This window comes from Schistocerca serialis, chromosome 4, assembly GCF_023864345.2.
Source record: "Schistocerca serialis cubense isolate TAMUIC-IGC-003099 chromosome 4, iqSchSeri2.2, whole genome shotgun sequence".
NCBI classification, from domain to species: Eukaryota; Metazoa; Arthropoda; class Insecta; order Orthoptera; family Acrididae; genus Schistocerca; species Schistocerca serialis.
In genome coordinates, this window is record NC_064641.1 from 688141458 (window position 1) to 688408553 (window position 267096).

General features: G+C 43.1%; 1 protein-coding gene and 1 non-coding gene across 3 annotated transcripts; both read right to left on the reverse strand.

The window, feature by feature from the left end:
• Positions 1-1068: 1068 nt before the first annotated feature.
• On the reverse strand, positions 1069-161930 carry LOC126474178 (mpv17-like protein). Of its 2 annotated transcripts, none has more exons than XM_050101642.1 (6): positions 161793-161930; positions 41648-41853; positions 23708-23799; positions 19142-19254; positions 17191-17261; positions 1069-3517 (listed from the first exon to the last, which is right to left on the reverse strand). In XM_050101642.1, exons 2-6 carry the CDS (start codon positions 41759-41761, stop codon positions 3380-3382), a joined length of 528 nt encoding a protein of 175 aa, XP_049957599.1. In that variant the 5' UTR covers positions 41762-41853; positions 161793-161930; the 3' UTR covers positions 1069-3379. The 2 variants fall into 2 exon arrangements, with proteins under 2 accessions (XP_049957599.1, XP_049957597.1); XM_050101640.1 differs by lacking the exon at positions 23708-23799 and adding an exon at positions 34447-34541.
• Positions 123111-123185, reverse strand: Trnat-ugu (transfer RNA threonine (anticodon UGU)). The gene has a single exon. It is a non-coding gene; the product is annotated as a tRNA-Thr (tRNA).
• Positions 161931-267096: the final 105166 nt, after the last annotated feature.

Consider the following 267096-nt stretch of genomic DNA (forward strand, 5'->3'; position numbering starts at 1 on the left):
GCATTGTGCACATGCACACATACCGTCGCAGTATGAGTATAAAGATGGCCGCCCCACTTGCGACTTGCTACAGGGAATATCAGCGTTCTGTTATTTGGTTTTTGCGTACTGAAGGTGTGAAACCTATATTGACATTCATCGACGAATGAAGGTTCAGTACGTTGATGCATTTTTGTCACAGCAGCAAGTCTACGAATGGAGTAGGAAGTTCGCAAATGGTGTGACTTCAGTGGAAGGTGGTTCTCGTCCAGGTCAGGCACAACGAGTTGTGACTCGACAGAACATTGTAGCAGTTGAAGCCATAGTGAAGGAAAACCGCCGAGTGACACTGAATGACATTGCAGCATGTTTACAGATTAGCCATGTGTCAGCACACCACATTGTGCATGATGTACTCCAGTTTCACAAAGTGTCTGCAAGATGGGTGCCACGGCAGCTGACTCCTGAAATGAGAGAACGACGTGTTGATGCTTGTGAAGAACTTCGTCGGCGCTTTGAACGAGTACGTGATGGCTTCCGTGCAAGAATCGCTACTGGGGACGAACCTTGGATTCACTTCCACCAGCCGGGAACGAAGAGAGCGAGCAAGTAACGGCGCCATTCTTCATCACCAAAACCAAAGAAGTTTCGAACAGAACCATCAGCAGGGAAGGTTATGCTGACTCTTTTGGGACGAAAAAGGCGTCATTTTGGAGCATTACATTCCTAGAGAGACCACTGTCACCATTGCATCATACACAGACTTTGTTGGTGTTCATTAAAAATGCTTTATCTTTTTTAGTCTGTATGTCACACTTAGTTTTTGTGAGTGCTGATTTATTTGGTCTTTACTTATTCTGCACATGCTTTGGACTGTTTGTAGTTGTCAGTAAAATGAATCAGCTTTGTTTAAGAAGTTACATCAAAACAACCTCCAGCCACTTACCGTTCACATTAGTTTCTGGACCATCAATAACAGCTACTGGACAATAAAATAGTAACATGGGTTTTAAAAAAGTGGGTATTGTCATAGTAGAAAATAGACTGCCATGGGATGTACTGCATACAATAACAGAGAAATGAAACTCATAAAATTTCGAAAAAGTTTAATTATCAATTTATATGCTATACAAGGATATGAAATATGTAAATATTGTATGTCATATATTGGTTTAACAATAAGTTTCATACACAGACAAAATACTAACAGCCCATATTTTATCATAGCCTTCAGTACATACAGACAGGACAAAGTATCAGCCATGAGTGTAGAGATGACCGTGGACCAATACATCCACAGACTTGGTTTCATTCTTTTAAGTATCTCGGTTTAGTTCTGATGCTTATAAGATAGTTAAGTTACTCATTTTATCCTCTGCGTCCAGCATTTCAAAACTTGCTCTCCTCCCTATCACCTTTATGTACATTGAGATGATTTTCAAGTTGATATATTCTTTAGTCCTGGACTTGCATCGACAAATTTCATTGAGTTGCTGTGAATGACTAATTTTCAGAATGATCTACAGTGGATGAAATGACACGGTAGCCAAATGACATTAACTCAGACTGCATTAGAATTTCGAGAATGTCAATCCGGTGTTCCCTGCCCCAGTTTTATAATGATTTTATTTGTAAATGCGGCTCTAATCATAGGTTACTTAGGGTCGTTGCTCGATGTTATTATGGACGTTGTTATGTGTATTTCTCAGAGGGAAGCAAGAAACAATAAGCCTTTATTTTAGGAATAACATAAGCACAATGATTTTATTTGACGGTAAAAGCAGAGTAGTACAAAATACTTTTGATAAAGAATTCTTATGCTGTGAAAATTGTGCGATGTCTATAGACAGGATGGAAAACCTGTCCCACAGATTTTGCCAAAGACAAAACGTTGTACAAACATTTTTAAAACGCTCTTTTCTGAGCAATATGACTAAAAAAGCAGATTTCATTTGTGTCATGTGGTAAGTGAATGCATTAGAAAATGTATATACAGACATTGTGCGGATTGTCATAATACCCTTCTGTAGATAAAGATTCAATTTTTCGTATAATATTATTAAAAGTAGTTTGTGCAGAGGTTAAAATGTTTGTGCTGTAAAGGAGAGGTAAAGGAGATATGTATATTGTATTATTTTCTAGTGAATACCATTTCGAAATGTCATCTTCCTTTGAAAGACAAGTTTATTGCGCAGTGGTGCCAAGATGTAGGCTGTCGGGTCCTTCTAATATATTTAATAACGATAAATGAATACTTATTGAATTTGTGGGGGCTCCATTACATATTACTGTTATTGGTCCTTTCGATGCTGAAGAAAATGTCGGAAATAATCGACTAATATGCCTGAGTTAATTTCCCCTCTTGCTGTGTTCGTCTGATTAACAGATGGTTCAGTAAACCGAATAATGAGTCGTTTGGTTCATCTCTCCTGTATAAGTGCAAAGCAAGTTATTCATAACAACACCCCAGAGTCCTTCCAGTTCCTTTCTCAAGGTTCAAACTACACCAAATAGCGAAAATCTAGGAGCCTGTATTTTCAGTCACATCAATTCTATGACTTCGCAAATTCTATCATCGCGAACATAGTGAAAAATGCATTAGTGTAATTATATTGTCTTCTCTGAGCAAATTATCGATAGCTTCTGATAGTAAATCATGCGTTGTAAATCTTAAATATCGAACTGTGGATAGTTTCCTTCTATATATAAGTCTGATTATTCTAAGTATGTGTCAAATCGTGGGACACACACATTGAAGGTCAAAATTTGGATATAGCGACTCTTCAAAGCTAAGGTTTATTTTTTTGAATAGCGATTTATTCTCATGCTGGGAAGGGACGCTATTCTAAGTACGTATCTCTGGGGCTTAGACGTAATAGTGACAATGAGAGAGAGAGGAACTTCGGAATTAACGGATCATACGATTTTCAGATATGTATCCGCACAATTGTTTTTAAACACCGAAATTAGTTACTAATGCTCCTGTTTAATGGAAAAATGAAAATTGTAAACGCTAAGAAATGCGCTACAAAAATTTCCCTGCAAGTGGTTTAACTAGCGCACTCCAAATGACCTGACATAGACAACAAGTGGGAAAACTAAATAATGGACGATTGTCGACGGTAGCTCTAAATTTACTTGCGTTAGTATCCCTTCATTACATGTTTCATGACTGTATTTATCCTAAATCTACATGCAGGTAAGTGTTACACGCGAAACGTAATTCAGTTATTCTCACAAGTATCAAAACAGGTTTGTATGCAATGGAAGATCGTAGGTAATGTGATTCTTCAGAGTCGTCCCCATATCCTGAAGGAACGGCAGGTGCTTTCGTGTGCGCCATGACGTGTAGCGTAGCAGACGAGCCACTCCAGAGCAGTAGATGACAGCAGCTGTGCTCTCAGTAGTCCTGCCGCTTGAACCAGCACAGGATATTGACCCAGACGAGCGCACACGAGCCAACGTAGATGACACGCGCCGCTGGAGGCACCCACATGAAGTTGACCAGCTGGGCCGGCATCCAGAACAGGCAGCTCGTCTGCGAACACACCACATGAATGAACTTGATTCATTCAAGGTAATTCACTTTTTTCTATGCATGTCTCGTGAGAAACTTTATGAGTTCTTGAGACACATATTTATACCGTACTGCTCATTAAAATTGCTCCACCAAGAAGAAATGCAGATGATAAACGGGTATTCATTGGACAAATATATAGTACTAGAACTGACATGTGATTACATTTCCACGCAATTTGGGTGCATAGATCCTGAGAAATCAGTACCCAGAATAACCACCTCTGGCCGTAATAGCGGCCTTGATACGCCTGGGCATTGGGTCAAACGGAGCTTGGATGGCGTGTACAGGTACAGCTGCCCATGCAGCTTCAACGCGATACCACAGTTAATCAAGAGTAGTGACTGGCGTATTGTGACGAGCCAGTTCAGTTGGTGAGAGATCTGGAGAATGTGCTGGCCAGGGCAGCAGTCGAACATTTTCTGTATCCAGAAAGGCCCGTAAAGGACCTGCAACATGCGGTCGTGCATTATCCTGCTGAAATGTAGGGTTTCGCAGGGATCGAATGTAGGGTAGAGCCACGGGTCATAACACATCTGAAATGTAACGTCCACTGTTCAAAGTGTCGTCAATGCGAACAAGAGGTGACCGAGACGTGTAACCAATGGCACCTCATAGCATCACGCGGGGTGATACGCCAGTATGGCGATGACGGATACACACTTCCAATGTGCGTTCACCGCGATGTCACCAAACACGGATGCGACCATCATGATGCTGTAAACAGAACCTGGATTCATCCGAAAAAAAAACGACGTTTTGCCATTCGTTTACCCAGGTTCGTCGTTTAGTACACCATCTCAGGCGCTCCTGTCTGTGATGCAGCGCCAAGGGTAACCGTAGCCATGGTGTCCGAGCTGATAGTCCATACTGCTGCAAACGTCGTCGAACTGTTCGTGCAGATGGTTGTTGTCTTGCAAACGTCCCCAACTGTTGACTCAGGGATCGAGACGTGGCTGCACGATCCGTTACAGCCATGCGGATAAGATGCTTATCATCTCGACTGCTAGTGATACGAGGCCGTTGGGATCGAGCACGGCGTTCCGTATTACCCTCCTGAACCCACCGATTCGATATTCTGCTAACAGTCATTGGATCTCGACCAACGCGAGCAGCAACGTCGCGATACGATAAACCGCAATCGCGATAGGCTACAATCCGACCTTTATCAAAGTCGGAAACGTGATGGTATGCATTTCTCCTGCTTACACAAGGTATCACAACAACGTTTCACCAGGCAACGCCGGTCGACTGCTGTTTGTGTATGAGAAATCGGTTGGAAACTTTCCTCATGTCAGCAAGTTGTAGGTGTCGCCACCGGCGCCAACCTTGTGTGAATGCTGTGAAAAGCTAATAATTTGCATATCACAGCATCTTCATCCTGTCGGTTACATTTCGCGTCTGTAGCACGTCATCTCCGTGGTGTAGCAATTTTAATTGCCAGTAGTGTAGCAGCTAGGGGAGAGTTGCTTATATTGTACAGGATCCTAATTTGTACCACTAAGCATATTCAAAAGAGGACATATTGATTTATCAGGATGTTAGAAAGATTACTGTAGAAGGTACTGCTTGGCATACAAAGGTACCCGAAATGTAATGCTAGAAATGTCCTGACTGTTAAGATACACTGAGCCGTGGGTGACTCGCGCTGATGACTTTTGTTCTTTGGCATTTTGTCACAATTGAATGATGTCTTATTTCTCCCTGAGTTACTACCATAACGAGTTGCTGACTTGCCTCCGTCAGTGGCAGCAGCGACGCTTATCGATACTAGTACTGCTGTACCATCTTTGGTGTGACCGCTATATTTCCGTGTGGAGGTGTGTGTGTGACAGTCGGTCGGTTGGGACAGAGCAGCGAGAAAGTCTCCGCGGCGCAAAGTCAGGCTGGGACCGCTGGCAGCGTGCATGTGCGGTCGGGTTATAAGGCGCTAGCTGCGAGAGCTACAAAGTTCGTTGCCCGTCGAACCTGGACACTGAAGTTGAGCGATCAGTTAGCCTCTTATGAAACCTCATGTCTTCGTTCATTGCCGGTTGTTGCTTCCTGGGCCGTTCCAGCTAGCAGCAACGTATGGAGTGTTGGAGTCGGCGAAATTTTGCAGCCCTCTTCCTGTATGGCCTTCACCTATTAAATTGGTTGTTACTTATCACAGAAGTGCACCAACGGTATTTGCTACTTTGTGGCCGTTAACGCCCCAGTTACCTGCCCTGGTCGTTAGTGTAGTTTTCCGGCAGTGTGTTTTTCCTCGCCGTGTTGATGCTGTACAGCACCGAGTGTAGTTCGACAGCCTTTTAGTTGTTTATTCATATATTTTTCTTATAGTGGTTATTGTGCCTTGGCTATTTTTAGACGCCAATTTTGAAGACGTAGTCCTGCTGGTATCTTCGTCCTCGGCTGATACTTTCTGTTGTTGTACCATTGGTAGGGTGGAAGGGAATTGATTAGGTTGTTGGTCGGTCCTTCAGCCATCCCTGGGTCGAGATGCCATCCGATTATTTAACCTTACTCTTGGCTGCCTGTCTCATCTCACCTTACGTTAGAGCTACCTCCTCAGGATGACTCTTGGAACACTTCTGAGCGCCACTGTTCTGTTGGTTTTAGATCGTGATTTTCATTTTAGTCTGAAGTACTGTGCGAGGCCTTCAGCTGTCTATTAATTTAGTTTGTTTTAAATTTAAAATAAGGTCTTCAGCCGACTGAAATTAAAATTTGGAGACTGATTTGTTTAAAAACTAAATTTTGAAAGTTTGTTCCATCAGAAATTCTTGTTATCCAGGCCCTAAGCCCTGAGTTGTTCAATGTCTTTTGTGTGGCTTTCAGCCGAGTATTTATGTGAAGTATTTTTTTAAGTAAGGCCTTCAGCCGCGTGTTTTCTTTAAAGCAATTTTTTTTATAATTTGTGTTCAGGCCTTCAGCCGTTCTTGTTTCTGGTGTGGTTTTGGGCCTTCAGCCCAGGAGGTATCTCAAGTTTTCTTAACTAGGTCTTCAGCCATATTGTTTTATTTTGAGCCTTTTAAGGCAATGTGTAATTGAGTGATACTTAGGAAAATAAAAATTTGTGTGTTTTGTGCAACTGACAGTAACTGATTACGGCCCCCTCCACAACCATAACCTAATCCAATCTATCCTGCAAAACCAGATTTCATACACGTTTGTAAGAAAATAACTGGGAAATCTATTCCACAACAAAAGAAGCTGTTAATAGGAGATACTATTTGCCGGCCGCGGTGGCCGAGCGGTTTTGGGCGCTTCAGTTTGGAGCCGCGCAACTGCTACGGTCGCAGGTTCGAATCCTGCCTCGGGCATGGATGTGTGTGATGTCCTTAGGTTAGTTAGGTTTAAGTAGTTCTAAGTTCTAGGGGACTGATGACCTCAGATCTTAAGTCCCATAGTGCTCAGAGCTATTTTTTAGATACGATTTCCTGTAACAACCACACATACTGCACAGTGACGTGGTATGCTCTCTACGAGATGGTTCAAGAGCTCTCTTGGCAGTCGATTCCACTCGTTAGCAAGAGCGGGGCGGTGATCTGGAAGAGTCCTTGGTGGAGACTGATGGGCTATATTTTACTTCCCTAACGCGTCCCAGGCACGTTCCACAGAATTCAGATCTAGGGCCCTCGCTGGCCAATCCATGGGAAATTCAAGAAATGTATCCACCAGAACAGCTCGATGCACACGGGCGTTATCGTCCATAAAGACCAAGTCTGGACCAACAGCACCGCCTAAAAGTCGAACATATGGTAGCACTAGCATGATCTCTATATCTCTGGGCGTTTACAGTATTCCTCTGACCATCAAAGGTGATGTACAGCTCTATATATCAACATGATGAGTCCCCACGCTTGACGTCATCACCATCATACTCGTCTCTTTCCACCGTGTTCCTGTAGTTGTATCGGCTACCAGGTTCTCTAGAGACTAATTTGCCACTCGAAAAATTTTGGAAACTGAAGCGTCATTCATCTGTAAAGAGCACATTCCTCCATTCATTCATGGTCCAGTTTTGACGTTGTCGACTCCACAAAATACGGGCCCTCGAGTGAGCGGGATTCACATTGCCTGGTGCCTGGCAAGTTGCCCTGCTGTTCTGAGCCTCTCGTGCAAAGTTTGTGAGAGAACAACATCTTCTGAGGCAGCTGCAAATTCTGCAACCAATTGTCTTGCAGGTGCATTCCGATTTCGTCGGGCACTAGCGGCCAGATATCAGTCCTGCTGCGGGTAATTATATTTGGCCTACGACAAACACCTGTGTCCCAAAACCATCACCAAAGCTTCGAAGTGACACTTTGTGACACATCCAAGGATACTGAGATTGCGGTCTGTGTTTGGGCCGTTTCCAGGTAGCAGAATATTCTACCCTGCAAGACAGGGTTCAAATGGCGTCTTTGTGACACTATGTTATCAAATTCACTGTTCGGGGCATCTCCAGACACGTCGTCCCTGCTCATCGAGGCTCACTTCGAAGCGGGAATCATCACTGAAGACAACTCTACTGGCGGAGGTTCGAGTCCTCCCTCGGGCATGGGTGTGTGTGTTTTTCCTTAGGATAATTTAGGTTAAGTCGTGTGTAAGCTTAGGGACTGATGACCTTAGCAGTTAAGTCCCTTAAGATTTCACACACATTTGAACATTTTTGACAATTCTACTCCAGTCAATGAGATTTCAGACCGAAGACGTGTCTGGAGATGCCCCACACATTGGTGGGATAACTAATTAACCCACTGTCACCCACCATAAGTCCCGACAACCAGGAGTGATGGTCTGTGGCGTTATTTCTCCTCATAACAGAACTTTTTCGCTGTCCGCGGCACCCCTACGTGGACAATGTTCTACGTCCCGTTTTGTTGCCCATCATGGCAGGATATTTTGGGAACATTTTAGGTTTGACTTTACCGTGACTGTTATTGACATTAAATGAAACAACTGGTTTACTGTAACCAGTCATTATTTATTTATTCCCACGAGGCATTTCAAAGGTTGAAACCTCCATCATGAGGTGGATTTACATGTCATATTAATAAATGTAAACCCACCTGATGATGGAGGTTTAATCCTTTGAAACGTGTCGTGGAAATAAATAAACAGTGACTGGTTACAGTAAACCAGTTGCTTAATTTAAAGCTATATTTGGCTTACATTTTACCATGATAATACCCACTCGCACCGGGCAAGAGTCTTTACTGCTTGTTTTCGCACTTGCCAAACTCTGCCTTTGCTAGCAAGGTCGCCGGATCTCTCTCAATTGAGAACGTGTGTAGCATTATGGGCAAGGCCCTGCAACCAGCTCGTGATTTTGACAATATAATGCGCCAGTTGTGCAGAATTTGGCACGACATCCTTCAGGGAGGGCACCCAACAACTTTAGCAATCGTTGTCAACCCGAATAACGGTTTGCATAAGGGTCAGACGTGGACCAACGTGTTATTGATTTGCTCAATTTGTGAAGCTCTTTCTCTTGATAAATCATTCAATTTTTCGGAAACTATAATACTTTGTTTGTACATGAACATGACATCTACCGATTTTCCTATCATTCGGATAATACCCTGTGGTGCTTCCTGTATTTTTTTCTTTTTTCTTAGATTGTTTTTACGGTGATTTTGGGTGATGATCACCTTTTCTCTTCTCGTTTCCATGTTTCCGTGATTGTGCTCAACATTTGGACACTAATGTACTACCCGACATCGAAGTCAGCCTGTTTCTTGGAACCGTATTGTTAGCTGTTAGCTGTGAGCGTTGAGGAACTGATCGTCAGAGGAAGCGTTGATTTTGTTGCAGTATTCATATAACTTTTTGTGTACGTAGCGAAGAGAACTACTGCTATAACGTAAGTGGCAACATAATATGTTATTTTCGTGTAAATATGCACGAAATAATCTTAATTCTCACTCACTCATGGAACCGTATTCTTCATAGTTCGTTTGTACGATACTGACAAAGCGAAAATACAGACTAGAAGTTTCCGATATTGTACAGGTACGATTTGGGAAACTGTTTCGTATAGCGAGCTTTAAAAATGCATTTTGCATTATTAGCGCAAAATAATGTTTAGAAGCGATGCATGGAATTTTCTAATGTATTCTTTATTGTAAATTACTAATTAAACAATTACTTTGTACTACACTATGGCGCAGAAAAACCTTATGAAAAGTGGAGCACAAATGAATTGCGTTTAGCTGAAACAGCATATCTAAATGGGCATCTTTGAGTAAATGAATGTGCACGCATATAAAATGTGCCTAAGACAAGAATTAAGAGGCACATTGTAAATAAAAACAAAGAGGTAAACTGGTATATATAAATTTTTGGTCGCAATAAAGTGTTTCCCAACGAAGCTGAAATCGAATTGGAAGAGCATATTCCCGCATTTGAAGAGAGGACGTTCGGTTAGAGCAAATCGTACGTAAGAAAACGTGGTTTCAGCATTGCAGAAGGAAACATTGCCCAATACTCCAGTCCAGAAGCACGCATGACAGGAATAAGGTGTGGTGAAGATGTTCATCCAAGAAATATCACCGAACCAGAGCGAAATTATGGAAGCTTAAAACTTACAAGTCGTAGCCAAGGAGCATGTAAGCTAAGCGGCAGTCCATTCTTTAAAGAAAAGCTAATCGATGCAAAGTGGAAGAAATCTACAGTTACAGCTTCGCCTGTCTAAAGGAGGTATTTTGCAGTGTACAAGAAATCCACCAAATAAACTCATTCGACAATCAAAGGAATGTTACAGAGAGTTGTGTGAGGAAGATGGATGGAATGGAAGAAGTGATCAGCAATGTGAAATGAGAAATGTGGATCACGTAAAGTGTGCAGCGTTGGGGAAAAAGAGTGAAAAATTTATATTTAAATGCCTGTAAACAGCGATGTAAGAACTAAAATACAGAACATTTACTTAAAGTTAGGCTAGTACACATGTTCAGGACATAGTTTATAAGGGTTGTAGAGTTCATGCATCCGCTAGTATAAATTAGGAATCCGGATTCATAATTAGCAAAACTCGCAGGTGCTTAAAAAATTGAATGTAGTGTATTTATTTCACTCAGAATTTCCATTCTTTGAATCAGATGCCAAGAACGTCCTGCAGTTGAGTATGGCATTGTTTAAATAATATAACTTATTGTTTGAACTACAATAAATAAAACATCGAAAATGGTACAATTTAGTTGACTCTCCGCTACGTTACACTAAATTGGAGTCCAATGAGCACTGGGCGAAACCAATAGAGGAAGGTTTATCGATGCCGATCTTTCTATCATTCCGTCTGTACGTTAAAACTCAAATTTTAGGCACTGAAAAGGGAATGACCTATCTGTGGAATAGGAACGCCAAGGAGCTCAGGAGCCACTAAATTAGAAACACCTGCTTAGTGACGTCCAGTGCCCCGAGTCCTGCCGGCCGTTGTGACCGAGCGGTTCTAGGCACGTCAGTGTGGAACCGCGCGACCGCTACGGTTGCAGGTTCGCATCCTGCCTCGGGCATGGATGTGTGTGATGTCCTTAGGTTAGTTAGGTTTAAGTAGTTCTAGGTTCTAGGGGACTGATGACCTCAGATGTTAAGCCCCTTAGTGCTCAAAGCCATTCGAACCTACGGCTCCTACTACTAAGAACAGGGACAAGTCTTAGCCTGCACCCCTCGAGGATGCTACAACTGTAAATTACCTCCCAGATATTCCCAGATAAGTATCCTGATGCCTCACTCCCATTTTACTATGAATTGGCTACAAAGAAGCACGAACTTCCAGCATGCTGGAGCAGCCGTGGGTCAGCACGTTCTCTTAATCAGTACAAAGAAAAACCAATCCAGAGTTATAAATTTAACTTTTTTTATTCTCTCGATGACCGGTTTCGGGCCGAGACCCATTTTCAAATCATCGTAACCTAGTCAAAAATGGTATTTCCGCGTCAAAAACAAGAAACGAACAGTTACAGCGCGAACATCTTTGACATGGTTTTCACATATTCGGAAATTCCATTTTGGTTACGTTATGATGATTTGAAAATGGGTCTCAGCCCGAAGCTTTGGACTGGTTTTTCGTTGTACTAAAAAGAAGCAAGTTCTACAACAACCCCCCTTACCTTACCGGTTGGCTATCATAGAGGAAGAGAATGTGTGCTAAACCGTGTTACCAGTACGAATCGGTCCATGCACGACAATGCAAGGTACCAGTATGTTTAAGAAAGCCGCTCGTGAAAATGTGATTAATTCGCATTCCTATCGGAGGAATGTGCGTACTGTAACTGTCCTCCGATTGCAAAAACATTCTGTTGGCACCCACCTACATAGGGCGAAATGATCATCACGATAAAGTAAGAGAAATCAGGGCTCGCACAGAAAAATTTAAGTGCTCGTTTCTTCCGCGTGCTGTGGAACGGTAGAGAGACAGCTTGAAGGTTGTTCATTGAACCCTCTGCCAGGCACTTTATTGTGAATAGCAGAGTAATCACGTGGATGTAGATGCAATCAAAATTTAAATATCACACACTTCCCCCAGCCAAGGCACGTGGAACAAATCGGTTGGTTCCTTTGCATTAGGTGTGGTGTACGGTGGATCTAGGCACTTTTTAAAAGCATCATTTGTTCATTGGCGTTTCCTAAGATAACTCGTAAAAACCATGTTTTTTTGAGCACCAAAAGTACCAATTGTGAGGGTGGCAATTTTTGTAATTTCTGTTCGTGGCAGAACGTCGAATTGTTTGCCACATGATATTAAGATGATATTTTCTGGGAATTTCGAAAATTTGTTTCGATATCGTTATCCATTACCGTGATGCAGAAGTTCAAATTCGCGAAGAAAACCAGCTTTTACCCGTTTTTGCACACTGGACGGCAATTGTCTAAATAACTAACCACAGACAATGGCTAAAATTTTAACTGTACATTATTTAGACTTTAATCTAGGAAGGATATTTTCCCCTTTTCGAAATTCTACATGGTTATCAAAACATGAAAATGCATGATTTTTGGGTGCGAAAAGTATCAGTTGCGGGGATCGCTCTTGTATAATTTCTATTCATGGCAGATCGTCGAAATTTTTGCTGTATATTTTCAGAATGAGATTCATGGGGAACTTTGAACATTTTTTCGGTATCGTTATCCGTTACTGGATCCAAAGGTTCAAAGTTACCGTACATATGCAAAAAACCACAAAACCCTCTTATTAGCCGTTTTTGCACCTTGGGTTAAATTTTCTAAATAATTAACCACAGAAAGTGGCTCAAATTTTAACTGTATGTTCTTTAGAAATTCATCTAGAAACGCCATTTTCCTGTTTTCGAAAATCTGTATCTGTAATCGAGATAAATCCGAAAAAAGCACAATTTTTGTGTACCAGAAGCACCAAGTGTGGGGATGGCAATTTGTATAATTTCTATTCGTGGCAAATCGTCGAAATTTTTAGCAAATGTTCTTGAGATGATAATCGGGGAACTATGAATTTTTTTTCAGTGTCATTATCCTTTGCCGAGATCCACAGGTTCGAAGTTACCATACTTTAAGCACGTAAGATAGATGCACAATACCCGGTCTGAGACACAAATGTAGTGTTAACTGACACAATAAACACATGGCAAATGTTGTATGGTCATTTTAAGTGTCTGAGGTCACCAAACTACGTTTTTGCTCAGCATTTTTTCGTGATAAAACTTTACGACACGCTATCGCTGTATAGTGGGCATTTCCCGCCTATTCAAGTGCGTCCAAAGTGGTATTGCAGTGACTATAAATGAGCTAAACAGTCTCATAACACAGCTGAAAAAAACTTAAAAATGACTGCTAGAAATTACGTATAACTATAAAGACTGCGAACTTAGTAAAATATTTCTGATAAAATTTTTTGCCCTTTTAAGATACAAATCATAATCCGGGCGTTTTCGATGAACTGCGATCGATTAGCAAAGCATCCAGAAAAAAATATAAAGCAGACGATCTTGCCTTAACATTATACAGGGTGATTCAAGAAGAATACCACAACTTTAAAAATGTGTATTTAATGAAAGAAACATAATATAACCTTCTGTTATACATCATTACAAAGAGTATTTAAAAAGGTTTTTTTTTCACTCGAAAACAAGTTCAGAGATGTTCAATATGGCCCCCTCCAGACACGCGAGCAATATCAACCCGATACTCCAACTCGTTCCACACTCTCTGTAGCATATCAGGCGTAACAGTTTGGATAGCTGCTGTTATTTCTCGTTTCAAATCATCAATGGTGGCTGGGAGAGGTGGCCGAAACACCATATCCTTAACATACCCCCATAAGAAAAAATCGCAGGGGGTAAGATCAGGGCTTCTTGGAGGCCAGTGATGAAGTGCTCTGTCACGGGCTGCCTGGCGGCCGATCCATCGCCTCGGGTAGGTGACGTTCAGGTTTCATAACTAACCTTTTTCGTAGGACTCTCCATACAGTTGATTGTGGAATTTGCAGCTCTCTGCTAGCTCTGCGAGTCAATTTTCCTGGGCTGCGAACAAATGCTTGCTGGATGCGTGCTACATTTTCATCACTCGTTCTCGGCCATCCAGAACTTTTCCCTTTGCACAAACACCCATTCTCTGCAAACTGTTTATACCAACGTTTAATACACCACCTATCAGGAGGTTTAACACCATACTTCGTTCGAAATGCACGCTGAACAACTGTCGTCGATTCACTTCTGCCGTACTCAATAACACAAAAAGCTTTCTGTTGAGCGGTCGCCATCTTAGCATCAACTGACGCTGACGGCTAGTCAACAGCGCCTCAAGCGAACAAATGTACAACTAAATGAAACTTTATAGCTCCCTTAATTCGCCGACAAATAGTGCTTAGCTCTGCCTTTTGTCGTTGCAGAGTTTTAAATTCCTAAAGTTGTGGTATTCTTTTTGAATCATCCTGTATTATGCGAGCTTGTTGGTTGTTTATGTGTCTCAGAGTATAGAAATGTGTCAGGGAATATAAATGTGTCTAAGTGTATAAATTGTCAAAACTTTACTGACCTCTGAAGTTTGTATCACACAAGCAGCACACTTTCCTGTAACAGGAAAGGAAGGGAACCAGCAAAAAAATGTTCCTGTCAGAATACGAGAATGACGAATATGTTCCTCTTTAAAAGGCTGACAGAAAAGTGTGAACCACCTGCCTCAGCCTCGTTCTGTCAGAGTCTTTGAAGGGAAACATATTCAACTTTTTTATGCTCCGACAGGAGTATTTTTGCGCTGGTTTAGGACCTATTCTTAGATCTGTTATTCTGTGTCTAAAAGGCAAATATTGTATCCCTGTAAAACTTGCAGTAATAATTAGATGATCTAATTAAATAGCAGACATTCTTGTTTTAGACAATCTCCTAGAATTCTGTTTGTGTTAGTTTGATAATTCAAGGGTCAATAGAATTTGAAGTACAACATAACACATATACACATATAACGGGTGGTATGGGATATTTACTTAGGTCTGTGTACAACTCCTTTGTCGTGATTCATTACTTACGAGCTTTATAAAGCCCCTAAAACAATGATTGTATCTCTCAGTACTCTCTCAGTACTGAATTCCCAAATAATACTTCAGCCAAGCACGTTATATGTTATTTAATGGTCTAATATCGACATAAGATATAAGATATAAGAGTGTCAGAGTATATCTTATGATCTGCTAGGAATGCAACGTTGTATGGATGTGTGTTTTGAATGATACTCATGATGCAGTGTTTACTCAACAAAGTCCGTAATTCTGAAGACAGTTTGTGTATGGTGACATAAGCATAGGCCAATGGTAAAAGGTGTGGACCACTCTGAATAAGTTGTCACGGAGGCATTAAACAGAAAATTTACTGACATAAAAGCGTAAGTTGTAACGTCACCTATGCACTTTCACCAATGGCAATCGAACCAGAAACTTGCACCTTATAGTGGGAAAAATTATTTTGGTTTGAAATGTTACAACTGATATCACCATTGTGGGACTAGGTCTATGTTTTCTGGAACGCAGTAAAGCGTAGTAATTAAGGTCAGTTTGTGTGGTGCTTGAAGAATGGTAGCTAATTAAGATAAAGAACCTTTTGTCGTAAAATAGTAAGATACCACTATAGCATCAGTTTAGGATAATTAAAGATTCCAGTACAAAAACTACATTGAAAAGCAAGACTGGATTTCGAGACACAAAGTGCCAATGTCAGGTTTAACTTATTCTGTAATTCGTTATTACAATTTTTTTTAATTTGTTTCCAAATAAACTAATTAAGCCTAGACTGAAGTTGAAAAGCCTTACAAAAAACCTAGCATGTCTAGTGTTACTTGAGTATATTGTAACAAAATTTATATGTTGAAAAGAACAAGTAACGATCATGGTTAACTTGCGCTTTCTCAAAAATACTCAGATGTGTGAAAGTAAGTTACTAAAAATTCTAGAAGCAAGCATAGAGAACAGCTCACAGAACAAGTTAACATCTCTGCTGATATGAAAGGAAAATTTATAAATCCATGTCTCAGGAAATAGCTGTTCTTAAGTCATTTCTTAAATGCAGGAGAGGTAATTGGTTCAGCTGAAAATTCATGATGTGTGCTGAGAAAGAAACCACCATAAAATTAAGCGAGGGTGCACTCAAATCCACTTCATAATTTGAAGTTAAAATAAAAAATAAACTCTCTCAAAAATAAAAGCTTTTACAGCTTGTCGTATTGTCAACTAGACACAGAAAGGTTGTTGTCGTAAGTTCCACCCGTTGTGAAATGTTGAATGTATCGCTAAATCAGGGCATCTTTCGGGTGGTTAAAATAGGCAATAGATAATACACAATAAATAAGAAAGGTAATTGGAATTATATCAAACTGTTTTACTGTTGATATCTATTTTTTTTAAGAAAGTAATATCCTCTTGCATAGTGTTCCACTTTTGCGATAACAATACACCAAGTAAATCGTTATTTGAATTTTAGAATGGTTTTGTACAAGGCTCGACCTGTTATTCTCTGTGATCTGTCCGACATCTTTTCTTGTGTGAATCAGAATGTTACGTTAGAAAAACTCAGTTTTTACGGAATTGGTTGAAACCATCAGCAACCAGTTGTACAAAAGATATTTTACTCCCATTACTGGTTTCAGGCACCGGTAAAGGAAATAAAATTTCTTATGTGCAACTGGTTGCTTGTTATATCAACAAACAGAAATATACTTGCTGAAGATGGATAAAATGCTTTTACATAACTACTTGTGTAATTAACAGATGACTCACACTATATTTAACAAAAAGTATACAAAAATTTGTTTTGTACAAAGCAACAATTGAAGACAGGAGATATTTTCTGAGTGGGGCAAACAATGTAGTTCTGTAAGGTACACTACTACAACCACTGCTGTTTCTCATACACCTAAATGACTTCTCATTTAACACACATCTAATTACAGACGATAAAAAATGTTATACTAAATTCTAATACTATAGGGGACATTGTAGATAGGCCTAATATGACATAACTACATAGGCTTCATCTTGTAGATGATATGCTTAATGTATGGATATTGGTTTCCTACAAATGGTCTGTGTTTCAATTAAAAAATAGAACAGCAAAGGAATAGTCATGGGGAACAGTTAAAAAATAAGACAGAATCTTCAAAAAAATTTCAGTGAGAAGCGAGTAGGAGACGATAGTGGAGTTGCGTACCTTGAACGTTGGCACCAGTTTGTTCCTGCATTCTTCAAACAGATCCTTCTTCCTTTCCATGAGGCTCATACCTGAAACAGTGAAGGTGGCCCCTTCAGGTCAGGTGCTCCGAGTGACAGCTCGTCTGTCAAAATATTTGTCAAATCTGACGTAGATTTTATAATTTATTGTTGCTTTCGACAAGAGTAAGTAAGAGTAGAGTTAAAATCTGACTGACAATGATAAAGTGCTGGTAAGAGAATGCAGTTAATTGACAAGCAAGTAGGAGTTACTATGTGGACATACAGCTCTTACGACTATTTTCCAGTGAGCTACTTTTACTGTTTCAAGAGATGAGAAGTAATTTAACGTTTCACATGTGGGATGCTAGAAAGAATATTTTCTAAAATTATTTAATACGGAAAACAAAATAATTGCTATGTATTTGGGATAGAAGTTTCTGAACGATTGATCAGGGTGGAGTGGGACTCGAATACAGTGAGAATTGTTGGCGGGCAGCTGATTTGAAGGATGTGGAAGAAGTTCAATTTATCATAGTTAAATATTATAGTGACGTTGCAGAAACGCCCAAATCCAATTAAATAGCGCAACAAAACGCGTGAACGTGTGGTTGTTACAGTGTAACGATTCAAAAAGATTTCTTTTTAATGTGCAACGCCTCTAACACGCCATGTGTGATCAACACATTTACAGCTCTTGACTAAAAAAATGTGAAACACCCAGGAGGGGAGGAGGAAACGAAATGAAACTCGGTGGGTTGAGAGGAAAGTTGTTTTAAAGTTTTTATCACCCTCTAATTGTGTAATCACCACAAGGCTGTGTAACATTATGTGATTGCCTTATCATTTTAAATCATTCACTAATCGAGCAGTCGCTCGGCAACAGCTACAGTTAGCAAATAATATTGCGAGAATGTAAAAGGTGAATGACCTGTGACGCAACTTGTTTATTGACGAAGCGCCGTCAGAGATGCAGTCAGTTATTGACTTTGAAAACCGCGGCGCGAAAAACGGACCGAAGAAGAACACTTTTACACATTTTTTGATGTACGAGGTATTGTCGATGAATAGTTACTCATTTTGCTCTTGTCTCTTGTAACTTGTGTCAGACGCGCATGTCTTGCCGCCGTATTATTATCATTAAAAATAATATTATTTTAGTGTAAAGTAAAAGTGCAATACTGAAAGTGCAATACTGAAAGTGCAATACTGAAAGTGCAATACTGCATAGCAGTAGATTTATTGTGTGCCGTGTATGTGAAAACGTCAAAGGAATTATTTTCATTACGAGAAGAGAAGTGCCAGTCAGAACGGCATCCATTTTAAATCCTTCATTGCAGTGTAAGTTCATCTATTAATTGCCATAAATTCAGAGTTAAATGGAACCGATGTATGGACTATTTATTTAATATAGAATCTATGTCTCACTCCTTCACGAAGTTATTCAATTTTCTTTATGTTTCTGCCAAATAGAGAGTTCACAGTCACGAATTCTTTCGTCGAGATCGGACGGAAGTTGCATGCGGCGAAATATTTTCTCCGCGCCATATTCTACTGGTAAATGCACGATAAACTACGGTCCCTTAGGAAATTCATGTTGAGCTATCCCAAAATAATTATATTTTGAATAGGCATTTACTCTCCTCTGCAATGCAGCTTCCGACTGATCAGACGATCCAACAAGAAACAGCCGCACACGGTCGGCGTTCACAAATATATTTCCACCGCTGATTATAGCTATATGTTACAGCACAAAAGTAAACATATTGTTATAATTAGCGACTACGAACGGGGACATTTATAACTGTATGTTTATTTATACACATTACGTAAACATATCGTTATAATTGACGCCCGTACAGGGACATTTATAACTGTATGTTTATGTATACACATTACGTAAACATATCGTTATAGCTGTCGGTGTGCGAGATGCGTGAAGGAGTACTCACTGACGTAGAAGGCGACAAGCAGGGGCGGCGTGAGCACGAACTGGTCCAGCAGCATCTTCTTGAGCACCGTGGCGGCCGCCGTGCCCACGAAGCGCCGGTCCAGCCAGCGGTACCTGTCGGCACCACACCAAACCCTGTCTCACCACAACGCGACAGAGTCCACCACTTCACTGCCGCACTAGCGTTTCTCTTCACTAGTCCTTTCTGACTTCAGCTTTTTTTAATGTTTACATTGACTTCATGCTTCATAAATACAGAAACGTAAAGTAAATAAAGGAATTGAGGTAGCGAATGATGAGAGTACCTGAATGTGCTTCTGTTTGCAGATGATATCGTCATTATTCAAAAGAATGAAGATGAACTCCAAAGATCAGTACATCAGCTGAACAAAATGTACAAGGAAAACAATTTCAAAGTTTCTAGTAATAAAACGAAAAAACGGAATTCCAGGGAAAATATCCAGTCACAAAAAAATTATTTCAGATAATTCTGTTTCAGAAAAAGTCTCTCGAATCTCTTACTTAGTCTACGATACAAGATTTGATTTTCACAACAATTTTGAAAATAAAATACAGAAGTTAGAAGCTTTCTGTGGTACCATTAGCAGTATATTGGCCCATTACATGCAAAAAGAGACCACCATGAAATCTTATTAAGTGATAACAGCTCCTGTCTTATCGTACGTAAGCAAAGTCTGATCTTCCACAAGTAAATAAACAAATTAAAAAATTTAAAAATTCAAATGCAGAATTTTGGTAAACATTTTTGGATTAAAGTGATCAATTAATTGTTATATTTAGATTAAAGTTCAGTCTTGATCACGTTATGTCTGTTTTAATGAGTAACCGGTTTCGGTTTTTTCTATAAAACCATCATCAGACCCATTGGCTCCCTTGGGTTGGTAGGTGGAGCTCTCCTTGCTGCTGTGCAGTCAACTGATCAGTTGACTGCACAGCAGCAAGGAGAGCTCCACCTACCAACCCAAGGGAGCCAATGGGTCTGATGATGGTTTTATAGAAAAAACCGAAACCGGTTACTCATTAAAACAGACATAACGTGATCAAGACTGAACTTTAATCTAAATATATCAAATAGCAGAGGTGACGTTCCGGACGAGGACGAAGCGCTCTACGAGAATAGATGTATTTAGAAATGAAGATAATGGAGCAGACTTAAATATTTTGAATGTGAATGAAAAAAAAACAGTAACGTGAAAATTGAAGACAGCAGCTCTTGGCAATGCCAAGTCATAGATGGGAAAGCAGGCACTGGGAGATCTCGGAAAAGATGTGAATGATTTTATTTGTGAGTTCGAAACAGGCAGTGGCCTAATGCTTCGAAGGAAGACGATAATGATCTACTTCACTCTCTAGCTTGATTCGCGTATGATATTTAAATTTACTGATATGTTCTGTTTAGCCTACTCCTGTCTCCTTGCATTTCAGTACGTTTTCAACAAACATTTCCCTCAAAATCGTTAGATCGCTGACGAAGACAAGATTAAAAATAGAAGTTCTCAAGTGTAGTGGAATCCTACTATATCAAAGATTACTCCACATTGTAAATCTTTGCTAGCAAACAGCCATAAGGACTTTCGTGGATGATGTACACAGGAGTGCTGACAAGAAGGGCTTCCGGCCAACCTACCTACCACTGACTTTGCCGAAACCAAACTAACGTGCCGATCCCGTCAAGGTACGTGATCAGTAATTCTTAAATTCGATCAGTAACGAAAGGTCTCAGAGAGTTTGTACACAACTGTGTAAGCAGTTGCCTTTGACTTCAAACTAAAATTTGACTATGTCAAAAGACGGGTCTATTAAAAAATAAAAACTTTTTTATTCACAATTTTTTGGTCACATTTGACGTACTTGTAACGTACCGATTTCGACTCTCATGAGACATCATCAGAAAAAGTATCTTCTTAGGAGATGTAACAAGTCAAATAGATACTTAGCGTCCATTTTGCTAACTTAATTTCCCACAGGCGCTAGCCAACTGGTTGACGTGTAGCTGGATATTAGTTCCGGTTATGACTTACCACAGTCCAAAACGGTGAACTAGGAGTATTACAAGTTCACCAAATGCGGTAAAACCCACGTGAATAATAAAACATCTCACACGACAGTCTGCAATGCTGAATGGTTCGACGTTATTCTTGGACTTCTCTTAAAGTCATGGCTCGAATAGGTTACTCTTAATCAAAGACGGTACGCCACATGACATTGTCCGAGCTACGTGCCTATACGTCTTGCAGTGACTGCCGCCTGATTAGGAGTAAGTGCTTCCCGCTCAATACCAGATACGGTACTTACACCGCACGTTCGCCGTAACAGCAAATAAAACTCTCTCTCTCTCTCTCTCTCTCTCTCTCCCCCCCCCCCCCCCCCCGGCTTTCACTTTTAACCGTTTTCTGGAGTGAAAGACATTAACGTACGGTTATTTTAATTAATATCGTTGTCACCTGCAGCAATAGGGAAAACATATTTCTCACCCTTTCGTTTTCCAGACGTGTCCCCCTGGTGTTTTGAGGTGAGTTCTACACGTCTCAGTGGTAATGAAGTAAATGATGATACTTTTTCTTCTTTTTCCTGGGCTTATCCAGTGTCTACGCAGGGCCAAAATGCTATTCTATACATGGCTAGGAAGGAAATAGTGTACCTGAGTCGCGCGGGATTAGCCGAGCGGTCTAGGGCACTGCTATCATGGACTGTGCGGCTTGTCCCGGCGGAGGTTCGAGTCCTCCCTCGGGCATGGGTGTGTGTGTTTGTCCTTAGGACAATTTAGTTTAAGTAGTGTGTTAGCTTAGGGACTGATGACCTTAGCAGTTAAGTCCCATAAGATTTCACACACATTTGATTTTTTTTGAACGTGTACCTGACCTAATAGCGTCTAGTGTTATACACGCGAAAGCGTCAGAACGTGTTCGAATTGCTTGCCAGTACACCAGGCCTCGTAGTTAATTCGGAGCGCGGATTCGATAAGGGCCGGAGCGACTCCCTGAATCCTGGAACCGATGCGCTAACGCGCGCAGCTGTCGGGACGTGTTAAATGAGTGATCATATTATATTCTGATTTATGATAGATATTTTGAGAATAATCACTTGTGATAAGGTGTGAAACGGTTTTGGCGCAAATAAATTGGAACATTGTACGAATACGCAACGATAAGATGCAGCAACGTCCCATGGATTCTCTGAAACCTATCGTTAGAAATATACGTCCCTAGGTGGTGAAAGAGTTGAAATCAGTTTCATAGGAGAGGAACAGCTTGGATTGAAGACAAGTGAATGCACTGTAGATAACATTTTTCACAACAGCCGTGAGCACAACTTACAGAGTAATTTAAACGAATAAAGAACTTCTTAGAAAAGGACGGTCACCCAAAGCAGTTTATGTGCTGGAAAGTCCATATGAAATCAGGAAAATAGTGACAAATTCAGCAACACAGATATGGGAATGAGTAATAACAATAAAGCTGTTATATAAGGCGGCCCTGTATGAACAACATTTCTTAATACATGAAATGTATTCGCATTTGCGAATACGGAATTCCGTCAGTTGCATAATGCAACGATGACAATGAAACTTGGTGCCGGGTTGTGTCTCGAACCAGTTTTTTCGGCTTATTTCGATAAGCGGGAAATCCAGGTTTGAGTCCCTGTCCGTTGCTAAGTTTCATTATCATTCGATTATACGGTCAATGATAGCCCTTGCGAATACATTTCACGTATTCCATAACAGCTGTAGTCACCGCACTGTCTGTTGCATGTAGAAGGATTTTCGGATCGTACTGCTATGGCGTAACATTTTTCAAACATTTAAATGAATGACATTGTCCACAGCTTGAAATGATGTTCTGGCACAGATACAGAATTAACCTAAAAAAATTTCAAAAGTTTAATCACTCATAGTTGACATTTAATATTCGAAGACAAGTATTGACTGACAAAACAGCGCACGCGACTTGCGTCAGGTTGTGAGAAATCTAGCATAAAATTGTACACTGAAGAAATGAAGAAAATAGCATATTGGTACTGGTAAAAAAATTAAAGAAATTAAAAAAAAGATGATAACGTCCTAAACAAGCGTTGAGAACAAAAATGTAGAACAAATATCACCATTCAGTTAATGAAATTAATCGTGATAGAGCCACTGAGCAACAGAAAATTTGAAGCAATAGATGTAACCATACGAAACAAGACCAGATAAAAGGAATTAAATTTAGCAATAACAAGTCAGTTCTTACACTGCTGCTCGGGTATAAAAACTGGCTAGCAACTGGAACATAAGATGCATTCTGCAGGATTGTTAAGTACGAAATGAAACTACTTGCAATCTACGTGTGTAGCACAGTAGCTAGCATTGCCACCTAGCTACGCTCAGAAGCAGACACGTGCCGTAATACTGCAGTCACAAGCAGATAAACTGAAAATATGGTAATAAGAAACGTTTATGAACAACAGTAATGGAAAACTAGTAAAATAAGCAGCCGGGTCTTGGTGAGGAGGCCAGCTCAGCGCTACCGTGCAGCAGACATGCTGGTGAGTGTCGGCTGCGACGCACCAGTAGTAGTAGACCTGCGGGTAGAAGCCGAGCCCCAGCACGCCATAGTGGCCGATGGAGCGCAGGTCGTACGGCCGCGGCTCGCCCTTCTCCTGCAACAACACACGCACGTGACCACCGCACTTGCCACCACTTACTGGTTGTTCTTCTCATCCACCGCAGGTTTACGGCCAAAAATCTGCTGTACACGAATATAGACACTGTGCAGGCACTATGACTTTCGACCTGGTTATCAAACTATGGGCAACACAAGAAGCTGCGTGTTTATAGTAATAGACGGCAAATCATCGAGCAAAACTGAAGTGATATCAGGTGTTCCCCAGGGAAGCGTTCTGGGACCTCTGCTGTTCCTGATCTATATAAATGACCTGGGTGACAATCTGAGCAGTTCTCTTAGGTTGTTCGCAGATGATGCTGTAGTTTACCGTCTAGTACGGTCATCCGAAAACCAGTATCAGTTGCAAAGCGATTTAAAAAAGATTGCTGTATGGTGTGGCAGGTGGCAGTTGACGCTAAATAACGAAAAGTGTGAGGTGATCTACATGAGTTCCAAAAGAAATCCGTTGGAATTCGATTACTCGATAAATAGTACAATTCTCAAGGCTGTAAATTCAACTAAGTACCTGGGTAATTACGAACAACTTCAGTTGGAAAGACCACATAGATAGTATTGTGGGGAAGGCGAGCCAAAGGTTGCGTTTCATTAGCAGGACACTTAGAAGATGCAACAAGTCCACTAAAGAGACGGCTTACACTACGCTCGTTCGTCCTCTGTTCGAATATTGCTGCGCGGTGTGGGATCCTTACCAGGTGGGATGGACGGAGGACATCGAAAGGGTGCAAAAAAGGGCAGCTCGCTTTGTATTATCACGTAATAGGGGAGAGAGTGTGGCGCATATGATACGCGAGTTGGGATGGAAGTCATTAAAGCAAAGACGTTTTTCGTCACGGCGAGATCTATTTACGAAATTTCAGTCACCAACTTGCTCTTCCGAATGAGAAAATATTTTGTTGAGCCGAACCTACATAGGTAGGAATGGTCATCAAAATAAAATAAGAGAAATCAGAGCTCGAACAGAAAGGTTTAGGTGTTCGTTTTTTGATGTTTGCTTTTTGTGCCAAAACACAGCGAAGTTTTCACTGTCCTACCTCAATAACACGCTGCGGAGACACAACTGCGAGAGAAATATGAAACTCTGTGTTATTAAATTCATTAAGTGAGGAACTGAGGTAAAGTCTGTAGCTTATGAGAAAACACCTCCCCGGTACGAAAAAAGCCGAATGTCTTCACTTATTTTGTTCCAAAACCCATAGCATTTCTCGTTTCACCAGCTATCCACGGCCCTTAAAAATTCTTTCACCAGAAAAGTCTGTAGCAATTAGATTATCATGGTAGATAATGAAGTTTTATATAATAATGATATTGTGAAATACTCTCCTCTTTGCATACTATCATTTGCTAAAATCTCATTTCCATATCTGAAACCGTTTATGAAATATGAGGAATGTTGCGGATATTTCTCTCCAGCTTTATCGCTGGCGTTGCACACTTTTCCGAATTTCGTTCAGTGTCTTGCTTTCACGTAATGACTATGACCATTAACAAAATGATGGGCACAACATGAACCTGAGATATAAAGCTGTAAGTAAAGCAAAAATGAATTTTTTTACCGAATAGTTTCCATAAACTGTTTGAGAAAGACTGCAGGGTGCGCGCCCCGATTCTGTCATCACTGACCGGCCGAAAGGTGGGAAACACTTATCGACCTCCCCTTCCGAACAAACGAATGAACTCGCCCAGCGCTTTGGACCAAAACTGGTCACCGCTTGCCGGCCGCTGTGACCGAATGGTTCTAGGCGCTTTAGTCCGGAACCACGAGGCTGCTGCGGTCGCAGGTTCGAATCCTGCCTCGAGCATGGATGTGTGTGATGTCCTTAAGTTAGTTAGGTTTAAGTAGTTCTAAGTTCCAGGGGACTGATGATCTCAGATGTTAAGTCCCATAGTGCTTAGAGCCATTTCGACCATTTTTTGGTCACTGCGCATCGGCCAGGGTATCCTGCGCGAGCTGTACACTGTCTGATCAGAAGGATCAGGACACTCCTATGTAAAGTGGAAGTGATCACTAGATGTCACGAGAAGCCTCTCATGAGTATAAAAAAAAAGACGGGGAACACTGTGTTGTCAGCAGAGATGCAGTAATGGCAGATTGAGTCCAACAGGAGTGCACGGACAATTCGAAAGTGGGCTAGTCATTCGATGTCAACGAAGAAATCCAGCAGGCCGTTTCAGTAATAATGTCAGTAGCCTCTAACGTGAAATGCTTTTAGTTAAATGTGATGCACAGTGTGCCATTAGCTCACGTGTCAAGAGTTAACCTGCCGCTTATTGCGTTTCATTACAGGAAACAGGTTGCTTCATTCTGACGAGTCTCTTATTAGTATGGTGACCTTACGGCCAGAAAAATGTCCATAATGGGAACTTCAAATAAAGGCGTGCGACTGCCTTGGGAAAGAACTGCTTTGATATGGGTGACTAGTAGTTGGATGTATGTTGAATGTTACTTTCTGCTATAAAATCATAAAAATGACGAAGTAATGTATTCTCAGGAGATGAATGTATCTTGTTAATCCGCTTAAACGTATAGCGTTTTTACAGTGATGATGATTTTTCGCTATCTCTTGTCCATCTTTACACTAATGTTGTAATCTCTATTCAGAGCTGCATCAGCTCTTCTGATCACCTTATTAATGGCGACAGGAAGGCTTTCGTTTTAAACTTTTCTTTCTCGAAGTAGACACGTAAAAGGCACACCGTTTCTCTCGACTGATCTCGCAGGGCAGTCCCCATACCAAGAAATCCACGTCGAACGGTTCTACACTCAACACTTGACGAATGTCTGGATTTAGAGCACAAGATAGAGAACAACTCCGATCCTCCTACACCTTAAATCACTAACCGCCTCACATCCAGATCGCTGCCAGCAGAAACAGACTAGAGATTAGATAAGTTGGTCCCAAGAAATTAGTAGATGAAGATCTGAAAAACACGCAGAGTGAACCCAACTTTTCGGGCTTTGGCCTTCAACCAATGTAAAATCCGACTGAGGATGGATGTTGGCCGATGCAAGAAAGATCATGACATTATGTACCCACAAGTTGAAACCATAACTGGCTATGGACAGCTACAAACCACGAAAAACACAAGGATCAACTCAGGACTTACAGCAATTTTTTTTGCTCTAGTATGTAACTATGTTTCTTTTCTGATGCTGAAAGAGTGTAAAAATAGGTATCTGTACATCACCGATAGCAAGGGAAGCTATTATACTACGTTACAGAATGAATAGTCAGTTTGTTATATCATGAAACTGAAGAGTTTCACTTATCTAGAAATTAAGGATGGAATTTGTTCTTGCTCCCTGAACATCCACTTGGAAACATATATTGAATCATCTTTCACTTAGACGAAATTCGTCTCAGTAAATACAGTTTCAAATCACTTACTTTGTAAAGCAATATTCCCACAGTTCAGCTGATGTTAAATATAATTTTCGGCTCACAAAATACTCTTTCAAAGCACTTAATTTTTAAGACACTATCCTTACAATTCAGTTTACATCAAATATAGTTTTCATTTATCAACTTACAACATAAATTCACATCACAAGACACGGTGACTTCACACTGCAGACATCTGTGACTGCAATGGAATCCCCTCTCGTGGCAGAGGCATGCATGCTACTAACAAGTGTTCTTTTGCGATAAGATGTAATTTATTTATGTCACATTTGTGTTATGACAGTTTTCGTATGTTCACCATTATTGTTACATTTCTATCCAAATAGTCAAATGTGCCTCATACTGTTTTCTCCATTTCTATACAGGCTGATGACATACAAGCAGACTGAAACTGTCAGCAGATACAGGTTTGTTTTTAGCAGCTCATAGTGTAAAATAAAAATTAATTTCCCTACATATGTAGGCCTGCACAAATTTATAGTTTGACGGCCAGTCGTTGAAGTCATTAGAGGCAGAATAGAAACTCTGATTGCTGAACGATGGGTAAGGAAAGCGGCAGCGGACATTTCAAATGAACCATTCTAGTATAGTAAGTGATTTAGTGAAGCCTTGGAAAACGTAAATTTGGATGACGGGATGGGGTTCGAACCAGACTCCTCCCAGATGAGAGTCTATAGTACCACCGTACTCAGTAAGATAATCAGAGGACTCGCATTACTGTGTAGAGTATAGATCATTATTTTAGTATTTGTTTTGACTACGATATTGACGAACGCTAAAATACAGGGTTATTACAAATGATTGAAGCGATTTCACAGCTCTACAATAACTTTATTATTTGAGATATTTTCACAATGCTTTGCACACACATACAAAAACTCAAAAAGTTTTTTTTGGCATTCACAAATGTTCGATATGTGCCTCTTTAGTGATTCGGCAGACATCAAGCCGATAATCAAGTTCCTCCCACACTCGGCGCAGCATGTCCCCACCAATGAGTTCGAAAGCATCGTTGATGTGAGCTCGCAGTTCTGGCACGTTTCTTGGTAGAGGAGGTTTAAACACTGAATCTTTCACATAACCCCACAGAAAGAAATTGCATGGGGTTAAGCCGGGAGAGCGTGGAGGCCATGACATGAATTGCTGATCATGATCTCCACCACGACCGATCCATCGGTTTTCCAATCTCCTGTTTAAGAAATGCCGAACATCATGATGGAAGTGCGGTGGAGCACCATCCTGTTGAAAGATGAAGTCGGCGCTGTCGGTCTCCAGTTGTGGCATGAGCCAATTTTCCAGCATGTCCAGATACACGTGTCCTGTAACGTTTTTTTCGCAGAAAAAAAAGGGGCCGTAAACTTTAAACCGTGAGATTGCACAAAACACGTTAACTTTTGGTGAATTGCGAATTTGCTGCACGAATGCGTGAGGATTCTCTACCGCCCAGATTCGCACATTGTGTCTGTTCACTTCACCATTAAGAAAAAATGTTGCTTCATCACTGAAAACAAGTTTCGCACTGAACGCATCCTCTTCCATGAGCTGTTGCAACCGCACCAAAAATTCAAAGCGTTTGACTTTGTCATCGGGTGTCAGGGCTTGTAGCAATTGTAAACGGTAAGGCTTCCGCGGGCTACGCGTGAAACTTGCCCGCACGCGTTCAACGGTTTCTTCGCTCACTGCGGGCCGACCCGTTGATTTCCCCTTACAGAGGCATCCAGAAGTTTTAAACTGCGCATACCATCGCCGAATGGAGTTAGCAGTTGGTGGATCTTTGTTGAACTTCGTCCTGAAGTGTCGTTGCACTGTTACGACTGACTGATGTGAGTGCATTTCAAGCACGACGTACGCTTTCTCGGCTCCTGTCGCCATTTTGTCTCACTGCGCTCTCGAGCGCAGAAACCTGAAGTGCGGCTTCAGCCGAACAAAACTTTATGAGTATCTGTAGTGTGTCGTGACCATATGTCAATGAATGGAGCTACAGTGAATTTATGAAATCGCTTCAATAGCCCTGTACATTATCTGGACATTTTACAAACGATGATAATACTTTTCATAAAGGGGAGGGGGTTGTTGAATCTTGCAACATTTTTCAGACTTTCGCCTCTAGCCAGCTGTGTAATAGAAGTTTAATGTATTTTTATTATTGTTGATTCGTTTTATCGGCATTAGGTCGTGGTCCATGGAATGATTCTCTGCTTAAAGTTCGCCTTCCAATGCTGGGAACATCTTCAGAGACTTTAACGACTCAGAAAGCAGCTGCAGCGTCAAACAAAATCAGCAGTTCGAACTGTTTATATGACAGTATTCCGTTTACATGTGCTGCAGTCATTTTCTGGAACCAAAAAAATTACTCCGTAAAAGTAAGATTTTTCCAAATGAGAAACTTTGTTCCGAGGAACCCAGGAACAAATATTCTATTCAAAGTAAAATGTCTAGCAATCGAGAAAATCTTGTCAGTACGGTATTTAATAGTCTACATGTTACATTATTACACTACTATAAATCAGCAACAAGTGAGAGACATCAAATTAAGAAGAAGTATTATCAGAACTCAGTTACAAGTTGGAAACGTTTCTAAATATCTGCTCTTGGTCGGTAATGGAAATTTCCAGTCTCAGGACAGGGGAAATTATTAATGCATTGAAGATACTCCATTTGCAAATATCACTTGTTCCGTGGTAGAGGACCTTTTATCGAGATGCAAAATGGTACACGACTGTCGAATTATTGCTTGTCCGTCCACATGTTATGCAATAAGTTTTAAAAGTATGTATAATTTTACTCACCATCAAACTTTGTTACTGAAGAATTAACAATAACCTCCTAATAATTTTAATGGACTGTATTATACATAACTTAAATATGTAGAACTCGTAGTACTTACAAACGCTGCAGAAAACACAATCTTATATCTCACAACAACAAAATCAATAGAAAATGCCAGAAACTGCTTATGGTGGTCTCTAGTGCGTGTTCCTTCATGTGATTCCAAAATCGGCCACTACACTGAAGCACCGACAAGGAAACATCACGTGTCCCGAGATACACTATCCTCCAAGTAAAACACATCTCTCTCTTTACACTGCCAAGTAATAAAAACTTCGTGTGTTTAAAAGGGCTGGTGCGGGGCATCCAACTGGACACCACTTCAGCGACTTGCATGTCCTTAGTCTGTGCCAGTGATCAACTGGAGAAAGGGAACCTATATTTTCCTATAGTTTAACGTGGAATCCGAACTACGTGTTCGTCTTGATGAATCTTCAAATGATTGAGAGGTGAACGGTTAAAGGCAACCTAAAGAAATACATGGGTCGACCGGAATTCGAGTATCCGGTTTCTAGGGACGCCCTTTACAGCGAGACTACCTGGTCTAGATTTTAGCTCTTTATGAAGATGACCTCGATAGAGAGCTGTGCTCCCTCCTTAAAGTACCTCAACAAAACAATTTGAATATTTCTACGAAATTTCATATATTAACAACAAAACAAACGGACTATTCTCTTATACTTAGATCCCAAAGTGCCACACAATAAAAGCAAGACAAATTTCTTGTGTAGCACTGTGAAAACCACAGTTGGGAAACAACGATTAACTCCCACGATATATCCACAACAGACCAGAGGTACAGAGAAAACAGATGTCGTGGGATGCACCCTAGTGAATAGGAAGGGCAATGAAGATAGTAAAGAATAGGTGCAAACGACAGAAACACAGGGTATAAATAAACGAAACCAGTATAAAAATACAGCACCGAGTTATAAACCAAAACATGAAGCACAGAAATTTCTATGATGAAAGAATTAATGGTTAGATCATGGCATTTGAGAGCAGACAAACAAAAAAAATTGTGTAATTTGGAATTTGATACTTAAGATGAGACACATGGATTTTACTAATTAAATATCTCGTCACGTTTTCTAGACATCTGTAGACTATTTGCAAACGAAGAACTCATCAAATAAGGGCCAATATAATTGAGTAAATTTGTTAATCAATCACATAAATACGTTGACTTCCTGGTTTTGCAGCTGAAACTATGCTGAGATACGGCTCCACAATATTATTTCTTGGTGAGACACATTTCTCAGGTCTAATAGAAATGTTCGTGGTGGTGGTTGTGACTGGTATTGTTCTACTCCCGCGGCAGATAAAAAATCTTTTTTTCCTGGTGACACTTTTGTTATTTGGAGTTGCATAAACTTTCGAGTGTTATGCCGAAAGCCGAAACACTCGAAAGTTTATACAACTCCAAATAGGATAAGTGTCATCAGGAAAGAAAGATTCTTTACCGGATATGCATTGTTACGTGGAAGATTTGATCGAAGTTCTTTGGAACCTTTGTCTACGTAGATTAAGTTTGTTGCTGAGATTAATTTACAGCATATTCTTTACTAAATATATCTCTGGAAAACACGTAGGCAACAATGCATTCGATGTTACAAATCACTCCCTTGTAAATCTTGATATAGTGAAATATGGGAACAAATAGAATATTTTATCAAGAATACGTGGTACGTGTCATTGACTGAACACTGTCTTTACATTATTTATGTAGCTGTAACGAATATTGTTGCTGTTGGCGCGTTAGTATATTTTTTGAGGGCTAAACAGTCTACTGTATTCTGATGACATACTTAATTTAATATCACGTCATTGAACTCTCGGTATATACTCCACATGGGGAGCTGTAATTAATAGGTGCACATAGTTCCTCCATTTTTACATGTAAATGTTTTTGGAAATCTGTTCCGCCGTATGCAGAATACAGTTCTGTTTATGTTCGAACATGTTTCGTCAGTCTGTGTCTTCGGCAGTATGTACATTATTATTTAGAAAGTTTGAGCTGTTATCATTCTGTTTATTTATCGTTTACACATTATAAGTACTGTTCTTACGTTCTGAATTGTATTGTGGTGTGGAAAGTACATTTTAAGATAGTAACTTTAAACAGAATATTATGTTTAGTGTAGGACCTATCAAAAACGTTCAAAGTTTCCAAGACATTCTTACACGATCCAACTCTATTCGACTACCATTGTAGCAACGAATAAAGTGTGCTTACGTAACATACAGCATAGCCGAAAAGACGATTTCATAAAGTCTGAAACACCTTTCAAATTGCCGCAAGAACAACGATCGCAGATTTAAATGTATTTTTGTTGAGTAATATCTCGTTAGACCTACGAATTAGTAATATCACTGAATTGTTGCCGAGATCTGCGGCCTAGAAGTCAAAGCTGAGTATAGTACAGTTTATAAAAACAAAACCGATGTTAAGTTTGTTTTCATGCCAATTTTTTTTTCGATTTAAACCGCCGTTAACAACGAAGGAAAACGCGCAGGACTTCATAACATACAACAGAGGCAAAATTTTATTAAAAAGTACTGTTTTCGGTCTATTAATACCAATTTCGAAGAAACAAAGTAAGCTTAACATGGAAAAACCAACCGTTGATCAAAAAGATATCTTTACGGTATGTGGATAGTGGATGCTTAGGGCCTATTTTATGAGTATGTTGCGTGACCTTACAGATAAAAAAGCTTACAGTTATCAGTCGTACTTACAAAATGTTAACACGCAGGTGGTGAAAAATACTCTTTATTTGCAGTAAGCTTAACATGGAAAAACAATCATTGATGAGATATCTTTATGGCATGTGGGTAGTGGGTGCGTAGGACGTTCTTTATGAGTCTGTTACGCGACCAGACAGGTAGAAGTGTCGAAATTTTATCCTATAAGCATTTGTTATTCCGTAGTCGTTAGGAATGTTTAGCAAGAGGTTAAAGGAACATAAGAAAACTTAAAGATAAATGACGCCCCGCATTTCCAAACAGAGGAAACACTGCAGGAACTTGTCGCTTATAGCGTTTGCACTTGTGACGCTGGTTGTCTAATTAATAGGCGTCCAAGCCGCATGCTACCAGTAGCTGCAGCAGCAGCAGAAGCTACGCTGACGTTTAGCAAACGAGGTCCTGCAACGTCACAGCGTTAATTAAACTGCTTCCGCCAATTACGCAGATGGTGCCCGCGTAATTCTTGTTAGCTCAAGTTTCAGGTAGAGGCAACTCCAGTCTCTCTGCCTTGTGCAGTAACCATACGACAGACATTTGAGTAGAACAACACCAACACTATGTGCCAGGGACTGTTATTATTTGAGTGTTGCTTAAGGTAATATGATGAAACTGTTGCAGCTGTTGATATTTTATTTTCTATCACAGAGAGTAACTGGAAAGAACACACTACCGGTTATTTAATGTCACACTAACAGATGCATTCTTACTTGTCGAGGGCACACTTTTTACTTTGCAATTTCCAATCGCGTTTGGTCCTTGTCATGGCTTGTTCCTTTGGGAAGGAAAATTTTTTCGTCTCAAACTTACATCAATGTACTGTATCTGTGATTTCTAGTGCAACAGTGAAAGTATGCCACTAAATGGTGATCTTTAGCTTTCATTCCATGTTTCGATTAAAATACATTACCGTTTTGCAGCGGAATTTGATGTCATTCATCAGTTCTTGCAACTTTTCGCCGAAACATTGTACCTGCAGGGTGTGCATGGAGTTCAGTGATTTCCAAAAAGCATGTCGGAAATAAAATAGTCTAAGTTTTAAATGCTTCGCACATATCTTGAAAAAGGATTCGAGAAATTTTTGTTGTATGGAATGAATGTGAAACCAAAAACGTGAGTATTGTGAAAGTAAATCGGTGTTGACAGATTTGACGAAACGAGGTCATGCTAGGCAAATACTTACAAGAGTGAAACGAATAGTTCGAGAGACAGAGGGTAAGAGCGGAGGAAGACCAGTTAGTGGGACGCTGAGATAGAGGCATACAGAGATAGCAACAAGCAAATAAGTTAGATAAACAGAGGAAGAGAAAGTAGTTCTGCGATGAGTAAAATATTCCTAGTTTGTTGCTATAATTCTAAATCAAGACACGACTGTCTGTTTTTTTGGTTTTCAGTCACAGTCCTTGAATTAGTATTTAAGAAGCGTCCAAGCAAATCAGCTACTACAAGCGTAACCTGAATGCACTAGATTCCTTCATCAGTAACTAGCAGCGTTTTCAATTTGTCTCGGCCATAACGGAGCTTGAAGTAGCACCATTGGAAACAAAGAGTACGGAATAGTGTAAACGCAGGCGAAAACCAGCATCCTGTCTCCTCTGCGAGAAATGCGGCGGCGTATGAAACTGAAAATACTTAGGAGCTGATACCAGAAGAGCAGGATGTTGGACTGGATGACGCTGCCGTAGACGGCGTACCTCAGCAGCGAAGGGCCGTCGTAATGCGGTGCTGAGTCCGGTGCTCTCTGTGAACAGTGTGCGATCTCGTCTTACTACCAAAAGCTATATTTCTGACAGGTTACACTGTCTCCGTCCTCAACTATTATTGTTCCCAGCTTGTAACGTAACCAGACTTTTATGCTGCCAAATCACCTATGGTAGTTATCCAGCCGGACATTCTCTTTAACAACGTTAGATTAAAACTGTATCCCACACCCTGACTTAAACCCATTCGTTTCCTAAGCAATGGATATTATTAAAACACTTATTGAAACTTTTGAGCATTTAGTTTACGTAAAAACTAATCCTGCAAACTACTCCAATGCATTTCACACTGCACTGATCCACTTAAATATGTTTTGTTATTCGGCTGCAAAGTATTAAATTAATATTCATAAATGTAGAGAATGAATGTCTGTTTGCATGGCCATCTTCCATTGGTTTCTTCGTCTTAAGCTTACCCCAATTAATTATGGAGAATTATACACTAGACGCGTTACATTTTTATTTACAAACCATCTTCTGTGATAATTATGAAATTATGGATACATATGTTTGCACATTTTTGTTGTTGTGGATTAAAAACTTTATAGAGTTGATGTGCAACTTACTTACGGATTTTCTGCCTGCTATTCATATGTTCCGCAAACAGCTGCTTTTCCCTTCGTTGTCAGCGAAGGTTGAGGTCGAAAGAAACTCTGTTGTGCGTATATACTTGGCAATTTTTGCCTTTTTTTTCAAAGCACTTTCTCTTATCCTGAAATGGCATTATTCGCACATCATCCCATTTTAGAAATAGAACTGCAGAACCACTTAATATGACACTTAACATAACTTCAAATACATACAAACGACCACACCCTTCATACGTCATCCACTCATTATTAACCCCAGTCAGACTGTACTCACCACTACCATCTCCTTCCACAGTTTCTTTCTTATAATCACTACTCCCCACCCCCTCCCCCTCAAATTCAAACCACAGCTCCAATTCTCAACCCGGCTCCTCCTCCATCACTGATATCTCTGACGAAGGTATAAGAGATCTTCACTAATTTACACTAACTCACACCGACCCAACCATGCTCACTAACACACGCACACACACACACACACACACACACACACACACACACACACACACTTACAACTTACATGAAAAACAAATGAACAAACATAAACACTCTAATACTGTGCTTAGTGCGAACGCATGTAACTGCAGTTCTATTTATAAATTGAAATGAAATGCAAATACCGCTTTAAAAAAAGACATGAAAATGCCAAGTGTATTTGTACAACAAAGTTTCTTCCGACCTCAAACTCCGCAAACAACGAGGGAAAAAGCAGTGACTTGCAGAATATTTAAGCGCAAGGCAGATCCACCATGAGTAAATTGAACGCTAATTTTATAGGTGTTACATCACAACAAAAATGTACGAACATATGTATCCATATTTCCAGAATGACCACAGAAGATGCTTTGTAAATAAAAGCGTAAAATTCTCTTCAAGTAATTGCAATATGCTTAAGAAGGAGAACCCAATAACAGTAGAAAATAATGAAATTTAAATGGTTGTTGAGTAATGAGAGAAGAGCGAAAAGTGCAGAAATATTGTTTTACTAATAATTTTATGACCGTCTGTTGTGTAAGTACCGCAAAGAACGTCCAAGCTGCAACGCAGAAACACGCTCCGGGCAATGGAGTAGCCGAGAAACTGATGTGGATGCGGTGGAGACGCAGAACAAGAGGCACTATGTAATCCACCTGTGGATGTCTTTTTAAGAGGAAGCAATTAAGATTTGATTTTAAAATAGTCAGTCGCTGCGGTATATTCATTCTGGAGTGATGTGTTCATAATTGCTCCAGACCAGGGCTATTGAATTTATCGTTTATATTTTTAAAAGCTGTTAGGAAGTTTAACATTACGAGGCACAGTGTCTGTAATTCTATTGGAAAAGTTCATTATGTTTTTAAATGAGTGAGCGGTAGTTTATTTTACAAAAGGAACTGACGTGAAAGAGTACTCCATTTATTTCCAAACAATTTCATTTAGTTTGCAGTTTTTAAATTCTGCGCTTCAATCACTGTTTCCGTGGATTAACGTTTTGTGTTGAATTGTTTTGTTAGCGGCACCAGTAACGACAGATAGTTTTATATTGCAGTCAGATACTAAATCTAGAGCCACTGTTATGACATTTCTACTGATAACTTAATTTTCCCGAGAGATTTTTATTTTAGCCTGTTATTGCGACAGTTCCACACCGGCCAGATTTTAAAACGAGCATACGTTTTCAGCTGGACTGTAGAGCTCTGGATTGGAAGCTATCAAATAACTTTTAAATATTGTAAAATAACGTTTACTTTTAAGGAGGGGAACGGCCACAACATGTTTGAATTATGTCTTCCAAAACTAAGTCTTTGTCATCTTCCTTCTGAATCCTAGTGTTCTTTGTTCAGCAACCTTACTGTTCTAGTGGCAGGGAGAACATTACGATCGCGAATGTGTTAGTGATCAGCCGCGAAACAGAATGGAATAGAATGACACACTACCCACGGAGTTTAAGTGATTGTGTTTCTTTCTTTATACTTTACATACTTTGTACACTCCTGGAAATGGAAAAAAGAACACATTGACACCGGTGTGTCAGACCCACCATACTTGCTCCGGACACTGCGAGAGGGCTGTACAAGCAATGATCACACGCACGGCACAGCGGACACACCAGGAACCGCGGTGTTGGCCGTCGAATGGCGCTAGCTGCGCAGCATTTGTGCACCGCCGCCGTCAGTGTCAGCCAGTTTGCCGTGGCATACGGAGCTCCATCGCAGTCTTTAACACTGGTAGCATGCCGCGACAGCGTGGACGTGAACCGTATGTGCAGTTGACGGACTTTGAGCGAGGGCGTATAGTGGGCATGCGGGAGGCCGGTTGGACGTACCGCCGAATTGCTCAACACGTGGGGCGTGAGGTCTCCACAGTACATCGATGTTGTCGCCAGTGGTCGGCAGAAGGTGCACGTGCCCGTCGACCTGGGACCGGACCTCAGCGACGCACGGATGCACGCCAAGACCGTAGGATCCTACGCGGTGCCGTAGGGGACCGCACCGCCACTTCCCAGCAAATTAGGGACACTGTTGCTCCTGGGGTATCGGCGAGGACCATTCGCAACCGTCTCCATGAAGCTGGGCTACGGTCCCGCACACCGTTAGGCCGTCTTCCGCTCACGCCCCAACATCGTGCAGCCCGCCTCCAGTGGTGTCGCGACAGGCGTGAATGGAGGGACGAATGGAGACGTGTCGTCTTCAGCGATGAGAGTCGCTTCTGCCTTGGTGCCAATGATGGTCGTATGCATGTTTGGCGCCGTGCAGGTGAGCGCCACAATCAGGACTGCATACGACCGAGGCACACAGGGCCAACACCCGGCATCATGGTGTGGGGAGCGATCTCCTGCACTGGCCGTACACCACTGGTGATCGTCGAGGGGACACTGAATAGTGCACGGTACATCCAAACCGTCATCGAACCCATCGTTCTACCATTCCGAGACCGGCAAGGGAACTTGCTGTTCCAACAGGACAATGCACGTCCGCATGTATCCCGTGCCACCCAACGTGCTCTAGAAGGTGTAAGTCAACTATCCTGGCCAGCAAGATCTCCGGATCTGTCCCCCATTGAGCATGTTTGGGACTGGATGAAGCGTCGTCTCACGCGGTCTGCACGTCCAGCACGAACGCTGGTCCAACTGAGGCGCCAGGTGGAAATGGCATGGCAAGCCGTTCCACAGGACTACATCCAGCATCTCTACCATCGTCTCCATGGGAGAATAGCAGCCTGCATTGCTGCGAAAGGTGGATATACACTGTACTAGTGCCGACATTGTGCATGCTCTGTTGCCTGTGTCTATGTGCCTGTGGTTCTGTCAGTGTGATCATGTGATGTGTCTGACCCCAGGAATGTGTCAATAAAGTTTCCCCTTCCTGGGACAATGAATTCACGGTGTTCTTATTTCAATTTCCAGGAGTGTATGACAAAATAACCTGAGTTTCACCGGTTTCGAACACCCACTGGCTATCTTCAGGCTAAAGACATATGCTACATGCGATGACGTAACAACTGTTATTTACAAGTTGACCTAATTTTATTGCACATATCACTGTTGCAAATTTTCGAGGTATCTGTCGTTTGTTCTTTGTGTTATTGTCACTTAGCTGCTAGTGGGCGAATCGTTAACAAGTTATTTTTCTTCGTAGCACTATTTATACACTTGTTAACGCTAATGCCCTTCGTGTGCGCTGCCCCAGACAGGCGTCGTATAAGCAGGCTTTCAAACTACTTTTGGTATTCTGTCCGTTGAAACTAATAGTTCTGTGTGACTCCCGAAACAAACAGCATATCGTTCATCTCACAGCCCTTCAAAACCCACATCTCAAGCACTTTGTGAAAGTACTATGCATACATTTGCGCCTGAAACCGTACAAAGAGACCATAGCACCAAAGAAATTCAGAGGAGATCCAGTTGCCTGTTACTACTTCCATTTCCGAAAGTTGAACAGTGTTGGAGACGTTGAGCTGATACTTTCTAAATTTATCATTAGTGTAGGTCCAGCATTTCACTTTAATGATACGCTACGCACAACAGAGGCTGTGGTAGCCGTAATCAATTCTGGTCTGTTTGGCTTCCAACTTCAACACATTTCTCACATACTTCTGCTAATACCTTTAACACCAGCATTAAGGAGCGTTAGGTCATTGTATTCGTATTTTGAAGACATTTTGAAAGCCATTAAAACAGTTTTATCATTCCACTTTGACATACCTATTTACTTACTGATCGATGATGCAGTCCGTGGCCTCCTTTGTCACCTGCCTTCATTCTTCTCTACCCATTGCTTTTCTTTCCAATTACCGACTTCCACTACCTTGCGATCCGCCTCAGTATCTTCTAGCCACCTTTTCCTGGGTCTTATCTTCTCCTTCTCCCCTCGGGCTTTCCTATAAACACTTTCGCAACACGTCGAGTTCCTGCCATTCTCTGTACGTGACTACCCCGTCTTATTCTTCCTTGCTTGATTTTCATACAATATTCATCTGTCCAAAAAGTGTTTGCAGTTCTGCTTTTGTCCTTATTCTCCAGCTTTCTTTCTCTCTCACTACCCAAATGTCTCTCTCAAAATATTCCGTTCCCATGTCAACAAGCAGCCCTCTTCCTTTGTAGTCAACACCCACTCTTCCAATCCATACATTAATACAGTTCTTTATATAGTCTAATATATTTTGATTTTTGTAGTCCTACTGACATTTCTGAATATATTCTACAAGTAATAATAGCGTCAGTTTAAAATGCTATCCTTCTTTGAATTTCTGTTGTTGTCCTATTATCTCCTATCATTATCGAACTGAGATATTTAAAATTATCCACTTTTTGGTATTTTTTCCCATTTATTTTTATTAAAGTCCCTCCTCTGTCCCTTCCAGGATCCTCTATCACAATTTACCTGATTTACGTGTATTCACCTTCAGTCCTAACTTCCGGACTGCTCCTTCCAATGTAACATAATCATCCTTCAAAGCTCTGACATTCCCAGAAGTTAATGCTGCATCATCAGCATGCGCCACCACCTGGGCCTGCTGGTTAAAGATTTTCCCCTGAGTTTTCTGGCATTTACCGAATTACCCTCTCTAGTGCTAAGTTAGAGAGTTGCCCAAAGATAACATCTTTCTGTCGCAGGCCCCTCCCCGCATAGAACTCTCCTGACAATTCTGGTTCTATTCTGACCTTGCAATCTCTTGCTTCCATTGTCATTTCCGTCAACCTGACTAATTCTAAAGGGTTTCTAAAATCTTTTGCAGTTTGGAAAATCTTATTTCTGTCTTCGCTGTCGCATGCTTGTTTATAATCAACGTACAACTGATGCACGTGCTTATCGTATTCATAAAATATCTCTGGCATTTGTCTCAATAAAATTATCTAGTTAATCCTGGATATATTTATCTTAAATACAGCCTGATAGTCACCCAGTAGTATACTTTCCGCTCATTATTCTACCAGACAGGCTAAAACCTCACTACACACACTACACGAGGCGTATTCGCAGAGTAAGGTCCGATTATGCGCGAAATGAACACCACTGTGAAAATCCGATGGAACTTTGCACAGATGTGTTGGGCTGTGTCTTCAGTGTGCTTGTCGATCGCTTCAAGTCGCTCTTTTCAGTTCAGAGCGGAAAGTGATCACGTAGAAATTCCTAAAACAACAGCGTCTGCCGCCAAGTATGTGGATCTGGTGAGATATTTCACCTAATGCAGCCCACATAACGTAAATGTCGTGCGTTTCTTTCTTCAAGACAATTCTCAGCCGCATTCTGCAGTGCAATGAAGCTCCTGCAGCGTTTGCGATGGGAAGTGTTTGATCACCCACAATACAGCTCTAAATTGACTCCCTATGTTGTTCACCTCTGCTCACATGAATCGCTGGCTACGGAGACAACATTTGGGCACAAACAACGAAAGGCAGACTAGCGTAGAGAATTGGCGGAAAGCACGAACGGCTGCTTTCTTTGACGAGGGTACTGGAAAACTTGTACAACCCCTCGACAAAAGTCGGAGCGGCGACTATTTAGAGAGGTAGCTGTTGCGACTAAAAAATTTTTGATTTCCACTATGGTTTTCATTTCGCGACCTATCGGACCTTACTTTCCGAACAGCCGTCGTACGCCTAAGAGAGTAATCCCTTGGTAAAAGCTGCACTCTGCCTTATCGCCTTTTTTAAGCAACGGCCAGATTATTGCCACTCTCCAACCCTTAGGCATTTCTTCCTATATCCATATTTCCTTCATTAATTCATTTACTGAGTAAAATAAACATCCTTGCTTCATAACAATCATTTTATTCTTCAATCTCACTTGTTAATTTGTTGCTTCAGTATATCGATTAATGCAAGAGTTGAGACGATTAAAAACAGGATCAAATTACTTGCCACCCTGCCTGCCATCAAACGCCGGAAACCTTGTCTCGATATCTTGAACCGTTCACATTTTTAATCAGCCTGTAGCTGTTTCAATATTTCTTTCTGCTAATTCGTCATTTTTATCATGTGGTACAGCGATGTTTATGGAAGTGTGTGTACTCACGAGTATCTTGTGGGTGATGGTCTGCTGGGAGAACTCTGCGCCGGTGTAGAGCGTGCCGTAGACGAGCGAGTTGGCGAGCACCGGGAAGCGCAGGAACAGCCGGCGGGCGGCCATTCGCTGCTGCCGCTGCGGCTGCGGCTCGTGCAGCTGCTGACCTGCTGTGCGGGGCTGCCTGACGCACAGGCGACCGCTGGCATGCGCCGCCGCTGCAACAGACAAACTGGTCAGTCTCTTGCCGGAATAGGCGATCTACACAGCTCTTCGAACGCTGCAAATTAGATTTCTACTGTACGGCGAGCTGCCCTCGGCCCACTAGTTACTATGAGTGTCAGCAGTACGAAACGTGATGGATAATTTTCACGGTTGACGGTTGCTAAGTAAATGTGACTGTATTTGCTGTATGTCGAGGCATATGCTATCTGTTCAAAAGTGAAACTTCCTGGAAAATTAAAACTGTGTGCCGGACTGAGACTCGAACTCCGGACCTTTGCCTTTCGCGGGTGTGAGGACGGGGCGTGAGTCGTGCTTGGGTAGCTCAGTTGGTAGCGCACTTGCCCGCGAAAGGCAAAGGTCCCGAGTTCGAGCCTCGGTCCGGCACACAGTTTTAATCTGCCAGGAAGTTTCATATTTTCGCACACTCCGCTGTAGAGTGAAAATCTCATTCTGTTCAAAAGTGTCCGGACACCTACTGGCACCCATTGTTACGGCGTGTATGCACTCTTCATCATGATGGCTAGAAATCTGTTGGGAACGCTTTGTGGGTTTGAAAGTCTATGAAGGAAGGGCAGCCCATTGTTCCTTGTGAACAGAAACCAGGGAAGATTGTGATGTAGAACTCTGGGGTCTTGCGCGATCTTCTAACTCATCCCATAGATTTCCTACACCTGCATCTACATCTACATACATCCTGCCCAAAACATCATGTGGTGCGTGGCGGAGGCTAGCCTGAACCATTACTAGTCAAATCCTTTCCTGTTTCATTTGCAGATACAGCGACGGAAAAACGACCATCTACATGCCTCCGTGCGAGCCCCTAATCTGCCTAACCTTCGTGGTCCTTAGGCGAAATGTACGCTGGCTGCTATAGAACCGTTCTGCAGTCAGCCTCAAATGCGGTTTTTTAAATTTCCTCAACAGTGTTCCTCGAAAAGAACGTCGCCTACACTCCAGTGATTCCCATTTGAGTTACCAAAGCATCTCCGTAATACTTCCGGGTTGCTCGAACCTACCGGTAACAAATTTAGCAGTTCGCCTCTCAATTCCATCGATGCCTTCCTTTAATCCGACCTGGTGCGGATCCCAAGCACTCGAATACTACTCAACAATGTTTCGCACTAGCGTCTTACATGCGGTCTTCTTTACGAATGAACCACACCTTCCAAAAAGCCTCCCAATAAACCGAACTCGACCATTCGCCTTCCCTACTGCAATCCTTTTATGCTCATTCCACTTCATGTCGCTTTGCAACATTACGCCTAGTTACTTAATCGACGTGATTGTGTCAAGCAGCACATTAATCATGCCGTACTGTAACATTATCGGTTTATGATAACGTTGGAAGCTGAAAAAGTTGGTTAAAATTCGTGCTACGGCCGGGCCTCGAACCCAGACCTTCGTGCTTACTAGGCAGATATGATGACCATTACACCACTTCAGCATTATGGTCAACATCGCTGCACGAACTACCCAAGTCAAATACCCTCCCACACACCAATCCACATCTCCCCTTATATTGTCACTGTTACCAGGGCTCTCCGATACTGGAATAGCACCCCAGCATTGGACGCATTGAGGAAGTGCTCTACTAAATGTGATCGTATAGATCTTAAATTAATTTTTCCCTGAGACATTAAAATCTTTAATGTATCTACGATAACGCAGAAAGCTGAAGAAGTGAATTAAAATTTGCGCTGCGGACTGTACTCAAATCAGGGTCTTCTTGCTTACTACAGGGCTATTACAAATGATTGAAACGATTTCATAAATTCACTGTAGCTCCATTCATTGACATATGGTCACGACACACTACAGATACGTAGAAAAACTCATAGGGTTTTGTTCAGCTGAAGCCACACTTCAGGTTTCTGCCCCCAGAGTGCTCGAGTGCGCAGTGAGAAAATGGCGACAGGAGCCGAGAAAGCGTATGTCGTGCTTGAAATGCACTCACATCAGTCAGTCATAACAGTGCAACGACACTTCAGGACCAAGTTCAACAAAGATCCACCAACTGCTAACTCCATTCGGCGATGGTATGCGCAGTTTAAAGCTTCTGGATGCCTCTGTAAGGGGAAATCAACGGGTCGGCCTGCAGTGAGCGAAGAAACGGTTGAACGCGTGCGGGCAAGTTTCACGCGTAGCCCGCGGAAGTCGACGAATAAAGCAAGCAGGGAGCTAAACGTACCACAGCCGACGGTTTGGAAAATCTTACGGAAAAGACTAAAGCAGAAGCCTTACCGTTTACAATTGCTACAAGCCCTGACGCCCGATGACAAAGTCAAACGCTTTGAATTTTCGGCGCGGTTGCAACAGCTCATGGAAGAGGATGCGTTCAGTGCGAAACTTGTTTTCAGTGATGAAGCAACATTTTTTCATAATGGTGAAGTGAACAGACACAATGTGCGAATCTGGGCGGTAGAGAATCCTCACGCATTCGTGCAGCAAATTCGCAATTCACCAAAAGTTAACGTGTTTTGTGCAATCTCACGGTTTAAAGTTTACGGTCCCTTTTTCTTCTGCGAAAGAAACATTACAGGACACGTGTATCTGGACATGCTGGAAAATTGGCTCATGCCACAACTGGAGACTAACAGCGCCGACTTCATCTTTCAACAGGATGGTGCTCCACCGCACTTCCATCATGATGTTCGGCATTTCTTAAACAGGAGATTGGAAAACCGATGGATCAGTCGTGGTGGAGATCATGATCAGCAATTCATGTCATGGCCTCCACGCTCTCCCGACTTAACCCCATGCGATTTCTTTCTGTGGGGTTATGTGAAAGATTCAGTGTTTAAACCTCCTCTACCAAGAAACGTGCCAGAACTGCGAGCTCGCATCAACGACGCTTTCGAACTCATTGATGAGGACATGCTGCGCCGAGTGTGGGAGGAACTTGATTATCGGCTTGATGTCTGCTGAATCACTAAAGGGGCACATATCGAACATTTGTGAATGCCTAAAAAAACTTTTTGAGTTTTTGCATGTGTGTGTAAAGCATTGTGAAAATATCTCAAATAATAAAGTTATTGTAGAGCTGTGAAATCGCTTCAATCATTTGTAATAACCCTGTAGACAGCCCTTCCCCATTACGTCCAATGCTGGGGTGCTATTCCAATATGGGAGAGCCCTGTTAATAATTGCAATATAAGGGAAAATGTGAAATGGAGTTGGGTTGGGGAGGGTATTTGACTTGGGTAGTTCGTGCAGCAATGTTGACCATAATGCTGTGATGGTGTAATAGCATATCTGCCTAATGATCACCGGCACGGTAGCTCAGCGTGTTCGGTCAGAGGGCTGCTCGCCGTCTGTAATAAAAAACTGAGTGAAGGAATCAACTTGAACGGATGTCTCGTGACGTCCGCCCAGACCAAACCAACGAACAATACCGAGAAAAAGAAAAACAAAGTAAACTAAAAGGCCCGCGTTCGAGTCCCAGCTGCAGCACGAATTTTAATTCACTTCTTCAGCTTCCAACATTATCGTAGATAAATTAGAGACTTAAATGTCTCAGGGAAAATTTAATTTAGGATTATCGGATTATTTTTCTCACTCATCTGCATTAACTTGCATTTTTTTTTTTTTTTTTTTTTACATTTAGAGATAGCTCTCATTCGTCTAGAAATTTTGTCTAAATAACCTTGCATCCTCCTACACCTTCCCATACACTAACATACCACCAGCACACAGCTGCAGTTGCTGCCCACTCTGTCCGTTAGGTCATTAATGCATGTAGGAAATAACAGCACTCCCACCACAGATCCCTGTGGCATTGCTGACGATAACCTTGTCTCTGATGAAAATTCGCCGTCGAGGTTCTGTTAGTTAAAGTCTTTGAACCTCTCACATACCTGGGAACCTATTCCTTATGTTTGTACCTTCGTTAATAGTCTTCAGTGTGGCACCCTGTCAAATGCTTTACGAGAATCTAGGAATTTTAAATCCACCTGTTACCCTTCATCCATGTTCGCAGTATATCACACGAGAAAAGGGCAAGCTGAGTTTCGCACGATCAGTCCTTTCTAAAACTGTGCTGATTTGTGAACAGAAGCTTTTCCCTCTCGAAGAAATTTATTATACTCGAACTGAGAATATTTTCAAGCATTGTGCAGCAAACCGGTATTGATCTGCAATTTTACGGGCCCGTTCATTTGCCCTTCTTACAAATAAGAGTCACTTCCGCTTATTTCCAGTCGCTTCGACTTTGTGCTGGGCGAGATTTGCGACAAATGCAAGCTAAGTAAGGGGTCAATGCTGTAGAGTATTCTTTGTAAAGCAGAAATGGAATTCCGTCAGGACCCCGCCACCTATTTGCTCTTAACCCTATCTAACGTAATACTGGACGTGGCGTGTAATATCGCTCTGATCGTGTCTGCCAACGCGGGTAGCGTGCACACGACATGCTGTCAGAAGTTCGTCGCGTCACGTCACGTCACGTCTCGTCACGTCACGTCATTTCACGAAACAGGTGCTGCGTTCATGATGTCGACTCTTGACTGAGCAGGTATCCGAGTCCGATGTGGGGCTAGTTGGCTGCTGAGGCAGGAGTTCCAAGGACCCATCACGTCTGTTTGTATTTTTGTGTGTTATCATTTTTTTCTGTATTTTATCGTGTTAAAGTACAGTGTTGATAGTGTCGTACGACTGATATTTGTATTTGTACTATAAATGTAATTTATAATTTCATTAATTTTAGCGACATTGTGTACTGATTTGAACTCCCGTTATTACAAACATTTTATACCTTCTATCACTTTTGCACCTTCGCCTCTTTAGTCCATGTCGTTAAAAGAATTTTTTTCTTTTATACCAGATCTCTCCTCTTCAATACGCTTAGGTCATCGTCTTGAAGTCTGCTTGGCTGTACCGGTAAAAGTGCAGTTACCATGTTCATAGCTCTTCCATTGTGTGGTGTTGTAACGGTTAGCGTGGCCATGGATGGGAAGCAAACACGTCGTATCATAAATGGAATGTGGATAGCCAGTCACAACGCTCGTTTGTAATTTCCTATGCATCGTGAATGACATGAACTGTTTGTGGCTGGTCCCGGCGGAGGTTCGAGTACTCCCTCGGGCATGGGTGTGTGTGTTTGTCCTTAGGATAATTTAGGTTAAGTAGTGTGTAAGCTTAGGGACTGATGACCTTAGCAGTTAAGTCCCATAAGATTTGACACACATTTGAACATTTTTTTGTTGTTGACATGAACTGTTGTTTTGTGCTAGTAGCTAGACGATTACAGTTCTAGACTATCTGAACACTTCAAACGCTACCTTCCATTACGTGAGTTACTGTGATGTGCAGGTAACCGTGGCTGAGACTGGGTGAGACAAAGTGCGATTTTATCTCGGATTGATTTTTATGCCTGTTCTCGCATTTTCTCCTCTTTAAACACATTCATTTCTACTTTTTTCGTAAGGGCTTTTATAACCTAGTCGTATAGCGCCCCTAACTCACCCGAAAACGCACACACACACACACACACACACACACATATATATATATATATATATATATATATATATATATATATATATATATATGACTAACGTACACGTTGATCTACGCTACACATAAATCTGTTAAGATAATCATTTTCTGGTATTCACGTACGTTGGCTTCATCAACTCAGAATTAAATTTCATCCTAACACAGATCAACAAAGCTACAAACAATCTCTGACCACAACCAAGAAAAGTCAGCACGTAAGGGTGTGGGAGCCTCAAATGGTTCAAATGGCTCTGAGCACTATGGGACTTAACATCTGTGGTCATCAGTCCCCTAGAGCTTAGAACTACTTAAACCTAACTAACCTAAGGACATCACACACATCTATGCCCGAGGCAGGATTCGAATCTGCGACCGTAGCGGTCACGGAGTTCCAGACTGAAGCGCCTAGAACCGCACGGCCACACCGGCCGGCGGTGTGGGAGGAGGCACGTGTGAGAGTGGAACTCAATACCGCATTCCAGCTGATAATTACTTCAAATATGATTTCTGTGGGTTTCACTCACCAATTCAAGCTGTGAAATTACGTGCCAACCTAACCACAGACACGGAATTCGCATCATATTAGGGAAAAAAAAATGATTGTGACCCGACACAGTGGATCCGCCATCACAGCAGAGAGAATGGCGGCTGGAAACACATTTGCGTCGCTCAAGGCGGAGGGACAATGTGGAGACTGGCCGTCTGGCCTCGTCTATTCATCCTGTGAGTGGACAGGTGGCTGCCCCTTCAGCAGCGTCTGACCTGGCATACAGAGAAAGGGATTTACTAGTTGCTGGGAACTCCAACGTTAGGTGTGTTATGGAGCCCTTGAAGCAGATAGCCTCCAGGGATGGAAAGAAAGCCAATGTGCACTCGATGTGTCTACCGGGGGGCCTCATCGGAGGTGTGAAGGTGGCCTTGCCTGCAGCTATCAAGCGTGCGGGTTCCGTCGTCTGCAAGTTGAGGCTCACATCGGCAGCAATGACTGCTGTCGCGTGGGTTCTGAGGCAAACCTCAGTTCATACAGACGGCTTACAACTCTGGTGTGGGCTACTGGCCTCACGCGTGGGCTGCAAGCAGAGCTCGCAGTTGCATTATTGTTCTGAGAGTTGATCAGGGTCCTTTGGTTTGGAGCCGAGTGGAGGGTCTCGAACAAATGTTTCATTGTCTTTGTGAAGGTCTTGGATGCAGATTTCCAGACCTGCGTTATTGGTCGGGGATTTGGGAAACTCCCCATGATAGGTCAGGATGCACTACACAAAGGAAGCAGTCCTTGTGGACTGCACATGAGGCTATTTTAGACTAGGCATTAGTTTAAGGTATTCTGATGAACATTCGCCTGTCAGTACGCAGCAAGGAAAGTCAGAGCGCGTTTAGAGTAAAGACACATCGACTGTCAAAATTTTATTACTAAGTATTCGTGACAAAGTTGGCGAATTTACTGGCCTACTAAGTATTACTAAGTATTCGTGACAAAGTTGGCGAATTTACTGGCCTCCTCTTACACGCAGATTATTCTTTGGATTGAGAGCTGGTTGAAATCCGAAGTGGATCGCTCTGAGATATCTAGGGAGTCATGGAAAGTATATCGGAAAGACGGAGGCCTTAGGAGGGGGAGTGATCATTTCAATTGACAAAAATATTTTCTATATTGAGGTGGGATGAGCGTGACAGTGCAGTTATAGGGTCGCATGTAACAGGTCTACGTGAAACCAAGTCAATTGTTCGATGTTTTTACCGGCCACCCGACTCTGCTGTGACAGTTCTAGAATCATTCAAGGAAAGTCTATGGCCAGTCGTGCATAAATATCCATAACATACATTAATAGTTGAAGGCGAATTTAACCTATCGAGTATAGTCTGGTATCTCTATGGATTCACTGCAGGGAGTGCAGACAGATGATCATGCGAAGTACTTTTGAATACGTTTTCTGAAAACTGTTTTGAGCAGCTAGTTCGGCAGCCACAGGTAATGGAAGTATCTTAGACCTTGTAGCTACAAATAGTCCATACTTTACTGACAACGTCAGTGTGGAAACGGAGATTAGCGATCATGATGTCATTATAGCAATCCTGTTAGAAAGAGCAGATAAGCAGTTGTTAGCATCTCACTTAGACAGTGAACTGATATCGCTGAGTTACAGTAAGATGAACGTAGAAGAATTCTGGACAAAGTTCAAGCAGATTGTAAATAGTGATCTGGGGACTTTATACCTAGTCAGTGGATTAAGGACGGAAAAGACTCATCATGGTTTAATAATGAGATTTGGAAAATGCCGAGGAAGCATAGGCTGTTGCACTCTCGGTTCAAAAGAGAACGCGGAAATGACGACTAGCAAACGTTAGTAGAGATTCGTGAGTCTCTGAAAAGAACTGTGCGCGAAGCATACAACTACTACCACAGTCATTCTTTAGCAAAAGATTTAGCAGAGAACCCGAGAAAATTCTGTTCCTATGTAAAATTCCTAGCCCGCAGCTCGTGATCGTGCGGTAGCGTTCTCGCTTCCCGCTCCCGGGTTCCCGGGTTCGATTCCCGGCGGGGTCAGGGATTTTCTCTGCCTCGTGATGACTGGGTGCTGTGTGATGTCCTTAGGTTAGTTAGGTTTAAGTAGTTCTAAGTTCTAGGGGACTGATGAGCATAGATGTTAAGTCCCATAGTGCTCAGAGCCATTTTTTGTAAAATTCCTAAGTTGGTCTAAGGCTTCCAAACAGTCACTTGTTGACCATTCTGGTGTGACAGTTGAAGACAGCAAAACGTAATACGAAGTTTTAATTTTCACATTTAAGAAATCGTTTATATGGGAAATCCGTACAAACATACCGTCATTTGACCATCGAACAGACGCCCGTATGGACGAGGCACTAACAAGCATCCCTGGCGTAAAGAAACAACTGAAGGAGTCGAAAACAAATAAGTTACTAAGTCTCCAAATCCCGATAGAATCGCAGTTTGGTTTTTCAAAGCGCACTCTGCGGCACTGGGCCCTTACTCAGCTTGCATTTACGCGAAGTCCCAAGTGCCTAGAAAGAGGTGCAGGTGAGTCCTGTGTGTAAGAAAGGCAAAAGAACGGAACTGCAAAATTACAGAACAATACCCTTAACATCGGGTTGCTGCAGAATCCATGAACAAATTCTCAGTTCGAATATAATAAATTTTCTTGAGATCCAGAATCTTGTGTCCACGAATCAGCATGATTTTAGAAAGCATGGCTCTTGCGAAACTCAGGTTGTCCTTTTCTCACGTGATATGCTGAGAACTAAGGATGAAGGACAACAGCAGATTCTAGATTTCCGGGAAACAATTGCCACGGTGCCCCATTGCACGCTGTTAAAGAAGGTACGAGCGTATAGAATATGTTAACAGGTACTTGAGTGGGTCGAAGACTTCTTACGTTATAGAACTCAGTACGATGTCCTCGATTGTGAGTGTTCATGAGAGACAAGGGTATCGTCAGAAGTGTCCCAGGGTAGTGTGATAAGATCGCTTTTATTCTCTATATACAAAAATGATTTGGCGGGCAGTGTGGATAGTAATCCACGGTTGTTTACGGATAATGCTGTGGTATAGTAGGGCGTCGAAGTTGAGTGACAGTAGGCGGCGCCGGTCGGAGTGGCTGAGCGGTTCTAGGCGCTTCAGTCTGGAACCGCGCGACCGCTACGGACGCAGGTTCGAATCCTGCCTCGGGCATGGATTGTGTAATGTCCTTAGATTTGTTAAGTTTTAGTAGTTCTAAGTTCTAGGGGACTGATGACCTCAGAAGTTAAGTCCCATAGTTCTCAGAGCCATTTGAACCGTTTGAACCATTTGAACCGTTGGAGGATACAAGATGACTTGGCAAAATTTGTAGTTGGTATGCAGCTAGGCAATGGCAGCTAGCTCTAAATGTAGAAAATGCCGATGAATAGGTAAACAAACCCGTAATGTTGGGTCACAGAGTTACTAGTGTCCTGCTCGACACACTCGTGCCGTTTAAATACCTGAGCGTAACGCTGCAAAACGATACGGAGTAGAACGAGCGTATGGGGACTGTGGTAGGAGAGGCGAATGCTCGGCTTCGGTTTTTGGGGGAATTCTAGGAAAGTATGGTTCATCTGTAAAGAAGAGGTCATATAGGACGTTAGTGCTACCTATTTCTGAGTATTGTTCGAGTTGAAACGTCCCCTTAGAAAAATTATACATGGCTGTGTTCAAACTGACAACAAGACTGGAAAATTCAGATTGTTCGAAATGTTTCATCACTATGATGCTATGTTTTACTCGGTCTTGTGTAGCTTGAGACCAATATGCTGAGAGGAAGGCATGGTAAAATTCTCCTTCACTGTGACAATCGTGAATGACCGATCGCATTCTTACAGCTGGTTCATTCTCTAAATAGCCACACATAAATTCTAATCTGTGCTCTAATGACCAGTTGGGAGGAAAACAATGACAGAATTGATGGAGCCACGCTTGTGGATGAATGTCGTTGCCAGAATTCTTAAATGTTTTAAATTTACGTGTAGTAATGAACAGCTTATAGTCAAAATCATCATGTCAGCGAGTCGCATATCGGTCATTGTTACGTCGTTTCGGCGGTTCCATTTCAAAATTCGGTGCACCTTGCCAATATCTTTCATAATTTCCGAAATGTCCTGTGTTATTATTTTGTGGTTGCTCCGTATTTCTATATCCCTCTTCCCGTACTGGAGCGCGAGTGTCCTCTGAAATATGTAATTCTTGTATTACTTGTGCCAACCGATCTTGTACTTCCCGGATTTCTCTTTTGTACTATGTATTGATTTGATTTTGATTTTGTTTGAATTTTCTAATTTGTTCATACTCTACAGTATCAGTGAAAGCTACAGGTCTTGTGTCGTTCAGATCATCATCAACCTTTGTAGATAAGTTAGTGAACTGATCTGAAAGCTCGGCTACTTTATCCGATATTGAAATTATTTCCTCTGTGTGTTTTTCTGAACCAAGTTTCAGAGTGTCCATTTGTGTTGAAATCGTATCTACTGTGTCCTTTAAGTTTTCCTGAGTTTTTGCAAGTTGCGTAACCGAATCGGTAGATGCAACTGAGTCAATTTTAGCTTGCAAGGTGTCGTGATTTTCATGAACAATAGTTTGCAGTTCTTTTATGGCTGCTTCGTGATTCTGTAATGCATTTTCATGACGCGAAAAAATAGGTTGGAAATGCTCACAAATTTGTGTTTTTACGTCATTACAGACTTTTGACATTTCGATTCAATGTTATGTAACTCAGTAGTTAAATCTTCACGTGTTTGTTCAAGTGTGGTGTCTAACTTCCGAAGATTTTGTTCCATTGTGTCTAACTTTTGAAGCTTTTGCTGTGTTTGTCCCATTTGTTGTATTAATTGTAATAACAATGCACTGGTGTCTGAAACATGTTCCTCAGTGCTATTCGGCAATGCATTTGAACCGGCAATATTTGCAATTTGAAAAGCAGAAAATGTGTCTTGACTCATTTGAGAAAACGGCGAGGACGCAAAACCTGAATCTACAGTATTTGCAAGATTGTGTCCTGTCATTTCGGATTCCTGAGGCATGCTGCTGCCGACCGATCGATCGATAATGCTTCCCTGTTCACTAATTGTTACACTGCCTACACCATTATTTGCAGCCCGCTCCATATCCCTATGCACAATTACCAAATTACTACTCTGAACATTAGTTAATTCATTACTCGGCGGCGCTAACAAACTGCTTTCGTCTTCACTGTCATTTCTCAGTTTACTTTGGAGCCTAGTATTACGTTTATCACACGCCATTATTGTCACAATATTTCACACGACAACACAGAAAAACACAATTTGAAGAGCAAAACAAGAAAACACATTAACATAACATTGAAAATAATATCTCGTTAATTGCAAGCGCAGCTGCGAAACACTTGGTGCAAATCTACGTGCATGCCACATCCATTTTACTGTACAAGAATGAAAAACTACAACTACAAAGGAAATTCTCTTTACAATTACGCGCTAGCAATAAACAAAGGCTGCACTAATTGCACAAACTACATGAAAAAATCAGAAGATTCCAGTGAGGTATCCTCGGCTAAGGGTCGACATATGAAACGTCCCCTTAGAAAAATTATGCTTGACTGTGTTTAAACTGACACACAATATTTTTAGCGCAACCCACTCTGACTTTCAAAAATCACCTACAAAAAAATGGCCCTGACTAAGATTAACCTATAGCTTTCACAAATCACTTACCTCACCAAAAATCTTCGTTACTCGAACTACTGCAATACAGCGAGCGCCACTACCGCCAGCTAAATAAAAGATTCAAACTACTGAAGGCACTAACTACTGATATGCATAGTTAGCAAATGAAAGATTTTGATAGAGAACAAACAATGTATTTACCTTACTAGTGTTCAAAAGTCATAATATATATAGCAGTTCATGACATCCAGTCTCACAAATTTCAAAACTCCGCCATTTCTCTCCCCACATCCACCACTGCTGGTGGCTCACCTCCAACTGCGCAACGCTACGCGCTGTTCACATCCAGCTGCCCAACACTACAATGGCAGACAACAACGCAAACTAGCCACAGACTGCACACAGCACAGCCAGTGATTTTCATACAGAGGCTACATGGCGTTACCAATAAGAAAACCTAAACAGCAAACAGCCTACTTACAGAGTGTTTGGTATCCTCACCAGGTCGGATTGAAAGAAGACGTCGAAACAGTTTCGAGGTGGACTGTTAGTTTTGTTACCTCTACGTTCGAACAACATGCAGATGTTGCGGAGATGCTTCGGGAACTCAAATGGGATTCTCTGGAGGGAAAGTGACGTTCTTTTGGAGTAACAGTATTGGGAAAATTTAGAGAACCGGCATTCGAAGCTGACTACAGGACGCTTCTGTTGCGTCCAACATACATTGCGCATAAGGACCACGATGATAAATTAGGGCTCATACGGAGGCATATAGACGATCTTTTTCCCTCGTTTTGTCTGCAAGCGGACGGGAAAGGAAATGACTAGTAGCGATTCAGTGCAGCCTTGCCGTGTGCCGCAAGGTGGATCGTGGAGTATCGATGCAAATGTAGATGTAGATCAACACGTAGAATACGGTGTTCTTTACTGACAAAGGCAATAAACACGAATTTAGTTCGCGAGTTTTTGTCCTAGCCGCCACATATCCCTGACGTGTGTGACAAAGGCTACCACGAGCCATAGAGCCTGAATGAATGGATTTAAAATCGTTGCACGCTAAACTGAGTGGTCATCAACGCCCCTTCTCAAGATCGTGGTACTGGTGTATAAGTAGTTACTCTTGTAAAAACTAAAAGGTTACAGAGGCTATTTTTATTCTTTTTATTGATGCTATAACTGTGTTTTCAGCACCTGTAAGCGCTTGAAAATGACTGCAATTGCAACAGTGAATATAAATATACAGTGAGTGGCGAATATGACGCTATTGAGAAAATTTTACGGGACTGTGAGCCCACACGGAATACAATTGGGTTAAATATACCAAGCGAGGCATGTGATGCATACTGAAATACCAGAGAACCAAAATTAAGTGAGATAAAAAGATTACTACAATTACTCTCCATATCTAAATCAAATGCAATCAATTCGTTTCATCCGCCGACAGAAATCATTGGATTCAGTGAGACTCTCTGGCTGCTCTATATTACCACCCCATTAGCTGCGACCAACGGTCAGTAACACCACGCAATGGAACAGTTACGGACAACGTAATTTAGCTATAGCTGGTTGCACCTTTCCAAGATTTAAAGTCCTCGTTTTAGGAAACCAACCTGTAGCTAAATAAATCACTTTATTGGCGTCCATCTTATGGCTAAATTTTCTTTTTGGAGTTCATTCCCGCAGTCGTTATAAAGGTCATCTTCAGGATAAGTAAGCTTCTCCCAAGAGAGAAAAGAGTACATGCTCCGAGGTATGCGCTATACCGAAGTTTCCTTCTCCTACTAACTATGATGAGGTCCTCACCGTTGCCCTAGCATCGGGCCATTGCAACTTGCTCCCAGCCAAATCATTTCGTTCAAGATTTTACCAGGAATATAATCCGAAGATGTCTATTGATAAGGCTACAGTAAAGGCATTTATAGGGCTCTGATATATAAGGTCAGTAGTCCTAATTTATGAAAAGATAACAAAAATTTTTAACTATCTTTAGAAGATCAAGCTGTACAAAAAAATTGGTACTTATAAATCTATGGCAGATTCCGAAATTTTCTATGGCTGTGAGATCTAGACATTTACCAAACGAGACAGAAATAAGATTCTCGCATCTCAACTGAAATTTATAAGAGCTATCAAAGATTGTAAAAAAAAAATTAGATGAAATACACTACTGCCCATTAAAATTGCTACACCACGAAGATGACGTGCTACAGACGCGAAATTTAACCGACAGGAAGAAGATGCTGTGATATGCAAATGATTAGCTTTTCAGAGCATTCACACAAGTTTGGCGCCGGTGACGACACCTACAACATGCTGACATGAGGAAAGTTTCAAACCGATTTCTCATACACAAACAGCAGTTGACCGGCGTTGCCTGCTGAAACGCTGTTGTGATGCCTCGTGTAAGCAGGAGAAATGCCTACCATCACGTTTTCGACTTTGATAAAGATCGGATTGTAGCCTATCGCGATTACGGTTTATCGTATCGCGACATTGCTGTTCGCGTTGGTCGAGATCCAATGACAGCAGAATATGGAATCGGTGGGTTCAGAAGGGTAACACGGAACGCCGTGCTGGATCCCAACAGCCTCGTTATCACTAGCAGTCTAGATGACAGGCATCTTATCCGCACGGCTGAAACGGATCGTGCAGCCACGTGTCGATCCCTGAGTCAACAGATGGGGACGGTTGCAAGACAACAACCATGTGCACGAACAGTTCGGCGACGTTTGCAGCAGGATGGACTATCAGCTCAGAGACCGTGGCTGCGGTTACCCTTGACGCTGCATCAGAGACAGGAGCCCCTGCGATGGTGTACTCAACGTCGAACCTGGGTGCACGAATGGCAAAACGTCATTTTTTCGGATGAATCCAGGCTCTGTTTACTTCACTTACCTATGCCTCCGTTTGACTCATTGTATACTAGATGGCGTTGTGTTGCCATGGAGACTTGTATACATCCAACATTCGTCTGCCTTCAATGTGTCCATTGTAGATCACTGTCTGGTAAGGCCATACTTTCTCCTGGCACATCTTACAGTTACTGCTCATAAGGACTTTGTTCAGAATACAAGGCTTACTAGAAGATGTGACTCTGCAAATATCAAGAAACTTTTAGTTTAAGCACGTTGGAGGTTGGAGCTCCAGCACATTGCAGTCTCATTGTTCGAGGCGCACTGGCTGGTATGACAAACGGATAGGTAGAGTAGGACCAGTTCCATGGACTGCACGTTCGCCGGACCTTAAACTGCTGGTGTATGCAGCAGATCACCCGATGCAGAAACTCGTCATCGACATGTCACGGAAGCCTGTGAAGCCTTAGAAACTATCAGGAAGTATCTGAAAGAGTGCGACAGTCTATAATTCGACGAGTGCATGCGTGTTTAGAAGCAAGAGGAGACCATTCCGAGGATTTATTACGTTTATATAATGATGAGCTCCAATCACCAAAGTTGTAAACTTTCGTTAGTAACTCGAATACGAGGAATTTTTAGACATACGTGTATGTGAACTTTTTTGATGTTGTGGTGCAAGGAATCTGTCTTCAAAGTTTGTAAGAGCTTCTTTGAAACATTCTATATAGCTTCTCCTTGTAACTGCAGTTTAAGTTTGGATTATAATTTCATTAGAAATTCATTAGCATTTTTTTTTAAGTGTAGTGCTGTGATTTCAATTTCATTAGCTTGAGGGATATTTGTTAGGAACGAAGATATTATGCCCAGTTAAAAATGTTTATTTCAGAGCAGCAAATTAGGGCATATCATTAGGAAGGAACTGATCCCCTTCAGCATGGATAGGGGCTCGCAATGATGCAGACATTTTCCATTGCGACTGCTAAAAGACCAGATATCAGGGCGCGTTTCGAGTCGTGTCTGGATAGCTACGTCGCCAGAGCACTTGTCCACGAAAGGCAAAAGTCCCAGGTTGGAGTTCCGGTTTTAATCTGGCAGGAAGTTTCAGTGCAAATAATGTTTCAAATACTTGCTGCATGCTGAATATATACAATTGTATCTGAAGAACGTTCCTTAACAGTAACCAGAAGCACTTAAAAAAGTCACCTGTTGCCTGCAGTAGAGAGGTTCACCCGAATTCCTATCTTCTGTATGAATGAAGATAGAAACCGTTGGTGAATTTTAACCTCACAGAGGATGACAAAGTTTTAATTTTCAAACGTATCCCCTTAAAAAGGCCCATTAGTGATATTAAACGACCTACATGCCAATTGTACAAGCCAATGAGCGAATAAGCGAGCGAGCTAGCTGCACCAGGACGCCCCTATTGGCAACCACATGAACCGGCAACTTACATCCGTTGTTAGGGTACATTTTTAGACTTCGTTAAAAAATTAACGTTCACCCCGAGTTTTTATTTTCATCCTGTTGGAGATATTTTTTGTGAAGACGGATATATCACATACGTAAACATAGATTATGAGACACAGAATTTCCAATTTGCAGAAGTCAGTTATCGAACCTCTACATGTAGTTGGTCTATTAGGCACGAAAGTCGGTAGTAAGTGTAACTATTTCACAGTGTCCCATGATTTTATTCTTACTACACGTAAGTGTCCCATGTCATTAGGCAGCAATGAACCGCTCTTTCGTGACTAGAAAACAAGTCTCATTAATCATCCACCTTATTTACATTTATTGATCACAGACTGTTCCCAAGAATTGGAAATACACCTGAAAATTTCAGCACTCGACTCGTTTGGGAGGTCCATAAAGTGTGACGTACAAACTCAAGACAAATCCAAAATTAGACTGCCATCAGCCCATGGTGCGACTGAAAGCGCTTGCTGAGCAGTGCATATCGCGTCGAATGTGTTCTAGTTTGAGTAAATAAAGTGTCAAGTCTCATGTTCTTCATCATTAATTTGTGTTATTTTATCAAATAGAATATGACCGACAAAGCCAGTGACAGTAGAACAATACTAATATTTGTTTCTGCCAGTTACTATATGTATCTACTTTATCTTGTGGTCGGTATGGACATTATGTCTCTGTGGCTGTTTACATTACACATTTTTTGTTGTGAAGCTCAAGTAAAGCACGCAGGTGACGATTAGAAATTGAGGCTATAAATATTCTTACTGGCAGCAACAAATGTTTGATAGTAAAAACCATCTGAATTTGTCATTGCTTTTCTGGCCCATAAGAACCGCACTGTGCGACGTTATAATTATCTTTGACACACAGGTGACTTAATTTTACGTCCGATGTACTTGATTTGAATGAAAAGATGTATTACTTTTTTAATCCTCTAGAGATTACGATATAATTCTGTTGAATTCATAGCTGTTTTTGTTAATCCAAGATAGACTACAAGCACTCTATTTACTTTTTAAGCTGTCGTTGTGTGATTCCAGATCTCAAGTTTTACGAATTATGCCAGACATTACTAATAGACATTGAAAGTCAGGGAACTAGCAATTATTGCAGTGATGTAATACGTTTCATGGGGATAGCTGCAATGAAATAGTCCCTTCAAACTTGATCAAAGGCACTGCTCAAGTTATTTGTTGATACCATATTTAAAAAAAGAAGAAAACAGACTTTTGAAGCAACTGAAAATTTTAGTCGAAGCAGAACGTCAAAATACGTCGATCTGGATAACTAGTATCACCTAAAAGACAACGTTAATTTTTAATTAATTAAAATCAATTAAACGAAATAATTTGAAATACGTAATAACAAAATTCTTTCCGATTTTTATTGTGAAATGTTTTTCTCTGAGGAAAGTTAAATTCCATTATGATGCACTGATTCTTGCTTGAAACTGTTATTCGATTCAACTTAAAATTATGTAGAGGATATTTGTAGTTAAAAGACATACTGTAATTATGAGATATGGCTCGCAGATGCCTAAATAATCACAAAACGATTTCAAAAGAAGCTCCTTCAGGTGAATGGGAGCAATGACAGACAGTGACAGGCTATGGCTGACTTGAAGCAACAGAGGACGCTGACACCTGCTGTATGACGGAACTGTTTTTCCGTTTTAAATAATGTTATGGTGGTACCATCGGTGACAGTCATATGTAATTCAGACATATATTGTATTTCCCCTGGAGGTTAAGAGCAAACAAACACCCCATTAAGCTTTTCTTTGATATTAAAACCAGAATATAACTATTTCGGAAAAGCTGTGATAGGTGCATTTCGGAGTGGGGTAGACAGAAATTTGCTTATAAATCGATGAAGAATTTGAATAAAAATATAGAAGTGATAAGTAAGGCACAATGTCTGGACTACTATAAGAAGCACTGGGCAACAGGAGACGATGTAAATAAAAATCAGGACGAAAATGTTTTGCACGAAGAAGCGGAAATGATAATGTGATTTTGTATTCTTGCCACTTATTGTCGAGCATTCAACCTCCATTCCATAGTTACCAAATCTGCCGTTTTCTGATATCTAACACAGCGATTCCAGAAGTCGGAGATTCATGGGTCTCGAGAATCGTTGCTTCTTGTGACTTTTCATCAGGTTGTATACGGACGTGTTGACGTCAGTTTGACTAGCCAGCTTCTAGTAACCTGTTCCCGACGTTTCGTGGCGACAGTCTGCCTGTAACCTCCTCCCGTATTTCAGCTGTTGTCATCCCTTTGTTTATCAGAGCCATTCGAATAATCCTACCATCTCCTTGAAAAGACTTGTATCTGCTATTCTTACCACACTTTTGTCCTCTGTGACAACTCCTGCATGGTTAAGGTGCAGTAACAACACAGTCCTGGTAAACAATGTAGAACAGTTTTCGTAAGAAATACATAAACCCAAAAACTACTCCTTGAAGAAAACGTAAATCATAACAACTGTTTGTGGAGATTCGTAATACGCACAGAATTTCCACACATCTCAACTTGGGCTGACTGCCCCAATGAAGACTAAGTCTAGTTTGAGATTCACTTGACAGCGGAAGCATACAGCAAGCGGTAAGGTCGACAGCCAACACCAAACGTTTTTACCGTCCCCGCTGTAGAGGCCACAACCCTCTGATGGCAGTGACAGACACTGTCAGCTCCCTTATTCGGTTGTGGGTGGCACACAGCACGACGTCACAGATTGCGAAGTTTCGAATGAGATCCGAAGAACTGCAGATGCAGTCAGCGTCTGGCCTAGTGACTCGATGCAAGTCTCGTCGATGTGTCTCTGCGCTGGCCAAAATACCAAGACAGCATAGTGGTACAAGAGTAGCTCCGAGAAGCAAACATGTTCTTGGGGTCACCGACCTCCAATAGAGCTCGCGCAGCCGCCTGCTGGCCTAGGCAGTCTGATTTATCGTGCCTCTGTAGTTTGCAGATTTAGCCCCTTGCAGGTTAGGCCGCTTGCACAACTTTAATGTGAGAAGGGTTGCCGGGCTGTAGAAAATGGTTCAAATGGCTTTGAGCACTATGGGACTCAACTGCTGAGGTCATCAGTTCCCTAGAACTTAGAACTACTTAAACCTATTTAACCTAAGGGCATCACACACATCAACGCCCTAGGCAGGATTCGAAACTGCGACCGTAGCGGTCGCGCGGTTCCAGACTGTAGCGCCTAAAACCGCTCGGTCACTTCGGCCGGCACCGGGCTGTAGAACAAACGGCTCATACACAGCACAGCACTGAGTCCATCCCGTCATCACTCGTTTTTCACTCATCGTAATAAATCCAAATGGGTGACTTGTCGATATTATGCTCCTATGTCCCTCATGTCAATGACCCTACCTTAGTCAGACTCCAAAAGATGACAATAAACGGTAGGTGAATAAGCGGCAAGTGGACCTCCTCTGGTCATGCTGTATTGAATGTCCAACTGAAAATTTCTAGTAACGTTTGTCACACCTAAACGCTATCATGTACTAACATCATCCTTTACTAGCAAGGACTTTTTTTTCTTGGTACTGAAATAAATTCGTATAAGAATGATATTTGAGTCCAGATGTTTCACAAGCACGAAAAAAATGTAGCATTTTCTTTCTTATTTCTCATGTGATCTGTGGAGATGGTGTACACTGGGAAGTCCTTATGATGGTCTTTCACTATCGTTTCTCCTATTTTTATGTCTGTGGCTTCTATGTCACAGTGCAGCGACGTTTTAACCAATGATTTGGTGATCTAATTTATTCCACAACCATATCAAATGACTGAGTCATGCTAATTGCGAGTAACTTAACATACTACACAAATATTCTCGCATTTCCTTTTGAAAAAATAGGTTTATGTAAGCGGAGGTACATACTTTGACAATGACTTTTGTTCTACTCAGGTCTAATGATTGTTGATACGTAAGTAAGGGAGCCAGTACATTACTTTAACTGTTTGCCCTGCTATTTTTCTGATACATGTACCTTTTTCTGTTGCAGTTGTAGCACTTGAAAATGGCCTAAGGCCAAAATCTAGATTGTGGAATAAAACCTATTGTACAGTCAAATGGCGGTTATATCTTTCAACAAGTTTTATATGACTGTAGCTCCACACCAAAGTAAAATCATGTTGTATGTTTGGTAATGTTAAGTTAAAGTGTTCATGGTATACCATTCTTCATTTTCGTCACTGTAGATCTTTTAGCACAGTTACACCAGCAAAGCGGTAGGTTACAGTTTGGCGACTCTTGCAGGCCTTAGAATAGAGGGTACGTGGGAGTCGCTGCACTTTGGTGCCTCACCCTTTCAAAGGGGCGGCAGGTGTAACCAGAGGCTGCTGTGGTGGACAAAGGTCGACAGGAATCGCCCTCTCCTGCCTGCTGTCGTGTAAGCGCGAGGAGATTGCCTTTCGATCCGTTGCATCTGTCCGCCGCAGAAGCCTCTGCCAAAGGCTACAAGTGTTGAGGGACAACTGGGGCGCGAGTAAGACACAAAGCAGTCCTTGTGACGAGGCTGTAGAGGCTGCGGAAGACTGAAAGAAAAAGAGGACGTGAAACACAATGCATCGGCGCTCAAAGGAGGCATCAAAGGTGTCTTGTGCGTCACTCAAAAGGAAAAGACGCTGCTAGCAGACTACCATCGTTGCTATAAAAAGGTGAAATAAGGAATGAAGTGATGCTAGAAAGATTATTGACGAAATTATCGGAACAATAAAATTATCTAGGAATGCTTGGCCCTGGAAAACCAGTATACACGGAATGTTATAGTGTAGACAAGTGGTGCTTTACGTAAAACAAATTGCTGCAGACTGCAATATTACGTCATTGAGAGCGTCATCGAAACAACAGATTGCATAACTGAAAGAAACAGTATCACTTCCCCAAGCATAACTGACAAAAATATTACAGACAAGTCTGCTTCCTATTTCCTTGGGCAATTTTCATATATAGCGGATTCCGCACACGTTGCTCCTAGAAGGCGAACCGGAATATTAATTGATTCTTGCGTCGCTAAGAGCTATAAAAACTTCATAATTATGAATTAAAACCACCATATTTTGGGTACCCTATGGAATTAATTTATTCAGCCAATGGGTTTCGGGTTCACATGGCCATTGTCAGGCCACAATAGTTACGCTCTGACTTGCTTGTAAGCCAAAAACCACTTAACGAAATTGTTTAATAGTGTATAATATCTATATTTTTGGTCTTTCCATTTGTAAGCAGAACAGAAGCTATACAACAATTACTTACTTCAGAATACACTAGCGGAAATCAGCATAAAGACACAATTCCTATGAAAGTAATGGTACTATGAAGCATGAACGTATCTAATTTATTATGAATGTAATAGATACATATAAGACGTAAACAATAATGACGGAATTACATAGTTTCTTTCATAACACTAGTAACACGATAAGATGCTTGAACTTCCTGTATGGAAATTAATATGAAGGCGTTGACTGCCTTGTTGTGTTAGTGCATTGTTAGTGCTTTGTCCAGCCTCCGTTTTTCTTAATTGCCTCAAAAATTCTCTCGGCGTTCTTTTGTAAGGTTTTGTAGTTCTTTCAATAAATTGTTGCACATTCTTCTCACATCTCTCTTTCCAGCACACATATTGCCTCAGATTGTCTTCCATTCAGATAAACACGCCTTACAATGAAATTGTTGTACACTCTTCTCACATCGCTCTTTTCAGCACACATACTGCCTCAGATTGTCTTCCATCGAGATAAACACGCCTTGAAAGTGTCTCGAAAAGATTTTTACGGGTTTCAGATACGGTCTAGGTGCAGGTCAGGACAAGAGATCGATATCTTTATCCTCAAACCACTTTTTGGTTGTATCAGAAACATGCACAATGAATTGTCTTATTGAAACATTACACTTTCTGCTTCTTCTTACCTGCTGATCTATCCTCAGATCATGTCAATAATATTGAAGTCCATCTAAATTACACTTCTCATCACTGTAGACCATTTTATGACATTCTACACCATTCTGAAGTCCATGATATGTACTTCAGCAAACTAGAGTCGCGCCTGTTTATGTTTGGGTGTTGGACAAGTTTCTGCAATCGTTTCTTGAATGCAAGTTGTCATTTGTCAAAATTTGTGGCAGTTACTGGCAACCGTAAATCAGCAACAAGTTGAGAAGAATAACTGTTTTTGGCCCTTGCTTTGCCCAAAAGTAACTGTTTCGATGCTACAAATAATTTTTCGTATCGTGTGCCTAAACTAACGAAATTATTAGTTACTGTATTTGAATGGTTCAACTTCATGGCGATTTGACGACTAGAGACTCCCATTTCCTTGTACCCACCGATTTTGTCTTTTTCAGCGTATGATAACCATATTCCGCGTGATATTGTAACAACCGCGGTGACACCAAATGCGATTCCATTTGAGTGCATATGTCGGCATACTGGAGATCATACTATTGCATATACACTACGGACAACTATTCGAATCGACGATGTTAATTTTCCAATAAATATCTATATCTTTATACTGATTTTCACCACAGTATAGATGCGCGTGTTACACACTGAAAGTGCACTCTAGTTTGTCACTCCAGAAATTCTTATTCTTTCTCCGAAATCCACTGGTAATTAGACTTTCACAAATATTTGTAATTTTCACATATATCTGTCAACGATGGAACTCTTTACACCTCATACATTTGATTGTTTATTTCCATTACCATCAACTTATATATTTTTTTCTTTTTCTATCTCTGTGTGGTCCACTAGTCTAATTGCCGGTAATCTGATCAAACGGCACCATTTATTAATTTCTGTGTTTTACAATCACGCTCTGTTTAGAAATAGATTTCGGTTTACGCGGTCATTATCATCTATTTATAAATGTGTCGTTTGCCTAATGAAACTTATTTCATCGCATTAGCTTTTGAAACCGCTGTAGAACGTTAGTACACATCAGTACCACTATGCAACAGATAAGCCACTCAATCCATCTTTCTCCTCAACTATTCATTCAAATCAGGTATTTAATATATTCTTCCAGTCGCATTCTGTCACTTGGATGTAGGGTGTACATTTCACACTGCCGGCCAAGGAACCGTGCTGCAGACGTGAAATCGCCTTGCCATGTACAACATGCTTCAGTATGCAAATGATTAGCATTCCAGTTCAACTGTGCAGAAATGAGTAGGAGTAATGACTTCTACATCTAAACATATTACACTCTAAGAGGAGAAGAAAGAGAAAAAGCGCGCCCTGCGGAGGAATTATCCGAATGAGACGGAAATCGGTAGATTGGATGTACATACATAGACAAAGAAATGATTACAATGAATGTGAGCCGCCTTGCGGCTCACGTTGGTGCTATTTTTAGGTTTCCGCCCTCTGTTGCAGGACAGACGGTATCGTTTAGCTGGCATAGCTGCAGTTGTTTGTCTTCTTCTCGTGTTGACGCGCCACTCGGTTTCGCAAGCGTTGCCTGTCCGCTAGTGGCAGCAGCGGCGGTTATCGATATGTAGTACTGTTGTCCTATCTTTGGGGCGACGTCATGGTTTTTTCGGGTCGTGTGACTGTACTAGTTCGGTTGTGGGCTCAGGAGGAGCCAGGTCCGCACAGTGCAAAAACACGCCGGGACCATTGGTGGGGAGCATGGACTGCCGGATGGAAGGGCTGTGGTCGCGAGGGTACACGACTTCGTCGTGAACCAGATCCAGCAGGCTTTAAGATGAGTGCATTTCAGTTCAAGTAGAGAAACCTCCACCATTATGACACCTCGTGATTCTCCAGTGACTTGGGTTCGTGTTGCTGCTCATAGTGCTACCAAGGCGAAGAGCAGCGAGTGGAGAGATTGGGGAAGGCGGATCTGATTAGCTTTCCTCGTCTTCTTATTACTGTTTACTGCGTTCAGCTTGTTACAATTTGTTAAGTTCAACCAGCGGTATTTTTCCTGCCTGGTGGCCGCTAACGCCTCAGTTACCTGCCCTGGGGGTTAGTGTAGGTAACGGCAGCGTACGTTTTCTCGCCTCGCTTTGTCGCTGCTGCCCGGAAAGACGTGTAGTTTTGACAGCTTTCTTGACTGTAGGCCGTTTGTGATTCTTCTACTCTGGTGGTAGTAATTCCTTTCTCGTTCCGGGCGCTCTAAGCACAGTATTCTGGGGTGTAGTGCAGTCCGCCGGTTCCGGCTTTGACGTGTTGTTCCATTCTTGCATTTGGTTTACTGGACGTCAGGTAGCTTCAGCAAGATTGTCGTTAGTCATTTGTTGGACTGCCACTAGTCTGAGTTGCCATCTTGTGAAGTGAATGCAACTCTTGGCTGCCTATCTCATCGCTCGTGAAAGTGTTTGTTTCTTGCTGTACCTCCTCAGAGGTCGATTCCTGGAGCACCGTCTGTGACTGGTCCTTGTGTTTTATTATTGTACTATTTATTACCATACCTTGTAATGCCTACATTAAAGGTTATATACACTCCTGGAAATGGAAAAAAAGAACACATTGACACCGGTGTGTCAGACCCACCATACTTGCTCCGGACACTGCGAGAGGGCTGTACAAGCAATGATCACACGCACGGCACAGCGGACACACCAGGAACCGCGGTGTTGGCCGTCGAATGGCGCTAGCTGCGCAGCATTTGTGCACCGCCGCCGTCAGTGTCAGCCAGTTTGCCGTGGCATACGGAGCTCCATCGCAGTCTTTAACACTGGTAGCATGCCGCGACAGCGTGGACGTGAACCGTATGTGCAGTTGACGGACTTTGAGCGAGGGCGTATAGTGGGCATGCGGGAGGCCGGGTGGACGTACCGCCGAATTGCTCAACACGTGGGGCGTGAGGTCTCCACAGTACATCGATGTTGTCACCAGTGGTCGGCGGAAGGTGCACGTGCCCGTCTACCTGGGACCGGACCGCAGCGACGCACGGATGCACGCAAAGACCATAGGATCCTACGCAGTGCCGTAGGGGACCGCACCGCCACTTCCCAGCAAATTAGGGACACTGTTGCTCCTGGGGTATCGGCGAGGACCATTCGCAACCGTCTCCATGAAGCTGAGCTACGGTCCCGCACACCGTTAGGCCGTCTTCCGCTCACGCCCCAACATCGTGCAGCCCGCCTCCAGTGGTGTCGCGACAGGCGTGAATGGAGGGACGAATGGAGACGTGTCGTCTTCAGCGATGAGAGTCGTTTCTGCCTTGGTGCCAATGATGGTCGTATGCGTGTTTGGCGCCGTGCAGGTGAGCGCCACAATCAGGACTGCATACGACCGAGGTACACAGGGCCAACACCCGGCATCATGGTGTGGGGAGCGATCTCCTACACTGGCCGTACACCACTGGTGATCGTCGAGGGGACACTGAATAGTGCACGGTACATCCAAACCGTCATCGAACCCATCGTTCTACCATTCCTAGACCGGCAAGGGAACTTGCTGTTCCAACAGGACAATGCACGTCCGCATGTATCCCGTGCCACCCAACGTGCTCTAGAAGGTGTAAGTCAACTACCCTGGCCAGCAAGTTCTCCGGATCTGTCCCCCATTGAGCATGTTTGGGACTGGATGAAGTGTCGTCTCACGCGGTCTGCACGTCCAGCACGAACGCTGGTCCAACTGAGGCGCCAGGTGGAAATGGCATGGCAAGCCGTTCCACAGGACTACATCCAGCATCTCTACGATCGTCTCCATGGGAGAATAGCAGCCTGCATTGCTGCGAAAGGTGGATATACACTGTACTAGTGCCGACATTGTGCATGCTCTGTTGCCTGTGTCTATGTGCCTGTGGGTCTGTCAGTGTGATCATGTGATGTATCTGACCCCAGGAATGTGTCAATAAAGTTTCCCCTTCCTGGTACAATGAATTCACGGTGTTCTTATTTCAGTTTCCAGGATTGTATGTCTATTTAATAATTCCGGTCGCCTTCTGGAATAAATCTAGCAGTGTAAGGATTGTGTTACAAGGTTACAATCATCTTATTTCATCTGTTTGGTGGTCAGTTGCTAGTTTCTTTTAATTAACCTTTGCTTGTATTTGCTGTTTTACAGCAGGTTCGTATATATAATTGCCGTTCCTGGCGTGTAAGGCCTTCAGCCGTGAATGTGGTCATTTTCTTTGAAAAAAAAATTATTCGATATTTGTATTTTAGCAGTAAGCCTTAAAACCTTATTTACTGACATTCCTGGCATCTGATACCTTCTGCTGTGTTTGTGGCCACTTACCCTTTAATATTTTAGTACCTGTAAGTTGTAATTACAGCGAGTTCGTAAACATCCTTAATTTATTGCCATTCTTGGCGTGGAGGGCCTTCAACCGTGATCACAGTGGTTTGTTTGTTTTAAACATTATCTGTATCTATTTTATGGTAATTTGCTAAATTGTAACGCACTGAAAATACTATTATTTACACAGTTGTTTATTCCTTCATTAATAACGTGTGGTATTTTTTATTTATTGTTGAGTCTGGTATTACTGTTTTAAAAATAAATGTGTAACTGTAAAAGGCAACCAATAGTAACCGATTACGGCACCGTCCACAATCATAACCGAATCCTGCCTTCCCTTGACCACCAGGTCGCAGGATGATTTTTTCAAGAGGCATATCTTCACAAATTGAGCATTTCATTAAAACGTTGGTCCACCCGTGCCCATTATGCAAGTAGTTATTCGGATTGGCATTGATTGATAGAGATGTTGGATGTCCTCCTGAGAGATACCATCCTAAATCCTGTCCAACGGGTGCCTTAGATAATAAAAAAAACCGGAGCTGGTTGAAAGACCGTACCCAAAACGCTCCAAAAATTCTTAACTGGGGAGAGATCCAGTCATCGTGCTGGCCAAGGTAACGTTGGCAAGCACGAACAAAAGCAGTAGAAACTCTCGCCCTGTGCGCAAACCATGAATGGCAACAAAGCGGTGCGCAGTATACCGTCGACGTACCGCTACGCTGTAAGTGTGCGGAGGGAAACCAAAGGGGTCCTGCTATGAAACGAAATGACATCCCATAGCGTCACTCCTGGTTCTTGGGCCATAGGGCGGGCGACAGTGAGGTTTGCATGCCATCGCTGTCCAGGACATCTCTAAACACGTCTTCAGTGGTCATCGGTGTTCGTTTCGAAGTGGGACTCATCACTGAAGACAATTCTACTCTAGTCAATGAGATTACAGACTGAATGAGCCCGACACCACTACAAATGGGATTGTTTGGAGTGGTCAAAGGTAGTCGGCGCAATGGGCGTCGTGAGCTCAGTCCCCTCTCTGTGAGCCGCCTGTTAATGATTCTTGTGGTCGCTGAAGCACCAGTGGCACATCGGATCGATGGTAATGATGAATCCGGGGCTTTATTTGCTTCTCTGACAATTTCTCGGTCCTCCCGTTCTGGCCGCTGTGGCGGAGTGGTTCTAGGCGCTCCAGTCTGGAACCACGCTGCTGCTACGGTAGCAGGTTCGAATCCTGCCTAGGGCATGGGTGTGTGTGATGTCCTTAGGTTAGTTAGGTTTAAGTAGTTCTAAGTCTAGGGGACTGATGGCCTCAGAAGTTAAGTTCCATTTTTTGAACCTCTTGTTCTGTCATCTCTCTTCTTCCTTCTTGATACTTTGTTCGGCAATGGTCCCCCAGTCCTGCCAACACTGCCGAATAGTGGCATCACTCCTATTCAAATGTCGAGTGATTCGCCGATTACTCCAACCGGCTCCTTTGACCCCAACTACATGTCCTCTCTCAAAGCTGACCTGGGTATATCGTTCAGGCTCCTGCCTGCGACTCATAGTTGCTGTCCAGTCGAGAACACGGAATGAAATTCGCAGAGGTTTTATGAGGTGCCATTAGATACACAACTCGATCACCTCTCGTTCACATAGCTGGTAATTCTTACAGTAGCGTTACACTGGCTGTGCCCAATTTTCGAGGTCGCCGCAATGTTATCTTTCTACAAGATAACGTAAGAGTACATATCGCCCATGGTTTCCTGGCCTATCTCGATACAGACGCTTCTCGACTGTTACCCTGGACAGCACGTTCTCCATCCTGTAACTCCCTGAAAACATGTGGTCATAGTGTGACATAATTCTTCTGAATTCTCCACTCTTTCCGTCGATCAGTGATTGCGAACACTCGACCTATTCCTAATATATTACTTCAGAAGGGGTGCCTTTTGGTCGCCATGCACTGAATTTCCAGGTAATAAAAGTTATGAAATTTTGTGATTTTTCATGAAGAGCTTATTACAAATTTGTCACAGTTGCTGTACATATATCTTGGCGACTAGTTTAGAGCCGACTGGTTCAACTCTGACCTACTTAGGTTACACTCAAAGTGTAATGAGAGGTATCTAAAATTCGATGTATCACACAGTGACCGTAGACAAATCTCACAATACACACTCTAAGACAAAAAACTGGTAAAAATAAAAACGATGGTAATAAATTATCCGGACAGGATGGAGATCGATAGATGTGGTGTACATGTACCGACAAACAATTCATTACAGTTTCAGAAAAATTGGATGATTTATCCAAGAGAAAGGGCTTCACAAATTGAGCAAGTCAGTGGCGTTAGTCCACCTCTGAAACTTATGCAACCAGTTATTCGACTTGGTTGATTGATATTTGTTGTACAATTGGCGCCTTGTATCATCTAAAGTGCTACTCTGAGATGAAGAGGTAAGCACAGGAGAGGAATTCGTGGCAGGCTGCATCAAATCAAACCAGTCAGAAGACTGATGACAAAAAAAAAAACAAATCATCTAAATCCTGTAATAATTGGATGGTCCTGCCCATAATGCTCAAAACGTCCTCAGTTGGGGAGGCTTGCCAAGGTAGGGTAAGGTAAGCACGAAGACAACCTGTAGAAATTCTCACCTGTACGGACAGACATTATCTTGCTCGAATGGAAGCACAGGATGATTTGCCACGAAATGCAACAAAGCGGGCTGTAGGATATTCGGCTGTAAGGATACCGCGGGTGACAAGCAAAGGGATCCTGCTACGAAAAGAAATGACATCCCAGACCATCCCACTTAGTTTTCGGGACGTTTGGCGGGCGACAGTCAGGGTGGTAGCCCACCACTACTTCGGGGTGTCCCCAGACACGTCTTCGCTGGTCATCACTCATTTCGATGCGGAACTCATTACTCAAGACAATCCTTCTCTATTGAATGCAATTCTAGGACGAAGACATGTCTGGAGACGCTGCAGTCAGTAGTGGATAGCAACTGATTGTCGCACGCTGTACGGCACGACGACCGGAAATATGGTCTGGAACGCCATTGCTTTTCTTAGCAGGACCTCCATTGTAGTCATCTCCGACACCTTTAGAGCACAGCGAAACGTCGACGATATTCCGCTCCCGTTTTGTTGTCCTTCATGGCAAGCCATCCTGGCCTTACGTTTCAGCAGGACAATGACCGACCCAATACGACGAGAGTTTCCACTGCTTATCATTGTGCTCGTCAAATTTTGGCCATCAAGCTCGCCGTATCCCTTCCCCATTTGAGAAAGTTTGGATCATCACGGACAGGGTCCTCCAACCATCTCAGGAGTCTCATGATCTAACGCGCCAATCTCACAAAATTTGGCACGATAATCCTCAGAAGGACTTCCAGCAACTCTATCAAAGCCAAATCGAATAGCTGCTAGAGTGCTGCAACGCTCAATGTTTGACCGGTCACTGCTCGCCTGTTAACGGGGGGACCGAGCCGCTCGTGCCCGGCCCCACACGACCCGGCTCGGTCACGTACTCGCACCATGTCTGATGTCCGGATTCCGGACACGCGGATAACCGAGCATGACCGGTCACCGCTGACGTCTCACCTCACCTCGTCCCGGCTCGCTGCACTCTACTGTACAAATCCAAGGCCTCTCTATCTCTCTCTCTCTCTCTCTCTCTCTCTCTCTCTCTCTCTCTCTCTCTCTCACACACTAACAAACACACACAGTGTATTTATCTCTCTCTCATTCAACACAAAAGGAACGTTTACTAGAATGGGTTCGTGACACAGCTAAATTCATAAAGCACTTGGAAAGTAAAATTATATTTCAATACAATCACGGATAGAAGACGAGTCTCATTTCGAAACAGAAGATATATTCTTCCTTTCATTAACAGAAAACATTGAATAAGTGCTGTCCCTGTAATCTAGAAGACAACCATCTTCGTAAAGAAAGCATACAAAGAACATTCAACTTTTACAGACGTAACTTGTCATACTTTTCACTTGTTTGCAACAGAAACAAAATTATAGTTATTGTTGATCAGTAAATCACTAACGCGTTCCGGATTTAACTGGCTGACGTCTGCCACGTTAACTTCTCCATAGCGCGCACCTAGTTGAATTCTTGGCCTAGTTCTCTGAAACCCTCACCGGAATCAGTATTAAAAGATTTTATATCGTTAGCACACATTGCAACACACTTTGCTGTAATACTATTTTTTATTACTGCCGGTATCCCTGAAGGAGCTGTAACTTTGTGAGGTTTCTTGAAATTGTGTTTCTTTAAATGCGTGGCTCCCGAGTGGAAACACAATAATGTGGAGCAGTTTATGCACCATACAACCCAGTAGACGCACTGTTTTCGTCTTCAACCAACAAAAATGTACTCCATACTTGGCTTTTTAGACCTTCTGTTTGTTCATTGTGTAAACATTGGTTTCAATCTTACATCTTACTGCAATGGCTTCCTTGCGCTGCATGATTACAGAGAGAGACACACCAGAAATGAGAAGCCCGTACTGGCTGCAGTCTCACACGGATAATGACATGTGTAATGCGTCTGAAGTTACGTGCTACGTATTCGGTCACGGCATCTATGCTCGGTCAGAAGGACTCGTGCGGGCAGCCTATCCAGTTAGGGTGTGCTCGCCCCATCTCGTATTTTGTGCTCGCTTACTCGGTCATGCAGGACTCTAATAGCTGCATAGTGGATCAACGTGTTATTTACCTGCTCAATTTGTAAAGCTTTTGCTCTTCAATAAATCCATCAATTTTTCTGAAATTGTAATTATTTGCATGTGGGTACATGTACATGATATTACCGATTTCCGTCCCATATGCATAATTCTTTCGTGGTACGTCGCTTTTCTGTCTTACAGTATACGAGGGGTGTTTCAAAAGTCCGTGCAAAAATAAAAACTACTTACTTGTTTAGGGAAAACCCTTTTTATTTTTCGACATAGTCTCCTTTTAGACTTATACACTTCGTCCAACGCTGTTCTAATTTGTTGATACCTTCCGAATAATAGGAATCTTCCAAGTCTGCAAAATAGCTATTAGTTGCTGCAATCACCTCCTCGTTTTAATAAAATCTTTGTCCCGCAAGCTATTTCTTCAAATTGGGGAACAAATAGTAGTCCGAGGGAGCCAAGTCTGGAGAATATGGGAGGATGTGAAACGAGTTGGAATCCTATTTCTGTTAATTTTGCGACCACAGCTGCTGAGGTGTGTGCTAGTGCATTGTCGTGATGGAAAATGACTTTTTGCGGTCCAATCGCCGGCCTTTTTCTTGCAGCTCGGTTTTCAGACGGTCCAATAACGATGAATAATATACACCTGTAATAGTTGCACCCTTTGCCAGATAGTCGATGAGGATTATCCCTTGCGAATTCCAAAAGACAGTCGCCAAACCTTTCCGGCCGCAGGAATGGTCTTCGCATTTTTTGGTGCAGGTTCTCCCTTGGTAACCAATTGTTTAGATTGTTGTTTGGTCTCAGGAGTATAGTAATGTATTCATGCTTCATCCACAGTGCTTAAAGTCCTGCAGATTCTTCCTGAACAGCTGCAAACCATCCTTGCAACACTTCACATGATTCCGTTTTTGGTCAAGCGTGAACAATCGCTAAACCCATCTTGCGGATAGCTTTCTCATGTCCAAATGTTTATGCAAAATATTATGTACCCGTTCTTTCGAGATGCCCGCAGCACCTTAACTCTTCTGTCATCCATCACCATATCATGGATTTTATCAATGATTTCTGGAGTCGTAACCTCCACAGGGCGTCCAGAACGTTCAGCACCACTTGTGCCCATATGGCCACTCCGAAAATTTTGAAACCACTTATAAACTGTTCTAATCGAAGGTGTAGAGTCACAGTAATGTTTATCAAGCTTCTCTTTAGTCTCCTGAGGCATTTTGGCTTTCATAAAGTAATGTTTAATCATCACACGAAATTCTTTTTCGTCCATTTTTTGGCAATCACTCGACTTCCTTGATTCATACGAATGCCAAACACAAATAAATAGACCAATATGGCTGAAACTTGGTTTGACTTCTTTCCAAAGATTCTACTAACTAAGCCTGATCTCGATACGCGCCGCTGGTACCCTCTCTCGGACTTTTCGCCTCGTATATTATAACCATTAAGTGTTTTTTTACATGCATTGCTCCTATCATAAATGTCTGTGTCTCCTATTGCACATAAAATATGGTCCTCCAAACTATTAAGTGAAGTCCTCAAAAAATAGAGTAACAACATTGCAGACGGCCAAGCTATTCTCATATTATTGATTTGTATAAAACTTTTTACGCTAGTAATATAAAATTATTAGCTGCCGACATTCATTTTCAGATACACGGAAAATATCCTGAAACCAAAAACAAAACGAACTATAAATACCAACAAGTGATTCAATGAAAATATAATAAAAGTGAAAATTTTAAAAGGAAAAACTGAAACGAAATATAATGAAACATTTGGTAAAAATATCTGTTATTTGTACTTATACACTTAATTGACTAAATCTATGGTTTATTTTTAAAAAATAATAATAAATAAACGAAAAAAACGTAGGTTCCCGGTCAGGTAGTAGCTTTTAATCTACTCAGGGAGTGGGTGTTGGGTTGTCCTCGTCATCATTTCATCATCATCGACGAGCAAGGCAGCGTCAAATAAAATAACTTGCACTAGGCGGCCGAACAATCCCAGATGGGATCTCCCGGTCAATAAAGCCATATTATCATTTCATTTTCATTTTATCTGCCTCCAACAAAAAAATCATGGTATCAGGTAGCAGAGGCATCTCGGCTAAATCGCAGGTTTGATAAAACATTGATTTTTTATAACACATATTTTTTATAGTTCAGTTAGTGTGGTCACTGTATTGTATCCCGACTACGAACAGTTAGCAGTTGATGAATTATGGGCACGGGCCTCCAACCAGCTCGGAATTTTGACGATCTAACACGCCAATTGGGCAGAATTTGGCACGATATCCCTACGTAGGACATCCAATGACTATCATTCAACATCAAGCTGAATAATTCCTTACAAAAGATCCAGACGTGGACCAACGTGGTGACCGACAATTTGTGAAGCTCTTTCTCTTGAATAAATCATCTAAGTTTTCTGAATTGTCTGTATGTGTTCAGCGCATCTGCCAATTTCCTTCCCATTCGCAATGCAGCTTTTTTTTACTTCGAGTGTAGTGATTCTAAGCAACGTTAGAATCTTTTTAGGACCACAGTTCTTAGGCCGTGTTACAAGGCTGCCAATGGTACACCATTCCTTGCAGACACTTTGGAGAGTTCTCGTCGATACAACAGCTATTCGGACAGATTTACGAAGTGATTGTGGGCACGTCCAGCCGCGATAGCTCTTTCCTGCCATTCTGCCACGGCTCCAAGTCTATCTATCTCGCTGCTCTGATTCCATAAAGCCGACTGGCCGCGGTATGAATGTGCTCCAAAGAGATCAGTCTTCTCCTTTAAGGGGATGACTAATATTCTGTCCGATTATATTATTTCATTTAGAATTGAAATTGTAGCAGCAATCTGCAACACATATTTTACGTGAATGTTTTAGGTGTAGAACTGTCTAATAGCAGTTCAGAATCTTTGCAGTCAACTTATAACCACCCACTATACTTTCGGCTAATAACCACTTAAATCGACCGTGTTGCGCGGGAAAGGCATCTACACCGAAGAACAAATGAAATACGGTGTGAAACGTCGTACTTACTGGAATTAAGGAAAACGTGGAAGGGAGAACACACCAATATAACTTTATTTTCACACAATCTATTTATTTAATAATATACAGCCATAACTTTTTTTTACAAAAGGAACAACCTGGCAAAATTTAAAAGACAGTCGGACCTGCAGCCCACCCATTATCGGGTCAAACAGCGGTGTTTACTATCGCGCTGGTCACAGTTTCTCCTATTAAATTCCCTTGTCCAACACATAAAAACTATATAAGCATCATTGATAACAAGAGTGATTCAATTAATCTAACAGATGATGTAACTTTTAATAGCTGTAGGATGAAAGGTTCAGGGTTAAGATGCTTAAAGATTTAACAGATTAGGAAACAATATGACATAAGGCTTACCTCAAAGCAACCAACTTCTTAATTTCAATCGACAACCAAGGTGCGACTGCATCCCAACCCGTCCCTTTTGACAATCTAATTTTGACTAAAGCCCTGGTAACAGTTGGCTGTTAATATTTTCAGAGTTAAACTGATTGTCAATTATTAAGACCGCTCTGAAGGAATGACTTAAAACATTACTTGTGAAAACTTATTACAAGAGAACTCACTCGGCGGAACCACAAGATCCAGCTAAAATACACCAATAATGACCCGGTCTTTCAAACACAGAAACGCACAGCTTAGTACAACAAGTTGTACTAATGACCGAAGAATGTAATTACAGTCAAAGAACTGAATCGGCTAACATCTGAATCTAGCCACAAGGTCCCACTTTTGTTTAACGGCAACCTGTGCCTTAGCACAATTGTTCCGGCTGTACTTACGAGCAGGAGCTAATTGAATAGAACATTAATGATCGAGTACAAACCAGAAAGGAAAGGCAATATAATAGAGGGACAAATTTCCAAACGACAACTAGTTTCTTCGTACAATACACGTTGAAATGTTGAAGCAGCTATAACCGAATCACCAATGCTCTGTACTTGCAGCAATGATAACAAGAAGTAAAAAGTCAGGTTGATATTAAACGAACATAAAATTTGGCTGAGATGGAATTATAGTAATTAGTTAAATTTGGAATAATAATTAGTTAATAAATTAAACAAAATTAATGCTCGCTAGAGAACTACTTGAGCAAAATTACTGACATTATAAACATTGTTTGTTAATGGTGAAAAACTTACGTAAGACGCTTGGTTTTGTTGCAAGACGAAAGCACCGAGATTTTAAATGGATATGTCACAGTGAACAAAAACAGGGTATCTCACTAAATATGCCGGGAAGGGGTGCGGGGGTCGCGTGGCGCGTTTGCAGGCTGTTGCTGCTATCTGCCCGTTGTCGCGTTGGTTATCCAAACCAATGTTTATATCCTACAACAAAGCATATCCTTAGGTATTTTCATTTAAGAAGCTCCTATTTTAGTATAAATTACGTAGAATAATTAATAAATATGAAATTATCATGTTCACTTATTATAAATTATTTATTTTTTCTCGCAAATGGCGAATGTAAGAAAATATTTTTTTTTTATAAAAGGTGAATCTAAGAAAATAAAATGAATTATGGAGTGCATAAGAAATCTATTCCTTACCTAACATTTTCCTAATTATTTCTTCTTGAGCAGCTGGAAGATTTTTATGAACTTTCGTTTGTAAATGTTTTTGAGCTGACACTTGACTACACTTCTACCACATTCGCCCGTAACTTTAATTTTTTTATATTCTTCACCACATTCTTTACATACATTACGATATCCATCTTTAGGGAATTATATTTGTGAATTACTGTGATATTTTTTTATCTATACAATTACTGCACTGCTTTAGGTGTTTGGTATTGTCCATTTAGAAGATATAAAATTTAATACGAAAAAATAAATTCTTTAAAAAATTTTTAGAGTGAATTCCAAATCAAGAAATTCATTATTTCTGTTTTTAAGTTTCTTCATTCATTTATATTTCAGTTTCATCGTTCTTTCTCAATCAACTGAAAATCCCAATCAGTAAATAAATTATAACATCTATCAGGTAAACTAATCTAATACTCCAGAATGAGATTTTCACTCTGCAGCAGAGTGTGCGCTGATATGAAACTTCCTGGCAGATTAAAACTGTGTGCTGGACCGAGACTCGAACTCGGAACTTTTGCCTTTCGCGGGCGAGTGCTTTTAATCTAATACTCATTATTAAGTTCCATCCAAATTTTTTCTCCATGTTTAGTATTTCAATCTTGACATTGAGTAATATTTATCTCTAACTCACTTAGTTTTTAATCACTTTCAAGTCACTTGGGTTGTTGAGTTACACTGTGCGACTGAGCGTTCTGGTGTTTTCTTTTGAGTTTTTTGTCAAGTTTAATCGCTTCAAATATTGTAGCTAGACGTTATATTGCAACTGCGCCGAATTGGGGCTTTCCCTGCCCGTATGTCGTTGGGCCGGGTCTTCTGGCCACGCGGGGTAGCCGCGCGGTCTCGGGCGTCTTGTCACGGTCCGCGCGGCTCCCTCCGTCGGAGGTTCGGGTCCTCCCTCGGGCATGGATGTGTGTGTTGTCGTTATCGTAAGTAGGTTTAAGTTAGATTAAGCAGTGCGTAAGCTTAGGGACCAATGACCTAAGTAGTTTGGTCCCATAAGACCTTACCCAAATTTCCATTGTTCGGGTCTTCAAACAGAATAACCGTGCTCTTGTCTACTATACTAAGCGACTGAGTGTGTCGGGTGTCTTGTTTTGAGTTTACTGTCGAGTTTCTACTCCGTATGGTACTTACAAAGTATCAACGAGTGTTTCTTGTGTTGAACTATGCAAAAACGGAATCGTATGTGGAATGTCGACTTGAATTCATAGAAAATTTCCCGGAGAGCATGTTCCCATTGATTATACGACAAGGGATTTATGAAGACATTTCAAGAGACTGGATCTGAGTTTCAGATACGAAGGCCTTGAAAACCTGGAGTTTTAACCGAAAATAAATTAGACGAGATAGTGGAGGCCTTTGAAAAAGTCCGAGAAAATCTCTGTGCCGTTTGGCATTTCAGACTGATGAGTCAAGAGCATCTACTCACAGTGCTGTGCACAAACTGAAATCGAAACCATACAACGTAACGGTAGTGCATCAACTGAACTCAGATACTGTTGCTCAACGTAATTATTTCAGCTGCCTGTTGCAGTCTCTTCACGATGGGGAAGTTGATCCTGAGATGCTTTTTCTTCTGATGAAGCATGGCTACATATGTCAGGGTAGGTAAGTTCTCAGAACAATCGACGTTGCAGCTCCGAAAATCCTTATTAATTACATCAACAACCTCTGCAGGCTGTGGAAACAGGAACTGCAAGACGAATTATTGGACCAATATTTTTCCACGAAACAATTTCTGACAAGTATGTGAACAATATCTTCATCCTCTTTTTCGATATCTGACTTCTAACGAAAAAATGTACGGTTATTTCATGCAGGACAATGCGAGACCACACATCACCAATGCTTCTATGACAGGAAAACAAAGTATTTTCTAATGTGTTCAGGAGATGTCAGGCTGCTCTTACTACAGAGGGACATCACTTTGAGCACCTATTGTAAATAAAGGTAAGCTTAAGTTAATCAAATAGCAACGTTGTTTGGGGTTAACTCAGGGGAAGCGCGCGCGCAGCCGACTACCGCCAGATCGGTGTCTGAGAGTCGGGCGCGGCGGCGGGCAGCGGATGAAGAGGCGGCGGCCGGTAACCATGCCGCGCGACTGGCGGACTCGTCCTGGGCGTCTTTCACGAAATACCTCGCACCTTTCAATTAGGTAGCAGCTCACACAAATCAATTAGCAAAATCAAATAACAACAAAGTGTCAACACTAGTAAACAGTTATGTAAATTCAAAGTTCGTGACGTCACTCACTGTAATCTTAATGTCTTTAATTTTAGTAAAAACGTTATTTGCCGTTATTCATTACTGAATGCTGTCATTTAATTTAAAATTTATCGTAGTGATATAGTATCATTCAGTAATCACTTTCCTCTCAGTTGCGTGCCGGCCGAAGTGGCCGAGCGGTTCTAGGCGCTACAGTCTGGAGCTGCGCGACCGCTACGGTCGCAGGTTCGAATCCTGCCTCGTGCATGGATGTGTGTGGTGTCCTTAGGTTAGTTAGGTTTAAGTAGTTCTAAGTTCTAGGGGGCTGATGACCTCAGAAGTTAAGTCCCATAGTGCTCAGAGCCATTTGAACCATTTTACAGTTGCGTAAGACAAAATTTCGATTGTAAAGGAATGGCAAAATACGTGACATAGGTTTCTTGTAACTTCAGCTTTGCTGATATTCAGTAACAATTACTTCAAATCACTTAGTGCAGTTACCACTATTATTGGCTCAATAGGTTAACGCACATTACTGACTAACTGCAGTTCTGTACAAATGAAAACTTATTTGTCCATGAAAAAGTGCAATAAAAATTACCGTTTACCAAACTTTATTTTGTTACGCACTGTCTTTCAAATTACTGTTTACTAGACGGATGCACTTGCATTAATTACTGTTTTGCAAGTTATTGAAATTTTACTCACTATTATTTCTTTACTAAAAAGCTCTCTAACAATTTCTCAATCATTAGAACTGTCTCGGGTCATCACTTATCGATAGCATGGATCCCACTTACGATGAAGAGCCAAAGAAATTGGTACACCTGCCTATCATCGTGTAGGGTCCCAGCGAGCACGCAGAAGTGCCGCAACACGATGTGGCATGGACTCTACTAATGTCTGAAGTAGTGCTGGAGGGATCTGACACCATGAATCCTGCAGGGCTGTCCATAAATCCGTAAAAGTACTAGGGGGGGGGGGGGGGGAGACCTCTTCCGAACACCACGTTGCAAGGCATCCCAGACATGCTCAATAATGTTCATATATGGGGAGTTCGGTGGCCAGCGAAAGTGTTTAAACTCAGAATATCCCTGGAGCCACTCTGTAGCTATTCTGGACGTGTGGGGTGTCATATTATCCTGCTGGAATTTCCCTAGTCCGGCGGAATGCATAATGGACATGAATGTATGCAGGTGATCAGACAGGATGCTTACGTACGTGTCACCTGTCAGAGTCGTATCTATACGTGTCAGGGGTCCCATATCACTCCAAGTACACACGCCCCACACCTTTACATAGCCTCCACCATCTTGAACAGTCCCCTCCTGACATGCAGGGTCCATGGATTAATTAGGTTGTCTCCGTACCCGTACTTGTCCGTCCGCTCGATACAATTTGAAATGAGGCTCGTCCGACCAGGCAACACGTTTCCAGTAATCAACAGCCCATGCTTGGTGTTGACGGACTCAGGCGAGACGTAAAGTTTTGTGTCGTGCAGTCATCAAGGGTTCACGAGTGGGCCTTCGGCTCCGAAAGCCCATTTCGATTATGTTTCGTTGAATGCTTCACAAGCTGACACTTGTTGATGGCCCAGCATTGAAATCTGCAGCAATTTACGGAAGGGTTGCACTTCTGTCACGTTGAACGGTCTCTTCAGTCGTCGTTGGTCCCATTCTTGCAGGATCTTTTTCCTGCAGCAGCGATGTCGGAGACTTGATGTTTTAAGGAGTCCTCATATTGACAGTACACTCGTGAAATGGTCGAATGGTAAAATCCCCACTTCATCGCTACCTCTGAGATGCTGTGTCCCATCGCTCGTGCGTCGACTATAACACCACATTCAAACTCACTTAAATCCTGATAACCTGTCATTGTAGCAGTAATAACCGGTCTAACGACTGAGCCAGACACTTGTCATCTTATATAGGTGTTTCCGACAGCAGCGCCGAATTCTACCTGATTACATATCTCTGTATCGGCACTTCAGTGTAAGTATGTTACGTTAGGTAAAAGTGAAGGTCATCACTTTACTATAACTCGGTATTATTCAAATGGAAAAAGAATTATGACTTTGACTTGACAAGTCCGACCAAGTAATTAGCTGGATCTTACTTCATGCTGAGAAGCCGTAAGTACAATGTAAGGCCGGCCGGAGTGGCCGAGCGGTTCTAGGCGCTTCAGTCTGGAACCGCGCGACTGCTGCGGTCGCAGGTTCGAATCCTGCCTCGGGCATTGATGTGTGTGATGTCCTTAGGTTAGTTAGGTTTAAGCAGTTCTAAGCTCTAGGGAACTGATGACCTCAGAAGTTAAGTCCCATAGTGCTCAGAGCCATTTGAACCATTTTACAATGTAAGGCATTGTTATTTAATGTCATATACTCCGCCTGACCACATCAAATGTGTGATGTCACCGCCAGACACCACACTTGCTAGGTGGTAGCCTTTAAATCGGCCGCGGTCCGTTAGTATACATACGTCGGACCCGCGTGTCGCCACTATCAGTGATTGCAGACCGAGCGCCGCCACACGGCAGGTCTAGAGAGACGTCCTAGCACTCGCCCAGTTGTACAGCTGACTTTGCTAGCGATGGTTCACTGACAATTTACGTCCTCATTTGCCGAGACGATAGTTAGCATAGCCTTCAGCTACGTCATTTACTACGACCTAGCAAGGCGCCATTATCATTTGATATTTATCTTGTGATGCATGTACCGTCAGACCGATGTTCACCAATTATGGATTAAAGTTAAGTATTCAAGAAGCTACGTACTTTACTTGCTATATTCATTACCTTATCCTGTTCCAGACCTCACGCCAGCCTGCGTGAGCTTAAACGCGTGCCTTTCGGCTTCACCTCCTAGTGGCTTGGCTGTCTTGCCAAGTCACAACAAAATGTTCGCCGAGCCGTTACATACTTTGGCACCACTGCTTTACGACCATTTCTCAACAAAAGAGCCTCAGCACTAGTAGACTTGACCGTCTCTCTCATCTCTCTCTCCTACTTTCTGCCCTGCGCGTACTCCACTGCTGGCGCGCTTGCGCACCCAACGATAATGCAACTGCAGTTCACTGTACACTCTAACATCACATCGCCCTGTTAATTTAGTGTCTCCATTTACAACTAACACTTATTTAACTTTACAGTGAGAAAATATTCAATTTAATCGTACAAACAATAGCTCACTTAATTACAAACTTTCATTCATAGAAAAAAATACATCTAAAACTAAAATAACATGGAAAACATTTGTCACCCCACTGTGTTATTGTGTTACAAAGTGTCTCATTTTACACACATAATTGTACAATCACGACTGGTTCCGAAAATTGAAGTCAGATACTCTATACGTCAATTACACTTCCTGACGAACCAAAAGCGAGAGTGATGCCTCCACTCTCAAAATCTATTATCTATTAGAAACCAACTTAGTGAAACGACAGAAGCTCATAGCGCTACGTATGTAATTTTTGGACATGCAACTCAAAAGCTTTGCAATATCACCAGGACATTTCATCAACACGATTCCTGTATTTTAGAGGATATAATGTTTCCATTCTTAGAAAGAGCAATTACTTAATAACCAATAAACCACAGATTCTTAGAAGAATCCAACTTGTGTGTGTAAAACAGCTTCGAAAGTTCGATTGAGTTATTATGTTAAATACACTACTGGCCATTAAAATTGCTACACCACGAAGATAACGTGCTACAGAAGTGAAATTTAACCGACAGGAAGAAGATGCTGTGATATGCAAATGATTAGCTTTTCAGAGCATTCACACAAGGTTGGCGCCGGTGGCGACACCTACAACGTGCTGACATGAGGAAAGTTTCAAACCGATTTCTCATACACAAATAACAGTTAACCGGCGTTGCCTGGTGAAACTTTGTTGTGATGCCTCGTGTAAGGAGGTGAAATGTGTACCATCACGTTTCCGACTTTGATAAAGGTCGGATTGTAGCCTATCGCGACTGCGGTTTATCGTATCGCGATATTGCTGCTTGCGTTGATCGAGATTCAATGGCTGTTAGCAGAATATGGACTCGGTAGGTTCAGGAGGGCAATACGGAACGCCGTGCTGGATCCCAACGGCCTCGTATCACTTGCAGTCGAGATGACAGGCATCTTATCTGCATGGCTGTAACGGATTGTGCAGCCACGTCTCGATCCCTGAGATGGGGGCGTTTGCAAGACAACCATCTGCACGAACAGTTAGACGACGTATTGCATCAGCATGGACTATCAGCTCAGAGACCAAGGCTGCGGTTACCTTTGACGCTGCATCACAGGCAGGAGCGCCTGCGATGGTGTACTCAACGACGAACCTGGGTGCACGAATGGCAAAACGTCATTTTTTCGGATGAATCCAGGTTCTGTTTACAGCATCGTGATGGTCGCATCCGTGTTTGGCGACACCGCGGTGAACGCACATTGGAAGAGTGTATTCGTCATCGCCATACAGGCGTATCACCCGGCGTGATGGTACGGGGTGCCATTGGTGACACGTCTCGGTCACCTCTTGTTCGCACTGACGGCACTTGGAACAGTGGACGTTGCATTTCAGATGTGTTACGACCCGTGGCTCTACCCTTCATTCGATCCTCGCGAAACCCTACATTTCAGCAGGATAATGCACGACCGCATGTTGCAGGTCCTGTACGGGCCTTTCTGGATACAGAAAATGTTCGACTGCTGCCCTGGCCAGCACATTCTCCAGATCTCTCACCAATTGAAAACGTCTGGTCAATGCTGGCCGAGCAACTGGCTCGTCACAATATGCCAGTCACTGCTCTTGATGAACTGTGGTATCGTGTTGAAGCTGCATGGGCAGCTGTACCTGTACACGCCATCCAAGCTCTGTTTGACTCAATGCGCAGGCGTATTAAGGCCGTTATTACGTCCAGAGGTGGTTGTTCTGGGTACTGATTTCTCAGGATGTATGCACCCAAACTGCATGAAAATGTAATCACATGTCAGTTCTAGTATAATATATTTGTCGAATGAATTCCCGTTTATCATCTGCATTTCTTCTTGGTGTAGCAATTTTAATGGCCAGTAGTGTATTTGAAGTGAAGCATGCAAGCAAAAAATGTTTAGAAAAGTTAGTAAATTCTGATTAGAGTTTGTTGGGAGTCCCTAAGTGCTCTCATTACGAAAAACTGGATGAATAAAGGCAGGGTAATTTGCACTCCAATCTAAGCAAAAGCTAGTTTTTCACGCATCTTAGTGGTTATGACGTCATATTTTTCAGGGCATTTTAATAGTGTGTACATAATGTGTTGTGAATAGAGGTAGTAGTAAAGAAGTAATGAATTAAAACGTCATGCCTGATGTACGAAAAGCGATAACTGTTTTTTCCTTGCATCATTTTGTGGGGGGTGTCAGTGAGATTAAATTTTGTGAAGTTTTTTAAGCATGTACAAAAGCTATTGGAAGTCGCTACGTTCTATTTTTCTCAAATTCTGGATGAATATAATGTATCCTACTTGGGCGCCGTGAGTTACTCTACCCCAAGATACATACGCATTGTATGACTTTAATACTTGTTGCGGTAAACTCTTAACATAACTGTACCTCTTCATGCATACACTATGATAGCATTTTAAATTTTTAAATTCGGTCAGTATTCATACTAAATGGTGAAAATCAAATTTTTGTTGGCTCTGACAACCTCTAATTGGGATGTGTGCCATGAACTGGGTTGGCTGTTTAGATATATAGACTTACAAATTCTACTATCATAACTGTGACCTCTCGTTCCGATGTGCAACAAGTCGGAAGATAGGGGCGAGGAGAGCAAAGCTCATGAAATCTACTCCTGTTATCAGACGATTGTTGGTAACAGTGGAGATGACGAGTAGGAAACATGCTGGTGCATGTGATTCGTAGTGAAACGCATCTGCCGTCACTGTGACAGCCAGTATGTCACTTCTCTTCTCATCCTCTAGATATTTTTAGTCTCTGCGGTTCACGGTTCACACTAATGCAAGCTGAAAAATCTAAGGCATTAATACGTGGCAATAGTAATGGATCGCCACCAGACTTCGTCTGCAGATAGCGATTCTAAGAATTCTGGACGCAAGATACAGGAAGATTTCAGTTAGATTACATCATGGTCAGACAGATTCCGAAGCCAAATATTTGACTGTAAGGCGTACCCAGGAGCAGATATAGACTCAGATCATAATTTAGCAATGATGAAGAGCAGGTTGAAGTTTAAGAGACTAGTCAAGAAGTATCAATGCGCAAATAAATGGGATACGGAAGTACTAAGGAATGAAGAAATACGCTTGAAGTTTTATGAGGTTGTAGATACTGCGATAATGAATAACTCAGCAGGCAACTCACTTGAGAGGAATGGACATCTCTAAAAATGCCATAATCTAGAAGAAAAACATAATCCTAGGAAGCTGACTGCGAAGAAACCATGTATAACAGAACAAATACTTCAGATGATGGACGGAAGAAGGAAGTACAAAAATGTTCAGGGAAATTCAGTAACACAGAAACAGAAGTCATTTAGGAATGAAACAAACTGGAAGTACAAGGAAGCTAAGGTGATATGGTTGCCGGTAACATTAAGAGTGCAATGGGAATTCCAGTTTTAAATGCAGAGGAGATGGCGAATATGTGGAAGAAGTACACTGAAGGTCTCTATGATGGGGAGGACTTGTCTGACGATGTGACAAAGAAGAAACAGTAGTCGACAGGGAAAAGGTAGGGGATGAAATTTTAAAATAAGAATTTAAAAGAGTTTTGATACACTTACGATCAAATAAGGCAGAAGGGATAGCTAACATCTCATCGGAATTTCTAAGATCCTTGGTGGAAATAGCCACCATTCACGTTGGTGTGCTGAATGTATGAGACTAGCGATATATAATCACACTTTCTGAAAAATATCATCCACACAGTTTCGAAGATACCACTAGCCGACAAGTGCAAGAATTATCGTACAGTCAGCTTAACATCTCATGCATCATAAGAATTATATACAGAATAATGCAAAAGAAAATTGACTGTTAGATGAGTATCATATAAACTTTAAGAAAGGGAAAGGCACCAGAGAGGCAGTTCTGTCGTTGCGTATGATAATGGAAGCAAGACGGAAAAAATCAAGTCACGTTCATAGGATTTGTCGACAAGGAAAAAGCTCTCGACAGTGTAAATCGGTGGAAAATGTTCGAAATACTGAAGAAAATTAGGGGTAAGCTAAAGGGAAAGACGGGAGATATACAAAATATACAAGAACCAAGAGGGAACGATAAACGTGGATGTACGAAGCGCTCGGATTAAAAAAAAGGGTAAGACAGGAGTGTAGTATTTTGCGGCTCTTGTTCAATACATACATCGAAGAAGCAATGACGGAAATAAACAAAGGTTCAAGTGTGTTATTAGAATTCAAGCTGAAAGTATATCAATGATAAGATTTGCTGACGACGTTGCTATCCTCAGTGAAAGCGAAACAGAATTACAGGATCTGCTGAATAGAATTGACGGTCTAATGAATACAGAATATGGATTGAGAGTAAATCTAAGAAAGACAAGGGTAATGAGTAGTAGTAGTAGTAGTAGTAGTAGTAGTAGTTGTTGTTGTTGTTGTTATGTGGTCTTCAGTCAAGAGACTGGTTTGATGCAGCTCTCCATGCTACTCTATCCAGTGCAAGCTTTTTCATCTCCCAGTAACTACTGCAACCTACATCCTTCTGAATCTGCTAAGTGTATTCATCTCTTGGTCTCCCTCTATGATTTTTACCCTCACACGCTGCCCTCCAATACCAAATTGGTTATCCCTTGATGCCTCAGAACATGTCCTGCCAACTGATCCCTTCTTCTAGTCAAACGGTAATGAGGAGTAGCAGAAATGATAACAGCGAGATATTTAACATCAAAATTTTTGATAAAGAAGTAGATGGAGTTAAGAAATTCTGCTACCTGGGCAACAAGATAACGCGTGATTTAAGGAGCAAGAATGATATGAAAAGCAGGCTAGCACTGGCAAAACGGGCATTCCTTTCCAAAAGGAGTCTACTAGTATCAAACACAGACTTTAATTTAAGGAAGAAATTTCTGAGAACGTATGTTTAGAGCACAGCGTTGTATGGTGGTGAAACATGGACTGTGGGAAAACCGGAGGGAGTGAGAATCGAAGAATTTGAGATGCGATAGACAATAATGTTGAAAATTAGGTGGAATGATAATGTGAGGAATGAGGAGCTTCTCCATAGAATCGGTGAGGAAAGGAATATATGGAAAACACTGACAAGAAGAACGGACAAGAGGACAGGACATCTGTTTAGGCATCAGGGAATAACTTCCATGGTACTAGAGGGATAAAAACTTCATAAGAAAGCAGACGTTGGAATACAGCCAGTAAACAACTGAGGGCGTAGGTGCTACTCTGGGATGAAAAGGGAATTGTGGCTGGCTGTGTCAACCCACTCGGAAGACTGATGACTCGCGAAGAAAAGAAGAAAACAATAGGTAGCCGGATATAATACATAACCAAGGCACTTGGTAACTTTTAAAGAAAGAGTGAAAAACACGCAATGTGATGCAACTTATATAGTATGTATTCCAGATTTTTTATATGTATTATTCTAAACCTACCAGCTAATGCTAGATTACGTACAGGAGTCTGACCGATTTTCCATTCATCCCTGCGTGATGCACGTCGTAGAGCCTCTTACGTTACCGACGGTAATCATCTCCTAGCACTTCAGTAAAACACATCTACCTTCTAGCTCGGTCCATCATAAGTGGCCAAGTTACGCCACGTCTCTACGTTTGTCCAAGAGTGGTACACAGTGAGAGATTTCGGCCAATGACGAGCTTAGCATCTGCGGACTGTCTCAGTTTTGAGAATGGTGTCTTATGATTCGTGCAGAAGTTGGCACCAAACGTTCAAGCGCCTAACCGAGGTGAGTCCTGTCACACGAAATCAACAGCGGCCGTTAATAAGTTCCGGGCACTTCCTTGGTCTCAGTGTGTGGTAGTAGCTGTTCAGCCTTTTACGACCGAATATTTGAAAAACGCCAGCACCCACACGTGCAAAGTGGCGGAGTTTCTCTTCAAGGCCGTCGAATATTCTGAGACTCATAGCTTTCTGGTCTCTAATAATTAGCCTGCGCCATTTCCGCACTATATCTTTCAACGGTCTACACGTATGTCTCTTCTACGTTCCTCAGTGCTAATTAAACAGGTTGTGTATTCCCTCTCACTATCAATGTTAATTAAACAAGCTAAGTGTTTCCTCTCACTTTTCATATTGCTTCGTAATATAAGTTCACGGTAATTAACTGAATTGATTGTCTCCAGGAAATGGATATTGTTGTAGGTATTTCGTTGCATTCATCCAGTCACACAGGGCCGCTATTTAGTGCACCTAATGTACATACCAAGGCGTGAGAGAGCTCACCTAAAAACTACACCTGTTGCTTTGCCGCCACATAACGCTCCTACAATTAGCCGCAACTCTCTAACTGCCTCCCAATTGCTAGTTTAATTTCTCTGATAATATCATGGCTTCACAGACCGTTTCTTCAGAAGCGTTCCCTTCACCCTGCACACTTTCTAGGCACTGAAATCACTGGCTGTATATGCTGTACCGTGGCGAGCGTACGTGTCGTAATACATTCACATTCCCTTCTCTATCTATCCATACATTACGATGCCCTTAGGCCTCTGCTGGAAGAAAAACTTCCTCAGTAGACCTTTTGGATTAGCACATAGATTGCAGTTCAAGTGTTTCCACCTTTAAGGGACAAAAGGTTATAAAAGAGGGACATTTCACAAAAATGAGGCACATGCTTGGAGATGTGAAACAGTTGTTAAAATATGTCAGACAATACAAAGGTTACATATTCAGCAATAGAGTTGAAGGTTCTTAATTAATTACAATGATGTAAGAGAAAAACAACAGAAAATTAACCTTACAATATTTGCTTTCTTCCCCAAATTGACATTTTCTTGAGAATGATGCATTTGAAACATACGTCGAACAACATTCGACTGCTGCTTAATACCAGACACTGCAAATGACAAGTTTTACTATTCAACTACTGAGTTCGCAACAGTATTAAACAGAATACTTTGGTTTGCCGATTGACAGTACCACCCACTTGCGGTGTTATCTTTTATACAAATCCTAGCTTCATCTAATTTTACGGGACAAATGCAAATGAAAAGGGGCACAAATTTCTGCTCTAAATTAGGGAACATCCCGTAAAAACTTGGACAAGAGCGAGTAGGACTCGCACACTGAGGCTTCCGTACAAACGTTGTTACGCTCATATGTGGTTCACTCATCTTGAGCGTCGAGAATCTAAACGATTTTTTCATGTTTCCCACATCAATACTGGCAACATATCGGTCCCAGGAATTCCAAACCCATATCAAAATTCCTCAGAAACATTTTTATTTACTTACCAGAACATAAAAACGACGTACATTTTACGTTCGCATGCAGTAATGTTTGTCTATTACGATGAATGCAATGTATTGTTGGATGTGAGGTCCGCCACTTATGCAAAACACCGTTTTTTCTCAGTACCCAAACGAGTTTCCGCACCACTGTGCCATCATCAGTTTCGTTTCTATTTATTCTGCAGTGTGAACATTTTTGTTAAATGATTATAAAATCATGTGCATCTTTAGTTAAAACAACAGATCGTTTCTTTTTGTAAATACATTTACATTTGGTGTGCATGAATTTTCTGGATCAGTTGAGTGTTAATTACTACAGGTAGCTTGTCATCTGCAACCAAACGATGTTGATGAGAAAGTTTTTTGCTGGGAGTTAACCTATCTTCTAGGATGTAGTTTAGATTGTCGCGATGTTTTCGCGCCTATATTCGTTTCTACTTACGTTTTCGTGTGGCAAGCACTTCCATTCTCCGCATCATGCAGAGGTGTTGTGATACACCCGTAACTATAACAAGTATTTTCCACAAATAACGTAGTAAAACACTTTTCTCTTCACCAAAACACAATGCGATTGTGGTTTGTTGTGTGTCCCAGCCCAGTTAGTGTTCATTTGTTCACCAGAGAGTTCGGCACCAAATTTGAATTTTGTTTGCATTTTATCTTTGTGTGTGTGCGTCAGTGTGTGTGTGTGTGTGTGTGTGTGTGTGTGTGTGTGTGTGTGTGTGTGTGCGTCAGTGCGTGTGTGCGTATGTGTGTGTGTGTGTGTGTGTGTGTGTGTGTGTGTGTTTCTGTGCGCTTCTTAGCTGTGTCTTTTATATGCCCGTGCGTGCGTATGTGTGTGTGTGTGTGTGTGTGTGTGTGTGTGTGTGTGTGTGTTTCTGTGCGCTTCTTAGCTGTGTCTTTTATACGCCATTCCTTTTGTGTGTAAATGGTGCATCTTTGAAGATTTTAGTGTATATATTTTTCGTGTCTGTGTGTGTGTATGTGTGTGTGTGTGTGTGTGTGTGTGTGTGTGTGTGTGTGTGTGTGCGTCAGTGCGTGTGTGCGTATGTGTGTGTGTGTGTGTGTGTGTGTGTGTGTTTCTGTGCGCTTCTTAGCTGTGTCTTTTATACGCCCGTGCGTGCGTATGTGTGTGTGTGTGTGTGTGTGTGTGTGTGTGTGTGTGTTTCTGTGCGCTTCTTAGCTGTGTCTTTTATACGCCATTCCTTTTGTGTGTAAATGGTGCATCTTTGAAGATTTTAGTGTATATATTTTTCGTGTCTGTGTGTGTGTATGTGTGTGTGTGTGTGTGTGTGTGTGTGTGTGTAGACTTTATTTGTTTGTGCTGTTTTTATCTGTAAAGTTCCTTTAATGTGTTAAATAGTGTGCCCTTGCAGAGTGTAGTATCTTCGTTTAAGACCTGTTTTCCTTCTGCTATTGCCTTCTGTAGATGGAAGTTTTCCTCAATGATCAGTTTGCTGTATAGGCTGTGGCTGGGTTTTAGTATCCTTAAGTCTGTTTTTATTGTAGTTGGGTGGTGATTGTGGGCTACAAGGTGGTCAGAAAATGCGCTATGGGAGCTGTTGCTTTTTAAAGCTCTGAGATGTTCTGAATATCTGGTTTTGAAGTTTCTGCAAGTCTGTCCTATGCACACTGACTGGCGAGTGTTGCATGTGAGTTCATATATTCCTGATCCTTTAAATTTATCCATGGGTGTTTCTTGCGTTCTGATCTTTTTCTGTGTTGTGTTCTCCATCCTGTATCCTAATTGAGTCCCTGTTTCTTTAATATGTTGCCTATTCTGTGAACAATCTTGTTATTGTAGGTAAGTATGTGCCATTTCGTTTTGTGTGTGTGTTGTTGCTCTGTTGAGTCCTGTGTGTGGTCATTGTTTGTGTTTTGTGTTCTTCTGTGCTGGGTGAGGATGTGTGTGCGTGTGTGTGTGGAATGTTCATTTTTGTACTGTTTGCATATATTTTGTTTAACTTGTCTACCATATGGGTAGTATTAACATTGTCTACTGTTATTTGTTTTATTGTGTTTAGTTCTTGTGTGTAGTTCTGTTTGTTCATGGGTGTTCTGTTTAATCTGTGGAGCATGAATCTGAAGTTTGCATGCTTATGTGTCAATTGGTGGTTTGATAGGTTGTGAATGGTGGTGCTTGCGGTTGTCGGTTTCCTGAATATTGTGAGGTTGTGTGTGTTGTTTGTTTTATGTATGGTGAGATCTAGAAAGTGTAGTCTGTTGTTAGTTTCTGTTTCTAATGTTAAGTTAATCTTTGGGTGTAAGTTGTTTATTTCGTTGTGTAGCTGTTCTATGTGTGTAAGTGGTTCATCAATCAGGCATTTTATGTCGTCGACATAATGGTACCAGGCTATAACTTTGTAGTTTTTCGGTTTTATTATGTGTCTGAAAATTATGTTCTCCAGGTTGTTCATGAATATGTTAGCTAGGAGGATACTGATTGGCGATCTTATTGGCAGTCCTTCATGTTGAGAATAAAATTCTTTGTTGAATACAAAATAATTTTGTGATGTTGTGGTCTTGAGTATGTTTGTTATTTCATTGACGTGTGTGTCTGATGTGTTTCCTTGTTGTTTTAATCTTGTGTGATGATGTTGCTTGTTTCATTTATTGGAATAAAGATTGAGGATAAGTTAACTCCCAGCAAAAAACTTTATCATCAACATCGTTTGGTTGCAGATGACAAGCTTCCTGTAGTAATTAACACTCAACTGATGAAGAAAACTCATTCACACCAAATGTAAAGGTATTTACAAAAAGAAACGCTCTGTTGTTTGAACTAAAGATGCACTTGATTTTATAATCATTTAACAAAAATGTTCACACCGCAGAATAAATGAAAACGAAAACCCACTGATGATGGCACAGTGGTGCCGAAACATGTTTAGGTACTGAGAAAAAAAGATGTTTTGCATAACTGGCGGACCGCTCATCCAACAATTTTAACTGCAAACACGGCCAACACATGGAGCTGCAAATCAAAATGACAAAAAGATATTTTTCGTGTGATATAATTACAATTTAACAAGTTTCAGATTTTTTTCCTTGATTTGTACTGAGAAACCTTGCTTCTTGTCGAATTCCTAGGTCAACGAGAAGTATCCTATGGGCTTTGATGAGTGAGTTTCCGATTACCGAAATATGTAGCATAAATAGCCGAATCTTTTGATTGTATTGACTTAGAAGCTTAAACTTTTTGCACCGTCAAGGATCAATAAATTCTTAGTATGTGACATAAACATGAACTTGATTCGCCAACCTGTTCCAGAGGAAAAGGGGTCTTAGAAGACGGACAGATGGACAAAAAATGCCAAAGAAATATTTTTTTTTTTAGATCTAGGTCAACGAGAAGCATTCCGTGTAATGTACCTATGCAGCTGACATCGCAATCCCTTCCCTTCCCTCCCCTCCCCTCCCCACCCCCCCACCCCCTTTCACCTTCAGTTTCATGTATCACAACTGAGTATTACACGCAGTACTTTAGGACACGTCCGGAAGAATTGACACTACGTGGAATCCGCAGTATTCCGTAGGTTTTGATGAGTGAGGTTTCGAGTATGTCTTAATTGCATTGACTTAGAAGCTTAAAATTCTTACAGCGCCAAAGGGCCGTAGAACGTAATATGTGACTTAAAACTGAGCTGTTCCTCAGAAAAATGGTAGGACTGAGACAGATAACAAAGCGATCCTGTAAGGGTTTCGTTTTTACAGATTGAGGCACGGAACCACAAAAATGGGGCGGGCGGCAAACATATTCATGTCACTCTGTAGGAATCCTCTTATTTACTAAATTTAATCGTGCATATTTCTAAGACCAATGTAGCAGCCGAGTTCTGGTTCATTAAGTGGAAGTTTTCCCTATTCTCGTCTTATTTACAGCTTTTCATCTGTTTTCACTTGCCAGCGTCTACCATATTGTTTCATCGGTCGCACAGCTACTAGTCGTGCCATCTGTCAAGAAAGTGGCTTGCCGGCCGGAGTGGCCGAGCAGTTCTAGACGCTACAGTCTGGAACCGCGCGACCGCTACGGTCGCAGGTTCGAACCCTGCCTCGGGCATGGATGTGTGTGATGTCCTTAAGTAGTTCTAAGTTCTAGGGGACTGACAACCTCAGCTGTTAAGTCCCATAGTGCTCAGAGCCGTTTGAACCAAACTGGCTTGTTTGCAGCAAGGACAGTGTGGTGATGTTTCGAGCACCACGGACTGTCAGTACGGTGACCGTGGTTTTGGCTTCCACTGATGCGGCAGCAGAGAGGCGTGTCGACAGTGGGGCTCCCAGCGACAACATTGAACGCTAGTGTGGCAACACGTTCTCTTCGTAGTCGAATCTTGGTGGTGCATCACGGTGCTTACATCCTTGTGTGGAAGCTCCGAGGAGAATGGACCTAAGAATGGACCTACCCACCTTGCATTCTTTATCATCATATAAGCCCGTCATCTGGCACCCAGCGACCTTTGGTTGGCATAGCTGGTAATTTGGACTGCATTAGTTACATTTATGTCGAATTAAGGTAGGTTCCTATCTTCAGGGTCTCCCTGGCGTCAGCTTGTAGCAAGATGACGCATGTTGTCATGACTAACGTTATCCAGATCTCTCATCCATTGAAAACATCTTTTCATGGATCGATGAGAGACTGGTACACTGCTATTTCTATTTTTTTTTTCTTTTCTTACTCACATCAAAAAAAGCATATTTCCAACTTTCTCACCAATAGTCGCTATGGACGCTCCTTCTGTGTTTATGTAGGAAGGTGGTTGTATACATAACGCGAAGTCGGTCGTCGTTGCCTCATCAGGGGCCGTGCAATCACGGCTCGTAAACAGACGCAGTACATGAATGCACAGTTGCCCGTTTGCTCCGTAGTGCAGCAAAATGCCTCGGAACAGGCTCTTCATGCCAGACATTATCAAAATCATCACCCTGATGAAACAAATTGATGTTGCGAGTATTGTTCACGTTAATCAGACGTTTCTAGATTACGGGAAAAGTTCCAGGAAATGCATTCAATATCTGATCGACATCGCGGAGGCCGTCCTCCCAACAAAGCTACAGCGGCTCAGGAACGGTATGTAAAGGTATCTGCTCGGAGACACTCTACAAAGACAGTGATTACTCTGCGCCACAAGCTTCGAGAAGCCACGGGGGTTACCGAAAGCACACAAACTGTGCGCTGTAGACTTAATGCTCGGGGATTGTACAGTCGAAGTCCTCTCAAGACTACCACTCCGTCCACATCACAGGGGTGCTCGTGTAAGCACATGAACATTGGACTCGAGATCAATGGACCAAAATGTTGTTCACAGGCGAAGTACGAATAGGCTTTCACCCTGATGACAACTTTGTTCGCATATGGAGGCATACAGGAGAACGCAATCATCCCTCAATGACTGTGGAATGTCACAAACAATCCGGTGGCTCAGTTGTATTCTTGGCAGGTATCACGTGTGGGCGCCGCACACCTCGTTCCAATTGAAGGCAACATGCCTGCTGCAGTATATGAAAAACACATTCTCCGGCCCATATTCCGTGGTATTGCATGGCCTGTAGGGGAAGGGTTCACTCTATAAGATGATAACGCCCACCTCATCGTGCTCGCAGTGTGTGTTAGTGTCTGCCAGGACGTGGGATTCGAAGAATGGATTGGCCAGCATGGTCACCGGATATGAATTGCATAGAGCATGCATGGATCTTGCTCAAAAGAGCGATTTCAGGTCATCGAGATCCTTCATTATCGATTGAAGCTTTCATGAATGTTGCTATTGAGGAGTGGCATAATGTGTCTCATGAGGCCTGCTGAGTTGGCACTGAGCATGCCTCGTCGCATTCAAGAGTGCCTGATGGTTCGTGGAGGACCAACAAGCTATTAAACACTGCACTGAAAACACCATTTTTTTATGTTGTGGGATATTGCAACTTTTTTGTTTATCAAATAATGTTCCTTTTTCATTTCATAATCAGTTCAAAGGGAAGATATGATGTAGTTTTCCTTTACGTAATTTTCTGTGTTATCAAAAAATACAATATAAGACATCCATCTCGTTTCAAGATACGAGAATCAATTATACGCTGAACTTTTTGGATGGGTGTAATATGAGATTATTTATCAACAGATATTGCAAACTTTTACATTGACTTCAAATACAACATTTAAATAAGATGTGTAAATGGTAAGTACTGGTCTCTTTTTCCGTTTACTGTTAAGGATTTGTTGTTTGTCCTTCCTCATGCGTTGTATAAAGTAAAATATGGACTCTCCTCTCTTGTTGAAGACTTAGTTTACAAAACAATATAGGAACCATATGTGTGTCTTGCATGCTGGAAGCGCTCTGACGTCCATGTACATTATTTTTTTGTTGTTTATTTCGTTAACAGTCGTTGACAGCAAACTTCCTGATTTACATTTTGTCCATTTCCATAGTCCTCCAACTTTGGAGCAACCAGCTGTTCGATGTATGGCAGTGTCGATAATTCCACAGCATTGGCATTACGGATGACTTGTTGGATTTAGACATCGGGCAGATGTCGGGATTAAATCATTTATGGACGTGTAACATACTGAGCGCAACCTAGAACGTATGGATTTGTCTGCAGAATTAGACCAGACTGCTTCCAGTTTAAGTCTTTGTGTTTCATCTAACTTGATGGGGACATGGAACTTCTTTACCTCTGGTTTCAATTATTTTCTTCGCCGTATAGACTCTTACACCAGAAGTCTTTTTTAAAAGATATATTTCAGTTTGCAAGGCACAAATTATATTTGCTAGTGTGCACCTGTCACCTCTATTTTCTGTCACGATATCCCATCCAGTATTTAGTAGCCCGACAGTCTAGCTGTTGATTCGAGGCTACATATGAGATTTTTCACTACAAGAACTGAACATTTTGCCTCACAATCTATTAAGGATATCGGCAGCCATTTCGTTTCATGGTCTCTGGCTCAAAGTTGAAGTATCATAGAATGACGTCTCTCATCCAAGCTCAGTCCGATTCGATGTCCGGTATTTTTTTCATTTCGGGCCCTGTATACCACTTACATCCTCAACACTTTTCATCAATCATTCTTCTACTATACCCCACGCAGACAGTAAATATTTATTTATCTGCTTTCATTCCTCGTGTTGCATTCAAATATCACAAGCTGCGACAGATCTGAAGATGGTCATTACTGACTGAAACTGGTCGTCGTCGAAGGACTTTATATTGTTATCAAAGACTGGAATAAAAAACATTTGCATTCAAATATGCTGGACGAATAATCTCAGCTGTAACATCTAAACCATACTTTCTTTAATTTAAACTGCATTGGTGTGCAAAGCCTAAGGACGAAAGTAATTTTGGCGTGATATGTCACTGCCAAGAAACATAGATCCATGAAACTTGCATGGAAAGAATAGCTACAGAGTAGTACAGAAAGTAATGGAAACAAATACGCAGTGAGATGATCAGAAAACACAATGTTTTCGAAAACTATAATCACACTGAAGTCATCGTAATTTATGAAGGTCCCCTGGACATTAAAAAAGGCGGAACATGGTTCTTAATATGGTATGTGATCACCATGTACGTCAATGCATGCTCTGCAACGAGCTCCCATACTGGTTCCATGGTTGTTATGGAGTTCTTCTGGGAGGCGTTCCATTCCTCCAACAGTGCGGTTGATAACTGCTGGCTGGTCTTAAGTATATGTGGACGTGCTGCAATCCCACGTACACGATGGGATTTAAGTTAGCGGGTGGAGGGGAGGAGAAGGGGGGGGGGGGGGGGGGACGGGTAGGCCAGTACAGTCACCGAAATCCACTCGTTCCAAGAACACCTCCAACAGAGCAGTTCGGTGCTGTCGCACATTGTCATCCATAAAAATGAAGCCAGCGTCCAAATCTCCCCTGAAAAGGCGCATATGAGGAAAGAGCAGTATATCACAATAATTTTGATCGGAGAGTGTACCGTTTTAAAAGATTTGGAGGTCAGTACACCCATGTAACAATATACCCCTCCAACGTAACACTTGCACCACCAAAACGATCATGTTCGTTCTGAGACTATTAGCTCTTCCCCCTTTCGCCATACGAGGGCACGTGCACTATCGTCAAAAATGATCGTTTTGGTGGTGCTGGTGAAACGGTGTGCGGAGGCATAATGTGGCATGTGACTGCTGACTTCAAGATCATGGAACACAATACACTCACCGATCAATGTTATTGCGACGATGTACGGGAGTACACACGTGCGTCTTTTCAGGCGTGCATTCAGCCCTGCCTTCAATTTTATGGATAACAATGTGCGACCGCACCGAAAATCGCAGGTAGACGAGCTCTTGGAACAAGAGGGTGTTCGACGAATGGCCTGGCCAGCTCGTTTCCTCTACTTAAATCCCAAAGAGCACGCGTGGAATGCTTTGGTGAGACGCATTTTAGCTCGTCCACATAAACCATGACCATCTATCAGTTATCAACAAGGTTGGTGGAGAATGAAATTCACGACCACAGGAACTCCTTACCAAACTATTAGCCAGCATGGGAGCAAGTCGCAGAACCTGTTCTGCTGTCCGTGGTGATCACAAACCTCGTTAAGAACCACGTCTCGCTTTTGTAATGCCCAAGAGACCATCGTATTGCGTATCTTCTTGAATTACCTTCCCTACCATATGTAGCAGTTCTTTCTATGTACGGCCAGAGTTTCCTGGAACTACACTCATGCTCATAAATTAAGGATAATTGCAGAATGTGGTGCCACACAACGTGGCTCTACACAAAACTGGCGCTAATAACATAGGCACATAGCGAACACACACGACACAGATCCGGAAGTCCACGGTATTGGTGATAAGTTGAGAAAACCGTCCCTAAACACATGTGCTACAAAACGCCACTGTTTCCTGCGCATGTACCCCGACATCAACATGGGATATGATCAGCAATCACACGTACACAAGCCGACCAGTGCCTGTCGGAGCTCCTGAAGTGTCGTAGGGGTTTGAAGACGTACAGCGATACGTCGACCGAGAGCAACCCAGACGTGCTCGATGGGGTTTAGGTCTGGAGAATAGGCAGGCATGTCCATTCGCCTGGTATCTTCTTGTTTCAAGGTACTCCTCCACGATGGCAGCTCGGTGGGGCCGTGCGTTATCATCCATCAGCAGGAAGCTGGGACCCACTGCACCCCTGAAAACGCGGACATACTGGTGCAAAATGACGTCCCAATACACCTGACCTGTTACAGTTCCTTTGTGAAAGACATGCAAGGATGTACGTGCACCAATCATAATCCCACCCCACACCATCAAACCATGACCTCCATACAGGTCCCTTTCAAGGACATTAAGGGGTTGGTATCCGGTTCCTTGTTCACGCCAGATGAAAACCCGGCGAGAATCGCTGTTCAGACTATACCTGGATCGTCCGTGAACATAACGTGGGACCACTGTTCCAATGACCATGTACTGTGTTCTTGAACCAGGCTTTACGGGCTCTCCTGTGACCAGGGGTCAGTGGAATGCACCTTGCAGGTCTCCGGGCGAATAAATCATGTCTGTTCAGCCGTCTGTAGACAGCGTGTCTGGAGACAACTGTTCCAGTGGTTGTGGTAAGGTCCCGAGCAAGGCTACCTGCAGTATTCTGTGGCTGTCTGCGAGCACTGATGGTGAGATATCGGTCTTCTTGCGGAGCTGTATACTGGGGACCTCCCATACTGTACCGCCTGGACACGTTTCCTGTCTGCTGGAATCGTTGCCATAATCTTATCATACTCTGTGGCACACGGAGGGCCCGTGCTACGACCTCCTGTGTTTGACCATCCTCCATTCGCCATGGTTTTCTACTCCTCATAACGTCATCAATATGCGTTCTTTGATCCATTTTCAACACACAGTCACCATTAGCACGTCTGAAAACGTCTGCACCTTTCCTCGCTGCACTGTACTCTGACATGTACAAACACACCTCTGCGTATGTGGACTGCTGCTAGCGCCACCGTGCGACGACCGCGGGTCAAATGCACCGCATGGTCATACCCCGAGGTGAGTTAAGTCCGCAAACGCCCACGAGAGAGTTGTTATCCTTAATTTATGAGCATGAGTGTATATTATTTGGCAGTGACATCATGCGAAAGTTACTTTCGTCCTCAACTTTTGCCCATCAGAATAGGATCACACCTGAAACAAAGCAACAAGCTTTCTTTCGTGTGACTGTGTAGTTTCTAAATACCTGTTTCCCCGTTGTAGATAGCGACCAGGTCGTAGCCAGACGAGGTCTCCACCGCACGTTAACGAGCCAGCCGCCGACGGCTCGTCGCGGCTGTGGCAGTACAGGTGGCGTAGAGCGTATCGAACGCCGGGCGCGCCGCAGTATTTGCATGCGGTCTCGCCACCTCGGCGTGCCAAACACGACAGCGTTTCGATCCCCAACCGAGACCAAACGTGGCGCGCAGTTGCGTTTATTCTGTCTCATCAAAAATAAGAACAAGGGCAATGAGCGGTACTTACCACGTAGTACATCTACATCTACATCTACGTGATTACTCTGCTATTCACAATTAAGTGCCTGGCAGAGGGTTCAGTGAAGCACCTTCAAGCTGTCTCTCTACCATTCCACTCTCGAACGGCGCTCGGGAAAAACGAGCACTGAGATTTTTCTGTGCGACCCCTTGTTTGTCTTATTTTATCGTAATGAGCATTTCTCCCTATGTAGGTGGGTGCCAACAGAATGTTTTCGCAATCGTAGGAGAAAATTGGTGACTGAAATTTCATGAGAAGATCCCGTTGCAACGAAAAATGCCTTTGTTTTAATGATTGCCACTCCAGCTCACGTATCATGTCTGTGGCACCATCTCCCCTATTTCGCTATAAAACAAAACGAGCCGCCCTTCTTTGATCTTTTGCAGCATCATCCATCAGTCCCACCTGATGCGGATCCCATACTGCACAGCAATACTCCAGAATATGGTGGACAAGTGTAGTGTAAGCAGTCTCTTTAGTAGATCTGTTGCATCTTCTAAGTGTTCTGCCAATGATTTGCAGGGCTATTCATTAAGTATAAAAGTATGAAGGCTTTCGAGGCCACTTGCTGAAAAACTGCCTATTGGCTTCTGTCTCGGATTCTTGGGCCGACGTTTCTTTGATGCTATTTCTGTTGATGTATTGCGGGAAAATGGAACTGATGTACTCCAAAGAATCAAAATTGTTAGCGCTCCTTGCTCACCGACGTATAAACTGTCGAAACACTTGGCCCTTCTGATCCAGCCGCACGTGGTAAAACACTGACATATAGATATAAAGGGCACAGGACATTTCATTGAGAAGCTGAAGGAAGTAAAACTCGGACCAAACGACACCTTGGTCATCTTCGACGTTGTTTGTTTGTTAATCAAAGTGCCACTAAGTGACTCTGTGCAGTACATAGGTTCCATTTTTCCGCAAGAGATCACCAGGCTCTTATGTCTCAGCATGAGCTATTTCATATGGAATGGCAACTTCTAGGAACAGCTGTAAGTGGTCGTCATATTTGTTAGTCCACATAGTCCAGTGCTGGTTAGCCCGGTCAACTACTTCATGGAACATTTCGAAGCACAGGCGCTGCCCTTGGGGAGTTGTAAACCTAAGATGTGGTACAGATACGCCGACGATACTTTTGTTGTGTGGAACCACGGTGAAGAACGGCTCGGTGGCTTCCTAAGACACCTGAAAAACCTTGATGCCAAGATAAAATTTACCATGGAGATGGAAACTGACCAACAGTTACTCTTTCTAGATGTGTTGGTCACAAGGGATGCTGAAAACCTGGGACACAGCATATTTCGGATACCGGCACACACAGACCGATACCTGCACAAACTATCAAATCACCTCCAGAAAACAGGCATCATTAACGCCTTTGTAGTGCGAAAAATACGAATATGTGAGCCTCAGACAGGAGGTGAAACACCTGGGAAGCGTTCAGTGGAGCAATGGATACTACAGCATTACATATGAAGTGTCACAAAATCAAACACTAGGTGAAGTGACACATCGGGAAGAGAAATGTCGGGTACGGCCTTTCTGCATAAATTCCACGAGTGACGGACAGAATCGGCCGTATACTGCGTAAACATGGCGTAAAGGCTATTTATAAACTGGCAAAGAGATAAAGTAATGTCTCATATCGGCAAAAGAGAAAAGGGACCCACTTGCAATGTCGGGAATGCACCACGTGCCATGTACATGAGGAAAACTCTATCCTGGAATAACTGAGCGATAAATCAACACACCAGGATCAGCGCATATAAGCGGCATTGCAGGTTGGGGCAGATGAAGAAATCGGCTGTAGCGAAGCACGCGCTATGTGAGACTGATCACATAGTAAAATTCGTCGACACGGAAGTTCTTGCTATAGAGAAGAGCTATCACACACCGCTTGTTCAGAGTGGTTAAATAAACAAACTTGACAATAAATTTAACAAGGAAGAAGAAAGCCTCAGAGGTGAACGGGTCCTCGATTCCCGTGAAGCAACGAAAGACCGTTGCAGGTAGAACCGCACCAGAACTGACCACGGGAAGCCGTTGGACATTGGCGCGTCACGCATATACACTACTGGCCGTTAAAACTGCTACACCAAGAAGAAATGCAGATTATAAACGGGTATTCATTGGACAAATATATTATACTAGAAATGACATGTGATTACATTTTCACGCAATTTAGGTGCATGGATCCTGAGAAATCAGTACCCAGAACAGCCACCTCTGGCCGTAATAACTGCCTTGATACGCCTGGGCATTGAGGCAAACAGAGCTGGGATGGCGTGTACAGGTACAGCTGCCCACGCTACTTCAACACGATACCACAGTTCATCAAGAGTAGTGACTGGCGTATTGTGACGAGCCAGTTGGTCGGCCACCATTGACCAGACGTTTTCAACTGATGAGAGATCTGGAGAATGTGCTGGCCAGGGCAGCAGTCGAACATTTTCTATATCCAGAAAGGCTCGTACAACCTGCAATATGCGGTCGTGCATTATTCTGCTGAAATGTACGGTTTCGCAGGGATCGAATGAAGGGTAGAGCCACGGGTCGTAACACAACTGAAATGTAACATCCACTGTTCAGAGTGCCGTCAATGCGAACAACAGGTGACCGAGACGTGTAACCAATGGCACCCCATACCATCACGCCGGGTGATACGCCAGTATGGCGATGACGAATACACCTTTCCAATGTGCGTTCACCGCGATGTCACCAAACACGGATGCGACCATCATGATGCTGTAAACAGAACGTGGATTCATCTGAAAAAATGACATTTTGCCATTCGTGCACCCAGGTTCGTCGTTGAGTACACCATCGCAGGCACTCCTGTCTGTGATGCAGCGTCAGGGGTAACCGCAGCCACGGTCTCCGAGCTGATAGTCCATGCTGCTGCAAACGTCGTCGAACTGTTCGTGAAGATGGTTGTTGTCTTGCAAACGTCCCCATCTGTTGCCGCAGGGATCGAGACGTGGCTGCACGATCCGTTACAGCCATGCGGATAAGATGCCTGTCATCTCGACTGCTGGTGACACGAGGCCGTTGGAATCCAGCACGGCGTTCCGTATTACCCTCCTGAACCCACCGATTCCATATTCTGCTGACAGTCATTGGATGTCGACCAAGGCGAGCAGCAATGTCGCGGTATGATAAACCGCAATCGCGATAGGCTACAATCCGACCTTTATCAAAGTCGGAAACGTGACGGTCAGCATTTCTCCTCCTTACAGGAGGCATCACAACAACGTTTCACCAGGCAACCCCGGTCAACTGCTGCTTGTGTATGAGAAATCGGTCGGAAACTTTCGTCATGTCAGAACGTTGTAGGTGTCGCCACCGGCGCCAACCTTGTGTGAATTCTCTGCAAAGCTAATTATTTGCATACCACAGCATCATCTTCCTGTTGGTTAAATTTCGCGTCTGTAGCACGTCTTCTTTGTGGTGTAGCAAATTTAATGGTTAATAGTGTATAATCTGCGGCTGCGACCTCGACTCTAGTCCATGATCAGCAATGGTAGCTACTCGTGCTAGGAAAACGTCAGAAAAATCATCAAACAAACGTCATACCAAGAACCTGAGACAGAAGCCAACAGGCAGCTTATTCGTAATGACATGTTTCGGTAGACATAGCATATCTCTACGTTTCGATTCATAGTACGCGCCGTGGTGTAATTGCACGAGGGGGCAGATGCAGAATGTTGTAGAGAAATCATCCGCTCCGTACTGGAGCATCGAATTAGTTCGCACCTGCAGATAGGCAAACCGCTGAACACATATCCAAAGCGGGCTGCTGTCGTGCTTTACTGGCCTATTCGTGTCAGCAGTTTCAATGGTTCAAATGGCTCTGAGCACTATAGGACTTAACTTCCGAGGTCATCGGTCCCCTAGAACTTACAACTTCTTAAACCTAACTAACCTATGGACATCACACACATCCATCCCCGAGGCAGGATTCGAACCTGCAACTGCAGCGGTCTCGCGGTTCCAGACTGTAGCGCCTAGAACCGGCGGCCAACCCGGCCAGCTTCAATGAATTACACGCAAGTATTCTCATTTTCCGCGTTACAAATACTGCCCATATGGTGCACTTGCAGTGTGAGTTAAAAACTTAGGAAGATGTTCTACCCACTTTTATATGAATGTTCTATCTTGTGATTTTTATGCAGTAGTCTGTTGAAACTCCAGAGGCACTTGTCAATAATCCTGAATATTGAAACTTAAAGCCATAGAAGCATCCATGACTGTATGAAACGTAGATGTCACTAACACAAATATGAAAAAAAACTTTTGGAGGAAAGATAAGTCGCTGTGTTAATCAAGAGCTAGATGGCAAGGCACTAATAAACACGCAAGAGAAGGCTGAAAGCTGGAAGTAAACAGAGGGTGTCCCGGGATGAACAGTCACTATTCCGGGATACGACGGGAATGATCGTTCGGAGGAAAATAGTCTGGTAAACGTAGGCTCTAAAATGGACACATTAAGACCTATGAGCACTTGCTCGTCTTCGCACCTGCGAAACAAGTTTCTTCTACAGAACAAGTCTTCATATCTCTTAAGGTATTCATTTTACATCCCATGTTTTCTAGACTTTTGTGCTTCGAATGATCATTCCTGTTATGTTCTGGAATGGTGACAGTTCCTCCTGGGACAACCAAACTCCATAGTCATCAGCCACCAAGATTGAAATCAAGAACAAGTTTTCTCATTCGAACGTAAGCACTCAGTGTCCACACGATGCCAGCGAACAACTGTGGACAGACAGATGTGACGAACTTCAAACGTTGATGGAACCTACTGAGTGTCCACCTTCAGGAGGTATTTTGTGTTGTTCCACTTGGAAATCACTGAGCAGGCTATGATAAATCGACAGACAAAGTTATCAAATGACGATATTCCAAAGGATCGACGCAATGTGACTACGGAGGCGAACAAATAATGGATAATTTGATGCTGTAGTGATGACTTGAAAGTGATGCAATTATTTCTACCCAATTCTGCCCGAAGACCATTTATTTTTATCCTCCTTTTCTCAGTTATGTAAATATTTGAACTGTCAAATACGTAAATTTTTCAATAAAATCTTCTCGGTTTAAAAGCCGCGTCTCTTCCAAAGAAACAATTGAGCTTTCGATAGCTGTCTCCGCCATCGTCATCAGGAGTTAAGATCACTAACTGCCAAGGTGTTCTACTTATATAGATGCAATGGTAGCGTCTGGAACCTTCCACAGAGGTCCTGAGCCACGCATGCGTGGAAGGCAAGTTGGGCAGCTCCTATAGCAGCTCCGCCCTGCTGTGGAATCGAGTGACATCAGATGACGCGAGGGACCAGCGTCATATATGAAATCGATGCATCTGCGTCCCTACAAGCGAAGCCCCTGTCTTTACTTGCGCTCAGCATCCAAAACTTCCACATGACCCATTGAGTATGTGCCCCTGATCTCTGTTAAATTTGTTGCTGTTTATTCTAATTTCGGCCGCTTCATTTATAAAAGAATAACAGTATGATCGTGTTTGAGCCGAAAGTCTCGTCTTTTCAACTTGTAATTTACGCCCGTTTTCTAGGCGAAGTTCTCTTAGTTTAATACGTCGTGAATGCGCTGCACAACACTCGGCAACGGTGCGAACTGGTCGCTGGACACTGAGCGAAAGCAAAGACGGAGGCCTGTCGCTTGAAGAGACGTGGGAGCGCTGGTTTCAAACGTGGTGCCCGTCCTTCGCGCTGGGGCCAATGAGATATACGGAGCCTGGAACGAACTTGTGGCGTCACACAGGTAGGCTGATCCGCCATACTTCGGGAACGCTCGCCTCCCTACAAGGCCTACGGGAAATCAATATGTAATTGAAAAGATACCGACTAAAGGTCTTAATTTTGCCGTGCGTTACCGAGAACCTGCATGCATTTAAACGCGCAGTCGATAATTATTAAACTCGTCTGCAACAGTTACCCATTCCGCTCTGGAGACGGCTGCTGGAACTCGTAAGGCCTGTAGTGTCACGTGCTGTGACGTAGACGCCACGGTCTGTCTTTCTTGTGGGCCTCGCCTTCTCCCTATCTGACGTCACTCAGTCCTGCAGCGGCGGGATGGAAGCCGCTAGTAACTGCCCATCTTACTTTCCGCGCATGCGCCACTTTGGCACTGTCTTGAAGATTCCTGACGCTTCCATTGTATCTAACTCTTGACGACGATGGTGGAGACAGTTATCGAAAGCTCGAGTGATTTATTTGAAGTGACGCGGCTTGTGAACCCAACAGGCTTTATTGGAGCATGCTACCGCAGATTCCGAGGACACATGTAAACTGTTGTTTCGGCGTCACCCCATAATATTGCATAGTTATGTATTCTACAGCTTTGTACCCAATTTTTTTTCAGTGTATTTTGGTATGAGGTACTGAAACGTCGCTGTGAAGTCGTTTCATAAGACGCTTGTCGAATTCGGTACAACTTATTGACTTTACTACCTGATTTTAGCTCAATTCATGAACTCTTCCAGAAAGACTGAGCACTCAAATGAGGCCTACTGAATATTATATGTGTGTTTTAATGTTGGTTTCGGTTTTGTTTTGTGGGAAACGCTGAGTTGGTCATCGTCTGCTGGGAGCAGACGATGTTGCTTCTCGTTCGGAGAGCACAGGATGACCAACTTAGGTTTCCAATACCTGAACAGAGAGGTTTACCCATCTTAGTCGAAGGCTGTGTCGAAGGCTGTTTTTGTGTGTGAGGTTGGTGACCGAGGGCTATCCCTCTGGTAGCTTCCGCTGCACGGGGAGCTAGGTAATCTCGTGAGAGAAAGAGGCCTCTTCGGTAAACGCTTGGTGAGTACGGATCGTAGCTCTTAAGAGGGGTTTCAGGTGATAGGAATCAGGTTTAGTTAGGACTTCGTTATGTTAAACTGGTGAAATACTTACGAACTTCAGCTTAACTGAAGCGTGTGAAGCGAGTTATTTTTTTAATGATTTTTAATCTTATATTTTGTGGAAATTGCTTTTGTCTTTGTGTGTCGATTTTGTGCCACGTGTTTGGTAATCAATGACCCTTTTGGTCCACCACGGCACCGCAATAGGCTTTATTTTAACAGTTTGCTTGTTTAATGAGCTACAATTTCTGCAAGAATATCTGTTCTTTCGCGCGCTTTCTACAAAGCAGCACAAGAGTTTGAGTCAGAATGCACCACGTGATCTAGTTCGGCCGTTTGAAAGCAGCAGACGCAGTTAGTATCTTGAATAATTATCGCAAAGCCTCGTGCATTGGTTAAACCTCTGTCCAGCATAGTGCATGCGTAGAATCGTAATGCCAATCTCACTGAGATATTTTCATGGTTCGAACGCAAAGGAGATTATAGTATCATTGTCTCCCACCTCCCTTTTTTATGTTTTTTCTTGCTACAGTTAAACTGTGCTCTGTTGCATTCTCACGTAATTCTTACTTAAATATTTCTAGTCAGGCACCAGTTATGTGTAGCTTGGACGTGCAACCAAATACTTAGATACAATAAATAATCTACGTGAAAGATAAATTCTGTGGTGTTGATCTCACCCACTTACTCCGATTTCCAATCCTGAATTAATCAAGTCGCTTCGTGCACAACATTGAGTGCTATTTATCTGGCTGCTTAAATTTGCATACTTGTAATTATATTATCAAAGTAATTAAACTAATAATTTTCAAGCTCCGTTTTTTTCCTAAATGGTTAGGAAAGGACTTGGGCTGGTGGAGAACCTGAAATTCTGAACTTTTATCATTATTTGTGTAAGAGAAGCAGCTATAAATGCGAGATAACGTATGTGGCCCGATGAGAAACGTCGTAAACATAGTAATACGTTACAGTACTCGTGGTCTCACACGGCTCGTTGTGGAGTAAAAATGTAACACAGTGCAAAAATACTGGTAAGTGATTTCTGTGGATGAGGCTCAGCACAGCGCCGTTGTGCTGTCCATCCATGGTCTCCATTGAACCCATACGCGATTTACTAGCCTATTCGGCGTAGGCAGCAAAAAGGCAAGTTTTGTGAGTTTTAGATGCTTGAGCACACTTTCTTATTTTCGAAATCGCCTATCGCGTTTCGAAATTCCACAATTTTCAAACGCTACAAAATGCATCACAAAACTTGTGTCAAAAGATGTGAGAGTATGTTACATTTCACTCTTGATTACAGACATAATATAATGAGTAGAATATGGTTTTCTAGCTTACTAACGTTATGTCCAATCATATAAAATCCTTCATTAGGTGCACTGTATCTCGTCAACTTTCTCAGTCAAAAGACAATTGCAAACTGCTACCAAGGAACAAATTGGAAACCAACTGGACTAAACCGCTGGTCGCCACTGGACACGTTGTACAAGCTGCAATTGTTTGTTCTTAACTACATTTTTACTGTTGCATCGTACAAAACAATTTCACCAGTAAACAATTCGTGCAAATCACTTTCCAGCGTTTTTCAGAAAGGTATTTTTTAGCAAACAATGCGTACAAGATCTTTTGAATACTCGAAAGTAATAAACTGAAAGAGGCCGCTGAATAATTCCAGGGTAGATGAGACAAACTGTCTGTTAACGAACAATTTTTTACAACTTAACAGTGTATTTTCATATTTTTTACAAAGTTTTTTGTTGTATTTAAGAGCCTTTGCAAATGACGGAACTTCGAAAGGCGTAAGGCGATTTTGAAAATAAAGAAAGTGTGGTCGAGATATCCGAAAGTTATTAAATGGCATCCAAATGGCAGTTTCGTCTCAAGCATTTTCAAGAAAATTGCAAAAAGATCAGTATCAATAGTCGTACAATGACGCGGTAGCCATAGAAATAAATGATAATCCTCTAACAAATAGCATTGTCTGAAAACGACATCTGATAAAAAAAGGTAAATTTTCTACTTTTTACAAAGTACAGAATAATTTATGAAAAAGCTAAGTGTGCTTTTAAAGCATAATGACAGGTTTCCGTTCACTGAACAATAAAGGTAAATCGCTTAATGCAGAAAGAAAACAGATTCACTTTTACAAACTTTGCAGGAGGGACAAAAAACAGTTATATATAATAACTCTTAAGCAAACTTATTTCATATTTCTCTGGAAATATGTGGTTCTATGGTGCATTGAATTACGCTGTTTTTAGCTAAATTTGTGTTACCAGTAGTTTTTATTTTTTTACCTGGACAAGTTCCCTTTTCTCAGTAATCAATGTGGCTTATAAATTAATAGCCTTTTATTTCCTGAAAAAATTATTTAACATATTTCCCGAAAACTTATTACATTTTAAATATTTTTAATAACTTTACTTATGTCTTGACCATACTTTTATTTTTCATCAACCTTACGCGTTTTACTGTCCGTCATTTTCAAAGGCTACAAAAATACAACATAAAACTGGTATCAGACGTTATGAAAATATGATACATTTCACCACTGATAAGAGACGTATTACAACAAGCAGAATATGGCATCCTAGTTTACCATTGCCATGTCACTCATATAAAAACATTAGACACATTGTATCACGTCGAAATTCTCGAGCACGAGACAAGTGCAAACTGCAACCAAGTGAAAGTTTTGGAAGCCAAGCAGACTACACCGCCAGGCGGCGCTGGGCACGTGGTAAATGCTGCAATTTGTTTCTGTTTACAATCACAACTTTCATCGTTACAACGTATAAAATAATCTCATCAGTCAATACGGAAATTACTTACAATGTTTTACTAAAGATATTACTTTACAAAACAATGTGTTACAGATTTTTGTCTAATAGACTGGAAGGACGCGCTGATTGGCGCTGAGGCCAAATGGCTGTTAACAAACAAATCTTCTGTTTTATTTACAACTTACAGCACATAAATTAATGCCATCAGTAAAATTTCATAAATATTTAACAAAAGTAAAAATTATGTAGATTACTAGAGGGTTGTAAGGGAATTTATTGAAATTGGCGTACTTAAGATACCGTACAAAAGATCTTCTGTAATTGTATGACCATAAAATTGTTTTCTGTGAATAACAAACGTTGTAGATCGTCATGACGTAATTAGGGAAGGGGGAGGGGTCAAGGGGTACACAATATTAATCTTAACATATTAAAAAATCATGTAAAACGTTTGTAATACTATGACTACAAACGTTTATAAAATAACAGCTTAAATAAAATAACGTGAAAGTGTTGTGAAACATGTGTAGTAGCGCTGCTGTCAGTAATTTTCAACTTCTGCCATGCAGCGTGAAGAGCTGAGCAGCCACACTTGAACATCGGCATACTTAGGGTAACGTACGTAATGTCTTTTATGGTTGAATGATCACAAAACAGTTTTTCTGTGAATAACAAGCATTGTAGAGTGCCATGACGCAAATTAAAAAACGATGGAAGGGGTACACAATATTAATCTTGGGTTATCAAAAATTCTATAAAACTGTTTGTAATATTGCGACTACATAAGTTTATAAAATGTCAACTTTAAGTAAAATAACACAAATTAAGTGTGCCAACTTTTTGTAGCCTTTAAAGAGACGGAAAGTAGAAAAGCGTAAGGTTGATGAAAAATAAAAATGTGGTCAAGACATAAGCATTGTTACTAAAAATGCATAGAGATGGCCGCGTCATCTGATAGCATTTTCAGGTGAAATGCGGCTGATTTTAATCATTATTACATAAAAATAAGTTCATGGACTTAAACATTTTCTTCAGTGTCATCTCTCTTTGTTGTCGGATACGTCGAAATTTCATCACACAACTGCATATTTTCTTCTGGAAAGTAAATTACCCTTTTTTAATATCATTCATTTTTAGTGTATTTGTGGATAATTTGTTGTCTAGGCCAATTCCTTGCAAAGCTGTAGATTCATCCGAATACTCTTTAATTAAATGCTATCAACTCACAGGCCACTGATGTTTATCTTACATTAAGCTACCTGTGGCTGATATTTGTTGAAACAAAATTCACGATGCTTTGATAGGGCAAAATAAATCTTTTTTTTCCTTTAGAACACCTATTCTATAAGAACCATTACTAAGACAAGTTTTTCCCACAATTGCGGCCACCAAGAACTGTAATTTGTAAATTCTTTTCTTTTCATGGGAACAAAATTAAAGTTATCTTTCTTCTTCAAAGAATTCAATACTACACTAATAGTGTAATATCGTTCCTATTTTCTCAGTTTCCTTCTGATTATGCCGAAATCCTATCATCTCTGTCCCTTTCCGCATTAAGTAGTGAATTATACCTGTTGTTAGATGGGCTTTATTGACTCTACACAAGTCCGATATCGGCACTAAACAATGCGCCTATCCATCTGGACTTTCTTGATGCAATGAAACGAACTTTGAAAATTTTGGACATGTTTTCTTTCTGCTCTAAGTAATTCATTTCTATGAGGTATTACGTAAATTACGTTTGGAAAAATATTCATTCCATGTGGCATCTGTTATGAATAACACAAAGAAAAAGTAAAACCAGATTACGTTTTGCATAGTACGAAATATTGAACCTAGGTCATTAGAAACTGAAATTTGCAGAATAATTTATTTTTTAGTGCAACATTATCACACAAAAACATGCAGAAATGTTATTACGTAATGGACAAATCTGAAAATGCACCATTGTATTGCGTAATTGCATGAGAATCATATATCTCATATACACGGTTTTGTATAAGGAACAACTAGAGCCTTAAGTAGACATCCTGAATAATACCGCTTAGCTGCTCGTGAAAGTAATTTATTAATTGACCGTTTTCGTAGCATAAAAGCCACATCATCGAGTTAAATATGTCCAATCATGGCATTAACATGACATAGACGGCACTAAGCATTCTACGTCTATGAGTAAATTATGTAGTTGGCGGTTCATCAGGAAAGCGGACCCATACTTTGGACTTACCTGACGATCCGCTGACTGTGTTATTTATTCCCTGACAAGGAATGTTGGGTCCCATCGATGCTGCAACTTTAATATTATGACTCACCATATTTAACCTGATGATGTGACTCCTAATCTACGAAACCAGTCGTCAAATACATCATTTACAAGAACAGCCAACCGTTTATTATTCAAAATGATAAATCTCATACTTTCTACCCGAAAGCGGGGATAAACATCACAGAAAAGAAGGTGGGATCAGCAATTAATCCCTAAAGTTGCCGCAAATCTCGGTTTGTTATAAATAGCTCAAAAACAACCTCGAATGACGCTGATGAGCCGAAACGTTATAACTATGATTCTGAGTGCCATGCATTCGACAAGTTCTTCGTAGTTTTCCCTAGATAGTTGGTGAAGTAATACAGGTACTGGCTTGCTGGCGAAATTTTCAGCTTTACAATCGCAGATGTATTGTAATAGGCCATGAAGGATATGGTATTGTCATACCGTTATCAAGATTCGCTACTTATTATTTGCATTAAAAGTTCGTTTGGAATATTATAGTCCTTATTCAGCGGTAATTTTAGTATGGCATCGGAATACTGAATTGTTGGTGTTGGTAGGTAAACTTATTCCCAAGGTTCACAGTAGTGAAGTTGTTAATCGTGTGCTTACGCGATACGTGCAGCATCAAATGTTTGTTCTCACGCACTCTCATAACCTTATGCAATTCATGCATACAAAAAGTGGTGAGAAAGGTTCCTTGAAATTTCAAACAGTTTATTTTAGACAAACTGGATTTATTGTAGTCTGAGTCCAGGGACCAATGACTCTACGGAATCCAAAAGTCATTCACACCATAGTGAAAATCACATGATTTCACAAAGTCCTCTCAAGTTAACTAATGCTTTCAATTTCAGTATGCTTGCCGTAAAATTTGTCGTTTTTCTCATTTCATACGACAACACACGTTAATTACCTACTTTCCATATTTCGGTGAACTGGCCCACGACCTGCTCGATAGGGGACTTCAGATCAGACTGACATTCTCGACAAGCAAATCGGCAGCGGCCAAAGACACACCTATTTCAGATGATGGGGCATCCCTGCGCCACCTGTGGTCGCCGTTCCGGCAGAGATGAGTAAGGCCAGATTCGATACACAGTAACAGTATCCATATTTCTGTACAAGGGCGCCCGTACAGTAGTCTGTAGTCTTAGGGGGCATAGACCTGGGAGCTGGTATATTTTTAATGTTTTGGAAGACGAACTGGGCTTTTTAGTAGCCATAAAAGGTTCCAGTCCCAACCCTGTTAAATATCTGCGAAATACCGACTTTTAAATTATTAAATAAAAATACTTGACTACACTATGTTTGTTTCTTTCCCGGAGAGCTTCGAGGGGAATGGGGAGGGAGGGGGGAGGGCGCCCACAGGATAGGCTCCTTTGTACCCTTGCACCGTAGATCCGTTCATCTGTGGGCCTAAATGCTTCTGCTGAAGTGAGAGAATATCAGAGAGGAGAAACCTGTGAAATTTAAAGGTTGAAAATCACTCCAGGAACAGGGGTCTGCTCAAACTCCAAGCTATGCAACAGGCAGTCATAGATTTACTAATTCAGCAAATTGAGCAATTCAGCTGGCACGGTTGCAGAATGATATTTCAAACTGGGGAGACAAGGAGTATCTTGGTTCAGTCCTTGTCTGTTAAGAGTCGGGTACATCGTACAATCTGAGGCTATTTTTGGAGGTTTCCCACATTCATATCGTCGATTTATGGTCCAGCATACGCTTCACCCATACAAAGCATGTACTTTTCGTAAACATTTTATTAAACGTTAATTACTCCACTAAACTTTAATTACAATGAACGAAAATAATGGAATTAATCCATTAACAAATTTTGACGTGAAGTTTTGTAGGCAAAAACAAAGCATTATAGATGGCATAAAAGTTGAATAAGAGCTTTGAAAGTTTATTCCCTGTTCCTCCACTTTGAGGGATACAGTATTCATAATAGTAAAATGGGTGTAAAACAGGATGTAACTTTCGCCTCTAGAGTTCAATGTAGACATCGCAGTTAACTCTGACGGAAATAAAAGAAAGGTTCAAGAGTGGGATTAAAATTTGGGGAGAAATGATATCAGTGATACTGTAAGCTTCGTTAACAACATTGCTATCCTAACTATCCTAAGTGAAAGTGAGGAACAATTACAGGATCTGTTGAATGGAATGAACAGTCTGAGGACGTATACTAAGGATTGAGATTCACCCGCAGTGGGACTAGCACGAACTTAATGTAAACATTCAGGACTGTGAAGTAGACGAAGTGGAGGAATTCTGCTACCTTGGAAGCAAAATAATACATCACTGACGAAGCAAAGCGGACATAAAAAGTAGACTAGCAGAGACGAAGAATGCATTCCTGACAGAAGTGGTTTGCCGGCGTCAAACATTGGCCTTAGCTTTGAGAAGAATGTTCGAGGACGTCCGTTAGGAGCACAGCGTGGTACGGAAGTGAATTATGAACTGTGGGAAAACTAAAAAAAAAAGATGAGAAGCATCCGAGATACAGTGTTCCAGAAGGATGCTGAAAATTATATAGGTCATAAGATGAGAAATGATGAATTTCTCCGTATTATCGACGAGGAGAAGAACAGGAGGAAATATTGACAAGAAGATCAGACAGAATTATAGAACATCTATTAAGATAACAGGAAATAACTTCCACGGTACTAGATTGAGCTGCAGAGGGTAAAATCAATCGGGAGAGACAGAAATTGGGATGTAACGAATAAAAAAATTTGGATGTTGCATGCGTATGCTGCTCTGAGATGAAGAGGATGTTGGAGGACGGTAACTCGTGGAGAGTCGCATCAAACCAGTCAGAAGAATGATGACTCAAAAGTAAGTCTGTGGAATTTTGCTGGTTATTTACCTCAGTAATCAAACAAATTTATCAAGTGTCCAAGTTTTTCTATTTCAGGTTCTGAATTTTGAGAGTTGATTGCTACACGAACAAAAATATTTGTGAATTCTTTTTAGTTCCCTTAATTAATTCGTTGGATATGATGGAATTAACCTTTGAGGATACAATCACAGTCGTTAACTCAGAGCAGTGGCATCAATATTTTTACCGGTAACATGAACAGACGTGCTTTGCGTACATACTGATGAAGTATGCTCAGGTCTCAGGTATCAAAGCAGCCCACCTTTATAAAAATATTGAGTTTAAACGATAAATCGTTTTGTACTTCCCATCTAATTTAGTTCTAAAGTGCGACATGTTCGAAAAATCGCCGAATCAGTTATAACAAAAATGGCTGTTTTGGAGTCTTCTTACATCTTGGATGAATTTGTACGAACGGCTATGGCAGAGAATCAACTGATTATTTGTCAGGCATATTACAGTCAACTCCAAATTACATCAAGATCTAGATGACTACTCCGTAGTTCACACTTAAGTGCCTGGTAGAGGGTTCTTTGGACCACCTTCAACTTACTTTTCTATCGTTCCACGTTATAGGAGCGCGTGGGAAAAATGAACACTTAAATCTTTCTGTACAAGCTCTGATTTCCCATGCTGTACTATTGAGGCCATTTCTCGCTACGTTCATTGGCGACAATAAAATGCTTTCACGTTCAGAGGAGAAGTTTTTGACCGAAATTTCGTGAAAAGATCACGCCACAATGTAAAACGCCTTTGTTCTAATGATTGCCAACCCAATTAGCTTATCAAATCCGCGACTCTGTCTTCCCTATTTCGCGATAATACAAGACAAGCCGTACTCCTTTTAACTTTTTCAATGTCCTCCGTCAATCCCATCAGGTAAGGATCACTTACAGCACACCAGTGCTCTTGAAGGGGATAAACTTGCGTAGTGTAGGCAGCCTCTTCAGTAGACCTGTCTTCTGCCAGTAAAACGTAGTCTTTGGTTTGCCTTCCAAACAAAATTATCAGTGTGATCGTTCCAACTTAAGTTATTCGTAACTGTGGTTCCTAGGTATTTAGTCGAATTGACAGCCTTTATATTTGTGTGATTTATCGTGCAATCGAAATTTAGTGGGTTTCTTTTTTTACTTTCTTGGATGATCTCACACTTTTCAATTTTAAAAAACGAGAGTATAGTACTTGGATCAGCAACGAAGTTAAGTCTTGTCCAATAATTTTCATCCGTAATTTCATTAAAAATTCTGGAACTGCTCAATCTGAGAAAGGAATTTCATAAAAGTGTAACGCACTAAATTGCTGTGAACATCATGTATCATGAACGAGTTTCCCACAGTGCCTCTGCCAGCGTCTATAAAATAAGTTCACAGGCCCATCGCATGGCGCAGAGCTAGAAGGGGGAAAAGCAATATCAGAGGCACGTGTTGCATACAGCGACAGCTGTATTGAGCGGCGCACCCCACACACCGCCAACTCCAGCGACGCGCCTGCTGCGTGTCTGTCGTTACCGTCTCGTAAAGATGCCGCGTGACGAGACATTATGGTGTCCAACACAAAATGCAAATTTGGTTTGCTCGTTTAGTATCGTATTCTTATAAGCAGGACACGTTTGGAGTAGATGCACAGAGCCACCTGAGAGTGGTCAGACCAAATTATAGTATCAGACATGTATATTCAAGCGATGTGTTTTCTAAGTGCTATTTTTAAATTCCAAAAATTGGTATAGTTTGTAATAATTGTTAAACTAACAGCTAAATTAGATCAGAACACTATGGGAGACATTTACCACGTAAGATATACTGACGAATTGGTCGCACTGTCCTAAGAAATTCATCAAATTAATCATAAGAATTAATGACGCTGAAATACGTTCAGATGTATAAAAAAATTTAGTCTCTTATCTTCTGCTGTATTTTCTATCCTATTTAATACACTACTGGCCATTAAAATTGATAGACCACGAAGATGACGTGCACTACTGGCCATTAAAATTCCTAGACCACGAAGATGACGTGCTACAGACGCGAAATTTAACCGACAGGAAGAAGATGCTGTGATATGCAAATGATTAGCTTTTCAGAGCATTCACACAAGGTTGGCGCCGGTGGCGACACCTACAACATGCTGACATGAGGAAAGTTTCCAACCGATTTCTCATACACAAACAGCAGTTGACCGGCGTTGCCTGGTGAAACGTTGTTGTGATGCCTCGTGTAAGGAGGAGAAATGCGTACCATCACGTTTCCGACTTTGATAAAGGTCGGATTGTAGCCTATCGCGATTGCGGTTTATCTTATCGCGACACTGCTGTTCGCGTTGGTCGAGATCCAATGACTGTTAGCAGAATATGGAATCGGTGGGTTCAGGAGGGTAATACGGAACGCCGTGCTGGATCCCAACGGCCTCGTATCACTAGCAGTCGAGATGACAGGCATCTTATCTGCATGGCTGTAACGGATCGTGCAGCCACGTCTCGATCCCTGAGTCAACAGATGGGGACGTTTGCAAGACAACAACCATCTGCACGAACAGTTCGACGACGTTTGCAGCAGCGTGGACCATCAGCTCGGAGACCATGGCTGCGGTTACCCTTGACGCTGCATCACAGATAGGAGCGCCTGCGATGCTGTACTCAACGACGAACCTGGGTGCACGAATGGCAAAACGTTATTTTTTCGGATGAATCCAGGTTCTGTTTACAGCATCCATGTTTGGCGACATCGCGGTGAACACACATTGGAAGCGTGTGTTCCTGATCGCCATACTGGCGTATCACCCGGCGTGATGGTATGGGGTGCCACTGGTTACACGTCTCGGTCATCTCTTGTTCGCATTGACGGTACTTTGAACAGTGGACGTTACATTTCAGATGTGTTACAACCCGTGGCTCTATCCTTCATTCGATCCCTGCGAAACCCTACATTTCAGCAGGATAATTCATGACCGCAGATTGCAGGTCCTGTACGGGCCTTTCTGGATACATAAAATGTTCGACTGCTGCCCTGGCCAGCACATTCTCCAGATCTCTCACCAATTGAAGATGTCTAGGCAATGGTGGCCGAGAAACTGGCTCGTCACAATACGCCAGTCACTGCTCCTGATGAACTGTGGTATCGTGTTGAAGCTACATGGGCATGCATCCAAATTACGTGAAAATGTAATCACATGTCAGTTCTAGTATAATATATTTGTCCAATGAATACCCGTTTGTCATCTGTATTTCTTCGTGGTGTAGCAATTTTAATGGGCAGTAGTGTAATAACACATGGCATAGCGATCCCCCACATCATTTCAAAATTAGCATCCATAATTCATAATTTCTCGCGTTAAAAATAAAGCTCGTTTCCACGGCGAAAATTACAGTTGTGTATGACATGTCGCAATGTCTCTACAACAAAAAATGAAACTGGCAAGTATTTTCCACCCGTCGCGTGTCCTGTGATATCTACACAGCTGCACACGCAACACCCAACGTGTGTTATAATGGCAAGCAATTTCTCTCTGTCTGCCTTGTTCCAATAGTGGGTGTATGAAATGACTGTAAGCGAAGAATGGTGACCACTGTGCTTCTATCTTATTTCTTTGACTACATTCATTATGCTGTGGTCATTTGGTGTTACGCGTTTGATTTGCTGCTTCCAGTCCAGCAATTTTATTACTGTCATGCTGCTCTGATTCACATTTAATTCCCAGAACTTAACAGGCAGCCTGACCGATATCAGTGTTTTATCATGTGTCTCTCTCGGCAATGGATTAATCGACTTTTCTTTACGTTACGGCCGAGTGCCGTGCAGGGGTTTGAATCTGTCATAGCTATAAGTGTGGCATTACCAAAAACAGTGCTTATATTTCGATCAACGCATTCGTGTCTGTGGAAGTGGTGTATACTTCCTTACCGATGAATTTCGCCGTATTTGTGATGGCGATCAGAGTGAATTCAGTCGTAACGACATGAAACACAATTTCGGTTGTATAAAATACTGACATACACCTCGTCCTGTAATTCCGGAGAAGGTTTATACTATGTCTGATATCACTAATTCAGAAGACCAGCCATTCTAGCTTGCACTAACAGAAACAGACGTACTTCGAAGTGCTCTGGGTGCAGCACTGAAAATTTGTAGTAGATGTCACGCGATTTCTTGTACGAAGAAAAAGAAACCCGATATTCCCTACAAGTGGAATGTCAGTGAGTCATTCCATCTAAGCTGCACCTTAAACTTGGCTTTGACAACCTTTTCTAAAATTGAAAATGTTTTCCCCTTTCAGGTCATCGATTAATTTTATGTTCGGTTCTTTTTTCCAATATTTCATCTACGTGAGGTTTTTCTTCACCACAGCAGAGATGCAAATAAACTACCTCGCCTGCTTCTCGGAACGAGAAGCAGTTCGTTATCGTAGTTGGCGGTGCATACCACAAAGCACTTTCAGGCTATTGGAACTTGCTGTTGCCACAAGCCTGCATATCGAAGTTTGGCCTGTATATTATAGCTACGTAGGGTGTTGAGAAATTCCGAAAGCAGTTTCAGTAGCCCACCCCGAACAGGTCTAAATAGCTTTCCACCCTAAACTGCCAAAGTCTCTCTGCTACGGAATTCACATAATTTTCCTATTTGTGAAATGTATTTTGTGATATTGTATGGGAAGAAAACTTGCCTTGCGAAGATGTCAGGGAGAGAAACAGGCTGGTGTTAAAAGAAACGTCACTTTTATTGATGTCTTCTCTAATTGGGTGAAAATTGTAGTAGTAGAACAACGGTAATTTCAGGAGCAATTTGTTTAATCGAATAACGGGGTATATGCGAGAGAGTGTATTATCTATGGATGGAATTGAGCACCTATCAACATTTACGAGCGCAAAGTAACTACACACAAATCAAACGACACATGTAAGAAAGGTAACCCGTATGGCAACGAGGAAAAAAAAAATGAATAGCAGTTGCTGTAAATGCATTAAGAAGAGGTATTTTGAAATTTAGAATTGGTTTCTGTGAAGCAAACGCTCAGATAAAAGTTATTAAATTTCGGTGTCCCTGTACCTGCGAGAAACTTGACTGAATCTTTCTATTCTAATCGTCTCCCACACGCCAAAATGTGTTTCTGTCACGGTTTTCAGTTTTATCTGCAGCAAACGAATTGAAAATCAAATAGTTTTTCTTTTTTAATCTACTGAAATTACAGAGTTGAATCGGATAGTGTGACAACGCATTGGCGGCCACAGACAGCAGTAAAGATTTCATCACGAAATACAGGAACGGCAGTCAAACAATAGGCAGAAACTACGCAAGTATAGAGCCATTCACACCAAGACAGCCACTCGTTAAATTTCTGGAATTTACAAAGCATGGCTGTCTTGGTGTGAATGGCTGTATACTTGCGTAGTTTCTGCCTCTTGTTGTTTGACTGCCGTCCCTGTACTCTCTGATGAAAGCAAATCTTGCTGTGGTGCTATCTCCAGCCGCCAAAGCGTTGTTGCACTATACGATTCAAAACGGTAATTTGCTTAAGAGACATTGTTTACTTGTTTATTTACTTTACTTCGTTTTATGAATCCCATACAGTTAAATCTAATCTGATTTATCGAGTTCTACTCCATCTTATGGCGTTTTTTGGCGAGACAACGAAATGTATGAATAGTGCATTAGTGAAACAAAGCAGAATCAATTTTCTGATTAACTTGTCATTATTCGAATCACATTAGTGTTTTCAAACGATAAAGCAGAACAGTTACCCTGTTTCACTAGTTTTGAAACAGTTCATGTTGTTCTTTTTCATATATCTGGAGCATCTGATGTTGTAGTTACAGCTCTTGGCCGCTATATTGTAATGATGTAAGAAACAAAATACAACGATCTTTGGCTGGCGCTAAGACAGCTGCAGCTGGACGTTCAGTTTCAGAAGAGAAAATCGTTGAAAACGAAACTGGCACATCCGGCGAATAACGATAAACGAGAGAATGCCAACCTGAGTTCACGTTAATGGTCTGAACGCCCCGTAAACACTTGTAATAAAAAGTATGGTAAATCACTAGAATTATTTGCTGTAAAGAAAATAGCAGACATTTTGAACTCGGAGAAAGTGTTGTGTAATGATGACTTACTGGCTTTTCATCGTTAGGCTTGGCGCTGTTGGAGGACTACGAAGGCAGTCCACGACAAGAAGCCAGATACCTAACGCAGGTGGCAGGTGCAGTTTGCAGCATTTACGCTACTCACGGGAAACATTAGCGGAAGAAGCTCGTGAATCGCATACGCACTGTGCAGTTGTCCCTGGATAGAAGTTTCAGTTCAGGGAATTAAATGGCAAATCTAGACGCTGTTGTGAGGTGCCACGACATAGTAAAGTCACAAAAATGCACGTCCTAGCATATGCAGCAAGTATGATCCTTGCTACTGAGAACTGTAAAGTCAGTGCGTTGGCACAGGTGAGAATGAAATGGAGAGTGGAGAAAACTGCTGACTCGCGATGCAGGAGTCTCGACCTACAGGGCGAGGCAAAGTGGCATAAAACATAATTGTTGCTAACCGTTCGAGAGGGCTCAAGGACATGTAGCTTTCAGCTAAACGCTGTTGGTGCCAAAGAAGAAATTTGTAAGTACAGAGGCCAGGAACACAACGGCTACAGAGTAATACAAGCGGAATGATCCGAGCGTGGTCGGCTAGAGGCACGAGGGAGATACAGAACCACATGTCAAATAGGACGATCCCTGTAAAGTGCCGGTACTGTTGGTGAGCTGATAGAAGGTCGAGACAACTAATGTAGCGTCAGAACCTATAAAGTCCCATGATTTTAGTATTCAATGTTTCCTTCAGCTGTAACGTCTGACTTTCAACTCCATGTCGCTCGACGCCAGCCTCGGATATGCTTCGACTACGTCTTTTCACATGGAGTGCTGCATTTTAGTGTATGCTGCTAGTGATTGTCAGCTTTTGTTAATTCTCACGCCTAATAGGACACTGACATCTGTTGTACCAACAACTGAAACATTTACTTCCCATCTGGTCTAAGTCTTCAATATATTACTTTAGTCTGGGTGCAATAAACAAGTATTATTCAGAGTCTTGAGTATCCTACAAATGTTCTTGTCGACTCTCAAAATCCATACCGCTACCCGTAAGCAGATACTCTATGACAATGTTTGGCACTGATCCGACAATCACATGCTAGTCTGGAAATTTGTCTTTCTGCATTTGTTTCTGATAGCCCAGAATCGTCTAAAAATAAGTTCTCGTACGCTTCCTCTAGCCTACATCATCACGACAGCACAGCAGATCTTGCACCACGAATTCCTATCGCACACCAACCTCTTTGTCTCAGACAATCACTTATACCTTACGTCCTCGATTATTAGCTGGGTATGTTACAATCTCTGTCTTCCTCTACAAATCTCGCTCATAAATAGAGGCTAATGCCTGATCTCTCAACACATATATTGTAAACCTGTCCCTCCTTCTTGTCAGTGTTTTCCGCGCGTTCCTCTTCTCGCCGATTCGGAGGAGAACCTCCTCGTTCCACACCTTATAAGTCCACCCAATTTTCAATATTATTGTTCGACACTACATCTCAAATGCTTCGTTTTTCCTCTTTTCCGCTTTTTCACTGTCCATGATATACTACCAAACGTTGTTGTTCTCCAGACGTAACTATATATGACGGTAGTATCTGTTCCCGAAAAAACAGTTACCGTTGATGACCATGCAGCTTTGCTAGACATGAAATGATAATTAAATGGACACCCTAGCTGCAAACAGGCGTTCATGTACTTCATTGGGGACATGTTGAAAAAGTGTGTCCCGACCGGGACTCGAACCCGGGATCTCCTGCTTACATGGCAGGCGCTCTATCCAGCTGAACCACCGAGGGCACAGAGGATAGTGCGCCTGCAGGGACTTATCCCTTGCACGCTCCCCGTGAGACCCACATTCCCAACATGTCCACACCACTACATTCGTGGTGCTCCTAATAGATGTTTGCCCATCATAAGCAGGAGATCCCGGGTTCGAGTCCCGGTCGGGACACACACTTTCAACATGTCCCCAATGAAGTACATCAACGCCTGTTCGCAGCTAGGGTGTCCATTTAATTGTCATTTCAAACGTGACTCCTAAGAAACCTCTTCCTCATGTTAAGGCCTATGTTTGATACTAGCAGTCTTCTTTCCGGAAGAAATGCCCTATCCTATGTTAATCTCCTTCCTATATCCTCCTTACTTCGTCCGTCGAGGATTATTTCGCTTCCAAGCTAGTAGAATTCCTTAACTTCGACTAATTCCTGATGACTTTTAATGTTAAGTGTCTCGTTATTCGTATTTTTGCTACTGATCATTACTTTCGTCTTTCTTAGGTTTAGTCCCAATCCATATTCTGTACTTACTAGACTTCATTCCATTCAACCGATCTAGTAATTCTTCATCTCTAGTGAGGACAGCAATGTCGTCAGCCAGACTTATCATTGATATTCTTTCAGCCTGAATTTTAATCCATCTCTTCAACCTCTTTCTTATTTCCGTCGGCACTTCTTCGATTTACAGATGGAACAGTAGGGGTAAAAGACTACAAACCTGTTTTAAACCATTTAATACGAGCACTTCGTTATTGGTCTCCCCCTTTTATTTTTCGCTCTTGCTTGTTCTACTGTACATATTGAATGTACCCGTATTTCTCGATAGCTTACACAAATTTTTTCTCACAATTTCGAATATGTTGCACTATTTTACATTGTTCAACGCTTTTTCCAGGTCGACAAACCTGTGAGGTTTCTTGATTTTTCTTCAGTCTTGCTTCCATTATCAAGCACAGCGTCAGGACTGTCTCTCTGGTACCTTTACCTTTTCTAAAGCCAAACTGATCGTCATCTAACACATCCTTAATTTTCTTTTCCATTCTTCTGTATCAACGGAGAAATACCAGAGCCAACAGGTTGCAAATAATTTTTAATACGTTGGCCTCGGTTCGGACACCTCTAAGGATGTCTTCATCGGAATGACATTTTAACAACCCTATTAAATACATCGAAAAATAAGTTTGAATAGAAACATTACCAATGATGAAAATTTCGTAACAGAAAGGTTACTTTCGTAAAGTTTAATTGCGAGCAGACAATCAGACTGGTCGCCCCAGTGGCTTACACTGATACTAGGAAAACATGATACACGTAGCTCCGCCTATAGAGCCAGAACCGTGACATACGACAGTTTGAGACAACAGAAATCATCGAATGAAACGACAGTTAATCACAAAAACAAAAATTTAAAGGATGAGAGCTTAACGAATTTTTGAAAGAACAAAGTAGTCGAGTAAATGAAGCACAACTGAGACCCATCTATTAAGCTTTACAGAACTTATTATTACATAATGTACAGAAACAGATGCACAGTCCAAAAACATCTGCATGAAGGAAAATTTAGTAGTACTTACTTATATGAGGTTTGAAGAAAAATATGTTTCGTAACTATAGGCAGGAAAACATAGTAAAAACTAAAGGAATCAAAATTTTGCGAGTAGTTGATTAAAGCCATTGAAAATATTTTTGTTATGTAATTGTAACTGTTCGTTGGATATGAGGCCATCATTCTTAGAATTATGCTTGAAAATCTCCAGCTCTTCGAATAGGTCGAGCCTGTGGCCTTTCTTTTCTCTATGTAAACTGGAAATGTCTTCAACACATTTCGGTTTATGGCCGGAAATTAAAAAATCATCAGCAAAAGTGGAATTATGTACGTTAGTACCTCTTTTTCGAATAAATGTTCCTTGTACCAGACAGTTCGTCCTGTATAATAAACAGGACACGTAACGAATTTTTGTCAGCAACTTGAATACATGACCAAAAAGCTGATTGTGTGGTAGTTCTTGCACTTATCTATTCTTGCTACCTTCGGAATTGAATTGTACGTCACCAGTCGCATAATTTCTACATATCAGCTTCAATATTTGCTTGGTTCCCTCAATGATTTTATAAATTCCAAAGGAATTTTCCTTCTGCCTTATTCATTATGATGTCTTCCAGAGCTCTTTTAAATTCAGACTCTGAATTCGGACTCTATGTCTTCCACATCGACTCCAATTTCTTCTTCTATGACGTCATCGGACCTCTACCTCGTGAAGGGCTTAAATGTACTCTCTCCACCTATCCGCTCATTCCTCTGTGTTTAACAGTAGAATTCACATTAGTCCTTCATGTTACCACCCTTGCTTTTAATTTCACCGAAGAATGCTTTGACTTTTCCAAATACTCCTCTCGACGATTATTTTCTTTTCGATTTCTTCACATTTTTCCCGCAGCCATTTGGCTTTGGCTGCCCTGCTTTTTCTGTTTATTTAATTCCTAAAGAGTTATAGTGCTGTATCCCCGTCTTTCCCTGCAGTTTTATGCACATCATTTTTTCGTCGATCAACTGAAGTATTCCTTCTGTTACCCATTGCTTCTTGGCAGCTATCTTCCTCGTATCTAAATCTGACCTTCCGATATCTGTGATTACCCTTTTTAGAAATGTTCATTCTTCTATTTACATTAGCATTAACCAAACATACTTAGGCTGATGGCCTGAGTGGCTAGAATTCACGGGGAGGGTTGTCTCATTTGAAGTTATGGCGTGTATCACCCCCGAATGTTGTGATTGCATGTAGACACGATATGTGAGCAGTCTTACATACAGGCATGTAGAGAACATGACAGCACGTCATGAATAATCGAATTTTGTATGTGGGGTGATAACCATTGCAAGACGCATAGTTTGAAGCATTTAGAAGACAGCACAAGAATTTGGATTTCCTAGGTTAACAGTGTCTTGTGTGGACCTTGAGTATCGGAGAGTTGTTGCTTCCACGCGTGTCAACGGCTGCACAAGAAGAGCACAACAATTTGACTATAGGAAGTAGCGTCATCTCCGCAGAACAATACGGGACGACCGACGATCTACTGAAAGTAGGATTTCCGCCGACTCGTTAGTGGGGCATCAGGAACCCATTTCCGCCGATTCGTTTGTGCGGTATCAGGAACCCATTTCTACCATGACAGTACTGATACAAACGCAGCGCATAATCTTCAGCACATGACGATGTGTATCACATTCGGTTCCTTCGCATGGCTTTTGGGAACTGTGCATGTGTATGTGGATTATACACTACTGGCCATTAAAATTGCTACACCAGGAAGAAATGCACGTGATAAACGGGTATTCATTGGACAAACATATTATACTAGAACTGACATGTGATTACATTTTCGCGCAATTTGGGTGCATACATCCTGAGAAATCAGTAGCCAGAACAACCACCTCTGGCCCTAATAACGGCCTTGATACTCCTTGGCTTTGAGTCAAACAGATTGGTTCAAATGGCTCTGATCACTACGCGACTTAATTTCTTAGGTCATCAGTCGCCTAGAACTTAGAACTAATTCAACCTAACTGACGACATCACACACATCCATGCCCGAGGCAGGATTCGAACATGCGACCGTAGCGGTCGCTCGGTTCCAGACTGTAGCGCCTAGAACCGCACGGCCACTCTGGCCGGCTAGTCAAACAGAGCTTGGATGGCGTGTACAGGTACAGCTGCCCATACAGCTTCAAAACGATACCACAGTTCATCAAGAGTAGTGACTGGCGTATTGTGACGAGCTAGTTGCTCGGCCACCATTGACCAGACGTTTCCAATTGGTGAGAGATCTGGAGAAATGTGCTGGCCAGGGCAGCAGTCGAACATTTTCTGTATCAAGAAAGGCCCGTACAGGACCTGCAACACGCGGTCGTGCATTATCCTGCTGAAATGTAGGGTTTTGCAGCGATCGAATGAAGGGTAGAGCCACTGGTCGTAACACATCTGAAATGTAACGTCCACTGTTCAAAGTGTCGTCAATGCGAACAAGAGGTGACCGAGACGTGTAACCAATGGCACGTTACTTTCATCACGTGCAGTGTCAACAGTGAAGTAAGGAGGAGGTGATATTATGGTACGCAGGTTTATTCGTGATTATCGTGTAGCGCCTTTCTTGCGCTTAATACCATGCTAAATGCATGCATCTTACAGCACTGTGTACTGTGTACACCGAAGGAACATTTCGGAGGCGATAGTATCAGCATGGCAGTGCACCTTACCATACAGCAATATCTGTGAGGGGTCTTTTGTGGACAATAACATTCCTGGAATGGGCTAGCCTGTTCAGAACCGACCTGAACTCGGTTCAGTACCTTTTTGATGAGTTAGAACGTTGACTTCGCTCCAGACCCAAGCGTGCAACATCACTATCTTCTGTGGTATCGGTCCTTCAGGAAGAATAGGCTGCCATTCCTCCAAAGACAGTCAGACATTGCTTGGGAGGACTGAAATTCTTCCCAGCAAAGATTAAGCCGTCATAAATGCGAAGGGTGGGCACACCGCACATTAATGTGCACTAAAAGGTGTTTGGGTGCTTTTCATGAGATAGTATATTATACAGATTTTATTTTAATCGTATGGATAGGGTCCCCCGTCGGGCAGACCGTTCGCCGGGTGCCTTTCAATCTGACGCCACTTCGGCGACCTGCAGTCGATGAGGATGATAGGATGATGAGGACAGCACAACACCCAGTGCCTGGGTGGAGAAAATTCCCCGACCCAGCCGGGAATCGAACCCGGGCCAAGAGGACTGACAATCGGTCACGCTGACCATTCAGCTACCGGGGACGGCCATTATACAGGTGAATTATATAGATTCTGAAGTCTAGATTTACCGCTATGTAGCTTCCATATGTTTGTGGTCTCTATTAGAAAATGTCTGAACTATCTTTACGGCACTGAGCCACCATAAGACGCTACAGAACAAAATAATGAAAGGAGACAATAATTTGTTACAACACTGTAAGTGTTCTGAAACGAGCATCAATTAAGCATCACTGTACACTGGTCATTAATATCGGCCTTGAGCCTTATTGTACAAGGTAAGTGCTGTTAGCTTCTTCTATGTTCTTATTAATTTTGTTTAATAGTATCTTACGATGGTTTAGAGACCGTAAAGAGTAATATTGTAAGCTACGTGTAACACAGTCCTGTAAAGGTGAAACATTAGAAATAAAAATGCGGATTATTGAGATGGGCGATTACACAAAAACTGAAAGAAAGGAAATTTTTATTTAATTTAAAAAATCTGTGTTACGAAAAATTCATTTATATTTGAGGCAATTTCGTATCATTAAAATTCGTTCACTTCTGAGCGTGACACGACCGTAGCAAATACCTGTCAGAGCAAATCACTACTTTATTAACACTTTGACTCACGCCCAGATAATACGGCTAGTGAGTTTGTCGTAGTGAAACTGTTATTCATTCTTAATCCCTTATGTGAAGTAGAAAGTACGAGAAAATTACGTGAGGTGTTGATTTTGCTTTTAAGTTATTCCACAATTTGTTAATCTAGTTCGAGGCGCAGTCTGTTACATAATTGATCGACACTGTCAGGAAAATACGGCAACAGGTCAAAGCTGTTTTATTGTATTTGAACATCCCCTCTTTTTGAGCCTCGTCGGTTGCTTTGAGGGGCGAACTGTGACCTTTCGCACGGCGGAGCAGACAAGAGAGAGAGTTAGCCTTTCGAAACTGGCATCAAAAATAATTTGCTGCGGAGCAATAACTTTCTGCTACCATCGAAGTATTCAAAAATAAGCAACAAGCGCAGTACTCTTCTGACCGTAATCGATAAAGTCTTTAAGATAACAATACAAAGCGATATGAAATGAAGTGAAAAGGCTGTCGAAACCTACCCGCTTTTTGTTGAAGAAGGGGAACAGTTCACCAAGCGAAACAATGTACAAGTGTGCTGAGACATGTTCTTGAATACCGATCACATTAAAAGGTTGTAGGAATTGTTCAAAAAATGGTTCAAATGGCTCTGAGCACTATGGGACTTAACATCTGAGGTCATCAGTCCCCTAGAACTTAGAACTACTTAAACCTAACTAACCTAAGGACATCACACACATCCATGCCCGAGACAGGATTAGAACCTGCGACTGTAGCGGTTGCGCGGTTGCAGACTGAAGTGCCTAGAACCGCTCGGCCACACCGGCCGGCTGTAGGAATTGTCGAACGCACAGCTGTGGTCGTACGCGGCCTGCTTAATCAGTGTGAAAAGTGTTAAAAAAGGCTTAGACTAGTTAAATGGGAAGCGTTAAAAGTGAGCCAATATTTTTGTTCGAAATATGGTTAGACAAAATTGAGAGAAACGAAATTTGAAATGGACTTTGAAATATACTGCCGGAAAAAAAAATAGTTCGCCTGGAAAGAAGTCGTCAATTTTGATACGATGACGGCTACTCGGAGGATAGTAGATGTACTGATAATGATTTCAACTTCGTCCGCTAAGAGATAGCGTAGTGACGTAGGTACCAGAGCACCATATGTGTCTACTCTTTAATAGGGAATACTCACAGTCTGAAGGCTTAGTGTGGTGCAAACGTGTGAAGCAACTAGACAACCATGCCACGGAGATGCACTCGTGCTTCCTGCAACCAACTAAGCGGGACTGAAAGGGGCCAAATTGTGGCCTTCCGAGTGGCGGGATGCTCCTTTCGGAGAATTGCCACAGGAGTTGGTCGCGCTGCGACATTTGTGCACTTATGTTGGTATCAGGGGTCACTGAACGTTCTGACGCCCGTTGACGAGTTTCTGGCCGTCCATGCAGCAGAGGCTCCCGCCAAGATAGTTGTATTCTAGCGGCACCAGTGGCAGATCGTACATTTACCACAGCGCATGTAACAGGTCTTGAGCCCAAACGTGAAGACACGAACTGTTTCGAACCGGTTACTAGCAGTGGGACTATGGTCACGCATTCCTCTAGCCAGTCTCCCACTCACGTTTCAGCATCGACACGCACAACCAGCACCGACTCAAAGGAAGGCCTCGGCGCTTGTTGGTGACGTCACGTCAGCTAGGCACCTAGAACACGCCAGGTCTGTTGCAGGCAGAAACGCCTGGGCGTGCTTACCACTATAAATCTCTTAATTTTGGACAAAATGTTTGGTATTGTTTTGGATTCTGCAGTTTTATTTAGATGAAAGATTTTCTTACTATCGTAAAGCTACGAATGAAGATCATAGTTCTGTATTACTGAATCCTGTCGAAACAAACGTCGATCAATATGAGAAGATGCTTTGCCCCATTGCAAGCTTCGGAAATTTTACATTCAAGTAACTATATTTACTTGATCCATTTTGCTATCGAAACTTACCCCAACCCCCTTACAATGAAGTCGTTTCTTTTATTTATTTATTTTCGTTTGACATCGTCACTGGAAATGTGAACTAATTTACATGTGTAAATGTCCAACTGTTGCCAGTCATTAGATTACAGTGGTGTTCAACGGAAGGAGTTCTAAACAGGAAACAAAATAGCTTCATACATCGAAAATACTGCTGAGCTTAAACTTTTTTAAACATGCACATTAGAAAAGATAAATATTCCCCTCTTGCAACTGAAAGAAGAAACTTTATAAGATAAAAAAAATTTATTTGATAAAACAAGTATCTCTCTTTTGCCTTTTCTTCTGTCCCCCACCCCCTCCCTCAAAGTGTACAATCGCAAGATATTTCATTAACATTCAGTGCCCCTCACCCCATAGTCAACCAAGATACCTAAAGAAGAGCACCAATATGTTCACAGTTTCTTGTAAAAGCAACCCAGTACAAACGTAACTTCCTCAGATTTACAAATAAGGTAAAGAAGAACGAATTCTGTTGCCGCTGGACCATGAAGTTGTTTTTGTATGTCAATCCTTAAAACAGGTGGAAATTTAAGTTCAGGAGTACACTGTTAAGAGATGTAATGAATTGCACAATAAATTGATTGCAGAAATCTCTCAGAACAATGTGTGTTGGTCAACCACCGCCAATAGTTTCACATTTTCCTGTGTCATAGGGGAAGATACCACCACTATGAGTATGCCTGCAACAGACCTGGCGTTCGCCGTGCCTAGCTGACGTGACGCCACGAACAAGGGCCGGGGCCTCCCTTTGAGTCGGTGTTGGCACAACTCGACGGGTATCGTCAGGGGATCACTTTCAACACGGAATGACGCGCCATGGTCTTCAGCGATGAAAGCAGATTCTGCCTGCACACAGGTGATGGTCGTTTGCGCATACGACGTAGACTTATGAGCGCTGCCTCGTAGAGTGCATTCTTCCCAGACATACTGGCCTCACTCCAGGCCTTATGGTCTGGTGTGTGGTAAGCTACAACTCTCATTCAACTTGATGTCTCTGGAGGGGACGTTAACCAGAGCTCGGTACGTGCATAGCGTTGTTCCGTTTCTTTTGCCTTTCTTGCAACAGGAAGGTGATATGTTGTTCCAACACGATAATGCTTGTCCACACACTGTCCATGAAACTCACGTGCTCTGCAAGAGGTGCAGCAATTTGCCTGGCCAGCACGATCTACGGAATTGTCTCCAATTGGGCTTGTGTGGGCTACGATAGGCCGAGAAGTGACTCGCGCGACACGTCAGCCACCAACTCTTACAAAAGTAAATGAATAGGTTAAGCAAGCATGGCATAATGTGTCCCAGAATAGTATTCGTCGTCTGTACGATCGAGTGAATGCCAGAGTCAGCGCTTGCATTGGCGCCCGTGGAGGCTAAACCACGTACTTATAATGGGTGTTTCAGCACGGGTCTATTGCCGGCCTCCTCGGAACCGCTTAACCAGTTCTCGCATTCCATATGTACCATTGCAGCAATAAATCTTAAGTGAATTGGAAATCTCTAAAAGGGTGTACTAATTTCTTTTCCGGCAGTATAATTGCTTTGATTATTCGTATATGTCATGTAGCGACAATAAGAATTTGCTAAGACACACTGTGATGCTTGTGGAGGTGTACAGACGGTCACGCAACAGAAACCAGGGCAATTTCAGGCACGAATACATGCATGCATGCACATATATGCAGTAATTGGGAGATCAATGTTGCGCTCGCCCGCGGGACTCATCTGCTATTACGCTGCGCATGCCCTCGTGTAGTGCTAAGCAAGCGACAACTATTAATATGAGGCCCAACCGCTTTAAACGACCTCGCGATCAGGTATTAAGGAGGAAATATAACCGAAGAGGTCCTTCTCACGACCTTCAAAATTGCAAGATTGAACCCTCAATATCAATTTACTGATTTAACATAGAAAGTATAAGCAGATTAAAGACTGAATGTGTATCAAAATCACTGAAAGAACAGATTACCTTCACGCATAGCCGCACGTGTCTGCACGCCGCTTGCAGGAGTTGGGCGGGATCGTATCCACCCAGAGGTTTAATGGCGAGGTCCGGTGAACCAGTCAGCCTGGATGTGGTTTTTAGGCGATTTCCCACGTCCGACCGAATGAATATTTCGCTGGTACCCATGTCCTGTCTTAGTTACACGATTCGCATACATTCAGAAAACGTTCGCATTGTTTCACGTGAATAACACTATACATAGACTGTTCGGATACACATATGTCGTCCCGGGGCGTAATGGTGTGGTGACAGGAAGACCAATAACCATGCCAATATAATAGCAACCATGCCGACGCCGCCTACTTTGGGACGAAGGCACAAGAAAAAGAAGAGCACTGACAGAATATCAAATTAAACTGGCCTTTTTCCCCACATCACAACATCCAAGTATCATCGTTGGAGACTTCAACAACGACCATAAAGTCTTAGCATACTTAAAATAATCGGCCAGGTACGAGTAAGACAATTCGTCCATCCCGGAAATCGAGAATCTAGATGATTTTTGCCTTTTATCGACACTGAATTCCAAAACTTTCGAGAATGTTTCAATTTTAATTTTTAGTTTTTAATTTTAATTTTGAAGTGTGTGATATAACTACAATTTCCTGCCAAATTTCGTGATTTTTAGGTCAACGGGACGTACCCTTGAGTTCATAGTGAGTGAGTACCAAAGAATGTGACATAAATAGCCGTATCTTTGAATTCCGTTTAATTATAAGCATCAAGTTTTTACAGAACCTAGGGCCATAGGCCTTAGTATTTAACGCAAATTTAGCTTGATAACGCTATCTGCTCGTGAGAAAAATGGGTCTTAACAGAGGGATAGACAGATAGTCGGACAAGAAATGAAAAATAATTTTTTCCCTGTGATGTATTTACAAGTAACAATTCAGGGAGTTTCTCCTTTACTTTTACTGTGAAATCCTGCTGCCTGCTAAATTTCGTGATTCTAGGTCAAAGAGAAGTATACTATTGGTTCTGATCAGTGAGTTTTCAAGTATCAAAATATGTGACATAATCGGCTGTATCTTTTGACTGCATTGACTTAGAAGCTTACTTCACCTCCAAGGGACCTTGGACCTAAGTACGTGACATAAAATTCATCTGTCTAAATGTTCCTGACAAAAAGGGGTCTTAACAGCGCGATGAATAGTCAGAGAGACAGATAACAAACGATAATTTTTTTTCCTGTGAAACAATTCCAAATTAACAGTTTTCGTATTTTTCTCCTTCATTTGTAATGTGCAACGGGAAGTACCTTACAGATTTCGATGAGTGAGTTTGCAAGTATAAAACTATGCGATATAAATAACCGTACCTGTTGATTGCATTAGCTTAGAAGCTTCAATTTTTTCCACCGCCAAGGGACCGTAGACAGTATGTAGCATGAATTTCTACATCATGCGTTTCCCCATTCCATAGAAAAATGGTTTCTAAAAGTTAGATAGTCAGACTGACTACCGGGCGAGGTAGGGAACTCAAAAAGCGATGGAAATAGGAAGTGACTTGTTGACTAAACGAAAATGGGAAACCTCAGATTTTTATGAAAAGCAGAAGACAAGACTTCATTTCTTTTCTGGTCGAGGGTGTTGTGTCGGCTACTGTGGGAATCACCAGAGATACAAACAAGGAAGAAGTTGCATAGGCCGGTGGCAGGAATCCAAAATGATCTGTGCGTAACACTTGCAGATTAATAGAATAATGAGATGCGCAGCAGAGTCCTAACCAGATTCACCCGCAGTCGGCATTGTCAAGTAATTTTCCAGACATGAATATTCATACCTATTATCCTCTCTTATCCAAAACCAAAAAAAAATGCCATCTGGTCCGATTTTTCCAAACAAACAGATGCCAACATAAGATGGATAAAACTTCATTCAACAACTACAACAGATTCAATGAAGTACTGAAGAGTGCAGCAAAACGATGCGTGCCAAGAGGTTATCGTATAGAATACATTCGTGGCCGGACTGAAGAAGGCAGTGCTGATCCTGATACTGCCTCCGATCTTGTACAATCAGTAAGTGAGAGGAGACAAAACAGATGGAAAGAAAGTGTAGCTTTCCAGACCATCGCACAGGAATTCCAAACTGCATGAGGATCCACTGCAACTACTATAACAGTTAGGAGGGAAGTGAGAAAACTTGGATTTCATGGTCGAGCAGATGCTCATAAGCCACACATCACGCCGGTAAATGCCGAACGATGCCTCGCTTGGTGTAAGGAGCATAAACATTGGACGATTCAACAGTGGAAAAAGGTTGAATGGAGTGACGAATCACGGTACACAATGTGGCGATCCGATGGCAGGGTGTGGGTATGGCGAATGCCCGGTGAACGTCATCTGCCAGCGTGTGTAGTGCCAACAGTAAAATTTGGAGATGTGTTTTTATGGAGGGGCTTGCACCCCTTGTTGCTTTGAGTGGTGCTATCACAGCACAGGCCTATATTGATGTTTTAAGCACTTTCTTGTTTCCCACTGTTGAAGAGTAATTCGGGAATAGCGATTGCATCTTTCAACACGATCGAGCACCTGTTCATAATGCACGGCCTGTGGTGCAGTGGTTGCACGACAATAACATCCCTGTAATGGACTGGGCTGCACACAGTCCTGACCTGAATACTGTAGAACACCTTTAGGATGTTTTGGAACGCCGACTTAGTGCCAGGCCTCATCTATTGACAACGATAACTCCCCTCAGTGCAGCACTCCGTGAAGAATGGGCTGCCATTCCCCAAGAAACCTTCCAGCACCTGATTGAACATATGCCTGCGAGAGTGGAAGTTATCATCAAGGCTAAGGGTGGGCCAACACCGTATTGAATTCCAGCACTACCGATGGAGGGCGCCACGAAGATGTAAATCATTTTCAGCCAGGTGTCCGTACACTTTTGATCACATAAAATACAAGATATCTGAAACGTTATGTGAACGGTCTGAAGAAATAAAGGAAACAAACGTTACAAACAAAATACCTTAACTGGTCATCAAAGTAATCACTATTAGCTACAAATTACTTCTGCCATCGATTGTAAGGCTGTTAGGAAGCTTCGGCAAACGCATCTTGTTGAATCGTTTGAGCAACCGTGGTCACTCGTTGTTGGGCAACAGCATTGTTACAGAAGATGAGACCTGGTGCTACCAATACGATACGGTCACCAAGCGACAGTCAGTGGCAAGGTGTTCATCGTCTCCCCGTCTCCTGAGGGTAATAATTCATGATGGATCAAGTCCTTGTTGTCGAAAAAGGAGATCAACATCGTCTTAATCTTAGATGTGGTAAGAGCCTACATGTTTTGGCAGGTGGGGAAGCGATGCGCACCATGACACTGACGGCCACATGCTGTCCGCATCGTGTTGGTAGCTCCATACCTTATCTCCTGTAATGGAGCGGATATCCAACAGAGCGGCACCATGGCGCTTCGAGCGATTGCACAAGATGCGTTTACTGACAGTTCCCAACGGCTTTTAATCGATGCCAGACGTGATTTGCAGCTGATGTTGGTTACAAGGACAGTACTATTTTGTTTGTAACTGTTGTTTTCTTGATTTTCTCAAACCATTCACCAAACTTTTCAGACGCATCTTGTACCTCCGCTGCTGACAATTGCCTGAAGAAAATATTTGCAGTCGTTTGTGCTGAAGTGTTAACTGCGGCCTACTCATGGTATGGTGATTCCCTTATCCGACTGCTGTGTCTCCGACCAGTCGTGCGGAGTAACACACAATGTTGCGGGGAGTCCATTACTTGTACTCCGAGACATGCGCAGATGTGCTCAGTGCGGCGATCCTCCCTTGTGATGGTGAGTCACGTTCAGCCGGAGCCTTGACGAATAGGCCTGCCACCACGTTCCCATGCAATCCAGCAAGGCCACTGTCACATCCGAATTCCGTATAAATCTGGATATCGCACAGTTTCACCAACCCGTCAAATGGAGGCCGAAATGAGGCCCCACCCAAACTCCGTCAGGTGCTGATAGCGCTGTCTCACAGTAGTAATCGCTATTTCCGAGTCCTTCACAGTGATCACCCAACATCTGACGCTGTTCAAACCCCTTATATACCCTACAACGTCTGGCAACAACACTAAACACGGACACCACTACTGCACTCTTGTGGTTGTTATACTTCTCACAAAGAGTTGCAAATCGAATCATTTACATACACTTCGATGATATATACGAATACGTAGCTACAATGGCATCCGACCATGCCTTCTGTGTGTTCCACTTTTTTTTGCCATACGGTGAATAAACAGTGTACAAAAAGTATGTAAGTTTAAATTCAAGCAGACGGTATATATTGCATTGGGTGCAACACAGTGACCGTCTTGCAAATGAGATTTTGAATGTATATACCAGGCTCTTATCTCACAAATGTTATCAATGCTTCTTCGACTTCTAAGCAAGTCATCTTCAATGATCCACATAAAAAGAAAGAAAAGTGGGTCTGTAAATCGGCAGGAAGTTTATTAAATCTTACTATTTCTATGTCTGTCTGAGTTTCTTTCACATTTAAGTTAATGGTGATTAAATTCGAAAGCATGAACACCATTAAAATGTAAGATAATACAACAACCTTCAAATGCAATAGTGCTGGGCTGCATGTGCATGGAGGGAGGGTGGCGAGTCTTGCGTTGATCATCACAGCGACGGAGTCTATCATAAATCCACTCCCCGAGCATAACTTCTACAGTAGTTTTGAACTTTTACGTTATTACAATTTCGTTATCAACCTTAAACTCAACGTAGTAACAATGTTCACTAACACTCAGAATTCACGCACATTTCATCACAAAGAGAGAAGTTGTAGTTGTTATATAAAACATTTTATTGACTTTTCGACTGCGGGCAACATTGTAAATGGGCAACTGCTATATTACACGGAAGCGCCAAAGAAACTAATATTCATGCTTATCAAAATATGTAAACATGTAAAATACGGCGCTGCGGTCGGGAACGCCTATACAAGACAACAAGTGTCTACCACAGTAGTTAGATCGGTTATTGCTGCTACAATGGCTGGATATCAAGATTTAAGTGAGTTTGAACGTACTGTTCCAGTCGGCTCACGAGCAATGGGACGCCGTATCTCCGAGGTAATGATGAAGTGTGGATTTTCCCGTACGACGGTTTCACGAGTGTACCGTGAACATCAGGAATCTGTGCATCTTCATATTTTCGCGGCGTAAAGACATCAGGAATCTGGTAAAACATCAGATCTCCAACATCGCTGCGACCGGAAAAAGGTCCTACAAGAACGGGACCAACGACGACAGAAGAGGATCTTTCAACGTGACAGAAAGGCAACCCTTCCGCAAATTGTTGCAGATTTCACTGCTGGGCCATCAGCAAGTGTCAGCGTACGAACCATTCAACGAAACCTCATCGATATGGGCTTTCAGAGCCGAAGGCACACTCGTGTACACTTGATGACTATACGACACAAAGCTTTACACCTGGCTTTGGCCCGTCAATACCGACAAAGGGGTGTTGAAGTTTGGAGACTTATTGCCTTGTCTGACGAGTCTCGTTACGTATTGTATCGAGCGGATGGACGTGGAAGGGTATGGAGACAATCTCATGAATCCGTGGACCCTGCATGTCAGCAGGGCACTGTTCAAGGTGGAGGAGGCTCTGTAATGCTGTGGGGCGTGTGCAGTTGGAATGATATGGTACTCCTGATACGTCTAGATACAACTGACAGGTGACACGTTCGTAAGCACCATGTCTGATGACGTGCATCCATTCATGTCTGTTGTGCATTCCGATGTATTTGGGCAATACCGGACAAGACACCACAGAATTGCTACAGAGTGGCTGCAGGAACACTTTTCAGAGTTTAAACACTTCCGCTGGCTACCAAACTCTCCAGACATGAACATTTTTGGCTCTATCTGGGATGCCTTGCAACGTGCTGTTCAGAGCAGGTCTCCATCCCCTGGTACTCTTACGGATTTATGGACAGCCTGCAGGATTCACGGTGTCAGTTCCCTTCAGAACTACTTCAGATATTAGGCGAGTCCATGCCACTTCTGCGTGCTCGCGGAGGCCCTACACATATTACGCAGGTGTACGAGTTTCTTTGGTTCATTGGCGTTTATGTCCATTAAAAGATTCGCTGTTAGTTCAGTGTCTGTGTTATTTTCTTAGTTGAAATTAATCGTCGAGTGACTAGGGCCTCCCGCCGGGTAGATCGTTCGCCTGGTGCAAGTCTTTCGATTTGACACCACTCAGGCGACTAGCTCGTCGATGGGGATGAAATGATGATGAGTAGGACAACACGACACCCAATCCCTGAGCGGAGAAAATCTCCGACCCAGCCGGGAATCGAACACGGGCCCTTGGGTTTGACATTCTGTCGCGCTGACCACTCAGCTACCGGGGGCGGGCGGTTCAAATTAGTGAAGAGGTGGAATGACGAGAACGAACAATCGACGGTGTGTCATCTACATTAAAAGTGTGGCTTAGTCAAAATGTAAAATACAAAATGAAGTATGTAAGCAATTGTCTAGTATTCTGCACGTTTAAATCACAACGGTTCAGAACAGTGATTGCAACATGCCTGCATCATTCTCATGTGGGTAAGAGTATTTTATAGGATAACACCAATTTACCAAATTCATTACAATATTAATTCCATTTTGGCAGAGTGGTACAGTACACAGTTTTGAATTATTTCAAGAAAAAGAGGCTTATGATACGATATTGCGGTATCGCAGTGCCTGTTTTTTTCTGATTACGGTGCAAAGTTCCTTTAGACGACATATGGAGGTTTGGCTTTGGCTGTGCCATGCACGGATAGCCAAATGGTAAGGCGACACTCGTGATAAGCGGGAAACTACTTAAACCTAACTAACCGAAGGACATCACACACATCCATGCCCGAGGCAGAATTCGAACCTGCGACCGTAGCGGTCGTGTGGCTCCGGACTGAAGCGCCTAGAACCGCTCGACAACAGCGGCCGCCGCAAAAGAGGCTTAGATTTATTCTAGAATATTAAATCAAGTAGAATTAGTTTCAAAACAATATTTTCAGAAGATCCTATACTGTTACACATATTTTCTTTAGTAGTGTGACTGTGTTAGTAGGTGTTCCGAAACTGTTTGTTCAGATATATACTGGAGGTGGACAACAACAAAGCAAATATATTTACTTATGGTACATATGGTCCCTAGCTGCAATTTCTGATGCTAGGGAAGATTTACACAGAAGGTCGCGTGTCGAAAGAGTCCTGTCATGTACGCAATGATACCAACATCGGAGGCATTTTCATCAACGAGGTCTTCTTCTACCTCCATGACGGTTTCGTACACCAGCTGCTTCATATGGCCCCAGAGGAGGAAATCCAGACGCGTGACGTGAGGTGACCTGGATGGTCAGGCCACAGTGCCATGTCGGCCAGTCTATAGACTCCCGAAGGTGGCTCTCAGATGATTCCTCACAGCAATGCTGAAAAGAATTGACACCCCGTTTTGCTGGAGTGTGGACAGTGGTAGTAATGTGATGGTTGTGCTTGACCTTCAGCAACGCAGGGAAGGCACGTGTTGCGCTGGACTATGCGTGTTCAGTACGGACTAGGCATCAGTGCAGGTTGTTTACGAGTAGTGTACACTTCGTATTGCATTCAGAGGCCGTGGTCGACGTACAATGAAAGACCTAATAGAGTTCCAAAGAGGGCAGATCATGGGGGCCTGATTATCTGGAGCATCAGTAACCAAGTCAGCCAACTTATTAAATGTTTCAAGAGCAGCTGTTTCAACAGTCATGAGAGCCTACACAAAACGTGAAAAGCCATCATCGTGTAAACGTAATAGTGGGCGCAAATCGAAATTAAATGACAGATATTGTATTACGCTAAGACGAATCGGGTCAAAACAGTGCAAAACTACGGCAGCTGAAGTGGCTACAGAGCTCAATAGCCATCTTCGAGACCCCGTATCTATCGACACCGTCCGCCGGGAACTCCGTAAAGTGAATATTCATGGACGAGCTGCTATACCGAAACCATTAGTGACGACAATCAACGCAAAGAAGCACAAAACATGGTGTCAGGAGCATAAATCCTGGACGGCTGATCTCTGGAAACACGTCATATGGTCCGACAAGTCAACGTTTTCGTTATTTCCAACATCGGGTCGGGTTTGCGGCTGGAGAACGCCAAAACAAGCCTACAGTCCTGATTACTTGATTCCAAGGGTTAAGTATGGAGGTGAAAGTGGGATGGTGTGGGCAGCCATATCATGGCATTCTGCTGGTTGCATCGTTACTCTCAAAGGCGGTGTTGTAGCCAACGATTATGTGAACAATTTAGATGATCAGATGCATCCCGCGATTCAAACGTTGTTCCCCAAAAATGATGCCATATTTCAGGACGACAATGCACCCATTCACATAGCCAGGACAGTACAATCGTGGTATGAGGAGCATGCAACTGAACTACAGCGTCTTCCCTGGTCAGTACTGTCACCGGACTTGAACATTATCGAAACCTTGTGAGCGGTATTGGAGCGCAGTCTTCGGAGCAGATTTCCGGCTTCCTCGTCACTGCAGGAGTTAGAAGAGGTTCTAATAGAAGAGTGGCGCAACAGTTCACTGGAGACTGTATAGTCATTACACGCCAGTATTCCAAGACGAATTGCAGCTGTATTACGGGCAAAGGGGGCCCAACCTCTTATTAATAAACCATTCCCAAGTAAGTACAGATGTTCACATTATTTTGCGTATGCCTTGTACGTCCTTTGTCTAAAGTTCAGAGGTACATCCAACCAGTACAGCCAACCAACTACACACAGGGCAGGTTTTAATGTTAGTACACATTTCCAGTCAGCAACATCGACACAACTGGTTGCGCCAGTACCACCAAGAAAATGTTCCCGAACATTACAAGTTGACTCCAGAGACCATACGGTCCTCATCAAAACATTCTTGTTTTGATGTTCTATACCTCCTGTATTATTATGAACGAATAGTTTCGGAACACCCCGTGCGTCAGAGTTTGCAGTGGGCTTCATACCGTTTTCTTTCTTTCTCTTATCGCTCCTTTGCCCTTTGGTAGCGATTGGATACGTGACAGATATAAAGCTCCACCGTTGATTGGAAGTCAACGTTAAACTTCAGGTATCACTATAATTGGCTGGGTGAGTCTGTGTAGAGTTTGGAGGAACGAAAGGGCAATCTACCTCAACTGCAGCTACTAATAGAACCGCATAACTACTCTGAAAATCACACTTGAGTGCCTGGCAGAGGGTTCATCGAAACACATTTAGACTATAATCCGATCTTTCCGCTCTAGAAAAGCGCGAGGGACGAACGAAAACTTAATTCATTTCGTGCGAACCCTGATTTATTTTATTATAATGACCATTTCTCCCTACATAGGTATGTGTCAACAAAATATTTTCTCATTCGGCGGAGAAAGTCGGTGATTGAAATTTCGTGAAAAGATCTCGGCGCAATGAAAAATCCTCTGTTTTAATGATTGCCACCTCGCGTATCTTATCCGTGATATTCTCTCCCTGATTTCGCGACAACACAAAACGACCTTGCCCTTTGAAATTATTTTATGTCCACCCGCAATCCTACCTGGTAGGGATCCGATACGACGCAGAGGTACTCCAGAAGAGGACAGACAAGAGTAGTGTGGGCAGTCTCTTTAGTAGATTTGTTGAATCTTCAAAATGGTCTGCCAAAAAAAAAGCAATCTCCGATTAATCTTCCCCGCAACATTTTATAATTGTTCCAATCTAATTTGTAATCCCTAGGTATACAGTTGAATTAGCAGTATTTAGATTAGTGTTGTATATCGCGTAACCGTAATTTAACGGATTCCATGTAGTACTCATATAGATGACACCACACGTTTCATTATTTAGACTCAGCTGCCACATTTCGCACCATGCAGGTAACTTATGTAAAGAATTTTGCAATTGGTTTTGACCTTCTGATGATTTTACTAGACCGTAAACGTCAGTATACCTCAATGGGACACTGCCTGTTACAGTAAAACACAATCGTGTCTCAATCAACATAATGAGCTGGGGACAGCTTTATCGTAAACTAGATCATCAATTCCTCAAGTGCTGGTGAGACCGTTCTTTCTGCGATATCGTTCTAATAACATTGTCTGAAATTGAACTAGATCAGGTAGCGCAATAACTAGTCGATTGTGTGTCATTATTTATTAGTGACATTTTCCTATTATTCATAATAGGGAATCATGTTCCTTTCAAACAATACAGGGTTAATCCGAACTGCACAGAATTTCGGAAGGTCGTTCAGTGACATTTTGTGAATATTTTGGTACAACTCACCTATGGTCTCTGGTGGCTTATAACAGAGCAATTGCATTTCGTTTGACATCCCATTTACTTTCTCCAACGGAGAAACACCACAGCCAACCGGTTGCAAGTAATTTTTAATACATTGACTTATGTTTCGACACCTCAAATGATGTCTTCATCAGAAGCAAATTTAAACTACCGTAAATTTACATTGCGAGCAGGCAACAGTCAAACGCTGGAACATTTTTGATTTTTGTTTTTGACTTGAGCATGTCTGCACGTAAGTTTGACTGTTGTCTGCACGCAATGTACCTTTAGGTTGTTAAACTTTCATTTTAATGAGTACATTCTTAGAGGTGTCGAAACTTAGGTCAGTGTAACCGGCTGGCTGTGATATTTCTCCGTTGAAACTTACATACGATTGCATAGAGACAGCCATGTTCAAAACTGAGCCACTTTTTATTGTACCTGTATTTCACTGAAAGTAAGCACACTGCAGTACAAATGTCATCGGTAAGCACTCTGCCTGTTGTTTGTGACGAAACTTGATCAATTCAGTCGCGACACACACTATTGAGAAAAGTGATAGCCACTTTACCTTTCGAACTGAAGCTTCCATTCAGAACAGCTGGTTTCTGTATCGGGTTGTTTTTCCGGCAGTGACAGTTCTACGGTACAGTGATATGAACATACACAGATGGCAGTAGTATTGCGTACACAAGGTATAAAAGGGCAGTGCATTGGTGAGGCTGTCATTTGTACTCAGCTGATTCATGTGAAAAGGTTTCAGACGTGTTCAGGGCCGCAGCACGGGAATTAACAGACTTTGAAAGTGAAATGGCAGTCGGAACTAGACGCATGGGACATTCCATTTCGGGAATCTTAGGGAATTCAGTCTTCGGAAATCCAGTGTCAAGAGTGTGTCGAGAATACAAAAATTTCAGGCATTACTTCTCACCATGGACAACGCAGTAGGCGACGGCCTTCGCTTATCGACCGAGAGAACCTACGTTTGCGTAGTCAGTGCTAACAGACAACACTGCGTGAAATAACGGCAGAAATCAAAGTGCCGGCCGAAGTGGCCGTGCGGTTAAAGGCGCTGCAGTCTGGAACCGCAAGACCGCTACGGTCGCAGGTTCGAATCCTGCCTCGGGCATGGATGTTTGTGATGTCCTTAGGTTAGTTAGGTTTAACTAGTTCTAAGTTCTAGGGGACTAATGACCTCAGCAGTTGAGTCCCATAGTGCTCAGAGCCATTTGAACCATTTTTTTGAAATCAAAGTGGGTCGTAAGACAAAAGTATCCGTTAGGACAGAGTGGTGAAATGTGACGTTAAGGCCGGCCGGTGTGGCCGTGCGGTTCTAGGCGCTACAGTCTGGAGCCGAGCGACCGCTACGATCGCAGGTTCGAATCCTGCCTCGGGCATGGATGTGTGTGGTGTCCTTAGGTTAGTTAGGTTTAATTAGTTCCAAGTTCTAGGCGACTGATGACCTCAGAAGTTAAGTCGCATAGTGCTCAGAGCCATTTTTTGTGACGTTAATGGGCTGTGGCAGCCGACGACCGACACGACTGGCTTTGCTAACGCCTCTACATCGCGTGCAGCGCGTCTACTGCGCTCGTGACCATAGCGGTTGGACCGTACACGACTGGAAATCCGTGGCCTGGTCAGATCGGTCTCGATTTCAGTTGGTCAGAGCTGATGGTAGGGTTCGTGTGTGACGCAGAGCCCACGGAACCGTAGAGCACAAATTCAACTTGTCAACAAGGCACTGTGCAAGCTGGAGGTGGCTCCACAATGGTGTGGGCTATGTGTACACGGAATGAACCGAGTCCTTCGGCCCAACTGAACCGACCATTGACTGGAATTTGCTATGGTCAGCTGCTTGGAGACCGTTTGCAGCCACTCATGGACTTCATGTTCCCAATGAACGACGGAATTTTATGGACGATAATGTGCCACGTCACCGGACCAGATTGTTCATGGCTGGTTTGGAGAACATTCTAGTCAATTCGAGAGAATGATTTAGCCACCCAGACAGACCGACATAAATTCTAACATTTATGGGACATAATTGGAATCTGGTTTCGCAGGACAGAGCGAATCAGGTTGTGGAAAAGGGTTAAGTTCAATTACTGTTAGCTATACAAGAACACACAGCTTTATTCCTCGAAAACCAATGCACAGTTTTCTTTTTAAAACAAGAAGGATCAGCTCACAGCTGAGGGCCCAAGTGACTTCTCAAAAATAAGTTTAAACAATTCCTTCTAAAACACAAGGATATAGAGAAACGGCTGAAGGCCTTACTTAAGTAAAATTAAAATATCTTCTCGGCTAAAGGCCGAAATAATATTCCAGATCAGCAAAGGAAATTATATATATACAGTACAACGGAAAACCATCTTAAGATAACTTGAAATATCTTGACGCCTGACGGCCCAAACAATTATTAAAAAATTAAAGACAAACCTTAAGATAAGCATTTACACAGTACGGCTTAAGGCCACTTTAAAAATTAAAGATAATTAAAGAGAAATCTTATAGACAAGGATTTACATATTAAAGCCACTGATTCTCAAACAAACGCGGCTGAACGCCTAAATACAGAGTAACAAGAATTTTAGATAAAAACACGGCTTAAGGCCTAATCTTAAAATAGTTGTCATGGAGTTCGGCTGAAGGCCGTATACTAAACATAAAACAGACAATACTAATACACGCCTGAAGGCCTGGCACAGTACCTGCGACCAAATAAAACAACAATCACAAACAACAAACAGTGATGCTCAGAAGTGTTCCAAGGGTCGGCCTGGGGAGGAAACTCTAAGCACAGCTTAGGTGAGACAGGCAGCCAAGCGTAACACTAAACAATCGGGTGGCAACACAACCTAGGGACAGCTGAAGAACCAACCAACAGCCTAATCAATTCCCTTCCACCCGATACACTCGCTGCTCTGTTTTAACTACTCCAGAACGCAGGCAGTATTCATCTGCTCACACGGTTCCACGTAAACACATTTGTACAAGAACTTGAACAATCGTAAAAGTAATCATTGTGGAACAATAAGGACGAATCAATTCGACACACTGAGAGTTTCCACAAGCGGCCGTCGACCAAATACACGTCGTCCGATGAGATGAGCGACCGAACGACCCACCCAGGTCGTTCCCACTCAAGTTACGTGTGTCGGCAATGGTCTGGCGAGTCTTGGCTGTCCGAAGCTGACTGCAGCTCCAACCCGACTCAACTCCATGTCCGTTCGGAATTTGGATACACGGCGACCCGGGCACACTGGCTCGGACCCAACCATGCATGGGGAACACTTGCCCATTGGGCACCCGACATCTCCACACAAGGAAGGAAGCGACCCACTTCCGCCAAGATGACCAAGTGACGAGGCCCAGAAGCAGTCAAAAGACCAAATACACGTCGCCCGATGAGATGACCAACCGAACTACCAACCAACGGTGGTCCCGCTCCAATGTCCTTCCGTCGGACAGTTCATACACTCCTGGAAATTGAAATAAGAACACCGTGAATTCATTGTCCCAGGAAGGGGAAACTTTATTGACACATTCCTGGGGTCAGATACATCTCATGATCACACTGACAGAACCACAGGCACATAGACACAGGCAACAGAGCATGCACAATGTCGGCACTAGTAGAGTGTATATCCACCTTTCGCAGCAATGCAGGCTGCTATTCTCCCATGGAGACGATCGTAGAGATGCTGGATGTAGTCCTGTGGAACGGCTTGCCATGCCATTTCCACCTGGCGCCTCAGTTGGACCAGCGTTCGTGCTGGACGTGCAGACCGCGTGAGACGACGCTTCATCCAGTCCCAAACATGCTCAATGGGGGACAGATCCGGAGATCTTCCTGGCCAGGGCAGTTGACTTACACCTTCTAGAGCACGTTGGGTGGCACGGGATACATGCGGACGTGCATTGTCCTGTTGGAACAGCAAGTTCCCTTGCCGGTCTAGGAATGGTAGAACGATGGGTTCGATGACGGATTGGATGTACCGTGCACTATTCGGTGTCCCCTCGACGATCACCAGTGGTGTACGGCCAGTGTAGGAGATCGCTCCCCACACCATGATGCCGGGTGTTGGCCCTGTGTGCCTCGGTCGTATGCAGTCCTGATTGTGGCGCTCACCTGCACGGCGCCAAACACGCATACGACCATCATTGGCACCAAGGCAGAAGCGACTCTCATCGCTGAAGACGACACGTCTCCATTCGTCCCTCCATTCACGCCTGTCGCGACACCACTGGAGGCGGGCTGCACGATGTTGGGGCGTGAGCGGAAGACGGCCTAACGGTGTGCGGGACCGTAGCCCAGCTTCATGGAGACGGTTGCGAATGGTCCTCGCCGATACCCCAGGAGCAACAGTGTCCCTAATTTGCTGGGAAGTGGCGGTGCGGTCCCCTACGGCACTGCGTAGGATCCTACGGTCTTGGCGTGCATCCGTGCGTCGCTGCGGTCCGGTCCCAGGTCGACGAGCACGTGCACCTTCCGCCGACCACTGGCGACAACATCGATGTACTATGGAGACCTCACGCCCCACGTGTTGAGCAATTCGGCGGTACGTCCACCCGGCCTCCCGCATGCCCACTATACGCCCTCGCTCAAAGTCCGTCAACTGCACATACCGTTCACGTCCACGATGTCGCGGCATGCTACCAGTGTTAAAGACTGCGATGGAGCTCCGTATGCCACGGCAAACTGGCTGACACTGACGGCGGCGGTGCACAAATGCTGCGCAGCTAGCGCCATTCGACGGCCGACACCGCGGTTCCTGGTGTGTCCGCTGTGCCGTGCGTGTGATCATTGCTTGTACAGCCCTCTCGCAGTGTTCGGAGCAAGTATGGTGGGTCTGACACACCGGTGTCAATGTGTTCTTTTTTCCATTTCCACGAGTGTATGTGTCGCCAGTGATCGGCAAGTACCTGGCTGTCCGCGCCTCACTGGCGCTCCGTCCATACTGAACTCCCAACTGAACTCCCGACACACTACGACCCGGAAATACCCCTCGGTCGCTCCAGAGATAGTACGGCGGTGCACTTATCGATAAGCGCTGCTGCTGCCACTCACGGTCAAGGAAACCAGCAACCTAGTGACGCCAGTAAATCGAATTAAAAGAAAAACGAGGCGACAGAACCATAAAAACAAGATGACGAGCAATAAACGGCATGAGCGCGAGCCGCGCACGGCTCAATAATCGAGAGGCCAGTTCGTGTACAACATCCTGCAGCGCCAACACTTTTGTAATTACGGACGGCTATAGAGGCAGCATGGCTTAATATTTCCGCAGGAGATCCGACTTGTTGAGTCCATGCCACGCTGAGTCGCTGCACTACGCCAAGCAAAAGGAGGTTCGACAAGATATTAGCAGGTGTCCACTTGAATGCAACGGTGATGCACAGCAGGATGACTGACGAGGAGTTGGCTGTTACGCACCTCGTGTATGGGTTCATCAAATGCAATGGATGGGCGATATAACAATGCTATGCTGATCCTTCCCGCAGCGACGGCTGCCATAATCCAGTGCTATTGTATACCAGCGGAAATGCTGCTATCGGAGGACAAAAAAGCCGAATACGCTCCTATTTAAAAAATTGAAAAGCGGGGTACCAGCCGCCTCACTCTACCTTCTTCAGCACATTAAAAAAGTTTCTGAAAATTTTGACATTCTAAGACATCTACGCTCTTTTTGTCATGCAACGCACCTCTCACTTCCGCAAGCTTCACTAATTGTAGCTCGCTGACACCCACTAGCGCTCACTCGCTCACTCATTCAGCCCAATTCATTATCATTATCCTTTTTGTGTTTCTCGAACTATCACTGTCTCCTGTCTCAGTGCCACAGTCTCCTTCGTTCTGTCCTACTGCAACTCTCTCCTGTCACTGTCTTTGTCTCCCTCTTGCTGCCACGCACTGCTACTGTCCCATTCGCTCATTCCAGTGCTGCGTCTCTTCTCGCTGCCACTGTGTCCCTCTCTTTCTTCCACACCACCATTCTCTTCCTACCTCTTTTTGTACCACAGCCACTGTCGAGTATCTTTCAGCATTTATTACTTTTCCGTCTCCTTCCTACTGACACTTTCTCTCTCAGTATAAAAAGCGCGAATACGTTCACAGGCCAAAATTTTGGGGAAAATTTTTAAAGGTTCTGAGGATGGTGGATTGAGGCCGCTGGTACCCCATTTCTGCCAGTCTTAACAGGTGATTTTCACCTTTTCGTGCTCCGATAGGAGCGTTTTTGTGTTGGTTCCTTTCATACATATCGAAAAACTTTATGAGTGACAAAAATTTCGATTGTTTACTTACATGAAATTAAATAATGCAAAACTAATTTTACACTTCAGAATGGATTTTACGAGCAGTAATATTTTGCGTGTGCTTCAGTACTACATGGGGGTTCGCAAAACCCGTATGATAATAATGGACACCCTTTACAGCCTATTTCTCCGTGATTCGTCATTTTATTAACAACGTTTTCACCGCCCACCGGCTTTTATGTGCGTAATTTACGCGTAAAAGTAGTGTACAGCGAACTTCTGTACACCGGAAACGGATAAAGAATCGAGAAAATTTTCAAGGATTTTACATGCGCTAGTAGGTTAACATTCAACCTCTGTAGGTAGGAAACGGGTAAAGATATCAAGAGAATTTTCAGGGTTGTTCCAGATAGCGAAAATTACACCCATTTGGTGTGCATAGCCGGCTTGTAATCTGCAGCTCGGTTTTGGTACTCAAAAACCATGTTTTTGTGGTGTTTCTCGATAAAAGATAAAGTTTTTTGAAAACGGGATGTGGGGCTTTTAGATAAACGCCTAGATAATAGACCGTTAAAATTTGAGCAGTTTGCTGCGGTTATTTATTACAAATATTTTTCCTCATAGGCCTACCTAAATTTTACGTGCGTATTTCACGTGTAGAAGTTAAGTGATTTTGAACCGCTGTATCTCGGAAATGGATAAATTTTCGAGGTTGTTCGATATCGGGATATTAGGCATATATCGTAAAAATTTCAGCCGTTTGCTGTGGGCAGGCGTTTTGAATTCCTCGGCTCTGTTTTGGGGCGAAGAAATCGTAAAATAAAACATTTTTGTGGATTTTTTTTATAAGGAACCGTCAATGAAGTAATGGTACCTCCATAAGCTGCTTAAGGTCCGCCGTGGACCACATCAAATGCAAGAACCAAACGATTTACTCCATTTGCCTAAGCTGGAGGAAGTGTGTAATATTTATACCTTGACCTTGTAGTGTAGGATAAAGAGGCAAAGACTATCCTTTCTGTAGGGTATAAAAATAGTGCCTAACCCCAGGGCTATCCAAAACACTTGACCCTATCGTTCTATCACCAATAGAACCCAATATATGAGAGTCGGAAGAATCCAATTTTTGGACGCGGCGTTTGGGAACACACAAAAAACTTCGCACCAGAAAGAAATTATCCGAAGGGGAACGAAATCGGTAAATGTGATGTACATGTACAGACAAACAAATGATTACTATTCCAGAAGAATTGGATGATTTATTCACAAAGTGTCAATGAGGCATTGGTACATCTCTGGCAAGCAGTTATTCGGCTTGGCATTAATTAATAGAGTTCTTGGATGTCCTCTTAGGCATATCATGCCACATTCTGTCCTATTGACGTGTTAGATCGTCAAAATTCCTAGTTAGTTGGAGGATCCTGCCCATAATTCACCAAACGTTCGCAACTGGGGGAGAGATCCATCGATCTTGCTGGGAAATTCTCGCAGTATGGAGGCGGGCATTATGTTGCTGAATGTTGTCCCAGAATAGCATGCCATGAAGGGCAACAAAACGCGGTGTAGAATATTCGACATACTGCTGTGCTATAAAGGTCCCGCGGATGGCAACCAAAAGATCCTGATGTGAGAGGAAATGGCACCCTAGACTATCACTCCTGGTTGTCGGCCTGTGTGGCAGGCGACAGTCAGGTTGGTATCCCACCGCTGTCCAGGATGTCCCCAGAAACATCTTTACTGGTCATCGGGCCTCATTTCCAAGCAGGACTCATCACTGAAGAGAATTCTAGTCCCGTCAGTGAGATTCCATTCTGAGGACGTGTCTACGGACGTCCCCAACAGTTGTGGGATACCAGCCTGATTGTCGCCCGCCATTCGGCTCGACAACCAGGAGTGTAGGGGCTGTGGTGCCATTTCTTTTCATAGGAGGAATTCCTTGGTCGTCATCTGCTGCATAGGGCCTCTTTGGTTGTCATCAGTGGCAACCTTGCAGCAGAGCGGTATGTCGTCGATACTATATTCCCCTTTTATTGTCTTTTGCCTTTGATGGCAAGCCATCCTGGGCTTATGTTTCAGCAGATAATGCCCGCCTGAACATTGCGAGGGTTTCTACTGCTGGTTTCGAGCTTGCCAAACACTTAGCCAGAAAGGTCGCCGGATCTGTATCCCAATTGTGAAAGTTTACGGGCAGGGTACTCCAACCATCTAACACGCCAGTTGGACAGAATTTGTCGCGGTATCACTCAAGTGGACATCAGCAGCTCTGTCAGTCAATGCCAAGTCGAGGAGATGGACCAATGCGTTATTGACTGGTTGAATTTGTGAAGCTCTTTCTTGGAATGAAGCAACCAATTCTTCTGAAATTGCGTTCATTTGTTTTTGTACACGTACTGCACGTTAACTGTTCCCGTCCCATTTGAATAATTCCCTCACGGTCCGTTTTATCAGCTACGCCATGCTGTCGCATGCACCTTTATGTCCCGGTCCAACGATGGTGATCACTCACTGTCGCTTTTAAACACACTACTAAATCCACGACACTCTTTAAGAAATGAAACAACCACTCTCAATAAAACAATGACTCATTTACAGACTTGGACTTGTAGTCCGGGGTGATATGTTACAATACAGCATCACCGGTCTATTGCGGTCTAACTGTGTTGGTGAGGCAGTAAATTTCCACAGGGAATACGCAATATAAACGACAGACGTCCAGTAAGATTTCGTTACTTAGTTCAGTCTCTCTTTTTATATCTTTTTGGACTTAGTGGCGAAAACATTGAGTCGATCGTGATCATGATGTTGTCATTTTGAACGGCACCTAAAAGCAAGGGCGGCCATTCGATAGTTTGTAGGGGAGGCTAGATATGGAGTATTTTTAATGTAATGGAAGACGAATGGCGACTTACAAATTACCATAAAAACGTTACAGTTGCGACCTGCGTAATGCCGACTTTTAAATCATTTTCTTGAAAACAAAACACCTGACTATATTATATTTTTTTCCTTTCCCTTACAGCTAGGGAGCGATGTGGCCCTCGCCCTCGGTATGGGTGCCCTTGCCTATAAGGGAACACTTCTGAAGTAGTTAAATACTCTAATGAATATTCTACTCTAATGAATCGTTCTAAGGTTGTTGCGTTAATATTTGTTTTATATCGTACGCTGCTGATTAACAATTTTCACAGAAACAAAGGTTGTTGTTGTTGTTGTTGTTGTTGTGGTCTTCAGTCCTGAGACTGATTTGGTGCAGCTCTCCATGCTACTCTATCCTGTGCAAGCTTCTTCGTCTCCCAGTACGTACTGCAACCTACATCCTTCTGAATCTGCTTAATGTACTCATCTCTTGGTCTCCCTCTACGATTTTTACCCTCCATGCTGCCTTCCAATACTAAATTGGTGATCCTTTGATAACTCAGAATATGCCCTACCAACCGATCCCTTCTTCTAGTCAAGTTGTGCCACAAATTTTTCTTCTCTCCAATTCTATTCAGTATCTCCTCATTAGTTATGTGATCTACCCATCTAATCTTCAGCATTCTTCTGTAGCACCACTTTTCGAAATCTTCTATTCTCTTCTTGGCTAAACTATTTATCGTCCATGTTTCACTTCCATACATGGCTACACTCCATACAAATACTTTCAGAAACGACTTCCTGACACTTAAATCTATACTCGATCTTAACAAATTTCTCTTCTTCAGAAACGCTTTGCTTGCCATTGCCAGTCTACGTTTTACATCCTCTCTACTTCGATCTTCATCAGAAACGACTTCCTAACATTTTAATCTGTACTCGATGTTAACAAATTTATCTTCTTCATAAACGCTTTCTTAGTCATTGCCACATTTTATATCCTCTCCGCTTCGACCATCATCAGTTATTTTGCTCCCCAAATAGCTAAACTCATCTGCTACTTTAAGTGTCTCATTTCCTAATCTAATTCCCTCAACACCACCCGACTTAATTCGACTACATTCCATTATCCTCGTTTCGCTTTTGTTGATGTTCATCTTATATCCTTCATTCAAGACACTGTCCATTCCATTCAACTGCTCTTCCAGATCCTTTGCTGTCTCTGACAGAATTACAATGTCATCGGCGAACCTCAAAGTTTTTATTTCTTCTCCGTGGATTTTAATTCCTACTACGAAATTTTCTTTTGTTTCCTTCACTGATTGCTCAATATACAGATTGAATAAAATCGAGGATAGGCTACAATCCTGTCACACTCTCTTTCCAACCACTGCTTCCCTTTCATGCCCCTCGACTCTTACAACTGCCATCTGGATTCTGAACAAATTGTAAATAGCCTTTCGCTCCCTGTATTTTACCCCTGCCACCTTCAGAATATGAAAGAGAGTATTCCAGCCAACATTGTCAAAAGCTTTCTGTAAGTCTACAAACGCTAGAAACGTAGGGTTGCCTTTCCTTAATCTATCGTCTAAGATAACTTGTAGCGTCAGTATTGCCTCACGTGTTCCAACATTTCTACGGAATCCAAACTGATCTCCCACGAGGTCGGCTTCTGCCAGTTTTTCCATACGAACACCTGATTTCTTTGGGGTTGGAATTATTACATGCTTCTTGAAGTCTGAGGGTATTTCGCCTGTCTCATACATCTTGCTCACCAGATGGTAGAGTTTTGTCAAGGCTGGCTCTCCCAAGGCTGTCAGTAGTTCTAATGTAATGTTGTCTACTCTCGGGGCCTTGTTTCTACTTAGGTCTTTCAGTGCTCTGTCAAACTCTTCACGCAGTATCATATCTCCCATTTCATCTTCATCTAATATCGTCCTGAAGTACATCGCCCTTGTATAGACCCTCTATATACTCCTTCCACCTTTCTGCTTTGCCTTCTTTGCTTAGAACTGGATTTCCATCTGAGCTACTGATATTCATAGAAGAGGTTCTCTTCTCTCCAAAGGTCTCTTTAATTTTCCTGTAAGCGATATCTGTCTTACCCCTAGTGATATATGCCTCTACATCCTTACATTTGTCCTCTAGCCATCCCTGCTTAGCCGTTTTACACTTCCTGCCGATCTTATTTTTGAGACGGTTGTATTCCTTTTTGCATACTTCATTTTCTGCATTTTTATATTTTCTCCTTTCATCAATTAAGTTAAATATCTCTTCCGTTACCCAAGGATTTCTACTAGTCCCGTCTTTTTACCTACTTGAACCTCTGCTGCCTTCACTATTTCATCTCTCAAAGCTGCTCATTCTTCTTCTACTGTATTTCTTTCCCATGTTCTTGTCAGTCATTCCATAATGCTCTCTTTGAAACTCTCTACAGCCTCTGGTTCTGTCAGTTTATCCAGGTCCCATCTCCTCAAATTCCCACCTTTTTGCAGTTTCTTCAGTTTTAATCTACAGTTCGTAACCAATAGATTGTGGTCAGAGTCCACTTCTGCCGCTGGAAATGTCTTACAATTTAAAACCTGGTTCGTAAATCTCCGTCTTACCATTATATAATCTATCTGAAACCTTCCACTATCTCAGGCCTCTTCCATGTATACAACCTTCTTTCAAGATTCTTGAACCAAGTGTTAACTATGATTAAGTTATGCTGTGTGCAAAATTCTACCAGACGGCTTCCTTTTTCATTTGTTACCCCCATTCCATATCCTACTACGTTTCCTTCACTATCTGAATAATTTCTTTTATCTCATCATACACTTCATCAATCTCTTCATCATCTGCGGAGCTAGTTGGCATATAAAGTTGTACTACTGTGTTAGGCGTGGGCTTCGCATCTATGTTGGCCACAATAATGTGTTCGCTATGCTGTTGGTACTAGTTTGGCTCTGAACACTATGGGACTTACGTTCTGTGGTCATCAGTCCCCTAGAACTCAGAACTACTTAAACCTAACCAACCTAGGGACATCACACACATCCATGCCCGAGGCAGCGGTCGCGCGGTTCCAGACTGCAGCGCCTAGAACCGCTCGGCCACTCCGGATGGCAGGTAGTAGTTTACCCGCACTCCTATTTTCTTATTCATTATTAAACCTACTCCTGCACTACCCCTATTTGATTTTGTTTTTATAACCCTGTATTGCCTGACCGGAAGTCTTGTTCCTCCTGTCACAGAAACTTCACTAATTCGCACTGTATCTAACTTTTAGCTATCCATTTCCCTTTTTAAATTTTTAACCTACCTCCCCGATTAAGGCATCTGACATTCCACGCTCCGATCCGTAGAACGCCAGTTTTCTTTCTCCTGACAACGACGTCCTTCTGAGTAGTCCCCACCGGGAGATCCGAATGGGGGACTATTTTACCTCCGAAATATTTTACCCAAGAGGATGCCATCATCATTTAACTACACAGTAAATCTGCATGCCCTCGGGAAAAATTACGGCTGTATTTCCCCTTGCTTTCAGCCGTACGCAGTATCAGCACAGCAAGGCCGTTTTGATCTGTATCGCTGAGGCACGCAAGCCTCCCCACCAACGGCAAGGCCCATGGTACATAGGGGTGGGGACTTTAATCTTACGAATGAAAAATTAAAACAGTAACTACACTGAGTCGTAAAGCACAAAAAACAAATGAAGATACTTAGGGATTCAAGAAGATACAGAGAGATGAAAGTAGGAGTCAGTGAAACCCAAGAAATAATTTCTAATGGGACTGAACTGCTCATTTAGAAAAAAATTAGAGTATATTTAATGTTTGATTTAAGTGTCAAGTTCCTTAAGAAAGGTTCTTCAGTGGTACAGAAATGAAGAGTCAACGCTCTAAACCTGGTTACCAAGCGAAACGTTATAAATTATTCAATTGTGAGAAGTTCATGGAACACTATAATCAATAACAAAATAAAAAGCGAAGCACAGAGGCTATGTATGCTTAGGTTGCGGTTGAGTATTAATACAAAATTCAAGGTGAAACAAAGTCGCTTCATCGAAGAAATGTATGTTCAAGAGAAAATGTGATTTCCTCATCATATTTGCGTGGGGAATAGTTGGTTATTGAAGTTAATGCTACAATCCAATATTAATAATTAAATTGAAAGCAATATAGTTTTTCGCTAGAAAGGTACTTCTAACAATATTTTTTGAGATAGAAAATAAGTACGATTTTCTGCCGGTCTACGATTTTTCAAATGCAGAGGCACCCTTCCCCTTTTCTTGCGCTTGAACAGAACTTAACCCTCCTCAGAAGAAAAAATTATCGACGCCCCTGCATATTTTCACGCGTATTCGTTCACAAATTTCATCTGTACGTATGTGTAGCGAATTTCGCCCTGCAATTTCATTTTCACGCAGCTCAATGTTTGTGAAATCGCGTCTCCCGAATATTGCAGGCATACCCAGTGGTACATTGGCCTACTGTCTGCGAAATGTGTTGCCAATAGAGTTTTTAGCAGATAAGTAATAAAGTAAAAGGTCACGCAGGAATCGGCAGTTTTTCTCGCATCTCAGTGTTTCACTTCACCTTTCCTGAACTATGCGTGGTACAATGACATATTTTTGTAGATACCTGAAAGTGGAATGGTTGTTGGAGCTAGACGCTTGGGACATTCCGTTTACGAAATCGTTAGGGAATTGCGTATTCCGAGATCCACAGTGTGAAGAGTGTGTCGAGAACAACAGATATCAGGCAACACCTCTCACCACGGACAATGCAGTAGTCGACATCCTTCACTTAACGGCCGACAGCAGAGGTGTTTGCGTATGGTTCTCAGTGCTAACAGACAAGCAACACTGAGCGACATAACCGATCAAATAAATGTAGGACGTCGGACGAACATATCCTTTTTTGAAGGACATCGTCTTTCCGGCAGCGAATGTTACTGGCGGAAAGATGATGTCCTTCAAAAAAATTTTTATGACTGTGAGTCCCATCCAGCTACAACAGTTTATTCACGAACATATCCGTTTGCACAGTGGGGTGAATGTGACGTTAACAGTCCATGGCAGCAGACGACCGACGCTAGGGCGTTTTCTTAACAGCACGACATCGCCTGCATAGTCTCTCCTGGGCTCGTGACCATGTCGGTTGGATACTAGACAACTGGAAAAACGTGGTTTAGTCAGACGAGTTCCGATTTTAGTTACTAAGAGCTGATGGTTCGGGTGTGCCGCATTCCCAGGAAACCCAAATTGTCAACAAGGCACTGTGAAATCTGATGGTGCTTCCATAATGGTGTGGGCTGCATTTGCTCAGAATGGACTGGGTTCTGTGGTCCAGCCGGACCGATGATTGACTGTAAATGGTTATGTCCGGCAATTTGCAGCCATGAACTTCATGTTTCCAAACATGTTACCGGGCACTATTGTTCGCGATTGAGTTGAGGAACATTCTGGACAATTCGAGCGAATGATTTGGCACACCCAAGATGAATCCCATCGGTCGTTTATGGGATATAATAATCGAGAGTCCAGATCATTCACGCAGTCCTGCAGCGGCATCACTTTCGCAGTTATGGACGGCTGTAGAGGCAGGATGGCTCAATATTTCTGCAAGGGACTATAATTTTAATTAATATTGTGTTTATACTGGTTGCTGGTGAGGAGGAAAGTTAGTTATTAGTATTTTATTAATGATCTCATTAATAAGGAGCCATATCACAGTCATCACAGTCGCTCAAGATAGTTATAATAAAGCTTTACTTGTTTAATCAGAATCTCATTAATAAGGAGCCATATCACAGTCATCACAGTCGCTCAAGATAGTTATAATAAAGCTTTACTTGTTTAATCAGAATCGAACGATGACTCTCCTTGTCCGCAGTCTCGATGATTCGAAGCGATCTGCAATCCTGTGTAAATAAAATGTCTTGGTTTTCTTGCGTTGCGTAGTCAATCGGGAAACCTCAGATCAAGCGGAAAGTTTGCTTTGATACAGTTTAATTATCCGATGAAATAATGGAGCGGTCTAAGACGCTGCGGCCATGGACTGTCCGGCTGGTCCCGGCGGAGGTTCGAGTCCTCCCTCGGGCATGGGTGTTTGTCCTTAGGATAGTTTAGGTTAAGTAGTGTGTAAGCTTAGGGACTGATGACCTTAGCAGTTAAGTCCCATAAGATTAAAAAAAAGTGGAACTCTTGAATCTAATAATTGCAGGTTTGTTTCCAATTCATCGAAATTTCTCTTCTGATTACCAAGGAAACGACACCTCCGTGCACATTTCCAATTAGAGAATACATATATAATGAAATTCCTTACACACCTGTGATGTAAATGCTCAGTATACATATTCTTGAGTAGCATACAATATACTTTCAATCTCTTTCTTCCAGTCATCTCGATAGCAAAATTACAATTCTTCAATGCGGCTATTCGGCACGGAGAAGATCCTAAAAGTCCTCTCAACACACCAAAGAGAATATTACAAAGAGTAATTATGTGCTCATGGAATAGTAATAGTACTGTACTACTTTGCGCATCAATTCTGCGTGTATATAGATGGTCAAGTAGAAAACGTAATTCACTCATAGAATTGTGCAGGGATAATTAGTAGAATATAAAGAGCTATTCCTAGACGATATTAGGATGTACACCACTGGTTATTAAAATTGCCACACCAACAAGAAATGCAGATGATACACTGGTATTCATTGGACAAATATACACTCCTGGAAATGGAAAAAAGAACACATTGACACCGGTGTGTCAGACCCACCATACTTGCTCCGGACACTGCGAGAGGGCTGTACAAGCAATGATCACACGCACGGCACAGCGGACACACCAGGAACCGCGGTGTTGGCCGTCGAATGGCGCTAGCTGCGCAGCATTTGTGCACCGCCGCCGTCAGTGTCAGCCAGTTTGCCGTGGCATACGGAGCTCCATCGCAGTCTTTAACACTGGTAGCATGCCGCGACAGCGTGGACGTGAACCGTATGTGCAGTTGACGGACTTTGAGCGAGGGCGTATAGTGGGCATGTGGGAGGCCGGGTGGACGTACCGCCGAATTGCTCAACACGTGGGGCGTGAGGTCTCCACAGTACATCGATGTTGTCGCCAGTGGTCGGCGGAAGGTGCACGTGCCCGTCGACCTGGGACCGGACCGCAGCGACGCACGGATGCACGCCAAGACCGTAGGATCCTACGCAGTGCCGTAGGGGACCGCACCGCCACTTCCCAGCAAATTAGGGACACTGTTGCTCCTGGGGTATCGGCGAGGACCATTCGCAACCGTCTCCATGAAGCTGGGCTACGGTCCCGCGCACCGTTAGGATGTCTTCCGCTCACGCCCCAACATCGTGCAGCCCGCCTCCAGTGGTGTCGCGACAGGCGTGAATGGAGGGACGAATGGAGACGTGTCGTCTTCAGCGATGAGAGTCGCTTCTGCCTTGGTGCCAATGATGGTCGTATGCGTGTTTGGCGCCGTGCAGGTGAGCGCCACAATCAGGACTGCATACGACCGAGGCACACAGGGCCAACACCCAGCATCATGGTGTGGGGAGCGATCTCCTACACTGGCCGTACACCACTGGTGATCTTCGAGGGGACACTGAATAGTGCACGGTACATCCAAACCGTCATCGAATCCATCGTTCTACCATTCCTAGACCGGCAAGGGAACTTGCTGTTCCAACAGGACAATACACGTCCGCATGTATCCCGTGCCACCCAACGTGCTCTAGAAGGTGTAAGTCAACTACCCTGGCCAGCAAGATCTCCGGATCTGTCCCCCATTGAGCATGTTTGGGACTGGATGAAGCGTCATCTCACGCGGTCTGCACGTCCAGCACGAACGCTGGTCCAATTGAGGCGCCAGGTGGAAATGGCATGGCAAGCCGTTCCACAGGACTACATCCAGCATCTCTACGATCGTCTCCATGGGAAAATAGCAGCCTGCATTGATGCGAAAGGTGGATATACACTGTACTAGTGCCGACATTGTGCAAGCTCTGTTGCTTGTGTCTATGTGCCTGTGGTTCTGTCAGTATGATCATGTGATGTATCTGACCCCAGGAATGTGTCAATAAAGTTTCCCCTTCCTGGGACAATGAATTCACGGTGTTCTTATTTCAATTTCCAAGAGTGTATTATGCTAGAACTGACAGATGACTACATTTTCACGCAACTTGGGTGCATAGGTCCTGAGGAATCAGTACCCAGAACAACCACCTCTGGCCGTAATAACGGCCTTGATACGCCTGGGCATTGAGTCAAACAGAGCTTGAATGGCATGTACAGGCACAGCTGCGCATGCAACTTCAACACGATACCACAGTTTATCAAGAGTAGTGGCTGGAGTATTGTGACGAGACATTTGCTCGGCCACCATTAGCAAGACGTTTTCAGTTGGTGAGAGATCTGGAGAATGTGCTGACCAGGGCAGTAGTCGAACATTTTATGTATCCAGAAACGCCCGTTTAGGACCTGCAACATGCGGTCGTGCATTATCCTGCTGAAATGTAGGGTTTCGCTGGGATCGAATGAAGGGTGGAGCACCGAGTCGTAACATATGTGAAATGTAACGTCCACTGTTCAAAGTGCCGTCAGTGCGAAAAGAGGTGACCGAGACGTGTAAGCAATGCCACCCCATACCATCACGCCGGGTGATACTCTAGTATGGCGATGACGAATAAACGCTTACAATGTGCGTTCACCGCGATGTCGCCAAACACGGAAGCGACCATCATGATGCTGTAAGCAGAACGTGGATTCATCCGTAAAAATGACGTTTTGCCATTCGTGCATCCAGGTTCGTCGTTGAGTGCACCATCACAGGTGCTCTTGTCTGTGATGGAACGTCAAGAGTAACCGCAGCCATGGTCCTCGAGCTGATAGTCCATGCTGCTGCAAACGTCGTCGAACTGTTCGTGCAGATGGTTGATGTCTAGCAAACGTCCCCATCTGTTGCCTCGGGGATCGAGACGTGGCTGCACGATCCGTTACAGCCATGCGGATAAGATGCCTGTCATCTCGACTGCTAGTGATAAGAGGCCGTTGGGATCCAGCACGGCGTTCCGTATTACCCTACTGAACCCACCAATTCGATACTGCTAATAGTCATTGGATCACGACGAACGCGAGCAGCAATGTCCCGATACGATAAACCGCAATAGCGATAGGCTACAATCCGACGTTTATCAAACTCGGAAACGGTTCAAATGGTTCAAAAGGCTCTGAGCACTAGGCGAATTAACTTCTGAGGTCATCAGTCGCCTAGAACTTAGAACTAATTAAACCTAACTAACCTAAGGACATCACACACATCCATGCCCGAGGCTGGATTCGAACCTGCGACCGTAGCGGTTGCTTGGCTCCAGACTGTAGCGCCTAGAACCACACGGCAACTACGGCCGGCAAACTCGGAAACGTGATAGTACGCCTTTCTCCTCCTGACACGAGACATCACAACGACGTTTCACCAGGCAACTCCGGTCAACTGCTGTTTGTGTATGAGAAATCGTTTGGAAACTTTCCTCATGTCAACACGTTGTAGGTGTCGCCACCTGCGGCAACCTTGTGTGAATGCTCTGAAAAGCTAATCATTAGCATATCACAGTATCTCCTTCTTGTCGGTTAAATTTCGCGTCTGTAGCACGTCATCTCCGTGGTGTAGCAATTTTAAAGGCCAGTAGTGTATACAGTGACTTTTGCCGGGTCAGTGTAGACTGAACACGTACAGAAGCAGGCAGATAGAGGACGGAAGGAGCGAGGAGGCAGCTACAAGGGGAGAGAGCGGCCAGCGGTGGCGCTTGCGGTACCTGTTGCCAGGGGGAGGCAGCCTTTATCTGGGCCGCAGGCGGGAGGCGGGCTGCGTGGGCGGCGAGGGCGGCGTCATGGGCGGCGGCAGCAGCAGCGGCGGCGGCGGGGACGTCGGCAGTGGCGGGCGTCGCGCCGTCTGGAGCGGTGTGGTCGGCGCCGGTGCAGGCGGGCGCAGGACTGGCGCCGCGACGCCGCCGCCCGGCTCGGCGTCGCGTCGGCAGACGGCGCGCCGGTCGATAGCGGCGCGGCTGAGCCGCTGCTGGCGCACAGCCTCCGCACTCGGTCAAGGCCGACGGGCCCCGCCCAGCAACGCTCTCTCCCCCCCCCCCCCCCTCCCCACCCCCACATCAATCAGCTGACCATGTATCAGGTGTGACCAAAAAGTAACGGCAATTTTTTAATTTCGCCGCCATTGTACATCCGAATCTCAGAATATTTTCTGTAGTGTTGGTAAACATGTTCCTGATGTACGTTTGCATTTCCAGCTGTTTTAAATACACTACTGGACATTAAAATTGCTACACCATGAAGATGACGTGCTACAGACGCGAAATTTAACCGACAGGAAGAGGATGCTGTGATACGCAAATGGTTAGCTTTTCAGAGCATTCACACAAGGTTGGCGCCGGTGGCGACACCTACAACGTGCTGACATGAGGAAAGTTTCAAACCGATTTCTCATTGGTCGAGATCCAATGACTGTTAGCAGAATATGGAATCGGTGGGTTCAGGAGGGTAATACGGAACGCCGTGCTGGATCCCAACGGTCTCGTATCACTAGCAGTTGAGATGACAGGCATCTTATCCGCATGGCTGTAACGGATCGTGCAGCCACGGCTCGATCCCTGAGTCAACATCTGGCGACGTTTGCAACACAACAACCATCTACGCGAACAGTTCGACGACGTTCGCAGCAGCATGGACTATCAGCTCGGAGACCGTGGCTGCGGTTACCCCTGACGCTGCATCACAGACAGGACCACCTGCGATGGTGTACTCAACGACGAACCTGGGTGCACGAATGGCAAAACGTTATTTTTTCGGATGAATCCAGGTTCTATTTACAGCATCCGTGTTTGGCGACATCGCGGTGAACACACATTGGAAGCGTGTGCTCCTGATCGCCATACTGGCGTATCACCCGGCGTGATGGTATGGGGTGCCATTGGTTACACGTCTCGGTCATCTCTTGTTCGCATTGACGGCACTTTGAACAGTGGACGTTACATTTCAGATGTGTTACGACCCGTGGCTCTACCCTTCATTCGATCCCTGTGAAACCCTACATTTCAGCAGGATAATGCACGACCGCATGTTGCAGGTCCTGTACCGACCTTTCTGGATCCAGAAAATGTTCGACTGCTGCCCTGGCCAGCACATTCTCCAGATCTCTCACCAATTGAGAACGTCTGGTCAATGGTGGCCGAGCAACTGGCTCGTCACAATACGCCAGTCACTACTCTTGATGAACAATGGTATCGTGTTGAAGCTGCATGGGTAGCTCTACCTGTACACGCCATCCAATCTCTGTTTGACTCAATGCCCAGGCGTATCAAGGCCGTTATTGCGGCCAGAGGTGGTTGTTCTCGGTACTGATTTCTCAGGATGTATGCACCCAAATTGCGTGAAAATGTAATCACATGTCAGTTCTAGTGTAATATATTTGTCCAATTCTAATGGCCAGCAGTGCAGTTTAGTGTTGACAGGCGATAAGGCTATACGTGTTTTCGAGTCCTCGGCGCGTTTTTACTTTGTATGAGGTTGGAGCAAAGAATGAATGCTGGAAAAATGGAATAAAGTGCAAGACCGCTTTCGAAATGTTGACTGTAGCTTTTGGCGAGTCTATTGCGAGAAACACAACAGTTTACGAGCGGTGTAAATGTTTCAAAGATGGTCGATAAGATGTTGAAGGTGACTACCACTCTCGACGCTTTAGCACATCAGTTACTGACTATAATGCGGAAGAAGAGAAGGAAGTGGTCCTGGAAAATCGCCCAATCGCCGTCAGAGTGGTTGCTAATGGTACTGACATATCCTTTTGGTCGTGTCAAGCAGTTTTTTCAGATGTTTTGGGGGTGAAACGTGTAACGTGTAGCAGCGAAGTTTGTTCTGAAGTTGTTGAATTTTAACCAAAAACGACGTTGCGTAGATATCGCTCAAGAATTGCTGAATAAAGTCGACGGCGATCCAGAACGAAATAACATTATAACACGTGACGATACGTGGGTATACGTTTAAGTCGTCGAAAACAAGGCCGAATAGTCCCGATGGGAACTGCCTCAGAGCCAAGACTGAAAAGAATTCGACAAGTTCGGTAACATGCGAAGGTACTTCTGCTTTGTTCGATTACAATGGAATAGTGCATCATGAGACCCTGCCTCATGATCGTACGATAAGGAATGCTGCATGGGAGTTAAGCGCCGCTTATGTGAAGCGGTCGGAACAAAATTACCAGAACTGCGGCAAAACTACTCGTGGATGTTGCATCACGATATAGATCCCGCTGATACAACTTTTGTTCCTAATTTCTTGGCAGAAAAGAAAACTCTTGTATTGCGCAGCCACCATATTCACCAGATACGGCTCCTGCAACTTCTTTATATTCACAAGGCTGAAAGAACCATGAAAGGACGCCGTTTTGCCACCACTGATGAAATAAAAACAGAATCACTTAAGGACCTGAACTGTATAATCAAAAGTGAGTTCCAGAAGTGCTTCCAAGATTGGAAAAGGGGCAACCACCACAAGGGCATTATATATGCGTGGGATTACTTTGAAGGGGCCGGCCGGTGTGGCCGTGTGGTTCTAGGCGCTTCAGTTTGGAACCGCTCGACGGCTACAGTCGCAGGTTCGAATCCTGCCTCCGGCATGGATGTGTGTGATCTACTTAGGTTAGTTAGATTTAAGTAGATTAAAACTGTGTGCCCGACCGAGACTCGAACTCGGGACCTTTGCCTTTCGCGGGCAAGTGCTCTACCAACTGAGCTACCCAAGCACGACTCACGGCCCGTCCTCACAGCATTACTTCTGCCAGTATCTCGTCTCCTACCTTCCAAACTTTACAGAAGCTCTCCCGCGAACCTTGCAGAACTAGCACTCCTGAAAGAAAGGATTTTGCGGAGACATGGCTTAGCCACAGCCTGGGGGATGTTTCCAGAATGAGATTTTCACTCTGCAGCGGAGTGTGCGCTGATATGAAACTTCCTGGCAGATTTCTTTCAGGAGTGCTAGTTCTGCAAGGTTCGCAGGAGAGCTTCTGCAAAGTTTGGAAGGTAGGAGACGAGGTACTGGCTGAAGTAAAGCTGTGAGGCCCGGGCGTGAGTCGTGCTTCGGTAGCTCAGTTGTTAGAGCACTTGCCTGCGAAAGGCAAAGGTCCCGAATTCGAGTCTCGGTCGGGCACACAGTTTTAATCTGCCAGGAAGTTTCATATCAGCGCACACTACGCTGCAGAGTGAAAATCTCATTCTAGATTTAAGTAGTTCTAAGTTCTAGGGGACTGATGACCTCAGATGTTGAATCCCATAGTGCACAGAGCCACTTGAACCATTATGAACTTTGAAGGGGACAAAGTTGATCTTGATGAATAAATAAAGATTCTTTAAGAAAAACAAAAATTCCCGTTACTCTTTTGTCACAACTCTTATGTAGAGTGATTCCTTTACAAATTTTCAGGAATGGTGGAGAAGGGTAAATCTATCAATCTGAGGTGAGGAACCCTCGTCCGGGAACGACGAAGTCGAAAGTTACAAGTGAGCATCTTTCTGATACGTCTGACATGTACCGATACTCTTGTTGTTAAGATTGTAGCGTAAGCAACTTTCAGAGGTGGTATTATGGACGAAAACAAGAAAAAACAGGCGATCATAGGTCTTAAGGTATGCAATTTAGAGCCCATATTAATAAGACATTCATTTTTTGTTCTGGTTCACACTATGACCTGTCAAAGTTACCTGCCCTGCAATCTTAACAACAGTAACGGTACGTTTATCCCACTGTCAGAGGTATCAGAACGATTTTAGCTTACATTTTCATCTCTGTCCTCAAACTGATACATTTAGCCCCCTCTGTGACCTGTGAGTCATTGTAGCATAATTATGGAATCACCCTACACGGTGTCCGCAAACCGTGTCCATCCAGATGTCTGTTTACTCGTGTTGTTGACTGTAGGACCGCATTATGGTAACCACCAGCCATATGTGACATGACCGCAGCTTCTCGTCTAGTGCCGTACGGTCGTATCTTATGTTTGCAACTTTTGAGGAAATAAGATTTATTTTTCCTCCAAGAACATGATTACTAAGGAATAAGAGGGAGCAGCTTTTTATCCATGGTTTTACGCGTGTACTCACGTCATCTATATTTCACATATGTTTAGCAAATTTCACACCTATTTGTACACATATTTCACCTGTATCTCCAGCGAATTTCGCCTTGGTGTTTTGTTTCCTCGCAGCTCAATACTGACGACGTCATATGTCTTGAACTAAGAGTCGTAAAAAATTAAATTAATTTGCAGGTATATCCAGGGGTATGTACAGACGCTTTCTGAGAAATGTGTTGCGAATAGAATTGGTGGTAAAGAAGTAATAAACTAAAACTTCATGCATGATGCCGCAGTTCGCATCTCACTGTTTATGAGGTCATGTCTTCTGAACTATGTATCATACAGTGATATAATTTGTCTGGTACATTCAGTGGTATAGTTTAATACTGTCTGTGTAAGCTTTTCAGGTGGAGATAGTAGTAAAGTAATACATTAAAAGGCGGATCCGGCAGTTTACTCCATGAACTGCGAAAATGTAGTAAGTGATAAACTTGTGCAAATCATGGGGAGAAGGGGAGTTCTACAGGCCCTAAACCATAAAATGTGTTTAGCGTCGCTGTCTCTAAATCTCGCGGCGTCAAATAGAAAGAATTGCACCAAGCAGCTAGAGAGCCCCAGGTGTGGTCTCCTAGCCAATAATGCCATAAGATCATTCCACATGTGATGTTACGACGTATGTCGCAGCCCATTAAAAATACAATACCGGCAAGGACAGGAAATAATGAAATTTCATATTGATTACATACAATTTGGTAGGAGGAATACATGACTAAATTTGTAGATGATTTTCGGGTATTTGAGGTAAAAAATTTAGTATACATAGTTACTATCTCTAGCAACAACAATCCGTCTTACCTGGCTGGTCATCGAGACGAAATGTGCTTTGATGAGACATAAGGATACGTCACCGCTGGCTGCGTCAGCTCTACTCCTAAGTTCGTCAGTCATCGTGGATGGCGAGTTTGGCACGCCAGTCTCTCGGCAACTCATAATCAGATAGTTTCTATGTGTGTTACAACCTGACCTAGTAGATAGTGTCGGAAGTTCCATGCGGCTTTTCGCGGATGATGCTGTAGTATACAGAGAAGTTGCAGCATTAGAAAATTCTAGCGAAATGCAGGAAGATCTGCAGCGGATAGGCACTTGGTGCAGGGAGTGGCAACTGACCCTGAACATAGACAAATGTAATGTATTGCGAATACATAGAAAGAAGGATCCTTTATTGTATGATTATATGATAGCGGAACAAACACTGGTAGCAGTTACTTCTGTAAAATATCTGGGAGTATGCGTGCGGAACGATTTGAAGTGGAATGATCATATAAAATTAATTGTTGGTAAGGCGGGTACCAGGTTGAGATTCATTGGGAGAGTGCTTAGAAAATGTAGTCCATCAACAAAGGAGGTGGCTTACAAAACACTCGTTCGACCTATACTTGAGTATTGCTCATCAGTGTGGGATCCGTACCAGATCGGTCTGACGGAGGAGATAGAGAAGATCCAAAGAAGAGCGGCGCGTTTCGTCACAGGGTTATTTGGTAACCGTGATAGCGTTACGGAGATGTTTAATAAACTCAAGTGGCAGACTCTGCAAGAGAGGCGCTCTGCATCGCGGTGTAGCTTGCTCGCCAGGTTTCGAGAGGGTGCGTTTCTGGATGAGGTATCGAATATATTGCTTCCCCCTACTTATACCTCCGGAGGAGATCACGAATGTAAAATTAGAGAGATTAGAGCGCGCACGGAGGCTTTCAGACAGTCGTTCTTCCCGCGAACCATACGCGACTGGAACAGAAAAGGGAGGTAATGACAGTGGCACGTAAAGTGCCCTCCGCCACACACCGTTGGGTGCCTTGCGGAGTATCAATGTGGATGTAGATGTAGAATGTGATTGTCAGGGTAACAGTCAGACATCCACTGAAGCGATGTTGGTGAGGACTGCACGGGTAACTCGCAGTCTTGCGTTACCTTTTTGGAAGGTAACGTCATGGAGACGCAGAAAACAGAACACAGCGGATGGTCTTGAGGAATGCAACTGCTGCTGTCCAATTCCTGGCTGTGTGGACTAGATGTCATCGTGTTACGTATCCAGTGTCACAACATGTCATCTAACCAATTGATGGGCCAGTATGACATTATGGAACGCAGCTGGGCAGCCTCGGAGTCTCCACACACACGGGATTGTCTGTCGTGATCTTCAACGCGAGACCAGGACTTAGCTGAAAAGACGTCATGCTCAATCTGTTTTGTCCAGTGTTTTCGATGGGCGCAGCACTGTTGATGCACCACTCTCATCTGCCGCATCACGGAAAGCCGCAATAATGGTCGCCATGCTGGCAGTTCAACAGCGTTCCAGCAGTGCGTCTCACTGTCCATGAGGATACAACCTCATTACTAGTTGGACAAGCGAACAGTGTGTCTCCTCTGGTGATACTCGTGCGTGGCCATTGAGATCCTGCATGGCGTTGAGTATGGCGCTCCTGAACCGATAGGTTCCGTATTCGAATAACAGTCATGGGATCCCGACCAGCGCAAGCAGCGATATCATTGAAAGGTGAAATGCAATCTCCATAGACCGTGGTCCTGCCGCTGTCAAATTCATCCCCTTGGACCAGGCATACCACGATGTTCTCAGAAACAAACAACATTAGACTTTCTGAACGAGAAACATGCTGCCTAACCTTTGCTTATATACACAACTCAGCGTTGCTCCGCAGCAGCATATACGGTAAAAGGGAGGTTCAAAAAGTTGTACACTCCAGAGTCGGTATGCCAGTCGGGCAAAATCGCTGAACATCGAGGCAATCATACCACTGACACACCAGTTTGAAGATACCTGTTTGGCAAAATACTGTCTACTGCTGCGTCCGTAACTGTTTGCTGCACATCCTCGTTCATCATATACGTCGACGCTTCGAGGCCTCATTAAATGACCTAAGGCGTGACAATCGAGTGGCGAGAGATCGGGACAATAGAGCGGGTGCTCGAGTCTCTGGCACTTGAATTGTCCTTAATGGACGAGGCTGGTCTCCCAGACCGTCAGGCCTCTCAAGTCGAATCGCGACCAGCACAGGACTTTATACTTATTTGGATATAGTGTCTGTTCTCTCGGACAGGTCCGAAAGAACAGACACCATATCCACACAAGTATATAGACTCTTGGAAATTGAAATAAGAACACCGTGAATTCATTGTCCCAGGAAGGGGAAACTTTATTGACACATTCCTGGGGTCAGATACATCACATGATCACACTGACAGAACCACAGGCACATAGACACAGGCAACAGAGCATGCACCATGTCGGCACTAGTACAGTGTATATCCACCTTTCGCAGCAATGCAGGCTGCTATTCTCCCATGGAGACGATCGTAGAGATGCTGGATGTAGTCCTGTGGAACGGCTTGCCATGCCATTTCCACCCGGCGCCTCAGTTGGACCAGCGTTCGTGCTGGACGTGCAGACCGCGTGAGACGACGCTTCATCCAGTCCCAAACATGCTCAATGGAGGACAGATCCGGAGATCTTGCTGGCCAGGGTAGTTGACTTACACCTTCTAGAGCACGTTGGGTGGCACGGGATACATGCGGACGTGCATTGTCCTGTTGGAACAGCAAGTTCCCTTGCCGGTCTAGGAATGGTAGAACGATGGGTTCGATGACGGTTTGGATGTACCGTGCACTATTCAGTGTCCCCTCGACGATCACCAGTGGTGTACGGCCAGTGTAGGAGATCGCTCCCCACACCATGATGCCGGGTGTTGGCCCTGTGTGCCTCGGTCGTATGCAGTCCTGATTGTGGCGCTCACCTGCACGGCGCCAAACACGCATACGACCATCATTGGCACCAAGGCAGAAGCGACTCTCATCGCTGAAGACGACACGTCTCCATTCGTCCCTCCATTCACGCCTGTCGCGACACTACTGGAGGCGGGCTGCACGATGTTGGGGCGTGAGCGGAAGACGGCCTAACGGTGTGCGGGACCGTAGCCCAGCTTCATGGAGACGGTTGCGAATGGTCCTCGCCGATACCCCAGGAGCAACAGTGTCCCTAATTTGCTGGGAAGCGGCGGTGCGGTCCCCTACGGCACTGCGTAGGATCCTACGGTCTTGGCGTGCATCCGTGTGTCACTGCGGTCCGGTCCCAGGTCGACGGGCACGTGCACCTTCCGCCGACCACTGGCGACAACACCGATGTACTGTGGAGACCTCACGCCCCACGTGTTGAGCAATTCGGCGGTACGTCCACCCGGCCTCCCGCATGCCCACTATACGCCCTCGCTCAAAGTCCGTCAACTGCACATACGGTTCACGTCCACGCTGTTGCGGCATGCTACCAGTGTTAAAGACTGCGATGGAGCTCCGTATGCCACGGCAAACTGGCTGACACTGACGGCGGCGGTGCACAAATGCTGCGCAGCTAGCGCACCGCGGTTCCTGGTGTGTCCGCTGTGCCGTGCGTGTGATCATTGCTTGTACAGCCCTCTCGCAGTGTCCGGAGCAAGTATGGTGGGTCTGACACACCGGTGTCAATGTGTTCTTTTTTCCATTTCCAGGAGTGTAGTTCTGGCAATACCGGCAATGACCTTCTTCTTCTGTGCGGATGCACACATATTACCCGAACTCTTACGAGACTTGGTAAGAATGTCTTCCACGAGTAACGAGTATGTTGGGTACGGACACTAGGAATGTAGTGTGTGGACATATAAGGTGAGAATGTGTGTCTCGTGGGAGGTTTGCTCGAGATAGTCCCTGCAGTCGCACTATCCTCGGTGCCCTTGGTGGCTCAGATGGATAGAGCGTCTGCCATGTAAGCAGGAGATCCCGGGTTCGAGTTCCGGTCGGGGCACACATTTTCGCCTGTTCCCGTTGATATACATCAACGCCCATCAACAGCTGAAGGTATTAATATATAATTCTAATTTAGTACAGGACTTGGCGCTCCGTTCCACAACGGAGTATATGAGAGTTGCAGTGCGTCGACTGTTCATTGATGCAGGTGATATGTTGTAAGTTACTTTCACTGAGAAAAGTTTGTGAATTTTATCACGTTTATTTAATGCTAAACAGGTTTAACTGCAAAGGAATGACTCAATAAGCGCTCGTGTCTAGAGAACGCCTCAGTTGGATGCATTTCCGTCGTCTTCCAGAAATGTTAATAAATAATCTGTACAAAAACACAATTAAATTTTTGCTATTATTTGACTGAATTCTATGTTTTTTGTTAGCGGACACATCGTCACTCGCCATGACCCAAATGCAGCTCCGAGGCAAATGCCTCGCTATGCTACCCTTTGATAGACATTTTTGAAGCGTTACCCGAAGGCTATGTATGCTACATTCAACATGTCTCACTACATATCACTAAGCAAATAATTATTTAGTGAAATTTACCTATTAATATGTGAATAGCATCCGAGGACGCTCGCTGATTCACCGGTGAAATTAGTATGTCAAACATATTTTTACAATTAAAGTACTAATTAAAATCCTCCATTAGATAGTTACAAAATTACATCATATAATCGTAACACACAAAACGGTGCAATAATAATATGATTAATATTTGTGCTACATTAATCCACACTGTTTTTGTGCGCTGGCTTCACTGAGGAGGTCAGTTTTTGGGCTGTTAATAAATTAAAGTCATTATTTGTACAAAAAACGTGCTGTGGCGCGAAATGCACTTAAATCATTGAAAAACATGAATATCTCAATACTTTACTCTAAAACTATCTTAGACCTAATACAAGCTGTTGCTTGTTTGTAGATTTTTAAACTCCATTCCAAACTGTAATCTTAGGCGTCCTGACGCATAGTTTTGCTACTATGGTTAAATGAAAGCTCTTATCTTTCACTTGAACACTCATGTGTTATGTGTGACACAGTACTGTGTAAAATAGTTTTAATTCTCTCACAGACTCACCCCGAAGATGACTGTAGGCAAAGTGCAGAAATATCGGAAGAAGAGATAATGCTGTCCCGGATGGACGCCCGAGAGATGATGGAATACACCGTATATCTTTGTAGCAGTCTTTAAAATTTATTATTAATTTACGATGATTCGCATATTCAGCACATTTTACGTGTATGTGATGTCCAAAGTACAAGCATCATAGGTAGAGTGCTCTTATTAGAAGAATGATCTTTAAGAGTAAATCAACAGCATGTCTTGTCTCTACATCCAATGGTTCAAATGGCTCTGAGCACTATGCGACTCAACTTCTGAGGTCATCAGTCGCCTAGAACTTAGAACTAATTAAACCTAACTAACCTAAGGACATGACACACATCCATGCCCGAGGCAGGATTCGAACCTGCGACCGTAGCGGTCACGCGGTTCCAGACTGAAGCGCCTTTAACCGCACGGCCACACCGGCCGGCCTACATCCAATGATTACTCCTCTTAGAGTTGCAGTTGTCCATATCTGCATTATCTGATCGAAAATATTCTGACACCTGTTAATGGATATCAATAATGGATGTGCCCCTCCTTCGCTTTTATGACGGTTAGAACTCTGCGGGGGACAGTGTAAGTGGAAGACCATTCTTCAAGACCTGTAAACACAGAAGCTAGCAACGTTGGTCGCTGCGGTTTGGAGCGAAGCTGACGTTCTATCTCATCCTAAAGGTGTTCCATTGGTTTCAGGTCAAACCAACCCAATTCAAAAATATTATTGTCCATAAACCATTTCACAGATGCTGCCGTATGACATGGTATGTTGTCATGCTGACACAAACCATTACTCTCTCCGAACTGTTCTTCTACTGTTGAACTGTACGGAGTACACAGTGCTATAAAATGCTTTCTTATCTTTCCGTATGTAGCGTTTCCTTAAGTGCAATGATGGGATACGAAAACCACCCCTCTCGTCTTTAGTTCACTGCTGGCTCTACACACCACGGCAGGTAACGTTCTCTAAGAGTTGCTCAAACATAAAGTCTTCCACAAGTCTGGCACAGGATAAAGCATGATCCACCACCCTAAATCTCTCGTTTCCTGTCGTACACTTCCCAGCGACATCGACCTTTACACCACCTGAAATGTCACTTAGCCTTCGCTACAGAAACGTTTGATTTATGAAGAGCTGCTCGAGCATTGTAACCCACTCTTTTTAACTCATCATTTTGCTAGCTGGATTGGTGGTGGCACTTTGGAATTCGTGTATGATTCCTTCCGCTTATTTCGTGCTATTTTCTACAACTAAGCTCCGCAATGGCCGTGGATCCCTCTACCTCAGCACATGAGGTCTGCGTGGTACAGGTTAAGTTATGGTTGTTCCTTCGCGTTTACATTTCACGGTCACATCAACAGTCGACTTGCGCAGCTTTAGAAGGGTTGAAATATCTTTCATGGATGTGTTACTCAGGTGAAATCCAATGTCTAATCCACGTTCAAAGTCCGTGAACTCTTCCGACAGACCAATCTTGTTGTAAGTGCATCTCTACTGACATCACAATCACGCTGCCACCTTTATACCGGCATGTCCACCTCTCGTGATATCTAGTGGTCAGTGCTTTATTACATAGGAATGTTCTGATACGTTTGATCACGTAGTCCATATTATTCGAGTACCCATCATTTCTGCGACTTTTTGTCGGAGTCCCACAACACAATCCCCACTATCCCCTATTGGGTTGTACTTTTAAGTAAAATCAGAGTGTGACACACGTTGTGTAGTTTGTCGCAATATGTGGATCGTAAATCATCTTAAAAAAGAGTATTTCTATTCTTAAGTTCATTATTGCGTGGCATAGGGAAGACGTAAGACTCGATCTTTCGGACACAATGTGTACGTCATTTAGAGTACCGATAAATAAATAATACACGCAGTTTGTGTACCAGCTACACGAAATTCTTCGCAAATATCTGCATACACAAGAGAGAGGTATAATTTTCTATATTAATCACATGTGGCAAGTGGAGTGCAGTGGAACTGCGACGGAAATAACCACAAGTGATAAGCACTACATACATTAATGAGCCAAAACTTTATGAGCACCTCCTTACAACTACGTTAGCACCGTTGGAATGGAATACAGTAGCTACTGTTGAAGCCCATGTGAAATTCAAACGTCTCCCATTGCATAATACAACTTCCACCGCATCTGTGTTTGCAGCGTGGTACTTGTTTCGAGTACCCATTTGTCTGGATGACAATGTATGCGGACATGGCCATCGACCTGGTGCTGTGAGTAGGTCGCCTAGCAGCCGGCAACCCAAAACACAGGAAAGTTATACCGGCAGCCTGCATCCTTACAAAACATATTCGAAGGATGCCACGCCACACTCGACCACCAGACAGCAACCAAAACGCCAGCAGAGGTCGCTGGCGCCACGGACCTCTTTCCTACGTCAATCATGTGACAGGAAGCAAGACCATATGTATCTCGGCGCCATGGGCGTAGTAGGCTGGCGCACAGGTCCTGGACAGCCAGTTCACTCCGAATGAACTTTCTGGGCCAGACACCGAATGCTCATGCATTTCTTCTATATGAAACTCATTTGGAGCCGCCGCAACAACAATGTCGTTTTTTATATCACTGATCACACAGAAGACTTTCAAGATTTCTTGTCTTCTTTTCTACCTCACACTTAACTGTATTTCATTACACCGGGACTCCGAAACTGAACTGTGTTTCTAGAACCAACTCCTACAGTGTAGAAGCATACACGTCTTGAGCTTTAGACTGTCCCGTCAGGGCCTGAATTGGCTATCGTTGTGTATTGTGTATACTAGCTAATGAAATTTTGTAGCAGTGTTTGTATTCTTCTCATAGACCTTCAGCCTTAGACAGTATTTATGTTTATTCGTTCTTCCACTAGCATTGACTCTCTTGTCCAGGTCTTCGGCATACCTATAAACATAATTCTTCTTCCGATCCTGTTTCAATGCTGTTTCTTGCTAATTCAAGAAATTACTGTCATAGTCAAGCGATCAACTTCGTACTAAACCACACGTTTTATACGAGGGTTGCCCAGAAAGTAGTGCACAGCATTTTTTTGGTCCAATTATTGAACATAATGAGAAGTACACACTCGAAAGAATGGAGTTTTATCTACACACGGAATTTTTCCACTTAATCTCCATCCTGTTCTATGGCCTTTCTCCAGCGTGAACAGGGGCGTGTATGCCCTGTCAATACCAATCCTTGTCCTGGTGGCGGAACCCCCGCTTTACTGTGTGAATCACATTCTCATCGTCCTCAAAATGTCTTCCAAGAATTCCATCCTTTAATGGCCCAGTCAAGTGGAAGTCCGAGGTAGCTAAGTCAGGGCTGTCAGGTGTGACAGCCCCGGGTGGTCTCCCGGACCGATGCAAACTTTGTTGCTCCGCCGAGCCGCCTTCTGATGACATCACTCACCGTGTCCAGCGACTAACTGTACTTCTGTCGACAGCAGACGTTCCGTAGACTTTGCACCAGCGTTTGTGAATATTCCCCACAGTTTCTTTCTCTGCAGTGAGAAATTGCTTGTAACGTACATCACCTACAGACCCCATTATGTAACTGTCCTGTAGCTACGAACTTGGCGCGCTCACTCAGGGGAATTCAAATAATATATAAGTAACGTTTTTGGATTCGTAGCATTGTTTTCGGGTGAGAAAGAAATGTGGTGTGCTACTTTCTGGGCAACCCTCGTACCTTTGTTCTACCAAATCTACATGAACAATTTTTTGTCCACCAAACCAGGTGGACTCAACATCTGTTGTTTCGTCCTGGGAGGCAACACGTTTAAATCAACTCAAGTTCCAGTCTCGATCATCCGACGCCCACTTCCATCGTAACTCCCATCATAACTGAAGCTGTTGTTGGACGAACATGAAAACACTTGGGGCACGTCTGCTGTGGAGTCGCGTGTTGATCAGTGTGTCCTCCGTGACGCTTGTGCCTGCCCCAGCATTGTACTCAATCGTCGGGTATAAAACAGACCGCCGCCTATTTTGCTTTACAGAGCGGGCGATCCTCCAACCTTCACGCTTCTTCTTATCTGAATGCTCCGGTCCATTACTTACGTGCCGGCCGCGGTGGTCTCGCGGTTCTAGGCGCGCAGTCCGGAACCGTGCGACTGCTACGGTCGCAGGTTCGAATCCTGTCTCGGGCATGGATGTGTGTGATGTCCTTAGGTTAGTTAGGTTTAAGTAGTTCTAAGTTCTAGGGGACTAATGACCACAGCAGTTGAGTCCCATAGTGCTCAGAGCCATTTGAACCATTACTTACGTCACGTGATTTCCCCATTTGCGGCCCGTACGACTGCTTTCCTAATCGCTTTTGCTCCGTTTACACACTGAAGCGCCAAAGAAACTTGTATAGGCAGGCGTATTCAAACACAGAGATTCGTAAACGGGCAGAATACGGCACTGCGATCGGCAACGCCTATGTAAGACAAGTGTCTGGCGCAGTTGTTATATCGGTTACTGCTGCTACAATGGCAGGTTGTCAAGATTTAAGTCAGTTCGTGGTGTTATAGTAGGCGCACCAGCGATGGGGCATAGCATCCGAGGTAGCGATGAAGTGTGGATTTTCCCGTACGACCATTTCACGATTGTTCTGTGAATGTCAGGAATCCGGCAAAACATCATATCTCCGACATCGCTGTGGCCGGAAAGAGATCATGCAAGAACGGGACCAACGACGACTGAAGTGAATCGTTAAGCGAAACAGAAGCAAATTGCTGAAGATTTCAATGCTGGGCCATCGACAAGTGTCAGTGTGCGAACCATTCAACGAAACATCATCGATACGGGCTTTCGGAGCCGAAGGCGCTCTCGTGTACCCTTTGGACTGCATGACACAAAGCTTTGCGCCTCGCCTGGGCCCCGTCAACACAGACATTGATGACTAGGAACGTGTTGCCTGGTCGGACGAGTCTCGTTTCAAATTATATCGAGTGGAGGAACGTGTACGGGTATGGAGACAACCTCATGAATTCATGGACCTTGCATGTCAGCAGGGGACTCTACAACCTGGTGGATGCTCTGTAATCGCGTGGGGCGTGACCAGTTGGAGTGATATTGGTGCCCTGATACGTCTAGATACGACTCTGACAGGTGACATGTAAATAAGCATCCTGTCTGATCACCTGCATCCATTCATATCCATTGTGCATTCCGACGGGCTTGGGCAATTACAGCAGGACAATGCGACACCCTACACGCCAAGTATTGTTACAGAGTGACTCCCGCAACACTTTTCTGAGTTTAATCGCTTCCGATGGCCACCAAACTCTCCATATATGAACATTATTGAGTATATCTGGGATGCCTTGCAACGTGCTGTTGAGAACAGGTCTCGACCCCCTCGTACTCTTACGAATTTATGGACAGCCTTGCAGGATTCATGGTGTCAATTCCCTCCAGCACCACTTCAGACATTAGTGGAGTCCATGGCAAGTCGTGTTGCGTTTAATAAACACTACAGATAACATAACACAGACTTTAGTCATCAATATTACGTTCTCCTTCACAATTTAGAGCTGTGCGCCATGCTCGGGTAATCTTTCGATTCCGCGTTTGACGAAGTCACATGGTTTCGAGGTGAAGAAATCGTTGAGCCATGTTGGAAGCGCATTTTCATCCGGAAAGGAAGTTCGTTGAACGTTGTTCGGTGGAGAGCGGCCGGCCGGGGTGGCCGAGCGGTTCTAGGTCGCAGGTCCGAATCCTCCTTCGGGCATGGATGTGTGAGATGTCCTTAGCTTAGTTAGGTTTAAGCAGTTCTAAGTTCTAGGGGATTGATGACCTCAGAAGTTAAGTCCCATAGCGCTCAGAGCCATTTGAACCTTTTTTTTTTATGGAGAGCAGAAAAGGTGAAAATCTGTGAGGGTGACAGATCAGGTGACTGTCGTGGCTGCGGAATGACTTCCCAACTTAACACCTGTATAGTGCTTTTTGTTAGTCTAGTATTGTAGGGCCGGGCGTTATCATAGAGTATCATCATTTCATGCAGTCTTCCTAGTCATTGTTCTTGGACTGTGTTCTGCAAGACGCGTCAGTTTTTGACAATAAATGTCAGCAGTGATGGTTATACCTCGGGGCAGCAATTCGTAGTACACCACACCGTCGCTATTCCACCAGATGCATGACATCATCTTTTGTGGACGCTTACAGGTCTTGGAGTTGCTGCTTTGTTTGTGCTCAACCGTTCCTTTCTTTTCCTTATGTTATCATGAAGAGACCCTTTCTCGTCACGAGTAACGATACAGGATAGGAATGGTCTGTGTTGTTCTGGAAGCAAGTGATGACGAGCAAGCAGAGATGCACAATGGCCACCCGCTGACTTTTTGTGATTTTGGCATAGAACATGCGGTACCCATGTACCCGATATTTGAACCTTCTCCATTCCATTCAGATGTAGCACGTTGGTGAAATGATCACATTTCATCACATTTGCAAGTTCTGGAGTACACTGACGCAGAACATAGTGGATTGATATGTTTCATCAATGCCGGAAAGTCTTCCCCGAACGCGGAGTGTCAGTCAAAAACCAATTTCTCGCCTTGCTCTGTCCAGTGGCATTACCTCCATACACGGGCGCAAATGTTTCTAGCCCCTTCCCCTGCTGTCACCCCTCTATTGAACTCACACACAAGTATACGTCGGAAATGTTCCGGTTTCTCCACTTAACACTCCATTTTATAGCGTCCATAGATCCACTCATTATGTCCAAATTACAGAATAATAATACGTAAACTCAAATAGAAACAGTCAACTACAAATAAAAAATGACAATCAATAAACCAAACCATAGCAACTGGAACACCAATATGCAAAACAAAAACGCTTTGAACTTACGCATCAACTTAATATTTTCCCGCCCGTGTCACGTGGTCACTCTTCCAGCAGGCGGGATTCAGTCTCGCAATGGTCGTAACGTTCCGGCACATCAGTGTGGATCAATAACGAAGAGATAGAGAAATGATAAAATGTAATAACCAGCTGCTTCAACCCTCAACCCGCAGTATCACGGTCTATTTGTTTTGCTGAATATAGTGGAACTCATTGTAAAGAGAATTCCGTTAGAGAAGAGAAGCTTGGACCGACCAATCTTCGCACGCCAGTTAAAAATGCATTGCCTGGGGGAGGTACTGTAAACGGCTTTCCTCACCACAGCCGACAAAGACAAACTGGCTGGTGGAACGGGAACTGCCGTCTGGCTAACTGACGCAGTGGTCCCAAGCCCGAAACAAATTAGAAATAGGAAATTGCCTGTCCTACGATAAAGTCCCATTCAACCTATTTGTACTCCTTATCATGTAGCAGACAGAAAAAAATAGGCGGAATGACCTTCTAGTTTCTTTTCAGTTTTTAGAAGATTTCAATAAATTTACGCTTTCCTTTCATTGTTATACTTTTTGTGCGTACTGAAGATAGCGCCAGCGTAAGTGTGCGAACGGAGTTTTTCCGTAATCTCTTGATCAAGGGCAAACCTGGTGCTGCAGGTTGACGCCCTCCAATCACCGTGTACAAACCTATAGTTTGTCCAAAAACTTGCAACTTGAAATGAGAGGATAATTACTAAAGTATTACGGTTAGGCACTTACTGTTAGTGTCTTCTCTGAAGAAATAAACTTCGTGCCTACAAGTAGCAAACGATAGAATTTTTTCGTACCTATGATTAGATAATGTCAGACTCAGAAGCGGTGTTACAACTTTTCTTCCTCCATGTCAAAGGTCTGTGAAGATACAACATATTAATGAAACGTGCTAAAAATAGCAAATTGATGAAACTGATTACGTTTCCACTTTAAATTATAAAAAATTTAATAGGAGTAGCTACCGACATAGACATAGCAGAAGCGAATAAGAGAGGAAGAGCTGTTGAATGTTAAAATTGGATGTATTTAAATAGAAACGGACCTGAGAGCTTCATTTTAGAGGTGAGAGTTTGTGGGGCTATACTGGTTCCTGCATTGGCAAACGCGCTGTTATCAAACCACAATTTTCAAAAATTTTTAATTAACGATCTTAATAGTTATACACTGTTGTGGACGCCATTGTAATGATCTAACTGCCAACGAGGCAACCACAGTGAGACAGCCAGAGCACGATGGCGACAAACGCTGGAGTCGCGAATTGCGCTTACGCATTGTACATTTGGAGTTGATACGGTTTTTGGTTTAGCAAACGTGAAATGTTGAATGCCGTAATACGAAATAATAATCATTCCACTGGCATTTTGTCACTTATAGGTACTGTACGTTTCTGGTGTTTATTGCAGGCCAGAAATAACCGCGACTGCCCGCCAGCTGTTAATTTATATGGACGTAATAATTTTAGAATGTAGTAACTTGGATCCCAAAGGAAGATTTAGTTAATAGTTGATTCACTCCTGCCCCCTACACGAGCAATAGCCGAAAACAGCATTGTAACGTAACAATACGGAGTTCGAACTCTGATATAATGGGCAAAAGTTCTATACCTTTGAGGATGAAGTCATTTATTGACAAGTGATATGCCAGGTAGTTCATTGTTCTAGGATATACGATAAAGAATTCTGACCAAATGAAAGACACGTCACAGTAAAATAGTAATGGGTGCCCAAACAGGCGGATCAATGCACAGTGAATTTCCCCCTGGCTGCAATGCAGTCGTGTACTCTCGCATGCCAACGCCGTAAAGGTGCCAAGTGGCATGCTGCCACACATTGTCCCGAGCAGCTTGCCCCTTTCGTTGCATTTCGAATCTCGGCAATGGTTCTTGCAGGCTCTAGAAAACGAGTAATTTCCTGCTTCATCATGTCCCTCTGGCCAGTTGTTTCACATCACGAAGATCACACTGCGTCGCATCAGCCGTAAGTGCACGTGCACTGTCCTACTCAAAACACGTGTCATCTTCCTGTTGAAGAAATGGTAGCGGCACCTGCGTAATGGAGTGGACATTGGTTACGTTAGCCTGCAGAAACACCATACGTGACAGCGAGTTGCAACTGATGGCCACCACACACTGAAGCCTGTCGTGACTCACCATGTCTATGTCGCGCACCCATGTACATCCATCACTCACATACAGGCAGAACCTACTCTTATCACTGAAGACATCAGAGTGCCATTCCACAGTCCAGTCAATTCTTTCACAACACCAAAATAGCTAGCCGGCCGCTGTGGCCGAGCGGATCCAGGCGCTTCAGTCTGGAACCGCGCTGCTGCTACGGTCGCAGGTTAGAATCCTGCCTCGGGCATGGATGTGTGTGATGTCCTTAGATTAGTTAGGTTTAAGTAGTTCTAAGTTCTAGGGGACTGACGACCTCAGATGTTAAGCCCCATAGTTCTTAGAGCCATTTGAACCATTTTGAACGCTTGGCATTGTCGCGGTGCCAGTGGTAACCTGGTCAGATGCACCTGCTGCAAACAGACGTTTCCCAATGGTGCTTGCTGTCACATCAGGTGGATTCACCAGGTTCGATCGGCCACCACTGCTAACAAAATGTGTCGTTCTTCACCTGCGTCTGTACCACATAGACGTCTAGATATCGGTCTGCGGGTGTGACAATGTTCCGCAGACCGTTGTGAAAAGCTGCGACAGGCCGCCGACACATTGTGCCCAAGATGTGCAGCAGCCCGTCAAGATGTCCAATACAGGCTACCTCACGCCCATAATGCGATCTTGTTCAAATGGCTGAAACTGTTCAACATGAGAGGTACTCGTCGGTGTGGCATAGTTGTATCCTAGAACGAATGTTGCAAACACTGTCCACCTCTAAACTCAGCAGAGTTAGAGCGAACAGAGTCAGAACAGATCACGCGCAGACAGGACCCTTAAGACCCATCCGATAACCGTAATAAATGACTAACAAACACTGCAACCTCTCAGTATGGACATATTACAGCTAGGTACCACTGTAAACAGTCCTGGAGACGTATTTTTTTTAGCATAGACCGAAATATGCTCCTGTCATAGCATAAAATAGGAGAACATGTCCTTGGCGGAGTTAGCGATGTAATTGAAGGGAACTAGCTTTTCGAATTATCTGGTAGCTTCAAAGACATTTAAATCAAATCATCTTGACATATTTCTTTTCTTTTCTTATAGTGCCCATGTCATGTAATACATTTCATCGCGTCAAGTAAGGAAACGCGACAACTCATGTCTTGTCTTAGAACGTGACACATGCCATCATATCATCCAACGTGGCATTTGTCATGTCGTGCATTATGATAGAGCATATCATTAAAGTTTACGATGCATGCATCCTCACTCTAGGATACTTCCTGTCGTAGCAGCAACCCAACTCTCTGATACTTCCTATTGCATACGCAGCCCACTCTCTAAAAGCACATCAATTTGTGCCTATTTGTCCTCGCCATGTATGTAACAGGGCTTGGGTTTGGGGGATAAATGGTCTCCTCGGGGGAAGAATCAACCCTCTCCCCCCCAGAACAAATCCACTCCCAGAAATTTTATCCTCACAGAAAAACATTTTTAGCTGTTACAAGTATGCGCTTCAAGCATATGATACTATCTGAGGTTCGCTAATCTTCTCGATTCTGGGCACGGGATAGGGGACATAGTGGAAATATTGCAAGATGCAGGTGTGGCAATACCTTGCAGCTAAGAAACCTTACTGTGCTGTGCAAGATGCGGTAACTTATAAGAAAGAGCGAATATGTCAAGGTGTTTTGAATTTAGTGTCTTTGATGCTGCCAGATAAGTCGAAAAGGTAGTTTTTTACATCACTAACTCTGCCCGGAATACATTCGCTTTTTTTGTGCTCTGATAGGAGTGTTCTTCATGCTGGTTCCCAACTTTTATTCTACCATAATTTTTATATTATTCCATCATCAAGTGGTAACCGATGCCGACTTTTGGTGAATCGGGTGACGGATGATCAGTATAGGGTTTTTTTTATCTTCTTTCGAACCATGTTGCTTACATCATGGCAACGCATGAAGCTTTCACAAAACAACAGGACGAACACTAATAACATGTATTTGTCTACCTTCTTAAAAAATCTGAAACGATTCGCACAAGTTTGAATCCCAAAAGTGGTGCACATAAAAAATTCATAAAAACGTGTTTTTTGTACGTAAAAAGCGAGATTTCAATGTAATCGTAGCAATGAATTTTTTATGTATTTGATTCACCTTAGTTTCCCAGGATTCAATTCACGTAAGAACGAATTACACGTGCTACAGTTAACTCAGCTTTAAAACATCATTTCTCTACAGCACATATAGATTATTAGATAACAAAAGCTTCGTTTTGACTTCATCCATTTATCTACCTTCGTGCAAAATTTGAATCAATCCTTTCAAGTTTAAATTACAGAAGCGGCGTGTTTCAAAAACTTTCCAGATAAACGTGTTCTCTCTCTTCTTTTTTTTTTCACGAAAAATCCGAACGGTCCACATGCAAATATTGCCATTAGTTGAGCATTAATTGTAGCCCAATTAAATTTTTTCGAGAGAAATTAATCGATTTGCACAATTTGGCTCTGCGCTGGCTCCGGTTCGTCGCTCAAACCTTGCTTAATGTGCCGTAACATAGCTACAGCGAGAAGGATGTTCGAGTGGCTATATAATACAGGTACGGATTAAACCAAAAACTTTTTACTCCATGTTCCTAGACAAATTGCACCAAAACTCCCCCGCCCACTCAAACCGCGATTCTTTGCACGGAACTTCCAGACATATCTATGTTTTGTATGTAGGTGTACGAAGGTGTGTGTTGCAAATGCTAAGCTGATCTAAGGTATGGAGGCCAACTGTGGCAAGGACAGACATGACAAATATATACTGAAGAACAGAAAAATGATAAAGACGTGGACAGTGGTACGAAAATGAATGAAATCTTTCGAAACCAGTCACCATCAAGGAATATGTGACAGAAGAATAAATAATTATAGTTACTGGTTATTAACGTAAACGCAGTCTTGCAATTACACTTTTATGTACTTGCTAACGGACCAGACTTAAAACTCATTGAGATATGAAATATCAGAGAAATATCACACATATCTTTATCTGGAGAAATTCGGTAATACGAGGGTCATTTCAAAATTTCTGCACAGAGTTCATGTGCGTCCGTAACAGTGGAATGATGTCCGCGCGCGAAGCGTTAAGCTATGAGACAGACTTTCAGCTGTCAACACGCGTCTTCAGCCTTACGATAGTTTTTGTTTTGACCGAGGTATTTTGATTTCAAGTGGCGGGTGGAAATAAGTCAAATCTCACACAGTGACCAGCAGACTCACATCAAAATCGAAGGGTTTGCGGAGAAAAATAACCTACCGAAATTCGTGACGATGAGACAAGGAATCGAGGTTTCGAACCACAACCGAGATCTCAGTCTCCCAGTGGAACTACCTTTCTCTCCTCGACCAAAAAATACCGTCAGCAACAGTTCGAAGACGAGCTGATTATGATTGTGGCTAATGACAAGTATGATGTAATAGCAACAGACAGAGTGCCCCAGGGAACCACTCTAACAGAACGATACTGCACGGACATACTGCTAAATGTTTCGCGGTCAGAGATTTGCCAAAGAGGTTAAGACACTTTTGCAGTTGGCTTGGAAATTTTGCATGATAACACACGACCGCAGACTGCCGAACAGTTATGGACAAGTAAGCCTTCCCTGTCCACCTTACAGTCCTGACATGAGCCTACCAGACTTTGATTTCTTTCCAAAATTCAAGAAACCACTAGCTGGGAAACGTCTTCAGACCAGTGAAGCGGCGACTGAGGCAGTGACCCGAGTAAGCAGATACATTTACAAAGATGGTGCCATAACAGAAATACAAAACTTGCTAAAACTCTGAACCGCTGTTATTGAAAAGAATGGAGAGTACACTGAAGGCCTGCAAAGTAATTTTGTGGATAAAACAAAATTTGAACCGTAATTTTACGGTACGCAAAATTTTTGACATGATCCTCGAATATTACACATCAATTAATAGCGTGTGCGTTTAGTTGGACTTCCGGAGCAGCTAGTTTAGCCCCATCAGAGAGTGGGATTGTGGACTTATGGAAGGGGCTTGAACCTATGCGAAGTCTGTTCTTTTGGACATGTCCCAACCAGACACAGCATGTATGTAACTGGAGCGAGATGGACCAGTGATCCCTTCAGCGCAGATGCATAGCACGATGGAACTCTTACGCGAATGTGTGAATCGCTTGTTACTGTACAGGGTCACTACGTCAGAAGTGTGAGAATAAGTTGGAAATTCGAGCCGGTCAGGAATCGTGTCCGAATGTCCGAGGCGGTGACGACGACCGCTTGCTAGGAACGGAAAAATCCGTGTTCGAGTCCCTGTCGGGACAAATTGTCAACTTTCCCCACTGATGTATTTCAATGCCAAGTAGTACCTAACGCCTTACTTCCTTCGAATTATGCTTTATGAAAACCACCTCTCTTCTGCAATGCTGGGAACCCAAACTAAAGTATATCAGCTGTCTGTGTCTGTCATTTGACCAAATACCAGAATATAAGTAGTTTGCAGAATTAGTGAACTAATATAAGCAAACCAGACAAAAAATTAGTCATTTCTAGGAGACATCACGCTAATACAGTGTAACGCAGGTTCAGCGAAGAAGAGAGTACACAAGTTTCTTCATCTTTCAATTATCCACCTGAAGGCAGACACTGATGATTAGATTATGAAGATCTGCCAAATTAATCTTGACTGTAATGATCCTCCTACTGGTCCAAACAGTACCAGACATTTTCTGTGGGATTAAGATAGGCCCATATAACAGAGCACTGAGCTGTGGTGGATACCTGGATATTTGACAGACCAGCAACGTATGTGTGCTGCACTTCGAATACGGAATTCCCCATCTTGGAAGACAGAAGTGTATACAGCATACCTATCATGAAAATGTAGAAACACTGTAGTTCATTAATTACGTTCTATCAGTGATCAGTCGGGCAGCTGATTCCACTTTCCTGAGCGTGTCGTCGCCTTCTGACACTGTGCACTGTGCTGTTATGCAGACTCTCTACCTGGACTCCTACCAGACACTGTTGGTGTAGCACCACTTTTTATTGGTAAGCTCAACTACTGGCGGCCGGTAGGCCCTTTCATGCTCATTTGTGTTTCGGAGCCCATTTTTATTCACTGTAGGAGACCGTAGCTGAGAGATCAATGCCGCTGACTGCCATTTGGAGACTCGGGCTTTGGTTTCCAGTATTGGCAAGGATTTTTTCTTGGTGGACGGACTGCTACAAGCTGGCCTCAGACTCGTGATACCAACTGAGAAGCTACTCGACCGATTATTAGCGTTTACCAGGTCAAGAAATCCGATAACGACAGGGAAAGCGGTATACTGATCCAATGCCCTCCATACCGCATCCAATAACGCCATTGACAGAGAGTGATACTGCGGTCGGTTGTGTCCGATTGTCCCGTACGCGGCCAAACGCGGACCTTCTTTTTGTTATTCATTAATCATTTACGCCGATAAAAACTGAGAGATCATATCTGGGTTTATGTTTACGATAATCTGAATGAGTGGCTGGAATCCATAGTACGAAAAACACTTCCAAACATGACAGAACCACGTCCCCATACAATGCATGTTGAACGCCTCCTTAGGCCATATATGCACTCGACACCCTGCAATATTTGAAGAGAGTGATAATCGCTACCCGTTCGACCCACATTACTCGCCTCCATTATATGTGTTGTTTGGCCCGATGAAGACGTGCAGTGGTATGTGCCGCTGTGAGCAGTGGTGTTTAGAGAGATAGCCAACCTTGAATGTCCATCGCATGCATTTCTGTCCGTAATGTCTACTTGGAAGCTGCTTGAGATGGACCTACATTCATTGGTAGCAGCACTCCTTGTCGTATTTGCAATCATTGTGACTAATTTGGCTTTGCACTCGTCTCCTGTCTCTCTCGGTTGGAATCCTTTCAGTACCACTGTTCTTACGCCGTGTTACATGGCTCCGAGAGATACGCAGACATGTTGGACAGTCCACGATGTGTACTATGTGTGTGTGTGTGTGTGTGTGTGTGTGTGTGTGTGTGTGTGTGTGTGTGTGTGTGTATTAAACCGAGGACCTAGAAACAACGGAGAGGCTTCGTCCCACCGTAGCCCTCAGTGATTCACAACCCCGTAATAGGCCACAGCAGTCCACCCACCCCCTACCAGATGAGTGTAACACTACATGTTTGGCCGGCCGAAGTGGCCGTGCGGTTCTAAGCGCTGCAGTCTGGAACCGCGAGACCGCTACGGTCGCAGGTTCGAATCCTGCTTCGGGCATGGATGTTTGTGATGTCCTTAGGTTAGTTAGGTTTAATTAGTTCTAAGTTCTAGGGGACTAATGACCTGAGAAGTTGAGTCCCATAGTGCTCACAGCCATTTGAACCATTTGAACCTACATGTTTGCGTGGTAGAGTAATTATAGTGAACGCATACGTGGAAACAGTGTTTGCGCAGCAATCACCGACATAGTGAAACTGAGGCGAAATAAGGGGAACCAGCCCGCATTCGCCGAGGCAAATGTAAAACCGTTTTAGAAACCACCCACAGGCTGGCCGGCACACCGGAGCTTGACACTTATGCGACGGACGGATTCGTGCCGGAGACCGGCACGCCTTCCCGCTCGGGAAGCAGCGCATTAGACCGCGCTGCTAACCGGGCGGACACAGTCCACGGTGATACACCAATAAATCGGGCAACTTCATTTAAGATGTGATCAGTAGCACGTCCAAACACGATAGTTCCTCTCTGCTATTTTGTCACGCCGGCACGTCGACCTATTTTACAGTGGTGATTCCGTACATGCCACTGCAATGTGCGCACCACTTCACTGCCATGACTCATGTCAGCGGTGTACGGTTACACTACCACCTAGTACCAGTTCTACAAATCTGCAGCGCTCTAAAGCGAACAGTGTGCTCATTTAAGGAAGCTGGGGAACTTATATTACGAAATGGTTCAAATGGCTCTGAGCACTATGGGACTTAACATCTATGGTCATCAGTCCCCTAGAATGTAGAACTACTTAAACCTAACTAACCAAAGGACATCACACAACATCCAGCCATCACGAGGCAGAGAAAATCCCTGACCCCGCCGGGAATCGAATCCGGGAACCCGGGCGTGGGAAGCGAGAACGCTACCGCACGACCACGAGATGCGGGGACCTATATTACATGTAAATGCAACCCTTTGGAGACTATAACACAGCGGAAAACGAAAATAACATTCAAAAATGGCACTATGATAGCATTACCATACTTATTGTTTGCAAAGGTCGCCAAAGGCTATGGTATATACAATACTTGTCCGAAGACCGCTTCCGATTATGTCCTACGGGTCTCATAAGGGACCGGTCCAATCTGACAAATCGAAATCTGCCCTGAAAATTTTTATACAGGAAGAAAACACCTGAAGAAATACAATGTCAGCTAATGATTCCCAAATTCGTAGCTGCCAGGTGCCTGCAGTAATGTACACCCCTACTATGGCTGTGGCAGACAGCTCATGCGCAATGCGACCGTTACGCATCCGTTATTGACGGCACATCTGTAAACAGGCAGCACAGCAAAATATGATTGTCAATTGTAAAGCGAATTTCAGTTTCCACTGATAGTTTCACTGACACAGCTGTTCGCATTTATTATTCACTCGAATTTGCAACTAATCTAATATCCGCATTAATTATCAGTTGCCTCTGCGGTATAGCTAAGTGTTAACAGTGGAGCTAAAACTGAATTAACTTTCTTTGCTATTTTCTGGCATATGCCTGCTAATATCATTTGTCTTCGTGTAGGTTCCAGAATTCCACACTAATGTGGTATCCAATTAATGTTCTCAACTTCGCAAAGATAAAAGAAGAAGAACGTGGTATGCAATCTAAATCACTTCTTCTGCTGAAGAGCTACAATGTGTTATTTATTAGTTAATTTCTTGGACATTCATTCACATGATGTCGACATTTCGTTAGAAATTTTGGAAACTTTAGAAGAAAGATGAAGTAATTCTGGCAAATCCATGAATTGTGATTCGGACGATGATTGTTGTGATAAATAAACTCCAGAGAAAACGTAGAGTACCTTCCTAGTCCAAATAAAACGTGGCATGGAATACCTTCCAATGACAAGAAAAGACTGTAAATTTCTTGGAGCAGAAAACCCATAATGCTGTCTGAAAAGTAAGCTTTGGTTCGTAAAATCTGAACATGAATTTTATAAATGGAAGAAAAAATTGCTCGCAGTACAAAATACGCACCAAAATTAATCTCTCAAAACTGTGAAACTGTTCGTGAGAACCAATGCACCATTATCGCCGACAAGAACATTGCTGATTTCCAGCTTTGTTCGGCGTGGGTAAACAGATTCAGAAATTTATACGGAAAAGGAGGTCTCAAAATTACGAAGTTCACTTGAAGTAAAGGTGGAGTAGAGGTTAAAAGGCAGTTGTATACAAAAATTCGTAGCTTCTTGTTATCCACTAAAACGCTCTGCATATAGAGAGTCAGTTAGTCACGTTCCATGCAAAAACTGCATGTAAGTGCAATTTATCATTTTGAGACAGAATCTCTTGTGCAGTTGATGAATTCTATGACACATTCGTATACAAAAATTCCAGTGATGAGTGTCAATGGATCAATGTTCCCTCAGCTGTCTGCGGGAACCTCAAGGCAATATTATTATTTTTTTGAGTCATCAATCTTTTGACTCGTTTGATGCGGCCCGTGACGAATTCCTCTCTTGTGCTGACCTCTTCATCTCAGAGTAGCACTTGCAGCCTACGTCCTCTATTATTTGCTGCCTGTAGTCCACTCTCCGTCTTCCTCTTCAATTTTTGTCCTTCAAACCTCCCTCTAGTTCCATGGAAGTCATTCCCTGATGTCTTAACAGATCTCCTATCATCCTGTCTCTTGCTAGTGTTTTCCTCATATTTCTTTCCTCTCCGGTTTTGCGCGCAAGCTCCTCATTCTCCTACCTTATCAGTCCACCTAATTTTCTGCATTCTCTTCTGTTCCACTTTTCTCACATTCCATGTTTCTCTAACATACAACGCTATGTTCAAAACGTACATTCTCAGATATTACTTCCTCAAATTAACGCCTATGTTTGATACTGCTAGACTCCTCTTGCCAAGGAATGCACTTTCCGCCAGTGCTAATCCGTTTTTGATGTGCCTTGCTCCGTCTGCCGCTGGTTATTTTGCTGTCTAGGGAGTACAATTCAATCGTGATGTTAAGTTTCTCGCTGTTGTCACTTCTGCTACTTCTCATTGCTTTCGTTTTTCATCGATTTACTTCCAATCCATATTCTGGCAAATTAGAGCTAAAAATTAAAAAAAAGACTTTACTTGCAAAAATCTCGTAATCGACATAGCAGACCTGCTGTGGAAAAGAAGTCATTGTTTTTTGTTGGACTCTTGGCCTGGAAATAACGACACCTCTGTCTTTAGGAGGAGGACGGAAAGACTCTTAGTATAATTCATATTCCACCTGTAACTAATAGTGTGATTCAGCCCCTCAATAAGAATATGTTTCGACAGTGTAAAACGTTTTCCAGAAAGTTGTTGCACAGTTTAATTTCCAACAGCTCTTTGGCATTACAGAGCTATGAGTGGAGCAGTATTGTTAAACTTCAATCACTTGTGCATTGTCACTTTGCATCACCACGTTTCACTAATTTGATCTAGTATGCCTGGCACATGGCACAGTCTACATCTACATCTACGTTTATACTCCGCAAACCACCAAACGGTGTGTGGCGGAGGGCACTTTACGTGCCACTGTCATTATCTCCCTTTCCTGTTCCAGTCGCTTTGGTTCGCGGGAAGAACGACTGCCGGAAAGCCTCCGTGCGCGCTCGAATCTTTCTAATTTTATATTCATGATCTCCTCGGGAGGTATAAGTAGGGGGAAGCAATATATTCGATACCTCATCCAGAAACGCACCCTCTCGAAACCTGGACAGCAAGCTACACATCGATGCAGAGCGCCTCTCTTGCAGAGTCTGCCACTTGAGTTTGTTAAACATCTCCGTAACACTATCACGCTTACCAAATAACTCTGTGACGAAACGCGCCGCTCTTCTTTGGACCTGCTGCGGATCCCACACTGATAAGCAATACCCAAGTATAGGTCAAACGAGTGTTTTGTAAGCCACCTCCTTTGTTGATGGACTACATTTTCTAAGGACTCTCCCAATGAATCTCAACCTGGTACCCGCCTTACCAACAATTAATTTTGTATGATCATTCCACTTCAAATCGTTCCGTACGCATATTCCAAGATATTTTACAGAAGTAATACTACCAGTGTTTGTTCCGCTATCATATAATCATACAATAAAGGATCCTTCTTTCTATGTATTCGCAATACATTACATTGTTCTATGTTAAGGGTCAGTTGCCACTCCCTGCACCAAGTGCCTACCCGCTGCAGATCTTCCTGCATTTTGCTGCAATTTTCCAATGCTGAAACTTCTCTGTATACTACAGCATCATCCGCGAAAAGCCGCATGGAACTTCCGACACTATCTACTAGGTCATTTTTATATATTGTGAAAAGCAATGGTTCCATAACACTCCCCTGTGGCACGCCAGAGGTTACTTTAACGTCTGTAGACGTCTCTCCATTGAGAACAACATCCTTTGTTCTGGTTGCTAAAAATTCTTCAATCCAGCCACACAGCTGGTCTGATATTCCGTAGGCTCTTACTTTGTTTATCAGTCGACAGTGCGGAGCTGTATCGAACGCCTTCCGGAAGTCAAGGAAAATAACATCTACCTGGGAGCCTGTATCGAATATTTTCTGGGTCTCATGTACAAATAAAGCGAGTTGGGTTTCACACGATCGCTGTTTCCGGAATCCATGTTGATTCCTACAGAGTAGATTCTGGGTTTCTAGAAACGACATGATACGCGAGCAAAAAACATGTTCTAAAATTCTACAACAGATCGACGTCAGAGATATAGGTCTATAGTTTTGCGCATCTGCTCGACGACCCTTCTTGAAGACTGGGACTACCTGTGCTCTTTTCCAATCATTAGGAACCTTCCGTTCCTCTAGAGACTTGCGGTACACGGCTGTTAGAAGGGGGCAAGTTCTTTCGCGTACTCTGTGTAGAATCGAATTGGTATCCCGTCAGGTCCAGTGGAATTTCCTCTGTTGAGTGATTCCAGTTACTTTTCTATTCCTTGAACACTTATTTCGATGTCAGCTATTCTTTCGTTTGTGCGAGGATTTAGAGAAGGAACTACAGTGCGGTCTTCCTCTGTGAAACAGCTTTGGAAAAAAGTGTTTAGTATTTCAGCTTCACACCTGCCATCCTCTGTTTCAATGCCATCATCATCCCGGAGTGTCTGGATATGCTGTTTCGAGCCACTTACTGATTTAACGTAAGACTAGAACTTCCTAGGATTTTCTCTTAAGTCGGTACATAGAATTTTACTTTCGAATTCACTGAACGCTTCACGCATAGCCCTCCTTACGCTAACTTTGACATAGTTTAGCTGCTGTTTGTCTGAGAGGTTTTGGCTTCGTTTAAACTTGCAGTGAAGCTCTCTTTGCTTTCGCAGTAGTTTGTTGTTGAACCACGGTGGGTTTTTCCCGTCCCTCACAGTTTTACTCGGCACGTACCTGCCTAAAACACATTTTACGATTGCCTTGAACTTTTTCCATAAACACTCAACTTTGTCAGTGTCGGAACAGACATTTTCGTTTTGATGTGTTAGATAGTCTGAAATCTGCCTTCTATTACTCTTGATAAACAGATAAACCTTCCTCCCTTTTTTTATATTCCTATTTACTTCCATATTAAGGGATGCTGCAACGGCCTTATGATCACTGGTTCCCTGTTCTGCGCTTACAGAGTCGAAAAGTTCGGGTCTGTTTGTTATCAGTAGGTCCAAGATGTTATCTCCACGAGTCGGTTGTCTGTTTAATTGCTCGAGGTAATTTTCGGATAGTGCACTCAGTATAATATCACTCGATGCTCTGTCCCTACCACCCGTCCTAAACATCTGAGTGTCCAAGTCTATATTTGGTAAATTGAAATCTCCACCTAAGACTCTAACATTCTGAGGAAATGTATGTGAAATGTATTCCAGATTTTCTCTCAGTTGTTCTGCCACTAATGCTGCTGAGTCGGAAGGTCGGTAAAAGGAGCCAATTATTAACCTAGCTCGGTTGTTGAGAGTAACCACCACCCATAAGAATTTACAGGAACTATCCACTTCTACTTCACTACAGGATAAACTACTACTAACAGCGACAAACACGCCACCACCGGTTGTATGCAATCTATCCTTTCTAAACACCGTCTGTGCCTTTGTAAAAATTTCGGCAGAATTTATCTCTGGCTTCAGCCAGCTTTCGGTACCTATAACGATTTCAGCTTCGGTGCTTTCTATCTGCGCTTGAATTTCCGGTACTTTACCAATGCAGCTTCGACAGTTTACAATTACAATACCGATTGCTGCTTGGTGCCCGCATGCCCTGACTTTGCCCCGCACCCTTTGAGACTGTTGCCCTTTCTGTACTTGCCCGAGGCCATCTATCCTAAAAAACCGCCCAGTCCACGCCACACAACCCCTGCTACCCGTGTAGTCGCCTGCTGCGTGTAGTGGACTCCTGACCTATCCAGCGGAACCCGAAACCCCACCACCCTATGGCGCAAGTCGAGGAATCTGCAGCCCATACGGTCACAGAACCGTCTCGGCCTCTGATTCAGACCCTCCACAATATGCAGAACAGCGGCCGCAGTCATTCCTTACTCCGTGCCAACTGTATCTAAATAGAACCAAACAGAACTAGTATTTACTATGAAGTGCCTGAATGCACAATTTTTTTCGTTTATCAGAAGTGCCTTGACTGAGGATAGTGTTTGTTTACTTCATCCAACACAAACTTCGCCTTTTTGTGATGATAGCTGGGCATAAACAAGGAACTGTTTCATTTTTAGTAAAATATACATTATTCAAAAATTATAATAAGATTCGCTCTAGAGGAATTCTTATAAAATAGTTCATGTCAACAAGTTAAAATGCCGATTGACGGAAGTCGCTTCCAGTCACTTGTGTCACAATTACATCTGTTACAATATAGATATCAGTATGTATTGCAAGTTACTCAAAAAATTAACGAGTTGAGATATTTTTGGTATGGTTTAAATAATTAAAATTCGTGAGTGTACACTTTTGGACTTGACACTACAAGGTGCTACGATCTCTTGTCAGGGCTGTGTCAGCTTATTCGCCAGATCGCATGCTCTAGACAGGAAGGGCTGTGCAAACCGCTTTTGTAGGCGATTCTTCGTGCGACAAAACTGAGTAACCTTAATTTTTTTAATGCTTGCAGCACACCTTAGGAGCTAAAATTTTGACAGTGCATTTCTTTCGGCGTATTCTTCTTGCGTAAAAATTTTAAGCGTGGGTTTCGACAATTCGGAGTGGACCATTCCCATGTCGTAACTAAATGCACAGTGAACAAGTAATGTATACAAGGTGTTCCAAGAGGAGTGGTCAGTATCCTGAGATATTTCAGGAACGGTCGCTTGAAGCAAAAAGTCTAGCAAGTATGGTCTCTAAAATGCATTCGTTAAGAGCTCTGAGCACTTCTTCATCTTCGCTACTGTGAAACACATCTCTTCTGCTGAACAAGTGTTCATAGCTCTTAAGATATGCACTTTCGAGCCCGCATTTACTAGGCTTTTTTTTCTTATTTGGGCCCTTATTACCTCCTAACAAAACATGGAAAGCAAGAGCTTGAGGTAGAAGCGATTTGTTTCACAATTCCGACGATGAAAGAGTGCTCATAGCTCGTAAAGTACGTATTTTAGAGCCCATCTTTACTAGACTTTTTGCTTCGAATGCTCGCTCCTGGCATGTCAATGAACACTGACCGCCGGCCGCGGTAGCCAAGCGGTTGTAGGCGCTTCAGTCCGGAACCGCGCGACTGCTACGGTCGCAGGTTCGAATCCTGCCTCGGGCAAGGTAGTGTGTGATATCCTTAGGTTAGTTAGGTTTAAGTAGTTCTAAGTTCTAGTGCTAGTGCTAGAGCTCAGAGCATTTGAACCGTTTTGAACACTGACCAATCTTCCTGGGACACCCTGCGTACAGTGCATAGAAAACAAAGTCCTAACAGTAATGTATGTGGTATCGACTCGCGGAAAATTTGCCACGTAACCATAGGTCGGGAAGTATCGTAGGATTGATAGACCATTAAACGTCACCCATTCAGCGAAGCTCGAGATTGAGTGAAAATTTAGCCTAACTTGACTCAGCTAATATCTATTACACTTATAAGACAAAACATTATGACCACTGTCCACCATTGACGCTGGATGCAACCTGGTGACGTAGCGGGCACCTGACGCGCTATGAAAAGTATGTAAGCGCTGTAGAGACGGATCACCCTAGCGAATATATGGGCTGCAAATCGGGAAATCCTCTGCGATAACGACTTTGGCAGATGGTAAATTATTATTATGCAAATCCTGTGAACGAGCATCAAGAAAACGGTGAAGCTGGCCGAATGTTCACGAACTACTGTCGTGAGCATCTACAGAAAGAGGTAGAAGCACAGAGAAACTACCACTAGGCTCTAGATGGTTGGACGTTTCGAAGACTTGTCTGCTCTGTAAAGTAGAATATATGGTGATCTGTGGCATTTCTGTCAATAGGGTACAATGCTGGTGCACGCACAAGTGTTTCGGAGCACACCGTTCATCGTAGATTGTTGAACATGGAGCTCCGCAGGAGACTACCCTACGTATCCACACGTCGACGCAACGAGATCGTCACTTATGATTGCAGTGGGCACAAGACCATCGGTATTCGACCGTCGATCAATGGAAGCCTGTTGGCTCTTCGGGTGAATCACATTTTTGCTACACTAGGTCGGTGGTCGTCTCCATAAACGCTGTCATCGAGATGAGTTGCGGCTCGAAACGTGCAGCGCGCACTGATGCAGGCTGGTGGGAGCAGTATTATGCTATGGGACACATTCTTCTGCAATTGCACTGGACCTGTGTTAGTCATCGACGACTTACCTACAGCCACGAAACACCTCCATCTCTTCTTGCTTGATGTCTTTCCCGACGACTATGCCATTTTCGAGCAGTATAATTCTGCGTGTCTCGGAGCCAGAACCGTGCTACAGTGGTTTCAGGAGCATTGTAGTGTATTCACGTTGATGTCTCAGCCACCAAATTCGCCTAATGTAAATGCTATGGAGCCCATCTGGGTCACTATCAGGCGCCAGCACGTCGTACGTAATTCTGGGGCCCGTTATTTACACGAATTACATGACCTGTGCATAGACATCCAATGCCATACACCATCACAAACCTACCCACAGACTGTCGGATCCCTGATAAACCGAATCAGTGACGTATTTCGTTTCACAGACGGACAAACAAGCTGCGAAGCAGGTGTTCACAATCTTTTGGCTGATCAGCGTATGCTAAAGGATGCTATTACTGGTTAAGCTACATCAAAATAATTAACTAAGCTTAAGAGACAGAGATAGGGAAATCTCAAGTTCTAACCACTGCTGATTTTATTTGGTGCGATTTTTTCGTCTAAAGTTTGATTGTTAAATCAGCTACGCTGGAAATACCACAGCGCTCTTGATTTGTTAAGCTGCACTAAAGAAACAGGACGGCCGTAAAGGGACTGGCATTTAATTCTGCAAACTGTAATGTTTTAATAATGAAATTTCAAGGCCACATGGTTTAACTTTTAGTAATTTGTGGAGAGCCTAAATAAACTTTTACTTTAAGAAGTAGATCAGTAATTGAAAACTAAAACACTGACAAGAGTAGAAATCGAATCTTGGACGTTCAGAACATATTCCTGCTGTGATTTCCTAACCTTCTTTTCACGGAACTCACATAATTACCTTAGTTCGTTATAACGAGTTCTTGTTGGGCGAGTGGGCGCAGGAAAGTATTGGCTCTACGGCGCTACTTGACCTTTCCTTGCGGACAATGATTGCTGCTGTCGAAAATTTCTTCAAGGGACAGGATCCGAAGCGGCTACCTCTGGGTGAACAGCTACTGCACTACCAGTCGAATACAGATGTGGTTCTAAGTAAGGCTCTGCCACGCTAGAACAAAATCAGCGACGCAATTGTAATTTTCCTAATGGTACTTCAGTCAGATTCGATAGTCAGTGTAGAATCCAAATGAAGAACCATTGTAAAGATTTGCTGGCTTCTGTGGAACCCTCAGACTTTCACAAACTGTCAACATCATTAGGGAAATAGACTCTGACCATTAAAATTGTAACCCCAGGAACGATCACAAGTAACGAAATTTCAAGTATTGGGAGTGTGCTGTACTTACGAACGATAAATGATTAAATTTTTGGCTGGTTTGGGGGTGCAGGGGGTGCGAAATATAGCACAGAGACCTGCCACATAAAGCAGCAACACTGGTTGTAACCCGCTTGGGCGTTGAATGGAACTGAACTTTCATGACGACTTTCCACGCTATTGCTACTGTATCTCAGCGTTCATTAATAACAGTGGCTGGCGAAAGATGACGTACTTATCTCTCGGAAAAAAATAAGATTTTTCTAGTGGGTGGAAGATTTGGAGAAGGTACTAGCCAGAGCAACAGTCGACCATTCTCTGCATCGAGGTAGATCAAGACAGCATAAATATTCACTCTTGTGTTATTGTATCGGAAGATGATACCACGTGGACTTCGAAGATAGGGCACAGTTACCGCTATGTATCACTGTCCAAATTATTGCCTATGACAGCCAGGGACGTTCGTGTTGGATACTAAATGCCTCCGTATGCCTTCAGATCAGGTACAGGACCCCTGTGACGATGACGAACACAAAACTGGCAACGTTCTTTCTCGGCTCTCCATACAGGAGTATATCCATCGTGATGCTGTAGTCAGAACCGAAATGCATTTGAAAAGACGAAGTGGAGCCTCCACTGCGACCAGCATTGTCATTGGACGCACCACAGTCGGGCGCCTCTGGCCGCTGCCGCTCCACGGGAAGCGGCAATGAATCGCCACTGTTCAGACACTCCGTGGTGCTCCAGACATGTTTCCGTAGCCGCGCGGTCTAGGGCGCCTTGCCACGGTTTGCGCGTCTCCCCTCCCCCCTTCCCCCGTCTCGGAGGTTAGAATCCTCCCTCGGGCATGGCTGTTTGTGTTGTCCTTAGCGTAAGTTAGTTTAGGTTAGGTTAAGTACTGTGTAAGCCTAGGGACCGATGATCTCAGCAGTTGGTCCCCTAGTAACTTACCACAAATTTCCAGTTTCCATGTATCCGTCCGTGGGGACTATCTTGTTGCAAACAAGCGAATTTGCTGAGTCCAGGCAAGTGACGTGTCGCTACGACCCTGCACAAGCGAGCGAACTATATGTCTGTTTTCTCGGGCGCTAGTCGCGTGGGTCGGTTGAGATACTGTATAGCGTTGAGTGTGCTCCTCCTGAACCAATAGTTTTTGTACTACATGACGGTTCTGGTATCGTGACCAACGCGAGCAGCGATAATGCAAAACGACAAACTGCAGTCTGTAAATTTTCGACATGTTCTGATAGATATTTCTCCTGCTCCTACAAGCTCCGTATCGTTGCGCTGAACTCGTTATCATTTATATAGCCAAACATGTAGTACACTTCATGTCGAACTGTTTCTTGCAAGCGGCCTTCATGGTGTTGCAAATTTAATCATCAGCAGTGTATTTTACACTCAGGAATAAGTGAAACAATTATTTAAGAGACAACCGTCGCACTGGAAAGAGGCGCTAATGTTACAGTTTGTAGTGATAAAATGATTCAAATAGCTCTGAGCACTATGGGACTTAACTTCTGAGGTCATCAGTCCCTTAGAACTTAGAACTACTTAAACGTAACTAACCTAAGGACACCACACACATCCATGCCCGAGGCAGGATTCGAACCTGCGACCGTAGCGATCGCGCGGTTCCAGACTGTAGCGCCTAGAACCGCTCGGCCACTCCGGCCGACTTATAGTGATACAGCGTCTGACGGTGTACCGCATCCACAATGTACGGTTAAGTACGTTATACAAGGTGAGTCACTAACTATTGCCACCTAGAATAACTCCGAAAATATGATAGTAGCTGAGAAGTTTGTGGGACAAATGTTGGATGGGACAACGAGGGCGTTCTATCCCGCGTCCGGCCATCCTGATTTAGGTTTTCCGTGATTTCCCTAAATCGCTCCAGGCAAATGCCGGGATGGTTCCTTTGAAAGGGCACGGCCGACTTCCTTCCCCATTCTTCCCTAATCCGATGAGACCGATGACCTCGCTGTCTGGTCTCCTTCCCCAAACAACCCAACAAGGAGGGCCACAAAATGACGATGGTATCTTGTTGCTAGGTGGGGTCCCGTAAGCGATATGAAGGTCAACTTTGTTTTTTTAAATGGGGTGCTATAGTTTGGTACTTATTTTTCTGATAGCAGCTATCGAGACGAATCCAATTATGTGTAACAGCAAGGTCTTTGAAGTCAACGAAAGTGACACAGGTGGCATGAATGTCCATTTACAGAAGGTGTTCGAAGTGATGACCATTGGTATCAATGCAGTGCTGCAATGTTCTTATTATGGATTGAGTGGTATTCCTTATCATTTCGGCACTTATCGAAGCACATACTCTGACAATTCTCTCTCGGATATTCGCCGAATACGGCGAATCCATCTAACGTGCCATTGACATGTAAACACCATTCGACGGTTTCGAAATACAACACTAATAGGAATAGTAAGACTAGTATCGTCGAATCAAGCGAATGTGAATGGTATATTCCTTCGAAGAACAAGTCGATATGCTTCTCATTTACGGAGAATGCCAACAAAATTCAGTGGGAGCTAGAGACTTATACGCTGAAAGATATCATCAACGTACTCACCCTACACGTCGTACATTTAATATGTGTACGATAAACTGAGAGCAGCTGGATCTTTAATGCATCGGAAACATAACCAGCAAAGGAAAGTTACTAACGAGGAAACGCAAATTTGTACTGTTGCCATTGTGGTTCGCGATCCTTGTGTTAGTTTGCGTCAAATTGCAAGGGAATCTGGAATGAGCCAGAGTAGTGTTGTTCGTGTTCTGCATCACCATAAATATCACCCTCACCATATCAGTCCCCACCAAGAATTTACTGATACGGATTGTATGCCTCGCACTGAATTCTGCCGATGGGCTCAACTTCAGAGGTATGACACATTTATTAATTTGATTTTATTTACTGACGAGGCTACATTCAGGAATCATGGCAATGTTAATTTGCATAAACGCATTATTGGGCAACTGAAAATTCATGTTGGCTGCGGCAAAACCGTGATCGCTGAATGTATGGTGTGGGATTCTGGGTGGACAGAATTATAGGCCCCTATTTCATCAAAGGAAATCTTAATGATAAGAAGTACACCACATTCCTGCAAGAAACATTAGGTCTGTTATTGGAAGAAATACCTTTAGGAACAAGGAACAGAATGTGGTATCAACACGATGTGTGTCCGGCACATTTTTCGCTGATGGCTAGAAATGGGTTGCAGAGACAATTCCCAGATCGTTGGATTGGACGCGGAGGAGATGTGTCGAGGCCGGCTTGTTCGTCAGACTTGACGCCTCTGCATTTTTTCTTGTGGGGATTCGTAAAAGACATTGTTTATAAAGACGCTCCAATTACACCTGAAGATATGCGAGAGAGAATTGTCAGAGCATGTGCTTCGATAAGTGCCGATGTGATAAGGAATACCACTCAATCCTTGATAAGAAGATTGCAGCACTGCATTGACACCAGTGGTAATCACCTTCCGTAAAAGGGCGTTTATGCCACCTTTGTGACCTTCGTTGATCTTCAAAGACCTTACTGTTACATTCCATTGGATTCTTCTCGATAGCCGCGATCAGAAAAATAAGTACCAAACTATAGCATCCCGTTTAAAAACGGACCCTCATATCTCTGACGCGACCACACCTAGCAACAAAAAACCGTCATATTATGGCCCCCGTTGTCCCATGTAACATTTGTCCCACAAACGTTTCAGCTCCTGTCATAGTTTTGGAGTTATTCTTGGTGGCAATAGTTAGTGACTCTTCCTGTATAATTTATTTTTACGCTTGACAATGAATTTTGTGCGATTAGTTGTTTACGAAAGACTACAGATTGTTTGTTGCTGTTGTCTGTTTTCTGCATGATCGACGCAGGCCTTCTAGGCCCGGTACGAAGATTTCGAACTACTGGATCGCAGTATCTCCCAACTGGCAACCGTTCCCCACAGGAAGATACCTGTTAAGCTTTCTCAAGAATTCCGTTGTCTGTTGTTGTAATTAAAGAGAAAAAATGCGTGAGCTTTCTAAAAGTTCTTTTTTAGCCACGATTGCTTTCAGGTATATGTCGAATATCTTTGCAAGGAAATTAAACATACAGGGTGTAACAATTGTGTACGACACAAATTGCAGGACACATTCCTCAGACGTAGACGAAGAAATTATATTATATGAACATGGATGTGGAAAAGCTTTGTTTCCGTGTTACAGTTCTTTTCCTCCAACTCATTAATCGCGGGAAACACACACGAACAGAACGCACTGGCAGACTACGTGTACCTCTCTCTCACAGGTGACGTACGATGTGCCTTCCATGAGCGTTGGTACATGCATCAACCCGCCGCCTCAGTGAATTTCGGATGCGCTGATGTATCCCTGGAGTATTGCGTACAGTTTCGCAGCCTTCCGTAATATGGGCACGGACACTCTGAACAACTAGCAATGGCATTCCATACACAAGAGTTTTCAAATGCTTCCACAAATAAAAGACCAGTGGTTTTAGGTGTAGAAAGCGTGGAGGCAAGGCAGTTGGTCCATCTCTATCTGTCCATCTGTCACCGAGTCTGTTATTTTGAAGCCGACGGACATTAACACTAAAATGAGGAGGAGCTCCATCGAGCAGGAAGCAAATGTTTTGTCCCATAGCTAAATGCACATCTGCTAACAGATTATGATAGCTTTTTCCGCTCACCTTTGGATGAAGAAAGCGATGTTCTATCAGTCACCTACAGTTCCGGCCCAAATATTGACTTACTTCAACAGTTATGTGAGGATTGACGTCTGCCTACAAATGACGGATGTGAAAATTCATAATCTGATCTCGCCGAATTTCCAGACCCCATGTTCATATAGCATAATTTCTTCGTCTATATGTGAGGAATGTGTCCTACAATTTGTAGCGTACATATTTGTTACTCCCTGTATATTGCTGTGTTTTATTTGAAGTGCATAAGATTACAAAAGGTGTTCGTGTGGTAACTGTTTTGCGAAGATGTTTTCTCTGTAATTATTTTGACCAATGTCTACAGGAAAAATAATGCGGAAAGCTTTCATCATCCAAAATTAAAACTAAAACGCAAATACAATTCGGAAAGTATCACAATATATTGATCCCTGATCCTGAAATATTAAGATGAAGTTACAGATAATTGTGATATTTTCTGAAAGAAAAGGAGCTATCAGTGAAAAGCAAAAACCTAATTTTCTGGAAGGGTTCATAGTGGGGAACAATTCATTATAGCCGAGCGGTCTAAGGCGCTGCAGTCATGGACTGTGCGGCTGGTCCCGGCTGAGGTTAGAGTCCTCCCTTGGGCATAGATGTGTGTGTTTGTCCTTAGGATAATTTAGGTTAAGTAGTGTGTAAGCTTAGAACTGATGACCTTAGCAGTTAAGTCCCATAAAATTTCACACACATTTGAACATTTTTTGAACAAATCTTTAAAAAAATGAATTTATATGGGAATAATTAATCTGTATCCAGAATTAATACAATTTGCTGCGAGATTGTCTTATCACATCGTTGGTTGTCCTAACAAAACGCCTAACAACAGCGAAAATATTATGCAGGCCTTACGTTTGAATTTTTATTTGATAAAGGTAAAATCTATTGCGCCACTATTCTCTCTAAAATGAACTTAAGACGAACGTGCAACAAGATTCTCCGGAAACAAATACTAATAATGATCCCCAAGTAGCCAGGCTAATTCGCTTTGAGCGTCGAATACAAAATTGTTACTATGCACAATTACTCTTACGCTATATTGCGCGGGTACAGGCACTTCATGTGCCTTCTTTTTGGATAGGGAAGTTGCTAGCACCTTAATTTGACACAGTCAATGTATGGCTACGAAGTCTTTCGCGACAGAGCCGTCGATAAAAAGTTCTCGGCTAACTTGCTGCATCAAATTCGGAAAATCCCTAGATTTTTATGATGGAAACAGCAATCGAAACCTTGAGGTTTCATCAGAACTTGTCTGATGGTTAATCGAGAATTTTTTGTCCATAGTCGCAGTATTTCTGTTCAGCTGGTGGCGTGCACTCCGAGAATGAGAGCGTCACCAGACTGACAGATGATTACAGAGAAACGTGAAGTGCCATTAATGCTCGCTGCAGTGTCCAGGCGAGAGTGCGAAAATCCGACGGACCCGCGACATTGTGGACAGTCTGTCAGTCAAAGAGCTAAGGATTATCGACAGATTTGTGGCTGTGAAGGGCAGTTATAATTACGGAGACGGGCAGAAAGGTTTACTACCTGCAGCCAATGTTAGGCAAAGAAGGTCGGTTTGGCAGAAAACTTTCTTCGTTTTCTATGTTCGGGTCTCACTGACGCTGATTCAGTAACTAGTGCTAGGAGCGAGGAAGAAGCGGTAATGTGCTGGGCCGAAATTACTTTACACTTTTTACCAAAAAATTAGTTATCACACCGAGATAAGGTTTAATATTACGGGGAGGTTTACTATCTTTTGGTTCAGAAAACTGATTTTTAAATTGCATTTTTGGGTCCTAAAAGTGTTTAGATTCCACCCTGAAACGGTTTTTCCGAATACGGAACGGAAATGTTTGTTGTTCGCGGTTGAACAAAAAAATTCACCTGCCTGAAATCGGCCTTTCTCACGCACCAATTTTTTCTTTCGGAGAACGAGTTATTGTACCGGTGCTTGGGAGGAAACACAAAATTCAGATGACAGTTTGAACGCGTGTGTTTGGAAGTTAGCCCCCAAGCATTTGCATACTGGTGCTTAGACTGTGGAGATTGCGTCTTTCCTGGCAGTGAGCAGCTTCAAAGAAGGCTTTTCAGCAACTCTGAATCTTATATACTTCGTTAAAGTCAACTCAGTTTTGATTTTAGACGAGCCGACTGACTTTTGACGTACTGCGTGTGGAGGTCTACATCCAAATTTTGTTTCGTTCCGACGGCACTTCCGCCTTTGTTCTTCGACGTTTCCGATCGAAAAAATTCCGGTTTGTAGAGGAAAAATCAGTAAACATTTTGACAAAATTTGACACTGATGTCTATAACACATCTCGAGAAAAAAATGCTCAAAGAACATGTATTTTTCGGGCCAAAGTTAGTAAATCTCCACTTAAAGCTCAAAACTTAGTTTCCCTTCACAATTAAACGCCACTTATCCTTATTTCATATTACAGTTTCTAATGATGCAATGCTACAAAAATAACAGGTTAACTGTTTAATGGCAACGCACGTGAAGTGAAAAGTAAATTACAAGTTTTGCACACTGACCAACTGACGAGACGAAGGTTTCAAAAATGACATCAATTTCGTAGATCTTAGGTAAGAACGATACAATTTAAAGCTTGATCAGAATACTTAGCTACGTTTTCGCAAATTTTACCGTAATTCAATTTCAGAGCAATGTACTAGCAATTACCATATACAGAGTGAAATTACTGAACTATAGGAAATGAAATCGTCATAACTTCTGAACGTTGGCGTTAGAACGTTAAAACTGCACGGTTGGCCGCGGGGCATGACGGGAATTAATATCTTTGGTGTAGCGACGAAGCTCACTTTTATTTGGATGGATTCGTCAAGAAACGCAATTGGCGCATTTTGGGGAACTGAGAATCTGCACTTTGCGATCGAGAAGTCTCTTCACCCTCAACGGGTGACTTTGTATTGTGCAATATTCATTCACAGAATAATCGGTGCGATATACCTTGATGACACGGTGACTACCGAACGGTACGTGAAGGTTTCGGAAGATGATTTCATCCTCATTATCCAAAGTGACCCTGATTTCTACAAGATGTAGTTCATGCAAGACGGAGTTCGACCCCCATCGAAGCAAGAGAGTGTTTGATGTCTGGAGGACCACTTTGGCGACCGCATTCTGACTCTAGGGTACCCACAGGCCACTGGCATTGGCCCACAATTTGCCGCCATATTCTCCGGCTAAGAACAAGTGCGACTCCTTTTGTGGGGGCTATATTAAAGACCAGGTGTGCAGCAATAACCGCAAAACCATTGCAGAGCTGAAAACTGTAATTCAGGTGGTCATCGACAGCATCGATGTTCCGACACTTCAGCGGGTCACGTAAAATTTCGCAATTCGTCTCCTCCACATCATCACCAATGATGGCAGGCGTGTCAAACATGTCATAACATAAATCCGAATATCTGTAGTGACGTTTACCTATTGAATAAAGTGTGTGCACCCCCTAGTTTGTAACTAATTTACGTTTGTTTCCACATAGTTCAATAATGTCACCCTGTAAATTATCAACACTTGTAAAAGGCGTTATATCAGAGTTCACTGCAGAGCACAGATTTTTAAAACAGCAACAATAATAGTATAACTTCAGATAGTGAACACTTTAAAATTTAAAGATCAAATACACAAATACCAAATAGCGACAGCGGTGACAGCTTAGAATTAATGGGGGTGTTCTGTAATTTAACACCAAATAACAATTACCATTGACTAGCTTACAGCATGATAGTTAAAACACTGTCTAATTACAACACGACAAATTAAGACCCACATTATTTGAGAGCCTGACTCCAAATGATAACACACCGGTACATGCCCCACCGTCAAACAGCTGCTTCTTGGGTTTTTAACAAAATATCAGTCCTCAAGGAGGCCTCCGCAATGTTCTAAGAAAATGATTTGGGTAGAAATACCTGAACCATAGATAGAAACATAAAGGATGGCACTTATACACTTGTTACGTGCAGTAGCTATTGATCTTAATTTTAACAAAACACGACCAACTTGGTGTCATCGGACTGTGCGAACAGTGACATGAGAATAAACATAACTCGACTTTCATACGTAAAATTCTCTCTACTTTCTCGAGGCTTCAGTAGTAGAAAACCAACGGCACACAGCTTAGCTCTCTAGATCAACTAGAATTTACACGCTGTCGACAGAATACCAGAGTAAGAACAACTGACAAGGCCCCCAGAATAGTCTGCCACAATGTCACCAATTCATTGCATGTTTCCCGAGAGTCCGCTCCACAGAATTTCAGAACAGCACACAGTTCCATTAATTCAAACTTCCGGGCTGAATTGGGATGGTCCATATATGAAACTGCTTCTCCTTCCTGAAGTTTCGTTGCCTACTGCGGGCAACATCTTCTGAGGTGAGTCGGCGACTGGCTGCTAGGTGCTGGAGGTCCCGCTTATAAAGAGCGCTTAGATGGCACCACCACTCATCACGTGCTTTCGACTTTAAAACTATCTCTGGCTAGTTCCATCTCTCTCGGTTATAGGTAATCGATAGTCACTTCGTTGGTAGAGAGTCGACCGCCATATCTTGTCTAGTCGCCGACTCACCTCAGAAGAAGCCGGCCGAAGTGGCCGTGCGGTTAAAGGCGCTGCAGTCTGGAACCGCAAGACCGCTACGGTCGCAGGTTCGAATCCTGCCTCGGGCATGGATGTTTGTGATGTCCTTAGGTTAGTTAGGTTTAACTAGTTCTAAGTTCTAGGGGACTAATGACCTCAGCAGTTGAGTCCCATAGTGCTCAGAGCCATTTGAACCATTTGAACCTCAGAAGATGTTGCCCGCAGTAGGCAACGAAACGTCAGGAAGTAGAAGCAGTTTTATATATGGGCCACGGCAATTGAGCCCGAAAGTTTTAATTAATGAAGCCGGCCGTGATAGCTTACATGTTATGAGCACACAGTTTCCTGACCTGCTCTTCAGGATGCTAATAGAGCCCTTCGAGACACACGGGCCTTTTGCAATGGCAAGTCGGACCACGCAACTACACAAGTAACAACCACCTTTGCCATACTACAGCCACATCACTGCCCTGGCGCCTTTCGCCGCAGTCCGCGTCACTCGCCGAACCTCGCGGGGAACCACCAAACAACCCAGGGCGTTGCTACCGAAAAGAATCCTACAGCAACTCCCACGAGTCCAAATAGCCTCCCGCTCGCTGCACAAGAAATCCTCTGACGGGGAAATTTCGAGAAGAACTATCGAATTATCCAAGAAGTTAGAAAGGCGCAGGGAAACCGTAGCAAAAGAATTCGGTAAAAGCAAGCCGGACGGTTCAGTAATCAGTTCTTAACCAGATCTGCAGATAATTATCGTACTGCTAGCGAACAGCATGTTGGTAACGTTGATTTTTCGGGTGAAGAATACTATGGGTTCTCGACCTGGCTGATAACTCACCGACGCAGTAGCTTGAGAAGGGAAATTGTATGTGTTGGGAAACTGTAAGGGATATATTCATATAGGATGCCGTGTTTCTTGACTTCCGCAAGGAGTTTGATACAGTTTCCAACAGTCGTATATTGAACAAAGTAAGAGCATATGGACTATCAGACCAATTGTGTCATTGGATTGAAGAGTTCCTAGATAGCAGAACGCAGCACGTCATTCTCAATGGAGAGAAGTCTTACGAAGTAAGAGTGATTTCAGGTGTGCCGCAGGGGAGTGTCGTAGGACCGTTGCTATACACAATATATATAAATGACCTTGTGGATAACATCAGAAGTTCATTGAGGCTTTTTGCGGATGATGCTGTAGTAGATCGACAGGTTGTAACAATGGAAAATTGTAGTGAAATGCAGGAGGATTTGCAACGAATTGACGCATGGTGCAGGGAATGGCATTTGAATCTCAATGTAGACAAGTGTAATGTGCTGCGAATACATACAAAGAAAGATCCTTTATCATTTAGCTACAATATAGCAGGTCACGAATTTGAAGTAGTTTATTCCATAAATTATCTGGTAGTAGGCATTAGGAGGGATTTAAAATAGAATGACCGTGTAAAATTAATCGTCGGTAAAACAGATGCCAGATGATTCATTGGAAGAATCCTAAGGAAATGCAGTCCGAAAACAAAGGAAGTAGGTTACAGTATATTTGTTCGCCCACTGCTTGAATACCGGTGTGGGGTTGATAGAAGAGATAGAGAAGATCCAACGGAGAGCAGCGCGCTTCGTGACAGGATCATTTAGTAATCGCGAAAGCGTCACGGACATCATAGATCGACTCCAGTGGAAGACTCTTGCAAGAGAGACGCTCAGTAGCTAGGTACGGGATTTTGTTGAAGTTTCAAGAACATACCTTCACTGAGGAGTCAAGCAGTATATTGCTCCCTCCTACATATATCCCGCGAAGAGATCATGAGGATAAAATCAGAAAGATCAGAGCCTACACCGAGGCATACCGACAATCTTTCTTCCACGAAGGATACGAGACTGGATTAGAAGGGAGAACCGATAGTGGTACTCTAGGTACCCTCCGCCACACACTGTCAGGTGGCTTGCGGAGTATGGATGTAGATGTAGATGTAGATATTGCCCTGTGCGACAGCACTAGAAATTTTTCTCGGTGCGGCATTGTACATTGAACTCCCGTGGCCTTGCGAAATGTTTGATGCAGTGCGGCGCGTATCTAGAACTGAGACTAGTGAAAGGCGGGCCAGACCGTGTGTCGGGTTGACTCGTTCGTTAGTGAATAGTGGCGCGTAGGGGGAACGGGGTGGGTATCTGCGTGCTGAATGGCCTCTCCCAACCGCCCCCTGCAGGCTCGCCGAATTCAATTACAGCTGCGGCCGAGAGGACAATGGCGGCGGCTGGTATCTGACGGCGCTATGTTCGGGCTGCGCTGGTCTGTGTCAGCCAGCTGTGTGCAAAGCGCCCTCTGGAACTACGATCATGGCCTTACTGCACTACTTACCCAAACAGGGGAGAAACGGGAGGCGTCTATTGAAAACTGCAGCTAGTATTATTGAAAATGTACGAGTCGGTGTTCCAAAGTAGAAAATTACACCTTTTTTTAATAAAAAATATTATTGTGCAACGTAATTTGATTCAGATTTCAACTCATAGGAAATACTGAAAACGTCCTTCTCTTTCTCTCTTCGCTGAATACAGACTTAGGTAGAATCCCATTCCGGATCAAGGACGGAACTGCTAATTATAACTTTTCCTCGGACATCGTTAGTCAATTTGTCCTGTTGGTTTATATGGAAATTCATGCGTTGTTAGTTTCTGTGTGGGACGTTACGTACAATTTATGATGGAAATCATCTTCCCACTGACCCACTTGTAATTGGATCAAATGGCTCTGAGCCATATGGGACTTAACTTCAGAGGTCATCAGTCCCCTAGAACTTAGAACTACTTAAACCTAAGTAACCTAACGACATCACATACATCCATGCCCGAGGCAGGATTCGAACCTGCGAACGTTGCGGTCGCACGGTTCCAGACTGTAGCACCTAGAACCGATCGGCCACCCCGGCCGGCTCACTTGTAATTCCAAGTAATATTCGTATCCCAGCACTTTTTATTTGGTCTTTCAAGTTCACATCTAATACCGATCTACAGTATTCTACTCTTGTCCCTTTCATCATCCTATTTTCAGTGTGGTGTAGTGTTTCAGGTTTTGACAGCACGTTATTTAATCTTCCCTTTACTTATACTTCAGAGGCAGGCCGTTGTGGTCGAGCGGTTCTAGGCGCTTCAGTCCGGAACCGCGTGACCGCTACGGTCGCAGGTTCGAATCCTGCCTCGGGCATGGATGTGTGTGATGTCCTTAGGTTAGTTAGGTTTATGTAGTTCTAAGTTCTAGGAGAGTGATGACCTCAGATGTTAAGTCCCATAGTGCTCATATCCATTTTAACCATTTTTGTACACCAGACGTCTTTTTGTGGATCCATTCGTCCTGTTGTATTATGGTACCTTTTTGCTAAATTCAAGCTGTTACTACATTCATCCTGTTGTGTTATGGTACGTTTTTACTAAATTTATGCTGTTGCTATTTCATCACCAAATATTTGAATAACTTCTTTATTCTGTTCTTTGAGCATCTATAAGATATGCCAAACCCTTATGATCAAAATTATACAAACGACAAAGAATATTAGTATAAGTAATTTGAAATAAGAAACCAACGGTCGTACATGAATATGTAATTTTACATATATATAAACAAACTGTAACTTAGCTCATAACCCCTGATCAGTCACGACTGCAAGTTTCAGCGCGTGCACTACAATGTTGCGTAGAATTTTGCAACACTGTCTCACATATTACTGACAGCTGTTGTTCAATGTGACAGGCAACTAGAATCTTACTAAGTAATCACTCTTCATTTTACATTGTGTTATGATAGAATAAAAAATTATTATGAAACAGGAGGAGAGCTTGCACTTTCTGGATCTAACATGAACTTAGACTACTGGCTTGCCTAAATGCAGGGGCAGGTCATTGACCTTGACAATCGGCTTGACTTTGAACGCATAACGTCATCACACACCTCCTACTCTTCCTTCCCTTTCTCTCTCCTCAAATTGCAGACCAGTATTTTACCAACCTTTAAAACGGAATAGCCAATCACGGAACAATATTTTACCATTTATTAAAACGAAATGGCGAATTATTATGTACTCACCTTGGTTACATTTTTTAACTCCTCTTTAAGCCATAGTTGTTGGCCAATCAGAGATCTAAGACAAAAACACAAATTTTGAACTCTTCCAAACACATCCCCGTATTTTACCTTTTTCCGACTCCGTCTTAAGCCACACCACTTGGCCAAACAGGGGAGATTTTAAGCCAATAAACACACACACACACACACACACACACACATCTTCCAATATTTTACTATCCATTAAAATGTTGTAGTCAGTCACAGCCCAGAACTTTACAGGTCGTTAAAACTAAAAAGCCAATCAGTATGTACCTCATCTTGCTCTCTATCCTCCGCTTCACCACGAACGAAGTTCGATATTTGTATCACACTTGGTGCGAAGCACAATTGACCCGAAATTTGTTTACACATTTAAACTGTTCTGTAACAGTAAAAAAGAAAAAAAAAACCTTGGTTCTAAGACATGAATGTGGAAACTCAAATTAAATGTTAGATTTATATTTAATCCTTTGGTGTCATTAGTCTACTGACTGATGTGGCCTGCCACAAATTCTTCTCCTCTGCCAACTTCTTCATCTCAGATTAGCAGCTGCAACCTACGTACACGATTATTTGTTGTACGTTTTCCAATCTCTGTCCTGTCTCTAGTTTTTACCGTCCACTGTTCCCCGTAGTACAATCTCCTATCATCCTTCCCTCCTCCTTGTCAGTGTTTCTCATGCGTTTCTTTCTTCACCGATTCTGCGAAGAACCTCTTAATACCTTATCTTACCAGTCCACCCGATTTTCAACATCTCACATGCTTCGATTCTCCTCCGTTCTGGTTTTCCCCACTTAGTACCATACAACGCTGTGCTCAAAATGTACATTCCCAGAAATTTATTAAGGTCTATGTTTGATACCAGCAGACTTCTGTTGTACATACATTCAGACACCGTTGTCTATAGGAGAACAGCTATCTGCTGCTATAATTTGTTTAAAATAACATTCCAGATCGAAATGATTTTTATTTATTATGACCGGTTTCGATTTTAAGTTAAAGTCACCTTGAGATGTAGCCCTGCAAATGTAGGAATAGCAGAGGACAGGGAGTACTGAAACGTATGACGTTACAAGAAAATACAGAAATTATGTAGTGTTTACCTCTGTGGCCTGTGCTGCCGGCTTCTCGGCTATTAAAAAATATGCATTTGCTAGACGGTGCCCTCGAAAAATGACAACGTTGTCAAGGCAAAGCAGAGGCCAAGAGGGCAACCGTGAAATCAGATAAGTGTGTACTCGAAGGGTCACCGTTGTCCTGCTAACATAGAAACTAATTCAGCCGCTGAGAAATCGAAGAAGTACACAGGGTACCGTCGACTACAGTCGCGGTAACGATCCAAGTCGATAACTTCAATGACGCTTGTTCGGACGATTCATAACGTAGGTTGCTGGAGAAACAGAAAATCACCGTCACACTTGATTTCTGGACAGCGTGTGACTGAAAAGTTGGCTTAATATTGCGCAGAAACCATAATAATAAACTAAGTACTAAAACGGAAACAAACATATTACAAAATGCTGTAACACTGTTACATAGTGTATCCTAGTGATACAGTACGCACTAGACGAAATTCCATGAGGATCAAAAATGGCTGCTACGAAAATAGAAAAACAGAGAACTGCTATTAGTAATGCCGATTTTGGCCATTATAACGGGAGGTAGTCGATATTCTCAATGACCTCTCAGTGGACGTGTTCATGGCAGGCGCTGCTAGGAACCTAAATACGTATATAACGACGTGTTATAAATAAAATAAAATAAAAAATACAGAGGTCAAACTGATCTTAATAGCGTTAAGATACACTAATGTTTATGGTAATTTTCAGGAATGCAAAGTTAAGGCATTCAAAAGTTAAATATATGCACCAGTACGTATTAATCTAGATGGTCGTAAAGTAAATAATAAATGATTATTGTGAGACAGAAGGCTTGTTCATAAGACCGAGTAAGGTGGCGCAGTGGTTATCACACTGGACTCGTACTCGGGAGGACGACGGTTCAAATCCGCGTCCGGCCAACCTGATTTAGGTTTTCCGTGGTTTCCCTAAATCGCTTCAGGCAAATGCCGGGATGGTTCCTCCGAAAGGGCACGGTCGATTTCCTTCCGCATCCTTCCCTGATCCGATGCTACCGATGACGTTATCTGATGCCGGCCGGAGTGGCCGAGCGGTTCTAGGCGCTTCAGCCTGGAACCACGCGACCGCTACGGTCGCAGGTTCGAATCCTGCCTCGGGCATGGATGTGTGTGATTTCCTTAGGTTAGTTAGGTTTAAGTAGTTCTGAGTTCCAGGGGACTGATGACCTCAGAAGTTAAGTCCCGTAGTGCTCAGAGCCAGTTCAACCAAATGAACCTTATCTGACTATTTGTAATGGTTTGACTTCTGATATATTCGAGCCTGGCCCACGGGAACTTAGTTTGTAAATTTCAAAGAACATCGACGGTTCACCTTTTGTGATGCCATTGGATGGTGAGGACGTAATCCATATTCGGTGCAGACATTGCACGCTATTTAACCCGTAGCCATCAGTTGCAGTTAGAAATGTGCTGCCACGGGAACAGCCAAGGAGCCGCCAGCAACACTCATAGCGGTAAATGCCACATCATTTCTGTATTTTCTCATAACGCCATACGTTCTAGTACTCTCTACGCTCTGCTATTACTACTATGGTAGAGCTCACATCTAAAGGTGACTTGGACCTAAAGTCCAAACCGGTCATAATAAGTAAAAATAATTGCGGTCGAGACATTTTAATGATACTTCTTGGCCAAGAATGCACGTTTTACTGAGCTAGTCTGCTTTTAATGTTCTACCTGCTTTGAACCATGAGCTGTGTCGGCTCATACAGATTGCGGTCTGTACGTCGTACCTCTGCGTCGTTTCCCCTCTTGTCGCTGGACGGCACTCTTGCTCCACGTCTACCGGTCTGAAATGTTTGCGAGGCGGGCAAGTGCGGAACGGACAGTCATTGGGTTACGAAGAGGAAGGAAGTCGGTCGGAGGATACGTGTGCTGTCGCGCGCCGGTGGTCTGTCTCCTGACGGATTCTCTCGGAGGGAACCGTTGCAGCGGGAAAGACTGATTATGATTAGATGTTTTTCGGTGCTCTGATCGGACACCTCTTTCCTATTGACGGGCCGTGTTGTGTGATCTAGTTTGACGGTGTTGGCTGGTTCTGTTGTTACTGCCCTGCTCCATGTGATTCTTCCCTGAGTTGTGAGTTTGGGCTTTCCAGGAGGTATGAATCCGCCGTAGTGTGGGCTGTATCGCTTATACAAAATGTTTGAGCTTGCCCACATCCGTGTTCGCCCAGGGTCCTGTGTTGCTTACCACTTAGTTGTGCTCCCCGGGTGTGACGATGGTGGTGGTAGTTTTTTATTGACTGGTTTTAACAGTGTTCCTCCTCGCCAAATGACGCCTCCAACATAATCGCTGTAATCGTCTCTGCAAGCGGTGGGAATGTGACGGCGGTCGCATGTGCTACTGATTCTGTCATGAACATGCGTGATTAATGTGCTCTTCTAATTATACACCCATCAAAAAAAGTTTTGCATCACCTCGGTTCCGAGAGTTCCGGAACCTGTAGAGAAAATTGGAATATAACTCAACATAATTGTCATTTCCGCCCTTTTTATTGCTCATGAAAACCACACATTGGATGTTGTACCACCATAGAGCGACACCTTCAGAGGTGGCGGTCCAGATTGCTGTACACACCGGTACCTCTAATACCCAGTAGAAGTCCTCTTGCATTGATGCATGCCTGTATTCGTCGTGGCATACTATCCACAAGTTCATTAAGGCACTTTTGGTCCAGATTCTCCCATTTCTCAACGGCGATTCGGCGTAGATCCCTCAGAGTGGTTGGTCGGTTACGTTGTCCATAAACAGACCTTTTCAGTCTATTCCAGGAATGTTAGGGCTCATGTCTGGAGAACATGATCGCCATTCTATTCGAACGATGTCGTTATCCTGAAGGAAGTCATTCACACGATCTGCACGATGGGGGCGCTAATTGTCGTCCATGAAGACGAATTCCTCCCCAAAATGCTGCCAATATGGTTGTACAAGCGGTCGGAGGATGGCATTAACGTATGGTACAGCCGTTACAGCGCCTTCCATGACCACCAGCGGCGTACGTCAGCCCCACATAAGGCCACCACAAAACAGCAGGTAATGTCCAAAAATAGTTCAAATGACTCTGAGCACAATGGGGCTTAACTTCTGAGGTCATCGGTCCCCTAGAACTTAGAACTACTTAAACCTAACTAAGGACATCACACACATCCATGCCCGAGGCAGGATTCGAACCTGCGACCGCAGCGGTCGCGCGGTTCCAGACTGTAGCAGGCGGGCAGGTAACCTCCACCTTGCTGCACTCGCTGGACAGTGTGTCTAAGGCGTTGTCTCCAAACGCGTCTCCGACAATTGTCTGGTTGAAGGCATATGCGACACTCAGCGGTGAAAGAACGTGATGCCAATCCTGAGCAGTCCAATCGGCATGTTTTTGGGCCCATCTGCACCGCCTACATGGTGTCGTAGTTGCAAAGATGGACCTCGTCATGGACGTCGAGAGTGAAGTTGCGCACCATGCAGCCTATTGCGCACAGTTTGAGTTCTAACACGATGCCGTGGCTGCTCGAAAAGCATTATTCAATATGGTGGCGTTTCTGTCAGGGTTCTTCCGAGCCATAATCCTTAGGTAGCGGTCATCCACTGCAGTAGTAGCCCCTGAGTGGCCTGAGCGAGGCCTGTCATCGGCAGTTCCTGTCTCTCTGTATCTCCTCCATGTCCGAACAACATCGCTTTGGTTCACTCCGAGACGCCTGGGCACTTCCCTCGTTGAGACCCCTTCCTGGCAGAAAGTAACAGTGCAGACGCGATCGAACCGCGGTATTGACCGTCTAGGCATGATTGAACTACAGACAACACGAGCCGTGTACCTCCTTTCTGGTGGAATGACTGGAACTGATCGGCTGTCGGACACCCTCCGTGTAATAGGCGCTGCTCATGCATGGTTGTTTACATCTTTGGGCAGGCTTACTGCCATCTCTGAACAGTCAAAGGGACTGTGTCTGTGACACAATATCCATAGTCAAGGTCTATCTTTAGGAGTTCTGGGAACCAGGGTGATGGAAGACTTTTTTTGATGTGCGTATTTTAGATTCTGATCTGGATAGATCTATTAGTATACTGAGTGCACTGCCGGAGAGCTGCGAAATTTTCTGTTTTCGTATCCTTGGGTATTGTAAAGCGTGATTCCCTACTTGAATCTTGGAGCTTGATGGAGCCTGTAGGCCGTCTTGCTTTGGTATCTGACGGTTTCAACCGGAAGGGAAGTTCAAAATTGTTATTTAAAATCTACATAAACTATGTTTGTAGCTTGGTTATGTTAATATACTTATTCTTGGTTCTCGCCAGTGTTTAAATTGTACTGCTCTTGAAGTTCTTAGTTTAATCTGTTAATCACCCTTTGTCGGATGTTGTTGTATAGTATTCTGGTTTACTTGTTCAGGCAGCTATTTGCTGCAAATGTGTTATCATACTAACGGTCCTGTTAGTGTTTCTAGGGGTCTTCTTGTTGCACGACCCGTATGTTACGAACATACTGTTGTTACCCGATGAGTCATCTACTGTTTCTGCAGTCTTTAGGTGCGGGTTGGCCGGGAAGTGTGAGCGCACCGGCGCGGCGGCAAGATATTACTGGCCGGCATTTGGGATTCGCCTCTGCCTTTACCTTGTGTGAAGCTGCTCTACGACTATGGTTTTTTCTTCTCTTGTTCGCGTGGGCCTAAATGTTTTCAGGGTTCGGGTATTTTTGTCATTTCGCTTGGATCCCTTGTGGTCCAATTCCCTCTCTGTATCAAGTTTTCCCTAGTCCGCCGAACCATTTGCTGATCCATGTATCGCTTATATTTGTCAGATTTCTCAAAATACCATGTTCTATTTTGATTTGTAATTTAAAACCATTTGTTATCTTTGAGATTTAAATTTGTTTAAGCATTTTACCTGTTACTAAATTTATACTAGTAGCTGTTACATTTGATCCTCAAACATTTTGCTTTACATTTGCCAGGTCTCTTAAAGGATTGTGTTGAATCTTGGGTGTGTAGTTTAAAACCGATTTGTTAGCCTGGTATCACTTTGCTATCGTAGTTGAATTGGTTAAGCCGTGGTGCTCCTTTGAATTCAAAGCATTCCATTCATTGTTCTAAAAACTTCTGATTTCTAAAATATTATTTCTTTGTTTTAATTGTTTTTTAAATGTTTAATAATTGTGAAACTCTTGGAAGATAATGAATAATGTCATAACCTCGAGCCTAGGCCTTCCATGAATTTCTGTTAACCTGACTTGCTGGAGCTCAACTCTCAAGGGCTACTTCCAACGTAGTAGAGTTCCTTAACTTCGTGTAACTCGTGATCACAAATTTTAGTGTTAAGCTTCTGACTGCTCTCCTTTTTCCTACTTCTCATTACTTTAGTCTTTCTGTACTTTACTTTCAATCCATACTGTGCACTCGGTAGCGTGTTCATTCCGTTCAACAACTTCTGTAATCACTTTCATTGAGGATAGCAAAGTCATCAGCGAATCTTATTATCCGTATACTTTAACCCTACTCTTCAACCTTTTTTTCATTTCCTGCATTTCTTCTTCGATGTATAAATTGAAGAGCAGGGGCGAAAGACTGCATCTCAGTCTTACATTTTTAATCAGAGCACTTCCTTCTTGGTCTTCCAGTTTTATTTTTTCCTCTTGGTTCTTGCACATAGTATATGTTAAACTCTTTTCCAGTAGTTTGCTCCTATTTTCCTAAGAATTTCGAACATCTTCCACCATTTTACATAGTTGAAAGCTTTTTCCACGTCAATAAATCCTATGAATTTCAAAAAATGGTTCAAATAGCTCTGAGCCCTATGGGACTTAACTTCTGAGGTCATCAGTCCCCTAGAACTTAGAACTACTTAAACCTAACCAACCTAAGGACATCACACACATCCATGCCCGAGACAGGATTCGTACCTGCGACCGTAGCGGTCGCGCGGTTCCAGACTGCAGCGCCTAGAGCCGCTCGGCCACCCTATGAATTTGTCCTGCATTTTCTCCAGTCTTTCTTCCATTATTAAAGGCTATATCAAAACTGTCTTTCTGGGTCTTTACCGTTTCTGAAACCAGGCTGATCATCATCTAACGGACCGTCAATTTTCCTTTCCATTCTTGTGTGTATTATTCTTGTCAGCAACTGGAATTCATGATGTCTTAAGCTGATTGTGTGATACTTCTCAGACTTATCCGATCTTGATATCTTCGGAATTCTGTGATCATATTTTGCTGAAAGTCCGATATTATGTCGTCGGTCTCACAGATTCTACACACCAACTTGAATAGCCGTTCTGTTTCCACTTCCCACAATGATTTTAAAAATTCCGGTGGAATCTTAGCTATCCATTCTGCCTGATTTGATCTTAAGTCTTCCAAAGCTCTTTTAAATTCAGACTGTAATATTGGATCCACTATTTCTTCCATATCGACTGCAATTTCTTCATCTACCGCGTAATCAGGGAATTCCTCCCCGTCATAGAGGCCTTCAGTATACTCTCTCCAGCTATCCACTCTCCCCTGTGCGTTTGTCAGTGGAGTCCCGCCACTCTTAATGTTAACGTCGTTGTTTTTAATTTTTCAGAATGTTGTTCTGACTTTTCTAGAGTACTTACGACAATCATTTCTTCTTCTATTTCTCCGCATTTTTCTTGCAGGCATTTCGTCTTCGCTGTCCTGTATTCCCATTTCTTTCGTTCCTAATGATTTATACTGTTGTATCCCTGTCTTCCCTGCATTTGTGTACTTGGTTGATCAGTTAAGAAATTTGTCTTCGCAGTTACCTTCGTAATACCTGTATATGTCTCTCCAGTATCAGTCATTGCTCGTTTAAGAGAAGTCTAGTCCTTTTGAACTGAACTGCCTACTGTGTTATTCCCTATCGCAGTATCCACGTTTTTAGCGAACTTAAAACCCGTTTAATCCTTCCTCAGTATTGCAGTATCCCACTTCCTTAGACATTAATTCTTCCGTCCGACTCACTTGAAGTTGAGTGTACACTTCGTCACTGAATTGTGAACTGAGTCTATACCTGCTCGTGGGTACGTCTTACAATCCAATATCTGATTTCGGTATCTCTGCCTGGCAATGATGTAATCTAAATGATATCTTCCCATATCTACCGATCTTTTACATGTATACCTCCTGCTCTTGTGATTCTTTAACCGATTGTCCTTATTAGCAGCTCTTATTTAGTCCAGAACTCTGTTACTCTTTATCCTCTCTCATTCCTGTTACCAAGCCCATACCCTCCCGTTACACTTTCCTCCGTTCCTTCCCCTACAACCGCGTTCCATACCCCCATGACAATAAGTACTGAATTACCCGTTCAGTATCATGTACTTCTGTTTCTTCCTGTTCTGCTTGCGACATCAGCATGTATACCTGAAGTACTGTCGTCGGTTTTGGTTTACTGTCTATTCTGATGAGAACAACCCTATCACTGAACCGTTCACAGCAAACTCACGCTCTGCCCTACCTTGTCACAACGAATCCTACTCCCTTTATATCATTTTATGCTGCTGTTGACAATTCCCTATATTCATTGTACCAGAAATAAGAGTCTACTTTCCATTTCACTTCTCTGACACCCATTATACCAAGATTGAGCTTTAGCATTTCCCTTTTCAGATACACTTGTTCCCAATCACATTCTAACTTCTGACATTTGAGGCCCTGACACATATGTTACCCTTCCGTTCGTTATCTCATCTTCTTCTCAGGATCAACCCTCCCGTTTGCAGGCCGTGCCCCATTCGCTTTGAGATTAGATTGTGGGACTAGTCCGGAATCTTTTGCTAATGGAGATATCATGGCGACAGCTTTTAATTACAGGCCGCATGTCCTGTGGGTACACCTTATGTGTCTTTAATGCGGTGGTCTCCATTTCCTTCTACATCCTCATGTCATTTATCATTGCTGATTCACCCGCATTTTAGGGGCAGTTTCCCACCTCAGGGCCAAGACAGTGCCCTCAAGCTCTGTTCACTCCTCCGCGCTCTTTGACAACGCCGTTGGCAGAACAAGAGTGACATATTATTCCGAAAGCCTTTGGCCACCATTGCTGATGATTTTTACTCAAATTTTAAAGCAGTGACAAGATTCGGATCTGGGACCCAGGACTTTCGATTACTAGTAAAAGCACTACCTCTAGAATCAAGACCCACTTTTTTCACAGTGTTATATCTATATATTGTCTGTACTACGTATCAAACATACGTGAAGATATTGACACTGCTGGTGTAACTTACAGTGTGAGATGCTCTTGACGCCTCCACTTTTGTACAAAAACGACCTTTCGGACAGCTTTCGATGGAAACTATGTCGCAAAGGCTCTCTAAAAATGTTGACTAAGTTTATCTCCATAATCAATGACTAAATTAAGCCAACACATGTAGCAGGAGTTTATCCATTGGCGTCACACATTCTGACAGTTTACCACAAACAAAACTACTAAAAACGATTTTTTTGATATATCTTTAATGTGGTGTACTACTCACAGGTATGACTATGGAGAGGCACCAAATACACTCCTGGAAATGGAAAAAAGAACACATTGACACCGGTGTGTCAGACCCACCATACTTGCTCCGGACACTGCGAGAGGGCTGTACAAGCAATGATCACACGCACGGCACAGCGGACACACAAGGAACCGCGGTGTTGGCCGTCGAATGGCGCTAGCTGCGCAGCATTTGCGCACCGCCGCCGTCAGTGTCAGCCAGTTTGCCGTGGCATACGGAGCTCCATCGCGGTCTTTAACACTGGTAGCATGCCGCGACAGCGTGGACGTGAACCGTATGTGCAGTTGACGGACTTTGAGCGAGGGCGTATAGTGGGCATGCGGGAGGCCGGGTGGACGTACCGCCGAATTGCTCAACACGTGGGGCGTGAGGTCTACACAGTACATCGATGTTGTCGCCAGTGGTCGGCGGAAGGTGCGCGTGCCCGTCGACCTGGGACCGGACCGCAGCGACGCACGGATGCACGCCAAGACCGTAGGATCCTACGCAGTGCCGTAGGGGACCGCACCGCCACTTCCCAGCAAATTAGGGACACTGTTGCTCCTGGGGTATCGGCGAGGACCATTCGCAACCGTCTCCATGAAGCTGGGCTACGGTCCCGCACACCGTTAGGCCGTCTTCCGCTCACGCCCCAACATCGTGCAGCCCGCCTCCAGTGGTGTCGCGACAGGCGTGAATGGAGGGACGAATGGAGACGTGTCGTCTTCAGCGATGAGAGTCGCTTCTGCCGTGGTGCCAATGATGGTCGTATGCGTGTTTGGCGCCGTGCAGGTGAGCGCCACAATCAGGACTGCATACGACCGAGGCACACAGGGCCAACACCCAACATCATGGTGTGGGGAGCGATCTCCTACACTGGCCGTACACCACTGGTGATCGTCGAGGGGACACTGAATAGTGCACGGTACATCCAAACCGTCATCGAACCTATCGTTCTACCATTCCTAGACCGGCAAGGGAACTTGCTGTTCCAACAGGACAATGCACGTCCGCATGTATCCCGTGCCACCCAACGTGCTCTAGAAGGTGTAAGTCAACTAGCCTGGCCAGCAAGATCTCCGGATCTGTCCCCCATTGAGCATGTTTGGGACTGGATGAAGCGTCGTCTCACGCAGGCTGCACGTCCAGCACGAACGCTGGTCCAACTGAGGCGCCAGGTGGAAATGGCATGGCAAGCCGTTCCACAGGACTACATCCAGCATCTCTACGATCGTCTCAATGGGAGAATAGCAGCCTGCATTGCTGCGAAAGGTGGATATACACTGTACTAGTGCCGACATTGTGCATGCTCTGTTGCCTGTGTCTATGTGCCTGTGGTTCTGTCAGTGTGATCATGTGATGTATCTGACCCCAGGAATGTGTCAATAAAGTTTCCCCTTCCTGGGACAATGAATTCACGGTGTTCTTATTTCAATTTCCAGGAGTGTATGTTACGTTGGCTTCATGAACACGTTCCGGCTTGTAAATTTCATAGACAGTGATGGAAACAAAGGAAAGTTCGATCTCTGATCGCGAACTAAAATTAAATTTTCTGTATCATTTATCAAAATACGTAAAGATTTCTCCTATGACACTGCAAAACACGCGTAGCCTATCGGCACTAGTGATAATTTACTGGTTAAGCTGCACTCGTCAAATGGTTCAAATGGTTCAAATGGCTCTGAGCACTATGGGACTTAACATCTTAGGTCCTCAGACCCCTAGAACTTAGACCTACTTAAACCTAATTAACCTTAAGACGTCACACACATCCATGCCCGAGGCAGGATTTGAACCTGCGACCGTAGCAGTCCCACGGTTCCGGACTGCAGCGCCTAGAACCGCACGGCCACTGCGGCTGGCAAGCTGCACTCGTCAACAATAATACTTAGATCTTTGTACCACAATTCAAGCAAAGAAATGCTGTCTATATTTTTTATCAGAACTGTGCCCATGGTATCATCGCCACATGTCCGACGCCTCTGAACGCCGCGCGCAACCTTCCCGCGTCGGTACTACAGTGTAGCGAGACCAACGGTTGCAACTAGGGAATGAGACGGAACAGCGGAGCCCCGGACTGCGTCAACCTGCTACACGACACGTTTCGGACAGAAGGTGCCTTTGGTCGGTATCGGTGACATCGTGGATAGTACCGATCATTAAGCCTTTTTGAGTTATAGTGTGCTGTGGAGATTGGAATAGTCGTCGCCCAGGCGTCTGAATACCGGACATGTTCTATGTGGCTCAGCGGTGGTGTATATTTAACTAAGAGAACTCTGCGGGATGGGGAGTCCGAAAACTTGTCAAGCCACTCATATGTACTGTCTTCAGATGGCTATTTTCGAGTCCCTTCCAGAGACAGATTCTGATAGTTGTGTTTGTCTTTTGTAACTGTTTGCAGTGAGCAAAGATAGACGAATGAGGAACTGCAGTAATAGGATGACCGCATGTGTTATATTCACTTCTGGTTGTAAAGTTTTTCTTGGCCAACGTACCACATCAAATTAAATTAAACGTTTCATTGTAAAGTTTTTCTTGACATATTGTTTTAAATCAATTATTTCGTGTTGTTTTTAAAAGTTTGGTTTTAAGAGTATCAGTGGATTTTACTGGATAGATAGTTACAATAAAATTATGCTTAAAACTGTTGTGTTACGCCTACCTTCTCATCCCCAGCCCTGCCACTTAATGCTTTGTTACAAAAATACACAGTTTTGTTCAACAGCAGTATAAAACTGCCATTGCTCGCTTATTTGCATTACTGACACGAAAGTCTGTTCACAACTTGGGAAAGCTTACGTGCAAGCTTACGTGCATTTTACCTTGACTCAGCGAAGTATAACATGCTTGGAGATTGTGCAAGTTTCGACCTGACTGAGAAAGCAAGGATGCATTTATGTTTAGAATAACATGCTCGCCATTGTGTCAATGTGCGTGCACGGAAGTCAGCAAGTTAACACCAGCAAATGACTTACTCTACCACGCAGTGGAAACTACATGACAATTCGATGAAATAGCAAAATAGCGTACTGTTGTTCCACAATTCCTCTGGTGTAATGAACTGTTGCTGTGCTGATCAGCAGAATATAGTCGTTGAGAAGAAAGTGGGCATAAGCCTGAAGTCCAGGCACCACTGAGCAAGAAGCCGTTTTTAGAGTGCAAGGCCAAGTGTTCTGGATGTTGACAGATGAGAAGACGCAGGTAGCATCCCCGAATGCCAAAGTCCTGAAATCTTACATCTCTGGCACGGCTTCTGGACTAAATAAGAAAACTGGAGCAAATGAAGTTGTGGTGCCCAATAACGACACCTTGCCACTGCGACCTGCTTTGAGTTGTAGATCAGACTGCTGCCATTGGAGAAATACTGACCAGCCAGCACTCTCATATAACCCAACATATGAGACCATCACTTAGCAGTATCCAGGTGTGCATGACAACTAATGAATTGTAAATCGGACCACTTCCAAGCGAAAGACAACACAGGCATCTGTCATCACTGGACTTCACCATCAGAAGCTGCAGGCCCTCATCTGTGCTGAGGTTTGCATGGAGTTCCTTCACTTCTATCACTCCGCTGGATCACCTGTTGGGTGACTTCGTGCAGTTGGCAACCATCTTCTGGGTGGGCTGTGAATTTCAGCCTGAGCTGGCTTACTACCCAGTTACAATGTCACTGCCAGCCAGCCTGTGCAGGCCTACATCATGGCTGATCATCAATGAGAGTGGGTGCATGCCACCATCTGCGGTAACGCAGGGGACCGTGGTTTTAATACTGTCTATCCATATGTGTTATCTCTGTGACCATGGAACACCCTAGACTCGAGAAGCAGCCAACGTAATTTCTCGCTCACAATACTTCACTGGCGTGAGCCTTCTCCATCAGCAGCTGTGGCTTCCCAGACGTGTTGCCTGTCAGGCTGGGAAACGCTGATGCCGAACTGCTGTGCGCCCTTGACCACATATTGTAAGTAGCCTGTTCGTATCTTTGGCAGCGCTATAGACTGTGTTAACATCGCTGACAGCGCTTTGCGCCCTCCGCAAGATATTCTGTGGTTGGACGGACTGGCAGTTAGCGAGTGGATGGAGAAGTGTATGGACATGGTTTGTTCTTAGTAGAGAGTTTGTGTTGGTAGGACATGCATTGTAAAGTGAGACGCAAGGAAACGTAAAATGAGGATGGATGTTGTTGAGAATGTTTGGGTTGCGGAATTATTGACAACTATATAATTTTTGGAACTGGAAGTCACTTGAACAAGATAAAATTGTCTAAACACATTGTTTGTTCATCAACAAAATTTCTTTTGCTAACCATACGCCTCCTAGTACACTAGTGGCCATTAAAATTGCTACACCACGAAGATGACATGCTACAGACGCGAAATTTAAACGACAGGAAGAAGATGCTGTGATATTCAAATGATTACCTTTCCTGAGCATTCACACAAGGTTGGCGCCGGTGGCGACACCTACAACGTGCTGATATGACGAAAGTTTCCAACAGGTTTCTCATACACAAATAGCAGTTGACAGGCGTTGCCTGGTGAAACGTTGTTGTGATGCCTCATCTAAGGAGGAGAAATGCGTACCATCACGTTTCCGACTTTGATAAAGGTCGAATAGTAGCTTATCGCGATTGCGGTTTATCGTATCGCGACACTGCTGCTCGCGTTGGTCGAGATCCAATGACTGTTACCAGAATATGGAATCGGTTACTTCAACAAGAAATACCTCTTCCCCCCCCCCCCCCCTGTCTGTTCAAAATTGAGTTATAGTATTTATTCCACAACAAAATTACTATTGAGTGATGCCTCCATAAGGCCTCAAAATCGTGAGACTTCTGCATTCAGACTTCAATAATTAAGAGCCTGGCCAAGCCTTATATATTGATCATCAATAGATGAGGACATTAATGACATTGCCCAGGCTTGCTTTGACTTTAAACTTCAGCAGTCTGTACCCCTACAAGTTTTTTCATCATGTCCACCTCTAACATGCACGTGGAATATAGGCCACTTTTATTTTTCTCATCTATCTATTTCCCAGTTCAGTGTGATTCATCGTCGTATACACCTACTCAAAATTTCTATGTAGGAAACAACAGTCTGTATCTTGGAACAAGTTTTTGCTGCAGACGGCCTTCCAGTCGTAATGGCCCTAAGTTAACCTCGGCGTTTTGTGTGCGACAGTGTTTTACACATTCACTGACAGCCTCATTCCATGCTGAACCTGCCGGGGGCTGTGATCGAGCGGTTCTAGGCGCTTCAGTCCGGAACCGCGCTGCTGCTACGATCGCAGGTTCAAATCCTGCCTCGGGCATAGATGTGTGTGATGTCTTTAGGTTAGTTAGGTTTAAGTAGTTCTAGGTCAAGGAGGCTGATCACCTCAGATGTTAAGTCCCATAGTGCTTAGAGCCATTTGAACCATGCCTAACCTAACGGCAAGTGTTTGGTAAGGTTTTCAGAAAGAAAATGCACAGAAGTTCCCCTTACGTTTTCTCTGAGCATCTACATCTGCATCAACGTCTACATCAATACACCGCAATCCATCGCACGGTGCGTGAGAGATGGTACCCTCTATCACTACTTGTCATTTCCTTTCTCGTTCCATTCGCAAATAGAGCGACGCAAACACGACTATCTATATGCCTCCGTATGAGCCCTAATTTCTCGTATCTTCGTGGCCCTTACGCGCTATATAGGTTGATGGCAGTAGGATCGTTCGGTAGTCAGCATCAAATGTCGGTTTTCTAAATTTTCGCAACAGTGTTTCTCGAAAAGAACGTCCCCTTCCCTCCAGGGAGTCCCATTGAGTTCCCGAAGCATCTCCGTAACACGTGTTGTTCGAACCTAGCCCGCCTCTGAATTGCTTCGATGTCTTCCTTCAATCCGACCCAGTACGGCTCCCAAACATTCGAGCAGTACTCAAGAGTAGATCGCACCAGGGTCCTATATGCGGTCTCCTTTACAGGTGAACCACTCTTTCCCAAAATTCTCCCAATAAACAGAAGTCGACCATTCGCCTTCCCTACAACAGTTCTCACAACCTCGTGCCACCTCATACCGCTTTGCAACGGTACGCGCAGATATTTTTACGACTCAATTGTGTCAAGCAGGACAATAATAGTACTGTATCCGAACATTACAGGTTTTATCTTCCTATTCATCCTCATTAACTTACAGGGTCATATTGGCGAATAAAAGCAGTCTAACAAAACTACTACACTGTCAGCTATCGCGAAATCTACTCTGTCACATTGACTAGCAACTGAAACTAGTGATGTGCCACTATTCTTGTCACGATGATCTTTTGGGTGTCGTCATGAAGTAAACCTACTAACTCCTGTAAGTGGGAAAATTTTTGATTCTTTCGACTTTTGTTTACAATAATTATTTAAAAAACTTTTTAATACATTTTTTTTTTAAAACGGAGCAAAAAGTATAAAATAATTTCTCATAACCGAATAAAGACTCCTAAGGCCACATAAAAATTTTTTACTTGTGGATTTTCATTATCTCTGACAATACTTGGAAAATTTAAAACGAAAAGCGATGGGCATATGCAATAGATGATAGTAAGGAGTATAGACAGCAACTGTTAGTATCACTCAACAATGAACATCATTTGCAGAGCAATAAAACGAGGTGAACTATTCATGCATCAGTTATCTATTGAATGGCAACGTCTTTCATTTTAAATTTTACAAGTATTGTCATAGTATAGTATATTTTAGGTTTTTTAAAATTTATCTTTACCTGAGTCATGCAATATATTGATTATTCCTGCTTAATTCTCACGGAAAGACCGTAATGGTGAAAATTAGAGACTTTTAAGCTCACTAGAGGTTTACCAGGAATCGTTATTACCGCCAAACTTTCGCCAACTGAAACAAGGAAAGGGGGAAATAGTAGTGGTACAAAAAGTACCCTCCACCACACATCAGACAAGAAAGCCGCTTAATATTACACTGTCATACAGTTCTGAGCTATTAATTTAATACCAATGGCAAAATTTGTCCAGAATGCAAAGTACCTTCAGTGACACACAGTTGTGAGCGATGCTGAAAGTTTTCTCTAAGTCATCGAGAAGTTGGATTGAAATCAATTGCAAAATTTGTACCGAACAGATAAACAGAAGAAAGCGATCAAATAAAAACGTGTTAAAAACGAGAGTGCTGTCAAAAAAATCTCAGATTTTCATACAAACACACATGATAACGTTTTATTTAGCAAAATGGTATTACAAAATTTGCGAAAAAGTAGTTTTTTAATAAACACCAGAAAATAACAGGAGGGCTGCACTTGGCCCAATCTTCGAATAAAAGTTTCCGAACGTTATTTGGGACTTTGGAGTATTTTCACTTAGCTTGGAATTTAGCCGTGCACTTTTACGTCTGAGAATTGCTAGATTTTTTAAAATATCAATTTTGTATCTTTTGTGTTGAGATGTAAAACAGTAGAATGTTGGATGGGCAATTACTTGGCTGCGATAGGTGCAACTACTACGCGAGCATCATGATACGGAGCCTCAGTTCAATCTGCAAACCCTGAAGATATATATACAGGGCGAGTCCCTAACTATTGCCACCTAGAATAACCACATTCCTGCAAGAAACATTAAGTCTGTTACTGGAAGAAATACCTTTAGGATCAAGGAACAGAATATGGTATCAACACGATAGGTATCCGCCACATTTTTCGCTGATGACTAGAAATGAGTTGCAGAGACAATTCCCAAGTCATTGGATTGGACGCGGAGAAGATGTGTTGTGGCTGGCTCTTTCGCCAGATTTAACACTTCTGGATTTTTGTTGTTTGTGGGGGTTCGTAAAAGACATTGTTTATAAAGACGTTCCAACTACACCTGAAGACATACGAGAGAGAATTGTCAGAGCATGTGCTTCGATAAGTGCCGAAGTGATAAGGAATACCACTCAATCCATGAAAAGAAGACTGCAGCACTTCATTGATACCAATGGTCATCACTTCGAACACCTTCTGTAAATGTGCGTTCATACCACCTTTGTGACCTTCGTTGACATTCAAAGACCTTACTGTTACGCATCACTGGATTCGTCTCGATAGCCGCTATATATATATATATATATATATATATATATATATATATATATATATATACCATTTTAGGACAGTCCTCGTCCCCTTTTACAACGCAAAATGGACTGATAAGAAGTATGATGGTTCACAGGAGAAACGGCAAGGAAAGAAAAAAGACCAGGATGACAGGTAGCCATGAAGGGCAAAAATTAAAGGAGAAGGCAGAAAGAGGTAAAGCAAACAATTAAAGATGTTGGATGTGAGTACTATTCGGAGATGATGAGACTGGCAAAATCGTAGCAGGTCGCATCGGAACAGTCAGAAAGGTGCTCATTCAAAGAAGAGAGACTTGCAGTAAAAAAGAAAAAAAACGCAAACTGTTTGGAACATGGCTGTGTCGATCTTCAAAATGTCCCAAGAGCTGCAGAGGCAGAAAACGAGGTAGGGCAGAGTAGAGGAAGAGTCCAGTCGATATTCTCCACAAAGGACGCCCTTTGTGACCCGAGTAATTGCAACTGCGCCCGTATTTCGCGTCGTTCACTTCACTCAAGTGCGTCTTGGCACTCATTTTCTTATGTCTCTCCCCATCTAACGCAGTAATTCTATAGTGACATGCGAGTGTAAGCAGTTTACATCAATAAGACTGGTAGTTCAGATGAGAATAGAATTCGTAATATTAAGTTGATAGGTATGACTCGTATGTTAGAATTCTTAACGAGAAGATGGAGAAAATGTCATAAAATTGACTTCTTGTCAAAAGAATTCGTTCCTTTATTTTTAAACATGCAACTTAACTTTTAGTATTTGAGGTTAAGCGAAAGTGCAAGGGTCTGAAGCTACTGAAGGACAATAGCCTACGACAATTATTATTGGACGGCATCAAGAAAACATGTAAGTCTAAATTAGTGGTAGTGCTTGTTCTCACACATTATGTAGAAAGTCCAGATGTCATTCAACACTATTTGAACAGAATGGAAATAAGAATATTAACTTTCTTGGTTAAGTGAGAACGAGCAAGTTGCAGTGGGAAGCGATTAGCTGTTGTGTGACCACATAAAAGTAACGGTAGTAAAGGCAGATGCCAGCCCAGGGGGAAGGGGGGGGGGGGGGAGGGAGAAGTTGTAAGGCATGAGCGCAATACGACACAGTGGTAGCTCCTTGTTGTTCACACTGTAATGGTCCAAAAAGCGCTGTCAGGTTGTTTCAGTTCTCGCTTAGAAGTTATACGGAGCAGGCGTTCGTGCTTTGCTAATGCAGAAATGTAGAGGTATCATTTTCACCTTATTCTTTAGTTCCGGTCTGAGTGAACTGAAATTCCTTTTCGTCGCATTGATGTTTGCTGAGTATAGAAGTGTACAACTAATTTGTTTTTCTGTACTACCTAAGAAGCTACCACAAAAAATAGCGATTCCTCACAACGAATTCTCACATATACCAGTACTTGAATAAGAGTCAATGTTGTATCGCCACACACCAAGGCAGCTGGTCGAATTATATTATTCCACAAGATATCAAACCCGATTAAAAGAGGAGAAAAAACGTTTTGAACTAAATTACCCAAGTAATAGAGTACCGAAGTTGCTGCACTGTTTAAGAATATGCCGCATCAAATAGTGAAACGAGTCTGATAGTTGTTTGCTCATATTTCCTTTTTATTTTATTCTTTATGTAGAGAGAGAGAGAGAGAATAAAATTAATTTCGTTTGGTTTCATCATTCATTAAGCTTTGAGCTAAGTCAGTGACAAGTAATTAATAAAATTAATATCAACAAAATAGAGTGACTAAGGTGGCATTGCACCACGTAATCGAAACTATATTTTTAAAAACCCAATAAAACAAAAACAATAATTAGTAAAAAATTTGATTTGCGTGACTGTCACTCACTACTTGCAACTAATTACGCATCTTATTCTCAGTACTATAATAGTTTTAAGCGCAGCACAACGCTAAGTAAGTAATTATGTTTAAGAAAGCACTTAGGTATTTTACATGGTGCAACACCAGCACGACTGTGTTACTATTAACTCTGGTCCTGTGTGGGAAGAGAAATACAAAAAATACATTTTTTCCCCCAGTTGATTTTCTTTATGTGTACGTTGGTATTTAAGAAGCTATGCAGTGGCTGTGAGCTTCACAAAAATAAAAAATAATTTGCAACACTGCACAGTCTAAGATTCATTGTAAGAATCCCCAGGTAACGTTGTCCACTTGAAGAAGTTGGTTTACAAAGCTACTTTTCGACGCCATATTGCAGGTCAAGCCTAGAATGAGGTAGGACTCGCAGAAGATGTTCAAGGAAGACAACGCCATACGTCACGTAATCGTTCAGTGTCACAGCAAAGCTCATCCAACTGCAGTGGTAGTAGCTGCAGAAGAGGTGTTCTGTGACAGGTTGAGATTTACTGTTGAAATTCTGAGGGGTACGTTGTAGAGGATACATACATCTTGCATACACCCCACAAAAACATTGTGAAGGTAAAATCAGAGAGATACTAGCTAATATGGAGGCTTACCACCTCAGTTGTCCTACTGTGCACCGTCCGTGGCTGCCATCCACAATTAGATGGCTTGCAGAGAATGGATGTACACAATCTGATCAATAGATTCCAGAGACCCCTATGTCATATTGTCATGTTCCGGCCTTTGTATCTGCACAGTGAGTATACCAATGTGTGCAAACTTAGCTTACCACTTATCACGCAAATGGACAAAATATCTGAATTGTCTTCTCAACCCAGGGTGTTAAAACAGACATTCTAAATAAATATGAACTTGGCCCTCTAAGGCAGCTAATATCAGGTGTGGATCATAATTAAAATCATTAGAAATGTTGCTGTCACGTAACTAGAATGCATGAATTAATAAAGGTGAAAGTTTGGGGTCTATTCTAGAAAGACAAAACAGCTATTCCCTTTTTTATTCTCCATATATTTTATCAACTGAGCTTGCAGAGGTCAAGTGATACACAACAATCATGTTCAATTACTTTTGACACTCAATAACAAAATATTTAACTTTTGGACATATTGAATTGACCATTATTAATCGTTATCTCGACACATAAAAAATATTTTTTCACACGAAAGAATGATTAAAAATCTTCATCAGCTCATTTAGATCTATGTTGTTATAGCTGGTCGATGCACTGAGTTGGCGGCGAATAAATTTTACTTTTTGAACCAATGAAAAAAACTCATGTACTCAATGTGAGGGTAGGTTAATATCCTAGCTTCCAATATTCAATGGCCAAAGCGTACGCAAGCTGGAGTGAGCAAACTCTAGACTCAACGTTTACTGTGGCCTAATGCGCGATGGTACTTTACCAAGTGGCATCTGCAACATCATTGCCTCTGTGCTGGATCTGAAACTCTAATTCCCTACTCTGGCCTTGACTGAATGCATTCAGTCTCAACTATCCTGCATTCCATAGAATGTTAATCTTTCCCTGTTGGCTATTGGCTATTGCACACTCACTAAGGGTTGGAGCTATGTGCACAATTTCTTTGCCTGCAAAAATTCCTGCAGGAATTATCATCTAGCACTTTGCTATCTGCTGTCACAGTACGTGAAGTGTACTGACCTCAATTTGCAGAAAGCAAAGCTCTCAACACCCTCGTTATTTTCCACACACTAGTGTGGTCCGCCGCAAGATGAGGGAGAGAGAATTAGCCATTTTAGTTCTCAAATGCTTTTATATAATGGGAATCTCCCCCCTACCGTGTCGCGTCTGGGTCGTCCAGTATGGCCTCAGCCAATCACCGTCTCGCTAGAGGTGAATTTTGTTTTTCTTGCTGTTTCGCAGCCTAGCCCTGTTAATGCAGTGCAGCCACTTACGCTCGGTCCGGGCCGTATTTACGTTAAAAGGAATAATGTATGGTTCTGGCCTTATCCTTTTCTGCACTGAAGCACGCCATTTTCTTGTCAATGGGATTTTCCAATGCCATTAACCACCTGCTTGGTTCTTCTCCAAAATGCATTTCACTTTAACTTGTTTATTCATGACCCTGTCCATATATTGAGAGATATTGTTTTGTTAGTTTTTGGTACATGAGATTAACTGCAATTGACTTTTATTGACAATATGTAATTACTATTTTCTGAGGGTATCATACTGTAGTGTATTGTCGCCATAACGACAGAACGATATGAGCTCAAGGTCCATAAAATCCGGATGCCTTACAATATGGAATTGATCATTAGATGTCATAAGAGGTTGACTCGTCAATATCAAAAGGCATGATGTGAAAAACAATTCTACTGACAGATGAAAAAATTTTTGTTAAAGTCAAGACATATTATTTATTGAGTCTGTTTTTTAATGGCCTTTGCAAGCTGCTTCTACCCTCCCCAACACCGTGTTGCCCTGCCATCACACCGATGCAGGCAAATTTTAAAACAAGGGATCCTTCATTCGTCAATACAAAGTCACAATATTCACTAAGTAATATATCTTGCCTGGAAGCAATGGGTACACCTATAACCTTTTGACTAGGAGTGATGGGTACACCTATGACCTTTTAACATTCTTGCACTTGACAATGCGACTTTAGGCCAAGAAAGCAGTTCTGTATCAATACAACAAGAATTATACCAGCTGCCGGCTTAACATGTTTTAAACAGGTGCGGACGGCGAGAATACAAAATACTTCGATGCACAAAAAAAAGCGGGGAGTATTATGCTGTCTCTAGAGAAACATTAACAGCAGAATGGGTCAGTCAGGAGGGCACAGTGACTTCGAATGTGGACCAGTCACTGGATATCACCTGAGTAACAAATCCCTCACCGACACTTCCACTCTTCCAAAGGCGCCCAAGTCTACTGTTGGCGATGGAACGCGAGGCAACAACCACAGCTAAACCAAGACGATGGATGCCTCAGTAGTGACGGACAGCAATCGTCGACCAGTGCAGAGGGTGGTTGCAAGATATCACACTCAATCGGCAGGAGGAGTCATTCATCAATTCCAAAGTGCAATCAACAGTTCAGCTACGACAATGACTACTGGTAGGGAGTTGAAAAGAATGCGATTCAAGGGTCAAGCAGCTCCTCATAAGCCAAAGATTTTTGTAGTCAGCGCGAAGAGACGCTAGACATGGTGTAAAGGGTGACATCACTGGACAATGGACGACTGGAAAGGAGTACTTTTGAGTGACTAATCACGCCGTACTCTTAGGATTGGCGAATGTCTGGAGAACGTTAATTGCCATCATGTGTAATGCCAACAATAGGAGGTGGTTAGGGTGTGGACCTTTAGTACGCTTAAGAAAACGCTAAATGCGAAAGGACATGAAAGTACACTAATACGTAATCATATACTTTTGATCAGATATTGTATGTTGTGAGTAGTAACGGTGTGATAGTACCGTTACTATTACACTTCCTTAGGCTACACCTGACATTACCTATTCATCTGTCGATTTTGTACCATTACCTGGAGTGTAATACACAGGGTGTCTGTCCTGAGACTCGTCAGGGACATTTTCTCTGGCATTTCAGAAGATATTTGCAACTTTGTTTTTGTACTGCGTAGCTGGAGTCAGTCCAAACAAATAGTGCCCATCAAGTCTTTCATGCGACGCCCAATGTCGACGGAAAGCGTCGGTTTGTTTCCGTTACACACAAGATGATTATTAAAGTGGAATTTTAAATGCCCATTCGACGGAGCGATCCGACTTTAGTCTAGGTCGATATTTGTGTTATCGATATGTATTAACAGGGACAGTAAAAAACAAAGAACAGCCAGTACTCCACCAGCTGCCCTGGCCCACGCTAACTGCTATCGCCAAGCACCGAGCGCTATTGAGAAGGGAAACTCGCCATCGCACCCCCAGTGGATAGCTTGTCAAAAACTGAACACGCCACGTTAATGGCCAGGGGAACAGTTCATAGTTTTGTGGAAAAGAAAATGCGGCACGAAGGAGATTTGCATACGGATCTCTTCCCCTGTGCAATCCAACACCGTTACCACATAGGCAAGGCTCCGGGGCTATTTGCATTCGCTCGCTGTTACAAATCTTGAGGTTGGACCGTTCACTGTTTCTACACTCATGCTCATAAATTAAGGATAATGCTGATACATGGTGAAACAACGCTCTGTTTGGCGGTTTGTGGGTTTAAATCACCTTGGGGTGCATTGGACATGCGGTCGTCGCACAGTGGCAGTGGCAGCAGTCCACATACGCAGAGGTGTGTTGGTGCATGTCAGAGTACGGTGTAGCGAGTACGTTAGCAGACGTTTTCAGACGTGCTTTTGGTGACTGTGTATTTATAATTGCTCAAAGAACACATATTGATGACGTTATGAGGGTTAGAATACTAGAGCGACTGGAGGCTGGTCAAACACAGCAGGTCGTAGCACGGGCTCTCCGTGTGCCACAGAGTGTGATCTCAAGATTATGGCAACGATTCCAGCAGACAGGAAACGTGTTCAGGCGCTACAGTATGGGACGTCCACAGGATACAATACCACAAGAAGACCGTTATCTCACCATCAGAGCCCGCAGACGACCACGGAGTAGTGAAGGTAGCCTTGCTCGGGACCTTACTGCAGCCATTGGAACAGTTGTCTCCAGACACACAGTCTACAGAAGACTGAACAGATATGGTTTATTCGCCCAGAGACCTGCAAGATGCATTCCACCGACCCCTTGTCAGTGATTCTCGCCGGGTTTTCATCTGGTGTGAACCAGGAACCAGATACCTACCCCTTAATGTCCTTGAAAGGGACCTGTATGGAGATCGTGGTTTGATGGTGTGGGGTGGGATTATGATTGGTGCACGTAAATCCCTGCATGTCTTTGACAGAGGAACTGTAACAGGTCAGGTGTATCGGGACGTCAGTTTGCACCAGTATGTCCGCCTTTTCAGGGGTGCAGTGGGTCACACTTTCCTCCTGATGGATGTGATAACGCACGGCCTCACCGAGCTGCCATCGTGGACGAGTACCTTGAAACACAAGATATCAGGCGAATGGAGTGGCCTGCCTGTTCTCCAGACCTAAACCCCATCGAGCACGTCTGGGATGCTCTCGGTCGACGTATCGCTGCACGTCTTCAGACGCCTACGACGCTTCAGGAGCTCCGTCAGACACTGATGCAAGAATGGAAGGCTATACCCCAGCAGCTGCTCGACCACCTGATCCAGAGCATGCCAACCCGTTGTGCGGCCTGTGTACGCGTGCATGGTGATCATATCCCATATCGATGTCGGGGTACATGCACAGGAAACAGTGGCGTTTTGTAGCACTTGTGTTTCTGGACGGTTTTCTCAACATCACCAATACCGTGGACTTACAGATCTGGGTCGTGTGTGTTCCCTATGTGCCTATGGTATTACCGCCAGTTTTGAGTAGTGCCACGTTGTGTGGAACCATATTCTGCAATTATCCTTAATTTGTGAGCATGAGTGTATTTTGCTTCTTTTTTCATAGTTCAGTAAAGCTTCCTCCTGTTTTCATGGTCGGTATGTATTCAGTTTTTGACGGACTGTCCACTGGGCCATCTTACCATGGGGGTGCGGTGGGGAGTTTCCATGTGAGTCGCTGGTGAGTTGTTATTTATTCTTCTTTTACTATCCTTGTTAATACATGTGGGATACAACAAATATCGCACTAGACTAATGGGGCATCGCTCTACAAAATGAACATGTAAAGTTCCGCTTCAAAAATAATTTTGTTTGTAAGGGGAAACAAACTGAGGCTTTCCGTCGACAATGGGTGTCGCGTGAAAGACGTGCTGAGCAGTATTTGTCTGGGCTGACTCCACTTAAAAATACAAAAAACGAAACTGCGAATCTCTGCTGAAACACCAGAGAATATGCGCCTGACTGCTCTTACAAGAGACACTCTGTGTATTTATTACCTTCGACCCATCTCAACCAACCTCAGTGGGCTGTGGTCAGTTCTTGAAGCTTCATGTTTGTTGACTGCTGTATCAGTATTCACTAGATTGATTTCCCTGAAGGTCTGCCGCAATCATCAAGCAGAAACGGAGTGTTTGTACGCTACTAGGTGGAGACGTCTTATTTCACTAGGTCATGAGTGTATTAAAATATGACTGACCTCACCCGTTGGATGCAGTTCTTGGGGACTGCTCGACTTCCCTGAAGAACAGCGGCCCGGCGCAGCTAGCTGATCGTCAGCTGTAAGGACACTAAACTTGGAAACGGCACCCACGACTGAGACGCGCGATAAGCCAGCGCCATAGCCGCGTTACGTGTAAGCAGTTTGCACAGCTCGGATGGTCTGCTATCTCTCAGGGCCTCAGTTATCTACATCGCTGGCCCGATTTATAGTGCGAGACAGCGACCTGTGGCTGAGGATCCAACAGAGTTATATATACTGCGTATAACCACGTGGTACGGCTAAACTTTTAGGACACATTCCACATACGTGAAGACCCAACAGTACCGACCGTCCACCGTGTCATCCTCATCCCACAAGCGTCACAGGACGCGGAGACGGAGGGGCATGTGGTCAGCACACCGCTCTCCCGGCCGTGTGTCAGTTTACGAGACCAGAGCCGCTACTTCTCAATCAAGTAGCTCCTCAGTTTGCCTCACAAGGGCTGAGTGCACCCCGCTTGCGAACAGCGCTCTGCAGACCGGTTGGTTACCCATCCATTTCTAGCTCAGCCCAACAGTGCTTACCTTCGATGATCTGACGGGAACCAGAGTTACCACTGCGGCAAGGCCGTATTCCACACGCATAACCCAAAAGAAAATACGTTATGCGGGACATGGGTCTGTTTCAATGATTGAAGTTAGTTCCTACAACTCTTTATCGTGTATTGATACGGGAAAGACAGCAACATAATGTAGGAGCATACAGTTTAAAATTCTTTCATACACGAATTAATAAATACAGAGCCATATAACGGCTGCCAGTCATTGACGAGTGCGCGAACGTTTGTGCATTTAACCTAACTTTACAGCTAAAGAGACCAGTTACCGACTGAAATAGTTTAAGGTAATTATTTAAGGTTAAGAGTCAAAGATAATTAAAGTTTAAATTTCTATCCACGGTTGGGTTCGTTAGCGTATTATCTCTTTGATGTGATGGGGTATACTACTGACGCAACTACTTTCTCTCTTCTTCACTATTCCATTAGTAAACGATACGTGGAAAAAAACGATTGTAGGAAAATTTCCAGTCTTTTCGCTGTCATCATTTCACGAGGTGCATGCTGGTTGAAGTAATATGTTTCCCAGCTCATCCCGCAATGTACTCTCTAAAAACGCTAACAACAACCCTCTCTGTAATGCACAATACCTCTCTTGTAATGTCTGCAGCTGGTGTTCGTTGAGCATCCCCGTAATGCTCTTGCGCTGACTAAAAGATTCCGTGACGAAACTCGTCACTCTTCGTTGACATTTTTCGTTCGTGTCCTCAGTTATTTGCTAAATGTATTCAAACTCCTGTCTTCTAGTACAATTTTCACCCTCTACTGCTCCCTCTAGTACCATAGAAGTTATTCCCCGATGTCTTAACACATGCTCTGTCATTATGTTCCTTCTTCTTGTCAGTATTTTCTGCATACTCCTTTGCTTACCGCTTCTGCGGAGAACACTTTCATGTCTTATCACTCCTCACACTTTTCAGCATCCTTCCATCAACCCACTCCAACGCTTCAGATCTCTTCTTTGGTTTTCCCAAAGTCCATGATTCATTACCATAACGTACATTCTCTGAAATTTCTTCCTCAAATTAAGACCTGTGTTTGGTACTAATAGACTTCTTTCGATCAGGAAAGCTGTCTTTGAATATGCTAGTCTGCCTTTTGTCCTTGTTTCACCCGTGTTATTTTGGTTCCACAGTAGCGGAATTGCTTAAAATCGTCTCCTTCGTGGTAACCAACTTTTATGATAAGTTTATCGCCAATGTGGTAGAGCCCACTAACAGAGAGATCACCGGATGGAACTCCAGTCGGACCTGGAAGTTTTCAGTCCGCTCTTCACCTCTTACGGATGTGCAGTGTCGCCAGGAATATTACGTCAAACTGTAGGTCTCCTTTCCCCGGATGCATAAATATGGAACAGTATAGACACGAAATTCGTCGACACGTTGTCGAACTGAAAGACTTGCCTCGGCCATGGAACCACACGACATTATCATTGCTGCTGCTCTTCATCTTTCTGTGGTTTACTCTGAATCCTTATTTTGTACTCATTAGAGCATTCAGTTCATTCAGACTATAGACCCATTGCACTTTTAAGTGTCTGCTATAAACTGCTGGAGAGAGTACTCTATAATAGAATTGCACCAACAATCCTGAAACACATTCCTGTAGAACAGGCTGGCTTCAGACGAGACCGCAGTTGTAGCGATCAAGTGCTAGCGTTGGCGACATACATAGAGAAAGGTTTCGAAGACCTGAAGAAAACAATGGCCTTGTTTATTGACCTAACATCAGCATATGATACAGTGTGGCGGAAAGGCATGCTTCTTAAGTTCTTAAGAATAATTCCATGTAAAAGAATTGCACAACTACTCAATAACATGCTGTCCAACACGAAATTCCAAGTTCACCTAAAAGGTCAAGTAAGCAAGGTATACAGTTTAAATGACGGACTACCACAAGGATCAGTATTGGCCCCCCTACTTTTCAATTTATATGTCGCTGACTTGCCAGAAACGAAAGCAAGAACATTTATCTATGCTGATGACATAGCCTTGGTGTCGCAGGCTAACGATTTTACAAGTTCAGAAATGACTCTCACTCAGGACCTGCAAATTCTAGATGCATTTTTTAATGGATGGCGATTCAAACTAAACAGAAATAAAACTGAATCCTCCACCTTCCATCTGAGTAATAGACATGCTCGCTATAAACCGCAAATTTCCTTTAGAAATCAGTTGCTGTTATATAACCCATTCCCAAAATATCTCGGCGTGACCTTGGATCGTTCGCCAACATATAGAAAACACCTAACTGAAACAGCTTTAAAAATGAGAACCAGAAACAATATATTACGCAAACTCTCCGGAACAAGCTGGGGAGCTAAGGCATCAGTACTCAAAACAACTGCCCTCTCACTTGTATACTCTGTTGGGGAATACTGCAGCCCAGTATGGCTGAACAGCGCTCATACAGCCATGGTAGACACGCAGCTGAATGTAGCCATGAGAAGCGTATCCGGGACAGTAAAATCCACACCCACAGAATGGCTACCTGTTCTGTCTAATATTGCACCACCGAAGTTACGACGTCAAGCAGCGTTGAAAAGGGAATGGGAGAAATTCTCCAAGAATCCCGAGTTACCGCTACACCAGGACTGTGATGCCACTCAAAGGCAACGTCTTAAGTCCAGGAAACCCTCCTGGAGACTTGGAAAAAGGCTTACTTCTGAAGGATTCCAACCAGAAACAGCATGACGGGAAGAATGGTTCGCAGCCAATCCCAATTCTGCAGGTCTCATTGCTGATCCTACACGAGTCTCTCCTGGATTCCACTTACCTAGGAGGTCGTGGACCACCCTAAATCGCATACGCACCAAGCACGGAAGATGCCAGGACTTGAAGCATAAGTGGGGAATCGCTGAAAGTGCCAAGTGTGACTGCGGACACCAACGACAAACAATACACCACATTGTCACAGAGTGTCCCCTACGGAAATATGCTGGAACTCTGACCAGCATAGATGAGGTCTCTGAGGAAGCAATCTCCTCGCTGGATACTTTAGATATTAACCTATAGTTTTTATTACAACTTGTAGCTCTATTTGTCAATATTACTGTTTATAAAAACCACATTTTCTTTTTACATGTAACTCATCCTAGTGTTTTTATCCATATGTATATTATTGATTTATCGATCTAATCTAAGACTTTTATTACCATAAATGAGTGTAATCTATTTTATTTGTAGTATATGCATATTATGTTACCAGTAACATCTTTGCTGTTCAATTCAAGTAATGTATCCTTGATGCCAAACGAAATAATAAAAAAAATTCACACGTCCCGTAATTCTTCTTCAATTCACTAAGAATAGCAATGACATCGGCGAGTCTTGATATTTTGACACTGATTTTTAATCCCAGTCGTGAGCCTTTCTGTTATTTCCACCATAGATTCTTCAGTGTAGGCTATAGATTGACAGGCTATAGATTGTACAGTAGGGGTGGAAGATTACATACTTGTCGTATACCGTATCTGATACGAGCTTTTCGTTGAAGGTCTCCCATTGGCATTGTTCCCTCCTGGTTCTTCTACAATACCCGCCTTTCCCTGCAGATTACGCCTCGCACCATTGTACTTTGTCGAATGCTTTCTGCAGGTCAACAGATCATATAAATATAGCTTAATTTTTCTTGAGTTTTCATTGTAGTCTTTCCACCGAAGGGCTCCCTACTCTGCGTTTAACAGCAGTATTCCCGCTGCATTCTTAAAGTTGCCATCTTAGCTTTCAATTTCGCCGATGGTTGTTTTTTCTTTTCTAAATGCTGAAACAGTCCTTTCGACATCCATTTCTCTATATTTTTCCCGCAGCCATTTGGCCTTGGCTTCTCTACATTTCCTATTTCCTTTATTCCTTAGTGCCCTATACTGCGGTATTCCTATCCTTTTTTGACCTTTTTGTACTTCCTCCTTCGTCGGTCTCGATCTGTTGAAGTATTTCTTCTGGTGCCTATGGCTAGTTCGCAGTTACCTTCCTTGTAACTATTCTTGAATCCTCAGTTTCCGTCATTGCCCTTTTTAGAGACATTCATTCCTCTTTACCTGGTCTACTGTGGTATTTATTATCGAGATGAACTTCAAATCCGTCTCATCATACCTCAGTACTTCAGTGCTCACTCTTTTCCACATTGATTCTTCAGCCTATTCACTGAATTGTGATCCGAGTCTATATCGGCTCCTAGGTCCGCCTTACAATCCAATATCTGATTTTGGAATCTCTCTGTGACCATGATGTAATCCAGTTGATATCTTCCCATGCCTACGTTTCCCCGTCCCCTACTTGTGATTTTTAAACACTGTATTCGCTATTACCAGCTGAAATTTTTTTACAGTATGCAATTAGTCATTCTCTCTCTCATTCCTACTATGAAACCCATATTCTCCTGTAACTCTTTCTTTTTCTACACCATTCAAATGTACCACGGTTAAAATGGTTCAAATGGCTCTGAGCAGTGTGGGACTTAACATCTGTGGTCATCAGTCACCTAGAACTTAGAACTACTTAAACCTAACTAACCTAAGGACATTACACACATTCATGCCCGAGGCAGGATTCGAACCTGCGACCGTAGAGGTCACACGGTTCCAGACTCAAACGCGTAGAACCGCACGGCCACACCGGCCGGCCTATACCACAGTTAGATTATCATCTTCCCATACACAGTGAATTACCTGTTCAATGTTCTCTTATACTTTGTCTACTAGTTCATCTTCTCCTTGCGACGTCAACGTGTGTATTAGGACTATTGTTGCTGCCCTTGGTTTGCTGTGAGTTCTGCTAAGAACATCCCTGTCACTGAACTTTTCACACTCCTGAGCCGTGCGTGGCTCGTGTTCCCGCCATCATGTATTTTACTCCCTGTTTTTAATGTACTTCCACCTCACTAAGTTAATTTAGATTACTACTGTCACTGAGTTGCTGCTTTGCCTGAACGTGAGCGGTGTTTGCAGTGCGTATCGAAATATCGCCTCTAGTAGTATCTTTGTTCGACTGCTATTACTTCCCCGTCGTTGTCTGTCGGAAACGAGTTCGGGTTGCGAGTTCGGGTCTGCCAGTCAGTTGGAACGTGTCTAGAGTGCAGTCCGGACCTGCCAGTTGGGGAGTTGGAATGCGGCGCTAGTGCAGTCGGGTTGGAGCAGTGAGGTCTGCGTCGACATGGCTCACCAGTCCGTTGCCGGCACGCATCACTTAAGCCGGGCCACGGTCTTGGTGGATCGTCGGTCGGTCGTCCTACTGGACGACACGTTTGGCTCGCCGATCGTTCATGAGTCGGCTGTGTATGAATGCATCGACTCCCGATTTGTCTTCGTGCGTGCTTAGTTACTGTTGGGTATGGTTCAGGTCTTCGTGCAGGTGTTTGTCAGGTTGTGTGTGCAGTTGGCGTTAGTTCCACTGACGACTATTTTGGATGTTGTCGGCATTCTGCAGTCAGTCGGCCGGTTGCTGCGGACCAGGCCAGTTTTCTCCGCGCGGTGCAGTCGGCTGGGGCCGCTGGCAGTCCCTGCCCAGTGTCGCAGCGTGTGTGGAGCTGTCCGATCGCTACGAGCTTCGTGGTTCACCGTTCCATGTTGTGGTGGTTCGTTTCGGTGGTTCGCTATTGGGGGGATTTTCCTGTGAGCAACACCGACTGTTTCTATTGCTGAAATTTTGCCGCCATGTGGTGCAATTAACCATATTGGTTGGCTACAATTCGAGTGCACCAGCGGAATTTTCTGCCTTGTGGCTGTTAGTGTCCCAGTTACCTGCCCCGGCCACTGACGTAAATTCAGGCAGTGTTCTTTTTGTGTGAAGTTAACTATATTACCGTGTTTCAAACTCGAGTGCACCAGCGGAATTTTCGGCCTAGTGGCCGTTAGTGTTCCGGTTACCTGCCCTGGCCATTGACGTAAATTCAGCCAGTGTATTTTCTTCATCGTGTTGTCACTGTCCAGCAAGGTGTGTAGTTTGACAGCTCAATGTATAATTGGTTGTGGGCGCCAATACTTTCTACATTGTTCCATTGAACTCCCTGTTGTGTGCTTGTTCACTGACCTTCATTGTATATGTATTTCCTTTGCATTTGTCTTTCCAGATTTTCTGGCTTCCCTACTGCGTTCAACTTTCATCATTGGATGCATCTCATGTTATAAGCTGACGTAGCAGCACGAAAGACAGTTTGTATTTTGTAACTTACAGTGACGCGTTGTTCTCTAATAAGCCTAGTGAAAACGTTTCCTCTAATATGTGTGCACTTTTCTGTCTAATATTTTACAGTTACGATTTGCTTTCTGCCTTTCCTATTCTTTTTTAGTTCCGATGATGACAGCTTAACTGTTGAAATCAGCCAACCTAATTACCAATTTTTGCGATCAACATAATTGAAACAAGGCAAATGAGTTAAGATTAGGAATCGATGGTCCGAAATGACAGTGCGAGTGAGGCAAGTGTTTATAAACTGCTTATGTTTCTATTTTACTTTGAAAAACACTACACGTTCCTCTGTTATATGTCTACAGTGTACTTTTCTCTGCTATGTTTTTATATTAAGCTGTTAGTGTATGAAAGCCCAGTGGGAAATGGGATCGAGAGGCCTGTCAATCGCACGACGGCCAATAGCGTTATATGAGAAAATGTAGCAAAACTTTATGGACTGTTGTAATGCGGGCACTCAGAGTGGCCTTCGTCAGTTTGAAAACGTGCTATGAGCTTAAACAACTCACAGCTAATACAAATATTTTTATGTCAATGATAAACTAATAATTCATTTCCGAGCACTGAGTGCTTATCTCGAGCTACTCAGTTTAGTATCATCTATCTTCTATACAGTTCTGTCCCAAATGGCTTGGCGCACCCTGTAGATGACCAAAGAATGCAACCTAGACTGAGAGTGAAATATCAGTTTAAAATTATCCATTTTTTGATGTGAGGTACGGGTTGCTATAAACTGGGCCACTGAACCACTTTATGCATCCCACATGCAATTAAACTATGCGTTTCGAGGAAAATACTCTCATCAGGTTTTCAAGTCTTAGCTCACATGAATGGTGACATCCTAATAGGAAAATCTCATTCACCATGCTTTCCAACCTGAGCTTGTGCTCCTCCTCTAATTTCGTCGTCGTCAACAAGATTTCAAACCCCAACCTTCCTACATAGGAGGCTGTTACACATATTCAACCAATGCCAGCAGATAAATACCCCATTCATGGAAACAAGCAGAAGTAATATCTCTGTTCAAAAAAGGTGACCGGAAAGAATGTCAAAATTAGAGGTGTAATTCTTTTGAGCTTAGTACGCAAGTTATGTGCAAGAATAAAAAATAACACTTAAAATCGTTTCGCAAATTATCATTAACGATTATTGGATGTGGAATAGGAAGATCAATCATAGAAAATTTATTTACTCTGCTACAAGTAAGAGAGAAAAAGACGAGAAAATAAGCTACAGACAATGGCATTTATAGATTTGGTTAAGGAGTTTAACAATATGAACAGGAACAAAATTTGGACTCTAATGCAAAAATGAGTATCCTATACAAGTTATTATAAACACGAGTGAAACAAGAGCAGAAGAAATCTTAATAAATAATGGAGTACGACAAGGGTGCCCAAGACGGTCCATCCTCTTTAACATCTGCGTTAATGACATTTTGCTAAACTGGAGGCAACACATACAAAAAGGTATTAAAATTTCAAAAGACACCACATTAAATATTTTACTGTACGCAGATAACGTGTCGATACTGCAAGAGAAAGAAGGGGACCTACAAGCTGAACTGTACGAGTACCTGAATTACCTCCGCAAGCAATACGATGCTGAGATTGCTAAAACCAAGACTAAAGAAGTGAAGACAATGTGATTTTAAAACAAGTGTCGTCCTTCATTTATTTGGAACAGTAATAGAGATCTGGATTTAAAATTAGCTTAATTTAGAAATACATATGGCACCATTCATAAGATATTTAAAAATAAGAGCACGCAAGAAACGAGAGCAACATTTTATAAAAGTATGGCTCGTCCAGAACTTCTTCATGGAAGTGAATGTAGCGTACCTACAAAAGAAACATAGATAAAGTACAAAGAGCAGAAATGAAATTTCGAAGGCGCACAAAAGACTACTCAACATCTGATCGGAACATGTACAAAGAATGGACAGTAAACGATTTCCGAGACTAGCCTTAACTCATAATCCGGCAGAAGGAAGACATTTTGGATAACCTAAGATGAGGCGGACAGAAAATTTGTAAATACGAAACAAGCTCAATGCCAAATCCGCGAAGTGTAAAGAGAGCAGCAGATCTCGCTTCCTTATTTCCCATTTCGTCGGATTCATTCACAGCGCTATAACTGGCACTGAGGTAGCTCGTTTTCAACACAGACTTAACTAAGTAGCCACACTCGTCGATGTGTTGCAATCCTAAAATAATGCACTTCTATTTTGGTGGAGGCAAACTCATATTCCAGCCCGGGTTCGAGCAGTCCTTTCCAGTCACCGGGTACCCTTCGTTCCTCCAGCGATCTACGATAAACTGCTGCTAGAAGGTGACAGTTCTTTCGCGTAATATTTTTAGAATGTTATATGTTCTGATGCTTTTTCGCTATTAAGCGGTTGTAGTTGTTTTGTTATTCCGCGATCGGTTATCTCAGTATCCTCTATTTCAACGTTAGTACGATGATCGGAAGACGGGACCTTGTTACCATCTTCCGTGGTAAAAGCGGTTTTGACCGCTTACTCATTTTTAAGACCAAAACCTCTTACGGTTTTTATACTCAGATTGGTTAAGAAAATTTTATTTTCAAATTCTTAAAAACAATTCAGCAACCAAGGTCGCACAAAATATCTCCTTAAGACAATGGGTTTCAACATTCTATGCTGTCATCTTCAGGTCTTAAAAATCTTTTTGTTGTAAAACATTTTCATTTTAAACTGAGCCTCACGCACAAGATATCAAGTGAGTCTGTTTAAAGCAGTTGTCTGAAATAAAGAAATTTTATGCGATCTTGGCTGCTAAATCGCTTATAACAATTGAAACAGATCGCCTTTCAATACTCTCAAAATGAGAAAATTCAGATTTCAAATTCATTGAACACTCCTCTCATTGCTCTGCTTACGTTCATTTTCGCTTCGTTCAGCATTTGTATGTCAGCTGGGTTTTGACAACTCTTGAATCTGTGATGAAGCTCTTTTTGTTTACGTAGCAGTTTTCGAGCACAGCTATCAAACCACAGTGTCTCTTCCTTAAGACCTCGCTCAGAACATACTTGTCTAAGGCATACTAGACAATGGGACGTTGAACGTAAGTTGTGGAGTTCTTGTTGTTGGTACAGCGCACTATTGAAGTCTAACTTTAACTAACCACTGAGAGAGGTTTAAGCTTTTCCTAACTTGCAGAGTCTACAGAAACTTAAACAAGATTATTTTAGCAAGAGGAAGTTCGTTATGGATGTTCTAATTTTATCACATAAGAAGAAAAGTTTTTATCTACAGAGAAAATTATTGAAGGTTCGGGAATTTATATAAAATCTCATGGCAAAATTGCACTTTTTTGGAGGAGAGAGCTGATGGCAGAATTAATGCAGAGCTTTTCCTGTACTGCCGTCCTGCCTGCATCTTCTCTCACCAAGTTACCAACTTGTCATGCTGTAGACGCGAACCAGGACGATGCTTACTGGGACATCCAAGTGAGGAAGCGAAATCCGCAACAAGAGGTTATTACGTACTACGCCAAGAGGGAACACTATAAATTTTTTACAAAAATCCATGTTAGTTAGTTGGTGTTAAACATGTAACCGAATAAAGTTTGGAAAATGCTTGACATTATGTTTAAACTTTCTTGAAAGTCGCTAATTGCTCTCATTCTCAAATAATCGACAAATATTGTCTGGATATGTGCACGCACTGAATTGCGCTACCTTAGGACATGAACATAGCTTCTAACTGTAATATTAGCCTGGTTGTGTAAAGCTCTTAACGTCAGATTATACCTCTTACAGAGTAGCTTAGGGCAGCACTTTAAATTTTTAAATTCGCTCAGTTATTATAGGAAAGACTGAATACCAAATTTTGTTGTCTCTAGAAGCCGTTAGACACACAACCTGCAACTTGCACCACGAACCAGGAACCAGATTACCAATTCAGTAATACAGACTAGCAAACCGCCCCAGCATTACGTGCTTAACACTAAGTACTTGTAAGACTGAAGTGAGTGACAGACATTATTTAAGTAATGACAGATGTGATGTTGTGGCCTAATCCGTGAAGATGGTCGCTGATATTTGGACGATATTTGGATTTTAATTAAAAAGAAACTGATGGTCAAACATCGATTTTATTTATTACTTGACGGCTGTTAGTAGTCACGTTCCAAAAATGTTCGTCTTCTATCTGATATTTTTCCAGATTTCCCCTTCGCACCACATAAACATTAACTCCATACCAAAAATTACGTTCTTATTAGCTTAATACTACACAGGGTGGTAAAATGATAGTGACCGGGCCAAATACCTCACGAAATAAGCGTCAAACAAGAAAACTAAAAAGAACGAAACTCGTCTAGCTTGAAGGGGGAAACCAGATGGCGCTATGGTTGGCCCGCTAGATGGCGCTGCCAAGGCTTCAACGGATATCAACTGCGTTTTTAAAAATAGGAACCCCCATTTTTTATTACATATTCGTGTAGTACGTCAAGAAATATGACTGTTTTAGTTGGACCACTTTTTTCTCTTTGTGATAGACGGCGCTGTAATATTCACAAACGTATAAGTATGTGGTATCACGTAACATTCCGCCAGTGCGGACGGTATTTGCTTCGTGACACATTACCTGTGTTAAAATGGACCGTTTACCAATTGCGAAAAAGGTCGACATTGTGATGATGTATGGCTATTATGATCAAAATGCCCAACGGGCGTGTGCTATGTATGCTGTTCGGTATCCTGGATGACATCATCCAAGTGTCCGGACCGTTCGCCGGATAGTTACGTTATTTAAGGAAACAGGAACTGTACAGCCACATGTGAAAAGTCAAGCACGACCTGCAACAAACGATGATGCCCAAGTAGGTGTTATAGCTGCTGTCCCGGCTAATCCGCACATCAGTAGCAGACAAATTGCGCGAGAATCGGGAATCTCAAAAACGTTGATGATGAGAATGCTACATCAACATCGATTGCACCCGTACCATATTTCTATGCACCAGGAATTTCATGGCGACGACTTTGAACGTCGTGTACAGTTCTGCCACTGGGCACAAGAGAAATTACGGAACGATGACAGATTTTTGCACGTGTTTTATTTAGCGACGCAGCTTCATTCACCAACAGCGGTAACGTAAACCGGCATAATATGCACTATTAGGCAACGGAAAATCCACGATGGCTGCGACAAGTTGAACATCAGCGACCTTGACGGGTTAATGTATGGTGCTGGATTATGGGAGTATGGATAATTGGCACCCATTTTATCGATGGCAATCTAAATGGTGCAATGTACGCTGATTTGCTACGTAATGTTCTACCGATGTTACTACAAGATGTTTCACTGCATGACAGAATGGCGATGTACTTCCAACATGATGGATGTCCGGCACATAACTCGCGTGCGGTTGAAGAGGTATTGAATAGCATATTTCATGACAGGTGGATTGGTCGTCGAAGCACCATACCATGGCCCGCACGTTCACCAGATCTGACATCCCCGGATTTCTTTCTGTGGGGAAAGTTGAAGGATATTTGCTATCGTGATCCACCGACAACGCCTGATAACATGCGTCAGCGCATTGTCAATGCATGTGCGAGCATTACGGAAGGCGAACTACTCGCTGTTGAGAGGAATGTCGTTACACGTACTGCCAAATGCATCGGGGTTGACGGACATCATTTTGAGCATTTATTGCATTAATGTGCTATTTACAGGTAATCACAGCATTCGTTCTCGGAAATGATAAGTTCACAAAGGTAAATGTATCACGTTGGAACAACCGAAATAAAATGTTCAAACGAAGCTACATTCTGTATTTTAATTTAAAAAACCTACCTGTTACCAACTGTTAGTCTAAAATTGTGAGCCATATGTTTGTGGCTATTACAGTGCCATCTATCACAAATCGAAAAAAGTGGTCCAACTAAAACATTCATATTTCTTTACGTACTCCACGAATATGTAATAAAAAATGGGGGTTCCTATTTAAAAAAAAAAAACGCAGTTGATATCCGTATGACCTATGGCAGCGCCATCTAGCGGACCAACCATAGCGCCATCTGGTTTCCCCATTCAAGCTAGACACGTTTCGTTCTTTGTAGCTTTTTTCGTGAGATATTTGGCCCGGTCACGATCAATGGGCCACCCTGTATGTACTATATATATAATAATATGATCAGCTTCTAGGTCGTTTAGGAAACTGACGGTGGCTCCTACCGGCCTCCCGTTAGTAGTCTCATTACATACAGACAGAAAAACACGCCAGGAGACGTTAATTTTCCGGAATCCATGTTGATTCCTACAGAGTAGATTCTGGGTTTCCAGAAATGACATGATACGCGAGCAAAAAACATGTTCTAAAATCTACAACAGATCGATGTCAGAGATATAGGCCTATAGTTTTTCGCATCTGCTCGACGACCCTTCTTGAAAGCTGGGAATACCTGTTCACTTTTCCAATCATTTGGAACCTTCCGTTTCTCTAGAGATTTGCGGTACACGGCTGTTAGAAGGGTGACAAGTTGTATCGCGTAAACTGTGTAGAATCGAATTGGTATCCCGTCAGGTCCAGTGGACTTTCCTCTGTTAAGTTATTTCAGTTGCTTTTCTATTCTTGGACACTTATTTCGATGCCAGCCATTTTTTGGTTCGTGTGAGGAGTTAGAGAAGGAACTGCAATGCGGTCTTCCTCTGCGAAACAGCTCTGGAAAAAGGTGTTTAGTATTTCTGCTTTACGTGTGTCATTCTCTGTTTCAATGCCATTATCATACTAGAGTGTCTGGATATGCTGTTTCGATCCACTTACTGATTTAACGTAAGACCAGAACTTCCTAGGATTTTCTGTCAAGTCGGTACATAGAATCTTACTTTCGAATTCACTGAACGCTTCACGCATAGCCCTCCTTACGCTAACTTTGACATCGTTTGGCTTCTGTTTGCCTGAGAGGTTTTGACTGCGTTTAAATTTGCAGTGAAGCTCTCTTTGCTTTCGCAGTAGTTTCCTAACTTTGTTGTTGAACCACGGTGGGTTTTTCCCATCCCTCACAGTTTTACTCGGCACGTACCTGTCTAAAACGCATTTTACGATTGCCTTGAACTTTTCCCATAAAGTCTCAACATTGTCAGTGTCGGAAAAGAAATTTTCGTTTTGATCTGTTATGTAGTCTGAAATCTGCCTCCTATTGCTCTTGCTATTCCTATTTACTACCATATTCAGGGATGCTGCAACGGCTTTATGATCACTGATTCCCTGTTATGTGCTTACAGAGTCGAAAAGTTCGGGTCTACATCTACATCTACTTCCACACTCCGCAAGCCACCTGACGGTGTGTGGCTGAGGGTACCTTGAGTACCACTATCGGTTCTCCCTTCTATTCCAGTCTCGTATTGTTCGTGGAAAGAAGGATTGTCGGTATGCCTCTGTGTGTGCTCTAATTTCTCTGATTTTATCCTCATGGTATCGTCGCGAGATATACGTAGGAGGGAGCAATATACTGCTTGACTCCTCGGTGAAGGTATGTTCTCGAAACTTCAACAAAAGCCCGTACCGAGCTACTGAGCGTCTCTCCTGCAGAGTCTACCGCTGGAGTTTATCTATCATCTCCGTAACGCTTTCGCGATTACTAAATGACCCTGTAACGAAGCGCGCTGCTCTCCGTTGGATCTTCTCTATCTCTTCTATCAACCCTGTCTGGTACGGATCCCACACTGCTGAGCAGTATTCAAGCAGTGGGCGAACAAGCGTACTGTAACCTACTTTCTTTGTTTTCGGATTGCATTTCCTTAGGATTCTTCCAGTGAATCTCAGTCTGGCATCTGCTTTACCGACGATCAACTTTATACGATCATTACACTTTAAATCACTCCTAATGCATACTCCCAGATAATTTATGGAATTAACTGCTTCCAGTTGCTGACCTGCTATATTGTAGCTAAATGATATGGGATCTTTCTTTCTATGTACTCGCAGCACGTTACATTTGTCTACATCGAGATTCAATTGCCATTCCCTGCACCATGCGTCAATTCGCTGCAGATCCTCCTGCATTTCAGTACAATTTTACATTGTTACATCCTCTCGATATACTACAGCGTCATCTGCAAAAAGCCTCAGTGAACTTCCGATGTCATCCACAAGGTCATTTATGTATATTGTGAATAACAACTGTCCTACGACACTCCCCTGCGGCACACCTGAAATCACTCTTACTTCGGAAGATTTCTCTCCAATGAGAATGACATGATGCGTTCTGTTATCTAGGAACTCTTCAATCCAATCGCACGATTGATCTGATAGTCCATATGCTCTTACTTTGTTCATTAAACGACTGTGGGGAACCGTATCGAACGCCTTGCGGAAGTCAAGAAACACGGCATCTACCTGGGAAGCCGTGTCTATGGCCCTCTGAGTCTCGTGGACGAATAGCGCGAGCTGGGTTTCACACGATCATCTTTTTCGAAACCCATGCTGACTCCTGCAGAGAAGATTTCTAGTTTCCAGAAAAGTCATTATACTCGAACATAATACGTGTTCCATAATTCTACAACTGATCGACGTTAGAGATATAGGTCTATAGTTCTGCACATCTGTTCGACATCCCTTCTTGAAAACGGGGATGACCTGTGCCCCTTTACCAATCCTTTGGAACGCTACGCTCTTCTAGAGACCTACGGTACACCGCTGCAAGAAGGGGGGGGGGGGAGGGGGGGCAAGTTCCTTTGCGTACTCTGTGTAAAATTGAACTGGTATCCCATCAGGTCCAGCGGCCTTTCCTCTTTTGAGTGATTTTAATTGTTTCTTTATCCCTCTGTCGTGTATTTCGATATCTACCATTTTGTCGGCTGTGCGACAATCTAGTGAAGGAACTACAGTGCAGTCTTCCTCTGTGAAACAGCTTTGGAAAAAGACATTTAGTATTTCGGCCTTTAGTCTGTCATCCTCTGTTTCAGTAGCATTTTGGTCACAGAGTGTCTGGACATTTTGTTTTGATCCATCTACCGCTTTGACATAAGACAAAAATTTCTTAGTATTTTCTGCCAAGTCAGTACATAGAACTTTACTTTCGAATTCATTGAACGCCTATCGCATAGCCCTCCTCACACTACATTTCGCTTCGCGTAATTTTTGTTTGTCTGCAAGGCTTTGGCTATGTTTATGTTTGCTGTGAAGTTCCCTTTGCTTCAGCAGCAGTTTTCTAACTCGGTTGTTGTACCACGGTGGCTCTTTTCCATCCCTTACGATCTTGCTTGGCACATACTCATCTAACGCATATTGTACGATGGTTTTGAACTTTGTCCACTGATCCTCAACACTATCTGCACGTAAAACAAAACTTTTGTGTTGAGACGTCAGGTACTCTGAAATCTGCTTTTTGTCACTTTTGCTAAACAGAAAAATCTTCCTACCTTTCTATTTACGGCTGAAATCATCGATGCAGTAACCGCTTTATGATCGTTGATTCCCTGTTCTGCGTTAACTGTTTCAAATAGTTCGGGTCTGTTTGTCACCAGAAGGTCTAATATGTTATCGCCACGAGTCGGTTCTCTGTTTAACTGCTCAAGGTAGTTTTCAGATAAAGCACTTCAAAAAATTTCACTGGATTCTTTGACCCTACGACCCGTTATGAACGTTTGAGTCTCCCAGTCTACATCCGGCAAATTAAAATCTCCACCCAGAACTATAACATGGTGGAGAAATCTACTCGAAATATTTTCTAAATTATCCTTCAGGTGCTCGCCACACCAGCTGCTGAGCCAGGGGGCCTATAGAGACATCCAATTACCATGTCTGAGCCTGATTTAACCGTGACCTTCACCCAAATTATTTCACATTTCGGATCTCCGTCAATTTCCTTCGATACTATTGCACTTCTTATCGCTATAAACACGCCTCCCCCTTCACTGTCCAGCCTGTCTCTGCGGTATACATTCCAATCTGAGTTTAGAATTGCATTACTGTTTACATCTGGTTTCAGCCAACTTTCTGTCCCTAGTACTATGTGGGCATTGTGACCGTTTATTAATGAGAGCAGTTCTGGGACCTTTCTATAGAGGCTCCTGCAGTTTACTATTAGCACATTAATATTGTTATTCCCTGTTACATTTTGTCTACTCCTACCTTGCCGCGTCTCAGGAGGCGTCTTGTCGCGCCTAGGGAGGGAATTCTCTAACCTAAATAACCCACATGTGCACTCCACACGTACTCCGCTACCCTTATAGCCGCTTCCTGCGTGTAGTGCACGCCTGACCAACTCTTTGTTATCAGTAGGTCCAAGATGTTATTTCCACGAGTCGGTTCTCTGTTTAATTGCTCGAGGTAATTTTCGGATAGTGCACTCAGTATAACGTCACTCGATGCTCTGTCCCTACCACCCGTCCTAAACATCTGAGTGTCCCAGTCTACATCTGGTAAATTGAACTCTTCACCTAAGACTATAATATGCTGAGGAAATTTATGTGAAATGTATTCCAGATTTTCTCTCAGTTGTTCTGCCACTAATGCTGCTGAGTCGCGATGTCGGTAAAAGGAGCCAATTATTAACCTAGCTCGGTTGTTGAGTATAACCTTCACCCATAATAATTCACAGGAACTATCCACTTCTACTTCGCTACAGGATAAACTGCTACTAACAGCGACAAACACGCCACCACCGGTTGCATGCTATCTGTCCTTTCTAAACACCGTCTGTGCTTTTGTAAAAATTTCGGCAGAATTTTCTCTGGCTTCAGCCAGCTTTCCGTACCTATAACGATTTCAGCTTCGGTGCTTTCTATCAGCGCTTGAAGTTCCGGTACTTTACCAACGCTGCTTCGACAGTTTACAATTACAATACCGATTGCTGCTTGGTCCCCTCATGTCCTGACTTTGCCCCACACCCTTTGAGGCTGTTGCCCTTTCTGTACCTGCCCGAGGCCATCTAACCTAAAAAACCGCCCAGTCCACGCCACAAAACCCATGCTACCCGCGTAGCCGCCTGCGATGTGTAGTGGACTCCTGATCTATTCAGCGGAACCCGAAACCCCACCACCCTATGGCGCAAGTCGAGGAATCTGCAGCCCACATGGTCGCAGAACCGTCTCAGCTTCTGATTCAGACCCTCCACTCGTCTCTGTACCAAAGATCCGCAGTCAGTCCTGTCGACGGTGCAGCAGATGGTGAGCTCTGCTTTCATTCCGCTAGCGAGACTGGCAGGCTTCACCAAATCAGATAGCCGCCAGAAGCCAGAGAGGATTTCCTCCGATCCATAGCGACACACATCATTGTTGCCGACATGAGCGACCACCTGCAGATGGGTGCACCCTGTACCCTTCACGGCATCTGGTAGGACCCTTTCGACATCTGGAATGGCTCCCCCTTCCCCCCCCCCCCCCCCTCCGGTACGCACACGGAGTGCGCATTGGTATTCTTCCCCTCCCTTCTTGCAGTCATATCCCTAAGGGGCCCCATTACGCGCCTGACTTTGGAGCTCCCAAGTACTAGTAAACCCACCCTCTGCGACCGCCCGCATCTTGCAGACTGAGGGGCAACCTTTGGAACGGGACAAACAGTCATGTCCAGCCAAAGATCAGTATCACCCGGAGACAGAGCCTGAAACCGGTTCATCAGACAAACTGGAGAGGCTTTCTGTTCAGCCCCCCGGGATCTCTTTCGCCCCCTTGCCACACCTCGAGACGACCTCCCACTCTACCACGGGTCAGCCTCAATGTGGGCAGCATCCCGGGCAGCCACAGCTGTAGTCCGATCGGGGGATGCGTGGGACGAGCTGGCCGTCCCCGACAAACCCCCTTCAGGACCCCCACAGTGATGCCCATTGGCAACAGCCTCAAGCTGTGTGACCGAAGCCAACACTGCCTGAAGCTGGGAGTGAAGGGATGCCAACTCAGCCCGCATCCGAACACAGCAGTCGCAGTCCCTATCCATACTAAATACTGTTGTGCAAAGAACGTCTGAACTAATCCACAGAGAGCCCAAACAATTCGACACAAAATTTAAACGGTTATTAAAATGCAAGTCTGCCTAGTAAATGCAGTAATGCTGCTACTTGCGCACTGCTGACACACTGCTCGGCGGCAGAAGGCTAACTGTGCTGTCAGTAACGTTCAAAGACTATTTGAAAGAAATAAACAAATGACAGACGACTACGCGACTTTACACGTCACGGATATTAAAATCCAAATCTGCCCCTGCTAAATACGAAAATACACAATGATTTGGCGGATTTAACTAAACAAGTACGCTAAGAACGCTCAAACAAATTCTCAAATTGACTACTAGACTTATGTGAACGTTAAATAAGCCACTTGCTGCAACTTGCGCACTGCTGACTCACTGCTCGGCGGCAGAAGGCTAACTGTTAAGTATTCCTTAATAAGCACTAGATTTCGGTTAAGGATCACTTGCTAGTGTAAATTGGCTTAAGAGCAAGAGTTACAGAGGCATACAAGACGTCAATGAAGGAGCATAATATCAAGAGTCGACTGAAAAATATACAGGGAGTACAGTGTGATTATTCCCTAACGAAAGAATGCTTTTAACTGCAGTTTGTGGTGTTAAATGGTGTCGTTTATAATGTTTATCAAAGTTGTGGAGCACAACTTACAGAAAATATTTTGGATTTCCAACTTTGGTGTTCCAGTTTAATTTACTAAAAAAGAAAAAGTTAACGGCAGGTGAACAAGCTGTGCTAATTAGTCTATTTAAAATATGAAAAATCTTTTAATAATTAATTAACTTTGGTGTTCGAGTTTAATTTACTAAATGAAAAAGTTAATGTCAGGTGAGCAAGCTGTGATAATTAGTATATTTAAATTATGAAAAATCTTTTAATAATTAATTAAATCCTGACGAATTCAAATCACAAACAAAGACAAAGTATTTTGGATCATCACTCTTTCGACTAGTCTGATACCGTCTTGGATATTCGGAAGAATGCGTTTTGTGTGGATCACTTTATGTGTATTTAATGCAATGATTACTATAATATCGTGACCCAAAGCCCTCTTTTTTTGACAAAATATTAATATGATACTCATTCAGAAAAATATCTTTGAAGTTCAGAGGACAGAGTTTGGTGCCTGTCTTCACTGTTCCAGGCGTAGGCATCCGTGCGAACGACACACAGCTATTGGCTGCTCTGTGTGGTTCTCAATGCATTGCAACTACACGCCTGTTTAATTTTCTGCTAGATCTGAAACATTATTGTACAGAGCACCCATGGAAAGAAGTCATTAAAAATAAGATAAAACAAACTTTTCGTGTTACTTCATTGAGTAGCTTATTTCATTGATGAACGCACTCATAATTAAGTGTTATTTTCTATGTTGTTCTTCATTAAGATATTTGTAGATGTCCGTATATGATAATGCCGCTACAGAGGCGACGACAAGTAATAATGACAATAATTTTTTCTCCTCGCAGATACATTTATTGTTATTAAAGAAACAGCATTCTTCAATTGGAAATCTGTAGAGTTTTTTTCATTTCATTACATGTGTGCCATTACTGGACTTGCATAAAGTAAAGTTTAATCGGTTTCCTTATTATTTCTATCATCATGTTTGACAGAAACTTTATGCTATATTTCTGCAGATATTAATCTCTTATTCGCAGAAGACATATTTTCACATTCTTATGTATGCTCATGCCGTTGATAACTACCGGTTCTATAAATTGATGATGTTGTACATCAACTAGTTGCAATATGTTACTTTATTCAAAAAGTACATTTACCGGTTTAGAATTTTTTGCAATTCGTCAAGAGATGGCTTTTTCATACTTTCTTCAATGTAGATTACACATTGGATTCCTGTGAACTGCCCCAGGATAAACAATAATTTACAAATTACAAACGTGTAACCAAAATGGTTGCTGTGCAACATCAACCATTTACTTTATACAACAGCCACGGTCTCCAACCATGTCTATGTACGACAAAATTGCACTACTGATTCTTCTGCCTTTAAGAGCAGTTTCCCATTCCTAAGGCAAGTCGACTCTGTGAACCTCTATCCGTTGCTGCTTGGTCATATTAATTATTGATGTGACTTTTATGAAAAAAGGTTTGCTCGTACAGATCCGTGAGAAAAGCATGTGTTTTGTACAGATGGGAATGATCAATGTTTATTTAACTATGTGATCATTCGTTATTAAATAACTTTGTATTTTGATGAACAACGCAGATTAAAAGAAAGAGGGATAGCTTTTTGAGAAGGTATATTCTCAAATGTAGTTTTTGAAGTTCTATATTGCAACGAGTACCATAGGTAACATTTTTGGAACAGTTCCAGCTGAGAGTCCACTTGAGTAGGCGACGTGACATAGCTGCAGTGGTAACGCTTTGGTATCGTTTCCGGGATGACCGTGTTCCAAATACACCCACAGCGATCAAGATTTAGATTTTCAATGGTTTCCCTGACTCACTAAAGGCAAATAGTAAGACAGTGCTTTCGAAATGAACACGGCTCACTTCCGTCCCTAATATTCTCCTGTTCGTCCTTGTGCTCCGTGTCTAATGACCTCGTCGTCGAAGTACGCTTTAGCTTAATTTTTCTTCCTCATATCTGTCGAAAGTCCTGTTTCCGTATCTCGAAACGTTGAACCTTCATCCACACTTGATAAGAATGTTTCAAGTGACTGCATTCCACATTAACCGCCACTTTTTTGTTTGTTTGTTTGTTTGTTTTTTGTAGTATCACACGATTTCTGCCGTAGGCTATTTTCAAGTACCTACGTATCTTCCTCGACAGTAGTTGTGGCGGTAAATTTTCCTACGATAGTCTCTTGCACACTTTGTACACTAGAACGACAAATGTCAGAGGACAGCGATATTAGCATGTACAGCTGGCAGTTGTATCGCGGAGCATCCACTTGTACTCAGGTGATTTTGAAAAATTCTCAGACGTGATTATCAGGGCATGACGGCAATTAACACACTTTGAACACGGAATGGTAGTTCAAGCTATATGCATCGGACATTCCACTTCGGAAATAATTAGAGAATTCAATATTCCGGGATCTGCCGTGTCAAGAGCGTGCTGAAAATATCAAAATTCAGGCATAACCTCTCACCAAGAACAACGCAGTAGCCGACGGCCTTCACTTAACGACTGAGAGTAGGCCGGCCGCTGTGGGCGAGCGGTTCTAGGCGCTTCAGTCCGGAACCGCGCTGCTGCTTCGGTCACAGGTTCGAAATCTTCCTCGGGCATGAATGTGTGTGATGTCCTTAGGTTAGTTAGGTTTAAGTAGTTCTAAGTCTAGGGGACAGATGACCTCATATCTTAAGTCCCATAGTGCTTAGAGCTATTTGAATCATTTGACTGAGAGTTGTTTCCTGAACAAACTCTTGAGTAAAGTGAAACAAATGCAACTTCAGAATGAGTTCCTAAACGGAACTAGTTTCAAACATGGAAATAGGATCATAGCGGATCCGTGTGTGTGTGTGTGTGTGTGTGTGTGTGTGTGTGTGTGTGTGTGTACTGACTAAGTTGGCGCATATAAATCGTCTGCTGGGAGTGTTGATAGAGATTACGATGATCAAGAGATGACTACTGGAATTTTCACAATGGGACCTTGTCCATAGGGCTACAAATTCCATTGACGAGTTTTAGATTTTATTGATAAACTTGAACAGGCATTGAAGTTCAATTCATATAACTGGAAAAGTAGACAGGGAAATGAATACGAGAATAAGAGCAACAGTAACATATAAAATAATCACTATAATCACCGCTACGGTAATAATAATGTTCAAAGGGAAAATGGGAATTCTCCCAACGGAAATCAAAACAGGGAACGGAGATTTGAGTGGCAAGAGCCTCACGAAATGTAACGCTAGAGTACGAGAGTGGGAAATCAGAGATCGCCACATGTCTGGTCCTAATATGGCGAAACGAACTGGCGCTGAAAAGAACACATCTTTTTAATAATTCTGTAGGAGTCGAAACTTCGGCAAAGAAGCCACAAATGATGGAGATGGAGGCTATAAGAAATAAAAATAAAATAGGGAATAATTTTAAGCAGTGCTACCATAAAGAGGGCGCGATAGATACTGTAAAATGTGTTGAGAGAAGCGATAATTTATTTTATTTACTGATAGGGAAGTGAATGATGGAATGAATGTATAATTGTCGAAAGATTCTGTGATCAAAAGAGAGGCATAGGTGGATCTGAATATGATGGTGTTGGAATGTATGACAAATTCTAATGAGACACTGATCAGTAGTAATATTTGTAGCGATGTAGTTGAAAATAATGAAAATGGTTTTTGCATGGGAGAAATTAGACTAAGCTCCATGTGAAGGCAGCGAAGCTGTAGTCTTGTCAGCTAAAGAGGAATTTTGTGGTATATTGACAGTAGCATATAAAGGTATTTGTGAAGGCGGAGTAACAATAGTCTCATCAGCTGGCGATGAATTTCATCAAGTGTCGGCAGCAGTGGGGGATTTATTGTTAAAGGGAAGCAAAGGTGAGGCTGAAGCTGAGTAAGTTGAGGCTAAGTAAGTTGAGGCTACTGATCCGGATATCTCGGAGGATGGAATTTGTGCATCTATTTCCATTGATGGAACTGAACCCAGGCTCTTTATGAAAGCATGAGCTTTGAGTGGATGTTGAAGGATGAATGTGAAAATGTATCAGACGGTATGTTAAAGCATAAAGTAGTGGAGGCATCTAACAGGAATTATTTGTGGTGATTTCTATAATGTACGCCAGATGTAATGGAAGTTTATCGAAAGGTATTTTATGAGTTATCGGCAGTTGTTAACAGAGTTAGTTGTAATACATTAATAGTGATTTGGCCAAGAGAGACTAATTTTAGAGTTTGGTGTATGGTTGTGAGAATGTTGCCTTTACTGATATCTTTACTTCTGAGGAAGAGAACAGTGTATTCGATGCTTACGAGGATGGTGGGATCTGAGGGCGATTTATATCCTACAGATGAGTTGGAGGTAGATCAGGAGACTCTAGGAGCGGATAATAAGATTGAGGGTTTTCTGGAGTTATAATGTATACCATAGATATGGAGGAGAAAGGAAGAGATAATGAAAATGTTCTTTTGGGGAAACAGTGTTTAGAGAGAGGTGAAATTAAAAATGTGCAGCCTATAAGTGAAATGATCGATGTTGACAAAGAAAGAAATTGTGCGTCTCTCGAAACTAAAAATGATGTTCTAGCGGTAGCCACAAATTTTGTCTGTAAACATAACAGTCCACTAGTGATCGAGGAAAGAAGGCTCGGATTTGAGCAAGTGAAAGCACGCGAAAATGTGAAATTTAAGTCACTCCCACTGGCAAGAAAGATGTTATGAGAGGCAAAAGTGGCAGAGTTGCATCTTGTAAAAAAAGAACGGTGTGTATATTAATAAGTGTGCAAATAAGTGTATTTCATGTTTACTTTTTAAGACTTTTGGGGACTAATTCTGTTTTGTGTAAGGAGTAATTTGGTAACGTTAAGATGTAAGTAATGAAGTATGGATGCACAATTTAATGCAAGGAGGGAACTCCTGGTGTGTGTAGGTCGGCAGAGAGTAATTAGTTGTGTAAGTGAGGCATATGATCTGCATTGCATGAGAGATCCAGGGGTGAAATTTCAAGGGGCTACTTATATGTATTACTTGTAGTATTTTGTATGGATATATTCTGTTTCATACACCATCTCTAAGATACAATACTATACTGGCACGTAACTAGTGTATTGTATTTATTATATTATGTATGTATTTGTTATGTTACGTATGTATGTAAAATTTGATGCGGCTTAATGATCCAAATCAGCGAACTAATATGTCACATTTAGTGTAGGTGTGTAATGTTAGGAATATGTAGGTGAGCTTGAAGATGGCGGATCTACATGAAGTAACTTGCGTGATTTGGTGCTATAGATGATTGATTCTGGGCGTTGGAGACTATATTTCGAGAGGGCTGAATGTGCTCTAGTGAAGGTCTAAAAATGGCTCTGAGCACTATGGGACTCAACATCTTAGGTCATAAGTCCCCTAGAACTTAGAACTACTGAAACCTAACTAACCTAAGGACATCACACACACCCATGCCCGAGGCAGGATTCGAACCTGCGACCGTAGCAGTCCCGCGGTTCCGGACTGCAGCGCCAGAACTGCACGGCCACCGCGACCGGCAGTGAAGGTCTCTAATTTTTTCTGGTTCTATTACAGAACTGAGATTAGACGGAGTATGAGATGCTATTCTTTATATCAAGTGTCTTAGTTTGTGAATTATCATGTTGAACTCTGAACTGTTTTGAGCTGGTGAATATTTCGTTTATTGTGATTACGAAATGGACTTAGTTTTCGCCTATCTTTGATGACTATTTTGTTTGGGGTTTTGCTACCATTCTCGTAATGCTATCAACGTAACTTTAGACATAAGGGTATTTTCTGTTTGTAGGTTAACTACCATAGGATCAGTTCCACATTTGTGTGAGATGTTTTCTCTTGAATAAACATTGTTCATCATAATCTCTGTTGTCTGTATCAATTACAGATGTTAGAATAGAGCCCTTGTTAGAAAATTATTCATTTAAATTTTATTTTCTATTTCTGTGTATTTTATTAACCCTCAATTCTAGCCAATTAATAGAGAATCTGACTGCAGGATCACAGCTACAAATAATTATTTGCTGCGACATAGTGGCGGGACATAAAAGTAGACGTACGTGACTGGACCTTACGATTACACATAGCTATTCTTTTAAACAGAGCCGTGCATAACCCAAGTACCTAAAGTATGAGTAACCACAGGTAAAGACGCAAGTGGTTTGCTCGTATGGGATGCTATTACGAAGAGCAACTACACTTATAGTAACTGTTAGGTACTGTCGCAAACTTTCTGGCATGAAAGGAAATAAGCAGTCATTCTTTCCTTGCTGTAATCGTCAGTAAAACGGTGCTTCATAGGGGTGCGTAAAAACACAGAGAGGGTGGAGGGTAAGGGGGGGGGGTGTCGCACTTGGCACCTTCTGGAATTTTGGAGTATAGCCTTCATATTTATCGCAAAATTACTAAATTACTGCACATTCTAGCAAAGACTGTTAACGATACTACTAAATCACGTTTTTCTATTCATGTTGTAGGTGTCTGATCGAAAGTATCTGGAGCCCTGTGTAACGCGGAATTGACCGATAAGTTTACAGCATAAAAGGAAGAGGGTACTATTGTGTCACCAATGTGGCATTCGCAGTCGAGCAGCCGAACCGAACAGACTGCTGTTCTGTGCATATGGCATAGCTGCCTGAGGATAGCCCTACGGAGTGGTCGCAAATAAGCCAAGGCGCAACTGCCGTTCGTATCTATTGGCGCTCTCAGGCGCTCCGCCGACATGAGTCGACGACTCATAACTCCCACAACTCTTGTTGCAAGCTGCCCCGGCAGGGCTCTCCCGTCCTTTGCTATGGACTTCGAAGGCAGTACCAGGGACCTGTTCACATCGGCCATTCCCGCGTGCTGCAGGCCTTCTTCCTTCCTCCGCGCATTGCACTCTGCGTTGATAGGTCTTGGGGACTTCCCACTTACGTAGGGTACATATTAAATCTTTTTTCTTCTCAGAAAAAAGCAAAGGATGTCGGATTCCTCCCTACATAATAAAATTCCTTACGCTTGGGAGAAGTTGGATCCCCCAGCCTATCCCAGCCATTTACCTGCAACATGACTGAAGCACAAACGGCAGATATGGTGGCCGACCCCACCAGCATTTCTGTCCCACTCGCCACGTTGCAGGCCGCAGCTGCCTTGAGGGACCAGCAGTCTCCGGCCAGCAAGAGCTGATCGAACCGCTCGTGTAGGGTGACATTATACAAACACGAACACACACACAAGCTACTGCTGCGAATACCCTAGACATGCTCTCTGTATCACCTCCGGCAGCTTAGTCACCAGAACCAGAGTCGACAGAGGACACACGCGAAATGGAAGACGGACCGTGACAGAAGGTCGGTCCACATCACAAACACCGCAAAGATGACACACAGACGAGTGAGCTCATGAGCTCACGAGGCAACAGCTGATTGCTGTTGCCAACTCCGTCAACCTCCAGTAGTAACACCAAGTACACAGAGAACAACAACTCTGCGACTGCATCACACTCAAATTCAGCTACGCAGAAGTAAACCATATCCTCTGCTGGCTTCCCACCAGTCATTGTACACAGCTTTGGAGGCCTTAGTCTTCTAAACGAAGAATTTACCAAAAGCGAACAAGACATACGAATCTACTGAACTTTCTGAAAGAAAGGACGGTGAGCCAGATCGCTGGTCGATCATCAGCGATCGGCTTGTTATCTTTGGCGCGTCCCCGGGCATGAGCATCTTTGTGTTTTCGGCTGGGGCGCGCGATGCGGCGAGAGGCAGTCGGTTTTGGGGCGGCCGGTGAGACTGGCGGAGCTGTTGCTCGGGCGTAAGCACATGTGTGATGTCTGTTACACTGGGGCTGTTTGCTAATCGTGAAACTCCTGCGGCGGTTACTGGTTGCCTGGAAGGCATTTCATATAAACTGTGCCAAGCCTCGCAGTGAGTGGGTAGTCCGGAGATGGTGTTGGCCTAGATGTTTGTACAAATTGAGGTGCCTGTGTGAGAAGCACGGCGTGGGCCTGTTGGTTGCTTCGTCCTTCTGACAGCCACCGCAAGCGGACGCTCGGCCGAATGTCTACAGTTTGTGGTGAGCATAGTGTGAACAAGTTCTCGTAGGATGTGCTCCCAGCCTGACTCTTAGCTTGTGTTATTTGTGGGTGCCGACACCTTGTCTGTTACTGCTTCCGGGTGTCCTGTAATATTTCACAGCAAAACTGTGTTTTTGTGGCATTCTATGTTTCTGGCTCAGCCTCCGCCTAGAAAGGGGAAAGATTTGGAATTCTTCTATGCTGTAATTTAAACATATAAAAAAATTGTTCTTTCAGAATAAGCGCCTGTTTCTTTGGGACACTGCAGTTCTAACTGGAGTGCCGCAATGTTAATGAGTATTGGTTAATCGTCAAATGAAGTGTATTTAATGCCTTGCTGTTTTCTTGGGCACGCAGCTGTGTTATTGAACTCATTTTGAAGTGTCCTGTCGGGTGAATGACTGCCCCCCAAGTCAGTGTATTCTTTTGAGTAGTATTGAAAGGTTTTTTGGATGTGTTGTCAGTGGGGTGTATTAATTCAATTTTGTTTTTCTCTTTCTTTTTAATTACGGTGAATTGTTTAGTTTACCTGGTTATTGGCTTAACTCGCGCTTCACGCACTAAATCAGCAGATATTGAAATTGTTTGTTTTATTCCTGTTTAATGTCAGACAAATGTAACTACATTTATGTATTTGAAATAAATGTCTTGGATTGACCTTAATGAATTATGTGCAATCGAAGTAAGGGACCCAGTCCTTCATTAGTGCTTAACAGTGGCGTGCGGTTGGGGTTGTGAGCCCCGTGCTCGGACCAGACGGTGGAGCACTTCACATACAGAACCGTATTGGAAAATACACAGCAGTACGTGATCAAGGGGGTAGATGCTCTAACCCCAACTGAAACAGTACGAAATGAACGCACTGCCCTAGGCTGGGAATGTATTTGTGTAAATCGAATGAGTGAACTGGGCAAGGTTAGACCTCCGCACAGCTGCATTGTTGAGCTGGCCGAGACGGTCAAATCACGCGACATGCTGAAGATGAAGTTGTTTTTTCATGTGGTCGTTAGTGTATAGATCTGAAACATACCTTGCACGCCCATCAACACCACAACCGCCAGCGTTTCGCGCATGCGCGTATTCGATGCGGTCTCGCTCTCCGCTGCCGCAAATGCTCTGGTGGCCACAACAGTGTACACTCCCCCACGCGGCACCATACAAATGCTACAACTGTGGTGGGGCCCATCCGGCCAATCACAGGGAGTGCGTTGCCTACAAGGAGGCTCTTAGGCGCAAATTAGCAAAACAGGCCAAACTTTTCGCAGTCACAGCTCCGAAACACCTCCGCGCCCAGTAAGGAGTGGGATATCCTTTGCTGGAGTGCTAGCTGGCAACCCCAGCAACACGGTGCGGGCAGAGGAACCTCCGAGCTGTGCACCCACGCAGCAAACTCCCCCAGCAACAGACAAACTGACAAGTCAGACGACAACCAACACCATAGACGCATCGGTTACATCATGCGACACGAATAACAACACGACCCTATTCCCCCGACACCAAGGATTGCAGCCCAACACAAGCCACAGAAAATGCACCCACACAGGGACTGTCACAGCCACAGAGAAGGTGGAGGAGGAGAATCAACTGGAACAAGAGGAGCACAACTACTTCACAACAGCAACACAGGCAGCAAGACACTGTTAACACCGTTACGCAGACACGCAGCTCGGACACCAATCCAACGACCCACAGTACACAGGGACCACACTGGCCCCCACAACAACTCCACAAGCAGGACGCACAAGTCAGACGAAACACGACGCCAACACAAGCAGGCTGGATATGGTGTTATGGGCGCTCAACAGTGTAGTCTTTAGCGCCCGAAGGGGAACAACAACGGACGAGTGTCACTAAAATGCAGCAAGTGCAAAAATAGGACTAAAATTAAAGGTGAAAGTCTACACAGGCAGTTTGCGCGTCAACAGTAGTAAAGTGGAAAGCTGCACATAAAGAGGAGAACTGCAAGAGAACGTAGGGGAAGGGGTTAAAATGAAACACATAGCACATGTTTGGAACTGGCCTATTACAAGAATAAAAAGGCGTGGTAAGCCACTCGGCAACACACTAAAACCCAGAAACATCACAGTACCTTAAAACTTTCTTGACACTCGCCTCGTCATCGACTAAAATCGAGGGCAGATCCCCACTAATATTAACTTCCGCCCTGACAGAACGATGTAAATCACACTCAACTACAAGCCAACACAAGCAGCAGCGGCCGCCGACACAACCGATAGCCCATAGGCGACACTCCCAACTTCTGCACAAGACTCTCAAGAATAATGGAGACATTATTCCCCGGATTCATGGCTACCAAAATAATCACGAAGATTACGGGGTGTGTCTCACAACTTTTCACAAGTTCATGTCTGGCTCACTCAGTTGGACTAACATACAAACCATTATCACACCGCTGTTTACATTAATTCATGGATAACACACCACACCAGCCCTGTAACGCGAACGTCAACACAGATTCATGACTCACAAACAGCTAACGTGCCAGGTTACTCCGTCTATCGTACCGACCGAGTGGACGGCATACACAAAGCCATAGAACACAAGAACATCGAACTCCCTGCACTTGAGAGACTAGAGGCTACGGCCACTAGGGTCAGGTTGAAAGGATCTAACACCGCACTGATATCGCTATACAGCCCATCTAAGAACATGGTAATACAAGATATCAGCACCGCGGGTAATCGCCGCTGCAAATTTAAACGCAAAACACCCCGAATGGAATTCACAAATACGTACCTCCAACGGCAAGAAACTATGCGAGCATGGAGTAGGCCGAAACTACATTATACTAGGCCCAGACATCCCAACTCACGTGCCCGCACAGGCCAAAGTCAGTTCAGACGTGTCGGATACAGCCCTCCTCAAGGGCATCACATGCATGCTCAACCTTACAATTGAAAACGATCTAAGCCTCAGATCACACGTCTGTAATACTTCACACGGAAAAAACACAGCAGGACGCGCAACCACGAAGGATACTGAACTACAGTTGGACTCTGTTCGAAGAAACGCTTGATACTCTTATTCCAGACACTCGCGAAATTAACACCACAGAACAAATTGATGAGGCGGTAGAAGCTCTTACTACTGCTGTCCAAGACACAATGTCTGACCCATTCCACATACAACACCTCAAC

Bases quoted from the DNA above. Each gene is read 5' to 3' on its own strand.
- LOC126474178 (XM_050101640.1), bottom strand. From the start codon at position 41,761: ATGGCCGCCCGCCGGCTGTTCCTGCGCTTCCCGGTGCTCGCCAACTCG. The intron at 17,262-19,141 runs GTGAGTACTCCT...TCACTGTTTCAG, and splicing joins GCTTGTCGCCTTCTACGTCA to GTATGAGCCTCATGGAAAGG. The intron at 3,518-17,190 runs GTACGCAACTCC...GTGTGTTCGCAG, and splicing joins AACTGGTGCCAACGTTCAAG to ACGAGCTGCCTGTTCTGGAT.